This window comes from Bufo gargarizans, chromosome 6, assembly GCF_014858855.1.
Source record: "Bufo gargarizans isolate SCDJY-AF-19 chromosome 6, ASM1485885v1, whole genome shotgun sequence".
Lineage (NCBI taxonomy): Eukaryota > Metazoa > Chordata > Amphibia > Anura > Bufonidae > Bufo > Bufo gargarizans.
In genome coordinates this window covers 140884492-141172849 of record NC_058085.1, presented here as the reverse complement: position 1 = coordinate 141172849, position 288358 = coordinate 140884492, and the positions used below count along the sequence as shown (strand labels likewise).

Below are 288358 nucleotides of genomic sequence, written 5' to 3'. Positions count from 1 at the left end.
AGTCCCCATAGCTCTGGGTGCTTTTATTGTGTCAAAAAAACTATTTGATACATATGCAAATTAACCTGAGATGAGTCCTGTATGTGAGATGAGTCAGAGACAGGACTCATCTCAGGTTAATTTGCATATGTATCAAATTGTTTTTTTGACACAATAAAAGCACACAGAGCTATGGGGACTGGGTATTGCGGATGTGCTAGCGGCCATCTAGTAACCCATGTCCTCAGCTCTATACACAAAATCCCGGTGACAGGTTCCCTTTAAAAAAACAGCCATATGAGTAGCCCAATAGACTTTAATTGGTACCAAAAAACTTCTGTGTGACGCCCGTTTTTCACTTTTGGGTGAATGAGGCCTAACTCTAACTTCATTTAACTTAATGGAATTCAAAAGGTAAATTCAACCTAATTGTTATTTGTGCAAACTATACACGCTTACATTTTAAAAACCCTAGTGGGCAGAAAGGTTATAATGGCACCCATCAGAGAGTGGTGACATCACAATGTTCTTTTATGACATCATATGGTTCTAGAATGCTGTCCAGGCAAAATTACCGTTCACTGTTCAACTGGCAACTTCAGTGAACTGATTACAAATATTGCTAATATGGGGTCTTCAGAAAAAATTAAAGAAGACCCTAAATCAAATGGAAAGAGGAAGAGAAGTAGAGATGGGTCAAAGTCATCAGGACCCAAAAATAAAAGACCATGTCCTAAAGAGGAACATGGCGAGAGAAAAAAGAGTAATGGAGATGGGTCTAAGTCATCAAGGCCCAAAAACAAAAGACCATGTCCCAAAGAGGAACATGGAGACAGAAAGAGAAGTGAAGATGGGTCAAAACCATCAGGGCCCAAAAAGAAAAGACCATGTCCCGAGGAGATACATGGCAAAAATGCAAAGAAAGAATCTAAAAAAAGGAAGAGGGAAGATAGCTTATGTGGGTCCTTGAAAAGGCCTAAAACTGGCGGATCAAAGTCCAAGGAGGAAGAGGAGCCAAGGCCAGGTAGAGAGAGGGAAAGGGATTTCTTAAAATGGCTTGTTATATATGACAAATACATTTACAATTCAGTTGTAATTAGAGTTGAAAGAGATGGGAGAACCAATAGACAACAGAATTTTTAAGATTTGCTCATCACTATGAATTCCTTTTAACCCCCTTAAAGGGATTGTCTCACTTCAGAAAATGGCTTTTATCCTATAGACAAAGTTAATACATGGCACTTACTAATTTATTGTGATTGTCCATATTGCCTGCTTTGCTGTGGGAATATGCGGGGTGCATCAGGGTGTCCAGGGATAGGTTCAAGTGTGGAGTACATCCACCATCAGGGTTTATTTAAACCAAATTATTTTGTGCCCTATCTGGAGTTACAAAGATGTCATTTTATCTGATAATTATTAAAGTTATGTTTTATCTGCGCTTTTAGTCATAGAAGTATTCTTTGGTAGCGTCAATATGACTATACTATGAAGTATCTAATTATATTAAAGATTTCACTGATTTGCTTAAGTCACTACTGTCAGTTAAGTAATAATACGTCATTGAGTAGGAAGGGAATAATCTTACAGCATCCGTCTCGAAAACCAGGCATGATTTTTTAATTTGGAGATGCTTGGAATTGATGATGACTAGCAGCCAGATATTAATATAAGACCCTTTAAAGCAAATATTTACAGGGTCTTTTCAAAACTCCTTTGAAATCGGTGCCTCTTTTCTTCAATTGTGCCCTCGTATTACAATGTAACAGGGATAATACTGCCTAATAAGTAAATAATATCTTATTGTATTCCATCAGGACCGAGCAATGTCCCTCAAAGCTGCCTCACAGATGAAAACCGAATTTCCATCAATAGGTTTACATTTGGGCGAATGATTGGCCAAGGAGCCTATGGAAAAGTAAGTGGCAACATAAAAAAAAAAATATATATATATATAGTATTTTACAGTACACACATGTATATTGCTATATTCTCTGATCATGACACCCATCACCCTTATGTATTCTGTCCTACATAGGTCTTTCTAGCATCAGACAACATCACCAAGAAGATGCTAGCAATAAAAATTGTGACCAAAGGACTTTCAGCTAAAGCAGAAAAACAGCTCCAGCTGGAAAAAAAAATCCTTCAGCTGACATCTGAAAGTCCTTTCTTGGTGAACAGCTGCATGACTTTCCAAACCAAGGTAGAGCCATGAATGATGTGATTCATTGTATGTTATCTGAAAAATAGGTAGAATGAATATCAATGTCTCTTCTATCTTCAATTTATCATAGAAGCACTGGTGTTTTGCTATGGAGTATGCTTCTGGAGGAGATCTAAGAAGCCACCTCAGAAAAAAAGAACGTCTCCCAATCACCAGTGCCAGGTAAGTTCAATGGTTTTATGGTTAACGTTCTTAATTTATTTTAGTTCCCAATAACTTTACTATAAACCCCCATCCGTAACAAGTCTGTACATAATATCCAATCATATAATCTGAAAGATCTAAGAACTAACATCTTCTCTTATATCCTATCCAACAGATTCTATGCAGCTGAGATAACATCAGGCCTCCAGTTCCTGCACACAATGGGTTTCATCCATCGGTATATCAATTTCTTTACTTTAATAGCCATTTTCTGCTTGATTTGTAATATTGTAACATCACTGTGCTACTTCTGTCTCACAAGGACACTGGGTACAGAAGAATAGTTGAGAACAATCTTAACTTTTTATTTTACAGAGATATAAAACCATCAAACATTTTGATTGACGCCTCAGGTCATCTTAAAATAGCTGACTTTGGATTGGCCATCAATAATATGGATGGATTAAACAAAAATGCAGGAACACCGGGCTACATGGCTCCAGAGGTTAGTGTATAGAGAGTGAAGCAATAAACTATAGTGAGACTGATAGATATATAGACTCCATACATAGGGAATACTAGGTGCTGCCTCATGTATCAAAACAGACAAACTGCCCTAGTTGTCCATAACATGTAATGAAGTCTTCGCTTCTTCTTGACAGATCATTGCAGGGAAGAAGTACAATGCAGCTGTTGACTGGTACTCCTTTGGCATTGTCCTTTACCAGCTGACAACAGGAGCAAAAACCTGCAACTGCAAAGTGTCAGATTTACCTGAACATCATCTTGACACTGAGACGGAGAACATCATTGAGGAGGTGAGGAAGAGGAGATGCTTACTTCTGAGCACAGGGATGTTATACACAATGACCGTGTCGTTTTCAGTAAGAGAGGGCATTATACATTTAAGTCTTCATGTTGATGCCCCATCACAGTGGTAGCCAAAGGAGATTATGATCTCCTCAATGTGAAAATTGAAAGCAGACACCATTAAATCTCAAGAAGAGAGAAGCACCACTGTCATGTATCAATTAGACCTAAAAGTCTGGTGTCTCTACTATGGGGGCATAGTTCTTTAAAACGTAATATGGAACTGATACAAGTCTAGGGAGGGAATTACAGTGAGCTACCACTGTCAAAGTGGGCATGACCTATGGCCCCTCCATTATATTTTATATCCAGACAATAATCATGGACTGTTTTGATTCACAGCTACTGTGCGAAGACCCAAGCAGACGACTGGGCATAAATGGCTGCATAAGGCAACATCCCTTCTTCCAGCAAATAGATTGGGGGGATCTGGAAGATCTTAAAATGTCACCACCATTCATACCAGGCAATGTAAGTGCACAGAAGTTTGTAACCAGAAATTATTTACAAGATGTACAATTACTAACTTGGAACAGTATTGTATCTCATATACAATATTATCTATCTGCAGCCATCAGAGAAAAACCCTGGACTCCAGGCCCCTCAGGAGTAACTATGCTGGCAGCCAGTAGAAGTCCAAGTTCCAGCCAACAGGAACTCAATTTATGACGTCAGTACTCTCAAAAGTAATATGATGTCAACAGCAATTATCCATAAGACTTGTCTGCTACAAACCCATACAGCACAGCTCCTTACATCAGTGATATACTCCCTGCAACTATTCTTCTGGAGTCTAAAGTGACCTTCAAAAGTGTCCCTATCTCGCTACTTTATGAAGAACTCCTTCACAGGACTCGTGCAGCCTGTTATGCGAGATTTAGTGGACCTATACCGGATTTGACTTCAAGCCTTTGAGAACCCATGATAGTCCCTGAGCTGTTAAGTTCTCCTGCTGAGGAAGGCAAGGAAAGTGTGGAGATGATGTAAGAAAAATCTCCTATTGACATCCTTGTACACCTTGCTAGTTCAATTTACAACAAATGGAGAATGCTCAAACCCCTAATGGATGTTCTCATGGCTAAACTCGGATGTGACTTATCTCAATGGGTTAATAACTTTCTGGAACAAAAATGGACTTTGAACGTCAGACAGTCTTAAGGTTCTTTTATGGACAGAAAAGTGGCACACATTTAAGACCGGACATAGGTAATTGATCCAGGGATTTATTCCGATTGCCATATTTGGAGTCAGGAAGGAATTTTTTTTTCCCCCAAAATGAGGACAATTGGCACTTACCTCATAGGGGTTTTGTTTCGCCTTCCTCTGGATCACAAAAGGCTTGAATTAAAAAAAAAACTATATTCAGCCACGTTACTTGTGTACCTAAGTGTGCCAAAGAGCTATGAACCAAAGACAAAAGACGGAAAGTTAACCCGATGACTACTACTCACCGGATTATGACAATTTACCTGGACTGACCTTCACCGGATTTGACCTCACCATACCGATTGTGACTCTTCATCATGCTGCTCATGACCATCTTGCCCTCTCCTGCTGTCAACACCAATACCATCATATGCTCCCCCCCCATATAACATCTAAAAGTGACCATAATAAATAATTTACCATCAAACTGTTCTCTTGAGAATTTTTGCCAAAATTTGAAATAAAGAAAAATCCAAGACTGCAGGAGATGCCCTCTCCTAAATCAGTGTTAGGAAAATTATTCTTGCCAGCAGACTATCTATAAGTATTCTAATTCTTTGTCAGTGAATTTAGCTGATTTAATCCTGATTGAGAATTTTATTTTCATACAATCTAAAGCTGCCGGACATTCACCAGTCAATGGCAGCTCACCCCAGTCTATTGGTCTGAATTAACTACATATTGTATTGGGTTAAAAAGACCAGTGATGATACGACTAAAAGATGCTGCATATTCTATTAATTACATTTTACATAATAAAAATATTGCAGTCTGCGTCACTCAGCGTTGGTACTGGATGTTCGTCAAAATCATAAAGAATTTAGTGTGTAATATGGTTTTAGGGTTGTATATTCCATTTAGGGAAAATAATAATGGTTTGGCAAAGAAAAAAATTCTGATACCATATAGTGTTTGGAAGGTTAGCTATTATATGTTAAAAGATGTAATAGGATTGGTGGTATGGTGTGGGTACTATAGATTGTGAAGTCAGGGCCAAACTGAAGGGTGCGCTTGGGTAGCGGTGATAAAAACTATAGCATAATGATTCATATAGCACAAATTTGAGCAGGACCTTTTACTATTGAAGGACCTGCGGTCATCTGTGAGGTTCACAAGGCAAGTGAAATGGCCGCTTTGTGAAGTGATGGCCATTACAGCAAGTGTGGTGGAGAGGGGGTCTCCATGCAAAATAAGTGAGCATTAAAGAGGCCACAAACTAGGCCAGAGGTCTACAGAGCATGTATTGTAGGAGAGTCTCCCTCCTTATACAGTGGGCGTGTGACCAGAGACGAGTTGGCAGCAGAAAACTGCAGCAGCCATGATAAGCAACAACTAACTAGTTCATGTAAAGTGTTGGAAGACCAGGAATTTCCTTCCACACCAAAATATCAGGTGAGATAGCAGTGTTTGAAAGGTAGAAGTAGTAGGATTAATTCCACTGGGCCTGTAGATGAACCAATGCCCTGACCTTTGCATCATTCCCTGGGAACACTGGAGGAGCAGCAGCAGATAAGGATGCCACGGCACTCAAATGGATCAATTTCAATTTCTTTTATTTCACCTCTTGTGGCAACGTTTCGACCAAACGGTCTTTATCAAGTGCTTGATAAAGACCGTTTGGTCGAAACGGTGCCACAAGAGGTGAAATAAAAGAAATTGAAATTGATCCATTTGAGTGCCGTGGCATCCTTATCTGCTGCTGAAAATTACGGGAACCCCCAGACCGGGATCCAACGCTGCGGGCACCACCACATACCGGAACACTGAAACAACAGTGAGTAGTGCTGACCTAATACTTTTTTGTGCTACTGGAGGAGCAGTAGGCTATATACCCTAACTGTGACGGGCTACAAGAACAAAGGATACTTTGAGCTAAGGCACTTGATGCTAAGAGGCCTGAACACCCCCTCTAGATCAAGGATGTCCCCTTGGAGCTATCAAGAGTCTGTATATTTACAATAAGTACTGTGCACCCGAATGAAAACCGATATGTCTACTTTGCCTTTAAGAGACTGCATAGTATGTTGTCATATTGAGCGAGAAAACCATAAAAAGATGTGTACCTGCTAATGTGATGACAATCGGTGGAGAGATCAACATGTAAATATTGTACAGTAAAGTTTTCTTTACTACAGAAATATACACGCCTCTGTCTGCATTTTTTGCGCCTTTCAAAAAACCTGCCTAGTGGATAAGCAAGGGCCTTCACACTCCTTTGTGTGTCAATCTGTAGCTGCTTAATATTAGTCCCGCTGTTCCCAAGCGCCAGTCCTAAGTCCTAGACTTTTGCTAGTTTGCACATTGCTTTTTGGTGTGCTGGGAGTTGTGGTCTACAAATGCACAAATAGCATATAGCTGGTTTTGGAAATGGAATTTTTCTTTATTGGTGTCGGCATGTCACCGCAATCAATTTGCAGGCTCTAATGTTTCTCCACCAGAGAGGTAATAAAGCCGATGTTCAGTGTACATGCAGTACGCCAGTCCTTCAGGGGGAGCGAGTGTGAGGTCACTGGGGACAGTTAACAGACCGAGGGTTGCTCTTGGTACTCACGATTTTTAATATACCCTGAGCAGGCGTACAGCAGTGATGAGAGGCTGGCACAGAGATCCTCTGGGGCACTCTCTGGGTATAGGGACCAGGCCGGGTGGTAGGTGAGGTGCCCTGGGGTGTTGTAGGTTTAGTGTGCCGGTGGCAAGGTCCCTTATGGTTTGTGACGCCAGTGCCAGTAACGGTGGCACACCGATTTGTTGGAGGAATAATGGAGGAGGAATAATGGAGGTACACACGTTTGTAGTGAACTAGAACTCCTCTTTACTGAACAGTTCAACTATAAACAGGCTTCAAACAGTTCCATATGCGAGATTTTGGTAACAGGCAGGCAGAATCCTAGCAAGATAACTCAGAGGGAATAAACTCACAGATCAGGCTTTACTTTGTGCAGAATCCTGTCTGGCTTTCTCCAAGGCCCGTATGCCTAATAGCTGGCTTTAGTAAACGTATGTATCGGACACAACACTAGCTGGAGAATAGGCCATAAATTTTACACTCCTGGAAAACCTCTTGAAATTACACAATAGAACCAATATTATTGAAGATGGAGCTTCATATTAACTTTTCTTGCTTCCAGGGCTGTAGAGTCAGAGTCATGGAGTCTGAGTGAATTTTAGGTGGAGTCAGCAGATCTTCAAAATAGAAATTTTAAACATACAATATATGTTTAATACTGTATAATCAATATACTAAATGCATAGGTTGCATTCTACTATATTCAATATATTAGTAATTATAATGCATGAACCATTCACGTCAACGTGTGGAAAAATAGAGGAATTGGAGCTTGGCTTACCTTGCTTGCGTTGTTATAAAAAAAAAACACTTGTACTAGCCTAATCATAAGAAAAAAATGATTTAATTTAGCGGCTCACCCCCTTTCTTGCTCTGGATAAAGGTGCTCTGGCTCTATGACTCACCCCGTCAATCCAAATATATTATAAATATAGACAGGCATACTTCATTTGGAATAATCCAGAGGTATTTAGTCTATATCATCCACATATTCCTTTATTTTATCTATAAAAATATATTAAAAATATATTAAAAAAATACACGAATAACACCAATGCCCCTCTATTTTCCGTATATGGGGTAAATATGTTAGATCTCCCTTTACTTCCACATATAGATCCAATATGGGACTATATAGATAGTTTCTATCCTCTGTATATGTCCCTGCTGGTCCAGTTGAAAGCTGGATTAGTATTCAGCTGATATTGTAGTTCAAAGAATGTTCAGGATTAGGTCATCAATATGGTTACATTGTCTGTCTTTTTTTCTTTCCAAATTATACACAACTCATCAGCAGTATATAAATAATATGCAAACAAATCGTCAATCCAAAAGGGTGTTTTAGATTGTTGTGTAGATATACTGTACAATTCACCTATGGTTCCCATGCATTGGTTTTCTGAGTCTCCTTTGTATAGATGGTAATATATATTCAGCAATGGTCAGGAGTCTATACTCACTGTTAGGAGATATATTTTTTATACTGCTATCCACCGTGGCATCCCACGTGGTAGCTATGGCCCTCACCTCAGATTCAACGTCTATGCCCCCAGCGCGGACAGCAGTACCTGTACTGTGGTTTGCTTCATCCCGGCACCCACCTGGTAGGGTGCACTTTGCCACAAACCGCCCTGACCTTCGTAGGGTAACTCACCTGCTCTCTGTATCTCCAGTGCGGGCAGCAATATCTGTACTGTAGTAGCTGGGTTCCGGCGTCCACATGGTAGAATGCACTATGCCTCAGCTGCCCGAACCTTCACAAGATAAATCATGTGGTATCTGTGGAGCACTCCACACTTCATCTGTACTTATGCCTTCATCGGGATTTTGCCTCAATAGGTCCAGTGGGTTATTTTAGTGGGTCGTGGATTTTACATTGCCAGTAATACCAGACACGTTTCATAGTTATGCGTACTCCTTCTTCAGTGGCCCAATCATATGTTTTCAAGTTAGGTTTTCTTTATTATCTATTTTGGAAATCTGCACTTTATGTAAAAACTCGATCACTGCTGATACAGGTTTCTATGGTAGTCATAACTGGGCCTTATTCTAGAGTGCCGCGTTTCTGCGATGGCCTAGAATAAGCGCTACATGGGTCTCCAGTGCAGCGGAAAGCAAGAGACTTTTTGTCGTAGAAGTGCCGAGTCTTGCAATTTTACTCCTTAGATACCAAAGTCAGTAGTGACCCCCAGCATCTAAGGGGTTTAGAGGGAGGAGGCTCCCTCTGTGAGGTGCAGCCTGTTAGTGCCTTTCAGTATAGTGTACTATAGAAGCGATTAGAAGGTCATCTGTCAAAATCCCCTTGTGGGACTAATAAGTGTAAAATAAAGAATTTACTCTAAATACAGTTTATTTTTATTTTTTATTTCTAAGTAAAAAAAGAAAAAGAAAAAATACCCCCCTTTTCCCCGAAAAAATAGCAAAACTAAAATCCCATCCACATATTCTGTATTGATGCTTCCATAATAACTTACACTATAATTATTGTGAGGAATACCGTACCCCGACTGACGTCGGACGTCAAATACGTAGAGCCAGCGAGATACGGTATAGTCACTGGTTACCAAGGCGTGACGTTACGCCGTCCCTGAGGAGCAGGTAAGGTCAGCTTGGTACAGTGTTCACAGACTCCTCCTGTCCACAGGGGCACAGAGAGTCAACAAGCTGAGAGAGCCTTTTTACTGCTACAGTGAAACAGCGCCTCCTCAGCCTGGGAAGACTGCCACCAGCTTCTCGTTTGATATAAGCCCGGATTGCTAACGGATTATATAGGGTGAGAAACCAACCCGCAGTAGCGTATAACTAGGCTGAAACACGGACGTAAGGATTTGTAATCAAGATACCAGAAAAGGACAAGATTAAATTATATATTTAATTGCCTTAAGGGCTCACTAGACATAACACAACATACACAGAAAATATATATAGTGGTCTGAGTGGTAAATACAGATGGCAAGGTACAACAGGGTTAAGCAGAACAAAAGTCAGTTTACCAGATGGATGAGTCCTTTGGGTGGTGATGAATAATGGGTTTCGGTAAGGCGTGACTGTAGTCACATGGGAGGCAGTGATGTTAGCCATTTCCAGGTCCCTTCCAAACAAGTATGCAGCGTGACCCCCCCATCAGAAGAAAAGACACGCCCACTTGCTGGCACAAGCCTTTTTACCTGTAGCTGGCCCTTCCCCTCCCAGCTTTTGGGAGGGGTCCACTCCCCCTCTGCTGGGGCTGGCAGCAAATGAGCCACAAAACAAATTAGGGCTCATGGCTCCAGACTAGAATGTTGCAGGGAGGTGGTTCTGGGACCAATGAGTCCACCTGGCTTCCGGCTACCAGTAGAGTCTAAGCATGGTACCATTATTTGGTTTCTGTAGGGAGATATGTATATCTCCCTTTCCTGGCATCCCACCACCAAACTATGACAACGGGCCTGTTCATCGTGGCCACAGGGACACAAATATGTACCTGGTTTGTCTGTGATGGACGGGCGATTCATAATCCCTTATGGCATGTCTGATAATGTCCATTGAACTGGGGAATGACCTAGACCCCCTGCAGGGAAGCTTTCCTGCAGGATCCGTGCTATCTGAATGGAGATTAGACATGGTAAACAAAGGTGGCCTGCTAGAAGTTCTCTGCTATTTGGCTAGGCTTTGAAGCAGGGCCCCCCTGTGGAGTTCACTACCTCTGCTATCTGACAGCAGATGGCTGGTGTGGGAACATGGCTGACAGTAAATCATAATCTATATTCCTCGCAATTATCATTTAATTTATCTGGCGTGTAGAACACTGTAAAAAATTATGTAAAAATTGCTGTTTTTTGCTTATTTGCCACCAAAAAGTTGAATAAAATGCAATAAAAAAATGGTAATCAAAACTACCAGTCGTGCCACAAAAATCAAGCCCTCACACAGCTCCGGAGAAATAAGAAAAAAAAAAGTTACACCACTCACGCCAATTTTGAAATGTGAGTGGGGAAGTAGGCGTGGTTAGCTATGTTAATGAGTTTCAGTCCAGATTTATGACTTTGACTTTTTTAAAGACATCTCACTCCAGGAGGGTGGAGTAGGAAAACTCAAGTAGCTTTTCTAGATAAACGTGTTAGGTTTAAAGGGGTTTTCCGAGATTTTAATACTGATGATGACCAATCCGGTTTATAGATACCAAAGAATGTTGTAGATGGCATCCTCCTTAATGCGGTTCTGCAGTTTGTTTAAACTGATGATCTATCCTCTATCATCAGCTGTTTGATAAGGCAGCGGCGCTCCAGCAGCGCCCTCTTACTGTTTACCGCAGGCCCAGTGACGTCACGACTAGAATCAACTGGCCTGGGTGGGGCTAAGCTCCATTCAAGTGAACAGAGCTTAGCCGCGCCCCGGCCAGTTGATACTAGTCGTGACGTCACTGGGCCTGCGGTAAACAGTGATAAGGCCACGGCGCTGCTGCCTTCTCAAACAGCTCATCGGCGGGGGTCTCGGTTGTCGGACCCCCACTGGTCAGATGCTGATGATCTATCTAGAGGATAGATAATCAGTTTAAACAAACTGCAGAACCCCTTTAAGTTCCTTTATTCAAGTGGGATCCATATAATGGACATAATGTGCAAATAGTGCAATGTTTCGACTACTACATAGTCTTTCTGAAGCATGAACATATAGTGAATATTGTAAGTATCTATAGTGCACAGAAACAGTACCTGCCAATCACAAGAACTCCTTGATTAATTATATAAAACAGCAGTGTGCTCACCAATCACATAATCAATATACATGATAGATATTCCAACCGACCAATCTTCATATACCAGCTGGGAACAGGTGGATGCGGGCGGACGGGTCTCCAGCTCCCAGCACAAGTGCGCTCAGCGTCCCATTCTTGTTATAGCGCATGCCCCACTCCAAAGACACACCTTAATTTTCATTGGTTCAAACCATACTTGTCATTATACCACATGACTAGCGCATTACACTCCCCTCTGACCAGACCACAAACGCCTCAACCAACCAGAGTGTGCCACATCCCCATGAGCGATCAGGGTGGGTTCACATTACGTTTTATGCCTCCTTTTGTTGAATATGTTAGAAAAAAGGGATACAAAAACGCAGCACAACATGTTCTTGTATCCTGCAGAGTCTGGTAAAAATAAAAAAGTACAATGGAAAAAAAAGTATACTGTTTTTTTTTTACAATAGAACTCTATGGTGACCAGATAGTATCAGGCTGATCTGTTTAACGTATATAAATTTTTTATACATGTTAAATGGATGAGAAAAACGTGATGTGAGGCACGCGGGTCACATGAACACCGTGTCCGGACAGGAAGCAGCACATTGCTTCCTGATCTGTATACACAGCGCTTCTTCAGTCATCTAGAAGGCAGGTGACACCCAGGAACGGTCCCTGCCTTCTCTCTGGGGTGCCCTGTTGTCACTGACACTGGGCCCCCAGCACAGCAGCTGCATGCTTAGCGTGCAGCTGCTATCCCTGAAAGGACGTTTCAAAACATCTGAACAGAGATAAACCCCACCGCCCAGGACGTTTATAGTCAATGGGCAGTCGGGAAGTGGTTAACCTCTTGGGGACATAGGGCATACAGGTGATCGGAACTGGGTGCCTGCTGAAATCAATCAGCAGGCACCCTGGGTAAATGCTGAGGGGGGTCCTGTGACTCCCTGTATCTGCGATCGCTGTGGATTAACCGCTTCTATGCCGCTGACGGCATAGAAGCGGTTGGGTTTGTGTTTGAGTGATAAATATAGTCAATATTTGGTATTGTCGCGTCCGTGACAACCTGCTCTATAAAAATACCACATAATCTAACCTGTCAGATGAATGTTGTATATAACAAAAAATAAAAACGGTGCCAAAACAGTTTTTTCTTGTTAACTTGCCTCACAAAAAGTGTAATATAGAGCAACCAAAAATCATATGTACCCTAAAAAAGTACCAACAAAACTGCCACCTCATCCTGTGGTTTCCAAATTGGGGTCACTTTTTTGGAGTTTTATACTCTAGGGGTGCATCAGGGGGGCTTCAAATAGGACATGGTGTCAAAAAACCAGTCCAGCAAAATCTGTCTTGCCATAACCGTATGGCGTTCCTTTCCTTCTGCGCCGTGCCGTGTGCCCGTACAGCAGTTTACAACCACATATGGGGTGTTTCTGTAAACTACAGAATCAGGGCCATAAATATTGAGTTTTGTTTGGCTGTTAACCCTTGCTTTGTAACTGGAAAAAATTGATTCAAGTGGAAAATCTGCCCAAAAAGTGAAATTTTATCTCTATTTTCCATTAATTCTTGAGGAACACCTAAAGGGTTAACAAGGTTTGTAAATTCAGTTTTGAATATCTTGAAGGGTGTAGTTTGTAAAATGGGGTCATTTTTGGGTTGTTTCTATTATGTAAGCCTCACAAAGTGACTTCAGACCTGAACTGGTCCTGAAAAAGTGGGTTTTAGAAATTTTCTGAAAAATTTCAAGATTTGCTTCTAAACTTCTAAGCCTGGTAACGTCCCCAAAAAATATTGGCATTCACAAAATGATCTAAGCATTTAGTAGACATATGTGGAATATAACGTAATAACTATTTTTGGAGGTATTACTATGTATTATAAAAGTAGAGAAATTGAAATTTGCTAATTTTTCCAAATTTTTGGTAATTTTTATTTTATTTAAAAAAATTATTTTTTTTGACTCAATTTTACCACTGTCATGAAGTACAATATGTGACTAGAAAACAATCTCAGAATGGCCTGGATAAGTAAAAGCGTTTTAAAGTTATCACCACATAAAGTGACACATGTCAGATTTGCAAAAAATAGCCTGGTCCTTAAGGTGAAAAATGGCCCGGTCCTTAAGGGGTTAAAAAACAACAACTTATCAAAAAGAAAAGAAATTGCTAAAAAAAAAAACATATTGGAAAGCTGTATGTGAAAAAAGGCAAAGAAGCTGTGCTCACTTGTAACAAATGTAATGTGGAGGCGCGGACCGCACTGGGAGGTAGTGCGACCCAATATACAAAAAACTAAAGACGATTTCCAGCTTCCAAAAAAGTGACAGCCTTTATTTCATGTGCACAGAAAAATCCAATACAAAATCCATGTTTGCGTGTTTCAGATCATATGTTGCTGATCCTTACGTGTTATGTCACGAGTAAGGATCAGCATCATATGATCCAAAACGCATAGGCATCGATTTTGTATCAGATTTTGCTGTGCACATGGAATAAAGGCTGTCACTTTTTTGGAAGCAGTACATCGTCTTCAGTTTTTTGTAGAAATCTGTATGCTGTAGGAAGGAGCAAGGGTCCATCATTGACGGAAGGTACATGTCACCAAGGTTCCTGGCCTCGGTGAGATAGGAACCGGTTATTTTGTGTGTCAGCGGCAGCTAGTGCTCGCTGACACTGTTTTTTCTTAGTGTGGCTGAAAATCCGATCTTGGACGGTTCTTATTGGGAGCAGCCAAAGCGCAGGGTGGGTGGCTATTCTCCACGTCCAGGCCAGGTTTTGGGCTGTGGTTTAAAAACCCAGCCAGCAGCTAAGCTGGGTGTGGAATGATCCTCCAGGTGATAGTGGAGCTGTGGAATCTCAGTATTGGGATCTGAGGCTGTGTCTCTGTGTGAGGCTTTTAGCTGGATGCATGCCTGCTACCTGTCTGGGAGGACAAGGGAACGACATCGAGGTCTGGGACTCTTTATGCGGTACCTGCAACATGGTGTGAAGTGAACACCAGGACTTGACCTTCTTATGCGGTACCTGCAGCAAGGTGTGAATGGAACACCAGGATTTAAACCAAGGTGACTTTGTTTATATTTTCTTTTCTGCCTTTTTGTGTGAATAAACGAATAAACACGGAACTTTTGCTTTTCAGCAGTGCACTTGCCTCTGTATTGCGTCCGCTTACCCTGCCTACCAGAGCAAATCCCTACAATTGGTGGAGGATGGGGGCAAGCGCAGTGAGGCTGGCGTGAACGCCGAAATATTGTTGGTTTGCACACGGTTGTATGTCATTCATGAAACCGGCTAAATTAGAACCTGACCTGATTTCGTCACGTGATGAAATGGAGGCTGTTATGAAGGCCCTCGTGGAGGCTAACCTGCAGCAACGCGAGGCTAATAAGCAACAGCAGGAGACCAACCAGTTGCTGCTACAACATATATTGGCTTTGCAGAGAGCAGGAGCAACCCCAAGCGTACATGATGCCCGGAAAGCAGTCCATGCAGCGATCCCTAAAATGACCCCCGCAGATGATGTTGAGACCTACCTGGCGATGTATGAGAAAGTGGCCACCAGGGAAAAGTTGCCCCAAGACCAGTGGGCTGAGGTCGTCTTTCCTTTTCTGACATCAGAGTCCCAGCGGGTGTATTTTCACTTGCCGGACGATCAAGCGGCCGACTACCCAAAGGTAAAGGGGGAGATTTTGGCAAGACTGGGGCTGAATGTGTTGGTCCAGGCCCAGCGGGTGCATCAGAGGGGGTTCAACCCAGCTGAGCCCGTGAGACCCCAGTATTATGACCTGCTCATCCTGTTGCAAAAGTGGCTACAACCTGACGTGCTGAGCCCCACTGCTATCTTGGACCAGTTGTTAGCAGACAGGTTCTACCACCCCCTCTCCAGCAATGGATTGGCCAGATCTCTCCAGGTAATGCGCTGGAGATGGTCGACCTGGTGGAGTGCTATGAGGCTACCCGGAACTTACAGGGGGGTTCTGTTAGGAGTGGGGCAGTCAAATCCCGTAACTCTTCACCCAGGACCCGGCAACCGGTGCCCACCAAACCCGCCCGGGACGTAACCCTTGTGGACCCCGCTCCAATAATCTGCTGGTGGTGTCGGAAGCCTGGCCATGTTCGAGCGGACTGTGCACAGCAGAGGGAACCCATGAACACGAACTATGGCTTCCCTATGAGGTACGTGAAAAAATTGGAGAGGTAAATTGCAAGGTACACCAGCCGGGGAGGCGAAAGCCAGAGCAGGTTTACCATGTTTATTTACTAAAACCTTGGAAAGATAGAGAAACCTGTACGGAAGACAGCCCACGGCCGGGCTTTCTTGAACAAGAGGTTCCAGCTCCTATGTCTAAAGCAAGGAAAGCTGTTGCCACAAGAAAAAATTGCTGACAGCCTCTCCTCTAAACAGGCTCAGGAAACCAGGGAGTTCATTAGTCGGAACAGGGATGTGTTCTCAGACCTCCCTTGACGCACTTCCGTAATCCATCATGACATTGTCGCTGAGCCTCAGGCAAAAATCCTGTTAAAGCCGGGTACCCATGGCTCGGCGAAAAGCCACCTCGAAGGAAGTGCAACTCATATTGCGGCTGGATGTCATTGAGGAGTCTAAAAGCGAGTGGGCCAGTCCTATAGTCTTAATTCCCAAGCCAGACAGGACGTTACGATTTTGTAACGATTTTCAGAAATTAAACGAAATATCGATGTTCGATGTATACCCAATGCCTCGGGTAGATGAACTAATTGAGAAATTAGGCCATGCCAGGTATTTTTCTGTTTTGAACCTCACCAAAGGATACTGGCAGGTACCTTGTCGGAGGCCACCAAAGAGAAAACTGCCTTCATCACACCAGAGGGGCTGTACCAGTATAAGGTGTCACCCTTTGGCCTGCATGGCACCCCCGCCACCTTTCAACGTCTAATGGATGTTGTACTTCGTCCACATCGGCGGTACGCCTCGGCTTAACTGGACGATATTATCATTCACAGTACCGACTGGGAAAGTCACCTGCCCAAGGTACAGGCTGTAGTGGACTCCCTACGAAAGGCGGGACTGACAGCAAACCCAAAGAAATTTGCGATAGGGTTAGAGAAGACTAAATACCTTGGGTATGTCATTGGGCGCGGAGTCATCAAACCCTAAGTAAACAAAATAGAGGCGATACCGAATTGGCCCCGACCTGCCACCTCTAGACAAGTAAAGTAGTTCCTGGGAATGATGGGCTATTATATGAGGTTTGTTCCCCATTTTGCCACTTTAGCGGCTCCCTTGACAGGGCTATTAAAGGGACGGAAGTCCGTGATAGTTTGATTGCTGGAATGACCAGGCGGAAGAGGCTGTCTCAGCTTTGAAGTCGGCCCTTTGTGGGTCCCCGGTTTTGGTGATGCCCGATTTCAAGAGGGAATTTGTGGTACAGACCGACGCCTCCGAAGTATGCCTCAGTGCCGTACTGTCTCAGGAAGACAACGGGGAGGAGCATCCCGTTGTCTTCCTCAGCCATAAGCTCACTCTAGCGGAGACCCGGTACAGTATAGTGGAGAGAGAGAGTGCCTGGCCATCAGGTGGGCACTCAAGTCTCTCCGCTATTATCTGTTGGGGAGGAAATCCGGTCTGGTGACCGATCACTCCCCTCTCAAGTGGATGAGCCAGGCCAAAGAGAGGAATGCTCGGGTCACCAGATGGTTCTTGTCTCTACAGAACTTTACGTTTACAGTAGAACACAGGGCAGGCCGGTTACAAGGAAACGTGGATTCCCTGTCCCGAGTCCACTGTCTGGCTTGTTCACCCCCTCAGGGTTGAACAAAGGGGGGGGGGGGGTATATAGGAAGGCGCAAGGGTCCCTCATTGATGGAAGGTACGTGTCACCGAGGTTCCTGGCCTCAGTCAGATAGAAACCGGTTATTTTGTGTGTCAGCGGCACCGGGACGGTTCTTATTGGGAGCAGCCAAAGAGCAGGGTGGGTGGCTGTTCCCCACGTCCAGGCCACGTTTTGGGCTGGGGTTTAAAAACCCAGCCAGCAGCTCAGCTGGGTGTGGAATGATCCTACAGGTGATAGTCGAGCTGTGGAATCTCTGTATTGGGATCTGAGGCTGTGTCTCTGTGTGAGGCTTGTATCTGGATGCATGCCTGCGACTTGTCTGGGAGGACAAGGGAACGACATCCAGGTCTGGGACTCTTTCTGCGGTACCTGCAGCATGGTGTGAAGTGAACATCAGGACTTGACCTTCTTATGCGGTACCTGCAGCAAGGTGTGAATGGAACACCAGGATTTAAACCAAGGTGACTTAAGGAGCTTTAGCTTTTCAACCGTGGTCTTGCCTCTGTATTGCGTCCGCTTACCCTGCCTACCAAAGCAAATCCCTACAATGCATAATGTAAAAAAGTCACAAAAATTATTTTGGCAGTCCAACACATAAAAAGTTCCAACAGTTGAACCACCATGTGCACTAAATCACAAAAAAAGTGTCTGGTTATTAAGGCCTTTTCAGGCCTGGTTATTAACCACCTCCGGACCGCCTAACGCAGATTCGCGTTCCGGAGGTGGCAGCCCTGCGCACAGTCACGCATATATGCGTCATCTCGCGAGACGCGAGATTTCCTGTGAACGCGCGCACACAGGCGCGCGCGCTCACAGGAACGGAAGGTAAGCGAGTGGATCTCCAGCCTGCCAGCGGCGATCGCTCGCTGGCAGGCTGGAGATCCGAATTTTTTAACCCCTAACAGGTATATTAGACGCTGTTTTCATAACAGCGTCTAATATACCTCCTACCTGGTCCTCTGGTGGTCCCTTTTGTTAGGATCGACCACCAGAGGACTCAGGTAGGTCAGTACAGTCGCACCAAACACCACACTACACTACACTACACTACACCCCCCCCCCCTGTCACTTATTAACCCCTTATAAACCCCTGATCACCCATGATCACCCCATATAAACTCCCTGATCACCCCCCTGTCATTGATCACCGCCCTGTCATTGATCACCCCCCTGTCAGGCTCCGTTCAGACGTCCGTATGATTTTTACGAATCCACGGATACATGGATCGGATCCGCAAAACGCATACGGACGTCTAAATGGAGCCTTACAGGGGGGTGATCAATGACAGGCGGGTGATCACCCATATACACTCCCTGATCACCCCCTGTCATTGATCACCCCCCTGTCATTGATCACCCCCCTGTAAGGCTCCATTCAGACGTCCGCATGATTTTTACGGATCCATGGATACATGGATCGGATCCGCAAAACACATGCGGACGTCTGAATGGAGCCTTACAGGGGGGTGATCAATGACAGGCGGGTGATCACCCATATACACTCCCTGATCACCCCCTGTCATTGATCACCCCCCTGTCATTGATCACCCCCCTGTAAGGCTCCATTCAGACGTCCGCATGATTTTTACGGATCCAAGGATACATGGATCGGATCCGCAAAACACATGCGGACGTCTGAATGGAGCCTTACAGGGGGTGATCAATGACAGGCGGGTGATCACCCATATACACTCCCTGATCACCCCCCTGTCATTGATCACCCCCCTGTAAGGCTCCATTCAGACGTCCGCATGTGTTTTGTGGATCCGATCCATGTATCCATGGATCCGTAAAAATCATGCGGATGTCTGAATGGAGCCTTACAGGGGGGGTGATCAGTGACAGGGGGGTGATCACCCTGATCACCCTGATCACCCCCTGTCATTGATAACCCCCCTGTAAGGCTCCATTCAGACGTCCGCATGTGTTTTGTGGATCCGATCCATGTATCCATGGATCCGTAAAAAATCATGCGGATGTCTGAATGGAGCCTTACAGGGGGGGTGATCAGTGACAGGGGGGTGATCACCCTGATCACCCCCTGTCATTGATAACCCCCCTGTAAGGCTCCATTCAGACGTCCGCATGTGTTTTGTGGATCCGATCCATGTATCCATGGATCCGTAAAAAATCATGCGGATGTCTGAATGGAGCCTTACAGGGGGGGTGATCAGTGACAGGGGGGTGATCACCCTGATCACCCCCTGTCATTGATAACCCCCCTGTAAGGCTCCATTCAGACGTCCGCATGTGTTTTGTGGATCCGATCCATGTATCCATGGATCCGTAAAAAATCATGCGGATGTCTGAATGGATCCTTACAGGGGGGGGTGATCAGTGACAGGGGGGTGATCACCCTGATCACCCCCTGTCATTGATAACCCCCCTGTAAGGCTCCATTCAGACTTCCGCATGTGTTTTGTGGATCCGATCCATGTATCCATGGATCCGTAAAAAATCATGCGGATGTCTGAATGGAGCCTTACAGGGGGGGTGATCAGTGACAGGGGGGTGATCACCCTGATCACCCTGATCACCCCCTGTCATTGATAACCCCCCTGTAAGGCTCCATTCAGACGTCCGCATGTGTTTTGTGGATCCGATCCATGTATCCATGGAACCGTAAAAAATCATGCGGATGTCTGAATGGAGCCTTACAGGGGGGGGTGATCAGTGACAGGGGGGTGATCACCCTGATCACCCTGATCACCCCCTGTCATTGATAACCCCCCTGTAAGGCTCCATTCAGACGTCCGCATGTGTTTTGTGGATCCGATCCATGTATCCATGGATCCGTAAAAAATCATGCGGATGTCTGAATGGAGCCTAACAGGGGGGGTGATCAGTGACAGGGGGGTGATCACCCTGATCACCCTGATCACCCCCTGTCATTGATAACCCCCCTGTAAGGCTCCATTCAGACGTCCGCATGTGTTTTGTGGATCCGATCCATGTATCCATGGATCCGTAAAAAATCATGCGGATGTCTGAATGGAGCCTTACAGGGGGGGGTGATCAGTGACAGGGGGGTGATCACCCTGATCACCCCCTGTCATTGATAACCCCCCTGTAAGGCTCCATTCAGACGTCCGCATGTGTTTTGTGGATCCGATCCATGTATCCATGGATCCGTAAAAAATCATGCGGATGTCTGAATGGAGCCTTACAGGGGGGGTGATCAGTGACAGGGGGGTGATCACCCTGATCACCCCCTGTCATTGATAACCCCCCTGTAAGGCTCCATTCAGACGTCCGCATGTGTTTTGTGGATCCGATCCATGTATCCATGGATCCGTAAAAAATCATGCGGATGTCTGAATGGATCCTTACAGGGGGGGGTGATCAGTGACAGGGGGTGATCACCCTGATCACCCCCTGTCATTGATAACCCCCCTGTAAGGCTCCATTCAGACTTCCGCATGTGTTTTGTGGATCCGATCCATGTATCCATGGATCCGTAAAAAATCATGCGGATGTCTGAATGGAGCCTTACAGGGGGGGGTGATCAGTGACAGGGGGGTGATCACCCTGATCACCCTGATCACCCCCTGTCATTGATAACCCCCCTGTAAGGCTCCATTCAGACGTCCGCATGTGTTTTGTGGATCCGATCCATGTATCCATGGATCCGTAAAAAATCATGCGGATGTCTGAATGGAGCCTAACAGGGGGGGTGATCAGTGACAGGGGGGTGATCACCCTGATCACCCTGATCACCCCCTGTCATTGATAACCCCCCTGTAAGGCTCCATTCAGACGTCCGCATGTGTTTTGTGGATCCGATCCATGTATCCATGGATCCGTAAAAAATCATGCGGATGTCTGAATGGAGCCTTACAGGGGGGGGTGATCAGTGACAGGGGGGTGATCACCCTGATCACCCTGATCACCCCCTGTCATTGATAACCCCCCTGTAAGGCTCCATTCAGACGTCCGCATGTGTTTTGTGGATCCGATCCATGTATCCATGGATCCGTAAAAAATCATGCGGATGTCTGAATGGAGCCTTACAGGGGGGGTGATCAGTGACAGGGGGGTGATCACCCTGATCACCCCCTGTCATTGATAACCCCCCTGTAAGGCTCCATTCAGGCGTCCGCATGTGTTTTGTGGATCCGATCCATGTATCCATGGATCCGTAAAAAATCATGCGGATGTCTGAATGGAGCCTTACAGGGGGGGTGATCAGTGACAGGGGGGTGATCCGGGAGTCTATATGGGTGATTACCCCCCTGTCATTGATCACCCCCCTGTCATTGATCACCCCCCCTGTCATTGATCACCCCCCCCCCCCCCCCCTGTAAGGCTCCATTCAGACATTTTTTTTGGCACAAGTTAGCGGAAATTTTTTGTTTGTTTTTGTTTTTGTTTTTTCTTACTAAGTCTCATATTCTACTAACTTGTGTCAAAAAATAAAATCTCACATGGACGCACCATACCCCTCACGGAATCCAAATGCGTAAACATTTTTAGACATTTATATTCCAGACTTCTTCTCACGCTTTAGGGCCCCTAAAAAGCCATGGATCCATTTCGGAAAGAAGACACCCCAAGGTATTCGCTGAGTGGCATATTGAGTCCATGAAAGATTGAAATTTTTGTCCTAAGTTAGCGGAAAGTGAGACTTTGTGAGAAAAAAAAAAAAAAATCAATTTCCGCTAACTTATGCAAAAAATAAAAAATTTCTAGGAACTCGCCAGGCCCCTCATTGAATACCTTGGGGTGTCTTCTTTCCAAAGTGGGGTCACATGTGGGGTATTTATACTGCCCTGGCTTTTTAGGGGCCCGAAAGTGTGAGAAGAAGTCTGCGATCCAAATGTCTAAAAATGCCCTCCTAAAAGGAATTTGGGCCCCTTTGCGCATCTAGGCTGCAAAAAAGTGTCACACATCTGGTATCGCCGTACTTAGGAGAAGTTGGGGAATGTGTTTTGGGGTGTCATTTTACATATACCCTATATGCTGGGTGAGAAAAATATCTTGGTCAAATGCCAACTTTGTATAAAAAAATAGGAAAAGTTGTCTTTTGCCAAGATATTTCTCTCACCCAGCATGGTTATATGTAAAATGGCACCCCAAAACACATTCCCCAACTTCTCCTGAGTACGGCGATACCAGATGTGTGACACTTTTTTGCAGCCAAGGTGGGCAAAGGGGCACATATTCCAAAGTGCACCTTTCAGATTTTGCAGGCCATTTTTTACACATTTTGATTGCAAGGTACTTCTCACACATTTGGGCCCCTAAATTGCCAGGGCAGTATAACTACGCCACAAGTGACCCCATTTTGGAAAGAAGACACCCCAAGGTATTCCGTGAGGGGTACGGCGAGTTCCTAGAATTTTTTATTTTTTGTCACAAGTTAGCGGAAAATGATGATTTTTCTTTTTTTTTCTTTTTTCCTTACAAAGTCTCATATTCCACTAACTTGCGACAAAAAATAAAAGATTCTAGGAACTCGCCATGCCCCTCACGGAATACCTTGGGGTGTCTTCTTTCCAAAATGGGGTCACTTGTGGCGTAGTTATACTGCCCTGGCAATTTAGGGGCCCAAATGTGTGAGAAGAACTTTGCAATCAAAATGTGTAAAAAATGCCCTGCAAAATCCGAAAGGTGCACTTTGGAATATGTGCCCCTTTGCCCACCTTGGCAGCAAAAAAGTGTCACACATCTGGTATCGCCGTACTCAGGAGAAGTTGGAGAATGTGTTTTGGGGTGTCATTTTACATATACCCATGCTGGGTGAGAAAAATATCTTGGTCAAATGCCAACTTTGTATAAAAAAATGGGAAAAGTTGTCTTTTGCCAAGATATTTCTCTCATCCAGCATGGGTATATGTAAAATGACACCCCAAAACACATTCCCCAACTTCTCCTGAGTACGGCGAAACCAGATGTGTCACACTTTTTTGCTGCCAAGGTGGGCAAAGGGGCACATATTCCAAAGTGCACCTTTCAGATTTTGCAGGCCATTTTTTACACATTTTGATTGCAAGGTACTTCTCACACATTTGGGCCCCTAAATTGCCAGGGCAGTATAACTACGCCACAAGTGACCCCATTTTGGAAAGAAGACACCCCAAGGTATTCCGTGAGGGGCATGGCGAGTTCCTAGAATTTTTTATTTTTTGTCGCAAGTTAGTGGAATATGAGACTTTGTAAGGAAAAAAGAGAAAAAAAAAATCATCATTTTCCGCTAACTTGTGACAAAAAATAAAAAATTCTAGGAACTCGCCATGCCCCTCACAGAATACCTTGGGGTGTCTTCTTTCCAAAATGGGGTCACTTGTGGTGTAGTTATACTGCCCTGGCAATTTAGGGGCCCAAATGTGTGAGAAGTACCTTGCAATCAAAATGTGTAAAAATTGGCCTGCAAAATCTGAAAGGTGCACTTTGGAATATGTGCCCCTTTGCCCACCTTGGCAGCAAAAAAGTGTGACACATCTGGTATCGCCGTACTCAGGAGAAGTTGGGGAATGTGTTTTGGGGTGTCATTTTACATATACCCATGCTGGATGAGAGAAATATCTTGGCAAAAGACAACTTTTCCCATTTTTTTATACAAAGTTGGCATTTGACCAAGATATTTTTCTCACCCAGCATGGGTATATGTAAAATGACACCCCAAAACACATTGCCCAACTTCTCCTGAGTACGGCGATACCAGATGTGTGACACTTTTTTGCTGCCAAGGTGGGAAAAGGGGCACATATTCCAAAGTGCACCTTTTGGATTTCATCGGTCATTTTTTACACATTTTGATTGCAAAGTTCTTCTCACACATTTGGGCCCCTAAATTGCCAGGGCAGTATAACTACGCCACAAGTGACCCCATTTTGGAAAGAAGACACCCCAAGGTATTCCGTAAGGGGCATGGCGAGTTCCTAGAATTTTTTATTTTTTGTCGCAAGTTAGTGGAATATGAGACTTTGCAAGGAAAAAAGAAAAAAAATGAAAAATCATCATTTTCCGCTAACTTGTGACAAAAAATATAAAGTTCTATGAACTCACTATGCCCATCAGCAAATACCTTAGGGTGTCTACTTTCCGAAATGGGGTCATTTGTGGGGGTTTTCTACTGTTTGGGCATTGTAGAACCTCAGGAATCATGACAGGTGCTCAGAAAGTCAGAGCTGTTTCAAAAAGCGGAAATTCACATTTTTGTACCATAGTTTGTAAATGCTATAACTTTTACCCAAACCATTTTTTTTTTTGCCCAAACATTTTTTTTTTAATCAAAGACATGTAGAACAATAAATTTGGCGAAAAATTTATATATGGATGTCGGTTTTTTTGCAAAATTTTACAGCTGAAAGTGAAAAATGTCATTTTTTTGCAAAAAAATCGTTACATTTTGATTAATAACAAAAAAAGTAAAAATGTCAGCAGCAATAAAATACCACCAAATGAAAGCTCCATTAGTGAGAAGAAAAGGAGGTAAAATTCATTTGGGTGGTAAGTTGCATGACCGAGCGATAAACGGTGAAAGGAGTGTAGTGCCGAAGTGTAAAAAGTGCTCTGGTCATGAAGGGGGTTTCACCTAGCGGGGCTGAAGTGGTTAAAGGCTTAACCAATAAGCAATTTCCCAACTAGCATTAGAAAATGCTTACTAGTTATTCCATGATGCCTGTCACACAGATAGAATCTATAACTGAGGGAGAGAAGACAGTAATAGCCAATGAGTTTATAACACCCCAGAGTGGTGTTACCACTTCTGCACCCTGCTACTATCTCTAATGGGCTAACAAAATGTCATCTTATGTATTTTGTTCAGGTCCCCCACAATGTACATTCCTAATATCTTTATGCAATTGTTCATATGTAATGTGCCTGGTTCACCAGGTGGCAGCATTTCTGGCAGAGCTATCTTAGACAGAATGGAACTCACCATTCCATTCTCCCCCCTTTTGGGCAGAAGTGGGCGAGTCCTGCTGGCTACCAGAAGGAGGTGGGGCTGTTCTGGTTTGCTCTGGTTGAGACTCCATGTTGGAGCTGAAAGGATTCTACCTACTGTACTTTTTGGCTGAAAAAGGAGGATTCCACTGATATTGCTCCATGAACTCCGGAACCACCACCGAATCTTAAGCTCCTGGCTATGAAAGACCAAGAGTCTATCCTTTACTGCTGTCCAGAGAATATGTCACCTACCAGAAAAAGGTCAAGGCTTACAGAAGATCCTCCAGAACAGGGTGATCCTGCAGTTCTAAGTTCTGCCACAGAAGGCCACCAGGAGATCGCAGATGAAGTTTCTGCTGGAGTTGCAGCTGCAGAGAGCACCAATGCTAGCCGTGACAGCGATGAGGCTGTCACATAGCTTAAAGAAGGACTTTTGTGCTCTGAAATAGGGGACCCAGGAGGAAGACTTCAACCCCTCCCAGAGGAGATCTCGTGCTTGTGAGGAAAACTACCCACTGTGGTAATTACCTACTACCTCATGTGGATTACAATTGATTTTTCTTTTTGCACTATGTGTTCCAGTTTTTGCAATGTTACAAACCAGTACCCTAGGAAAGGACTCAAATGTGTACCTGAGCTCTTTGTGATTTCTATTGTGATATTTTTACACCAAAGTTTTAAAGTTTTTGCAACATTCAAGTATTTTGCCAATTGTATGGAGTACTTTTATGGGTACTACAATGTGACCTCTTTTGCACCTTAAACGGACTTTGGACTTTATACTGTTAGCCAGATAGTTAGCATCCTTGCTTCATTGCGCATACGGACTGCCTCTGAGGACATCAATACTAATGGGTCTTATGTTACCTTGTGTTAGCTTAGAAAGCCTAGGCATTGTATTGTACACAAGGGGGGCCAAGTGGTAAGTCACAAGCAGGTCTAACATTGTCAATGGTAACCCCACTGCTAAAAGTGTGAGTTAGGAGGGGATTAGCCCTCATAGGAGCTATGAAAGGTGGGCTGGTTCCTCCTCCTAGTTCTAGATATTCTAAGGCCTTGTGTGCATCCTTAAGGAAATAAGTTTAGCTACCTGTTAGTCATCGAGCTTTATTTAGACCTTGGTGCTGGGAAGGGGTTACAGGATGAAGCCACCCTTCTATGTGCGGGCATCTCATAGCATTGTGGAGGGATTACAGTACATTACACCCCCGCGCTTCCGATGGTACTAGGGTCCGGTACTTGAGTGCTTTGTGCAGTCTTTTTGGTTCTCTGGTTATTACCGAGAGGGAAACAGTAAATAGACACCCTACTCATACGAGCAGAGATCTAGTGGTAGCTGTTGCTATATCAGTCAGTAATAGTATATAGTCTAAAGTAGCACTCTAACTTTCCTTGGGTACCCTTACAGCATACCCTAAGCACAAGCTGAGGGCAGCTTGGTTTTAAGTAAGGGGGAATGTAACACCCCAGAGTGGTGTTACCACTCCTGCACCCTGCTACTATCTCTAATGGGCGAACAAATGTCATCTTATGTATTTTGTTCAGGTTCTCCACAATGTGCATTCATAATATCTTTATACAATTGTTCATATGTAATGTGCCTGGTTCACCAGCAAGTGGCAGCGTTTCTGGCAGAGCGATCTTAGACAGAATGAAACTCACCATTCCATTGTAGCCTCTTTTAGGCAGAAGTGGGCAAGTCCTGCAGGCTACCAGAAGGAGGTGGGGCAGTTCTGGTTTGTTTTGGTTGAGACTCCATGTTGGAGCTGCCAGGATTCTAACCTACTTTTTGGCTGAACATAAGTACGACTACAAGAGTGAAGTGCAGCATAAAGAGGAAACAAAGACATCAAGTTAGCTTGTCAGTACAGCAGAGTGAGAGAAAAATATAGCAGAGTTGAGTTTGCCCGCCAGTTTAATGCTAAAGCCTGCTGAAACCAAGACAAAGCCTGAAACTGTTTGGAGAAACGTTTATTCAAGTAAAGCTGCCATTGAACTTCATCTCAACGTGTTGACTCAAGTTATTTCTTCAAATCCCTCAATTATTCCTCCTATTTATTGCTTTGGAGCCAAAGCCTGGGGTCCAGTCATATCCATGTAGGAGCACTGTGACAAACATAAAGAGACAATTTAGGCCGCAACATACCATTCAGCATTTCCTACACCTGGGACGCGACAGGAAGGGCCCTGGGGGGAGGCGCCTGTGAAGGGAAGCCCTTATTAATGAATAGGAGGTAGGATGACAGGGAAGGAAATGTTACCACTGAAGCCCCTATTTCACTGCATATTCAGGATATTCAGGTAAATTATTGGGAAGATCATTCATAAGAACGCTCAGTCCTGATTATTGACCCGTATAAACATACCGGCGATCAGCCTATAAACTAGCAAACACTTGTGTGTCAGCTGATTTTTTTTATTAGGAGGAAAGATGTTCAAATATCAGCGGGACATCGGCCTTTATAATTAGGAATGTGCAGCTGATCATGAAAAGAACTAAATGCGGGTGGTATTAGTAGTAATAGCAATCATTCCTCCCCCATTCCCTTTTCTTCGGCTTGTGTAACCGGCCAATGCAAATGAGTGCCAATCAACATTTTTGGGGGGCCCCCTAAAATAAAACAATTTGACAATGCAACGCTTAGACCAAAAAAAGGTTGTGCACCCCTGGTGTATGAACATTTCCCCTTGAAAAGGGGTATGCAGTGAACTCCCAAGCTCCCCCAGTGGAGAGCAAGAATTTTATCACTAAATATATTGTCTGCGGGGAATTTCAAGCTCTGCTTAGAATAAAAATACAGCTGTGTCCCCTATAAATTTTAGGGCATGCTTGAGTAGATTGTGTGCTCATTTGGGGTTAGCGACTGATGTATTATTATTTGTGTAGTGTACTGTGTTATATGTGAGCATTATATGACTAAAGAAAATAAATAACTAAGGTCATTGGGTCTCTTGCAATATCTCAAAACTACTAAACAAAAAGGAGATGGCATGTATGGTGTATAGGGTATTTCAGACGCTGAAGTGATGGCTGGTTGCTAATGATACTTCCTCAGAATTTCCAATAGTACATTTCATAAAGTACGTGTGGGATTTGGCATCTATATTAAAGTCTTGTGGTTAGCTGTTATCTGCCCTCCATGTATATTTAGGCCACAGTATCCGGCTCCTTGGCCATGTCTCCTGGAAGACAGCTGTCTACATGTGGTGTAATCCCTTTTGTGTTTCATTCATATGTGATGTCCCAGTTCATTTAAACTGTGGCAAGAGGGATTATCTAAGGAGGTACAAGCCAACAAATACAGATGAGAAAATGGGTTGTATAACCAAATGTTTAGACTATATAGAAAATACAGAAAATTGATTGCAAATTTAGTAGTTTCTGATACTGTTATAAAACAACACTCCATTCCCCTGGCTTGATTGTCCTAGAAAGATTAAGAGAAAGGTGCTGTTGAGTGAGTGCTCTCAGTCTTTTACATGGAACATGTACTTTGCTATGGCTTATTGGGTTTCATTGCACCCACCCAATTAAAGAGACCTCAGTGAGGCCACTTTCACACAGTCAGTGTTTGGTCAGTTCTTGATCGGTTATTTCCACCAGTGGTTGTGAGCCAAAACCAGGAGTGGAGGCTACACGGAGATAAGGTGTTATGGAAAGATTTGCTTCTGTTCTGTGTTTTGGCTCACAATCACTGATCAGACACTGACTATGTGAAAGCACCCTGATTGGTTCTCTAAAAACGTGACATTGGGAGATACCTTCAAATTAAAGGAGTTATTTGGGATTAGAAAAAATGGCTCTGCTTGTAAGAAAGTTAGGTCTGTGTGTGCTCATAGACACAATTATGGGATTCAAAGAACTTTAGGGGCAGAACACTGGGTGGTTACAATACAGTATGGCAGCACAAAACTTGGTGGTTACAGAGTATTACAAGGCAATGAAACAGTCTCTATATGTTGTCCCACAGTGCATTAGTTACATGTGCACACAGTGTTTTGAGGTTGACACCTCACACATAGAACGGGGCGAGGCATCATGGGTCAGTACAGTCACAGTCTCTGCTCACAACAGCAGTATTCTCATGGTATTGCTCAACCCACCATACAGGCACTCTCCAGAAAACTATTCAGAACCACTATAATGCTTCCAGAGACACCTCTAGTTGAGGGTTCTTCTCAGGCATGGTAGTCCCAACCTAGACCACAACTGGTGCTGGTTAAGACAATAAGCCCTCATGCACACGACCGTAGTTGTGGTCCGCATCCGAGCTGCAGTTTTTGCGGCTCGTGTGCGGACCCATTCACTTCAATGGGGCCGCAAAAGATGCGGACAGCACTCCGTGTGCTGTCCGCATCCTTTGCTTCGTTCCGTGGCCCCGCAAAAAAAAAAATAGCATGTGCCATTCTTGTCCGTGATGTGGACAAGAATAAGCAATGTCTACAATAGGCCACCCGTTCCGTTCCGCAAATTGCGGAAGGCACGCGAGCGGTTTCCGTTTTTTGCGGATCTGCGGTTTGCGGACCACAAAAAACGGCACGGTCATGTGCATGAGGCCTAAGGCAGTGGCTCATCTACGGACAGGACCTGTCTCTCGACAGCGAACAGGTAAACAATAAAGGGAAGGCTGCGCTCACACGGAGCAGGACCTTATCTTAAACCAGCTGATCAGCGAGGGTGCCAGGTGTGTGACCCCCGCCGATCTGATATGGATGAACTGTTCTGAGCATAGGTCATCAATAGTGTTGAGCGAATCGAAGTTAACAAAGCCGAATTTCCTCACGCTTTCGAATTCTTTTTAACTTCGCTCATCTCTAGTCATCAATATTAAAATCCCAGAAAACCCCTTTAAGGGCTCAGTAAATACCTATAACATGGCCTGGTTAACCTCACATCTACATGTACATGTATGTCTCCGTATTGCCATGTATGTTTCTAGGAGAAAGTCTCCCTCTCATTGTTTACGTCAGTATCGTTCTTCCACACCAAGCCAAATAAGCCAGGCTGGATATATCTGATGTCAGGAATCCTGTGATCGGCACATTTCCACATTTCTCTGAACCTGGTCCAATAGCTGAGGAGCCAGATGCTCATGAGAGACGGAGGAGATTCAGACTTACATGTCCCAGGAATAATCTGAAATGATGTAGAATTGCTGGGGCATTAGAGGTTAGCAATGATGTAATCTGCAAAACAGGGACACTAGTGTATGAATGCAATACACATGCAATTATCATAGGGTTTTGCAGCTAGCAAGTTCATTAACCCCTTAAGGCCTATTTCAACATTAATGTCACAGCCCCATTTTTCAAATCTGAGGTGTCTCTTTGGAATGCTTTTATTCAACTGATTCAGAGATTTTTTTTCTTTCCATGACATATACAGTACTTTATGTTAACGGGAATTTTGACTGAGATATATATATATGTTATAAATGAAAACAAGATATAAGTCCAAACTTTACTGAACTAAATTGCAAGTTTCAAACCTTTCCAGAGGATAGCTCATCAGTTTAAAAAATCGTGAAAACTCTTTTCAATGACTGGAGAACCCCTTTAATAATTAATTTACCATATGTCGGATCTATGTTGGCCTCATTTTTCAAATGTACTTTTCGGTCATTTATTATTGTTTTTACACCACTTTCTGGTGTATTGCTGTCACAGATTTTGTCGCAAAGAGATTTTGGAGGAAAATCTGTGACTTTACCTCGCTCACGCCACTTTATTGGGGTGGCAGAAAAAGGGGGCGGGGTGTGGGCGGGGAAAAGGGCTGGCCGGCTGGCCCGTCTCATTCATAATTTTCCACGCTTATGATGACGTGGAAAAAGTTCTTAAACTACACCACCAAGGGAGCTAGCGTGGTTTAAACCATGTCGCACAGCCGGCAGCACCAAGTGTCAAAGTTATGTAGAAGCCTGCGCCTCTACAAAACGTTGGTGCATCTGCCACCACCACAGAGGCATTAAGAACGTCGTCTGAATTGACTATCTTATGTTTATTTTGTGGCTCTTAGAAGGCTTATTAGTTTAGCAACAATTTTTAAATATAAAAAAGAATTTCCAAAACCTATTCTTTTTCAAAGAGAAATTCCGTTTTGATGTGGCTTTCAGGAGCCTCTATATTAGAAACCCCCAAATTCCATCCCTCAAAGTATTCTAAACAGCATTAGCTCTCATGTTAACGATACGGCATGCTGACCCATACTTTTTAATAGGGCCATGATACATCTGGTTTTTAAATGTATGTGGCTGGCCGCTGCATTTAAAATGGTGCATGTTCTTTTCTGATCAGTTTCTGGATCAGACTTGGGCCTCATGCACACAAACATTTTTTTTTTACGTTCCGTGTTTTGCGTTCCGTATATGGCCTGTATACGGAACCATTCATTTTAATAGGTCTGCAAAAAAAAGAAATGTACTCCGTATCCGTATTTCCGTTCCGTTCAAAGATAGAGCGTGTCCTATTATTGTCCGCATAACGGACAAGGATAGTACTGTTATTTCAGGGGCCAGCTGTTCCATTCCCCAAAAAACGGAATGCACACGGACATCATCCATATTTTTGGCGGATCCGTTTTTTGCAGACCGCAAAATACTGAGAAAGCCATACGATCGTGTGCAATAGGCCTTAGGTGTCCAGTGCCCGTGCTGCGGACTGCATATTGACAGGGCCAGGCAGCGCTCGCATCTTTCTGCCAGCCCTGTGCTCTGGTGAAATCTCACGCCGTTCAGTATTCGGCACAGGCATGGTGATGAAGCTGGCAGCCTGCGAGCGTCTTTCCCTCACCGCGCCTGCACCGAATGCTGAACGGCGCAAGATTTCACCATAGCACAGGGCTGGCAGACAGATGCGAGCACTGCCTTGCCCTGTCAATTCTGACTTGGAGGGAAGGCGACAAAGGTGGGAGAACGGAGCCTCTAGGAGCAGGAGCAACGCCCCATTTCTTCTAGAGGCTAATTAGCATATTGTAAAAGTTAGATTTCTGGTGTAACGGGGGCATAGATAAAAGTAGGAATAGGCTAGTTAGGTTTAGCTGACATTAGCGCATTGCTTATGTCAGCTAGCTTAATGGGGTTAAATCTGGTGACAGAAACCCTTTAAGGCCCTTTTATACTGCACAATTTAGCAGACGATTGTCGGGAAAGAAGAGTTTCTTCCCGACAATCACTTGATCTTCAGTGAAAGAAACCACTGTATTTACACATAGCGATCTCCTCCACAAAATGGGGAGGAGTAATCACTGATGCCATTGCTCGTCCCCATACAGAGTCATTGTTTGCAGACAACAAAGGCTGTTTAGATGGCATGATCTGCTTCCGGCAAACAATGATTTTGGTGACTGCACAATCACATTACTAGATGAATGAGCTCTTCCCTCGTTCATTGGGTAATCGGCAGCACTTTTACACCAGCAGATAATCACTAATGAGCCCTAAAGGAACCTTAATTGGCCAGTGCGCAAACTGCAGGATTTTTTTTTTAAATCTAGATATTGATGTGAAAAATTAAAAAATAACAATCAAAAACTCTTTAACCACTTCATATCCGCCCCTAGTATATTTACGTCCTAAGGGTTTGGTTCTGGAACCCCAGAGGAAAGGTGTCCCAGGTGTCCCTGGCTTCTAAATCGCTCAACCAGCGCTGTGTGAACAGATCAGGAAGCACTATACGCTTCCTGTCCTGGCCCGGTGGTCATGTGACCGCCAGGGCCGGGAGAGTGCAGGAGCTATCGGGTCTTCTACAGACCTCGATCAGCTCTGCACTGAGGCTTTACAGCGCAGTATTCTGCTGTACAGCCTCTCTGGGGGGTGTATTTCCCCTGTAACTGGGGCTACTATGTCAGCCCCAGTTACAGGAGAACTCAATGGTGGAAAAAAAAAAAAAAAAAGGAACTTAAATGTCCCTCAGAGGTCTTGTATGATCTTATGGGGGACGCAAAATGTAAAATAAAACACACAAAAAATTAAACAATAAAGTGTTTAAAAAATAAAAATAAAGGTTTCACATGTAAAAAAAAAAATTCCCCAATTAAGTAATTAAAAAGTGTTAAAAATAGAAAAAAATAAAATAGACATATTTGGTATTGCCACATCCATAACAACCGGCTCTATAAATATATCACATGATCCACTTCGTCTGATAAACACCATAATAAACCTCACATCACAACTCCAGTGCAACTCCAAGTGATCAAAAAGGCGTATGTCCCTAAAAAATTGCACCAACAAAACCGTCACATCATCCCACAAAAAAAAAAGAGCTCCTACATAAGAAAATCTCAAAAAAAAAAAATAATCTATAGCTTTCAGAACATAGTGACATTAAAACATTTTTGTTATTGTGTAAAATAAATAAAAAAAGGATACATATTAGGTATCACCGCGTCCGTAACAACCAGTTATATAACATGACCTAACTCCTCAGGTGAACACCGTAAAAATAAAAACTGTGCAAAAAAAAAAAGCAATTTTTTGTCACCTTACCAAGGGATCAAAAAGGCATATGCCCCCCAAAATAGTACCAATCAAACCGTCACCTCATCCCGCAAAAAATGATATCCTACCTAAGACAATCGGTCAAAAAATAAAAAAAAATATGACTCAGACAATGTGCTCTGGTGAAATCTCGCGCCGTTCAGTATTCGGCGCAGGCGTGGTGAGGAAGCTGGCAGCCTGCAAGCGCCTTTCCCTCACCGCGCCTGAGCCAAATGCTGAACGGTGCGAGATTTCACCAAGGCACAGGGCTGGCAGACAGATGTGAGCACTGCATGGCCCTGTCAATCAGGACTTGGAGGGAGGCGACAAAGGTGGGAGAACGGAACCTCTAGGAGCAGGAACAATTCCCCCCCTGCTCCTAAAGGCTAATTAGCATATTATAAAAGTTAGATTTCTGGCGTAACGGGGGCATGGGTAAAAGTAGGAATAGGCTAGTTAGGTTTAGCTGACATTAGCACATCGCTAATGTCAGCTAGTTTTATAGGGTTAAATCTGTTATAAACCAGTTATATAAAAATATCACATGACCTAACTCCTCAGGTGAACACCGTAAAAAATAAAAAATTAACCACTTCAGCCCCGCTAGCTGAAACCCCCTTCATGACCAGAGCACTTTTTACACTTCGGCACTACACTACTTTCACCGTTTATCGCTCGGTCATGCAACTTACCACCCAAATGAATTTTACCTCCTTTTCTTCTCACTAATAGAGCTATCATTTGGTGGTATTTTATTGCTGCTCAAATTTTAACTTTTTTTGTTATTAATCGAAATGTAGCGATTTTTTTGCAAAAAAATGACATTTTTCACTTTCAGCTGTAAAATTTTGCAAAGAAAACACGACATCCATATATAAATTTTTCACTAAATTTATAGTTCTACATGTCTTTGATAAAAAAAAAATGTTTGGGCAAAAAAAAAAAAATGGTTTGGGTAAAAGTTATAGCGTTTACAAACTATGGTACAAAAATGTGAATTTCCGCTTTTTGAAGCAGCTCTGACTTTCTGAGCACCTGTCATGATTCCTGAGGTTCTACAATGCCCAGACAGTAGAAAACCCCCACATATGACCCCATTTCGGAAAGTAGACACCCTAAGGTATTCGCTGATGGGCATAGTTAGTTCATAGAACTTTTTATTTTTTGTCACAAGTTAGCGGAAAATGATGATGATTTTTTATTTTTATTTTTTTCTTACAAAGTCTCATATTCCACTAACTTGCGACAAAAAATAAAAAATTCTAGGAACTCGCCATGCCCCTCACGGAATACCTTGGGGTGTCTTCTTTCCAAAATGGGGTCACTTGTGGGGTAGTTATACTGCCATGGCAATTTAGGGGCCCAAATGTGTGAGAAGAACTTTGCAATCGAAATGTGTAAAAAATGACCAGTGAAATCCGAAAGGTGCACTTTGGAATATGTGCCCCTTTGCCCACCTTGGCTGCAAAAAAGTGTCACACATCTGGTATCGCCGTACTCAGGAGAAGTTGGGGAATGTGTTTTAGGGTGTCATTTTACATATACCCATGCTGGGTGAGAGAAATATCTTGGCAAAAGACAACTTTTCCAATTTTTTTATACAAAGTTGGCATTTGACCAAGATATTTTTCTCACCCAGCATGGGTATATGTAAAATGACACCCCAAAACACATTCCCCAACTTCTCCTGAGTAGGGCGATACCAGATGTGTGACACTTTTTTGCAGCCAAGGTGGGCAAAGGGGCATATATTCCAAAGTGCACCATTCGGATTTCGCAGGCCATTTTTTACACATTTTGATTGCAAGGTACTTCTTACACATTTGGGCCCCTAAATTGCCAGGGCAGTATAACTACGCCACAAGTGACCCCATTTTGGAAAGAAGACACCCCAAGGTATTCCGTGAGGGGCACGGCGAGTTCCTAGAATTTTTAATTTTTTGTCGCAAGTTAGTGGAATATGAGACTTTGTAAGGAAAAAAGAAAAAAAAAGAAAAATCATCATTTTCCGCTAACTTGTGACAAAAAATAAAAAATTGTAGGAACTCGCCGTGTCCCTCACGGAATACCTTGGAGTGTCTTCTTTCCAAAATGGGGTCACTTGTGGCGTAGTTATACTGCCCTGGCAATTTAGGGGCCCAAATGTGTAAGAAGTACCTTGCAATCAAAATCTGTAAAAAATGGCCTGTGAAATCCGAAAGGTGCACTTTGGAATATGTGCCCCTTTGCCCACCTTGGCTGCAAAAAAGTGTCACACATCTGGTATCGCCGTACTCAGGAGAAGTTGGGGAATGTATTTTGGCATGCCATTTTACATATAACCATGCTGGGTGAGAGAAATATCTTGGCAAAAGATAACTTTTCCCATTTTTTTATACAAAGTTGGCATTTGACCAAGATATTTTTCTCACCCAGCATGGGTATATGTAAAATGACACCCCAAAACACATTCCCCAACTTCTCCTGAGTACGGCGATACCACATGTGTGACACTTTTTTGCAGCCTAGATGCGCAAAGGGGCCCAAATTCCTTTTAGGAGGGCATTTTTAGACATTTGGATCCCAGACTTCTTCTCACACTTTCGGGCCCCTAAAAAGCCAGGGCAGTATAAATACCCCACATGTGACCCCACTTTGGAAAGAAGACACCCCAAGGTATTCAATGAGGGGCCTGGCGAGTTCCTAGAAATTATTATTTTTTGCATAAGTTAGCGGATATTGATTTTTTTTGTTTTTTTCTCACAAAGTCTCACTTTCCGCTAACTTAGGACAAAAATTTCAATCTTTCATGGACTCAATATGCCCTCACGGAATACCTTGGGGTGTCTTCTTTCCGAAATGGGGTCACATGTGGGGTATTTATACTGCCCTGGCTTTTTAGGGGCCCTAAAGCATGAGAAGAAGTCTGGAATATAAATGTCTAAAAATGTTTACGCATTTGGATTCCGTGAGGGGTATGGTGAGATCATGTGAGATTTTATTTTTTGACACAAGTTAGTGGAATATGAGACTTTGTAAGAAAAAACAAAAACAAACAAAAAATTTCCGCTAACTTGTGCCAAAAAAAATGTCTGAATGGAGCCTTACCAGGGGGGTGATCAATGACATGGGGGTGATCAATGACAGGGGGGTGATCACCCATATAGACTCCCTGATCACCCCCCTGGTAAGGCTCCATTCAGACGTCCGTATAATTTTTACGGATCCATGGATCGGATCCGCAAAACACATACGGACGTCTGAATGGAGCCTTACAGGGGGGTGATCAATGACAGGGGGGTGATCAATGACAGGGGGGTGATCACCCATATAGACTCCCTGATCACCCCCCTGTCATTGATCACCCCCCTGTAAGGCTCCATTCAGACGTCCGTATGATTTTTACGGATCCATGGATACATGGATCGGATCCGCAAAACACATGCGGACGTCTGAATCGAGCCTTACAGGGGGGTTATCAATGACAGGGGGTGATCAGGGTGATCACCCCCCTGTCACTGATCACCCCCCCTGTAAGGCTCCATTCAGACGTCCGCATGATTTTTACGGATCCATGGATACATGGATCGGATCCACAAAACACATGCGGACGTCTGAACGGAGCCTTACAGGGGGGTGATCAATGACAGGGGGGTGATCAGGGATTGTATATGGGTGATCACCCGCCTGTCATTGATCACCCCCTGTAAGGCTCCATTCAGACGTCCGCATGTGTTTTGCAGATCCGATTTATGTATCCATGGATCCGTAAAAATCATGCGGACGTCTGAATGAAGCCTTACAGGGGGGTGATCAATGACAGGGGGTGATCAGGGAGTGTATATGGGTGATCACCCGCCTGTCATTGATCACCCCCCTGTAAGGCTCCATTCAGACGTCCGCATGTGTTTTGCGGATCCGATCCATGTATCCATGGATCCGTAAAAATCATGCGGACGTCTGAATGGAGCCTTACAGGGGGGTGATCAATGACAGGGGGGTGATCAATGACAGGGGGTGATAAGGGAGTGTATATGGGTGATCACCCGCCTGTCATTGATCACCCCCCTGTAAGGCTCCATTCAGACGTCCGCATGTGTTTTGCGGATCCGATCCATGTATCCGTGGATCCGTAAAAATCATACGGACGTCTGAACGGAGCCTGACAGGGGGGTGATCAATGACATGGGGGTGATCAATGACAGGGGGGTGATCAGGGAGTTTATATGGGGTGATCATGGGTGATCAGGGGTTCATAAAGGGTTAATAAGTGACGGGGGGGGTGTAGTGTAGTGTAGTGTTTGGTGCGACTTTACTGACCTACCTGTGTCCTCTGGTGGTCGATCCTAACAAAAGGGACCACCAGAGGACCAGGTAGGAGGTATATTAGACGCTGTTATCAAAACAGCGTCTAATATACCTGTTAGGGGTTAAAAAATTCGGATCTCCAGCCTGCCAGCGAGCGATCGCCGCTGGCAGGCTGGAGATCCACTCTCTTACCTTCCGTTCCTTTGAGCGCGCGGGCCTGTGTGCGCGAGTTCACAGGAAATCCCGGAACTCGCGAGATGACGCATATATGCGTGACTCTGCGCAGGGCTGCCACCTCCGGACCGCACATCTGCGTTAGGCGGTCCGGAGGTGGTTAAAACAGTGCCAAAAAAAGCAATTTTTTGTCACCTTACATCACTAAAATTGCAACACCAAGCGATCAAAAAGGGGTATGCCCGCCAAAATAGTACCAATCAAACCGTCACCTCATCCTGCAAAAAATGAGATTCGACCTAAGACAATCGGTCAAAAAAGAAAAAAAACTATGACTCTTTGAGTCAAAAAAACTATGACTCTGACAATTGAGACACAACAAAAAAATTTTTTTCCTTCAAAACTGCTTTTATTGTGTAAAACCTAAATAAATAAGAAAAAGTATACATATTAGGTATTGCCACGTCCGTAATGATCTTCTCTATAAAAATGTCACATGACCTAACCCCTCAGGTGAACGCTGTAAAAAGAAATAAATAAAAACTGCTAAAACAACCAATTTTTTGGTCAAAATGCCCCATGAAGTGTAATAATGAATGATCAAAAAATCATATGTACTGTAGGAAGGCGCAAAGGGCCATCATTGATGGAAGATATGTGTCACCGAGATTCCTGGCCTCGGTGAGGTAAGAGCCAGTAGTTTTAAGTGTCAGCGGCAGCTAATGCTGATTGACACTGTTTTGTTGTTAGTATGGCTTCAAAGCCGATCCAGGACGGCTCTTACTGGGAGTAGCCAAAGTGCTGGGTGGGTGGCTGTTACCCACACTGCAGGCCGGGTCTTTTTTGGCCTATATAAAACCCAGCCAGCAGTTTCAGATGGGTGTGGTTTTACCTGCATCTGACAGAGAAGCTGGGAAGTCTCTGTGTTTTGGGACCTGTGAATTTGTGCTGTGCTAAAGGGCTGAGAGCCGCATGCCGGGAAACAGGCCCCTGAAGCCTGCTGTGGACTGCGGATGGAAAACTGCTAACCAGGTGAAGATTTTGTTCTATGGACATTGCATGGTGTGAACAAACACCAAGACTGTGAACGGTCGTTTTGTTTTTCCTTATGTGTGAATTAACACCGAACTGTTTAAAGGGGTTCTGCAATTTGTTTAAACTGATGATCTATCCGCATCTGATTGGCGGAGGTCCAAAACTTAAATTGAGCTTAACCCCGCCCAGGCAAGTTGATACTAGTCGTGACGTCACTGGGCCGGCTTCCTTCTCAAACAGCTGATCGGCAAGGTCCCGGGTGTTGGACCCCTGCCGATCAGATGCTGATGATCTATCGAGAGGATAGATCATCAGTTTAAACAAAGTGCAGAACCCCTTTAAGTTAAATACTTTGTGATTGCCTCTATACTGCGTCTGCTAGCCTGTCTACCAGAGCAAAACACCACAGTACCCAAAAATAGTACCAATATAAACGTCAACTCTTCCTACAAAAAATAAGCCCCTGCACAAGACGATCGACAGAAAAATAAAAAAATATGGCGTTCAGAAAATGAAGACTGATTTATTATGTAAAAGAAATGATTTATTATGTAAATCTGAAACAAAGAAAGTAGACATATTTGATATCATTGTGTCCGTAACAACTTGCTCTATAAAAAATAGCACACGATCTACCCTGTCAAATGAATGTTGTAAAAAAAAAAAAAACTGTGCCAAAACAGCCATTTTTTGGTTACCTTGCCTCACAAAAAATGTAATATAGAGCAATTAAAAATCATATGTACTCCAAATAGTACAAATAAAACTGGCACCTTATACCCTAGTCTCCAAAATGGGGTAACTTTTTGGGAGTTTCTACTGTAAGGGTGCATCAGGGGGGCTTCAAATGGGATATACCATCAAAAAACCCTTCGGCAAAATCTGCCTTCCAAAAACCATACGGCGCTCCTTTTCTTCTGCGCCCTGCCATGTGCCCTTACATCAGTTTACGACGACATATGGGGTATTTCCGTAAACCGCAGAATCAGGGTAATAAATATTGAGCTTTGTTTGGCAAAAAATGGAAAAAAATTTTTGAAAAAAATGGATTAAAATGGAAAATCTGCCAAAAAAGTGAAATTTAGAAATCTTTATCTCCATTTTCCTTTTATTCTTGTGGAACACCTTAAGGGTTAACAAAGTTTGTAAAATCAGTAACTTGAGGGGTGTAATTTCTACAATGGGGTCATTTATGGGGGGTTTCGACTATGTAAGACCCAAAACGTGACTTCAGACCTGAACTGGTCCTTAAAAAGTGGTCCTTCTAATAAAATAAAAACTCACATTTCCAAAATGATGCCAACATAAAGTAGACATATGGTGAATGTTAAGTAATAAATATTTTATGAGGCATCACTTTCTGTTTTAAAAGCAGAGAAATTGAAATGTTGAAAATTGCGAATTTTTTTATTTTTTTGGTAAATTTGGGATTATTTTATAAATAAAGGTGAAGTATATCGACTCAAATTTACCACTGTCATGAAGTACAATGTGTCATGAGAAAACAATGTCAGAATGGCTTAGATAAGTAAAAGCGTTCCAAAGTTATTACCACATGAAGTTAAACATGTCAGATTTGCAAAATAGGTGGGGACACGAATCCCAGAAGGAAGTGAGACTCAGATTTCTACATAATTTCATAAGTGTTAATGTCATTTACTTTTACTTTTAAGAATTCATCTAAAACCTTTTTAAAACCATCCACTGTTCCTGCTATGACCACGTCCTGAGGAAGTCTATTCCACAGATTCACAGTTCTTACAGTAAAGAAGCTTTGACACTTCTGGAGACTGAGCTTTTTCTTCTCCAGTCGGAGGCATTGCCTCCTTGTCTTTTGAGGGCATTTTACATGGAACAGATTTTGACAGTATTTTTTGTATGGCCCATTTATATATTTGTATAGATTAATCATGTCCCCCCTTAGACGTCTCTTCTCAAGACTAAATAAATTAAATTCTTTAAATCTTTTTTCATAACTAAGACCCTCCATGCCCCTTATCAGTTTAGTCGTTCTCCTCTGCATCCTTTTTATGCACTGGTGCCCAGAACTGAACTGCATATTCCAGATGAGGCCGCCCCAATGCTTTGTAAAGTGGTAATATTACATCCTTGCCCCGTGAGTCCATGCCTCGTTTAATGCATGACAATATCCTGGTGGCCTTAAAAGCAGCTGATTGACATTGTATGCTGTGATTTAATCTACCATCTACAAGGACACCCAAATCCTTCTCTATAAGTGACTCTCCCAGTGTTACATCCCCTAGGACATATGAAGCACAGATTATTACTACCAAGATGCACAACTTTTATCCACATTGAACCTCATTTGCTAAGTTGATGCCCAATCACTCAGAGTGTTCAAGTCAAATTTTAGTTTATTACATCTTCCAAAGACTGTACAGTACTACACAGCTTAGTGTCAACTGCAAAAACAGAAATGGTGCTATTAATCCTGTCCTCAATATAATTAATAAATAAATTAAATAATAGAGGACCCAGCACTGAACCTTGGGGTCCCTATGACAGACCTCAGTGCCGGAAAAGAAAAACGCTAGTGTGAGAGTACCCGTAGCAGTGCAGCCTGGGCACACACTTCCAGTGCTCTACATACACAGGTGTTATGTACAACCCTTTATTTTTATATTTTTGTATGCTTGTGGTCAGCAGGGGGCATCATTATTTCTGGTGGTAAAGTCTACCTCTGTGTAAACCACAGTTTCCTGTGTTACAAATTGCAAACAAACTCTAAGACTACACAAGGTATGTCTGTAACTAGGATAGTTCTGCATAAGAGCTGTAGGCACAAAATGGTAGAATTGTAACCAAGACTATTTGTAAATTGTTGTAAAGTGCGATCGTGATGAGGTTGCGATGTCTCTCAGAATATAAGGTGCAGAATATAACTTATGCAGTAAGATTTTACATACCGGTATATTTATTGTTGCCATAGAAAATAGCGACATAAAATTTCAACTTTTTGTCAACTTGTGAAGCATAAGGCTGCTTTCTGTCACGACCATACTCATGGCCGTGACTCCTGGAACTGCATGCAGTTGCCTGCGGTCTGGTCTTGGTGACAATCACAGGTTTGGGCTGAAGTATGTTGCCTCACCTGTGGTTGCCGCTGGCAACATATTGTATTTGGCAGTATAGCAGCCTGAGCTGTTGCTAGGCAGCTTGCTGTCAAGTGCATGCGGTCGCACCTGGCAACCTGTCTTTATATGTGTGCACTTTTCCTGTTTGGTGTGCACTGGGTTTATTTGTGTGTGCACTTTCCCTTTAAGTGGCTTCACTACCCTGTCTGGTGTTGGAAGGGTTAATTCCCTTTCCAGTGTGTGTCTGTGTGGGTGTGGCTACTTGGGCTATTTAGCCTTAGTTGAGACTTGAAGCTGAGGAGTACTCCAGCCTTGTGGTAAGCTGGAGTCATCCTCCTGGTCTTATACCATCTGCCAGTGAGGGCCACCCTTGTGGTCATAAAAAGTTTTGCGTGATCTTTATTTTATGTTTGTGTGGTGTTTATTATCATTGCAGCTATGGATCTGGTTTCCTGTGTATTTATGTGTGTGTGCTGTGTTCTTTTTATGTTTGGTGTGGACACTAGCATTTGAGCACGGGATCCAGTCAGTGTGTCTGTGGCAGGTAGGTGTGGAAGTGCTTTCACTCACCTGCCATATCCATAGGCTGTTTTTGTTTCCCCTTCCTTGCAGTTTGGCCAGTTTAGACTCCTGTTCCTCCGTGTTTAGGAGGAACAGGTTGTCTTACCCAGCTCCTAGGTCAGGGATCTGTTGAGGGCTAGTAGGGACCCGAGGTTCTTGAGTATGAGCCCTCCTACCATCAGGGTTGGCTCATACAGCTAGGAGTCAGGGTCAGATTTAGGGGTGCAATAGGAGGTGACCTGCTCCCTATTCTGTTGTCCTGGCTGATATGTAACATCGCACGGCTGAGGGTTTCCCCCATCCTCAGTTGTGACACTTTCACATAGTCAGTGTTTGATCAGTGATTTCCATGAGAGACTGTAAGCAAAAACCAGGTCAAAAACATACAGTAGAATAGGTGCAAATCTTTCCCTTATACCTTACTCTGTGGAGGCTTCACTCCTGGTTTTGGCTCATAATAACTAATGGAAATCACTGATCAAACACTGACTGTGTGAAAGCGGCCTAAAGGTACGACTACACAGCCACGTGGCCGTGCTGCAGTTTAGTAATGCACACCCATATAAGCCACAGTGGGCCCTAATTAATGACGACCACACTGTTTAGTTGGTTTAGTTGGTCTGCATTATTATTTCCATGCAGTGTTGTGGGTGCTGCGCAGCCTTTATCAATGTGGACCAACTAAACTGTGTTGTCCTAATTCGTTTAATTGGAACTCCCTGCGGCTGGTACAACCATGCGGTATTCAATTGCAGCATGGCCGCGTCTCTAAGTGGTTGTACTGTAGTACCCCAGAACAGGGTCACTACAAAAAGGTAATTGCTATGATGTTATATTATCAAGTAAAATGTTCAGATTTTTTTGTATTCGTATGGCTAATAGCATTGTATGGACATTTTAGGGTTAATTACCTTGGCTTATCCTCTTAGGTTGCCAGGAGGTGGACCTGGGTCCGCCCCCTGGTTATACAGTACAGAGTCTAGTTCTTTCTGAGGAACAGTAAAGATGTGCAAGCTCATCAGGATCATCAAAAGTGCGCTAGTGAAAAGGAAGTTAGAAGGTCCAGAAACTACAGAATCTTAGTCAGTCAGCAAGGTATTATCTATGAAACTTTGCTGTTGTGAGAGGAAACACTGCCAGTCTACCGTTACACACTTTGAGACGGTTTGGCCAGCCAAATCTTAAATTCCCTCAGTCCGAGAAATTGCAGAAACATTTTAAAAAAAACTCATTGCCTGCCTATGGTTCTGTTGAGAGACTTAAGAAGATAGAGAGAGAACTACAGCCTCCATCATTGCTGTTGTCCATACGCTGCTATTGGAGATGGATTGCACTGTGTTATTTGCCTTGGAACTGTGCCTTACTATTACATGTACTACAATCCCTATCATAAACTTCAGTACAGAGACTATTTTTTGCAAGCAACTGCCCTGGTTACTGACTCCACCATCCCCCAGCCACTTCATCCACACTCCTGCCTTGCACCCTTGCAACATCAAAGGCACCCTAATTACAACTAGGTAGGAACCCCAATACCAGGGGATGCCCTGACGAAAGAAAGGGTGCGCTGTCCAGTCACTGCACAGCCCCAGGAAGAGCCAGAGGGCAGATTGCCACCACGAGCTGTGAGCACCACTACCATACTCAGGGTCACACAGCGGGCCACTGCAGTACCTTTTTTAATTTCTGCTGAACACACAATTTCCTGCTGGAGAACTTTTTTTTATGCTTCACAAGTTGCCCAAATGTTGACACTCAATGTCAATGTTATTTCCTATTGCAGGGGTAAAACTATGTAAAGTCCTACTGCAGAAGAAACCTTATATTCTGCACTTCCATTGAACTGCCCTGTGCACAACTTGTCATAGAAAGCCTGGTCTGCAGGTCTACAGAGCTCAGCAGAGTAATAGCAGCATTGTCTACACAGCTCTGCTCCCAGCACATAGTTGCATGTCATATCATTGGCCAAGTAGGGAATTAATGTCCGAAACCCGAGAGAGGCAAGTTTTACCTGAAGAGTTTGTTAGATGCTCAGATTTCAGGCGTGATCATCTGACATCAGCTGCAGCTGTCCTGTGAGGACTCTCTGGCCGACACTCTCACACTTGGGAATAGACTGTGCCACCAAACGTCTCTCTTGGAGATTTCTTATGTGCATCTGACAAGGTAAGTCCCATTTTTTTTCTTCCATTTATCTGTATTGTCCTTCATCTTGCTCTCACAGCTAAAGGCGAATGAACAGAAAGTAAAATTTCTATACTTCCATGCTGTAAAGTGGACAGATTTAACCCTTTCAGAACTCGTGCACTATATACTGATGAGGTCCAAATACACTGGAGTCTCATGTATAAGAAGTTCAGTACCTGGAAATGCAGTGACTCGTTCTTTGAAAATGGAGACTATAGTTGTGCCATAGGTATAAAGGCTGAGGCTACACGGGCGACTTGCATTACAGTCAATGGGATAAAAGTTGTGTGCGACTTTCGACCTGAGACACAAAATCCATCAGGTCTGGATTTTTGCGTTTGTCGTGACGCAGTTGCAGCATGTGGACACCATTGAGAATCATTAGATGCAATGTTTTGTGTGACTTTTATGTCGCCATGTAGCTGCAGTCTAAAAATCTATTTGAGATATTTAGAGTTTTTTTTTAATATTTTTTTTTTGAGGAATGGCAATTGTCTGGTGTATTGTGAGATATTTTTCATATGCATTAGTCTTATGGCTGAGATATTTTCATAGGGTAAAAAAAAATTCCTCCTGGTTGACTTTTTAGTTTCTGGACCCGTATTGTATATATGCTTTTTAGGTTTTATATTGCTGTAATGAGCTATTGCTCCTTCCGCATCTGCTTATATCAACTACTTAGAACGGACAGGTATATCTAGATAATTTTGTGATGGTATTGATATTGAACTTGAAGGTTCTTGGTTGCAGAAGGTGCTGGTATAGACTTTTCAGAATTTATACTGCTAAATACTTTTAAATAGGAGTTTTTATAGCCGTTTGCGCTGGTCCTATGAGCTGTTTCTATAATTCAGCTGGAAGAATCAGGCAGAAACATTTCACAGATGTGCGGAAGATTAAATCTGAAGAGTGGTTTTGTAGAATATCTTACAAGGAGAAATCTGGTAACAAGATGGGCATGGAAAATGCGTAACAGAACTTCCACCGCTGAGCCAAGTTTTTGACATTAAAGCGACAGGACGTGATTTATGGCAAGAAAGTAGTCCTCGAGATGGGAGGGGCTCGGACCATCATAGTAAACAACTTCTTCTGATTTTGCAGACATTGATTCAGTATGACGATATTAGGGCATGGTCTTTGGGCACATAATACACATAAAGCTTGGGAGTTTTGTGTGAACATTTGAAGGAATGTAATAATGTCTGAAAAGGAAAGGTGTACAGAAATATGAAATATCGACAGTGGAGTTTACAGATTTCCTAAGGAATTGTCCAGCAATTCACAACATATGTACATTTACAGAATATATGTAATACATTTAGAGCCATTCTATGACGCCATAGGTACTTCATATGCCGCCATATGGTGTATCCGTACAGCACTATATTACAGCATCCTATAGAAAATATTATAGTTTTACACCTGATACCAAACAGAAAACCTCTGAATGTCAATATAAAATCGCAAGCAATAATGAGGTACAGTAAACCCCCATATAGTAAAGGTGCCCTATTACTCCTCCGTAAAACAAAGAGATTGTATAAAGCAGTAATACTGACAGGCAGTGGCGTACATAGAGAAGTAAGGGCCCCATAGCAAGGATCAAACAAGCCCCCCCCCCCCACAGGACATTTTTTCCACTGCCTCATTTGCTAAAAGTTGTTCCTTTAGAGGGTAGAGTCCTGACCAGTAGAAGAGGAGATAATCCCACCTAAGACTGGGCCCCCTCTAGCCCTGGGCCCCATAGAAGTCGCATGGTCTGCCGCTATGGTAGTTACGCCCCTGCTGCCAGGGGTGTGACACGTAAACATCCTCCATGACCACATGGATAACTTTGATAATTTTTTTATCTTGATAATGCACAATTGTAATGTCACAGTACAGGAATAATAAACATGCTGATGTTACTGTATGGGGATAATAAACAGTGATGTCACAGTATTGAAATTATACACACAGTGATATCACAGTACAGGAATAATAAACCCAATAATCTCACAGAATAGGTATAATAAACACAGTGATGTCACAGTACAGGGATAATGAAAACAGTGATGTCACAGTATTGAAATAATACACACAGTGATGTCACAGTACAAGGATAAAAAATGCAGTGGTGTCACAGCACTGGAAAAATACACACAGTGATGTCACAGTACATGGATATTAACCCCTTAAGGACCCTGCCATTTTTCACCTTAAGGACCAGGCCATTTTTAGCAAATCTGACATAGAAACATAGAATGTGTCGGCAGATAATAACCATTTGGCCCATCTAGACTGCCCAATATACTGAATACTATGAATAGCCCTTGGCCCTATCTTATATGAAGGATGGCCTTATGCATATCCCATGCATGCTTAAACTCCTTCACTGTATTTGCAGCTACCACTTCTGCAGGAAGGCTATTCCATGCATCCACTACTCTCTCAGTAAAGTAATACTTCCTTATATTACTTTTAAACCTTTGCCCCTCTAATTTAAAACAATGTCCTTTTGTAGCAGTTTTTCTTCTTTTAAATATTCTCTCCTCTTTTACCTTGTTGATTCCCTTTATGTATTTAAAAGTTTCTATCATATCCCCTCTGTCTCGTCTTTCTTCCAAGCTATACATGTTAAGGTCCTTTAAGCTATCCTGGTACGTTTTATCCTGCAATCCATGTACCAGTTTAGTAGCTCTTCTCTGAACTCTCTCCAAAGTATCAATATCCTTCTGGAGATATGGTCTCCAGTACTGAGCACAATACTCCAAATGAGGTCTCACTAGTGCTCTGTAGAGCGGCATGAGCACCTCCCTCTTTCTACTGGTAATTCCTCTCCCTATACACCCAAGCAATCTGCTAGCATTTCCTGCTGCTCTATGACATTGTCTGCCTACCTTTAATTCTTCTGAAATAATGACCCCTAAATCCCTTTCCTCAGATACTGAGGTTAGGACTGCATCGCTGATTTTATACTCTGCTCTTGGGTTTTTACGCCCCAGGTGCATTATCTTGCACTTATCAACATTAAATTTCAGTTGCCAGATTTTTGACCATTCTGCTAGTTTTCCTAAATCCTCTTCCATTTGGTGTATCCCTCCAGGAACATCAACCCTGTTACAAATCTTTGTGTCATCAGCAAAAAGACACACCTTACCATCGAGGCCTTCTGCAATTTCGCTGATAAAGATATTAAACAATATGGGTCCCAGAACAGATCCCTGAGGTACCCCACTGGTAACAAGACTATGGTCTGAATATACTCCATATACTCTGTTGTCTGTCCCTCAGCCACTGCCTAATCCATTCAACAATATGGGAGTCCAAGCCCAAAGACTCTAATTTATTGATAAGCCTTCTATGTGGGACAGTATCAAAGCCTTACTAAAGTCTAGATAAGTGATGTCTACTGCACCTCTGCCATCTATTATTTTAGTCACCCAATCAAAAAAATCTATAAGATTAGTTTGACATGATCTCCCTGAAGTAAACCCATCCTGTTTTTCATCTTTCAATCCATGGAATTTTAGATGTTCCACAATCCTCTCCTTAAGTATGGTTTCCATTAATTTCCCACACTATTGATGTCAGGCTTACTGGCCTATAGTTGTCCAATTCCTCCCTACTACCTTTTTTGTGAACGGGCACATTTGCTAATTTCCAATCTTCTGGGACGACTCCTGTTACCAGTGATTGGTTAAATAAATCTGTTAATGGTTTTGCTAGTTCACCGCTGAGCTCTTTTAATATCTTTGGGTGTATCCCATCAGGCCCCTGTGACCTATTTGTATTAATTTTAGACAGCTGACTTAGAACCTCTTCCTCTGTAAAGACACATGCATCAACAGATTCATTAGTCTTCCTTCCTAACTGAGGTCCTTTTCCTTCATTTTCCTTTTTAAAAACTGAACAGAGGTATTCATTGAGGCAGTCAGCTAGTTCTTTATCTTCTTCCATATACCTTCCTTCTTTTGTTTTTAATTTGGTAATTCCCTGTTTTAGTTTCCTTTTTTTATTTATATATCTGAAAAATGTCTTATCGCCTTTTTTCACTGACTGAGCTAATTTATCTTCTGCCTGCGCTTTAGAAGCTCTTATAACTTGTTTGGCCTATCTCTGCCTAATCTTATAAATTTGCCTGTCATCCTCTTTTTTTTATTTATTGACTAAATGCCATCTTTTATGTTTTTAATTATTTTGGCCACTTCTGCTGAGTACCACAGTGGTCTCTTCCTTTTTTTGCTTTTACTGACAAGTCTAATGCAATTTTCTGTTGCCTTCCATAGTTCCACTTTTAAGTAGTCCCATTTCTCCTGGACTCCAATGAAACTGGTTCAATCTGATAGGGACTCGTATACCACTAATATAATTTTAGAAAAGTCAGTTTTTCTAAAATCTAAAACTTTTGTTTTTGTGAGGTGTGAAACAGTCACTGTACTTATAGTAAACCACCCTGACTGGTGATCATGAGATCCCAAGCTTTCCCCTACAGTAATATCAGATACCAAATTCCCATTTGGGAATACTAAATCTAAAATGGCCTCCTTCCGGGTTGACTCCTCAACTACTTGCTGTAGAGATAATCCCAGTAGGGAATTTAGAATATCTGTACTCCTGGCAGAACTAGCTATTTTGGTTTTCCAGTTTACATCAGGAAGATTAAAGTCTCTCATAATGATAACTTCCCCCTACAATGACATTTTAGCTATTTCCTCAACTAGTAGATCATCTAATTCTTTGACTTGGCTAGGTGGTCTATATATCACACCTACACGAGTTACCTTGTTATTATCAAGCTGCAAGCTGACCCAAACTGACTCTAAATTGGTCTCGCTCACTTGTATTAGATTAGATTTTATGCTATCTTTCACATACAGGGCCACCCCTCTCCCTTCTTGCCTTCTCTGTCTTTCCTATATAAAGAGAACCCTGGTATTGTTATATCCCAGTCATTACTTCCATTGAACCACGTCTCAGTAACAGCCACGAAATCTATATTCTCAGATGTCATTATAGCCTCAAGTTCATTGATCTTATTCCCTAAACTGTAAGCATTTGTAGACAAGACTCTGAGCTTGTCATTTCTTAACCTATGTGCTACTAGCATCTTCTGGCATTGTTCCGGGGGGCAGTTGGACTGCTGGATTTTCACTCTTTTGCCCCCTTTCCTAGTTTAAATTCTCCTTAGCAAATACTTTGAACTGTTTACTGAGGACATTCGTTCCCATGAGAGAAAGATGCAAACCGTCTTTCTTGTACAGTTCTTTTCCATTCCAACGAGAGCTAACATGAGACACAAAGCCAAACCCTTGGTTTAGACACCATTCACCAAACCATACATTGAATTCCTTAATGCGCATCTTCCTGTCATGCTGAAGGTTATGCACAGGCAAAACTGCAGAGAATGAAACAGTTAATGCAACCTCCCATATATCATTTCCAAGTGTGTGAAAAGCTTCCTTCACCTTTGAAACCTCATTGCAAGCCAGATCATTTGTCCCAAGATGGACAATGACATCCACCTCCCTTTCCTGCTTTGCTTGCCTAACAATATTAAGGATACGTCATCTATCCCTGCTAGCGGTAGCACCAGGGAGACATCTCACAACACCATCATCGTCAAACTTCACACCTCTTATGATGGAATCACCCACCATCAGCTGCTTACTATTAGTCCTCACCTTCTCCTTTTTGTCTTTGGCTGCAGTCTTGCATACTTTAGGCATGGGAGATGAGTGTTTCTCACCCACTGTGCTTGAGCCATCCTCCATGTTGCTCTTGCACTCTGAAAGTGCTGCAAATGAATTATGGAGAGCCACAGACTGTGGGACATGTCTTCTATCAACAACTCTCAGTCTACCAGAACCTGCTTTAACCCATCTTCCATTTCTAGGGGGCCTCTGTGGCAGTGGCATTGCAACGTTCTCAGCCTGAGTTTGTTTTCTGCTGCATTATGGAGAGCTGTCTACAGATCAGACAGTATCCAAACCTGTGAAGAGTGGAACCTGAAATAAAAGCACAACAATTCCTGCACAGAACCAGGTCTGCCATTTTAAAGAGTTAACAGCCAAACAAAACACAATATTTATTACCTTGATTTTGTAGTTTACAGAAACACCCCATATCTAGTCGTAAACTGCTGTACAGGGACCCGGCAGGGCGCAGAAGGAAAGGAATGGTTTTTGGAAGGCAGATTTCAGTGGGATAATTTTAAGTTGCCATGTCACATTTGAAGACCCCCTGAGGCACCCCTAGAGTACAAACTCCAAAAAAGTGACCCCATTTTGGAAACTACAACCCTCAAGGTATTCATAACTGATTTTACAAACTTTGTTAACCCTTTAGGTGCTCCACAAGAATTAAAGGAATATGTAGATGACATTTCAGAATTTCACTTTTTAATACATTTCTTTCCGCTAACAAAGCGAGGGTTAACAGCCAAACAAAACTCAATATTTATTACCTTGATTCTGTAATTTACAGAAACACTGCATATGTGGTTGTAAACTGCTGTACAAGCACATGGCAGGGCGCAGAAGGAAAGTAACGGCATATAGTTTTTGGAAGGCAGATTTCAGTGGGATAATTTTAAGTTGCCATGTCACATTTGAAGACCCCCTGAAGCACCCTTAGAGTAGAAACTCCAAAAAAGTTACCCCATTTTGGAAACTACACCCCTCAAGTTATTCATAACTTGATTTTTACAAACTTTGTTAACCCTTTAGGTGTTCCACAAGAATTAAAAGAAATGTAGCTGACAAACAAAACTCAATATTTATTAACCTGATTCTGTAGTTTACAGAAACATCCCATATGTGGTCGTAAACTGCTGTACGGGCACACTGCGGGGTGCAGAAGGAAAGGAACTCCATATGGTTTATGGAGGGCAGATTTCACTGGAATAATTTTAGGTTGACATGCCACATTAGAAGACCCCCTGATGCACCCCTAGAGTAGAAACTCCCCAAAAATTACCCCATTTTGGATACTACGGGATAAGGTGGCACTTTTATTGGTACTATTTTAGGGAACATATGATTTTTGGTTGCTCTATATTACACTTTTTGTGAAGCGAGGTAACCAAAAATAGCTGTTTTGGCACAATTTTTAATTTTTGTTGTTTACAATGTTTATCTGACAGGTTAGATCATGTGGAATTTTTATAGAGCAGGTTGTTACAGACGCGACAATACCAAATATGACTTTTTTTGGTTGTTTGTTTCAGTTTTACATAATAATGCATTTTTGAAAAATTATTTTTTAGTATCTCCATATTCTGAAAGCCATATTTTTTTTTTGTTGGGCGTCTTATGTAGGGGCTCATTTTTTTTCGGTTTGATTGGTACTATTTTAGGTTGCATATGACTTTTTGATCACTTGGTATTACACTTTTTGTGATGTAAGGTGACAAAAAATATATATTTTTTTTTACAGTGTTCACCTGAGGGGGTTAAGTCATGTGATATTTTTATAGAGCAGGTCATTACAGACGTGGCAATACCTAATATGTATACTTTATTTATTTATTTAAGTTTTACACAATAATATCATTTTTGAAACAAAAAACATCATGTCTTAATGTCTCAATAGTTTGAGAGCATATTTTTATTTTATTTTTTGGGCGATTTTCTTAGGTAAGGTATCTCTTTTACGGGATGAGATGATGGTTTGATTGGCACTATTTTGGGATGCACTTTGTGATGTAAGGTGACAAAAATGGCTTTTTTGACACCATTTTTATTAATTTTTTTACAGTGTTTATCTAAGGGGTTAGGTCATGTAGTATTTTTATATAGCAGATTGTTACGGACGCGGCAATACCTAATTTGTCTACTTTTTAATTGTTTTTACATTTAACACAATAAAATAATTTTTAAAACAAAAAGAAATCATGTTTTAGTGTCTCCATAGTCTGAGAGCCATAGTTTTTCTTTATTTTTGGGGCGATTGTCTTACATAGGGGCTCATTTTCTGCGAGATGAGGTGACGGTTAGATTGGTACTATTTTGGGACGGTGTTCATCTGAGGGGTTATGTCATGTGATATTTTTATAGAGCTGGTCGATACGGACGCGGCGATACCTAATATTTTTTTCCCCTATTTTTTACTTTTTTTTTTTTACTTGAAACTTTTAATTTTGTTTGTAAAACTTTACTTTTTTAACTTAATTTTTTTCCCACTCTGGGACTTCAACTTTTAGGGGTCTGATTCCCTTTACAATGCATTACAATACTTCTGTATTGTAATGCATTGGCTGTAAGAGTATTACCAGTGTAATACACTTACAGCCTGCTTGCCTGTCAGATCTAGGGGGCTGGATCTCACAGGCTGTCACAGAAGGCAGCCACGATGCCTAAGGAAGGCATTGGGCTGCCTTCCCTGCCATCAAGTCCCCGTCACAGCAGCGCGGGGACCCAATGGCCATCCCGCACCTGGCAGGATCCCACATGTGCCACGGTCAGTGCTGTTTTCACCAATGCCGATGCATACAGCAGGGGTCCGGCTATCAGTGACTGCCGGATGCCTGACGCTGATCGGGCGGGCACAGCTCCTGCACCCGCCTGATCAGCCTGCCGTACATGTACGGCGCTTGTCCTTATGTCACGTCCACCAGCGCTGTGCATGTACGCCGCGGGTCCTTAAGGGGTTAAACACAGTAATTTCACAGTACAGCGATAATAAACACAATAGTGTCACAGCACTTAAAAAATACACACAGTGATGTCACAGTACAAGTAATAAACAGTGATGTCAAAATATTGGAATAATAAACACAGTTATGTCACAGTACAAGTAATAAACAGTGATGTCATATTACTGGAATAATACACACAGTTATGTCACAGTACTGAAATAATACACACAGTGATGTCACAGTAGCGAGGCACTAAACACAGTATTCTCATAGTACTAGAATAATGCAAAATGTGATGTCACAGTATTGGAATAATGTGCACTGTGATGTCACAGTGCAGATAATAAACACAGTGATGTCACAGTACCGAAATAATACACACAGCAATGTCATAGTACAGGAATAAAAAGTACAGTGATGTCCTAGTACAGGGGCAATAAACATAGTAATCACAGGGGACAAATGTACGATGATGTCACTGACAAGGAATGATGCAAAAAAAATACTGCAGAGAGGGGTGATCATTGGGATCTATAATATAATTTAGAATGGAGCCATACTCAGTATTCTTCAGCCAATTTCCCGCAAGCGTATTCAGTGTGAGAAATATGCCCCGTGTGTCAGAGGTATTTACCATCCTGAATGCTGCTCCATGACATGGACCCACAGCATTATAATGGTTTATAATGCTGTTTGTACCTTCCTGATCTCAATTAATTGTACTCACATAAGGCTGTCTGTACAAATCATTAGAGATAAGGTCAGGCAGGAACACACAGCATCATAAATCATTATAATACCATGGGTCCATGATAGAGGACCAGCATTCAGGACGGGAAATACCTGACACACAGAGCGTATGTCTTGCACTGAATAAACTCTGGTGAAATTAGCCTATATCTGAGCGGAAATGGGCCTCCTTGATTGGTGGGCCCCATAGCAGCTGCTATATCTACCCTGGTAGTTACCGTCATGAATGTGCATGAATCCCTAAAGGGGTTATCCCATGACTAATGAAAAATCAGACATCATACAGTACATGACAACCTCTTTCTAACAAAGTTAGAACCAGCCCTGTACCTCACATGGATCCAGAGATCTCCCCATTCATTGCTCTGCTAGATTTATATCAAGCTGACAGCTCAAGGGGAGTGTCTTTTCTGCTGCAGCTCAGGGGGCGTGTCCATGCTCTGCCTATCACAGCTCAGGAGGCAGTTGAAGGCTGAAACTGAGCATGTGCGGCCTTCTCAGTGGGCAGTAGGTAGCGCTATATAGATACAGTTTATTGAACAACTCAAAGGCTATGCAAATTTTTTAATTACATGCAATTACAAAACAATTCAGATCCAGGTGCTGGTTTGAAAACTGTAGAATATTTTTCATATTTTGTGCACATCCAGTGAGGAGCAAGTGTCTCCTGCGTGTTCAAGTTGATGAGAGTTATTTAAATTTTTTGTTTTGTTACACAAGACAAGGAGAATGGGGGCATTCATAATACTAGGGGCCACTAATGGGGACATTTGTTTTACTGGGGGCCAGTAATGGTGGCATTAATAGTACATTGGGGCCACTAAAGAGGGCATAAATAATAGTGGGGGGCACTAACGGGGAATTAGTGATACTAGGGGCCACAAAATTGGCATTGATAATACCAGAGGCCACTAATATTAATCATCAATATTAGGGCTCATTCACATGACCGTGACGTTTTTTGTGGTCCGCAAATTGCGGATCCCCAAAACACGGATGCCACCCGTGTGCCTTCCGCAATTTTCGGAACGGAACAGGAGGCCCATTATAAAAATACGCCATCAGCTAAAAATGGAGCAACGGATGCAGACAGCACACGGAGTGCTGTCCGCATCTTTTTTGGCCCCATCGTGCGAATGAGTCTTTAATCATACTGGTGCCACTATGGGGGGGGGGGGGGTTGTTGTGTACAGAAGGCATTGCAGGAATTGCAATTTTTAAAAAAAGGCAATTCTATTCATCTGTTTTCCATAGCCGTTTTTAATGGTCAGATGGCCAGAAAATAGCTGCAAAAATGATTGAAAAATTGGTCTTTGTGGGAGGAGGATCCCCAGAATAGTCACAAATTGGCTGCAATAGTGCAGATGCAGTATTAACATAGTTAGGAACAGAACCAAGGGTCATCACCAGGATAGTGGCAAGGATGCAACAGGCTAGAGGATGAGAGAGGAGCACAGTAAGGAATGGTGCCAAGGGTATGAGCCAGGAGTAGAACAACGGGTACCTGACCAACAGTTCCAAGGACAGGGCAGAGATGATAGCTTAGAACAGTGTTTCCCAACCAGCGTGCCTCCAGCTGTTACACAACTACAACTCCCAGCATGCCCACACAGCCAAAGGCTGTCTGGGCATGCTGGGAGTTGTAGTTTTGCAACAGCTGGAGGCACGCTGGTTGGGAAACACTGGCTTAGAACACGGCCGATGTCAGAATTTGGGGCAATATGAAGTTAGAATAAAGAGCAATAGCATAAGGAACGATAGCCAGAACAGGCAGGAGATGGTATGATAATTCCCATTTAACCCCTTCAGGACCGGGCGATTTTCCTGTTTCATTTTTCTCTCCCTGCCTTCTTGGAGCCATAACTTTTTTTTTTTTTTCGATTCACATGTTTTTTGCAGGACAAGTTGTACTTTTTAATGGCACCATTTACTATAGCATTCCAAAGGTGGAAAAAATTTCAAATGTGGTGGAATTGGGAAAAAAATGCTATTCCGACGCAGTTTTATGGGTTTTGTTTTTACGACATTCCCTACGCTGCAAAAATAACCTGTTACCTTCATTCTCCATATATTTTTTTTCCTTTCATCGCCATATTCTGACCACACATAACTCTTTTGTAGTTATGTTTACGAAGCTGTGGGGGTGCTCATTTTTTGTATCTGTAGTTTTTATTGATACCATTTTGGTGTAAGGCTTTTGGATCACTTTGGGAGGTAGAGCCAAAATTTAATTACCGAATTTACAATTTTTATCATTACGTCGTTTGCCGCATGCGAAAAATATTTTTATATTTTGCAGTTTTTAGACCCCGTAATGGCCATGGCCATGATGTTAAGTTTTTTTTTATGTTAATGTATCTATTTTTTTATTCTAGGGAAAGGGAAAGTGATTTGAATTAATATTTCATTTGTTACCTATTTGTTAAGTCACCCTGGCTGATTTTATAACATGCAATTAGATTGCAACTTGTATTCTGTATTTCATATCTATGCAATACAGAATAGTGAATTACCTATATTCCAATGTAGTGCTGTCACCTACAGGCCTGCATTGGAATATACTAGTAATCAGCCTGTAAGCCTTTTACAGGCTTAGGCCAATTACTAGTACAGACCCCCCTCCCCCCCCCCCCCCAGCTAGTTTTAGTGATCTCACATGCCATGGTCTGAGAGGTTAAATGTCCGCGATCTGCATTACAACCAATCGCAGACATTACCCCTGGGCCTCTGCTGTGTAAAACAGCAGAAACCCACCGGTTATGGCACTCGCTATGCTTGCGAGCGGACGCCACCTTTAAAGACCAGACTTTGCGCACATGTATGACAGAGGTCTGGAAGCAGGGGTGTCGTTAGGTCAAAACATTCGGAATGTTGTGCTAGCCTGGTAGCATTTATTTATTTATTTGGCTATTCCAGGGCCCTTTAATATTGATTGGACCTGGGCAACCCACCACAGATCATCCCCCCACCACCCTTGCACCTGTTTCACTGATCCGCTTCTTGCGAGCTGTGCAGGCATGAGATCAGTCACTTCGGTGCGCAATCCGGGCCTGCAAGTAGCGGATCAGCGGAATAAGCACAAGAGGGGTGGGGGGATGATCTGTGGGGTTGCCCAAGGTCCACTCCCATCAATATTAAAGGGCCCAAGCAAAAATTTCTGCAGTGGTGACAGATATTGGAAAGTTCCTGAATGTTGTGTTATATAATGACTGCAGTCTGCAGTACTGCACTTCATTTGTGTAAACCAGAACACCCCTTTAAGCATGCCTTAAATATGCTATTTTAATACAGTGGACTTGTGCCCCGGATGTTTTCAGACTCTAGCAACACCCCTGTCTGGAAGGGATTAAATGTCATCTTAGAGTGCCAGGTGCCTAAGCAACCAGGACTGTTGGTAATTCAGGGAGGGGAAAGGAGTACAACACCTCTGCCCTAAAGGGAGTGGCCCCTATTGTAACCAGAACTTGAATGAAAGAACACTCGGACAACAGGGTTAACCTTTAGCTGGGTGATGATCGGCCACAGCTTGTTTATTTTAACGGCAAAACCAAAGAACTGCAATCTTGGAGCGGTATGCCAACCGCCGGACTCCGGCGGGCAAATACGCCATCAGCTATCACCAACTCTCCGTTGTAACAAATGCCGCCAGCTGTTACTTCATAGCTCAAATCAGATCGCCACTCTTAAGAGAAGAAAAACATAAATATTTTCCCTTTTTTTTTTTTTGCATATAACCTATAGCTGAGAACACCATCGAAAATCCCAATCCAACGTCCAACACTGGAAATCACCCACTTAAGTGAGGGAGGGTAGGAACCTTGGCTTCCACGGACAAGAGGAAGCTCTGCCGCTGGGGGAAGAGTTATATAAACTCCTTAGAGGGAGGGGTTAACACCCCATCTCCACCCCTCATGGCACATCATCCAAGCCTGAGCCTTAACCCTTAGCTGACCAGCCCATTCTAAGGGCCAGATGACCCGCATAACCCTGGGTATTGGGAAGGGAGGGGGACCACCAGTCCCTAAGCACCCTCCCTAACCCGTCGGGTGCTTGCCAATACCACCACGCAGCCAGAGCAGGAAATGGGCCTAAACACTAGCAGAGAAAGTGTCCAGCTGCCTAGTAACCAGGCACAGCCATTGCCAGAAGCCATGACAATTCACTGGGGTACATAACGGGAAACAGCCAAAGTGAAAAAAAAAACTTAGTTGCTAGTGTTTGTTTTTTGCGGGACAAGTTAGACTTTCTAATAGCATCACTTAATTTCACATATTATGCAGCAGGGAGCAATAAAAAAAATTCAAATGGGGTGGTATTGGAAAAAAAACGCAAATCCGCCACAGTTTTTACAGTGTTCTCTATACGGTAAAAATGACCTGTTACTTTCATTCTTCAGATCAGTACAATTACAGTGACACCACATTTGTATAGTTTTCCTTGCGTTTTAATACTGAACAAATCCATATTCTGATCCCTATGACTTTTTTGTAGTTATGTGTACGGAGTTGTATGAGGGCTAATTTTTTGCAGGGCGATCTGTACTTTTCAGTGATACCATTTTGAAATGTGTGACTTTTAAATAACTTTTTATTCATTTTTTGGGGGAGGTAAAGTGGCAAAAAATGTTGAATTGGTCATTTTGAATTTTTTTCTGGCATTCACCACATGCTATACATATTGTTATATTTTAATAGTACAGCTTTTTTCCATAATAAATTCATAAATTGATTTGTACTGTACAAAAAAACATTTTGTGAACTCGGGTAGGGTTCCAAGTGGTACCTTGGAAGCAAACCCGAGTTCGGGAAATGTTTTTTTACAGTAGAAATCAATTTAAAAAGTTATTGCGCAAGGTCCCACAAGACTTTGTGAAGTAATAACTTCAGCTCATCAGATCCAATACATTCTAAGGCTACTTTCACACTAGCGTTCGGGCGGATCCGTTCTGAACGGATCCGCCCATAATAATGCAGACGGAGGCTCCGTTCAGTACGGATCCGTCTGCATTATTTTTAGCATAGAACAGCTAAGTGTGAAAATAGCCTAGTACGGATCCGTCCAGACTTTCAATGTAAAGTCAATGGGGGACGGATCCGCTTGAAGATTGAGCCACATTGTGGCATCTTCATACGGATCCGTCCCCATTGACTTACATTGAAAGTCTGGACGGATCCGTACGGATCCGCACGCCTCCGCACGGCCAGGCGGACACCCGAACGCTGCAAGCAGCGTTCAGCTGTCCGCCTGTCCGTGCGGAGGCGAGCGGAGCGGAGGCTGAACGCCGCCAGACTGATGCAATCTGAGCGGATCCGCTCCATTCAGACTGCATCAGGGCTGGACGGCTGCGTTCGGGTCCGCTCGTGAGCTCCTTCAAACGGAGCTCACGAACGGAAACCCGAACGCTAGTGTGAAAGCAGCCTAATACTGTACGGAACGCTCACTCCGTACAGTATTGAAACAAAGTTTTATTTGAATCGACTTTGGATGTTTTATCCAAAGTCGATTCGCTCATCCCTAGTATATATCCATCACAGAACATACCAGTCACTGTATTTCAATACAGTGCTGCCACCTGCTGGCGGAGGTCATCAAGGGGTCAAAGTACAGAAACTATTGTAGATGCCCAGGAGCGATATATTATCTTGTTAAGCTGTGTTTACAACACCCCGTTTTGTCTTGTTAACTCCTATGCTCCTAATGATCAGCCTGTCTCTTTTTTCGTATCTTAGGGAGGCCAATTGAACAGCACCAACCCACAAAACTTATTTGGTATGGAGATTGCAACATGTCCTTCAATGCTAAGCTTGATAGGTCATCTCCCATAGCAGATAAGCTGTCTTCTAAATCGAAAAACTATGTACGGCATATCATGCGAACCTTGGATATTGCTGGAAGGAGTTTAATGGTCCGCAACGTAGTTATACATACTTATCCTCATTACATCATCATTAGATTAGAATTGATTGGGTTTTAGCCTCGACAGGCGTTCTCCTCTCTCTATTATATGACTCTTTATCAATGGCCATCTTATGGACATGATCTCTATGTAGAAGATTTATTTAATAAGGGGGCATCTCTTATGAAATATAGAAAACGGCTTAGAATATCAACTAGACTATACTAGTAAGTACCATTTAGTCATCTTGCATACATATTGGTCACATGTAGCCAGAAAGTGGCCAACCCTTTTAAATAACAATTTGACGCAACCCTTTTAAAGCGTACTGAGATTGACCTAAGTGAAATTTTACAAATTAGCTTAAAAAAACTGATAAAATGCTCGGCTATGTGCTCACCAGCAAAATTATATTTTTTTTTAATTTAAATGCGGGATGTAAAGGGACAGGTTACCTCTAACCCTGTCAAGATATTCCAACACGTTTTATCAAAAGCTATATTTGTCCCCTATGGATGCCTCTACTTCTTATATAACCTCCATTCTGGCTAATTTGCCCATTTTGAAATTATCGCCATCCAACACGGATGCCCTTAATCTTCCCATCATTGATGAGGAAGTAGACTCTGCCATTATGCCCTTGAAAAATGGCAAGTCACAGGGACCGAACGGGTTCTCAGGGCTTTATTTAAAAAGTTTAAAAATGTTCTTTTGCCACATTTGAAAAGCTTCTGTAATTATGTGCTTTAGGGTGGCCCGTTACCCCCAGGTATCCTCACTGCTTTAATTACAGTGATCCCTAAACCCAATAAAGATCCTTCTAGTTCAGCAAATTATGGCCATATATTCCTCCTCAATATTGATTTGAAAATCTTTATCTCGATATTGGCTAGCTGCCTAAATCACTATAGTCCAACCTTAGTACATTGTGACCAGATGGGATTCATCCCTGGTCGGCAAGCGCTGGACAATCTGAGGAAGATATGCAATATTATTCAATGGGCTAACACGAAATCTCAGCCACTGTTAAGATGGTTACACTACACAGATTCTTAGATTACTTTAGTACACCGGATTTTGCCCCTACAAAATGAGATCTTCTGGTTTATATGGGTATATAAACAACTTTGAATATCAAGATCTATTATGCATCTTCACAAGAGAGTGGGTTGCCCTTAAATACCTCATCTCTATAAATATTTCTTTGTGGTTCGGTTAGCTCAAAAATCTAATCCTCCATGATGGGTGCTCCTTGAATATGACCTATTAGCACTAGTGAGTCCACTAGCCCTTTCAAATATAAATTACAAAGTTCCATATTGTCTATGCTCGCTATTTTCCAAAACCCGCTTTTTACACCTGAGTTTTGACCGACTGCATTTGTTTGGTGGAAGCATGTGTCACGACCATGTTTATGGCCGTGACTCCTTGGGAGCCGCATACAGTTGCCCGCAGTTTGGGTTGTTGTGTCAACCGCAGCTGGAGGCATTTTGCTGTTTGCCTCAGGTGCAGTTGCCGCGGACAACAGGTATGTGTGCGGTTGCCTTGGAGTTGTCTGCGTGTATGTATGCACTTTTGTATGTCTGGTGTGCACTCTGTTTTGTGTTGTGTGTGCACTGACATCTTACCTTCACTGTGGTTGCCCGTGGCAACGTTTGGTTGGACGTGTACATGTGGTGGCAGTGTCCCGGCCTTCGGGCTGACTCCCAGGACATGGGTGCCACCCATGTCGTTGCCTGCGGCAACAGCCACAGTGTGTTCGTGGTTTGGACACTTCCCCTTTAAGTTGTGTTTTCCCTTCTTTGGTATTGGAAGGGTTAACTCCCTTTCTGTGTGTGTGAGTCACAGGGTGTGTCTGACTGTTGGGTGTGGCCTCTTGGCCCTATAAAGCCTCAGTTGAAGGCAGTAGTCAGGGAGGGTGCTTCAGCCATGCTTGCTGGAGACATCCTCCTGGTTATTTACCAACTGCCAGTGGGGGCCACCCTTCTGGTCATAAAAAATAATGTTGTTTGGTGTTTAGAAGATGTGTTTGTCTTTATGCTTCCTTATTGCAGCTTATGGATCTGGGTTCCTGTGCGTGGATGTGTGGTTGCTGGGTTCATCTCAGGTTGTGTGGACATCAGCTTGCCAGCACAGGGATCCAGTCAGCAAGGCTGTGGCAGGTAGGTGGAACTAGTACAGTTCACCTACCATATCCGTAAGACTGTTAGTGTTCCCCTTTTCCCTGCAGCTTGGCCAGTGAGACCCCTGTTCCTCCGTATCCAGAAGGAACAGGCCGTCTTACCCTGACTCCTAGTCCAGGGACCGGTCGGAGGGTGAGTTAGGGATCCGAGGTTCCTGAGCATGGGTCCTCCTACCTTAAAGGTCGGCCCATGCAGCTAGGAGTTAGGGTCAGGTTAGGGACGCTTTAGGAGGTGACCTGCTCCCTAATCCTGTCATCCTGGCCGAGCAGTGACCATCTTCCATCATCGCACGGCTGAGGGTTTTCCCCATCCTCAGCCGTGATAGCATGTGAAGCTACACCAGGTTGGAGATTTCCTGCTCAACTCTAAGCTCACATCTAGAGCATTCTTTGTTTCCTATTTTTCACTTCCAACAACTGAAATATTCAGAGTTAATAAGGTCTTTCATTTCTTAACCTCACTAGTCCCAAAAGATGAGACTGAAGAACATACATCTTTTGAACTGCTTTGTCAGTGTAGATCCATGAATAAGTGATATCTTTCCTTTATCTACTCCATGGTCAATTCCACTCTCTCTCTGACACTAAATTGGCCTTTTATGTATGGCAGGGAATTGGACTTGCCGTGCTGTGCCAACAACTTAAAGCAAGGCCAAGTGTGATAACCTCCTGATGCTTCAGTCAGGACATTCTGCATGGGACTGTGGCAGGTGGTGGCTTCTTTGAGGGTGTGCACAATGCTCAAAGCACCACACAATCGCGGAGCGTTCGCTTGGCAACTTCAGCAGTCAAGCACTGCCCTGATACTGTGCTGCTTCAAGCCTGAAGGTCATCAGTGTTGCCTGCAGGCTGCAGCTTGAAGTATGAGCTGTGTAAGGGGCAATGTGGGGCTGGGAGTTAACTCTGTGGCTGGGAGAGACATTTTAAATGCTAGCCAGCCATATGTGTATTTCTGCAGTTATATTACCACTGTGACCTTTCAAGAAACAGCATGGCCGAAGGGAGAAAAGGCTCTTCTGGTCTTCTCTCCTGTTGGACATGCAGTTACTTGGGAGGCAAATAAGTGGCAATGCAAAATAGCCATGAAATTCACTGTTTATGTAATTGCAGAAAAATTGTGCATTGGCATGTAAAATTGCGTATTCATATGTGAAGATGCTGCAGAATAAAAAAAAACTTTATGTGAAGTATTATATCCCCTTGCCAATAGTAACCCCTAATTAGCATGATTATCCACTACCCTACCGCCGTACGACTCTATATGTTGGTGATATTGTCTTCAAAAACAGAAGACACTCGCCAATTTGCCATTTTTCATCTCTTCATCTAACTAAAAAAAGGAACAGAAATTTTATACACACCAAATTGGTATCAATAAAAGTTAAATGAGCCCTCACACTTAACTATAAAAAAAGTTATGGGTGTCAGAATATGGTGATGTTGTCGGCTTTTGGCCTGTCAACAAAGGCTGTGTGTAGTATTTTTGATCCGGCCAAAAGCCGGCATATATGGTGGATACAGTGACCGGATCAGAGTGCTGGAGTTCACAACGTGGATGTGAACCTGGCCTATGTGGAAGTGGTGGCACTGTATAGCATTGTTATTTCGGTAGCTGTAGGTAAGTGTTATATGACTATTGTATATCACTGTTACTAGGGCACCACACAACATGGCACTTCTAACTACACACTGGTGTGATTTGTACACTGTATGCTAGGCACCAACTGAAAGTACCGCACAAGGCACCAGCAAACGTAAGCCTTCCCCCATAAGCTGGGGTTCTGGGAGTCAGACCCATAGTAATCAGCGATGACCTCTTTCAGCAGATGTTTCATTCTAAAATGATCAGTACAATATATATTTTATGTAAGGTGACCTTCAAGAGACCCCAATATTCAGCAGGAGATGGCAACATGCGTCTATTGGTCATGATGTTGTTTATAACAAGTAAACCATGACACGGCTAGAAGGGCTAGGTTGCTATATTTATAGTGGAACTATTATAGAAGGTCCATTTTTAGATGAGTTCAGTGAGAGAGCCGTCCGTTGGCAGTGTGACATCATGTTTAATGTCATATAAATTGTACATATGGAAAACATTTTGTAAAGGGGAAGGGAAGTCTGATGGTTGCCGAAACTATTGCCGATATTCACCCTTTGGGGTCATGCTCAAAGTCGTGTGCTCCATATGGTTATACCATGATAGTATAGAAATATTCTTGCAGTGGAAAACACTGTTACACCACATATGATAGAACAGGCCACAATTTTTTTAAAACCTCTGAGGTATAATATGATATTATAGACTCCATGGCTCTGTAAAATGTAGTTCTTGTATGGAGCTGGAGTATTCCAAATTGAAGAACGCTTACAACAACTCTCTCACCAGCGAGCAGGCAACGTTCATACTGTTGTACTGGCCTGTTCATCACAGTTTTTTCCAAAGTATGGATGTTCTTGAGTCATGATTCAGCTGTCATCAGCTGTGGTATAGTGTAGAGCTGCAAATAACCTGTGAGACTGGAACGTCTTTATTCTTTTCCAGGATTATAAAGAGAACCATGAATTCAGCATCATGATACCTATTAGAGATGAGCCAATTTTAAAAAAATGCAATTCGGCCGGTTCGCCAAATTTTCAGAAAAAATTAGGTTCAGTCCAAATTTTTTTGTGGCGAATCGCATAAAAAAACGGCTATTTCCTGACTGCAGAGAGCCTTTATAGTGGTGTACAACACTGTGCCTTGCAGTAACACACATAGGGAGTCTTCTGTGGTAGTGAACTAATACTGTGAGTCAGTATGACCTGCAGATGACAGGCGTCACTCTTAGAATCACTGCACACTTCACTTATTTGGGCAGTCACGGGGCCAGAACTGACCAAATAACTCAAGTACTGTATGAACTCAGCCTTACAGGTGAATGTTAGCGTTAAGAAGAAGCGCACTCCTTTTGCACCGTCGTCAGCTGATTCCACATAGATGTCTACAGAACCTGTTCTATTAAACGCTTATACAAGTAGAGCCCCCCCGGCAGAGTGGAGTGGGTGTCAGCAGTAAGTTTGTGTTGACGTCACTGATTATTTTGCCCTTCCTCTGATCCATCAGAACAATAACCCCGAAACAGCTGAATGGCAAATATATTTTACTTTTGCCACTAATACACGCCACAAAAAAGCTTTAGAACATATAACTGCACCGCCGAACAGCAAATATATTTTACTTTTGCCACTATTACACGACAAAAAGGGCTGTAATTTTCTCACTTCACCACACAACAGCTAATAAGCCCTTTTCTTCCCACTAATAAAAGCCAAAAAATGCTTTAGAACATATAACTGCACCGCACAAGGGCAAATAAGATGTAGAAATATTTCCTTGTAATAACCCCTGTTAATGCCTGTATCAAACAGCACTTGCACCCTAATAACAAGAACGGTTTGCTGGAATTACAGAGCTGTATAATGGCAATTTAGGGTCAGTGCAGCAGAGATGTTCCTATTACCCAGGCTGTAACCTCCCCTACAGAACTCTTTTCTACATAAAAGCTGTGGAATGATTCCTCCCTATCCTTTCCCTACACCTTGAATAATCTTTCCCTGCACTTGTAAATCGTTTTTTTTAGCACAATGAAGTTTTTTCTAGCACTGTCCCTAGCGCCTGCTGACGTCTCTCCCTGCACTAAGTACACTGGAAAATGTCAGAATCCAAGATAGCTGAGGCTATTTATAGGGCTGTGACATCACAGGGCTGGCTGGCTGCTGATTGGCTGCATGCATGGCATTATGGGTGATCCCGCCTTCGCAGAGTTCCTTGCTCGATGTCTTCACACGTGCAGCAGCCATTTTAGGAAAAAAAGCGATTCGTTACCACTAAGCCCCTTTGCTTTTGATTGACAGCTGATAGCGTTGAGTGTGCGTCAGACGTTCACGTGTGTGGCTGTCAATTAGAGGTGAAGGGGCAGGGAAAGGGGGCGTGGTTATCTTGACTTGAAGCGAGGAGGCCGCTGCCCCCTTGACTTCAAACTCTGCTGTTACATAGCGTGTGCAGGGGATTAAAGTTTGTTTTTTAAGATTTTGGTGCATCTGGCCGGAGGAAGAAAAGGATCTTTAGGAACATACTGCTGGCTACTTTAAGGTAATGCTGGTGGTTTGGGAGGCGTTTTTAAGGTGACAGGTTCCCATTAATACTTGGTGGCATCTCCCGTTGCTGCAATATGGACTGCCGCACTGGCATGGTTACAGATGCTGGATAGCCTCCTTTGGTAATTCCAAGCTCTTTCAACTTGGACCTGTGGTGGTTGTTGGCTGCTGTACATGGGAGATCCATCGGCTCCTCCAGCCCCAGACATTCTCGATGGGTGAAAGATCTGATGATCAAGTAAAAAAAGGTTGTAAGACGGTTCCATCATGTTCTGGACATACTGAAGGCTGGTCAATGTTCCCTCTGTGAATACCAGATAGGAATGGCCATGGTAGCTAACGGCGCTCCACACCATGACATCTGTTGTCTGCATGATGGCAGTAGGTGTTCTCCAGCCCTCCTGCAAACTTCAGTGCAGCCATCACTAGTATCAAGGCAGAAAACCTGCTTTCATCACTGAACACTATTGTTTGCCATGGATAGCTGCATCCGAGTTAACAGGAGCGCTGGAGAGCAACTATTGCCATCATGCATAGCATGGAGACACACAGGACCAAACCCTGCAGCATAATCCATGACAAATTCTGATGTAACTCGTGGATTTTGTTTCAAATTCAATGCAAAATCTGTAGCAGATTCTTACACTGAAATTTCGTTCTGTGTAGACGTATCCTTGGATGGTGAATGGTGAACACCAACTTCTTTAAAACGGGGATACTTGAAAGAAAAAAGCAAGGCAGTAGATGTGGAGTAGTAGCTGCTGCCAGGTAAAGGTGGTTGCTGTTGGAGCATGTGACAGGCCCTCTTTAAAGGCTATGGGTGCATCGAGCCCCTCTGGGTGCCAGTGTGGAGGATGGGAATGGCCCTGATATAGTGTAGTGTGTCACAGTGTCCTACCTCAGGCTGTCGCTCTTTGGGGTCTGTTGCAGGGAAAGTTATAGCACTGAAGAATGAGGTCAGAGTTGAACGTAACAAAGTCCTTTTTTACTAAGTGCAACATGGAACTTGAAAATACATACAGTAGTAGCAGGCTTTAGTGCAAATCTTTTCTGGCACTAGCAAGCACACAGCCTAGTAGTTATTTGGTGATGGGTGGCTTATCTGTATTCCCTCACCTTCAGTGTCTGTAGAAGCTGAATATAGAAGGTGCCTCTGCTGTCTTTATCTTCTCAAGGCTTTACTTGAGGCAATTTAGTGATGTTCTCTCTGGAGAAGTATCTGTAGGAGAAGGAGCACTGCAATCTGTGACCTCTCCACTCTGTAGACAGGAACTCCCTCTCCTGGCAGGAAGCAAGACCAGTCCACTCCTACCAAGAGGGGAGGGACAGGGTGCCAACCATTGCCTTCCTTGCTGGTAGTGATAGCCAGGAAGGAAAAAGTGAAATACAATGCATAACAACAAATAATTAGTAGCACTCCCAGGTCTGGGGTACTGCACAGACACCTTTGGGAACTTTTTTTTTTAACGTTAAATTCTACCAATTTTGGGCTAAAATAAGGTTCTCAGTTGTTATCTATTAAACATTTTCCACCATTTTTCCTCTACAGCTTTCCCTTATTGTGCATCTACAGACTGATGCTTACTTCTCCAGTGAATCCGTCTGAGACCTTCTGTGACGGCTTTATCTGTAGCCCTTATCTCTGAACTACCGTCAGCTCATAAACATTCATTATAGCGAGTGCTTAGGTGTCAGGAAAGTACTGATACGGGCTACAGAATCGAGTCATGAAAGCAGCTTTCTGACAATTTCACTGGGAAGGAGAAGCAGCAGACTGCAGTCCTCAACAGTCCTGTAGAGGAAAACTGTTGGAAATGTTTAATAAAATAACAACTGGAATTTTTTTTATTATAAACCCAAAATGAGTGGAATGTGATTATACTAAATTATACTCGATTTCTGAGTTGTGCAGCAGGCTAATCAAATCTATTACTTCATTTGTGAATATGACAAGGATCATTCACTAAAGGTAAAGATATAGCAGAAAAGAATTAGTCAAATTGCCTTGCTGTAGTTTGTCACGTGGTACTATTAATGCTGATATTGTATTTAGCAGCTTTACAGTAGTTTTACATAGGATTGCCATTAAACTAAATGCATTTCCTTAACTCCTTTATGACCAGGTGATTTTCTGTTTTTTTGCTTTCTTTTTTTTTTACTTTCTTTTTTTTTATATTCACATAGCCGTATGAGGGCTTGTTTTCTGCAGAATACGTTGTATTTTCTAATGGCTCTATTTACGGCTGCATACAATGTAGTTGGAAACAAATTCCAAATGGGGTGGAATTATAAAAAACCCATAGAACACAATTCCGCTACAGTTCTATGGGTTTTGTTTATACAGCATTTCCTATGTGGTTCAGTACGATTACAAAGATACCACATATGTATTGTTTTTCTTGTGTTTTAAAACTGAAAAAAAATATTTTTTGTTTGCATTTCCATATTCTGAACCCATAACTTTTTTGTTACTTGTATGGAGCTTTATGAGGAATCTTTTTTTGCAGGGCAATCTGTACTTTTTATTGATTCCATTTTGTAGTGTGTATGACTTTTTGATCACTTTTTATTAAATTTTTTTGTGGGAGGTGAAGCAACAAAAAAATAGTGAATTGGCCATTTTGACTTTTTTCCATTTTGCTGATTGCAGTATGAGATAAATATTTGTGTTTCAATAGCACAGGTGTTTTTGCATGTGGCAATGCCCATGATAAAACAGGGGTGGTTTGACTTTTTATATTTTTTCAATAAAAAAAATATTTTTAAAACCCTTTTTTTCTTTTTTCTTTTTACTTTACACTATTTAATAGTTCCCATATTGAACTACAGCAACCAATCATTAGATTGCTTCTTTCCTAGACTCCAATGCAGTCTATGGGGATTATACACTGCCTGTCCGAAAAAAGAGTCGCCACCAAAAAAAAGCCTTTAGCTTTAATACACTATTTAATAGTTCCCATATTGAACTACAGCAACCAATCATTAGATTGCTTCTTTCCTAGACTCCAATGCAGTCTATGGGGATTATACACTGCCTGTCCGAAAAAAGAGTCGCCACCAAAAAAAAGCCTTTAGCTTTAATTACGGCACGCATTCGCTGTGGCATTGTTTCGATAAGCTTCTGCAATGTCACAAGATTTATTTCCATCCAGTGTTGCATTAATTTTTCACAAAGAGCATTGATGATGGTAGATTCTGACACGATTCTGTGCATGTGGAAATGCTCTTACTTTCACTATTAAACATAGCCCTGAGCTCTACTGTTGTTTTTCTTCGATTTGATTTCACCAAACGTTTAAAGGGGTATTCTCATCTCACTTATTCATCCTTCCCTGCAGTCACTCTGCTGGCAACTTCCTGGTTTTCTGCAGATAAGGCTGGGCGGGCTTAGGCAGCTAGAGTGAAGGCCAGCCACGCCTCCTTATGACATCACACTGAGCACTGAGTTTTTATGTGCTCGTTCATGTGAAGAGAATAAGTGATCAGTCTGGCAGCCTGCAGTGTCTGAGCCCCCCCCCCCCCCCCCCCCCCCCCCTTGCTGGGGAATCAACAGAGAGCTGTGATAAGTGAGCTCAGTGGACAATAACACTTGGCTGTTCTGCAGTTTTACACACAAAATCTCTGTCTGATCTCTTACAAACCCATTTTGTTTATCAAAAAATATAATTCCATATTATACATTAGCTCAAAAGCTTGTCAGCTAGTAGACTTCTAATCTGTGTTTTTGTCTCCCACAAAACACGACAAACCCCCACCCACCAGCACTGATGCAGATTTGTTTCCATTACAGCTGTACTCCAGTTGTGTATAAACCTTACACTATGTATCTTTATAGATGCATATACAGCTCAGCTACATGTGTCTTCTCCAGTCCCCTAACATCACTTTGGCTGAATGGCTTCCTATACAGCTCTGCTACATTTTTTTTCTACTCCCCCAATAGCACTGTGTCTGAAAAAGCTTAATATACAGCTCTGCTACATCTGTCTGTTTATCTCTTCAACCAGCACTGTGGCTGAACAGTCTCATATACAGCTCTGCTACATCTGATTCTATCTATCACCCTCATTGATTCTAAACCGCCACATACACATCTCTGCATATCTGCCCCCATAAGTGCCTCCTCCATCTGCCCCCATAAGTGCCTCCTCCATCTGCCCCCATAAGTGCCTCCCTACCTTCCATATAGTTGCCCCCAGTGTCCATCCATTTCATATAGTTGCCCCCAGTGTCCATCCATTTCATACAGTTGCCCCCAGTGTCCATTTATTTCATATAGTTGCCCCCAGTGTCCATCCATTTCATATAGTTGCCCCCAGTGTCCATCCATTTCATATAGTTGCCCCCAGTGTCCATCCATTTCATATAGTTGCCCCCAGTGTCCATCCATTTCATATAGTTGCCCCCAGTGTCCATCCATTTCATATAGTTGCCCCCAGTGTCCATCCATTTCATATAGTTGTCCCCAGTGTCCATCCATTTCATATAGTTGCTTCCAGTGTCCATCCATTTCATATAGTTGCCCCCAGTGTCCATCCATTTCATATAGTTGCCCCCAGTGTCCATCCATTTCATACAGTTGCCCCCAGTGTCCATCCATTTCATATAGTTGCCCCCAGTGTCCATCCATTTCATATAGTTCCCCCCAGTGTCCATCCAATTCATATAGTTGCCCCCAGTGTCCATCCAATTCATATAGTTGCCCCCAGTGTCCATCCAATTCATATAGTTGCCCCCAGTGTCCATCCAATTCATATAGTTGCCCCCAGTGTCCATACAATTCATACAGTTGCCCCCAGTGTCCATACAATTCATACAGTTGCCCCCAGTGTCCATCCATTTTATACAGTTGCCCCCAATGTCCATCCATTTCATACAGTTGCCCCCAGTGTCCATCCATTTCATATAGTTGCCCCCAGTGTCCATCCAATTCATATAGTTGCCCCCAGTGTCCATCCAATTCATATAGTTGCCCCCAGTGTCCATCCAATTCATATAGTTGCCCCCAGTGTCCATACAATTCATACAGTTGCCCCCAGTGTCCATACAATTCATACAGTTGCCCCCAGTGTCCATACAATTCATACAGTTGCCCCCTTTGAATTCAGGATGAACCCCCTTTATTGGCACATATTCAATAATCGTTGGTGGATTAGTGGGGCAGTAGAAATGATGCTTACCTATTAGGAGATAGTATCCCGGTCCTCCGACGTCCGTCCGCTCACTCCGCTGACTCCCCCGAACTGTTCTCTATCTCAGACGCGATGGATATTCTGCGCATGCGCGGAAGCCCAGAGATAAGCCGTGCGCGTTCACAAGAGGCCGGCCGTAGGATTGCAGGGTATGAAGTGCGCAGGCGCGGCCCATGGATACGGCCGGCGATAGGTGGCCGTATCCATGGGCAGCGAGTATAAACAATAAAATATGATTTTTATTAAAAACTATAAGATTTAGAAAAAGCATTATATTTAGGAAAAGCCTGGGTGGGGGGGGGGGGAATGAAAGATCATTATAAAGATGATAATACCCCTTTAAGTGATGGCCGATCACGATCATTCAGGATTTTTTTCCCGCCACATTTCTTCCTCGAATACGATGGGTCCCCACTATCCTTCCAGTTTTTGATTATGCGTTGGACAGTTCTTAACCCAATTTTAGTAGTTTCTGCAATCTCCTTAGATGTTTTCTCTGCTTGATGCATGCCAATGATTTGACCCTTCTCAAACAGACTAACATCTTTTCCACGACCACGAGATGTGTCTTTCGACATGGTTGTTTAAGAAATGAGAAGTAACTCATTGCACGAGTTGGGGTTAAATAACTTATAGCCAGCTGAAAGATAATCGCCCATGTAGTAATTATCCAATAGGAGGCTCATAACTATTTGCTTAGTTAAATCCAGGTGGCAACTTTTATTTTGGACAGGCAGTGTACAATGTCCATACTATGTTCCTATGGAGCTTTCTGGTCTATCAAAAAAAATATTAATTTTTAAATACAATATTAGGGAATCCTGAGTTATTCTGGACAGTATCTCACTCACACTGTGATCAATGATGAGCAGCAGGGGCAATATTCGAATTTGCAATATTTTGTGAATATTGGGGCGAATATTCAGCATATATTCAAGAATTCGTGATCTCCAGTCATTATTTTCTTGATGGCAAAAATCGGCAATAAAATTTGCTATAAAATTTCACGATACAAAAATTCGCAATCAACACTACTCCTAAACAGTGATGGCCAGTTCGCATTGTTCGCCCACGAACACATGCGGGCTGCCATCTTTTTTCATAAGTCCGGCGAGGCACAGGTAAGCCCTTACCTGTGCCGCGAGCCGGTCTGAAAACAAATGCAGTCACTGGGAGCAGGCAATTCCGAGAACAGCCCGATGAAGGCCCCCGGTGGCTGTTCTCGGAACTGCCTGCTCCTGCTGACTGCACTTGTTTTCAGACCGGCTCGCGCACAGCCACAGGTAAGGGCTTACCTGTGCCTAGCCGGACTTGTGAAAAAAGATGGCAGCCCGCATATGTTCGCGGGCGAACAATGCGAACTGGCCATCACTGCTCCTAAAGTCAAAGATATTGCAGCCTTCTCATTGGCCCACAAGCAAGAAGCAGTGAGGGATCATGGGTACTGATGAAAAAAATCTAGAATATTTGAGATCAACACTAACTGCGACACGTACAGTAGTGGGTCTGTGCATTTCATGCAGCCCATTGATTATACAGGTGATCCTTGGGGGTCCCAGCAGAAGCATTACAGGTGATCCTTGGGGGTCCCAGCAGAAGCACACTATGGACAGAATATTTTTTGGGGATGGGGGGGGGGAGCATTTTACTGCACAAATCATGCCGACACCCATCTATAAACCAGAGCTACAGCAAGTACGCTGCCCAGGCCTTACTCATGCATAATGATGGGTGATCTCATGCATTCAAATACACTACAGCGTCATAAAAACATATTCATTATAAATACCACATAAAAGGCTCGGTTCACTGAGTCCTGCATGCACGACTTTTGTCTAGGCTTCACAAATCTTCCTCTGAGCGGAAACCTAATGGATCCCATTATAGTCTATGGCAATGATGGGGAACCTTTTAGAGGCCGAGTGCCCAAACTGCAACTCAAAGTGCCGACACGGCAGTTTAACCTGAATACTAATATAGTATATCTTCCATTTACTTTATCATTTAGCTATAATAGCCTGCCTACAGTCAGTGGGCTGCCATAGTGCGCCCTGCGCTGATGAATAGTAGGAAAAGTCTAAGGCAGATTGGTACACCATAGATTTTTTCCAGGGTGCGGGTGCCCACAGAGAGGTCTGAGTGCCGCCTCTGGCACCCGTGCCATAGGTTCGCTACCACTGGTCAATGATTCTGTAGTTCAGAATGGTTCAGCTCAGTTATGTGCCAAATCTGTCATTTGCGTTCTTCTGCTACTATAATGGAGCAGAAGAACGGAAAGGCTGAACTTGGATGAACTCAGCCTCGCAAGCTGGCGCAAAAGGGGAGAAAAGGGGAAGCTGCAGAACCAGCTCCTCCCATATCCCGGAGCAGGCGCAGACTGGAAAGCCTGATCCGGCGACGCAGCAATTTCTGGAACACTTTGTACCGGATCCGGCATTAATACATCTCAATAGAAATTAATGCTGGATCCGGCAAGTGCGGTATTGTTCCGGAATTTTGGCCGGAAAAAATACTGCATCAAGCTGCAGTATTTTGTCTGGACAAATACCGTACGAGGGACGGAACGGAAGACATCCTGATGCATACTGAACGGATTGCTAGGACAAAACGGGTGCATTTTTTTTTTTCCGGGATTGAGACCCTTTACCGAAATAAGAAATAAGATTTATAACTTTAAACCGCAAGAAATTAAAAACTTTAACGTTGCACATTTCATTCAAACCGCTAGATGAGATCATGTGCATTATAGTAATCCAAAAAGTTTCTCTTAGCAACAACCTCTTCTTATTCTCATCATCCGAACCTGCTACAATAACACATTCCACATTAACCTATTTTAACTCTTTCCACTGATGTCTCATTTCAACCCAGTGTTTCATTAATGTAATCTATCCATATCTATTCACAACCTCCTCTACTTGCTTAGGCTACGTTTACATCTGCGCTTTCCCTTTCCGCTATTGAGATCCATCATAGGTTATCAAAAGCGGAGAAAAACGCTTCAGTTTGTATGCATTCCATTCCATTTCGTTGCGTTCCCATGACACACACAAAAACCACTGCATGCAACGTTCTTGAGTGCGTCATGGGATACTGATCAAGGCGGATCTGTCATGAAACACAACATAAGTCAATGGTGATGGATCTGTTTTTTCGGACATGTCTTGTTCATTTTACAGATAATACAACTGGATTCGTTCTGGACTCATGCAGATGGTTGTACTATATATCGGGTGCGTTTTTGTTGAACCCATGACTAATCCAGCTAAAAACACAAATGTGAAACTAGCCTAAGGCCTCATGCACACGACAATATTTTTTTGCGGTCCGCAAAAAGGGGTTCCGTTGTTCCGTGATCCATGTCCGTTTTTGTTTCCGTGTGTCTTCCTTTATTTTTGGAGGATCTCCAGACATGAAGGAAAGTAAAAAAAAATCTAAGTCAAGTTTGCCATGCATATGATAGGAAAAAAACTGACGCGGATGACAATCTTGTGTGCCTTCGTGTTTTTTCATGGACCCATTGACTTGAATGGGTCCGCGAACCGTTGTCCGTGAAAAAAATAGGACAGGTTTTTTCACGGACTGGAAACACGGATCACGGACGCGGATGACAAACGGTGCATTAGCCGAGTTTTCCACGGACCGATTGAAAGTCCATGGGTCCGCAGGAAATCACGGAAAACGGAACAACGGACACTGAACACAACAACGGTCGTGTGCATGAGGCCTTAGATTGTAGTTCCTTATGCCGTGTAATACTAGATCTATGTTCATTCAGCCGCGATTTCACCTCTCTTTTCTTTTGACCAATATTCCACATACTACACTGAAATTTTTACTATCACATGTAGCGAAATGTTTCACTGGGATCTTGTACCTCTGTTTCGGGTAATAAACCGCATCTCCTTTTAAAATAGAAGAGCAGTTCATACATGACAGACAGGGAACAGTCCCTCGCTTCCTAGTTGCCCAGGTTGTCTGTCTGTCTTTCTTTCTTTTACGTATATAGCTTGATCTAATCAATACATTAGCCAGTGATTTACCTTTTCAATATGCAAATACTGGTCTCTCCTTAAATAATCTACCATACTTCCGGTCCTGCTTCAATAAATCCCAATATTTCAGGATGCTTTCCTTAACAAGATCTGCATGCCTGTCATATGTACTATACCAGTATACACCATACTGTTCAGTTTTTTTCTTTTCCCTGGGTTTTTTCAGCTGCCAAGCGCACATGCAACAGGTCATTAAGTTTCATAGGAACAAATCTGCTGACAGATGCCCTTTAGCTATGGTAGATATCATAATCTACTATCAATGCAGTCTCAAATGACATAACCGACTCAGCTCTGCTATGTCTCTATGACTGCCTGTATGTTTCCTGTTACCACTGTAACATCCCTGACATGGCAAAAGAATGCAGACTCTTGTTATGTAGGTGCTAATCACATTCTTAAAGCAATAATTATGTGCTAAGCTTATTATCTTCGTACAGTGAATCCTATAGGAAGTGTAATGTAAAGATCCCTGAAGAAGACCTACTAGTTTAAACTTGCTGCTAGTGTCGGTTTACAAGTTTTATGGATTGTTCCCAATTTCCTATAATTGTTTTGGCACAGGATTGAATTTTCCTAAATACTCCCAAAAATCATGTCTGTTCATTTTATTAGCTGCCAAAGGCAGTTTCCGGGATTAGAGATCTATTGACCCTGCCCTAGGAGAGGTGTAATATCCACTTGTTTACATCCCTGGTGCCTTTCAGACACAGCAGGGGCAATGCGGTATGTCAAAAGATCTGGCGGGTTTACAGAGAGACACCTGCCTGTGGTACATGCCTGTCATTCTACTGGACCCTCAGCCTAAATCTGCCGTGAACAACAGTTGTGAGTTAATTACTTGTATCACAGAGCAATTACTGACCTATGTGTCACTGGGTGGAACAGATGTTTTTACATGTATGACCCCACTCCTCCATTAATGGAAACCTATTGTGATCCTATTTCTTTAGGCCTTGAGGTGGTTGCTAAACTGTGCAGATACTTGCATACAAACTTGTTAGTATGTAATATGATTATCCTGAGAGAAACTGGTGTAAACCAATACTATACTATAGCAACCAATCAGATTTTACCTTTCATTTTTGACAGCTCCATTGAAAAATGAAAGGTGGAATCTGATTGGTTGCTATGGGCAACTAAGCCAGTTCTTCTTTACACCAGTTTGCTAAATGACCCCCTATATTCACTGGAAGGAATGGCAGCATGTCCTATCCATGAAGTTTAGACAAAAAAAAAAAAACTGTCAACAGTCACGCAGATTGTGGCACAAAGATTATTTGCGCTGCAATCTGCAACTTTGCCCCAGTCACGCCAGGTCTAAAAAAGGGGGCATGCCGTGGGCGGGTAACGGGACAGGCCGGCAGGCCCATCTAATTTATCATTTTCTACGCTTGCTTTAGGTGTAGAAAATGGTATAAATTTAAGCCAGCAAAGCAGCTGTCTTAGGTTTAGACTGGCGGTGGATGCGCCTCTTCATAACTTCGGAAGATCCACCGCCAGTGGCGTACCGCCCATAGAGGCAGACCACGCCACTGCTATGGGGCCCGCGGCACTGGGGGGCCCGAAGCGCAGAGAAGGCCCCGCCCACACTATTTGGCCCCGCCCACTCATGGCAGCCTATAGCGCTATGCGGCTGCTCTGCTTTTATGAGCCAACTATTCTTCCGCAATCGCAAATTGGAATCAGACAGGATCAAACCAGCCTGCAACCAGCCTGGCCAATCAGCACAAGGCAATTCTGTTGAAGCCGCTGCTGATTGGCCAGTGGCAGTGTGCGCAAGGGAGGCGGGAGAATTGGTTCGCCGTCGGCCGTCGCCAGTGTGCCTGAGAGGAGACGAAGAAGGAAGAATCACCCTGTCCCTGGCTGGCCTGAAGAACCATTCATCCGTCCTGACTCCTGCCTGAAGGGTGCCGTGTCAATGCCTGGCTCTGGCTGCCTGAGACGAGTGAGACAGAGAGAGAGAGAGCAGACTGACACTCAGCACTGCAGAGACTAGGTATGATCGAGTCGATGTCTTGATAATGTCAGATACTAGGATTTGACCTGACAGCCTGTTGTCCTCTATGAGCCCCAAAATGCCCATGGGGGAGAAGTAGGAACAAAGCGCACTGTCCTGAGAATTTTTTGGGGGCATTAGGGGTTGGGGGGGGGGGCTCATAGAGGACAGTGTGCTTTCCTCCTACACCTACCTACTCCTTCAGCAAAGAGTTAAAGGGGTTTAAAAGAGTTAAGGAGTTTAAAGAGTTAAGTTTTAAGGAGTTAAAGGGGTAAAAATACATGTAAGGCTACTTTCACACTTGCGCTTGATCGGATCCGATCATATTAATGCAGACGGAGGCTCCGTTCAGTACGGATCCGTCTGCATTAATAACTTAGAAAAATTTCTAAGTGCGAGAGTAGCCTGAGCGTTTAGACTTTCAATGTAAAGTCAATGGGGGACGGATCCGCTTGAAGATTGAGCCATATGGTGTCATCTTCAAGCGGATCCGTTCCCATTGACTTACATTGTAAGTCTGGACGGATCCGCATGGCCAAGCGGACACCCGAACGCTGCAAGCAGCTTTCAGCTGTCCGCCTGGCCGTGCGGAGGCGAGCGGAGCGGAGGCTGAACGCCGCCAGACTGATGCAGTCTGAGCGGATCCGCATCCATTCAGACTGCATCAGGGCTGGACGGAGGCGTTCTGCTCCGCTCATGAGCTCCTTCAAACGGAGCTCACGAGCGGACCGACGAACGCAAGTGTGAAAGTAGCCTTAATTTTACACGTTACTGCAACAAAGTTGGTTAATAATAAAATAAAAATGTTTATCCCTAACAGTTTCAGTAGGTCATGTATAAATGTATTTACTGGGGGGTGTGGCATGGGAGGAGCCAGGTCAGGAAGTGGGAGGGGCAATGGTGGGTAGTGGGCGGGGTTCCCAATTCAGATTTTTGCTATGGGGCCCAGTGATTTCTATGTACGCCCCTGTCCACCGCCATTGCAAGGGGTTATTAATACCAGCATCTAAAATGTCAGTCTTAATAACTGACCCCCGATGTTTCATTGGAGAAACCTTTTTTATTCTTTTGCTCCTCAGACTTGGCCACAAAATATCCTGCTGCTAATAGCATCCTGGAAGAAGGAATTTGCTTTCCCTGCAGCGCCACCACAGGGAAAAATAAGAATTACACTGCTCCCATGAAAAGCAATACACTGGTCAGGGAATGCATGGGTATGTTGTGTCATCCAGTGCAAGAGATGTCCTTGTTAGACGCTTTCTGCTCTGACTAGTCGTTGGGAATCTGGCAGCAAATGTTTAATCCCTTACCATACCACCACAAGAGATTTAAATCATTACATAGTGCTGTCATGGTCCCTCCCATGACAGAGGTGAGAAGATCTGAGAGACTGGCGACACGTGAGGGTATCTGACAGTCTCTCTGTTTTCTCCTTGCAGTGTTGTTGTTTGGTAATGACCACACCTCTTGTCAGGTGCAGCTTGTGGTCATTACTGAGGATCTATTTAGTTCTGACTCACACTGCTTACCATGCGGTCCATATTTCCTGCTGGAGTTGGTTGAGCTGGTATGTTGGTCCTTTGGATCTCCTGCTCCTCCATTCTTAAGCTAAGTGCATTTTGTTTTGCATTTTGTTGTTCGCTTGTGTTAGTTGTTTTATAGGCCTCAGGGAGATGCAGGTTCCTTCATCTGGGAAGGAACCAGTAGTCTCATTCCCTGCTACCACTCCTAGGGATTTCTAGGATTTCTAGGGTTTCCAGGGCTAAGGTTCCGGTGTATGAGTATTTCCACCTTCAGGGTTTACTCGAATTGGCAGGAGTCAGGAAGAGGTCTAGGGATTCCTAGGAGGTCACCATCCCTCTCTCTTAGCTTTGAGGCCTAGACTGTGGTCTATTTTCTTCTGTGTGTTATCTGATGTTTTTTCCTCCCCATTACCTGTGACAGGTTCCTATTGAAATCAACCACCATGTGCTTTGGCTTGTAGACCCTTCACCGCCCAAATTCTAAAACAGAATTTCCTAATGAGTATTTTAACATGTTTTTTTTGACGCAGACAATAAATGATGTAGAAACCAATAAAATGTCTTGTTGAAAAAGTTGGTTGTCAGTGGCCTAGCGATTGGCTCATATCTAGACTCTGATGTATGATGGGATCTTAGGGACCATCTGCCATATTAGAGGACATGAGCAGCATGAATGGGCAGGTGCAATGGCAGATGTTGTATCATAATTGTGCAATAATGTAGCACTAGATACGCACTGGAACAGATTTAATAATCCACATTTTTAAACAGTGTAAACTCAGACTAGTCTAAAAATGCTCCAGGCTTATTACAGTGGGTGGTGCTGAATGATAAATCGGGAACACATTTAAACTGTCTAGTCTAAGTTTATACCACCTAATAAATCATTTACTTTACACCAGAGCTGTGTGCCAAAATTCAGGCTTTTTTTTGGCGCACTTTAAGCCAGGGGTGGAACTACCCCTGTAGCAGCCATAGCAGCTGCTGCTAGGCCAGCAGTAGCAGTCGGGCCAGGGCCTGGCAGGCCCATGCATTACTGTGTGTGTGTGTATTGGCAGCCAGCAATGGATGACAGGCACAGCAGATGGACTCAGGCCCTAAATTGCGATGCCAATTGTGATTACTAGGCCATGCCTCTAACTCCTCTCAAAATATAAGTATACACACCAAGTCTAAATATTCTCCCTTTGTGCTTCACAGTAGTTATGCCCACATTGTGCCCCTCACAGTAGTTATGTCCACATTGTGCCCCTCACAGTAGTTATGTCCACATTGTGCCCCTCACAGTAGTTATGTCCACATTGTGCCCCTCACAGTAGTTATGTCCACATTGTGCCCCTCACAGTAGTTATACCCACATTGTGCCCCTCACAGTAGTTATGTCCACATTGTGCCCCTTCACAGTAGTAATTAGGCTTGAGCGAATCGAGCTTCATATCACAGATGTTTTCATGTTGTCTGAGACCTGTCTCTGTACAGCATTAAAATGTATTGCCTCCGTGTATCCTAACTTCGCTTCACCTGAAGTCACGTGAGACTTCAGTGAATTAATTTGGTATTCATTTCTGCATCTTTACAAACATTTAAAATTAGGAATCTGCAGTTGGGTTTGGTACTGAAGGTAACAGCCGGTACCAAACCCGACTTCAGATTCCTAAACGAAGTTTGGCTCCACGGAGACAATACATTTTAATGCAGCATTGAAATAGAAGCGTTTAACGGAACCGACTTCGGATCGATGATCTGAAGCTCGATTCGCTCAACACTAGTAGTAATGCTCACATGTGCCCACTTACCAGTAGTTATGCCCAGATGTGCCCCCTTCACAGTAGCTATACCGAGATTTGCCCTCTACATGGTTGCCATGCCCAGATGTTCCCCTTTCACAGTTGCTATGCCCAGGTATGCCCCCTTCACAGCAGTTATGGCCAGATGTACCCTATTCACCCAGTCCCACCCAGTCCCCTTAATGCCCCTTTTTGCCTCACAGTAGTTATGCCCACATTGTGCCCCTCACAGTAGTTATGCCCACATTGTGCCCTTGACAGTAGTAGTTCCCCCTTCACATTTTATTAATGTTCACATTGTGCCCCCTTCACAGTAGTTATGCTCACATTGTGCAATTTTTTTTGGCACAGGTCATTCCAGACTGTGGAATGCTGTAGAGCAGAGGTGCACAACCCGCATGTGCCCCCAGAGCCGTGGTGTGCGGTCCCCGTCTTGCTGGGAAGAAAAACAGCTGATCCTGCGATCAGCTGTGTTTCTTCCTGGAGCGCAGCACAGCGTTGGATAACAGCTCCTACTCCTGTACTGTCCCCGGCTGTTAGTGAGAGCAGGGGAGCTGAGGAGAAGGCAAAATCGGTTTATCAGCGCTTCTGCCTTCTCCTCAATGAGCGCTGTGCAGGGTGGACCCCGTTGATCACGTGATCACGGGGTGTCTCGGGGGGCAGAGGAATGCATAGATGCAGGGTCAGGAGACCCTGATCAGTCTGCCCTGTACAAAGCCCCACCAGCATGCTGGTTTTCCCTGTAACTGGGGCTCATTTGGATGCTCCAGTTACAGTGGAAATAGTGCAAGAAAAAAAAAAGAAAGATTTTTAACATGTTCCTGCAGCATGGTCCCTGAAACAGAAGATTCCTACTTTCCTACTCCATGCTGCTCTCTCTGTCTCCATCTTCCGGTCCCGGAGCACCTCTCCAGTAAATGACTGACTTCAGCGGTGAAACGCTGCTTGTGGCCACATCACCACTGAAGCCAGTCATTGGCTGGAGCAGGACATGTGACTATGCCCATATCCAACCAGATGTAAAAAACGCCGGGACCAAAAAATGGAGACAGCGGGAGCGGCAGCGAGCAGGTCAGTATGAATCTTGTTTCAGGCCCACGCTGCAGGAACATGTTAAAAATCATTTTTTACCTGGAAATCTCTAAGCCCCTATTACACTGCACGATATTCAGGACAATTACTGGGAACAAGTGTTCGTAGGAGCGCTAATTCCTGGTATCTGGATGTATAATCAGCCGCTGATCAGCCGATAAAAGGAATCACTCGTTTGTTGGCTGATTTGCATATTTTATCAGGATGAAAGACATACAATTATCATCAGCACATCTCCCCGTGTAATCAGGAATGTGCTGCCGATAATCAATAGAACTGAATGAGGGAAGAATACATACTGAATGAGGAACTGAATGAGGCTGATACATACGAGCACTGATTAAGGCCTCTTGCACACGAACGTTTGCTGCCAGTGGGCCAGCCGCATGCGGATCACGAACCCATTCACTTGAATAGGGTCCGCGATCTGTCCGTTCCGCAAAAAGATAGGACAATTTCTATCTTTTTGAGAAACTGAAGCACGAAGGGGGACTCCACGAAAGCACTCCAGACTGCTTCCCCTCTGTGGTACCGTTCCATTACACCCCACATCTCTGGATTTGCAGACCCATTCGAGTAAATGGGTCTGCATTCGTGATGCGGATTGCACCCGGCCGGTGTCCTGTTCATTGCGGACCAGCCGTATGCGGGCCGCAATACGGCTATGGGGGACACACGGTCGTGTGCAAGAAGCCTAATTTTTCTTTTTATTTTTTTTGCGGCCCCTTGAAATACAGCAATATGACAATGCAGCCCCCAGACCAAAAAAGGTTGTGCACTCCTGCTGTAGAGTAAATTAGAACCTCTATCCAGATGCTACTTGGCAAAAGTCTGAAACGTTGTTTAACCTCTAAATGTCTGGATTACCATTGTTTGAAATCTAAGTACCATTACTTGAAACATAAACTGTGGATGAAGCATACATACTACTCAGTGGCGTACTAAGGGGGGGGCGGGGGGGGCGGGCCGCCCCGGGTGCCACTCACAAGGGGGGTGCCAGGCCGCCTGTCTTAAAAAAAAAAATTATATTTTTTATTCTTCAGGGCCGCACCGCCGATCGCCACAGGCGGCGCGGCCCTGGATGTAATTGCGGCCGCTGTGTGCTGTGGGGCAGGGGAGGGAGAGGCGTGTCCCTCCCCTGTTGTTCTGATAGGCCGCAGGCACTAATGCCTGCAGCCTATCAGAGGCCGGCTCTAGCAGCGCGATGACGTCATCATCGTGCTGCCTGAGCCGGGCAGCACACAGCAGGGACACAGGCCGGAAAAGGCTTGCATCGCTGCTGAGCTGATGGAGGTAAGTATTCGTTTTTGTTTTTTTTTCCTCTTTGCGGGGGGGGGGGGGGGGGCCCTGGCACTATGGGGGAACTTGCACTATGGAGGGGCACTATGGGGGGTCACTATAGGGGGGAGATCTGGCACTATAGGGGGAGATCTGGAACTATAGGGGGAGATCTGGCACTATGGGGGGGGCACTATAGGGACAGCTGGCACTATAGGGGGAGATCTGGAACTATAGGGGGAGATCTGGCACTATGGGGGGGGCACTATAGGGACAGCTGGCACTATAGGGGGGAGATCTGGCACTATAGGGGGAGATCTGGCACTATGGGGGGGGCACTATAGGGACAGCTGGCACTATAGGGGGGAGATCTGGCACTATAGGGGGAGATCTGGCACTATGGGGGGGCACTATAGGGGGAGCTGACACTATAGGGGGGGGAGCTGGCACTATAGGGGGGGAGCTGGCACTATAGGGGGGGGGAGCTGGCACTATAGGGGGGGGCCCTGGCACTATGGGGGAACTAGCACTATGGAGGGGCACTATGGGGGGTCACTATAGGGGGGAGATCTGGCACTATAGGGGGAGATCTGGAACTATAGGGGGAGATCTGGCACTATGGGGGGGCACTATAGGGACAGCTGGCACTATAGGGGGAGATCTGGAACTATAGGGGGAGATCTGGCACTATGGGGGGGCACTATAGGGACAGCTGGCACTATAGGGGGGAGATCTGGCACTATAGGGGGAGATCTGGCACTATGGGGGGGGGCACTATAGGGACAGCTGGCACTATAGGGGGGAGATCTGGCACTATAGGGGGAGATCTGGCACTATGGGGGGGCACTATAGGGGGAGCTGGCACTATAGGGGGAGCTGACACTATAGAGGGAGCTGGCACTATAGGGGGGGGAGCTGGCACTATAGGGGGGGGAGCTGGCACTATAGGGGGGGGGCCTGGCACTATGGGGGAACTAGCACTATGGAGGGGCACTATGGGGGGTCACTATAGGGGGGAGATCCTGGCACTATAGGGGGAGATCTGGCACTATGGGGGGGGGCACTATAGGGACAGCTGGCACTATAGGGGGGAGATCTGGCACTATAGGGGGGAGATCTGGCACTATAGGTGGAGATCTGGAACTATAGGGGGAGATCTGGCACTATGGGGGGGGGCACTATAGGGACAGCTGGCACTATAGGGGGGAGATCTGGCACTATAGGGGGAGATCTGGCACTATAGGGGGAGAACTGGCACTATAGGGACAGCTGGCACTATAGGGGGGAGATCTGGCACTATAGGGGGAGATCTGGCACTATGGGTGGGCACTATAGGGACAGCTGGCACTATAGGGGGGGGAGCTGGCACTATAGGGGGGGGAGCTGGCACTATGGGGGGGGAGCTGGCACTATGGGGGGGGGAGCTGGCACTATGGGGGGGGAGCTGGCACTATGGGGACATTTCTTACTGGCACATTATGGGGGGGCACCATGGGGGTATCTGTGGATGAGGAACATGATTACTAGGGCACTATAGTAGTATTTCCAGGGGGACTGTTTCTGCAGTATAGTATTGGGGGTGGCAGGAAACTAATGTCTGTTTCTCAATCTCTGCAGAGACGGGAGATGGCAGAAAAATCATCATGGCGGTCTGGTCTGAATGGAGAAGATGAGGAAAGAGAACGTCTACATCAAAGGTGACATCACTGGATGTAAGAGGTATGTGGCGCTATGTAGGAGAGGAGATGCCCCTTATGAACCACTGATCACCCCATATAGACTCCCTGATCACCCCCCTGTCATTGATCACCCCCCTGTAAGGCTCCATTCAGAGGTCCATATGATTTTTACGGATCCACTGATACATGGATCGGATCCGCAAAACACATGCGGATGTCTGAATGGAGCCTTACAGGGGGGTGATCAATGACAGAGGGGTGATCACCCATATAGACTCCCTGATCACCTCCTTCATTGATCACCCCCCTGTAAGGCTCCATTCAGACGTCCGTATGATTTTTACGGATCCACTGATACATGGATCGGATCCGCAAAACACATGCGGATGTCTGAATGTTTTGTAATAAATATTATTGAAAACATTGAAAAAAGTTTGTGCATGTTTTCTTAACTTTCTTGGGGGGGGGTGCCAAACAAAGGGTTCGCCCCGGGTGCCAAATGCTCTAGGTACGCCCCTGATACTACTGCTTGTTCATTACCAAATAAAAATGGATCAAGGGTTTTTGTATCATAGTACAAGGTGTGCCGAGGTTCTTTGTGGAATCATTTTGCCTGGCACTCAGTATACTATGGAGTGCGGTACCGTTACATCAATGAGATGTTTTTGAGCATACTTAGTGTCCACTCTGTTAGATTTCTGCTGATTTGGGTGGAAATAAAAGTCCTGTCTGAAAGACTTCTTTCCGGTAGAAGTAACATATACATGATCAGGGGAGCACCCAGGAATTTTGTCTAGGGGGGTCCGAAAGGCAAAAAATGTGGCATGTGTAGTGCGCTGTGCTAATTCAATTTCTTAAAGCCCCCTTTATATTTAAAAATGCAGGGAAGGGGTGTAGTGTGTTTAGCTGATTCTTTTACTTGGCAATTCTAAAAGCTCTGCAAGAAAATAACAATATGGCGTGCAAGGCCCCGCCCATTATTAAAAGCCCCTCCTACATATAATAGGCCACTCCCAACAAACACTGTACAGCTGACATTCTATAGTTGCGGCCTGTCTCTACACATCATACGGAGAGGGGGGGTTTGTCCTGGCTGCACTGCCTGCTTCACATTATACAATAAACAGCAGGCTACAGCCAGGAAGCTCCTCCGCTCTCCTCCCTCCCCAGATCCTGCTCAAGGCCTGTGGTTCCACCCACCATCTGCCACCCGCCCATGGCCTGCTGCCCCCCTTGACCGTCCTCACCCAGCTCTGAATCCTCCTTCTGCAAATGGCAGGGGGAGGAGCTGGAGCATCTCCTCTCCTACATAGCACCACATACCTCTTACATCCAGTGATGTCACCTTTGTTGTAGACGTTCTCTTTCCTCATCTTCTCCATTCAGACCAGACCGCCATGATGATTTTTCAGCCATCTCCCATCTCTGCAGAGATTAACAAACAGACATTAGTTTCCCACATTTCCATCATCTTCACATCTTCTGAACACCCTTTCCTGCCACCCCCAATACTGTGCCCGCTGTGCCCCCAATACTATACTGCAGAAACAGTCCCCCTGGAAATACTACCACACAGTTAATGCCCCAATACTGTGCCCGCTGTGCCCCCAATACTATACTGCAGAAACAGTCCCCCTGGAAATACTGCTACCACACAGATAGTGCCCCAATACTGTGCCCGCTGTGCCCCCAATAATATACTGCAGAAACAGTCCCCCTGGAAATACTGCTACCACACAGATAGTGCCCCAATACTGTGCCCGCTGTGCCCCCAATACTATACTGCAGAAACAGTCCCCATGGAAATACTGCTACCACACAAATAGTGCCCCCTTCAACAATTATTGGCACACTGCACCCAGACACTAATAGTATAAAGATAATGTCCCCCAAAAATTATTGTGCTAAGCTGATACTGTGGCAGGGTGCCCCCCAAAGTAACAGGGCTTCCCAAAATAGAAATCATTCTCTGCCAGAGCACACTTAGTAGTAATAATGCCCCTATAGTGCCCATACTAGTAATCATGTTCCTCATAGCCCCCTAGTATTAGCAAAGCTCCGCATAATACCTCCTAGTACTAATAATTATCCCTACAATATGACAGTACATGAAATACCCCCGCTTAGTGCCCGCTGTTGAGCTAATGTCCCCATAATGTATGCCAGTATAAAATACCCCTATATAGTGCCCCAGTAAATGCCTTCATAGTGCTCCTCTCCCCCTTCCCCATAGTGTCCCCCATAATATGCCAGTAAAAAATGCCCCTTCTAAGTGCCACCATATGCCCCAATAGTGCTCTTCTCCCCCATAGTGCCGCTCTCCCCTATAGTGCCTACCATAATGTGCCAGTAAAAAAATGCCCCCTTAGTGCCACCAGATGCCATAATGCCCCCATAATGTGCCAATAAGAATAAAGGCCCCTTCAGAGCCCCCACTTCCCCTTAGTGCCCCCAAATAATGCCCCTATAGTGCCACCAGATGCCCCATAGTGCTATTCTCCCCTATAGTCCCCCATAATGTGTCAATAAAAAAAAAGCCCCTTTAGACCCCCCAGATGTCCCCATAGTGCTCCTCTCCTCCATGGTGCCGCCCCATAATGTGCCAGTAAAAAATTCCCTTCAAAGTGTCACCATATGCCCCAATAGTGCTCTACTCCTCCATAGTGCCGCCCTCCCCTATAGTGCCTCCCATAATGTGCCAGTAAAAAATGCCCCCTTAGTGCCACCAGATGCCATAATCCCCCCATGTGCCAATAAGAAAAAAAGGTCCCTTTAGAACCCCCACTTCCCCATAGTGCCCCCAAATAATGCCCCTATAGTGCCACCAGATGCCCCATAGTGCCGTTCTCCCCTATAGTGCCCCCATAATGTGTAAAAAAAAAAAGCCCCTTTAGAGCCCCCAAAGTGCTCCTCTCCCCCATGGTGCCCCCCAAATAATGCCCCTATAGTGCCACCAGATGCCCCCTAGTGCCGTTCTCCCCTATAGAGGCCCCCATAGTGCTCCTCTCCCCCATGGTGCCCCCCCATAATGTGCCAGTAAGAAGTGCCACCCAAAAAAAAGTACCACCAGATGCCCCATAGTGCCGTTCTCCCCTTTAGTGCCCCCATAGTGGCAGCTCCCCCCCCCTCCCCAAAAAAATATAAAAAAATAAAAAATACACTGATACTTACCCTTATTCAGCAGCGATGCGATGCAGGCCTCTTCCGGCCTGTGTCCCTGCTGTGTGCTGCCCGGCTCAGGCGGCGCGATGATGACGCCGCCTGAGCTGGTCTCTGATAGGCTGCAGGCATTAGTGCCTGCGGCCTATCAGAAGAACAGGGGAGGGACACACCTCTCCCTCCTCTGCTCTGCCGCAGCACAGGCATCTGTATCGCTGTCCTAAGGACGGCGATACAGATGGATTAGATATGGAGATGAGCACTTCCACAATGGAAGCGCTCATCTCCGACTGCCCCCCCCCGGCCCCCCACCGCCGCCGCCACAATTACATCCAGGGCTGCGCCGCATGTGGTGATCGGCGGTGCGGCCCTGAAGGATAAAAAATAATTTTGTCTGGGTGTTCTAGGGGGGGTCCAGACTCGCGCCACTGTACATGATGGAATGGAGCGTTACATTATTTTTTTTAAGGGGTTGTGCATGAAGGAAGTGGCGATAACAGCAATCATGATGGCGCTCCCTGAGCCATGCAGTGAAGAGTCGGGCACACCTTTTCTTCCCCTTGGGGCAAACCCTGGAATTCTGGGCCTCCTGTCTGGTAGTGGTTGCCCATGGTGTTGATTGATTTTGGGGTGCAAGACAGGGCTCCCTGGAAGTGGCACAATGCAGTGCTGTGATGATGTCCCTAAATGATGAGGCCGCATTAACTAGACTTTACTGAAGCAACTCGGCAGTTGGTACACACAGGCACTTGCAGAAGTAGGCACAGTCTTTACATGTTGTGTACATGGCTGCATATAGGGAAGAATAGACAAAGAGGAGGTTATCTCTGAGTCCCTTTCCAATTACTCTGAGAAATCCCCCCCAATTCAACCAAAGGTGGGCGGGGAGGGGGATTTATTTCTCTCTATATTCTCTAGTTCAGTTTGTATTTTTAAAATACCCAGCTGTGGGGTGTAGTCCTTTAACAAATGTCCAATCTGTCTCTTTTGTTTGGTAGGGAGTCTGAAACTTCTAGCCCCAACCAAATGCGATGAAGTCCACAGCCAACATACATGCTTGACCTTCACTGGGTTTAGTTTTCCCAGCACTCTTTATTGTGTGGTGACTAAACCTGCTGTTAGACTCATCTTTTTAGTGCCTGTTGGCCTGGCACTATTTACAGTCACTTTTTGGCTGCTCTTTGCCCACAGGTCTGGCATATCCCTGTCTGCAGCTTCTCCTCACTCTCTGGCTTCTTTTCCTTCCAACTCGCACACTATACACAGCCACAGCTCCTAGCTAAAAGGTTGGGAACTTGGGACCCGTCCACACCCAGCAACTGCAACTAAAAGAGTTGTAGAATTTAACCCCTTCTCCCCATACACAGTCTTTGGGGCACAAATCACATAATAAAGACTCACTTTAGCAGTGAACCATCAGGTCACTGCACAATGTAATGATATTGATGACCTATCTTCAAAATAGGTCATCAATATCAGATTGGCTGGGGATCAACTCCCGGCACCCCGCCGATCAGCTGTTTTACGGGGTTGTGGCACTCGTGCGAGTGTAATGTGTTACGCTCATGCAGTGTAACTGCTCATCCCATTCACTTAAAACCATTCAAACAGATGATTGGCAGAGGTGCCAGAAGTCAGACTCCCATCGATCTGAAATTGCTGACCTATCCTTAAGATTACAGTGCACAACCCTTTTAAACATTATAGTCAATGAATAGATAAAAATGGAAGGTATTAACAGATATGTTTTTTCAGTGTTATTGTTCTTCTGATGGAACAGAACCATTGAAAAGTCAATGCAAATGTTAAAAAGCCCTAAGTCATCTACTTGGAGAATTTGTCATATTGATCGCCCAGTGTAGGCTATTGACAATGTCAAGAATGTATTCATGATAGAGTGTGGGGGCTTGCGACATGAGGTGGGAGAGGTGAGAAGAGGGGACTTCTGTGTAGCATCAGCTGCCTCTCTGAGATAATCCTGATTCCAGGAGGTGCTGAGACATCTAGCAGAATTCTGAGCGTAACTAGAATATCTTAAGTATGGATTACACCCCCTGTATTAAAAGTCCTTCTGCGTTGGTCTTGCAATAGAGATGCAGTGCAGAATCTTTTTGGAAATGAAAATCCAACCCTTGAACACCACAGAAACACTGACGTGTAAACATAATATTGGTCTGTATTACAAAAACAAAGGATTTGGTTCTTGTGAATATAGAATTTCCATGTCATAAGTTTTATTCAGACGTCTGTGTCCATGGCGACATCTGTGACAAGGTGGTCAGTGCTTCATCTGTGAAAATGTCTGTGAAGGGTCCGTGTTTTCATCAGAAGTCCTTATATTTTTCTCCATCTGTGGTTATTCATGTTTGATTTTTATGGGCATGTGTGGTCTGTAGCATGGAAAAATCAACACAAATGAAAGCTCTAAACGTGTGTAGGCTTAAGCAGCACTCAATTATCAAACCAAGGGGGGAGTGTCAGTATCTAAAACATAACTTTTAATTAAGTATGCAACTAAAACACACCACTGTGATGCAATAAATATAAAAGACATGAGGGGTCCAATCCTGGTACCCCAGCACTGGTAGAATAAATATAAACCGGCTCCACCTATTGAAAGGTGCGAGCAGTCTTACCAGACCAATATGGGCAGTGGGATCAGCGAAGGTGTCCAGGGAGATATATCCAAAGGACATTGGGTGTAGGCCGGATGGAAGGTCACAGTATTAGATGGGGTCTGTATAGACAATGCAGCGCTGTGCCCTATTAAACCCTATAAGTGGGGAAGATGACTGGTTTCATTCTGCCTATCTATACAGAGCACCTTCCCCGACAGGGGCGACCCTGTCCGGATACCTGTCCCTACTTCGGACCTGATCCCTCAATCTGATGATGAATGTGGCCAGCTAATGCGTTCCTGATGACCTCCCGACGTGGCACGTTTCTGTCCGTGTTGACTCTTCGGGGGAATAAGTACAAAAGGAAAAAGCGCAGCAATAACTGGGTCAGATAATTAAACTTGTGTTTGCCAACCCGGGGTGACAGGGTGCAAGTCTGCAAAGGAGATGGTGATCCTATGCTGGTTGGTCAGGAGGATATAATAATCCTACATATGGCAGATCCCCTATGGTTGGGGGAAAAAAGATCTACCAGCCGCGATAATGCACCTAACCAGTGGGATTTAAACACTACCTGCCTGGGCTTCTCCTAAAGGGAACCCCCCCCCCCCCCCCACCTTCTGCATCGGCGTGTGACGTCAGACGCGAGCGCCGTGATCACGTGGGACAGACGGCCAGTAACTAGATAGGGAGAGGCGGTGCAGGTGGTTGCCTGGATACGAGGGTAAACAGGAAACCACGCGGGACGCCCAAGTCTTGTGCGTCCATGGTAACGTTATGAATACAAACCATAACAGAATGGTGGCATTTTTTGCAGGATTAAAGACAAGAGGACATGAATGGGAATGCACAAAGCAATCTAGGGGAACATAAACGTTCACAAAATGATAGTTCTAGGGGCAATTGACCAAGTTGGTAATCCCATACATTACACAATGAAAGAAATATGGTGGAAGATGTATGCTTAAATAAAGCAACCATGATTAAGTCTCTCATTGAGACCTAGAGGGGCTGATGTTTTTAGGTAGAATATCCACCGTGATTCGTGCTGGAGAAGATTCCTATCCCAATCGCCCCCTCTGGTTGGTGGTTTGACCAAATCAATGCCCATGAAACCTAGTTGGGCTCTTCCGTTATGTATTTAGTGTACATGTTTGGCCACCAGAGTGTCTCTTTTGTGTAAAATGTCCCCCAGGTGCTCACCTACCCTCCTTCGAAACTCACGTATAGTTTTACCAATATGCTCCATCCCACATTCACAAAGGATGCGGTAGATCACTCCTTTTGATTTGCAATTAATGAACTGAGAGATGGAGCAGGTTCTGCCCATCAAAGAACTGGTAAAAGATTTGGTGGTCTGTATTTGCTTACAGGCCACACAATTTCCGCATTTGTAGCAACCCACAACATTAGACCGCAGCCAAGTTGGTTGTGTCATGGTGGAAGAAAAGTGTCTGTGGACCAACTTATCGCGTAGATTGCGGCCCCGTCTATACGTGATCCGCGGGTATTCCCCCAACACCTCCTCTAGATCGGGGTCCATTTCGAGGATTTCCCAGTGGCGTTGAAACATTTTTTTCACTTGATTTGATTCACTATCAAAGGTGGTGATAATGCGCAACACTTTGACATCTAGGTTACTAGGCTGATTAGGGGTAAGTAGGTCTATGTTGAGGACAAAGCTGCCTTGTAAGTGGGTCTGAGGGCAGGGTCGGGATATCCCCCTTGTTGAAACCGCGTCCTCAGGTCAGCTGCCTGGGTGACGACTTCCTGTTTGTTTGAACAAATTCTCCTCAGACGGAGATATTGACCCCTCGGAATTCCTCTCCTGAGTGGGAGAGGATGACTACTCTCCCACCTCAGGAGGGAATTCGTGGAATTTGGTTTCCTGTGAATGGAAGTGTCTAGTTCACCTTTGGCATTTTTTGTGATTTTGATATCCAAAAATGGCAGACTAGCAGGGTGTGATTTACAGGTAAAACGCATCCCTATCTGATTCAGATTCAAATGCGAGACAAAGGACTCAAACTGTGATTTCTTGCCATTCCATAAGATGAAAATATCATCAATATATCGCGCCCACAGACCAATTCTATATAGATCCTCCGATTCCACATCCCTGAATACCAAGGTCTCCTCCCACCAGCCCAGGAATAGGTTAGCATAAGAGGGGGCACAGGGGCTCCCCATCGCTGTACTGGGGGACATTTTACACAAAAGAGACATTCCGGTGGCCAAACATGTACACTCAATACATAACGGAAGAGCCCAACTAGGTTTCATGGGCATTGATTTGGTCAAACCCCCACCCAGAGGGGGCGATTGGGATAGGAATCTTCTCCAGCGCGAATCACGCTGGATATTCTACCTAAAAACATCAGCCCCTCTAGGTCTCAATGAGAGACTTAATTATGGTTGCTTTATTTAAGCATACACCTTCCACCATATTTCTTTCATTGTGTAATGTATGGGATTACCAACTAGGTCAATTGCCCCTAGAACTATCATTTTGTGAACGTTTATGTTCCCCTAGATTGCTTCGTGCATTCCCATTCATGTCCTCTTGTCTTTAATCCTGCAAAAATGCCACCATTCTGTTATGGTTTGTATTCACAATGTTACCATGGACGCACAAGACTTGGGCGTCCCACCTGGTGTGGTTTCCTGTTTACTCTTGTATCCAGGCAACCACCTGCACCGCCTCTCCCTATCTCATTACTGGCTGCCCGTCCCACGTGATCACGGCGCTGACATCTGGCGTCACACGCGGCGCTCGCTGTCCGTGGAAAACATGGACAACACACATCCGTGAGTCACGGTTGTTTTCACCCTTTATCTTGATAATATGATGAATCTCTGTATTATATTTTAATAAGCTACATAAGGTGACCAAAAAATTTAAGGGGTTATCCAATGACTAATGTAAAAAATTTAAATCAGACATCATATAATACATGACAAACCTCCTTCTAACAAAGCTAGAACCAGCCCTGTACCTCACATGGATCCAGAGATCTCCTCATTCATTGCTCTGCTAGATTTATATCATTCTGATGGCTCAAGGGGAATGTTTTTTCTGCTGCAGCTCAGGGGGCGTGTCTTAGCTCTCCCTATCACAGCTCAGGAGGCAGTTGAAGGATGAAACTGAGCATGTGCGGTTTTCTCAGTGAGCAGGTCAAAGAAATAAGAAAAAAACAGCAGGTGGTGCGATACAGATACATTGATACAGATACATGTTATTGAATATCTGAGTGGCTATGCAAAATTTTTAATTACATGCAAATACTACAGGATACAGATCCAGGTGCCGGTTTCAAAACTGTAGACTATATTTTGTGGCCTTGGGTCCATACATTTGCAGCAAGTCCAGGAGGGTAGTGTGGGAGGTGGAGAGTGGTGTTGGTGGTGTAGTACCCCAGATGCTGAGCGAGTTAGGGTCAGTCATAGAAAGAAAAGAGAGGAGAAAAGGAGCATGTTATCCATCTCCCAATCCTCCAGGCCATGTGGACCACAGGGGCAGCTCATCTGGGAGGTCATCATTGCCCCAGAGAGACTGCAGGGTCCTAGGCCAAGTAAGATTTGTAAACTATGGCGTATTTGTTTCAGCGGAATGTTCAAACAGTCAAGACGCCACTGCTAGGTAGTGGGAAACACGTGAAGACACCATCACCGCAGTTCACGACAGGCATAGCTAGAAGCCTGCATCATACAGTGGACACCTACAGCCACAGGTGCCAGAGTAAAGCCGTAAGGAAGGGAATCCAGAAAGAGACTTTTTCAGCTAGTGTCGTCTTCTGCCACATTTTCAGCCACCATGCCCCATCATTTTGGAGGAGAGAAATTGTGCTTTGTATGAACTGCCGCTGGATGTGCTACTCTCTGATTTTTTTCCCACTCAGTAAAGAAAGACATTCTTTGCTTATAACTAGAGATGAGCGAACTTCTGTTTTAAGTTCGGCGTCTAAAGTTCGGCTTCCGGTTAGCGGAGAATCCCGATATGGTTCCCGATATGGATTCCGACTTCCGTTGTGGTCCGTGGTAGCGGAATCAATAATCGGCCATTATTGATTCCGCTACCAGGGACCACAACGGTATTCGGAATCCATATCGGGATTCTCCGCTAACCGGAAGCCGGACTTTAGACGCCGAACATAAAACACAAGTTCGCTCATCTCTACTTATAACCTCTGCCTGGTTCCTTCAATTCACCTTTTTCACTGTCCTGAGGTAGGACACAGTGACAAAATACTTCAACAGGGCCACTACAACTCCCATCCCCTGCACTGGCTCCTCAGGAGCTTGCTGCAGTGGCAATGATGGGGGAGGTAGCTCTAACAGTGGCAGTGTTCACCCTGGCGTTACCTGGGCCATGCAGTGAAAGGAGAGTGCTCCCCTTCTTTCCTTGATGCACACCCTGGACTTTTGGGGGCTCCTGCCTGGTGATGATTGGGGTGCCCAACTTCCCATGATGTTAGGTAAATGGGTTGCAGGGTCCAACCAGAAGAGCAGGTCCAGATGGAGGGCTGGCAGATGATGGAGGCAATGACCAGGCCCATTTGGTTACAATAAATAAAGTCTATCTTTACTGAATAGAAGATGGGAGTTGCAGTACACACAGCATTAGGTACAGTTCTGTGGTGTATTACAGACTAGGCTTTTCCCAATAGCTGTGTATAGTCAACTGTAATGATGGTAGTCCTCCCTCTAGAAAGATACACTCTGAAGTCTCTCTCTAGATACACTTTGCAATCTTCCCAAATAACCACAGGTGTACAATTCTGTCCTCATTAACACTTCCTGCAATGCCCAGTCTGCAGGGTACAGATCTTAGATCTGGATGGCTAATCTGTCTCAGAAGTGTGGTGGGCCCCTGAGAAAATTAACCCTTTCCAAATGCAGTAAAGACTATTGCAATAAACAAGCATTTACCTTAGTGTCCAAGCACGACCTGTTTAGTGGTTCTCTCAGGGGTACTCTCTCAGTTCCGTTAGTTCTCTGGCAGATTTCAGTCTCAGGGATGAAGGAACCCTGGTCTAGACCTAGTTGTCTGTAGCTCACACACACATCCTTCCTCTAGGCCTGCTCAGCAAAGACTCTCTCTAGCTCATTACCCTGGCAACTGCACTAGGACTGTCAGTTAACTATTTGCTGTCAATACACAATACAAATTATATTTTAACCGTTTAAAGGAGTTTTCTGAGACTTTGTAATGGTACTTCATACCTTATTGTCCCAGGTGCTTGCAAAGAGGGCTCTTCAGCCCACTTATAAATAAACAGTAATTTTACGGCACACTTCTTAATGCTCAATGAGTCACATTTATTGGATAACAAAAGGGTTAATCCATATAACAAAGTTTATTCTCAGCATGAAACAAAAAGTCGTAGTCTTTAAGGCAACGTTTCTGTCAAATATAGACTTTTGTCAAGCCAAATCTGGAGAAACCAGGAGAGAAGTATTGAACGGCAGGGACTGCCGGTTGGGAGCTGATTTCATCAGTATCTGATTGGTGGGCGTCCGACACCCGGGACCCCTGACTATCAGATGTTTGAGAAAGCACTGGCAAACATAGTAGCGCCACGGTCTTCTCTCTGCGCCTAGGCCATGTGACCAATGAATGTGACGTCCCATAGCCTAGCAAAAGCTGCAAGAAGGCAGCAGCTCTATTGTAAGTGCCGGTGCCTTCTCAAACAGCTGATCAACAGGGGTCCAGGGTCTCAGCCCCCCACCGATCCAGTGGCGTAGGGATCGCCATAGCAACCATAGCAGTGGCTATGGGGCCCTACGCCACTGGGGGCCCGTCCGAGCCGCCTTCTGTTGATTTTTTATTTTTTTATTATTATTTTTTTACACACACACACACACACACAAGCAGCCAGGCCCGAGCCGCGGACCGCCCGCCCACTACACTAGTGCTACATGGCGCGGGCCCGGCTGGGGACAAGGAGTCAGCACTGGAGCAGGCGCACGCAGGGCCGGGCCGACACAGAGGCTGGAGAGGCTCCAGACAGGCCACTGAGTAACTCAGAAGATCCGATCATATTCTAACCCCCAGGCGTTCCCATGGTGACGGGGACGCTTGCCTGGGGGTTAGAATATACAATCGGATCTGAGTTTTCACGCTCTCAGTGAGAGTGTGAAAACTCAAATCCGATGGTGTATTCTAACCCCCAGGCATTCCCATGGTGACAGGGACGCTTGCCTGGGAGTTAGAATATACAGGGCCACGCCGCTCACATGAGCACATTTATAAACTAATCAGTAACTTTAATTTAATAATTGACATCGCTGATCTCTTGGATTGGATTTGGATACCTTACTCTGTCTTAGCTCCGGTAACGGTAACAGCAGGCAGTGCAGGCGGGCGGCGCTCACTCACTGACGTCACACGCTTGCTCCTCCCACTAGGCGGCGCGTGACGTCAGTGAGTGAGCGCCGCCCGCCCGCACTGCCTTCTGTTACCGTTACCGGAGCTAAGACAGAGTAAGATATCCAAATCCAAGTAAAGAGATCAGCGATGTCAATATGTCTGTTTCACTAAATAATTTTTCCCTTTCAATAAAGATTCTTTAGCATCTTTTCATGCAACTCTATGTTGTTCATTCATCACTTATTACTACTATTTGTTTATTCTATCAATGAATTTGCAACTGGGTTTTGCCCATAAGGATGTGTCCCTGCATAGTCTTACATGACACTGTCCAGTCAGTGCTGCCGGTGTGAGACTGTTACGGAACTGACCCCTAACGGATTCATGAATACAGTTCTAGGTGCAATATCTGAGGAATGGAATAACATTGAACTATATGAAAAGATGCATACAATTATCCAGTAAGACAGACATGTCAGGTGAGGACATGTCCTCTTTAAGGACATGATAGGGTCACAGAGGTATGAGGTCCAAAGTGCCTCTTATATCAAGGAAGTCTCTGTTTGCAAACAATTTAAAAGAGTGATTTTGCATAAATATAAGTGAAACCAAAAGTCAGTAGAGAGGCCGGCTAACATGTACAGTACATCTCTATGCTACCTCATTAATTAAGGAAATAAAACTATTTACAAGGTTATAAAACACCTTAAGATGTTCTTAGCTATGGATAGGTTAAGTTTTTTTCTCGCTCATACCAAGTGCCACCTGTTTGACCACACTGTACATCATACTCCTCTCCTAGGCTATAATTAGAGCTTGGGTTGACGTTAAGATATGTTACTCAGATGATGATGATATGGATGATACAGGCACCTGTTCTTAGATTGTACTATGTCTTACGTTCTCTGTACACGTTGGCTAATTGGATCTCTAAGTTTCTGCTTGCCTCTTAGGTCTATAATGAAATACCTACAGTATATTGTCTTTGAGGAACTCTGATGACCCCTTTACACACGGGTAGATAAATGATTCAATTAAGCAAAAATTCTTATTCGAACAACGACACTTTGGATGGGCATGGGTGCGATGGTGTAATAGATTAATGGCAGACGAACTGTTGCATTTACACTAAAATATAATTGACTGTTTGCAGGAGCATATATAGAAATCACTGGACCCCATAGCAAGAATCTAAATTGGGCTCCCATGCCCCTTGCATAGCCCCTCCCATTACCTATTTCTGGCCCCTCCCTTTAACCACCCCTGGCCCCTCCCCTTACTCCATGAACTGTGCTTGCTGCTGTGTGTGTTATATAGTATGCCATCAGGGCCAGACTGGGATTATAGAACAGCCCTGGCTCACAAACCCCACCAGACTACATATGATATTGAATAAAACTAATTATATGCAAAGAACACTGTGGAGGTGAATTTTCCTTTACTTAGTCATGCGCCTATGTAAACCATCAGTACAAGAAAGGAATTAAAAGTGGAACACGAAAATGTTCAATCAGATGGTCAGGGACACGTTAGCATCCCCAACAGCAATACGTACCATGATAAAGCTCAAAACACCTCCATAGCAGCGTCTGATACCAGTGTGGTTCCCAAAATACCTCCCCTACTTCACCATATAAATACAACCTTGCAGCACAAAATATCTCCCCATCAGTGCCAAATAAATACCCCATGAAGTACAAAATACCCAGCAGTATTGTCCCCTGACCACCCCTCCCCACTGGCAGCAGCATTGTCCCCATTTAAATGTCTCACATCTGTTTGAGACTTGCCGTACAGGAGCAGTGAGGCTGGAGTTGGAGGGAGAGAGCCTTCTGGTAGAAGGTAGACTGGAGTGGGTAAAATAAGTTGTGGCGTCACAGGACATATGTTGCCGAGGTATAATAGATGCAGTGTGTACAGATATATAGTATATCCAGCATGTACTGATATGTGAGATATAAATTACACCTCGTGCCGCACATATCAGTACACTGCTGTATATACTATACAGTGGAGGAAATAATTATTTGACCCCTCACTGATTTTGTAAGTTTGTCCAATGACAAAGAAATGAAAAGTCTCAGAACAGTATCATTTCAATGGTAGGTTTATTGTAACAGTGGCAGATAGCACATCAAAAGGAAAATCGAAAAAATAACTTTAAATAAAAGATAGCAACTGATTTGCATTTCATTGAGTGAAATAAGTATTTGAACCCTCTAACAAAAAAAGACTTAATACTTGGTGGAAAAACCCTTGTTTGCAAGCACAGAGGTCAAACGTTTCTTGTAATTGATGACCAAGTTTGCGCACATTTTAGGAGGAATGTTGGTCCACTCCTCTTTGCAGATCATCTCTAAATCCCTAAGGTTTCGAGGCTGTCTCTGTGCAACTCTGAGCTTGAGCTCCCTCCATAGGTTTTCGATTGGATTAAGGTCCGGAGACTGACTAGGCCACTCCATGACCTTAATGTGCTTCTTCTTGAGCCACTCCTTTGTTGCCTTTGCTGTATGTTTTGGGTCATTGTCGTGCTGGAACACCCATCCACGACCCATTTTCAGTTTCCTGGCAGAGGGAAGGAGGTTGTCGCTCAGGATTTCACGATACATGGCTCCGTCCATTTTCCCGTTTATGCGAATAAGTTGTCCTGTGCCCTTAGCAGAAAAACACCCCCAAAGCAAAATGTTTCCACCCCCATGCTTGACGGTGGGGACGGTGTTTTGGGGGTCATAGGCAGCATTTTTCTTCCTCCAAACACAGCGAGTTGAGTTAATGCCAAAGAGCTCTATTTTGGTCTCATCAGACCACAGCACCTTCTCCCAGTCACTCTCTGAATCATTCAGGTGTTCATTGGCAAACTTCAGACGGGCCTGCACATGTGCCTTCCTGAGCAGGGGGACCTTGCGAGCCCTGCAGGATTTTAATCCATGTGTTTCCAATGGTTTTCTTGGTGACTGTGGTCCCTGCTAATTTGAGGTCATTAACTAACTCCTCCCGTGTAGTTCTAGGATGCTTTTTCACCTTTCTCAGAACCATTGACACCCCACGAGGTGAGATCTTGCGTGGAGCCCCAGAGCGAGGTCGATTGATGGTCATTTTGTGCTCCTTCCATTTTCGAACAATCGCACCAACAGTTGTCACCTTCTCTCCCAGCTTCTTGCTAATGGTTTTGTAGCCCATTCCAGCCTTGTGCAGGTCTACAATTTTGTCTCTGACATCCTTGGACAGCTCTTTGGTCTTTCCCATGTTGGAGAGTTTGGAGTCTGCTTGATTGATTGATTCTGTGGACAGGTGTCTTTTATACAGGTGACTAGTTAAGACAGGTGTCCTTAATGAGGGTGACTAATTGAGTAGAAGTGTCTAACCACTCTGTGGGAGCCAGAACTCTTAATGGTTGGTAGGGGTTCAAATACTTATTTCACTCAATGAAATGCAAATCAGTTGCTATCTTTTATTTAAAGTTATTTTTTCGATTTTCCTTTTGATGTGCTATCTGCCACTGTTACAATAAACCTACCATTGAAATGATACTGTTCTGAGACTTTTCATTTCTTTGTCATTGGACAAACTTACAAAATCAGTGAGGGGTCAAATAATTATTTCCTCCACTGTATATCTTAGCACACTGCATCTATTATACCTTGTACCTCACATGTCAGTCCACTGCTGTATATACTATATATCTGTACACACTGGATCTATTTTACTGTATAATGTATGCAGCATGTGTGTATATATATATATATATATATATATTATATATAGAGCAGTGTACTGATGTGAAAGGTATGAGGTATTATTCTAACCTGGGAATGACACTATTCTCTGTGCAGTTTCTTTACTAGATGGTGCAGTAACTGTGATGATGATGTCATAACAGGCCCTGACCGATACACCAAGCCTGGGAACTGCATCATTCTCTTTTCATTACCTTTACTACTGTAGAAGCACAGGACCTGTGATGACATCATCACCCTTTAGTTTTCTCCACTGATAATAGTGATTGTGGACTGGAGCTGGAAGGGAGCCAGTATTGAATGTAATTAGGGGGTGGGGCCTTTTTTTTAATGCCGACCCCTCTTCCCCACCGCCCCAATAGCAGCTGCATGGTCTGCCTCCATTAGAGGTACATCTCTGAATGTGTGGATGGGGTTTGGGGAAAAATTGGATTGTGTGAAGGTGTGGAAAGGGTGTGTTAGAAAGGTGTGTAAAGACCCTTTGCTCCTTCCCTCGAGAAAATAGGAATTAATTAAAATTCTTATCTGCACAATAGTAAAACTGGAAACACTTGTATTCAACAAGCTCATTTGCTAGTGGATTGTGGTTTTTGATGTTTGGTGAGTGAATATTCGCTTGAGGTTCAGAAGCAGAAAATTAAAAACCAATGTTCAAAGTGTTTCCTCCCACTTCAGTTTGACCAATAGGAGAACATTTGAATTAACAAAATTTTTTAATGATTATGAACGCATGTAAAGGGTCCTTTAGACCAGGAGTGGAGACATGTAGATAATGCCAATATCTCGAATATCCCCTCGGTCCCTTTTTGACATTTTAAAATCAAACATATTATTTATTTTTGTTTTTGCTGTTTAATTTTATCCTTTGCTTTACTGGTTGGAGATCATTTTCAGCTTTTTTGGAAGCTTTTCAAAAGCAAATGAACACATTATATTATAAATAGCAATTCCTTCCCCATGCAAGCCCCGTGATAGCTGCACCAAACTGGAACTGATGTATAATAGAAAATAGATGACCTACGCCCAGGGCAAAAGAACTGCTGAACTGTAAAGCATAATTATTCTTATGAACCTCAGTATTCAAGAGAAAATGTTTCTAAAATGTGTGTGCCTCCAAATATTATGAAGACCAGCACTAGATGTAAAAGCAGCAAACTATAACAATAAAAAAGTGAGTAATATATTGTCCAGGTTTTTTCTATTGATGACCTCTCCAGAGATCAATATCAGATTGGCAGGGGTCAGACACTGGCACCCCCACCAATCAGCTGTACGAGTGTCGGACCCCTGCCGATCTGATATTGATAACCTATCCTCAGGATAGGTCATCAATAGAAAAAGCCCGGACAACCTCTTTAATAATGTAGGATCAGATTTGTAACTTAAAACATCTGGGTCCTAAAATGGACAGTCTATGATAGGAATATCCACCTACAACATATTATATGGTGTCATCTTATGTGGTAGGAAGGAAGGTCTTTGGGGCTGTTACTGCTACCTCTGGAAGCATTGGCCATATTGAGCATTTTATGGTGGATATCTGTTCAGTTGTCTTTATAGCGACTCATACAGATGCAGGCATGTAAATATGCACTAGTGTTCCTTCACAGTATAAGGAGCAGATATTTATCCTGACTCTCCCATATACATGAAGAGGGGAATAAGCCAACGTCAGACCCTTTGGCAGCAGCTTATCTCCAGTGGGAACAAACGATCTGGCATGTTGAAATAACTTCCTCCAACATCTGGTGTGGGAAGAGATTCGGGAGATCCTATTAGACCGCTGACTAACCCTGCCAATTTCAGTGGGTTTGGCTGACATTTACCTGATGGACATCTTAAAGAAAAAAAGTCAGTTCCTTCCCTACTCTAAGCTGCTCCATTGAAAGTCAATGGGAGATGGAACCGTTTTCTATTGTGTCAGAGAAAACTGATTTGTCCCCATTGACTTACATTGTGTGCCAGGACGGATCCGTTTGTTTCAGTTTCGTCAAGCGGACAGCAAACCGCTGCAGGCAGTTTTTTGGTGTCCGCCTCCAGGGCGGAATGGAGAGGCAAACTGATGCATTCTGAGCCGATCCTTTTCCATTCAGAATGCATTAGGGCAAAACTGCTCCGTTTTGGACCGCTTGTGAGAGCCCATGACAGATCTCACAAATGGAAAGCCAAAACGCAAGTGGGAAAGCAGCCTAAGGCCCCATGCACACGGCCGTTGTTCACGGCCGTGTGCGGGCCGTGGAACCGCGGCCTGGATCCCTTCCTGTGAGCTGGAGCGCACGGCGTCACTGGTTGCTATGACGCCGTGCGCTCCCTGCTGCCGCCGCAATACAGTACTACACTGGTATGATCTATACCAGTGTATTACTGTACTGTGCCGGCAGCAGGGGGCGCACGGCGTCATAGCAACCAGTGACGCCGTGCGCTCCAGCTCACAGGAAGGGATCCAGGCCGCGGTTCCACGGCCCGCACACGGCCGTGAACAACGGCCGTGTGCATGGGGCCTAACTGTGTAACTGCTTGCCAGATTGGTGTGTTCCCCTCCGATTGGTAAAGTGCACCAGTGCCATGCTCTGATCCGAAGATGTAATCATCCTTAACAGTCACCTTTTCACCACTCCAATCATAATAAAGGTCCCATTACACGTGACAATTAGTGTTGATCGCGAATATCGAATTTTAATCGCGAATATCGCCACTTCGAGAATTCATTAAGATGTATAATATAGTGCTATATATTCTTATTCGCGAATATTCTAGAATTTGTTAAATCTGAACCCATGATCCCTCCTTGCTTCTTGCTTGTGGGCCAATGAGAAGGCTGCAATGTCTTTGTCTGAGCTTAGCAACATCCCTAGCAACCAATAGGAAAGTTGCATACCCATTACTATATAAGAACCTCCCCAGCAGCCATTTTCTGCAGTTTTTTGCAGTTCTGAGAGAGACAGCAGTGTCATTGCTGTGTTCTGTGCTTTCCACACTACAATAGATAGATAGTTAGCTTATATACTGTATATATTACAGATAGTTAGTGGGAGATAGTCAGTGTAGGTTAGATCCTGATATAGTGTAGCTGATAGGTTCCAGTGCAGGGTGTTAGGTAGTGTGATAGGAATTACTGTTTCTCTGCTGTCCATACATACATGCCACAGACATAGTGCTGTGATGTCACTACAATACTTAGTGCACTAATAAGTAATATGTAGTCAGACCTGCTAAAATGTGAAGTTGCACGTATTGCGCCAAAATATGCGCATCATTAATTGCCGATTTGCGCAATCGCTAATATATTGAAGCACTCTATCTGCATATAAAGCTATTGTAATGTTCTGCCGTGCCAACCATTTTCTCCAATCTCAGGAAACTTCTAGCAGCTTGGAAAATGTAGCAAAAGTGACCCATGCCCGTACTGCGTGCGCATTACGCAAATATTACTTTGCCGATTTTTGCAATCAAGAAAATAATCGCAAATTCTCGAATTCGCTAATTTATGACGGATATTCGCCGCCAAATATTCACAAAATATTGCAAATTCGAATATTGCCTCTGCCGCTCATCAATAGTGACAATTTAGCAGGTGCTTCCTTCCCAATAATCACTGCATGCAATAGGAAAAAACGCCATGCTCTCGAGCGGTCGGGACCATGGGATCACAGATATGCTAGTGCTTTTTCCTATAGTATGCAAGCATGACCACCATTGATGGATTGCAGGGTGGTTGTAATCATGGAAACGAGCAGTGTATAATGTGATGGAAAAATGAATCAAGCCAGCAAAAGAAGCAATATGGACAATATACAATACATTAGTAAGTGCCTTGTATTAACTTTCTCTACATGATAAATGCCATTTGCTGAAGTGAGACAAACCCTTTAAAGGTATTTTATTGGGATTTTATGTGATAGACCAACACAAAGTAGCAAGTATGTGTGAAGTGACAAGAAAACAATACATGGTTTTCAAACATTTTAATATATAAAAATCTGAAAATTGTGGCATGCGTTTGTAATCAGCTTCTCTGAGCCAATACTTTGTAGGAACACCTTTTGCTGAAATTACAGCTGCAAGTCTTTTTGGGAATATCTCTACCAGCTTTGCACATCTAGAGGCTGAAACTTTTGCCCATTCTTCTTTGCAAAAAAGCTCAAGCTCAATCAGATTGGATGGAGAGTGTCTGTGAACAGCAATTTCCAAGTCTTTCCACAGCTTCTCAATGGGATATAGGTCTCGACTTTGACTAGGCCGTACATGAATTTGCTTTGATCTAAACCATTCTATTGTAGCTCTGGCTGTATGTTTAGGGTTGTTGTCCTGCTGGAAGGTAAACCTCCACCTCAGTCTCTTTTGCAGCTTCTACCAGGTTTTCCTCTAGGATTGCCCTGTGTTTAGCTCCATCCATCTTTCCATCAACTCTGACCAGCTTCCCTGTCTCTGCTGAAGAAAAGCATCCCCACAGCGTGATGCTGCCACCACCATGTTTCACAGTGGGAATAGTGTGTTCAGAGTGATGTGCAGGGTTTGTTTTCCACCTCACAGGGTGTTTTGCATTTAGGACAAAAAGTTCAACTTTGGTCTCATCAGACCAGAGCACCTTCTTCTACATGTTTGCTGTTTCCCCTACATGGCTTGTGGCAAACTGCATGCAGGATTTCTTATGGTTTGCTTTCAAAGATTACTTTCTTCTTGCCACTCTTCCATAAATTACAGATTTGTGGAGTACACTAATAGTTGCCCTGTGGACAGATTCTACCACCCAAGCTGTTCATCTCTTCTCCAGAATGACCATAGGCCTCTTGGCTGCTTCTCTAATTAGTGCTCTCTTTGCCTGGGCTGTCAGTTTAGGTGGACAGTCATGTCTTGGTCGGTTTTGCAGTTGTGCCATACCCCTTTCATTTTCGAATGATGGCTTAAACAGTGCTCTGTGAGATGTTCAGAGCTTGGGATATTCTTGTATAACCTAATCCTGCTTTACACTTCTCCACAACTTTATCCCTGACCTGTGTGATGTGTTCCTTGGTTTTCATGATCCTGTTTAATCACTAATGTTCTCTAACAAACCTCTGAGGCCTTCCCAGAACAACTGTAGTTATACTGAGAATAAATTATACATAGGTGGACTCAATTTACTAATTAGGTGACTTCTGAAGGCAATTGGTCACCATGGATTTTATTTAGGTGTATCAGAGTACAGTGGAATGAATACAAATGCACACCACATTTTTCAGATTCTTTTATTACATATTTTGCAAACCATGTATCGTTTTCTTTTCACTTCACCCATACTTGTTACTTTATGTTGGCCCATCATCTAAAATCCCAATAAAATGCATTTAGGATTGTTGGTGTAACACGAAAAAATATGAATACTATCAAGAAACTGTAGATAGTGACATGGAAAAAAAAAAAAAAAACATTCTACAAGAAATGTTTAAAATTTAAATGTGAATTAAATAATAGGTACTTTCCTGCTGACAAATCCCCTCTAAATTATATGATGAAAGTTCACATTGATGATCTCAGATGGTCTAAGATGTCCTTAAAAGAAAAAAAAGAACTTGAAGGAGTAGCTTGGAAGAAACAGGTCAAAGGACTGGCACTAGTCCACATGTTTTATAATGTTTGGAGGAAGGTATCAGTTCACAGCTAATCCAGCCGACAGGAGAAAGGATAATTCCAGCTCCAGATTGAATTTAGTTAGAAGCGGAAGCAAGGACATTTTTAGGTGTGTAAAATAGTAGGGAATGGGATGGAGTATGCAGAAGAGGGAGGGCTGGTTCTGGGACCCCGGATGTTAGTTTGTGCTCTGTTTTACTCTCCTTGCTCTCCTCAGGCATCTCTTGCTTTATGCATCATTCCTTCTTCAGAAGGAATGAACAGAGTCATCAGGCTGCCGAAACCTGACTCCCCTTATGGGTGATCTGGGATGGCAGCTGAGGAGTCAGCCTTATGCCTGGAATCGCTTCAGAGCGGCCCAGTGCTAAAAGCTCCTCACTTTCCCCTGAATGAGACGTAAGCAAGGGTATAAACTGATTTATGCTTCACCAAATATCCTAGGGTTGAAAGGTAATACGATGGGGCATAAGGCGCCAGAAATGACAGCACTTAGTAATTTCAATGTCTGCTGTGAAATGAGGATATAGTTATCCTGTCAACTGGAACTTTTTTCCCATTTTGTAACCACAGTGTGAATTTATTTAACTGATTTTGCTATAATTGACCAAACGAGCTGAATTTTTAGGCCACCTCTGGTTCCATGAACTTGTTTAGGATCTAAGACATATCCTTTCTATACAGGAAAGTACTAAACTCCAGATTATGCACCTAAAATCTTCTAGTTTAGGGTACATTCACATCACCGTTTTGTTTTCTGTTGTTCTGATCTGGCAGAAGAAAAGAACCATTATGCCACATGAACATCACCCTTCTTGGGACCCCCTTCATGAGCTAGGGTAGAAAGCTATTCACAATTAAGCCTGTTGCCTTGAATGGCTCAGCCTATCATTTTGGTGACTAGCATGTAGTACTACAATTGACCAGGAGTAACTTTTCCTGGCAATATCAGTTGATCTTCTTCTGAAGCTGGACCAATAGTGAGCAGCTGAGCTTAATTTCAGAAAGGGGTTTTCCAGAGGAGGCCACTACTACTACCTCTGCACTGCCTATAGCTACACTCCTGCCATCTAAGTGTGCTGTCAAACGTTCCGGCTTTTATATGCAGTTTTTGAAGCCAAAATAGGTGTGGATCATAAAAGGAGAAATTATAAAAAAAATAGATAAAATATTCTCCATTTTTTTTAATCCACTCAAAAACGCATCGAGAAACCTGAATATGTGGTGCACGGCATTATCATGATTTATAATGCTATGTGCCTCTGCTTGACCTTTATGTAAGTATGACCCTGTAGAAGTAAGGTCAGGCAGAGACACATAGGATTATAAATCATGATAATGCTGTGCGCTCCTGCAAGTCCAGAACAAAGGATCAGGCTCACACACGGAGCGTGATGCCCGCAATGGATTCGCTCATGTGAAGTTCTCCACATCTGATGCTCAGACTAGAAGGAGTGGAATTGACAGAGCTGATGGAGTTTGATGAGGGGCAGCTTTTACACTGTGCTTTTATAATTTTACTGATCTGCTTGCCATGTGAAGAGACTCAGATCAATGTCAGGGATCGCTTACAATCGGTCATTACTAGTATACAGTTTTGCTGCTTCTCTTCTGTGCTTACATTTTTTTTTTTATGCAATTATATAGCGCTACTATATTCCGCAGCACTTTACAGACATTAGCATCCAACTGTCCCCAATGGGGCTCACAATCTGAGGTCCCTATCAGTATGTCTTTGGAGTGTGGGAGGAAACCAAAGAACCCGGAGGAAACCCACGCAAACACGGGCAGAACATACAAACTCCGTACAGATGTTGTCCTTGGTCTGATTCAAACCTAGGACCCCAGCGCTGCAAGGCACCAGTGCTAACCACTGAGCCAATGATCCTTATTTCCCTTGTACCATGCCCTGTATATAAGGGCAATTACTGTTCCATGGCACTGAAAGTGTATGCTGTACTGATTGTAGTTACCTTATATTGTTTAATATGTCTCTTGCCAGTTTCTATGACTTTTATGGTACAGAACATTCATTATTTTTATTATTGTAAGTTTTAGATTCCCAGGCAAACAAGCCATTTTTCACCACTCCTAAATACAGAATGACAATATGGCCATCAAAATGCTTCCTCCCGGCCCTGACAGCCTGCAGCGATTTACCAAAGAGAGCATTGCAAAAGTAGAAAAGCGAATTGAAGAGGAAGAGATCCGGAAAGCCAAACAGATTGAGGTTCTTGAAGATGTGGTACTTAAACCCAACATTGGCCTGGAAGCTGGGAAAAATCTACCACTTATTTATGGTGATCCACCGCCGGAGCTTATTGGGGTCCCCCTAGAAGATTTGGATCCTTTTTATAGTAACCAAAAGGTAACATATGGATCTTCTGGGTCTGGTTGACATGATGCTGTGAAGTTAGAACTAGTGGTTTAATTTATGTTGGCAGGGGAAAAAAATGTAAGGAATAGAGTTCATAGGTACAGTATGACTGGGGGTTCTAAACTAACAGAGACTGGACAGGGGGACATGATCTTCTGTTGGGCCCTGGTTCCATTGACAAAGATCAGCCATAATTGGACCCAAAAGCATAGACGCAGCAATTTGCAGATCACTTGTGAATGCTTATCATGTTTTTTGACTGTGGACCCTAGGGATACTGTTTTCTTGTGGGCACATTGTAAATTTTTTAATCTTCTTGTCATACCTTCAGGCATTCACAATTCTCACCAGTAACTTTCTAAGATACACCAATGGGGTATCTTAGAAAGTTGCTGTATGCACCAATGGGATATCTTAGAAAGTTAATTAGATGGGGGCTCACAATCTAAGGTCCCTATCAGTATTTCTTTGGAGTGTGGGAGGAAACTGGAGTACTTGGAGGAAACCCATGCAAACCTGGGGAGAACATACAAACTCCATGCAGATGTTGTCCTTGGTCGGATTCAAACTGAAAAGAATGGCGTGGTATTACACAGGCAGGAAGTGCTCAAACCCACATGCAGTTGTGCATATATACAGGGGAGCAAATCCTGCACTTGTGGCCCGTTGCTAATGGCGATCCCCAGCAAAAATGCATACAGTGGATGATGCCCGCAGCGAACCACAAGTACCACAATAGACATCCTACACAAGATAGCAATTATGTGGATGTGATAATCAATATAACAAAATAATAGCAAAGACAGGTGCGCTCTGCGGTCTTACTAAACCCTCAAACTAATTTTAAAATTGAGATATTAGCCAACATGTCCTACGGTGTAGGACATGTCTGAGCCCGAGCACCGCGCCAAGGTTTCTCAAGTAGCTCGGGACCTAACACTCACCTACCTGGGCCAATACCAGGAGCCAGTGGGCAAATTACAGGAGCATGAGGCCGACTCACAAACAACTCACCAGTTACCTCCAGCATGTAACCATGCTTGCAATGGGAGGAGGGAGGAGTCTGCAAGCCCAACTCAAGACTGGCTGGTATGGCCGGATTCAAACCTAGGACCCCAGCCCTGAAAGGCACCAGTGCTAACCACTGTGCTGCCCTATTATTAGATAATATGGGGACAGGTTGTATGAAGGTAGAGCCCAGTCACATTGGTTCCTCTGCTGCTCTGTGTAGCCCTTCCATTTAAACTTCTGCTTTATTGTAAGTATGGCTCTATGGAGTAGTGTATGTGTATATCACCTTTATTTTAGAACTTTTATTGGTCTTTTTGTAACTACAGATAATTGCTTTTATGTCCTGCATTTTAGCTCAATGTTTTATCTCGTTTTATCTTCCCACAGACGTTCATTGTCCTGAGTAAGGGTAAAGCAATATATCGTTTCACTGCCACCAAAGCCTTGTACCTACTGGACGCTTTCAATCTATTAAGAAGAGGAGCTATCAAAGTGCTGATCCACTCATATCCTTATAGATCAAGTTTATTATGTATATTGTTCATATTGTGTATATTGCTCATTAGTAAAGTTATATAGTTAGTTATATAGTTTAGTGCAGACAAGCAGTTTAGGCTTTGTTTGATATGGCTCTACTTTTTTTTCCCCCCAGAGAATGGGTTGTGTCTGGTATTGCAGTTGAATAAGTAGAAAAGGACTGTGACTGTGTATTTGTAAAGAGCCTTTTACACTGCCTGATGGAGCAGACAATTGTTGCTTGTCAGTGGAGATGAGCGGTCAATTTACATGCAGTGATCCCCTCCACAGTATGGGGATGAGTGGTCGCTAATGCCATGGCTAGTCCTCATACAGCTGCGTTGTTTGTGGGCAGCAGAGTGCTGGTTAGACAGCACGATCTGCCGTCCCAAACAAATGACTGTATTACCCAATAAATAAGCTTTTTGCTACGAATGTTCATTCGTGATAGTTCAAACATCGGGCAGTGTAAAAGGGCCTTTAGTAATCTTCAATGTTTTATTGGGGTGGTCAAGTCATATCCTGTTTTGGCTTGTTATTAGCCTTTCTCAAATGTTCATATTGAGCTGAAATGCGTCATGAGTTGACTACCATGCAATAAATCATTGACGATTACTTGTAAATACCAGGTGGCAGTTGTTGAGGAAGGGTTGAGACGTATGCATATATATATACATATATGCATGCAAACACGTGCATGCATTTATGATATATATGCATGCATTAACTGCCACATTATAGGATGATGTGCGCAGATGTGCCCAGCATCTGCAAACATATGCCCTTGATGGCCCACAGGGGCTCATTGTGGCCCCTGTGGGAAATATGTGGTCCCTGGTTTATATATACGATATGTGCCCCCTTATATATGATATGTGCCCCCCTTATATAATGTGTGCCCCCTCATGTAACTCCTTATAATACCCCCCCATGCCCATAGGACCTGAAACCAGGTGCATCGGTGTGAATGTGCCCCAAGCATTCACACTGATGCAATCTGGTTGATTGCATCAGAATGACCGGACAAGGGTCCGGTCATCCTGATGACTACAAAGAACTCAGATTCCTTTGCTTTAATAATCTCCAGCGCTGCTGGAGATAATTATGCATGATAGAAGGAAGGGAGAAACCTCCCCTCCTTCTATTATGCGCATTCCGGCAGCGCGATTACCACCGCGCTGCCCGGAATACAAAGTCCTGCTGGCGGGAGATTTAAGGCTTCTTCCGCCTGTTAGCAAGTGGCGAGTCGGGGCCGCGCTCGTCCGGAGGCGCGTGGGCTGGCGCAGTGACGTCATCTCACTTCGCCGGCCCACGTGTCCCTGATGGTGGCGCGCACCCGCGCGCCACAGTGTAAGCGGTGCGGCAGTGCGGGCCACTGGATATAAATATCCGACGGCCACTGCACTGGGGGAGAGCCGAGCCCCGCCTGAAGAGGATCACCCGCTAGACGAACGAGCACCCCCTAGATGAACGAGCAACAAACGCTGAGTATCTTTAACCCCTACCGCTATCCCACCAACAATCCCTGATTAACCCCTACAACGATTTCCCACTACGATATTTCTCCTGATTAACCCCTACAACGCCCTGATTAACCCCTACAATGATTTCCCCTGATTAACCCCTATCACTACCCCACCAACGATTTCCCCTGATTAACCCCTACCACTATCCCACCAACGATTTCCCCTGATTAACCCCTGCCACTATCCTACCAACGATTTACCCTTATTTTCCCAATACCCCTATCCCACCAATGGTTTACTACCCTCACCACCATCCCAACCATCCCTCTCCCTGATCCTACCCCCACTATTAACCCCTACTATTCCCTTGTACCCCAGCATACACTTGCAGGGTATTAACCCTTGCATTGACCACCAATCCCCTACCAAAGTTCTGCAGAAGCATCCCTGCTCCCCATTCCCCGGGCTGTATTTCTGTGTCTGTGGCCTGCATTCACCCCTGCAGCGCCACAATTAACCCTCGTTGTTCCCTTAGGGATAGGATTAGAACCAGGTGGGGTGGGCTGCTAATATATGTGTGTGTACTGTATTAGATAGCTTTGTGGGTGGAATTTGGGAACCGTGTAGTGTAGTTTAGTGCTGTATTTATAATATTGTATTGTTAGTGTATTGCATGCATAGTGTACCGTTGGTATTAATACATACTGTGTTTTATTTGTAACTATCTGTAACGTGTGGTTATTAGCGATAGTTAGTTTAGTAAGGCGCATGCAGCTAGTTTAGTGATTAGCGTAAGGTAAAGTGAAAGTAGTGTTATGAATATAAAGGTAAAAATAGGCGGAGTCGTCAATAGACAGCTCCTCCTGTTTATGAATATTAATTATTGATATTTACATAAATATTAGTGAGTAATATTCCCCCCTTACAGCAGTCCTTTACTATTTATTGTGTTTTGGGCTTACACCCCCTGGACACAGACTACCGCTAAGAGACAGCTAGTGTCAGTTGGGTTGTAACCAAAATGGTATTGCAGTTCAAACTATTTTAACCCCTTGGATACCGGAGGTTTTTTCGTTTCTGCGTTTTCATTTTTCTTCCCTATCTTCCTTCAGCTATAACTTTTTTATTTTTCCTTTTCACATATCCATATGAGGGCTTATTTTTTGCAGGACAAGTTGTGCTTTCCAATGCCACAATTTAATATGGCATACAATGTATTCCAAATTTCAAATGGAGTGGAATTGGAAAAAAAAATGCAATTTCTCCACCGTTTCACAAGTTTTGTTCCTACAGCGTTCCCTTTGAGGCAAAACTGGCCTGTGCCCTTTATTCTCTGGGTCAGTACGATTGCGACCATACCACATATGTTTAACTGTTTTAAAGTTATATCTACTGAGCTGTGTGGGGGCTCATTTTTTGTGGGACGATCTGTAGTTTTTATTAATGCCATTTTGGAGTGTGTGACATTTTGATCACATTTTATTATATTTTTTTGGATAAGAGAAGTGATGAAAAAATGTCAAATCGTCAATTTTGGCCTTTTTTTCCCTTATGCCATTCGCCGTACTGGAAAAAATATTTTTATATTTTAATAGTATGGGTGTTTTTAGAAGCGGTAATGCCCATGATGTTTATATTTATGTTATTTATGTATTTTTTTATTCTACGGAAAAGGGGGTAATTCAAATTTTGATATTTTTTTAAATTTAATATATTTTTAACAGTTTTTTTTTACTTTTTTATGGTATTGTAGCTCATGTTTAAGGCTACAAAAGTTATAATTTTTTTATTTATTCTAAACCATCATGGTTCTTATAGATCCATGATGAGAGGAGAATTGCTCATTTCTTATGTTGGCCTGCCACCTGCTGGTAAAAATAAGAATTGCAGCTTCAATACCCTGGGTCTCCTCAGAGAGACCCAGCATATTGAATTCAATTACCAGCATCCTTATTAGCCGCAGAGGATGTTGGTAAGAATCCCGGAAGCGCACGCTTCTGGGTTTTTGAGCTTTTAGATGCCATGATCACACTTGATCACAGCATCTAAAAGGCTTTAATGACTGCGATTAGCATTATTGCCAGTCGCGGTAATTAGCCACGGGTCTCTGCTGTTTAAAACAGCGGAGACCTGCCCCGCTATGTTTACCCATCGCTCCAGCGCTGCAACACCAGACATAGCCTATGGACATGAGTGGCGCTGGTTCAGAAAAATAGTAAAACCTTCTAACCTGTTCTAATCAGATAGTATAAAAATCAATATTTCAACACATAGTTGCACTACCCTTTGTCTTTGCTTATAGTTCCTTAACTCATCTTCACAATATTCAATTTTTTTATTATGATAACAATTTTAACAAATTGTGTTTTCATGACTATGAGTGACCCACCACCTTGGTCTAAAAATGTGGAGTAAGTAATATTTATCTACTTTATGTCAGTGACTTCTCATACCATTATATTTAAAGATAGCATCTTATATGCTGTATAATCTATTCATTTGTATAGTGAAATTATTCTGTCTGCTATGATTACATTCAGGCAGCCTTAAAGGGGTATTCCCATCACAGACAAAGGGGGCATATGGCTAGGATATGCCCCCATTGTCTGATAGGTGCGGGTCCCACCTCTGGCACCCCTACCTATTCCGAGAACGGAGCTGGGAGAGCGGTGGCTGGGTTTCCCAGGGTCCGGCCACCACCAAGCACTCTCCCCATACAAGTGAAGGGGAGCGCACCGTGCTTGAGTGGCCACCGCTCCCATTTATTTCTATGGGGCCGACGGAAATAGCCTGATTGAAATATGATTTTTTTCATCTTTAATATTCTAGGTACACATTCACAGGCATTTACACTTTTGAGTCTTTGATAAAGATCTTTGCCCGAGGGTTTTGCATCGACAGTTTTACATTCCTCAGAGACCCATGGAACTGGCTGGATTTTTGTGTCATTGTGATGGCGTAAGTGGAAGGTAGACACTGTTGTGGTCACTAACTCATTCACCCAAATTATTAATTTTACTGTCTTGCTATTTTTACTGACTAATCGCTCTTTGTTGATATTTTATATTATTCATATTGTTGTTTATGCATCCAATATGCTGTATGCTGACTGAAGTTTTATGTGAATTTTTGTCTATGTTTCTTTGGTTTTATAAAATAGTACTGATATAGTGCGACACTTCATAATTCATTTCCTGAACTTTGATCCTATGAAAGAGATGTATGTAACCCCAAAAAGGTCTTTATGTAAAATCTATACTAGTTTAACAGAATATGTCTTATAGTTCTTATGATGTCAGCCAAACATGTCTATAAGTCACTATAAGCAGAGTGCCTCAAAAAAAATCTCCAGTGAAACATAGAATCGTGGTTTTTATCTGCCAACATATTCTATGTTTCACTGGAGATCATTTTTGAGGCACTCTGTTCTCTGAAAAGTAGTAAGAGAACCTGTACATTGGGGGTGACTATTGTGACTTTCTGGCAAGTCTGATTTCCATCAAAAGATACTACCATGGAAGTATACTGTTATGTTTAGAAGATTAAGTATGAACTGACCCATGTCATGTCAATGTAAGGTTTCCTAAAGCCCATAGATGGAGAACACCTCAATCCTATACTAAAGATGTAAAGGCTTAGCTTGTATGTGTTAACCCACTTGCCTTGTACATTTATTCATTATGATGAACCTCTACAATCTGTACTTATACATGGACAAACAGACTTATCTAGATCTTAAAGTTATAATTTACTGTTGCTCATTCATCTCTGAGAACACTATCTATTGGCCAAATTGTCTGTATGTGAAGGTTTGTGTAGTGAGATCCAAAATCTGGTGGGACAAAAATGACCTTTGGAACAAACCAAGATATAAGTGTTTCTATGACTTATATTATAACATGCATGTGTATGCATAACTATTCACCAGAATCTCATCCCCCAGAATGCTTTTCCTCCATATAAGCATTTAGGATTGCACGTGGCCATATTACTCCATTTGATGTCGTAAGGAGCTGTAATAGGACACCATAGGTATTTATATAATTCTGTATGTTTCCAATTCCATTACTGTCAGATTACATTTGAATCGGACAGAAAAATTATGCCATGCTCTATTGCAGGGATGCTCAACCTTCGGCCCTCCAGCTGTTGTAAAACTACAACTCCCACCATGCTCTGCTGATAGCTGTAGGCTGTCCGGAAATGCTGGGAGCTCTAGTTTTGCAACAGCTGGAGGTCCGCAGGTTGAGCATGCCTGCTCTATTGAATGCCAGAGTGTGAATAGCCCCATAATACAGTGCCACACAAAGCACCATGTAGCAGCACATGGACTGCTTATACCTGCAAAGTATAGAGCTGTGAAGAATCCACATAGTGCTATATAGCACATAGTTCAGTTGCTTGCAGGAGGCCTTCTAGCCTTGGTCGCATTGTTTCTTAGATAATCTGCTGCATGACGGGGTAAGTGCATGGATTGTGGCTGCTTGGCATTGGTTTCCAGTCTGTCAATCAAGCAGCTTAGGGTATTCCCTTGTTTTATTATCTTTCTAGTTATACCACAGAGTTTGTAGATCTGGGGAATGTATCTGCTCTAAGGACATTCCGTGTCCTCCGTGCACTTAAAACAATCACTGTAATTCCAGGTTAGTATGATTTTGCATCCTATTTGTGGTTTATTATGTTCTTTTCACTAGTTCAAGAAATTTTGCGGTTGTTGTTGACTTCAAGTAATTTATTAGCTGCATTGCACTTCTAAAGGTTATGTTCACACAGCGTTTCTCATGCTGATTCTGACATGTTTTCTGTGCCAGAATAAACATAGAAAATACTTTGAATCTCCCATTGACTTCAATGGGAATGCTAATTTTGGAGGCAGATTAAGCGACTTATTTTTTTGCCACGTACACATACCCTCAAAGCCAGGCTTCCACATAGCAGCCACGTGGCTGTGACCCTTACAGCGAAACAGCAGCAGTTTGTCACAATAGTGACCACCTAATGGCACTTCTGTCCCATTGAAACATCATAGTTAGGCGGCCCTAGGGTTCTGTATTATGGACCCATAGATGTTCCATGTGGCACCATATTATCCGCTAAAAGATTTACTTATCTCCATAATGTGGCATTGGATGGAACATGCTATGATTATTTTCCTCTTAGTTTCTGAATGAATATAGAGGTACAGCACGGACCTATTGATCTCTATAGGCTGTTTTATGGATACATACAACATAGTTCTGTAAAATAGTCATGTCCGTAAGTGTTATATACATAGTTATGTGAATAGTAAATGCTGGATCAAGTTACTTTACCCAAGTTGGTACTTTATATATTGTGACAACTACTGTCATTACGTTGTTAGTGTATATTCACACCTCCTCGCCTGTTGTCTCCAATATCATTTACAAAAATTGTCCATGTTTGTTTCTTTACTTCCCTGACCCCCTGTAATCTTCTCTGCTTATTCACATCCTTTAATTAGATCTTGACTGTGTTCCTATTTTAGTTAATAAGATGTCAATTAGAGTCTTCAGCTCCACATGCTTCATCTGTGACAAAATGTATCACTGAGGGGCGGGCATGGCTGCATTTTATTTTCTCCAAAATAAGACAACCAGGGAACATATCCAAAAGGCCCCAAGGGAGCATTATACAATGAATTCCACAGCCTAGTGTAAACTAGTGCAGCATATGTGATCACTTCTGCTAAGCTGTGTAGCATCTGTTCTATTTACACTGAAGACTTAGGGCTGTATTACATTAAAACATTTTGCAGGAGATTGTTGGGAAGGAAGCGTTCCTTCCGGCAATCTCCTGCTTGTTAGTGGAGGAGACCGCTGCTGTTACAGTGATCTCCTCCACTGTATGGGGAGGAGCGATCACCAATGCCATCCCTTATCCCCATACTGAATCATTGTTTGCTGGCAGCAGATCATGATTTGAAAGCACAATCTGCCGCCAGCAAACAATGATTTTTGATCATGCTTAAAAATCTTAATTGCCTAATGAATGAGCAAACACGTAATCGGCGGCAGTATTACACAGCTAGATCATCACCAATGAGCGTCCCTATGAATGCTTGTTAGCGATGATCTGGCCAACCATTGGCTAGTGTAATACGGCGCTAATAAAATGCAACCATCTACTGCAGAAGTAGTGCAGTGGTTACAAACTGTATAGGTTTGGTATATACAGTGCTGCCCATAATTATTCATACCCCTGGCAAATTTTGACTTAAAGTGTCTTTTATTCAACCAGCAAGTAATCTTTTGACGGGAAATGACATAGGTGTCTCCCAAAAGATAATAAGACGATGTACAAGAGGCATTATTGTGGGAAAAAAACATTTCTCAGCTTTTATTTACATTTGAGCAAAAAAGTGTCCAGTACAAAATGATTCATACCTGTGGTGAAACCAACCTCGCCACTGGGTTTTGGAGGGGCCTGGTTGCCAGCCTCTTGCCCCAGGATTATGGCCCATGCTAACTTTGAAGGAGAAGACAGACCGGCCGCACAGCTTAAATCTGTGGAACTGTTTTGGGCAGGAAAGCCATGCTTGCAGCTGGCCAAATGAGACTTCCATGGAATTCGGGAACCCCTGCTCTGATCTGGGTGATTTTTGGATATGTTGTTCACCCAGATCAGAGCTATCAATGGATGTATACATTATGGGGATGTGTGGGGGTTTGAGGTGTTTTTCTGTGTGTTGGGGAAAAATGTGTGTGTTCTGTCTGGTAGTGATTAAGTTAGCCCATTATGCTTGGTAATTGGCTATCACTACTAGCTCTTGTAAGAGCTGTTCCTGGCTCCTGTGGTGGTTTTGGTGTAGAGCGGAGTGCTTGGAGTCCTCGGGAAGCACTGGGAGCATCCATCAACGGAGGTACCCGATCAAGGTGCTAGGAGATCTGTTACATTGGTGGCAAGCAGTGGGATGGCGTCCTAGTGAGAGGAGAAGCAGCTCGGAGACACCGTTCGTGGATTTACAAAATTGAGGGCAACGCTAGTATCCGTACACCGCCCCTGGATAGAGCAGGATGGAATCAACTAGTCTTCGGACAGCGTTCCAAGATGAGGAGGAGGATGCAGACCCGAGGGTGAGGATTATGATGGCCCTGGCCTGTTGTTTGAGGCCTGTTTGGTTTTCGCCACAGGTATGAATAATTTTGGACTGGACACTTTTTTGCTCAAATGTAAATAAAAGCTGAGAATTATTTTTCCCCCACAATAATGCCTCTTGTACATTGTCTTATTATCTTTTGGGAGACACCTATGTCATTTCCCGTCATAAAACATAAGACTTGATTAAAAGTAACTTTAAGTCAAAATTTGCGAGAGGTATGAATAATTATGGGCAGCACTGTATACTCCTCACCAATAAAACTGCAACACCCAGAAGCAAAAGTAATGGAATTATGCAAATCACAGGATCAATAAGCGTGTTAATGATTTGCAAATGATAAAAAAAGGAAACAAAATATTAAACATTTTAATTTTATTAAGTATTGAGTATGAGCGCCATGTGTAGAAATACATGCCCTTATGCACAGGGTTGCACCTTGCCAGTCCTGTAATGGCTCTATGTATAATACCTCCTGTTGTGCCCCATGTATTATAGTGCTCCTCTTGTAGTTCTCTGGCATGTATTATAATACCCACTGTATTATAATTCTCATGCTGTAGTTCTCTGGCATGTATTATAATACCCCCTGTATTATAATTCTCATCCTGTAGTTCTCTGGCAAGTATTATAATACCCCTCCTCCACCCCGTTGTTCCACCTGTATTATATTGCCCCCTGTAGTACTCTGGCCTGTATTTTAATTCCCCTTATGGTGTCCTATGTATTATTGTGCGCCTTGTAGTTCTCCAGCCTGTATAAATGCCCCCTGTATTATAATGCCACCTGTAAAGTTCCAGTCTGTATCATAATGCCCCCTGTGGCTCTGCGCCTGTATTTTAATGCCCTCCCCGAAGTGCTCAAGCCTGATTTTTAGTACCCCTCTTGTAGTGCTCCAGCCTATATTATAATTCTCCCTATGTACTGCACTCTATATTATAATGTCCTCTGTAGCTTTCTGGCTTGTATTATAATGCCGTCCTGTAGTACCCCTTATATTATATGCCCCCTGTAGTGCCCCCTGTATTATAATGCCCTCTTGTAGAGCTCTGGTCTGTATTATAACCCCCCCCCCCCCCCCCCCGTAGTGCCCACTGTGCTATAATGCCCCTGTAGTGCTCCACCTTCCCTTGTAGTGCTACATTTCTTTCTGCATTGCTGTAGTGCCCTCTGTAGTGCTTCTTGTAGTTCCGCTAAATTATTATTACCCACCTATAGTACCACAAGTATTATTATACCCCCTATGGTGTTGTAGTGCCCCCCCCCCCCCCCCATAGTGCCCCCTGTATGAAATTGCCTTTGTAGGGCCCCAGTAATGCAAATATATATTAAAAAAAAAATCTTACCTGACTCCTTTACCCTGCTGCCGTCTGTTACGCAGGCCATAGGCCTCTTCCAGCATGTGGTCAGAGTTGCCACATTTTGATGCAGTAGGTGCGTCAGAATGCAGGCATTCATGACCACGTGATCGTGCCGCCTGAGACCCGTCGCAGGAGGTCCAAAAGATATCATCACAACCTCTTCAACTGTTCTACTGCCTCATAGGCTGAAGGCTTATTGGCCTGCAGCCAATGAGGCTGAATGGTGAGGACAAAAGCTAAAGCCTCCCGTGCCCTGCCACAAACTGCCTCCCTCTCAGAGGCAGGTTGGCTGCCGCCTGAGGAAACATTCTCATCTTGCCTCATGGCAGATTTAGCCCTACTTACATGCATTGGCATACTACCAATGAGGTTATAAATGGTTATCTGAGCATGTTCTTCCACTCTGACTGCATACTTACCAACATTTTAGTTAGTAAAATCAGGGCATCTAAGCCCCTGGGAGCACCCAGGTCAATGGAATACCTGTAGCTGGATGTCTGGCTCGTCAACCAATGTTGTGCAAACACCTTTTGATGGTTTGTGTAGACAATGTTTGCCACCCAAGGCTTGGGATTTGACGTCCAATTTTACTTACAGTAGTACAGAATGTATCACTATGCATGATTCTTCTGCTCAGACTATTCGTCCATGCAGAGGTTCACCTCTGTGTCATTCCAGTTCGTTGTTGTTCTCCCAACCGCCGGGACATGTAACGTTGAATAGTGCTGACATCTTGGCATAGGGGTGTAGCGATCTGCCAGAGTGATAAATCAAGGTCTCTCCATTCAAGGATTTTGTTCCTCTCAGTTGGAGACAAGTTGTGATAACTGGCATCATTTTCAGACCTAAGCGACACCTGCCTGCTACTTCCTCAATTTGCATAACCTTACAGCTTGCCCTTCTTGGTGTTGCAGTTTCAATGTTGAGAAGTATATACAGTCAGGTCCATAAATATTGGGACATCGACACAATTCTAACATTTTTGGCTCTATACACCACCACAATGGATTTGAAATGAAACAAACAATATGTGCTTTAACTGCAGACTGTCAGCTTTAATTTGAGGGTAAATACATCCAAATCAGTTTTTTAAGGGACAGAAGTGGAATGTTATGCAATGGCCAAGTCAATCACCTGACCTGAATCCGATTGAGCATGCATTTCACTTGCTGAAGACAAAACTGAAGGGAAAATGCCCCAAGAACAAGCAAGAACTGAAGACAGTTGCAGTAGAGGCCTGGCAGAGCATTACCAGGGATGAAACCCAGCGTCTAGTGATGTCTATGCGTTCCAGACTTCAGGCTGTAATTGACTGCAAAGGATTTGCAACCAAGTATTAAAAAGTGAAAGTTTGGTTTATGATTATTATTCTGTCCCATTACTTTTGGTTCCTTAACAAGTGGGAGGCACAGAAGCAAACTGTTGTAATTCCTACACCGTTCACCTGATTTGGATGTAAATACCCTCAAATTATAGCTGACAGTCTGCAGTTAAAGCACATCTTGTTTGTTTCATTTCAAATCCATTGTGGTGGTGTATAGAGCCAAAAATGTTAGAATTGTGTTGATGTCCCAATATTTCTGTTCCTTCTTTAGCACCAATGTATTTTTTGTACAGTCCCTGTCCACAAAGGAGTTCACTATCCAATCTCCCTAGCACGCATAGATCCAATTGGCCATCATCATGTTTTTTTTAAATGTGGAAGGAAACCTGATAACCAAGAGGAAACCCACATGGACAGAACAAATACATTCCATGCAAATGTTGCCCAGAATGGATACATACCAAAGGGAGAATGTAAAACAGAGTTATCCCATGTGGCTGCTAGAAGACAGGAGGCAAATTCCATTTTCCATTGCAATGGGTAGTGAGAATCTGTGCTGGGATAAGGTCTCCACAGGTGCTGCATTGATGAAAAATGTAGTCTTGTCATGTAAATCAGATAGGAGCACCAAGATCTTTCTCCTAGGGGGTTTAGGCATAAGGTGGTGTCAGACAGCACCAGAAAGGGACATAAATGTTATTGTTGCTATGATATCCCCTATCCTCTGTATACTACATAACGTATGTTTCCAGTACACTCTCTTTCAGGATTCGTTTGGTGTTATGAAGATAACATATAGTCTACTTTACCTGTTTCAGGCTTGAAGACCATTGTTGGAGCCCTCATTCAATCTGTGAAAAAGCTGGCAGATGTAATGATTCTCACTGTCTTCTGTTTGGCCGTCTTTGCACTAATTGGTCTTCAGCTATTTATGGGAAATTTGAGACAAAAGTGTGTCTACTGGCCGCCACCAGAGGAAGCATATGAATATTACAGAAACTTGACGATAAGTTCAATGAATTTGGATTTTGATGACAACTCAACCTTATACAATAACACTGACCTGTTTGCCAACGTATCCATAGACTGGACTACCTACCTCAATGATGAGTGTAAGTCAAATGACAAAGTTGGTTTCAATCCAGGAAAGTTACTTCATGTTTAAAAGTGATTGTTAACTTTTGTTAGCTTCAAACCAGACAAAAGTGATGATCATTAAATATCATCATACCAAGTGTAGAATTAGGCAGTCTTGTGATGCAGGGGGAAGGGGAAGAGCAGAGGGAGACGTGATTACTGCATTATGTAGTTACCCAAGTGAGAAGCTGACCATGGACAGTGATGTGTGAGGCTAAGCTATCCACTGGCCAAGTATCGGAGAGGATACCAGCGAGTTGTCCACTAGTCATAAATGATTATAATCGAGTAAGCAACTCAGAGTTTAAAAAAGATGCTTTCTCCCAGGCATGAGTAATCATTTGCTTTGCCTCTAGAACAGGGGTCAGCAACCTTCGGCACTCCAGCTTCTGTGAAACTACAACTCCCAGCATGCATACTTTCTTGGCTGTTCTTGTAACTCCCATAGAAGTGAAAGGAGGATTCTGGGAGTTGTAGTTTTTACAACAGCTGGAGTGCCGAAGGTTGCTGATCCCTGCTCTAGAAGGATAAAAGTGAGCAGCTTGTACTGAACTTGACGAAGGTTAGAGGACTTTTGGTATAGCAGTGCTTCCCATGGGTCTTTATTTAAAGAGGCAAGGAATATGTGATGGGCCAGGCCATGTATGCAGGACCACATGCATAGTGGACAGGTCCACCACACATACAGCATGTCACCATTGGAGGCACATCCCTTAAACAATTGGCTGGACAGCCAAGAAAAATATGAGCTAAGTAAATTGGGACCATGTACCAGCACATGAGAACTTTGCAGGCAGACTCTACCGTATTCGTATTTATAGATCAAGAGGAGACTATGTTCCATGCTTCATCCTAGGTTGCGCTGTTCCATGTGTACTTCTTCTTTAATTTTGAACACTATAACCATTCCACTGCATTAGAGGTCCTTAGATTATGAGGCAAGAAGAAAATAGAATTTGAAAGTTGAGTATTATTGAAAATGTTTTATATAAACTGCAAAATGGTGTTCAAACAAGAAGAGCATACTCTATATGTCATGTTTATAAACAAAATTTCTTCTTCATTATGTCAATATAGCTAACTTTTACTACTTGGACGGAGCACTGGATGCTCTTCTGTGTGGAAACAGCAGTGATTCCGGGTGAGTGTATTTTATTTACCTAGGTGGACAGCAAGAATGGCAGTTATAGGGGTTGTAAAAGATTACACAAACCTTGCTGTTTTCTTCTAGAAACAGTGCCACTTTTGCCAATGACCTGGGTCTGGTATTGCAGCTAAGTCCTATTCAGTAAATGGGGATGAGCTGCAATACCAGACCCAGCCTATGGGCAAAAGTGGAGTTATTTCTGGAAGAAAGCAGAGGGGTTTGCGTAAACTTTTACAATCCATTATGTGAGATAAGAGTGGGTTTCTCCTAAGGACCTGCTCCTTTCTCCAGGACAGGTCTCTCAAAGTGAAAGGTGAGCAGCATCACATGCGCAGCCACCCTCCATTCACAGGTATGGAAATTCTGAAAATAGCTTAGCACTGCCTCAGCTGTTTCTGGGCATTTCCATAGCAGTAACTGAAGAGGTAGTCATGCTCGCATGGCTTTATCTCTATTCTTTGCTATGGGACTTCTAAAAATTGCTGAGTGCACTCACTCAGCTATTTGTGGAAGTCCCATAGTAGTGAATGGAGAGGACACTGCGTACGCACAGTGTGCTCTCCTTTGGTTCAGGGGTCCCACTCTGGGGTTTCAAAGGTGGGACCCGCTGACATTTCCTAGCGATATGCCACAAATGTTGAGATGGGACAACCCCTTTAAGTAGCATAGCTTTGCATTTGTACACATTATAACATTTGCTCTATACTTTTTTCCTATGTTAACTATGTGTATTTAAAGGGAACCTGTCACTGGTTTTTAACCATAAGAATCCATGGGCATCCTGAGATAGTTTTCCCCCACCCTAATCATCCTATTTTTTTTTAAACACCTCCAAGTACTTCTTTTACAGTCCACTTTCGCTTTTTTTAAGTTCTGTAAATGAAATGCTTACCTCATCACTTCCCATTTCTAACCCCACCTCCTGTTATAAGAGTGACAGAAACTAAAGATCCTATCCTCCTCCCGAACTCACGTCCCAAATCCCGCGCATGTGCAGAACCAGTCACCTCACTCACTGATGAAAAAAAGTATAGAATATTCTCGATTACGAAGATATAGCACTATGTTCTAGATCTTCGCAAATTCTCGAAGTGCCGATATTCGCTATAAAAATTTGCAATTAGAATATTCGCGATCAACACTACTACTGATCATATAATGTATACTGCGCAGCTGCGAGACTTGGAATAGAGGGTGTGGAGATTAGCAGTGTAGAGGGTGTGTCTTATCCTTTTGTGGGCATGGCTGCACTACGAGAGTCAGAGAACGCTAGACTCCTCTCTGAAGCATGGAGAAGACAGGACTCAGCTAAGGTGCATTTACATATATGGCGGGAACATTTAATTTTAGGTTTTTCTCTGAACTGATAGTTTGTTCAGAATTGTTATTGTATTAAAAAGTATTTATAGAGTGAGTGGATAAATAGGCTTAGAAAGTGATGACAGGTTTCCTTTAATGTTATCTCAACTGACTTCTTGTTATTATGTTGTCATTTATACATTAATCAGGCTCTGTTCACACTGGCTTCAAAGCTTACATTTTTAATAGATCCTTGACTAATCAATTTTTTCATGGGGCGGAAACTTAATGGATTTTAACCGATCCCTATTGATGTTATCTATTCTTTTATAATCTTTATTTTCATATTTTCATATATAAAAGCCATCAAACAATATCTCTTCCAATTCACTCGGATGAGGAGTTTATATCATAAAATATAGATACATATAAAACAAAACAAAAAACTCCCCTCCCCTCTACCCCTCGAGACAAGGAAGGCATGGTGAATAAAAAAAACTAAAAACCTATGTCTGGGTAATCCATGATTTCCAATGCTTTAAATATAACTCCTTCTTCCCCTTATTTTGATATATAACCTTTTCTTTTTTCATTATACCATCTACCGCATTTTTCCTTTCTGCATATGTAGGTGGTTCTGCTGTTTTCCATTTCTTTAGAATCAGTAATCTAGCTTGAAACATTACTTTCCCAATCACTAATTTAGTTCTCTTTGGTATACGTAAATATCGAAGGCCACCCAAGATGCATACAATTGGGTCGCTATCACTTTTATAGTCATATACTTTATTAACTGTTTAAACCAATATCTAAACAGTTTTGGGCATCTCCATAACAAATGTATCAACCCTGCATGTTCTTCTTTACACCTTGGAAACTCATCTGTTTCTCTCACCCCCATTCTTTTTAATTGGGCTGGAGAACGATTCAGTAAAACATTTTTCGAAATTCTATGGGAAGCCTTAAAGGACACTCTCAAAGGGGACCTAATTATACCTAACCATACTTTATCCTCTATTATACCAACATCCTTTTCCCATTTGCCCCTTGAAGTTACTGTTACATTATTGTTTTTTGCACTCAATACCACCTTATACATTTTTGCTAATGCCCCTTTTGATTTCTTAATCCTTAACAAGTTCTTAAATTCTTGATCCTCTGCGTTCTTATATCTTTCTGAAATAAGTGTTGAGTCAATAGCATTCCTCCACTATAAATACTCCCTTACCAGTTTATCAAATTCCTTTATTATCCCTCCTTCAAAAATTTGACTTATCCTACTTATACTTTTTTGTTCTCAATTAACATATTGCCTATTTTTTTGTATCTCCTGTAAATGTACATTGGTCCATAAGGGAGTAAATTTTAAATAGCCCTTTATCCCCATAATAACTTTAACCTCCTCCCATATTTTATTAATCAAAAACTAAACTAAATTGACCCCACTTTTCCTACTTAAATGCCCAATCCCATTGATTTTAATCTGCTGGGTTTCGCTTTTCACAGGAAAGAATAGCATACCAGGTTATGGCATTCTGCTTATCAAAAGCAGAGGAAACCTGGAGGAATAAAGGTTGACTAAAGCTTGTATGGATGTATAATACATGTTTTGTAGTTTGCTATGGGCCCACACTGTACCTCTATGTGCCGTGGATTTTATTTAGAGGCCTATGTACTATTTTTTTCTCTGGCATCTAACATCACATGCCATAGGGCAATGGTGCCCAAACTTTGTGGGGTGCCTGCCACTTTTTAAATATAAGAAGGCATTAAGCCACACTAAATAGTGAAAGTAAAAAGTTCTATTAAAGGGGGTTATCCTACAAAATCTATTAGAATAGGGTATTTCATATGAAGTATCATTGCAATATACAAATACAAATAAGGTAATGTTTTTATGCACATTACTTTTTCATATCTGGTAGCGCCCCCTGCTGTTTCTCCTGTGGCTAAAACAGAGCTCTCACTCATGGAATGTATAGCATGTGTTCTGCTGTTTGTGTGGTTATGGAGATCTGTCTTTTTGTAATTCTGACCATGGACTATGAGTGTACCTTCTACCCACAGGAGATGCCCAGAAAGCTATACATGTATGAAGACTGGAAGAAATCCCAACTATGGGTACACCAGTTATGACTCATTCAACTGGGCCTTTTTGGCACTGTTCAGACTGATGACTCAGGACTACTGGGAGAACCTGTTTCAACTGGTAACACTCTTAATACTACTAACCCTAATTTTTACCCTGAATGATCTAATGCTAAAAATCTTTTTTATGTCAAACTCCAAATTCATCTAAACCATTTTGTAAAATGCGAGTTTGGTTGACCAAGAATATTACTGTACACAGGTTTGATGCCACCAGGTTGTATAGAACCAGGGGGAGGTCCGTGTTCTCCAACATGTGGCTCGCCAGCTGTTGCACAGCTCCATCTCCCACCATGTCATAACAGTCTTCAGCTTTACATAACATGCTGAAAGTTGTAGTTCTGCAACAGCTGGATAGATGCAGGTTGGATACCTTTGTTTATAGGTAATGCTCTTCTGTAATATAACTGATGCTAAGCAGTGACATATTATTTTTTGGTTCCTAGACCCTCCGATCTGCGGGTAAAACATACATGGTTTTCTTCGTTCTGGTGATATTCCTTGGCTCATTTTATCTTATCAACCTTATCCTTGCTGTGGTGGCCATGGCTTATGCCGAGCAGAATGAAGCCACCATGCAGGAAGCCATAGAAAAGGAGAGAGAATTCCAAGAGATGCTGGAACAGCTAAAGAAACATCAAGAAGAACAAGGTCAAAGGGTCAGTATGTAACACAAGTGGTTAGTATCCACATAACGTCAAGGGGAAATTCAGCATCCTGGAGTTCAAGAAGTTTAATAATAAATTACAATTCTGCAGGTTTCAAAGTTCAAATCTCTCAGAATTTCATGCTGGGTTAGTGTCTGCAAAGAGCTTACTGTAATCCACACTGTACCTTATTGTAGTTATCCTATGTGGTGAAAAAATTTAGATTTCAACACTGAATTATAAAATGTTTCTTTAATAACAAACAATAACTAGGGTCATTTGGTTGTTTTCTTGGGTGGTCAAGTCACCTTTTGTTTGTTTACTGTGTTGAAGATGTAGCAAATACAATAGTGTCAACCCTGTCCTGGGAAATTACAGCAATAGAAGATGAATGTGTTGATTTTGTGGGAGGCAGTGACCAATCTGCTCATTTTAGTTGCATGTGACAAAGGTAATTTCATAAAGTGGTAGAGGCAAGGTGGAAACCACAGACTGAATGTTCTTTAGCAAAATAAAGAACATCTGTCAAGATATAGTCACACACTCCCCCAGCAAATAGTGGCACATGCTCTCTTTTTTTCTTGTGCCTCCCGTATATAGTGCCTCCTGCCTGTTGTGTTGTACCCCCTGTATATAGTGTCTCTAGCCTGCCGTGCCACACTGTATATAGTGCCTCCTGCCTGCTGTTCCTCTTCCTATGACCCCTTTAGTATGACATGTAATATGTTGTATAATCTGTTTGTAAAGGCCTTCTTTATCTTTTATTTAATAGACTGGTTTTGTACGACCCAGTTTACGGCAGCTCATACATTTTTTACAAGGCAAAAAACCTTTTGGAATCCTTATATCGCTATTCGTTGTTTTAACTGTTTTAACAGTTGGTGCGATCATATTTCCTATATTTGGAGCTTTTTTATCTATGAATCTGTGATTTTCTGGAATCTGTCCTCCAATAATTTTATCCTGACGGAGGATATCCCAATATTTTCTAACTATATTTCAAAGTATACTGGACTGATTATTGTAACCTGAAATAATTGCAGGAATTATTGTTGTGTTATCACTATTATTTTGTTTATTCATGTTATTACTTTCTACATCATGCTCAATTAGTGCTTGTCTGTCAGTGCTTCCTACTTCTTCTCTTTGTATATTGAGGAGGTCACAGGTGTATCCTTTGGTTTCAAATTTATTTTGTAGTATATTTGGTTCTTGTTCAAAATCCTCTGTTTTGCTACAATTTCTATATAGGCTGACTTCTGGGTACATTTAATAGCCAACTAGTCATGGAGATAAAACTATTAGTGTCAGTGGGCTTGCTATATGTCTTAGGGCTCATGCACACGACCGTATGTATTTTGAGGTCCGCAAAAAATACGGGTGACATCCGTGTGCATTCCATATTTCGCGGAACGGAACAGCTGGCCCTTCATAGAACAGTACTATCCTTGTCCATAATGCGGACAATGATAGGACATGTTCTATTTTTTTGCGGAACAGAAATACGGACATACGGAAACGGAATGCACACGGAGTAACTTCAGTTTTTTTTGCGGACCCATTGAAGTGAATGGTTCCGCATACGGTCTGCAAAGAAAAATGGAACGGACACGGAAATAAAATACGTTCGTGTGCATGAGTTCTTCTTAGTATGTATGGTGCCTTCTTTAATAAAAAATAGTTAAATCCCCAAAATTTAAGGAGTAAATTGTGAAAAGTATTCATTTTTTTTTATATAACCTCAAAAAATTAAAAAACAATTCTTCTCCTCCCTTCCGAATGAAAATAATATCATCAATAAAACGGCACCAGAGGACGAAATCCGCACCGAGTCCACCAGGCGGGAAGATACAGTCATTCTCCCATTGGGCAACGTATAGATTAGCGAAACTCGATGCGAATCTCGTCCCCATCGCGGTCCCCCATGTCTGTAAATAATCTTCCTCATATACAGGGCCGGTTTTAGACAAAGTGTGGCCCTGGGAAAAATTGAAAGAGGGTCCCAAAATCCTAAAATATAAGACCAGAAGTCTGACAGGACTTTGTAGGCACTGACAGCGGTTGCAAACACAGCAGCTGATTGTAGAATGCCGCATTATCTCTCTTTAGCCATTGCACAGTAAAATGCTGATCCTACACCCTCTTTGGGTATGTTCACACAGAGTATTTTCTGTGCTTAAAAAAAACCTAATGCAGAATCTACATCAGGTTTTTTTGGTTGTGTTTTAGTAATGATGCATTTTATAGCACACTTTTTGATGCAGTTTTGGCGTGGATTTTCATTCTTGCCCATTTTCAAACTGAATTCTGGACATGGAACCCACATCGAGGATGGCCATGGTGCAGTTCATAAAACCACAAGCTGAAAAAAAAAGGACTGTCCCATCTGGGCCCCTGAAGTGAAGGGAGAGCACAATGTGCATGCATGGTCATCCTCCATTATTCTATGAGTGTTCTGAAAATAGCTGATCACCGGCTCCGCTATTTTTCTAAATTCCATAGCAGTGAATGGAGATAATGTCACTCTACAGTAAAGGCAGAATTGAAGATCTCACCACAAGGCCTTCATACTTGAAACCAACCATTGTTGGATCCTAAACAAAAAACTGGATTAGCTGCTAAACACTACACCATTCCAGTACGTAGCAGTCAAGGTTTCTCGTTTACGACAGCACTGCAAATGAAGCAGGCAATTGTGGCTGGCTGTCAAAGAGAGGACACGTAATGGGTGCCATGACCAAATTTACTTCTGCTAAATACCTGGAAATGATCCGACCAGAGACAGGGGTATGTAATGAAGGTTCCATCTGTGTTTGGATGGTGGACAACAAAACTTTGGGAGCTGCTCATGACAGTCAGCGAATCAAACCATCCTCTCTACTGTCTGGGCTGTCTGCCGTGTGTTCATTCCCTGGCGTAACCACTGCTCTCAACTCCTGCTCCCAGCTAGGTCAGAATGGCCTAGATGGCAGATAATTAGTTAAATCCTGCTTCTCTCAGTCCAATGATGTTCTCCGTCCCAAAGTCTGTCAGCTGGACAAAATGTCTTTGAGTGTGCTGTAGAGACATGTCTATCAGTCAGTGATACCATACCCCAAGGTACACTACCCAAAAGTAGCCTCTGAGAGCCTTTTTATAAGGCAGTGTGGGAAGCACTTTTGCACCTTCTTGTGGCAAGACCCAGTGTCTAATCAGACCACACCTGTAAACCTTTACATATCTGCCTGAGACATATAACTGTATGTCGAATTTAGCAGAAATCTGACATTTCTATCTGGGTGCGTTATTTTTTTGTGCGGGTGCGTTATTTAGGGAAGCTGATGTGCTGTTGGTAACTCAGTAATTCAATGGTCAAATAGTTTTATTATCAATATGTTAGATTTTCCAACTATGTAAGATATATAGAAAAGGGGACAGTTTTTTTTTTTTTAAATCAAAATGATGCTTCTTTCAGGAACTGCTTGACACCATCACAATCCTAACTACGTAAAACAAGTGGTCCTTGTGTCCCATCCCATTTTCTTCTACTTCTTTCATTGCTAAGATTGCAGCACCTGTGTAAATCACGTGCCTATGCCAGCTCTCACCACCTAATAAACTGAGGATATGACCAATCTGGAATGCCATCCGCCCTTGTTCCCCAAAACAGACGCATGGGCTGCTTCATATAATACATAGACCCTTGAATGTAGTTTAGAATTCCTATGGTGACGGCCACCATGAACTTGAGAGCATGGTATGCCAGCGAAGGCACTCTATGATCGTAGTGTATGCTCCATTCCACCCTGCAGCTGCACTAGAAATTGTAGTGTTTTGTCAGTGCAATGTACTCTAGTGACAGCAGCCGGTGCGGGTGGACAAAGTGGTATTACCGCTAGCACTAAATATCTACTGTGCTCCTGTGACCTTTCATATAACTGTAATCTGATGAGCTGATCCTTCTCGTTTACGCTTGCCCAACTTGGTATAAGAGCCAACACAGCAGTTAATGGAGGCATTAGAAGTATGATACTGAGAAACAGCAAGGCTTCAAGAATATACTTGGAGTCCTGGAGATCGTTTTCTTCAGTGTCTCTGATTGCTAGCTCTGTAGGCTGGGATCTTCAACCATTTAAATGCTCATTTATAATCCTCAGCCCCTAAAGCGTCCTTACCAGTATCACGTCTCAAGATCATTGCCTATGTTTCCAAGTATCACAGTTCACCTGCATAATCTACTCTAAATATAGCCCTCAAAAATATTCCTCAAGATCTTTGATTGACCGATATGAGAAAGAGCCTACAGCATTATTGTGTGTGGATTTAGTGGCATGAGGCTGGAAATACAGTTATACAGATCTGCAATACCTTGCTATTTTGGACAATTCCAGTAACAGCTTGGATGGTTGGACCTCCTGAAGGTGAAGACAGACTGATGTTCACATTTCTACTTGTCCAGTTTCTCATACATACCAAGTGGAAAAATCCAAAAATTGTAGGAAAAAAAGCATGTCTTCCAGAAATAATCTTGACCTATTTAATTTTTAGTCATCTAGTATGGTATCTACTTGGAGTTTTTGGGTAGTTAACAGTTAAAGGGCTTTTGTCACCAGCAAATTCACTGTTTAACCAGACACAATGTCTTGAATGTCTAGTTCTAGTGAATGTAATGACACCTTCCTAACTAGCGTTAAGGTTTTCCGGTATTGAGTTCCATCATAGGGGCTCGATACCGGAAAAAAAGCAGATCAGTTTGGTCCTAATGCATTCTGAATGGAAAGCAATCAGTTCAGTATGCATCAGGAAGTCTTCCGTTCTGTCCCTTTTTTACGGTATTTGGCCGGAGAAAATACAGTAGTGTGCTGCCAAAATTCCGGAGCACTAGCCAGAATCCCGGATCCAGCCTTAATTTTCATTAAAATGTATTAGTGCCGGATCCGGCATTAAAATGACCGCATTGACAGATCCGGTCTTCCGGATGACACAGGAGAGACTGATCCGGTATTTCAATGCATTTGTCAAATGGATCCTGATCCGTAAACAAATGCAATCCGTTTGCGTACGGATTTCCGTATCCAGCAGAAATTACCGACAACGGAACTGCCTGCCGGAATCCAACAACGCAAGTGTGAAAGGGGCCTTACTGATCTGTTGTTTCCTTCTGGAGAAAAACACACTTTTAGGCTATATACAAATGAGCAGATAAGAACACAGAGGTGGACCCAAGCTACTCCCTCTCCTTCTTAAATGACAGGACCAAAGGAGATGACTATGTAGAATACATTCCTTTCAATCAAGAAGGAGAGGGATGGTCCTTCAGAGGAAGCATAAGAAGCAGGGTGCACAGAGTGGCTTGGGTCCGCCCTCGGTGCACTTAACTTTCACGTGGATTAAAAGTACGTCTCCTCCAGAATGATGCCACAGATCACTAAGTGAAAGATATTGTTACATTTTGCTAAACTAACACTATAAGGCATTGATCATGGGTTTATCAGTCAATTTCCTGGTGACAGACTCCCTTTAATATAATATAATATTATTGTTATATACCAGTAGTTTACTATTATGTGGTTTAGGCTGATAAAAGGGATAATGGTGTTTGTCTAGAGAAAGAAAATAGCATTTCATTTAAAGGGTTTTTCAAACTTTTTTTGTACTGATTGGCAGGGGTCCAACACCCAAGACCCCTGCTGATCAGCCGTTTGAGGAAACCACAGCGTTCCTGTGAGTGCCGTGGCCTACTTGCAGCTTACCAAGCACGGCCCCATACATTTGCGGCATCTGTGCTTGGTATTGCAGCTGTGCCTCAGCCACGTGACTAATAAACGTGACGTCACTGGCCTAGGGTGAGCTGCAAGAAGCTGATCGGCAGAGGTCCTGGATGTCCGACCCCCATAGATCAGATACTGATTAACTATCCCTTTAATTTATATTTGTCTGATATTCTTGTAGGAATCAGTGCTCTGTTCTAATAGGCACTGCATAGGGTTGTATACACTTCCTTTTAAACATGATAATAAATCAGTATACAGTGAGATTTCCCTCGAGACAGGGACACATTTTTTTCATTTAGGTTTAACTCCTTGTTTTTCCTCAGCACCCCTCCCCATACGATGCTAAAGATTGGTTGATTGAGATACAGTTATACTTTTAATAAAGCACAGTTTCTTGTACTGATATCTAGAGCCACTAGAATATTTTCTGTTTCAGAAAGCCAGCATGGCCTCGGTAGGACTTATCAATGAAGAAAGGAAGAAATCCACAGAACTAGGTATAGCCAAAGAAGACAGAGAGAAGGACTGTAACGGACGAGAGATACCTCGAGTGGTGATAGAGGCAGTTGATTCTGAAGATGATGTGAGTAATATCAGATGTCTCTCTAATTAGGAAAAACTGCTTGAGGTGCAGAGATGACAGTTACAAAATAGATACCTCAATATGGCACATGGTAGATGTGAGGCCCTGTTACAGATTTTGCATTTGGAAAGAATCTTTAAAGGGTTTGAGATTTTGATACTGATGGCCTATCCTCAGGAGAGGTCATTAATATCAAATAGGCGGGGTCCAACTCTCGGCACCCCTGCTGCTCTGCTTTTTGAAGACAAGGCCATTTCCTCAGCCACTGATGTCTCGTTCATCAGTCACATAGCCTTGGTAAAGCTCAGTCCCATTCAAGTGAATGGGACTGAGCATCAATACCAAGCACAGCTGCTATACAATGAATGGTGCTGTGCTTGGTAAGCTGCGAGGAGGCCAAGGTGCTTACCAGATCGCTGTGACCTCCTGAAACATCTGATCAGCCAGCAACCTGGGTTTCGGACCCCTGACGATCTGATATTGATGACCTTTCCTGAGGATAGGGCATCAGTATCTGAATCTCACCATAAACTATTGGCTGAACACTTATTCAGCTGATAGCTATGTCTCCTCATCCCCCCCATATATATGCATCTCAGCTTGGCCAAGAATGCATATGTAGTGAACAGGGAGAAGGGATAAAGCCCCTTCCAGATACCTCTGGCAAAAGCTAATATCCACAAGGGCAAAATGATCAGGCAGTTGAAATTCAATATGCCTGATTCTCATCAGTTTAGATTCAGAAGGCCCCATACACATGGCTGAACTCGAACCATATGTATGGTCAGCTTTACCCCTCTGTGACTCTAAGGATACAATGAGGCTGTTAAATATACTTAATATAATTCTGATAGCTTACCTTTCTATTTGTTACCAGCCTCGAACTTGCCCACCAGAGCACCTCCGGTGGGTCCATGCTTTGACACCATAGTGAGCCCTAAAGATCCAGGAAAAAATACAATTTAAAGGCAATCACTTGCCACTAGAGTTTGTTTCTTTGAATCAAAACCTATTTGACTTTATTGAGAATATGTGGGTTGGGCCTGAGAATAATTTCCTCTGGTGGGCCCATGGAACCCCAGTCTGACATTGTTTGTCACTGTTCCTAGTGGGCTCATAATCTAATTATCCTATCTCATAAACACACAATAGGGCCAATGTCATAGGAAGGCAAGAAAGTGTTGTCCTTGTTCAGTAAATAGGGAGCTTGTACACCCGCATGCTTAACTTTGAATGATCATCTAAGAACATGTCTTCTCCACATTTCCCAGGTCACCTCGGTAAAGAATGATCTTGAGAAAAACTCCAAGAAGTATTTGGACGAACCAACATTGCAACACAAAATAGGCAGTTCTGCTAGTATCGTCTCTGAAGCCATGATAGAAGGTCTGTGCAATGGGAAAGTACCTAACACACCAGTGTTGCATACCTTGGGGAGAATTTAAGAAAAGGCTATACACCAGTTTTCTGGCATGCAAAAGAGGTTTCCACCACTCTTGCCACGTTTAAAAGGATTGTGGGCTAAGCTTCGTGAAAGATGCACAAAATGTACAAATGTAATATAATTTACTCCTGAAAAAATGTAACGTAAATCAAGGCCTGCTCAAAGCATGCATGATGATGGTCAAAGATACCCCTGCACAACTTGGTAGCAGATAGACTTCAGAAGATACGTTACATTTATTAAGAGGCATGTACCTCTTAATATATTTGGTGCATCTTTATCAGGCACATTTCATATTCTCCTTAGTCTACTTGTTCTGTACGCACAGTTCATTCATATGCTATCCTTAAAGGCGTTTTTCAAGCATTACTATTGATGACCTATCTTCAGGACAGGTAATCCTTATCCAATCAGTGGGGGTCTGACACCCAGGAAACCCCTCAATCCGCTGTTTGAAGAGGTTTGACACCCCAGTCAGAGCTGTGGCCTCCTCACAGCTTGCCAAGCACAGTACCATCCATTGTATAGTGGCTGTGCTTGGTATGGCAGCTCAGCCCCCTTCACTTGCTTGGGACTGAGCTGTGCCTAGGCAATGTGACTGATGAACGTGACGTCACTAGCCTAGGAAGAGGCTGTAGTACTCACCTGAGTGCCACTGCCTCTTCAAACAGATGGTCGGTGGGGGTTCCAGGAGTCAGACCCCATCAATCAGATATTGATCACCTACCCTCAGGATAACCCATTTAATTTCTATATACAATTTGTTTGGTGCATCCTATTAGGATAGAGGTTAGCTAAGGCTAGTTTCACATCTGCGGCAAATAATGTAGATCTAGCCGCCTGATCCAGCAGACAATGCCAGGAATTGGTCGGACACAAACCGCAGCATGCTGTTCTCTGCTGGAACAGCTTGCTGGTATTCACACCGTAGACTTGAAACTTGCCTAAATTCATGTACCCAAGGCAAATGTGGAAAAATTGTCAAAAACTGGGATGCCACACTTCATAGTGTGTGTCTGGTAATTTATTGCCTCCGTTCTTAGTTCTTGGATTTTTGTGTTTGGTCATGGGTGCTCCCAAGATTTCTATCCTGATTCTCTAATGCAGTGTTTTGTTTTCCCAATCTTTTCGTTTTCCATTCTTCTGATCCGTCAGAAAAGCAGGGGGAAAAAAACGGATCATGAATTTTAGGCATCCAATATGCATTTTGCATCCATTTTAGCGATTTCTGTCTGAAATCTGTTATTTTAGACAGAAAAAAAACATTGCTAGGCCAGACTAACATCAAATCAGTATTACGGCAGACACCTATATCCACAAGTGCTTGCTGGTGCCAACCTATTGCCATCCAACCATCCACCATACCTCCTCATCTGCTGCCAGAGACTGCACTGTATTTTCTGCTCCTGGATGTGTCGTAAATTTTGCACAAAGTAAAGAGAGACTGTTATATTTGCCTCTGGCCTAATTCTTCAAAGTACATTTTCACCGAACCTTAGAGAGTGACGGCCTGAGGGAGCATACCACTCCCATCCTCTGCACTGGCTCCTCAGGAGACTCCCTGCAGATAAATTATAAATATTATATCAGTGGGTGTCCAAATCCTCGCACCCCTGCTCATCAGCTGATCCCACAAGCTCCAGAACCAGGCACCAGAACGTTCCGTGTCTGGTAACTACTGCACAATAAAGGAAAAATACATATTATAGGCACATGTTCTTTCCACCATTCTTTTTAAGTTATTAATACGACTACATGCCTTCCTTCCTGCAGAACTAGAGGAGGCTCACCAGACGTGTCCACCTTGGTGGTACAAGTTTTCACACACTTTTTTGATTTGGGACTGCTGTAAACTCTGGGTGAAGTTCAAGGAGTATGTACGATTTGTGGTCATGGATCCTTTTGTGGACCTTGGGATCACTATCTGCATTGTTCTCAACACGCTTTTCATGGCTATGGAGCATTATCCAATGACTAAACAGTTTGAGAATGTGCTTAGCAATGGAAACCTGGTAAGTGCCTACTCTTCAACCCCTTCTACCCCGAGTCAGTTTTCACCTTCCCGACCAGGCCATTTTTTGCAAATCTGACATTTGTCATTTATGTGCTAATAATTTTGGAATGCTTTTACTTATCCAAGCCATTCTGAGACCGTTTTCTCATGACACCCATGATAGTGCTAAATTTGAGTCTATATATTTCACCTTTATTTATAAAAAATCAAAAATTTACCAAAAATGTACCACAAGAAATAAAGAAAAAATTTTCATTTTAATGATTTTTTTTTCCTGTAAGGCAGCAAGGGTTAACAGCCAAACAAAACTCAACATTTATCACCCTGATTTAGTAGTTTACATTGGTCGTAAACTGCTGTACGGGCACATGGCAGGGCGCAGAAGAGAAGGAACAACATATGGATTTTGGAGGGCAGATTTCACTGGGATAATTTTAAGTTGCCATATCGCATTTGAGGACCCTCTGATGCACCCCTATAGTAGAAACTCCCAAAAGTGACCCCATTTTGGAAATTACAGGATAGGGTTACAGTTTTATTGGTACTAAAATAGCTGTTCTGGCACCATTGTTATTTTTAGTTTTTTACAGCATTCACCTGACAGGATAGATCATGTGTTATTTTTATAGAGCAGGTTGTTACGTGATTTTTTAAATCATTCTTTTTTTGTCTTCATTTCCTGAAAGACATATTTTCTTAATGTTTTTATTGGTACCATTTTTGGGTACATGTGATTTTTTTGATCGTTCAATATTATACTTTTTGGTATCAAGGTGACCAAAAAATGACTGTTTTGACCCACCTGAGGTGGTAACTATAGGGGTCCTTAGAGGAAATCCAGCCAGCATGCTGAATGGAGGGGTGGCTTGGTGCTGTAGCCCAAGGACAGAATATGGCAGCTATTGATGACCACCACAAAGAAGCAGCTTCTATTATACCCACGATGATTCTATTTCCTTTGCCTGTAATCCACCGTTAACAGGGATTCTGTCACCAAATTTTTCACTATTAAACAGGCTGACATAATACATGTGCCAGCCACCTGAATTTAACTCTGCTATTTTTTTCCTATGCTAATTAGCCTCTAGGAGAAGGGGGGCGTTGCACCTGCTCCTAGAGGCTCAGTTCGTCCACCTCTTTCCACGACGTTCTGTACTTGATTGACGGGGCCAGGCCAGCGTTGGTCTCCTCCTGCAAGCCCTGTGTGCGGGGGAAATCTCACGCCTGTGCCGTCCCATTCAGTATTCGGCGCAGGCGCAGTGAGGAAGCCGGCAGCCGCTGAGCGTGCTTCCCTCACTGCGCCTGTGCCGAATACTGAACGGGACGGCACAGGCGTGAGATTTCCCTGGCAGACAGGAGACCAACGCTGGCCTGGCCCAAGCAAGTGTTAAAGGACTTGAAAAGAGATGGGCGAACGGAGCCTCTAGGAGCAGGTGCAACGCCCCCCCACCCTGCTCCTAGAGGTTAATTAGCATATAATAAAAGTTAAAATTTCACAAAAACAGGGGCACACAGAAAAAAAATGTGGTGACAGAAACCCTTTAGTATTATGGCTATTAGTTTGTTCACATTAATAAAATGCAAGAATAATACACTTGAATGTCTCTTCTTATAGAATGTGTCCACTATATTCTCAGCAATGGAATAAAAGAGCGATATATTTAAATGTCTCTTCTTATATATGGTATCCACTTTATAGTTATAGCTTCAATATCATTCAGCTGTATTAGTACTGATATTTAACATTTAGTATGGATATTTGTCACTTAATAAAGATGATATCTTCGCAGTTATCAATGTTGAGTACTCACTAACTGTTATCAATACTTTACCGAACGTGGCGCCCCACGTGGTAATTAGTGCATAATAACATAATATTAACGGTGGATCACAAGCAAAGGAATTAGAATCATTGTGGGTATAATAGAAACAAAGTGTGTCACCATTTATAATTTAACAGTAGTATATACAAATGTGTCGTCATTTATAAGTTACTACTTTCGTCTTCAAATGTGATATTTATTAGGTCAGTTTTCTGTAGCTGTATGCATTTCAACTATTTAGAACTCAATTAATAAGAGCTACGTGATATTGGATACATTATCACACATACAGCCATCACTGTAATATTGCCACTATAAATCACATGATCCTTTTCTTCTTTTTTATATAATTTTTTAACCATTTAAAAATACTACTTTTGTCCTTTGTCAACATGTCCTATTATTGTCCGCATTACGGAAAAGGATAGGATTGTTCTATTATGGGCCGGCTCTTCAGTTCCGTAGAATGCGGAACATACATGGCCTGTATCTGTGTTTTGCGGATCTGTAATTTGCGGACTGGAAAACAACAACGGTTGTGTACATGAGCCCTTGGGAAGCCATTGCCAGAATTACTCCTTTTTATCTATGTTTATTATGCAATATATAATATAGCCACTAGAGGGCCAAATGGACTAAACTACAGTACTCCCCACTGGGGAAGGTATCCTCAAATATAAGACCAGCAATATATCAATTAGGTCTCATGCAAACGACTGTATGTATTTTTGTATGTATTTTGCGGTCTACAAACTGCAAATTCACAAAATACGGATACTGGCAGTGTGCATGTACCATTTTTTGGGCAGTCCAATAGTAGAAATGCCTATTCTTGTCTGCAAAGCAGACAAGAATTGGATATTAAATATGTATACTTAAGACTCTACACTTTTAACCATCCAGAGAGAGTATTACCTTGATTAATATTCAAAGGATAACTGTCATATTTTTATAAATAAAAAAAAAACAATTTTAGCATATGTTACTGCTGCAGCAGCATTATGCATAAAGCAATCTTCCGTTTCTTCACTTACCACTATTTTCCTTGAGTTTTCCCCTTGGTTACGGCTGTTTTGAATCCTACATTATGAGGATCTTCTCAAGATGGCTCCTCTGCCAGTTCTCTGAGGCCAACAATCCTATGCTTTTCCGTAATGCGGACAATAATAGGACATGTTTTATTTTTTTAGAAGAATGGACATGCAGACACGGAACGCACACGGAGTCATTTCCGTTTTTTTTATGGCCCCAATGAAGTGAATGATTCCGCATACAGGCCGCAAAAAAAAAAAAAAATGACACAAACACAGACAAAAAATACGTTAGTCTCATCCTTAGGGCTCATGCTCACAGAGGATTTTGAGCGTCGGTTTCAGCCTGGATTCGGTGACGAAAACCAGGCCAAGTTAGTGCTGAGACCAACTCCCATTGTTTTCAATGGGAGGACGTGCTGCAGTTCATTTGGCTGAGGATTTTTCTGCTTGGTTTTCAAGAATGCATCAAGAATGGACCTGTATATTACCATGTGGAGGCCTCACAAAGCCACAAGAGGAGCCTGCTCGCGATTTAGCTTTATTCAATGTAGCTAAAACTAGAGTGGATCCGCATGAAAACCCGCAGCAGAAACCGCAGCACAATGCAACAGTTTCTACCCTGGGATACGTGGCAGATTTTGTTGCGGACAACATTCTCTGTCATGGTTGGCTTCACACATTGGGGAAAAGATAGGAAGTGTTTTTTGATGCCCATAGCAACCAATTAGGATACACCTTTCATTTTTTTTATTTTACAGAGCAGAATATGAAAATAAAAGTTATGCGATGATTGATTGCTATAAGCAACAAAGGCAGTTTAATGAATTTGGCCATAAGAGGCCCGGATTTACTCGGCCTATAGATATCATAAGCTTATCACAGTGGATCAGGCTGGATGTGGTGCAGGGATGGACACTTTTCTCTGACTCTATACCAACTATTAGTTGGCTTACTTTGAGGAAGAATTTTACATGAGAAGTGCACCAAGTGCGACATTTCAGGTCCTCCTCCTTTCATGTTTGAATGACTGCCCGCTTTCTACTAAGACCAGCCCCATTTTCGATCATGTAAAGTGTAGTAACCCTAGATGCACCAAATTGCCCCATTTTGCACCACTTTTTTAAACAGATTTTCGATGCGTCCTGGGCCAATATTTTTTGGGGAAAACACCAATTCAGTTTTTGGTGCATTTTTTACATTTTATATATATATTTATTGTAATAATATTGTTGATTGACAGTCTTAATCCTGCCAACATATCATCCGTGGCTTACTAACAGATTTGTTTTGCAGGTTTTTACTGGTATTTTTGCAGCTGAAATGTTCTTCAAGGTGATTGCCTTGGATCCATATTACTATTTCCAGGTTGGATGGAACATTTTTGACAGCATAATAGTCACCCTGAGTTTGGTGGAACTTGGCCTGGCTAATGTGGATGGTCTGTCAGTGTTGCGTTCCTTCCGTCTGGTAGGTCCTGGGCCCAACTTAAAATGTGTTAGAAAAGATGTTCATGTCATATAGCTAGTTAAAAGATGGAAATACTATCCAACTGGGCTCCTAATCCAATTGCAATATATCACAGTGACTTGCTGCAAAATTAGGAAGTGGTGCACACCTCTTAATAATTTTGGCGCATTGCAGGAGATCTGTGCATCTGAAACAGAAATCTACGCTAGCTAGGAGATGACACCGATTTCAGGTTAAAAGGGGTTTTCTGGGTGTAAAATATTAATCGCTTATCCACAAGGTAGGTCATTAATATGTGATTGATGGTGGTCAAACTCCCAGGACCTCAACAGAACAGCTGTTTAAAGAGGCCATGGCAGTGCGGTGATCATTGTGGCCTCTGCCTAGGCCAGTGATATCATCTTCTACAGTAACATGGCCTGCTGTATATGCAGCTCAGTCCCATTCAATTGAATGGTTCTGGGCTGAAATACCAAGCACAGCCGCTATACAATGTACGGAGCTGTGCTTGATATGCTGTGAGGAGGTCACAGCTCTCACTGGAGCGACGCAGCCTCTTCAAACAGCTGATTCGTGGCAGTGCTGGGAGCTGGACTAACACTGATCAGATCAGTCACAATATTGTACTCCAGGAAAACACCTTTAACTTACATCTGTTTTATGAGGTAAATTAGCTTAAAGGTGTTCTCCAGAATTTACATATTAATGGCCTCTTCTCAGGAAAGGTCATTAATATGAGATTGATGGGGCCAGACTTCTGGAACACCCTCTGATCAGGCCGCGGCACTCCGTGAGCATGTGAACCTCTTCCTAGGCCAGGGATGCCTAACCTGCGACCCTCCAGCTCAGGGGGCGTAACTACCATAGTGGCAGACCATGCGACTGCTATGGGGCCCAGGGCAAGAGGGGGCCCATTCTTAGTTAGGATTATCTCCTCTTCTACTGGAGGTAAAAACTTGGTCAGGCCTCTACCCTCTAAAGGAACAATTTTAAGCAAATCAGGTAGTGGAAAAATGGCCCAAGTGTCATTGAAAAGGGTTTAGGTAGAAACCCTTCTGTCCTGTGTGGGGAGCCTGGTTTGATCCTTGCTATGGGGCCCTTACTTTTCTATGTATGCCACTGCTCCATCTGTTGCTAAACTACAATGCACAGCATGCCTGGACAACCTACAGCTATTAGGGCATGCTGGAAGTTGTAGCTTTGCAACAGCTGGAGGGCCGCAGGTTGAGCATCCCTGTCCTAGGCCATGTAATGTCATACTCATCTGTTACATGGGCTAGGCTCAGCTCAGCCCCATCCAAGTGAATGGAGCTGAGCTGCAGTGCCAAGCACAGCAGCTATCAAATGGAGCGTACTGTGCTTGGTAAGCTGTAAGGAGACCATGGCGGTCACTGGAGCTCCACAGCTTATCCCTTGGAGTTCCAGTAATCAGACCCCTACTGATCTAATATTTATGACCTAGCCTCAGAACCTCTTTAAATCTGTTGATCCACATTGGCCCTGCACATGGCGCTCACTGGAGCTCCACAGCTGATCCCTGGGAGTGCCAGTAATCAGACCCCTGCTGATCTAATATTGATGACCTAGCCTCAGAACCTCTTTAAATCTGTTGATCCACATTGGCCCTGCACTCTCCTGCATGTCACACTCATTTTTTATGAATGTGCCAAGTGTATTTTAAAAGGGGAAAAGTGACAAATTCTGCGCAAATAAGGCATTAATAAAAAAAATTCAACTGTCATTGATAAATTCCATCTATATCTATATTGTCTGCACTTTGCCTCTTCTGAATATGAAGCCGTAGTTGATATAGATAGAAATGCATCAGCTCAACTATTAAAAAACAAGGGTTCGGAGTTTATTAAGACTCCTGTTTTTTTATGCCAGTCTTAATACAAGAAATGTTGGTGTATGATGCACCAATATTAAGGGGTGCAGGCCTCTTAAACGGTTTGTGCATCTTGACATAACTGTATGTCCAAGGTGTGTGATGGTTGTATGAACTGGGCCAAAGAAAGCTTGCTTGCCTGCCACACAGCTTGTGTAGAAGCCAGTTAGAATATCATAGACTGTATTAGTATACTATTGCAGTCTATGGTACAAGCAATCAAAAGATCACATGATCAAGTCCCCTAAGAGGACCCAAAATTACAGTAAAAAGTGAGAAAATGGAATTAAAAAAGACCAAAAATATAAAAAATTCTAATCACCCCCTTTTCCAAGTTTACATGTTAAAAAAACACATAATTGCTATTGCCATGTTCAAAAATTCCAAACAATTAAGCTGTCATAATGTTTAAAAAAATTGGCCTATTTGCTGTTTGTCATTTTCCCCCTTCCAAATTTTTTTTAGAAAAGGGCGATCAAAAAGTCGTCTGTAGCCCAAAATAGAAACTATAGCTCACCCTAAAAAAAAAAAAAAAAAGTGTCAGAATATGGCAGTGAGAAGTTTTTTTATTTATAAAATATATATATAATATAGTATGTAAATTTGTAATTGTACAGGCCTGCAGAATAAGATCATCATATAATTTTTTGCACACATTGAACGTTGTAAAAGAAAAACCCAAAAAACAATGTCAGAATTTATTTATTTTTCCAATTTTACCCAAAGGAAATTTTTTACTATTTTCCAATAAAAGGGTAAATTAAATGGTGGAATGAAAAAAATACAACCTGTATGGCAAGAAACAAGCACTCAAACGGCTAGGTAAACAGGAAAAAAATATATATATGACACTTGGAAGGCAGGGAGAAAAAATGGAAAACAAAAAAAATAAATGGAAATGGGCTGTGTCCTGAAAAGGTTAATAATTTTGGTACATGTTCCATGAGCCAGAAGATGAGATCTATACCAGTAAGGAGCTTTTTAGTGTAATGTGCACCAGTTATCTGGTGCACATATTGGTAAATGTGACAGGCAGTGGTAAATATGACAGGCCCAATCCCTCCCTGTCTTCTAAAAGGGTGGAAAGTCGTAAATTTGGTGAAAAAAAATAGCCAAATTATACAACTTTTCTACATCAGAAAACTAGAGTTGATTCCAGGACAACATCTGTTATGATCAACCCTATTAAACCAGGCATAAAGGCTGGTAGGGTTGATTATACTAATTAAAACGATACCCTGATCATGTTTGTCCGTTGCCCCGTTGATATGAAAACTATGTTTTTATTGATATGCAAATAACTTTCCTGGAGCACTTAGGGGCTGGCCAGAGCGTAGCACCAGTTCATTTATATCCCTTCAGCTTTTATCCCTCCCTCAGTCCCCTGAATTCTAGCGCCTGCACTGTGTCTTGGTGCATTTGCAGTGGATCTACTGCTCTCCAAGCAGCGCAGATTCTCACTGAGCATGTCCTGTGACCCAGAGACATGGCAAAGGAGCGAGAAAGGACTAGACAGGGGAAAGGAGAAGAGCTCTGGCTGGCCTCTCGGCAGCCCCTTAGTGCATCAGGGAGGTGATTTGCATATCAATCAAACTGTAGTTTTCTTAGCAACGAGACAACGGACAGACATAATCAACCCAACCAGGCCATAGGGTTAATAGGGTAGCTTCTGCTGACAAATGCTCTTTTAGCTCCTATTATGCTAATGAATAAGCGGGCCTTGTGGCTATTTAGTATTGTTAATGTTTTACTCTATTTTGTAATAACTCATATATTCTTTTATCCTTCTAGCTTAGGGTCTTCAAACTTGCTAAGTCTTGGCCCACACTAAACATGCTCATCAAAATCATTGGTAACTCGATAGGCGCCCTTGGAAATCTCACACTGGTCTTGGCCATCATCGTCTTCATCTTTGCAGTGGTGGGAATGCAGCTTTTTGGGAAGAGCTATAAAGAGTGTGTTTGCAAGATCAACTCAGACTGTGTTCTTCCTCGGTGGCACATGCATGATTTTTTCCACTCTTTCCTCATTGTTTTCCGAATCCTGTGTGGGGAGTGGATCGAGACTATGTGGGACTGTATGGAGGTGGCAGGACAAGCCATGTGTCTCACTGTATTTATGATGGTCATGGTGATTGGTAACTTAGTGGTGAGTTTTATATTTATATTATTGCATGTGATGAAATATATACTTATTGACAAAAAGAATAATGCACCAAGAAGAAGTGAAGTTAAGGATGATATAGGAAAGTGATTACAATATTAGAGCAAAATGAGGTTCTAGTACCTGGTTGGGCCACCTCTAGCCCGGAAACAAGACGAGATATGGTTGGGCATGAAGGCATACAGGTTCTGTATGGTATCCTGTGGCATATCTGCCAACAGATGCTGCAGATAAACCTGTAGACCCTTATAGGTTGCCAAAGCTGGCATCTTATTTGGTCCCATAAATGCTCTATTAGAAAAAAAAAATGATGACCGGCCAGACTAAGGAAGTGTTGCAATATGGCATTCCTGGGAAACACTTGCTGTGTGTGGGTGAGCATTATCCTGATGAAAAACAGCAGCTAAAAAGCCCTATCTTGAGAGATTGCTGTCACGGCTGAGGATGGGGGAAATCCTCAGCCATGCGGTGACGGAAGATGTCCAGTCGCTACTCGCCAGGAACACAGAATTAGGGAGCAGGTCACCTCCTGTTGCGTCCCTAATGCTGACCCTGTCTCCTACCTGCATGGGCCGACCTTGATGGTAGGAGGACCCATGCGCAGGAACCTCGGAGCCCTGACTTACCCTCCGTCCGGTCCCTGGGCTAAGGAGCAGGGTAAGACAACCCACTCCTCCTAGGAACGGAGGAGCAGGAGTCTCACTGGCCAAGCAGCATGAAGATGGGGGTACATAAACAGGACTACGGATAAGACAGGTGAACCCTAACAGTTCCACACATACCTGTCTCAGCCTTGCTGACTGGAACCCGTGCAAACGCTGTCCACACAGACAAAGGTAAACAGCACAAACATGAAGACACACAGGGACTAGGACATCCATAGCTGCACAAAAAGCAAAGACACAGGACATCAACAACAAATCACGCAATAATAACATAAACTAGAGAATCACAGATTGTTTATGACCACAGGGGTGGCTCTCACTGGCAGGTAGAATGCACAGGAGGCTGCTCCAACAAAGCATGACTGAAGCAACCTCCTGAGCCATGCCAAACACCAAGGTTATATAGGCCTAAGTGGCCACACCCACAAAGACACACCCAGTGTCTCACACAACACAGAAAAGGAGTTAACCCTTCCACTACCAGGGAAGGGATGACAGCAACTTAAAGGGGAATACAGACAAATAAACCCTGTGCACACTAGACAAGGGAAGTGCACACCAAACACACAAGTTGCCAAGTGCAACCACACGCACAACACAGCAAGCAGCCACGACTCGGCACAGGCTGCAAGGCTGCCACATAAAAACCGTTGCCAGCGGCAACCACAGGTGAGGCGAATACCACAGCCCTCACCTGTGATTGACAACCAAACGAAACCACTGACAACCGCATGCGGTTCAGGAGTCACGGTCATGGCCATGGCCTTGACAATTGCACATGCAGCTGCACATATCGCTGAGCTGTTAATGTACCTTACATTACTTCCAGAGGTGACTGAATATTGTACGCAATGGAAGATCACGTCAGCAGTTGGGAAAGTGTGTTGTTCCATAGCGAAGGCAGGATTGACATGCTTACCACAAGACCTTCATAGTGTTGTAGACAAATATTAATAGTTGTAATCAGCTCGCATCAAAGTTTGTGTAAGGAAAAAGGTAAGTCCATTCTCCATCAGCTGCAGTCAGAGACAGACCCAGTTGCTACCATCTTGATTGAAATTCTTGCTGAGCACTCCTCCCGCCATGCTCAGTGTGTACACTTTTATCAACTAACAAAAGGTGTAAAAGGGGCTGGCCCAAGACAAGGATGCAGGAAGTGATGACATACAGGAAGTGATGACATAGGAAGACAAGACACCATCATTTAGAGCCAGCTAACAAACACATGTATACTATAATCTACCATTACCACTGAGAGACATGATGACAATCTATAAAACACACACACATCCTAAGATGAAAATGTCTGCATAATAAAATTTCCACAACAGTAGTCAAACCCAATCAGATTCCAAACAGAACCATACAGTTCCAGATTTCTTGTTCCTGACATCACTGCAAAAAAAAGGCAATGGTAGCTGGTTGTCAATAGCAGGACACATAATGGGCTGCCATGACACCAAATTTCCTTCTGCTAAGCGCCTGAAAATGGTCAAAGCAGAGACAAGGGTGTGTAATGAAGGGGCTGCCTGTGTCTGGATGGTGGATCACGAAACTGCGGGAGCTGCTCATACTTGTTGGCAATCAAACAATCCTCTCTACTGGTGATCTGTCTGGGCCATCTAGAGCAGGGATGTCAAACTCATGGCCCTCCAGCTGTTGCAAAACTACAACTCCCATCATGCCTGGGCATACTACAGCTATCAGGGAATGATGGGAGTTGTAGTTTTGCAACATCTGGAGGGCCATGAGTTTGACATCCATGATCTAGAGCATGCTCATCATGTGTGCATGCCCTCATGTAACCACTGCTTCCAACACCTCCTAATAGCTAGTTCAGAATGTCCTACATGGCAGGCAATTCATCGAAACAACTATCGCAGTCAAATGATGCACTCTTAAAGCCTGTCAATTGGGCAAAATGTCTTCAAGTGGATCGAAGAGGCATGTCTAGCAGTCCATAATCTCTCATCAAGAACTACAATACCCAAAAGTAGCCTCTGAGAGCCTTTTTATAGGGCAGCAGGGTAAGCAATTCTACACCCTCTTGTGGCAAGAACCAGTGTCTAATCAGACCACATATGTAATCATTTACATGACTGCCTGAGGCATAACTGCAGCAATTCAACATTTCTATCTGGGTGTGTTATTTTTATTTATTTTTTTACAATGAATGTACAGTCAGGTCCATAAATATTGGGACATTGACACAATTCAAACATTTTTGGCTCTATACACCACCACAATGGATTTGAAATTAAACGAACAAGATGTTTTTTTTTTTTTAATAATTTTTATTATTTTCCAGATAATTATCAGTCATACATATCTTGCATAGGATTACAAATATTCAAGTGGTCAATACATTCATGTATTACATATCATTTAGGTATACAACATAAAATCCCGACCCTCCCTAACTGCCGAGCCTGTAGCACACATTCACCCAACTGAGTTGGTAACATAAAATTCTCAAGTCTGCCCTCACTTGTATTCAGAAAATTTGTGCTGTGTAAATAGTCATTGAGCCGTCTTACCCTCTATGTCTTGTCATATTAAATCCCTAGTGTCATCCCCTGCGAGGGATGCTAGTATGAACGTAAGCCATTTTGCCTGATATCTTTTTGTGGCCTTTTGTCCCTCCCTGTCCGACGCCCATTTATCTGCCAGTATACAGTCCCTTGTAAGCTTTTTAATATCTTCAAATGACGGAGTTGTCGGCTGTAGCCAATGCTTTAAGATACATCTTTTTGTAGCTAGCAGAACTACTTGCACTGCCAAGGGGACTCGAGGGCCTGTATCTTGGAACAATAACTCCTTCAGATCCATTGATAGATGTGTTTTTTATTTATTATTCAGTTCCCTGATTACCGTTTGCCATAAATCCGCAATGTCCCTGTACTCCCAAATGCAATGATACATGTGCATTTAGGGCAAGCTTTCAACCTCTCACCAGTGGCCATAGTAGTGCTGCCTCTGATATCAAAGCCATATATTGCTCTATGTATCAATTTAAAATGCGTCTCTCTCCATATTTCACTAGACACCGCTTTACGCACATTTTCCCACCCCCGCAATATATCTTCGGTTTTTCTTTAATGCTCGATCCCCTGGTCCACTTTTTAAAGAGGGTGTCCACTATGTCAGGAGAGAGTGATTTCCGCACCCTCCGATATAGGGAGGCTATAGAGGGTTTGCCATAATTAGGAGATAGTATACCATCAAAGTCATTTAGTGAAAACTCAGCCACAGTATTCTTGAGCCTTTCTTTCAAAAAAACCATGACCTGATGGTATGCCAAAAAGTGCTGCGAGGGTAACCCATATATTGATTGCAAATCAGTAAATGAGTAGTATTGCATTTTCTGTTTATCCCATAAATCCGAGACCTTGTTTATCCCTCTACTTTCCCATTCTATAAATTGTCCGTTCAATTACCCTGGTTGAAATTCCGGATGTCTCCATGGTGACAAGTATTTGGACATCAAGAAAGGAAGTTTATACAGTTTGACTGACTACCTTTCAAGCCGCTACTGTAGCCTTAATAAGTACACTGTGCTTAATCCGTGAGGGAAAGGCCGAATATTTAGTGTGTAAGAGAGCATTAAGACTCCATGGCTTTGCCAACTGTGATTCCAATGAGAAGTTAGAGAAATAAGAGGATCCTCTAATCCAGTCTACCCCATACCTCATTAGGCTAGTCACGTTATAGTGCCTTATATCAGGGAAACTTAGGCCCCCCTCTTCCTTAGTAAGCATAAGTGTTTTCAGTGCTATTCTACATTTTTCCCCGGCCCATATGAATTTTCGGAAAGCACTATGCAGGGCATTGACATCTGAGTGCTTTAATAGGACAGGTATTGTCTGTAATTGGTATAATAGTTGCGGGTAGCTTATCATTTTTATCAGGTGACACTTGCCCATCAGTGACAGCGGGAGGTGTGACCACCTTTCTAAATCTGTTTTAATGCGCATATAAGAATTCTGGCGTCTTTCCTATGTGTATTCCCAGATATTTGATCGAAGTTGGTACAATTTTCACTGGAGCATCATTCTTAATTCTCGAGTGTCTATTATTTGTAAGGTATAGCATTTCACATTTCGACACATTGACTTTGAAGCCTGACACTGAGCCAAAGCTGCTTAACATCTCAAAAAGCTTGGGCAAATCATTTTGGGGTTGGGCCATAAAGATTAGCAGATCATCTGCAAACAAGGCGTGCTTAACCGTTTCATTGGCTATTCTAATCCCTCTTAAATCCTCATTGTTAGCTATGGCTCTGGATAGTGGTTAAATGGCTAGATTGAATAATAATGGGGATAACGGACATCCCTGACGCGTTCTTTTTTGTAGGGCTATTTTAGATGACAGATAGCCTGGCGTATATATTTGTGCTACTGGTGCCTTATATAATGCTGTGAGGTATTGCCTAAAAGGGCCCTCATTTTCAACTCATCAAGTACCGTTAACACCTTACGAATGTTAGTTACCGCTGCTCTGTTTTGTGTGAATCCTGCCTGTGCAGTAGATAGAAGGCCTGGCATTAATCTCGCCAGTCTACTGGCCATCATTTTTGATATTATTTTTATATCCACGTTTATCAAGGAAATTGGTCTGTATGAAGCTGGGAAGAGTAAATCTTTCCCTGGTTTTGGGAGAACTTTAATGTATGCTGTTTTGGCCGACTCTGACATCTGTTTTCCTGACATATAGTCATTTGATAGCTTTACCCAAGAACTTCCCGAACAAAATGTCTGTCTAGACACACATATTCTAACTGGTCTAAATTCTCAATTTTCCAGTTCAGGAAAGATAATATGGCTTCCATTAGCCCTTCTTTCCCTTGACTGTCATAGACTTCCATTTTTTCCAACATGTAAGAAACTTGCTGTTACACTAACCTCCAATCTACTCTGCTATGTACCTCTTTTTCCACATAAAAAACAAAACAAAAAAAAACAACAAATGATTCATTTTCATAAGGCAACTGAACATTAACAATTCGCCATTCGGCGCAAGGCTTCTAAATCATACGACCTGACCGAATGCGGTATAAGGTGTCCCCCACGTGTCCGCTAACTAATCCAAATTACGCAGGCAAGTCTCTGGAATAAAGATTTCACAACAAGAGCGGTGTCGTGAGGGATCAGAATCCTTTTTATCCTGTCAGAGTCCGATAAGCAATCAATCTCCGTCTTGATCCCAGGATGTTTGAGACCTCCCTGGTCTGGATGGTCTTTCTGAGGTTTGCTGCGGATCCTGTAATCCCAAGGCGTCTTCAGCGTCCTGTGCTTTTGTAAAGGTGAGTGTTTGTCCATCCTCCTGGAACACTTTCAAGATGGCTGGGTATAGCAATGCGAATCTTGTGTGGTTCTCATATAGTGCGGTGCATATCGCCGAGAACTCTCTCCTCTTCCTCTGCACCTCCATGGAGTAATCTCCGAATATTAGCAGTCTCTGACCATCTATTTCCAATGCTGTCTTGCGTCTCTTATAGGCTCTTAATATCGCTGTTTTATCTGTAAAGTCCAGATACTTCACAATCACTGCCCTAGGGCGGCGGTTCAGGGCACCTAGTAGCTTGGTGTTGCCTTCATCTTTACCAGAGCGTAAGTCCGGGCCCAATCTATGCGCTCTTTCCGCCTTATATTTTGTAGGTATTCCCAGTGCTTCTGGTATATCTGTTTCACAGATGCGAATAAGATCCTGTGACGGGACGCTTTCTGGCAATCCCACGATCCTTAAATTGCTTCTGCCTGAGCGATTTTCTAGGTCGTCCACCTTGTCTTTTAGGAATCTATGATCCCTTAGGACTGACTCCAGCTTTCTTTGCAGCTTGTGGCATGTGTCATCCATCTCCTGCAGCTTGTGTTCAGTCACATCTAGTCTGCTGCCATGTTCTGCGGCTGTGTGTTGAAGTTCTTGTAGCATCACCCCAACCGTGCTAGATAGCGATTCTTGCAGGTCTGGAAGGATCCTTTTTGCTACCTCAATAGCTAGCCTGACATAGTCTATGTTTCCGCCTTCCGCTTTTGAGTCTTCACAATCAGCGGTTGCGATCTCAGTCAGGTTTGTGCCTTTTGCTGCTTCAGATTCGTCATCCGCCATTTCAGTTTCCCGCGCCGCCAGCTTCTGCGGTTTACTTTGTGCTTTGGTTTTGTTTCTGCTCCCCATGTTTCGTATATAGCGCTCCATACAAAGACTCTTGATCACTGTACAAGGTGGTCCCGAGAGTGCCTCCGGTATGCAGGGGATTTAGCTTATACAGAGTATCTTTTCAGAGAGCGATCAAGCACGTCTCACCATGCTGGCGCCGGACCCGGAAGTCACAAGATGTGTTTTAACTGCAGACTGTCAGCTTTAATTTTAGGGTATTTACATCCAAATCAGGTGAACAGTGTAGGAATTACAACAGTTTACATATGTGCCTCCCTCTTGTTAAGGAACCAAAATAAATGGGACAATTGGTTTCTCAACTGTTCCATGGCCAGGTGTGTGTTATTCCCTCATTATCCCAATTACAATGAGCAGATAAAAGGTCCAGAGTTCATTTCAAGTGTGCTATTTGCATTTGGAATCTGTTGCTGTCAACTCTCAAGATGAGATCCAAAGAGCTGTCACTATCAGAGAAGCAAGCCATCATTAGACTGAAAAAAACAAAACAAACCCATCAGTGAGATAGCAAACATTAGGCGTGGCCAAAACAACTGTTTGGAACATTGTTAAAAAGAAGGAACGCATCGGTGAGCTCAGCAACACCAAAAGACCCCGAAGACCATGGAAAAAGACTGTCGTGGATGACCGAAGAATTCTTTAACTGGTGAAGAAAACACCCTTCACAACAGTTGGCCAGATCAAGAACACTCTCCAGGAGGTAGGTGTATGTGTGTCAAAGTCAACAATCAAGAAAAGACTTCACCAGAGTGAATACAGAGGGTTCACCACAAGATGTAAACCATTGGTGAGCCTCAAAAGGCCAGGAAGGCTAGATTAGAGTTTGCCAAACGACATCTGAAAAAGCCTTCACAGTTCTGCAACAACATCCTATGGACAGATGAGGCCAAGATCAACTAGTACCAGAGTGATGGGAAGAGAAGAGTATGGAGAAGGAAAGGAACTGCTCATGATCCTAAGCATACCACCTCATCAGTGAAGCATGGTGGTGGTAGTGTTATGGCGTGGGCATGTATGGCTGCCAATGGAACTGGTTCTCTTGTATTTATTGATAATTTGACTGCTGACAAAAGCAGCAGGATGAATTCTGAAGGGTTTCAGGCAATATTATCTGTTCATATTTAGCCAAATGCTTCAGAACTCATTGGGCGGCGCTTCACAGTGCAGATGGACAGTGACCCAAAGCATACTGCAAAAGCAACCAAAGAGTTTTTTAAGGGAAAGAAGTGGAATGTTATGCAATGATCAAGTCAATCACCTGACCCGAATCCGATTGAGCATGCATTTCACTTGCTGAAGACAAAACTGAAGGGAAAATGCCCCAAGAACAAGCAGGAACTGAAGACAGTTGCAGTATAGGCCTGGCAGAGCATCACCAGGGATGAAACCCAGCATCTGGTGATGGCTATGCGTTCCAGACTTCAGGCTGTTATTGACTGCAAAGGATTTGCAACAAAGTATTAAAAAGTGAAAGTTTGATTTATGATTATTATTATGTCCCATTACTTTTGGTTCCTTAACAAGAGGGAAATAATCTAAGTCCCTTTTAGGGACCCTCGGGATATGAATTATACTTTAAATACGGTCTGTAGGACCAGGAAACCCCTTTAGGGGTCCCTAACTAATAATAAAATCTTATCTTTATTTAAATCACTTAAAACAAAACAATCACAAGAAACCCTATTGATAAAACTATCAGAGTATCAGTGAGGTAGAAGAAAGGCTATATTTTATTGATCCTGGTTGCTCAGGGTAACCTAACTATACCTGTATGAATGCCTATAGGGTGCACTACTGTTGCCACTCTCCAGGGCCACCTTTGACAGTGGAAGCAGCTATCTTTCAGAGTTCTCACACTGAAGTGTATCCGCTGTGTGTATCAGTCTATTTGAGCACAATTGTGTCAAGTTTCGCTTTACAGTTGGCTCACTTTGGTTTAACCACGCCTGGTGCTCAGGTTCAAAAGAAACACCCCTAGTTCTGAGTTAGAAATTTGTGCAAAGATGGAACCGGCACTCAAAACATTTGTGATGCACCTGGGAATAACATTTCTACAATTTATTGAATAGACATGTATACATGTACATAAATTGGCTAAAATTACATATATAAAATCACAATAAAACTCAATATAGGATCGCATATGGCTTATATAATCACATGGGTAAAGATATATCACACTTCGGATTCGCTAGGTCGAGCTCACTGCATCCGTATCCTCCCCACGGGGGTGACTCGTTGGATCGCAGTTTGTTCAGACAGAGCGATTTGCCTTAATTGACCTGAACAGTTGCCAGCATCATAGACTGTATCATTATTACAGATATTCCTATGTGTCATGTACTATATCTGAAAAAGATGGTAACTTTAATGCTATACGTCTTTTCCTTTAAATAACATTCAGATTGTCCATCCAATTTGCCGTGCTCTGGTGTGTCAATATGTCATATAAAGTTCCAGCCGTATTTCGGCTTTTTTTCCCCCTAAATGAAGGAGGCTTTGTGTCTTTATGCAGTACCAATATAATTGTATGAGGTTATCTCCCTACTCACTGTGTACCCAAATAGTTTGCTTTGTTCAGCACGCGGATGTCACGACCCATGGTCTTGGTCGTGACTCTGGATCCGCATGCGGTTGCCTGAAGTTCGGTTCTATTGTCAACCACATAGTGAGGGCTGCTTGTAGGTTGCCTCACGTGTTGTTGCCGCTGGCAACTTGATTGGGTACTTGGCAGTATAGCAGCCTGAGCTGTTGCTAGGCAGCTTACTGTCAAGTGCATGCGGTTTCACCTGTTGTGTGTGTGTTTATGTATGCACTTTGTCTGTTTGTTGTGCACGAGGTTATATTTGTATGCACTAAGACACCTCCCTTCACTTGGCAACGTCTGGTGTTGTGTGCATGTGGTGGCAGTGTCTCGGCCTGCTGGCTGTTCTTCAAGACATGGTTGCCACGCATGCCGTTGTCGGCGGTAACAGGTGAGTGTGTTTGTGTGCTTTTCCCTTTGTGTGGCTTCACTACCCTGCCTGGTGTAGGAAGGGTTAACTCCCTTCTTTCTGTGTGAACACTGGGTGTGTCTGAGTATGGGTGTGGCTACTTTGGGCTATAAAGCCTCTGCTTAGAGCAGTAGTCAGAGGGGGTTCTTCAGCCATGCAGTGCTGGAGACATCCTCCTGGGTAATCACCACCTGCCAGTGGGGGCCACCCTTCTGGTCATAAAATTATGTTACACGGTGTTATGAAGGTGTGTGTGGGGTTTCCTTATTATTGCAGCTTATGGTCCTGGGTTCCTGTGTGATGTCTGGTGTGTGCTGTGTTCGTTTGTGTTCTGAACAGCAGCACTTGCACATGGGTTCCAGGCTTTGTTGTCTGTTGCAGGTGAGTGTTTTGTTGGTTGCATTTGCCTGTCACGCCATAAGTTGTTTCTGTTCCCCTTGTAGCTTGGCCACTTTAGACTCCTGTTTCTCCGTGTCCAGGAGGAACGGGCTGTCTACACAGCTCCTAGTTCAGGGAACGACGGAGGGTCAGTAGGGATCCGAGGTTCCTGAGCATGGGCCCTCCTACCTTTAAGGGTGGCTCATGCAGCTAGGAGTCAGGGTCAGATTAGGGAAGCGCTAGGAGGTGACCTGCTCCCTAATTCTGTGGTTCTGGCCAAGTAGCAACCTTACCATCACCTGGCACCGCACGGCTGAGGGTTTTCCCCATCCTCAGCCGTGACAGCGGAAGTGTCGGCTGTGGCGTCCCACAGATCAGCTGTTCTCCGCTCCGGTGATGTTAGTTCCGGTTTAGATCGAAGTCTCGTCTTACTTCCTGGGAGAGCTTGGTACAAATATTGGCTTACATGAGTAGGATAATACTTTTTCAATTAAATTTCGATGAAGTTTCGTATGTTAGTCCATGGCCATGTATCGTTGAGACTGCTCGTCACACAGATATTCTGCCCAGACGCGTTTCGAGAACACTCGTCTCTTCCTAAGTCACCTATACCCCACTTCCCCTGACGAAGCCACGCAAGTGGCGAAACATGTCGGGAGGGGTGTATTAGTGTAGCGCAAACATTTTAGACAGAGCCAGTGAGGTCTATTAGGAGCATTACGAGCGGCATTGGTAGCCATAGATAGTAGGTAGCGAGTGACAAAGTGTCCGGTACACTCTATATCTACAAACTGATTGCCTTGGAAAAATAACAGCAGTTACCAGCTGGTGATTGACGTACACTCCGGTCTGGCGTGTCAGCCTATGGGGTAGTAGCACAGTCTGTGGAGTAGGGAATTGTTGCTAAAATTGGCACCTCCTCCCAGACAACTTGACACAATTGTGCTCAAATAGGCTGATACACACAGCGGATAGACTTCAGTGTGAGAACTCTGAAAGATAACTGCTTCCATTGTCATAGGTGGCCCTGGAGAGTGGCAACAGTAGTGCACCCTATAGGCATTCATACAGGAATAGTTAGGTTACCCTGAGCAACCAGGATCAATAAAATATAGCCTTTCTTCTACCTCACTGATACTCTGATAGTTTTAACAATAGGTTTTCTTGTGATTGTTTTGTTTTAAGTGATTGAAATAAAGAAAAGATTTTATTATTAGTTAGGGACCCCTAAAGGGATTTCCTGGTCCTACAGACCGTATTCAAAGTATTGACAAGTGGGAGGCACACTGTTGTAATTCCTACACCGTTCACCTGATTTGGATGTGAATACCCTCACATTAAAGCTGACAGTCTGCAGTTAAAGCACATCTTGTTCGTTTCATTTCAAATCCATTGTGGTGGTGTATAGAGCCAAAAATGTTAGAATTGTGTCGATGTCCCAATATTTATGTACCTGACTGTATGTACCTCTGTGTACCTCAGATTTTGTATACTCAGGTTGTCCTGGGCCAAAAATGGGCATAGTTTATGTAAGCCCCATCCATAAGTTGGCATTCTTAGGTGGGTATAGGAGTTCCTGGGCTGAGGCTTACATGCCCTGAATTTACTCACTATACTGTTGATAAGTATGGTTCCATAACATGACACATTGCAGCAGATGTATTATCTCATGCAACCACTACCTTTAGAGGAGAATATGGTGCCTCCCAGAGGCACCATGCAGTGGCACACAGTGTACCTAAAGTTCCATAATACAGATGTGTATGGATTCCTTGTTCCACCATACACACATCAATGCCTAAATGGATGAATGCAGTAATACTTTACACAGACCATCTACAGGTGATTAGTATTAAAGTCAGTAGCCTAGCTATGAAGATATCAGTTGAACCTGTGCCTTGGAGCTTAGTGGAGCCTAGGTTCTGAGGAGAGTAGAATAGTAAAACCTTGGCAGCTGGACAACCCATTAGTTAAACTCTATTATAAGCAGTCAGACATTTCCTACAGCATTGCTTCAAAGTTATTATAGGATTTAAAAGGAAACAGCTCAAGTAGCAAGGTAATCCTGCCTGCATTGAAAATAGAAAAGTGGAAAAGGTGTCTAAGGGTACAGTGCAGATGTTGCAGATATGGAGAGATGAGATACATACATGAAGATGCTATTTAAAGTGTTTAAAGTGTTTAAAGTGCTATTTGTGTAATGTATGGAGGCAGTGATGCTGACCATTTTTGTAATATACTTTAATTACTGAAATTGTGCATTTCTATTAGAAAAACAGCCCTTAAGTGGCCGATTTTGGGCCTTAGCAACGCTCCTCTGTCTTCTATTTACATAACACAGTCAGTGTTAGCAAGTCTTCTCTGTTATGCAAACAGAAGAGCGTTGCTAAGACTTAAAGGACAACTGTCATATTTTTATTTTATTTGCTAGTTTATTAGAGCTAGGCATGTATACCTGAGTTAGTCTGTTAATGATTTTCAAAAGATCTGTAATTACCTTATAATAACAGCTTTCATTAATGTCTCCTGTCCCTTTCCACAGTTCCCATAAAAGACCATTGCTAGGGCTTGTCTGTCTTCCTTTTAGTATAAACAGAAGGCATTAGGCTTCAGAGTGAGGAGGCATGTCTCTCAGTAATCCAATCTGATTGGCTGATAGGGAGCTGCTGGCTGCAGCAAGTGTGTATGGGAAGTGAGGGAAAGCAGTTTTGGCCTCAGAGAACTGGCAGAGGAGCCATCTTGAGAAGATCCTCATATTGTAAATGTTTAAACAGCCGTAACTAAGGGAAAAATTCAAGAAAAACAGTAGTATGTGAAGAAACTAAAGATTGCTTTGTGCATAATGCTGCTGCAGCAGTAACATGCTAAAATTGATTTTTTTTATGAAAACATGACATAAAATGGGCCACTTTAGAGCTATTTTTGCAATAGAAATGTACGATTTCAGTAATTAAAGTATATTACAAGAATGGTCAGTATCACTGCCCCTATACATTACACAAATAAAAAAAAGAATGACAGTTACACTTTAAATCTCAGCCTCATGTATCAGTTGAACTAGTTGAGTTCTCTATCATATCTGCTATTAGCTCAAAGGGCAGACTGGGAACTTAAAGTGGCCCTGGAAAAACGTAAAAGTGGCCCCCATGTAGGAGGCGGGTTCAAATTGAATTGCGGGGCAAAACAATTAGGCAATGCCAACACAAGTATATGGGGCTGACACAAAAATGTGGGGTCAGCAATACCATAATGCAGCACATAATACCACTCCAGCAGAACTAACTACCATGGTGCACACTAGATGCTGCCCCAGAAGCTCTCCCTCTGTAGTGGTTATTAATAGCTGCACGTTCTGTCCTCCAGTTGTCTATAATCAGGATATGGAGCCACGGACAGCCATGCCCTGCTGCAGTACTCACCATCCTGAGGACAGCCATACAATTGAAATTAGGAGGTCATCTGCAGCCGCCATCCAGGTACATGAGTACCTGATGGTCCCAGCGTTAATTACCGCTGAGATCATCAGATCATTATGTACTTGGACGGCGGCAGAGAGGAGGGCTTGAGCAGCCCTCTGGGCATCGGTCCACTGGGAATTTCCCTGTAGGGTCTATGGCCAGTCCACCCCTGATTGGCCATTAGTCCATGCATGAATCAAAATGAAAACATTGTCATTGAAACCTAAAATTGTCCAAGATCATAAAGAAAGGATTTTTTAAATCAAACACAGTGCCATTCTTTGCTATGGGCTATGTTTTGTTTTACAGTATTAGGTGGATCTGACACACCCTTTTAGCTCTGTTCATACTAACATCACAATTCTTGCTTTTTACAAAAATAATTATATGGATTGTTTTTGCGACAGATCCAATGGACATCGATGAACCCCAATGCCTGATGTTATGGCCTCATGCACACAACCATATTTTTTGTTCACATCCGATCTGCATTTTTTGCAGATCGGATGTGGTTCCATTCTTTTCTATGGGGCCACAAAACATGAGGACAGCACATGTGCTGTCCACATCCGTATGTCCGTTCTACGGCTCAGAAAATAAATAGAACATGTCCTATTTTTGTCCATATTAAGGACAAGAATAGACATTCAATAGTACAGGACAAGTATAATGGGAAAATGCAGAGCACACACGGCCGGTATCCGTGTTTTGCGGATCTGTGTTTTGTTGACCGCAAAATGGATACTGTTGTGTGCATGAGGCCTGTTACTGTAAAAAATACCTGGGAAGCTTGACACCAGAAAGATAGTGTTAAGCAAGCCTAAATGTAAACATTGAAAAACATTTGTATAGTTGGTGAAGACATCAAAAGAAACACGTCAGTCTGAGGAAATGATCAACACAATGTTAAACGTAAAAAAAGTTAGCTGTTTTTTATTTCTATGCCACTATCAACATTTAAAAATAATCCTGACATCTTGCAGTTTCCATTTAATACATTTGATACATCCTGTTTTGTACGGATCACTTTTCAGCAGTCATCTCATTATCATATATAAAGATAATCTGCCTGTGATGAAGGTCACAGCTCACCCCCTCTCCATCACTGCACAATGACTTTTTCACAGCTCACAGAGTATGACCACAATCTCTACAGTAGAAGTAATTGAATCCTTTTTAGTCCTTTTCATGTGGCCACTGTAAAGCATATCTCTGAATGCAGTTAACAGTAGCACAGTCAAGATGGCTGCCACTTTTATGATGTACAGAAAATAGAATAAAAATAATTCAGAAAATAAAAACAAATTAGGTGGGGGAAAAGAATATTTGTCAGTACCAATGTTAATTAAAAATATACGTGATGGGGCCCAAAGCCCCGTCTATGGCAGATATAAATGACACATTTTCATTCCTACAGGCCAATAGAGAGAAAGTGAGGTGAAAGGTATCTATCCATGGAAGGGAGTGAAGGAAGTAAAGGGAGGGAGAAAAAAGAGAAGGAAGGGAACGAAAGGGAAGGAGAAGAAAGAGAAGGAAGGGAAGGAGAAGAAAGGGACGGAAGGAAAGAGAAGGAAGGGAAGGAAGGAATGAGAAGAAAGAGAAGGAAGGAAGGAGAAGAAAGGGAAAGTAGGAGAAGGAAGGGAAGGGGGAAGAAGGAAAAGGAAAGAAGGAAGGAAGGAAAAAGAAAGAAGAAAGAAAAGGGAAGGAAGGAACTTGGACATAGTCACTAAAGTGGATACCTACAGATCTTTAGTGGACTTGTTCATTGTAAATTAGCATTGTGGGCAGATAATAAGCAAATAATAATGAGATCGCAGCCAATTGTATCACCATGGTTAATGAAGTACATTCTAAATAAAAACATTAAGTAGGGTCTCAGGTATTAAACTAAATGAACATATATGCGTATGGAGGTAGAAAGTGGTGACAACCCCCAAGTTTCAATACAGGCTGGGAGTATACATTTTATTAATCCATTTGTCTTCAAAGTAAATGAAAAAATTGCTTGTCAAAAATTAAGAAAACATGGCTGCTTTGTTCTTGAAACAGTGTCACACTTTTCCAGGGGTCTGGTTATGTGCTGTTAAAGTAAATATGCGAGAAGTAAAATACCACATAGAACCTATGGACAGGTGTGGTGCTACCATTGGAAAAAAGCTGCCATATTCTTCTAGTCTTGGACAACACCTTTAACTTTATTGCCTTTGGTTTCATCTCCAGGTGTTGAACCTATTCTTAGCTTTGTTGCTGAGCTCCTTTAGTGCTGACAACCTCTCCGCCTCTGATGATGATGGGGAAATAAACAACATACAGATTGCCATAGGGAGGATTACTAGGGCCATCGACTTTGTCAAGAAAACGGCTGTTTCCTTGCTACCATTCATGAAGACGGTGCAGAATAAGGAGGAAGAAGAGGATAATAATGAGGATGTAAATAAAGAGAGTATTGCTCTGAACCACATAGAGACTGAAGAGGAGCCCAAGCCTGAAAGTCCAGTTGATGGCCTGGTGAAAAAGCCACGGTACATCATGACAGAATTAGATCATATGAACCTGATTAACAACCCACACTACAGGATAGAAGTGCCCATAGCATCTGAAGAGTCAGATCTGGATGTTCCTGATACGGATGAGTTCAGTACTCAGTCAGAGTTTGAGGAGATGGTAATAAAACCCAAGGTAAGATCAAGGACAGTTTACAGTTAGTGGCATGTTGTGTTGTTATATATTGGTTATTTGACATACCTTGCTTTTGTTACATCTAGATGGACAATTTTACCACTGTATAGTGGTGAAAAAAAAAAAAAAAAACTTGCAATATGATGTTTGAACAATGCATCAGTGGTCAATCTGTATCTTATATTGATGCCCAAATCCGGTGGATTTGCGGCTTTTTAATGCCATTGCGACTTTTCTAGTTGCAATTGGCATTTTACACCATGCTCGCCATTTTTACGAAAATGGGGCATGGCAATAAATGGCATAAATAATAAGACACCAAGAGGGAGTTGTTGGAATCGAATGAAACTTTCTATGTGTGCATGTAATGATGATATATGTGATTACAATATTAGAGCAAAAGGATACGTTTATTGGGGAAACTGTACAATTGAAAGTAGGCTGTAGGCCTCTAGCCTGGATACAAGATGAGATAAAGTTGGGCATGGAAGCTTACAGGTTTCGTATGGTATCCTGTGACACATTTACCCACAGATGTTATAGCTGGGCCTGTAGATATTGCACACTTATTCGAGCTGTACAACGCCCCATGTCACACAGCCAGCTCAATCAAGGTGTTAATGAAGGACCGCCCTATCATGGCCAGCCCAATCTCTAGAACCCCATTGAAAACCTCTGGAATGTGATCAAGAGGGAGATGGATGGTCAAAGCAGTCAAACAAAGACGATCTGCTTGAATTTCTGCACCAGGAGTGACAAAAAGGTACCCAACAGCAATGGGAAAACACTGGTGGAAAGCATGTCAGAATGTATGAAAGCTGTGGTTAAACATCAGGGTTATTCCACAAAACATAGATTTCTGGACTACATCTAAGTTGAAATGTTAGTACTGTTTTGTTTTTAAATGAATATAAACTTGTTTCCTAAGCATTATTTGAGGTCTGATATCAGGGTAACTGCCAATACCATGCGTGATATGATAGCATTTGTCAACTCCCTCCCCCAAAGGTCTCCCCAGTGCACCAAACACTACGCCACAATAAAATAGGTTAACATAGATCAATCTCTCAATGTGTAAAATATTATATATGCCACTTGCCTTGCTGCCGATAGTCATTGTTTTGCTCAGCAGCTGACATTATACATCATAAAAGACCACAATGTTTAGATGGGAAAACCCCTTTAACATCTTTTCCCCAACCTGGGTCTGGAAGGCCTATGGCAATCTGGGTAAACATACAACATGCAGTCCAATAGTGTGATGATAATACATATGTTTGCCTTAATGAAGTGTCTCCTTACACTAGAACTGTCGCCACTCCTGACATGTCTATTTTAGTAAATATATTTATTCTTCATGAATTATCAATTCTGGAGCATCTTTTTTCATAACTCGTGTGGGACTGTTCTTGAGTTTTTCATCCAAGAACCTAATGAATAAATTGATAACTGGCTCTTACCAATCCCTTTGTAAGTAGATTAAAAAAAAAAAAAAAAAAAGAATAGTCAGACATAGGGTGATACCCAACAAACATATCGATGTTCTGGATAATAAGGCTGATTGTGTTGTGTAATGTCACATGCTTAATGCATGTGATTTGCATTATATTAACAGGTTTGCTTCCCGGACACAGTGTCCACGTCAATGGAGAAGACCACTTGGTAAGGTCTTAGGCTTCCAAATAGAAGCAAATAATAAATACATTCCAAGATACTCACAGCACAAGCAAAGAAACATGTGGTGGTGAACTAGATTGTAGGCTGGAATAAACCGAGAAAGGAGACAAAATGTCTACAGTAGTAGCTGCTCCCTCCCACTTTATTAGATAAAAACATAAGAACAGGGTAAAGCTCTCCCTTTTTCCTTAGACCATGTGTCTCTACATAGTCAGGCACTATCAGCACTGATTTGGCAATGTCAGACTGTTTAGGGATACAACTCCAAATGGTAATGCCCATTTGTGAATGCTTCACCATTGTTATATCATGAAGAATAAAGATACCGTATTTATAAAAATAGACATATCAGGAGGGATGACAGGTCCTCTTTAAGATTTGTTCATTTTTCTTCACTATGTTACTCTCCTTGTAGAAGAAATTTGATGATGGCTCTTCAATGGGTAGTACAGCAGATTATAGACCTCCAGATCCAGAGGATGAGGAAGAAGCTCTTAACCATAAAGACGAGGAAGGCCCAGAAGAATGTTTTACAGAAGGTATATGTTGTCATTTTGGAAATTTGACACTTAGTTGTCTTCAAATCTCTATGGTCAGGTCTAAAAGAAACCAATCACAGAGCAGCTTTCATTTTTAAGAGCAGAATACAAAATTGTGCTATGGGCAACAAAGACAGTTGTTGTTTTGGACAATTTTATAAATCTCCCCAATAGAATCCAATGTACAATATGTAGCTTGTTTGTTCTATAAACAGGGGCTTACATAGAAGAGAGGGGGCCAAATTGTAAAGAGCAAAATGACCGCCCCACCCTCCCACCCACCCATTACGGAAACCTGTTTTGCAAAAGGTCTACTGTTTGAGAAGCATTGCAAAGGTTCTCCTAACTTAGTAGCAAAGAGGATGAGAAGAATGTGGGAGACACGATACAAGGGATTATCTAAACCAGAGATTTAGATAGTGCTGAGAGCCCAAAACCCTGTGGTCATCTAGAATAATTTGCAGTAGGGCCTGCAAAAGAAATAAAGAAATTAAAGTGATAAGTGCTCATCAAATTGCTATAGTGGTTGGTAAGGAGTCTAGCACTTTTAATACTGGATGGTCCAGATCACTTTCAGTCTACCTGTGCTCCAAACCTTTTTTTTTTTTATCTTTAAAACGTACCTTATTACCCTTGCTTGATACTTCACTGCTCTCTAGTATTTCCAGACTCACTGTGATTTCTAGAAAAATATTTATTTGGGAGACAGTTCAGCAGAAGCACACAACATCTAGAAGCTTTAACACTGTATTACAGCGTCCTGACACAAGCATTATGCTGTTTTTTTTTTGTTTAGTATTTTTAAGGTTTCCATACACATTCCAGTGCTGTTTGGCTTACAGTTATCTCTCCCAACTGCTCCATACACATACATACTTAGTTGAGCAGGTATAGTCAGGCCCATAAACATTGGGACATCAACACAATTCTAACATTTTTGGCTCTATACGCCACCACAATGGATTTGAAATGAAACAAACAAGATGTGCTTTAACTGCAGATTGGCAGCTTTAATTTGAGGGTATTTACATCCAAATCAGGTGAACGGTGTAGGAATTACAACAGTTTGCATATGTGTCTCCCACTTGTTAAGGGACCAAAAGTAATGGGACAGAATAATAATCAAAAATCAAACTTTCACTTTTTAATACTTGGTTGCAAATCTTTTGCAGTCAATTACAGCCTGAAGTCTGGAACGCATAGACATCACCAGACGCTGGGTTTCATCCCTGGTGATACTCTGCCAGGCCTCTACTGCAACTTCTTCAGTTCCTGCTTGTTCTTAAGGCATTTTCCCTTCAGTTTTGTCTTCAGCAAGTGAAATGCATGCTCAATCAGATTCAGGTCAGGTGATTGACTTGACCATTGCATAACATTCCACTTCTTTTGCTTAAAAAACTCTTTGGTTGATTTTGCAGCATGCTGGTTGATTTTGCAGCATGGGTCATTGTCCATCTGCACTGTGAAGAGCCGTCCAATGAGTTCTGAAGCATTTGGCTGAATATGAGCAGATAATATTGCCCGAAACACTTTAGAATTCATCCTGCTGCTTTTGTCAACAGTCACATCATCAATAAATACAAGAGAACCAGTTCCATTGGCAGCCATACATGCCCACGCCATGACACTACCACCACCATGCTTCACTGATGAGGTGGTATGCTTAGGATCATGAGCAGTTTGTTTCCTTCTTAATACTCTTCTCTTCCCATCACACTGGCACAAGTTGATCTTAGTCTCATCTGTCCACTTTTTTAGATGTCGTTTGGCAAACTCTAATCTGGCCTTCCTGTTTTTGAGGCTCACCAATGGTTTACATCTTGTGGTGAACCTTCTGTATTCACTCTAGCGAAGTCTTCTCTTGATTGTTGACTTTGACACCATTCACCTACCTCCTGTTCTTGATCTGGCCAACTGTTGTGAAGGGTGTTTTTTTCCCTAGGGAAATAATTCTTCGGTCATCCACCACAGTCGTTTTCCGTGGTCTTCCGGGTCTTTTGGTGTTGCTGAGCTCACCGGTGCGTTTCTTCTTTTTAAGAACAGTTGTTTTGGCCATGCCTAATTTTTTTGCTATCTCCCTGATGTTTATTTTTTTCAGCCTAATGATGGCTTGCTTCACTGACGGTGACAGCTCTTTGGATCTAATCTTGAGAGTTGACAGCAACAGATTCCAAATGCTAATAGCACACTTGAAATGAACTCTGGACCTTTTATCTGCTCATTGTAATTGGGATAATGAGGGAATAACACACACCTGGCCATGGAACTGCTGAGAAGCCAATTGTCCCATTACTTTTGGTCCCTTAACAAGTGGGAGGCACATATGCAAACTGTTGTAATTCCTACACCGTTCACCTGATTTAGATGTAAATACTCTCAAATTAAAGCTGACAGTCTGCAGTTAAAGCACATCTTGTTCGTTTAATTTCTAATCTATTGTGGTGGTGTATAGAGCCAAAAATGTTAGAATTGTGTTGATGTCCCAAAATTTATGGACCTGACTGTGTGTGTTTTCAATGGAGAGAGAAGAAAAATCGCTGCCAGACACTTCTTGTGGTGGCTTATCTCCTGGGAGAAGAAAAAGATTGAGCAAAGTTCAACGTGCCGATCCTTCTCCTCCTTGACATCATCCATCAGAGGAAAATCAAAAGTTCCTTATACACATTACATTGTCAACTGGTCCCACCGAAAATGGCAGGTTCAGCCAACAACAGTATAATGTGCATTGGGTCCCTAAAATGGATCTGTCACTAGATCATAAACATCAAACTGTGCACAGTACCATATATTGCTAGGGGCCCCCGAGCATTTTCCTTTCTGACCCGTCTAGATTTAATTCCCTATTGCTGACATATCCACCCCCCCCCCCCCCCCCCCCTTCTTCCCAACACTATATCTAGATATGTAGTAGACAGCATCAGAGAAGTCAGGCACAGTTTAACCTTGCAAGATCTGGCCTATCTCACAAGACCACAGCTATACATGTCCTTTCTGCCATGACTGCTACACAGAATGGAGGAGACGTGGGAGGAAGCGGAGGACTGAAGACAAGCAAGAGGGGACCACAACAGAGGCTGCTTCCTCCAACATTTCCTCCTGTCTGTATGTCAGTGATCGCAGCAAGGACTTGTACTCACACTATGCTACACTGCTCTGATGCTGGACCAGCCATGCTTGGACAGGGGCAGTGCTTAAAATAAAGCTCTCCACAACAGGGGGATCGATCCAGACAGGAAAGAAAAAGATGCTTAGGGGGGCCTGCCAATATAGTACTGTGCACAGTTTGAAATTTATGATCTAATGACAGCTCCTCATTAACCCCTTAGTGACAAGCCTGTTTTGGGCTTTAATAACCAAGCAATTTTTTCATTTTTGCTTCATTGCATCCCAAGAGCTAAAGGTTTTTATTTTATTTTTCAGCTGATGTAGCCGTATGATGGCTTGTTTTTTTGCGGTTGTGGTTTTTAATGGCACCAGTATAACTTACTAATTAACTTGTATTAATTCTTTTTTTGGGAAAAGCAAAAAAAAACAGCAATATCTCCACAGAATTTTTGCGTTATAAAATTTTAGGCGTTTACTTTTGGGCCTAAAATACATTTTACTATTTTTACACAATAAAATCCCTTTTAAAAAAAAAAAAGAAAATGTTACCGCAAGACCACACCAAGACCTATAACTTTTTTAACTTTTCATTCTACAGAGCTATGTGAGGGCTTGGTTTTTGCGAGACGACTTGTAGTTTCCATTGGTCCAATTTTGGGATACCTAACAATTTTTGATTGCTTTTTATTGTTTTTGTTTTGTGGTGAATAAGCAGAAAACAGCAGTAATGGCAATTGTAATTTTTAAAATTCAAAAGCAGTTTTTCAATGGAAATAGGTGTATTTTTTTACTTGGTTTATTTTTTATTTAATAAAACTTATTTAAACTTTTTTTCATTTTTTTTACTATTTACTTGTCCCACTTTAGCATGTGATATTTTGATTGCTTTCCTAATACCCTGTACTGCGTATGCAGAGCATTATACAGTGCTATACTGACAGTCACTAGCACGCTGCGCCAGAGAGGCGGAGGCTGATGTGGATAAACAGCAGGCAGACCTGGGGCCTTCATTAGGCCCCAGGCTGCCATGCCAAGACATCGGCACCTCGCAATCTCATTCGCAGGGTGACTATGGTAAACAGAGGGAACATGTTCCCTATTAACCACTTAGTTGCTGCAGTTTCTATTGACCACGGCATCTAAAGGGTTAAACGTCCCAGATCAGCACTTCTGCCGGAGACAGGGTCTTGTGTGAAAGTCAAGCCCCCGCTGCCTGGGAGACCCATGCAGTGCTTAGACTAGGCGACTGTAAAAAGGCAGCAGCCCGCTCTAGGGCCAGATAGTAAAAGAAAGCCTATGGGTGGTCAGTCACAAACAGGTAAACGGGAATCTGTCACCAGCTTTATACTGCTAGGTTCTAATAGCATGATGATGAGTCCTGATATTCATGAGCTGCCAGCTCTCCCTGTTCACTGCTGCTGACTGACATATTTTTCCAACTGAAATCAGCAGCGGGTGGGTGTGGAGAGCCAGGAGCTCATGAATATCAAGACTAATCAGCATGCTCTGGAGCTGTTCAGTAAAATATTTTAGAAAAATGGCTGGGTCAATTAAAGAAAGTGACCCAGCATTTTTTTCTAATTGGATCTTTCATGATAATGTATATTGATGACCTATGCTCTGGATAGGTCATCAATATCAGATCGATAGAGGTCAGCCCCATAAAAATGAATGGGTCTGAGCTGCAATACCAAGTACAGCTTGTAAAGCTGCCGGGAGCCGGCTGTGCTCCCCAGAGCTCAGGGTAGTCAGCCGGCTCCCTAAAACAGCTGATTGGCGGGGGTGCTGGATGTCAGACTCCCACCATAATAACCTGTCCGGAGGATTATACATCATTGGATAACCCCTTTAAAGGGAACCTGTCACCGGGTTTTGATGTATAGAGCTGAGGACATGGGTTTCTAGATGGCCGCTAGCACATCTGCAATACCCAGTCCCCATAGCTCTGTGTGCTTTTATTGTGAAAAAAAAAAAAGTTTTAATCCATATGCAAATTACCCTGAGATGTGTCCTGTACGTGAGATGAGGCCAGCGTGAAGGAGCCCAGCACCGCCCGGCATCCTCAGAATCTCCTCCTTTCTCCCTGACGTCAGACAGCCAGAGCGCCATAATCTCGCGATGCGCAAGCTAGTGCATGCGCTGTTCCTTCCCTGAGGCTGATGCCAGCACAGGGAAGGAACACTATGAGGACACTGCGCATGCGCTAGCTCATGCATCGCGAGATTACAGCGCTCTGGCTGTCTGACGTCGGGAGGAAAGGAGGAGATTCTGAGGATGCGGGGCGGTGCTAGGCTCCTTCACGCTGGACTCCTCTCACGTACAGGACACATCTCAGGGTAATTTGCATATGGATCAAATCGTTTTTTTTTCCACAATAAAAGCACACAGAGCTATGGGGACTGGATATTGCGGATGTGCTAGCGGCCATCTAGCAACTCATGTCCTCACCTCTATACATCAAATCCCGGGGACAGGTTCCCTTTAAGTCTTTAAACGTCTAAAAATTTTAGTTCATCCTGGCAGCTGTATATCAGATACTTTTGATGATAAGTTTGTCAGGGTTGGTGAAATATTTGTATATGCTCCAATGAACAGGTGAACACAACCTCCCAGAAAAGAGAAGAGAAACTAGCACATTTACAGACTCTTATCTCTAGAACAGGTTTTCATCTTACAAGAGGATTTACAGAGCAATGCAATTTTAAGTCTCAAGGGAACAATAGTTCCAGAGTAACTTGCAAAAAAATAATAATTCTAAATTATGTCAAATGATATCAAATAAAAAAAATAAGCATCTCCACATGTTTGAATTCCATCACAGGCACACCTTGTTCTGTTGAGGTGCTGTATAGGTGATCCTTAAAGCAACATTTATTTTAAGAGCAATAGAATAAAAAACACTTCTGTGGTCATTATTATTCTCTTGTTATAGAACTAAAAAAGGGCTATTCCACGAAATATTTAAACATAAATGTCAACTTGTTTTCTAAGCATTATTTGAGGTCTGATATTACTGTAACTGTCTTGTTTTTTGACCAGTTGTCATTTAAAAAAAAATATATATATCTTTATCTGGAATTAGGGACAAATGTTGGTAGTAGTTTATACAATAAAACAAAACTGCTCATTCCAGTCAAATACCCATAAATGATAAATAAATAAAATAAATTTTATTTATATATATATATATATATATATATATATACACACACTATTGTCCAAGGTTCTTCACTCAGATGTACAGTCAGTAATAGTAGACCTAACATTAGTAGATCTAATCAGCACCAATCATTGTTATATCAAATCTAAATTGTTCCAAGACGTTGAGCAAATTCATTTCCCAGTTTTTCTATCATAGTGCTCCAAATCCTTCAGTATCTGATAACGCTAAATGATAAAAAATGTTTTTTGCAGCCACTGAGGACAATTGTCACAACTTCCATTCAACTCAATAAGTCAAATGAATGTGGTATTACATGGGTATTTTAACAAGAGACATTTATGGCATATCCATACAAATAGGGAGGGCAGAGGCTGAGATTGCACCCGGGCCCTGGTGTCTAATAGGGCCTAATGACGCCTGTAGCAAATACAGCAGTACTACTATTGAAGCATGACAAGCTCCAAGTTACACTTCTGAGGTTACTATCAAAAGACTGAGGGTCCAGCGCACTATCTGTTTAACAGGTGACATTTATCTCACGTTTATGGTCAGCAGTTCAACCAGCTAATAATAGAGGCTTACAACAAACTTGTATAAGGAGAAGGCACAATATGCAAAGTGAATATCTAAAGTAGACCATCGCTCCAATTCTTACCATAATTTACACAGTATATTTGACAGTACATTGTCAAATGTACATTGTCAAATACTTACACATTGACCGTCTTCACAAATATCACTTGACCAATATTTCCATCTGGTTCAGTCATGAGACACCTGTCTAAACTATGATAAGACATTCATCTGTATTAATAGAATATATTTTTCTATTTTTTTTTTAGCATGCGTACGAAGATTTCCATTTCTGTATGTTGACATCAAAACTGAAAAGGGAAGGCTTTGGTGGAACATTCGTAAAACCTGTTTCAAGATAGTTGAACATAATTGGTTTGAATCCTTCATTATCTTCATGATCCTGCTCAGTAGTGGAGCCTTGGTAACTACAAAGAGTTTCTTTTTTTCCTGAAAGGGATTAGAAAAACATTGCTGCTTTCTTCCAAGAATAGTATTCCACCTGTCCACAGGCTGTCTGTGGTATTGCAATTTGGATCCATTCATTTAATTTTTCTGTGTACAACCCCATTTAAAGTTCCAGTTTTTGAGATTATGTAGGAAATCTTAGTAATGTATTAGATATTTAATAAAATATGCATTAAAGCAGCCCTCCGGTTCAAGAAAATTCTGATTAACGGGGGACTGAGCAGAAAACTTACATAGTGCCCTCATTTTCATCTTTTCAGGTGCAGATCCACCAATTCCAGGCTCCTTTTCTGTTAGCCAAGATGGCTGCATCGCTTCTCAGACTACCTGATTCACACTGTGCATTTGGTACCGATCCCCCCCATGAGTGGTGTGGCCGAGGTCTGAGTCTGTGGAGTCAGTCATCTGGCACAAGCGGTGGAAGGCAGGGATGATATTGCGCTATAGGGATGCTGATGTCGTGAGCTTTGTTCTGCAGTCCTCTTGGTCACAGGCTGCTTAGCCTAAAGTGGCCTAGAGAATAGTCTGCTAGGTATCAACTGTATCAGTGTCCTGAAGATGCTTATACAGTGTTAAGTGAAGGTGGGGATCTGGGTTGTCATTCCGCTTCTAAACAGTTAAGGGAACCAGCTTTTGGTTGGGGAAATCAGGGAGAAACGGCTAGATGCCACCCCTGGGTGCGGTCATCTTGGATGACAGAAGAGGAGCTCGGGGATCGGCAGATCTGCAGCTAAAAATGAGCTCACCATATAACTGTTCTGTTCTTTACCCAGCTATTGTGTTTTTTTTCTTTCTTGAACTGGATGGTTGGTTTAAGATACAGGACTACGGTACATTTGGGTATGAGATTAAGGACTCATGCACACAACCGTATGTATTTTGCGGTCCACAAAACACGGATTCGCAAAAAAAGGATGACATCCGTGTGACATCCGTGTTGCATCCATTTTTTTGCGGATCCATTGTAACAATGCCTGTCCATGTCCGCAAAACAGACAAGAACAGAAAATGTTGTATTTTTTTTGTGGAACAGACATGCAGAATGCACACGGAGTCATTTTCATTTTTTTTCAAGCCCCTATGAAATGAATGGGTCCGCATATGGACTTGTAATAAAACGGAACTGAAACGGAAGCCACTATTGGGAACATATAGATGTATGCAGCGCCCATTGAACTCATTAATAAAATGATAATACAGTCAACCCCTCACCGAGTGATAAGAATTGTATAATTTGGCCTGCATGGTGGTGTAAAGGGATATAGGGGATGACATTTTAGTGGTATATACATTATAATAATAGACAACTCCTCCATCTTTTGCTTTACAGGCATTTGAGGATATCTACATTGAACAGAGAAAATTTATCAAAATTATGTTAGAATACGCTGATAAAGTCTTCTCTTATGTGTTTGTGATCGAAATGTTGCTGAAGTGGGTGGCATATGGCTTCAAAGTTTATTTCACCAATGCTTGGTGCTGGCTGGATTTTCTCATTGTGGATGTAAGTATTTGAAAAGAGATCAGAATGAACCTGAGCGGACAATTTTCTCTGTTAGGAAAGTGGTAGACCCGTAGTACTGTATGTACGTGGACATTTAAAATCCCAAACTCCAAGTAGAGATCATCCAAACCAGAGTCATTCAAATGGGGTGGCTAACCACATAATCTGCTGATCAGATCACAGAAGGGCCTAGCAGTGGGTCACCTTTTGATTAGCTTATTGTTGGGGGACCCTTCTAATTAAGAGGGACTGTCTAAAGTGGAGAACCCCTTTAATAATTACTTTATCTATATACATTATAAAACATAATAATGTGAATGGCGATGTGCATTTACAGGATATCATTGCATTTTTGCTCTACTCTATTCTCCTGAGTTTCTGATTGTACCTCTGTACTGTATCTTAGTTACAGTATATGCAAATAGTATGTAAACCATGGATACATCTATTATTTACCTTGTCACATTGTTTTAAGGGTGCTTTTGAAGAATAATATGTTTACATTACCTGTAGGTATCGTTGATCAGTTTGACTGCCAACTGGTTGGGTTATTCAGAACTTGGTGCCATCAAGTCCCTAAGAACTTTGAGAGCCCTCAGACCACTGAGGGCATTGTCAAGATTTGAAGGCATGAGGGTAGGTATACCATCAATACTTCAAGCTAGTTCGTATTTTGGGACCATACAGCTATTCTCAATGGGCTTTGATTTCAGTTAATAAGATATTGGCAACTACTGACTTGTTTAATGTTCTGCCTCATCTATTTCTTTAAGGTTGTAGTCAATGCCTTGTTGGGCGCCATTCCTTCCATCATGAACGTGCTACTGGTTTGTCTAATCTTCTGGCTGATCTTCAGTATAATGGGCGTCAACCTGTTTGCTGGAAAATATTATCGATGTATCAACACCACCACATCGGAACTCTTTGACATTTCTGTAGTGAACAATCGCTCGGACTGCTTTGCTTTAAATTACACTGAAGAAGTGCGATGGGTTAATGTCAAAGTGAATTTTGACAATGTGGGTCTTGGATACTTATCCCTATTGCAAGTGGTGAGAAATTTACTGTTACCTTAAAATATGTCTTCATAGTATAAACAAGAAATATATATATCTGTACTTTTAGCCAAAACAACCATTTTGGCGATGGTCTGTGTCTGTTAATTCAGCTTAGCCCCTCTCTAACGAACAATACAAGACAACCTATGGACAAGAATGGTCCTTTTTCTGGAGAAATTTTTTTAGACAACCCACTTAATGTCCCTCAAGATAGGGGTGTAATGATTATAGTTGCACCGGACCTGGAGAGGGTACGCAGCACATCCATCGACACAGTATAGCAGTATCCCTTGTATGCACAGCACTGGAGATGAGAGCAGCACCATGCATGCCAGTTAAGCAGCCAGCATGTGTGAATAGGTGTCCATTCTAAGATACACAGCCCTGCTGCTACTGCTGGGATCAGAGAAAACTCCAATCCTGGCAGTTTAACCCCTTAGATGCCATGGACAGTAGTAACTGTGACATCTAAGTGACTTAACAGACAATTGGGACTATCAAGAGATGCCATTGTGGGGTGCCATGGATGCTATGTCAGCTTGGGGCCCTAGCAATGGCCCCCAGGTATGCCGTGTACAAATGCCTATTAAGCATTGATGGAGAGAGGATCTAATAGGCTGCCTGTCAGGATACTACTGACAGAAATAATACCCCTAAGACAGGTTGGAGTGGGTCTGACAGGACAAATCAAAGGTAGGTAAATGTAAGACCACAGATGTGTGGTTTTACTATTCCCTGGAAATAGGCCATACGCTTTCCAAGGACATTGTGTCAATGTCGAATAGGGCCATACGCCTACGTCCATGCCATCATAATTGTTTTGTATTTTTTCCCGCTCAGATACACCTCATCTCACAGCTGTTTTAGGAGTGGGGGTATTCTATTTAAGACCTTTGTCCCCTGATGATTTATGGGGTCTTTATAGTCACAGGTATCCCTCTTTAGATATATTCATATATGAAACGCGTAGGGACACTTGAATATATCACCACCTTAGCGTTCTATATCCATCACAACAATTTATGTTATACCCTGGGCCTCTACACTTTGCTCCTGGCAGGGCCATGTAGGGTTATCAGTTTGAGGTTAGGTTCCGGACGGGGCCACCCCTTGCAGGGCAAGGACCCCGTGTTAAGGAGGCTTTTTCAGGGTATAACAAGCCAAGTAGGGCCTAACAGGGATAGATCCTCTGCCTGATGCCATCCCTTATTATGTTGACCGTCTACCCAAAGACCCTCTCTAGTTAAAGAATCACCTCTGAATGTGCACCCTGAGTGCCGGTCCTGATTGTCCTCCACCATTTAGACCAACCCTTTTTTCTGCCTGTCTGGCATGTTTTTAGACATAATAGTGTACTACGAGCATCTTTAAGTACACATCTGTGGTCTTACATTTACCTACCTTTGGTTTGTCCTGTCAGACCCACTCCAACCTGTCTTAGGGGTGGTACTGTGGACCACATCAAAGGTGACCTGGTAGGTTACACGTACTCCAGGTCCTCTGCCATCTGTCTGTGTTGCATTTTGTAAGGGGTCCATTTTCCCGTTCTTAGGATTTTTATTGACATCATTAAATGTTAAGTTTTAAACACGTTGCTGCCCCCTTTAGTTTTATGTAGTTTAGATTGCCGAGCAGTGTTGGTGTCAGGTGCGACAGCACCACCTTCTCCCCTGAGGGACCACCCTTTCGTATTTTATTATTTGACAGGAATAATACAATGCAATACAGATATATTCCAGTAGTATTCAAACATTTTTCAAGTCTCCAAGTGGAACTGAAAAACCTGTAACAAAAATGTTTAAAATATATAAAAAAAGTTTATTATGTCACAAAATAAAAAAGTATGCATAATTAGTATCACTAAGTTGGTAACAACTGATGGCAGCATTTACAATAGACTGTGCATTGTGGACTTACACTACATTTGGAAACATCCGAAGTCGATTCGCATAAAACTTCATTCTAATACTGTACGGAGCAGAAGCGCCATACAGTATTAGAATGTATTGGCTCCGAAGAGACAAAGTTATTGCTTCGTGAAATCTCGCGAGACTTTGTGCAATAACTTCATAAATTAATTTCTACTGTAAAAAAACATTTCCCGAACTCGGCTCATCGGAGCTAATATATTCTAATACTGTACGGAGCTCCATTCAACTTTCCCTCAACCCTAACCAGTCTCTCTGTGCCAGCCACTGAAAAGCATTACGCTGCCACCACCATACTTTATTGTAGAGATGGTATTGGGCAGGTGATAAATATTGCCAGGTTTCTTCCAGACATGATGCTTAGAACTGAAGCCAAAAAGTTTAATCTTGGTTTCGTTAGACCACAGAATCTTGTTTCTCACAGTCTGAGAGTCCTTTAGGTACTTTTTTGCAAACTCCAGACAGGCTTTCATGTATCTTTTACTGTGGAGAAGGTTTTTCTGGCCTCTCTGCTTTAAAGCCCTGATTAGTGGAGTGCTGCAGTGATGGTTGACCTTTTAGAAGTTTCTCCCATCTGCACACAGAATCTTTGGAGTTCTGCCAGTGTGACCATTGGGTTCTTTGTCACCTCTCTTACCAAGGTCTGTCTCTACTAATTACTTAGTTTAGTAAATTTACCACAGGTGGACTCCATTTAAGATATAAAAACATCTCAAAGATGATCAAGAAAAATAGAAGGCCCCCAGAGATACATTTCAAGGGCCATAGAAAACAGTCTGAATATTTATGTCCATGTGAAATTTTAGTTTTTCCTTTTTATTTTTTATTAGCAAAAATGTCTGAGTACAGAATAATGGGGAAAACTGTAACATATTTAGAAGTGTGATTGGGGTGGTAAAATTTCTAGGTATAATACAAACCGGATTCCAAATAAGTTGGGACACTATATAAATCGTGGATAAAAACTGAATGCAATGATGTGGAGGTGCCAACTTCTAATATTTTATTCAGAATAGAACATAAATCACGGAACAAAAGTTTAAACTGAGAAAATGTACCATTTTAAGGGAAAAATATGTTGAATCAGAATTTCATGGTGTCAACAAATCCCCAAGGGACAAGGCCATTTTCACCAGTGTGTGGCATCCCCCCTTCTTCTTACAACACTCAACAGACGTCTGGGGACTGAGGAGACCAGTTTCTCAAGTTTAGAAATAGGAATGCTCTCCCATTCTTGTCTAATACAGGCCTCTAACTGTTCAATCGTCTTGGGCCTTCTTTGTTGTACCTTCCTCTTTATGATGCGCCAAATGTTCTCTATAGGTGAAAGATCTGGACTGCAGACTGGCCATTTCAGTACCTGGATCCTTCTCCTACGCAGCCATGATGTTGTTATTGATGCAGAATGTGGTCTGGCATTATCTTGTTGAAAAATGCAGGGTCTTCCCTGAAAGAGATGACGTCTGGATGGGGGCATATGTTGTTCTAGAACCTGAATATATTTTTCTGCATTGATGGTGCCTTTCCAGACATGTAAGCTGCCCATGCCACACGCACTCATGCAACCCCATACCATCAGAGATGCAGGCTTCTGAACTGAGCGTTGATAACAACTTGGGTTGTCTTTGTCCTCTTTGGTCCGGATGACATGGCGTCCCAGATTTCCAAAAAGAACTTTGAATCGTGACTCGTCTGACCACAGAACAGTCTTCCATTTTGCCACACTCCATTTTAAATGATCCCTGGCCCAGTGAAAACACCTGAGCTTGTGGATCTTGCTTAGAAATGGCTTCTTCTTTGCACCGTAGAGTTTCAGCTGGCAACGGCGGATGGCACGGTGGATTGTGTTCACTGGTAATGGTTTCTGGAAGTATTCCTGAGCCCATTCTGCGATTTCCTTTAAAGTAGCATTCCTGTTTGTGGTGCAGTGTCGTTTAAGGGCCCGGAGATCACGGGCATCCAGTATGCTTTTACGGCCTTGACCCTTACGCACAGAGATTGTTCCAGATTCTCTGAATCTTCGGATGATGTTATGCACAGTTGATGATGATAGATGCAAAGTCTTTGCAATTTTTCGCTGGGTAACACCTTTCTGATATTGCTCCACTATCTTTCTGCGCAACATTGTGGGAATTGGTGATCCTCTACCCATCTTGGCTTCTGAGAGACACTGCCACTCTGAGAAGCTCTTTTTATACCCAATCATGTTGCCAATTGACCTAATTAGTGTTAATTGGTCTTCCAGCTCTTTGTTATGCTCAAATTTACTTTTTCCAGCCTCTTATTGCTACTTGTCCCAACTTTTTGGGGATTTGTTGACACCGTGAAAATTTGAATCAACGTATTTTTCCTTTAAAATGATACATTTACTCGGATTAAACGTTTGATCTGTCATCTACGTTCTATTACAAATAAAATATTGACATTTGCCATATCCACATCATTGCATTCAGTTTTTATTTACAATTTGTGTCCCAATAGTGTCCCAACTTTTTGGGAATCCGGTTTGTACAACAGGGACCTTGGTCCAAAATTTGCTCTGGGGCCGGCTAGACTGGCCGTAAATCTAGCAGTGGTGTAAGAAGTGTTGTCCAATAGAAAAGATAATTCCGGCATTAGAGGTAACGAATTAAGAAAATCCCATTTTATTTAAAAAATCCATTAAAATAAGGTACATGACACAGAGCCCTGGTCATCTGGAAGACATGTTTCGAACCTAGTAGCACTGGGTCTTACTCATAGTATAATATGCAAGAGGCGGACATCTCAGAAATAGGCAGCTAACTGGGTACACCAGTATGGAGGCAGGCAAAAGCTATGTTAACCATTTAGGTTCTGTGGGAAGCACTATTTTTGATGTCGGAGTTAGTAAGGATAATTTAAATGACTGGATATCTGGTGTCTAATGTTAATATCCAAAAAGCCTCTCTGCGTCATCATTTTTTCCTCACAATCACCCCCACGTAGGGGCTTGGACACTTTTTCTATAATAACAACTTTTAAAGTATCAATGAGACTATTATGATTATTTACAAAATGTTTAAGCTGCACCCAGAGGTTTCTGTTAGCTGGGTTTTATGTTCTCCTAGGCGATTTCTGACTGATCGCATGGTGCTCCCCACATATTGCACTTGACATTGGTCACATGAAATAATATATATCGCATTTGTGGTATCACAAGTAAAAAAAGATTTAATACAATAAGATTTGTCAGTAGAAAGTGAAATAAATGTTTTAACCATATAATGTTTTAACCACTTTTCAGATATATTCTCCATTTACATACACACAACTTTCACTTAACTTTCTTTGCAAGGGTGTGGTGCCTGCTCACAAATTTCAGTATTTTTGTATCAAGCTTTTCATTCCAAAATCTTACAGATACATTAAAATCTCTCCAGAACGCCATGGCTTTAAGAGCACCACCCTTTTTCTGCTAGAAACAGTGCTACATTTGTCCATGGGTTGTGTGTGATTTTGCAATTTAACCTTGTTCATAAACCTCTTTTTTAAAATCTTGTTAAAAATTAACATAGAATTTTTTTTTCCCTACATAGGCGACATTTAAAGGTTGGATGGATATCATGTATGCAGCTGTGGACTCAAGGAATGTAAGTAAATGTATTAGACCATTTTGTATGATGAAATATTCTTATGTTTGTGTCCATCAAATCCCATAATAGAGGACTATCTTGGATGGGGAGGGCCGGTTGGGCATTTGTCCTGGGTGGCTTGGGCAGGGGGAGCAGCAACAATTCTGTATTAGCAAGAATAATTAGATAGAGGGCTAGAGCAGTCATGGCTCTTCATCCTCCCGCATCCTAGCAATCACATGATTGATGGGTACCAGGGAACTGCAGGAGCAGTCCCAGATCAGCTCTGCAGTGATGCCCCAGGTGTTTCACCTGAAGTTGTGTCTAATATTTCAGTCTAGTCATAGGGAAATAAACAATAGTAAAAAATTTAATGTTCAAATGCCCTCAAATGTCTTGTATGACCTTATGGGGGGCACAATATGTAAAAAAATATATATATATGGGGAAAAAAAACACCACTACTAGCTCACAATGCAAATTCTAGCCCTGACCCTGCTAACTGTAAACTATATGTCCCCTAACGGAAAGGGGATACAGTTGAAAACAGTATTTTAGAGAAAATGAGAACAGACTCTTTTCTCCCCTTTTTTTCACATTTTCCCAGGTATATAGAAGAAAAATATACTAAAATAAATGACCTAATAATAAAGCCCATGTTTCAAAAAAAGGAAAAAAAATATTTTAATAACCAAACAGGAAAACTAAGTTATTGCTTTCTAACCTGCATGTATAAAAACAAAACTTTATCTGGTCACAAATGAGGTAAAATGGCCCGGTCTTGAACTGGTTAGGATTATGTTATAGTTTTTTTTTTAAATCTCCTTGTAATAATTCAAATTATTTTTCCTTCTATTTTTCAGATTGAGGACCAACCCGTGTATGAAATTAACCTCTATATGTACCTGTACTTTGTGATTTTCATCATATTTGGGGCTTTCTTCACTTTAAACCTTTTTATTGGTGTCATCATAGACAATTTTAACCAGCAAAAGAAAAAGATAAGTATTATATGAATGTGACAGTGCCAATGCACTCATTTACAGTTCATGGAAATCAGTGTTATGGCCACTGGATAAATGTTAGTGTATGAACCTGCAAATAATAAATGTGTCTTTCTCTTATACTTTGGAGGTAAAGATATCTTCATGACTGAAGAGCAGAAAAAATACTACAATGCCATGAAAAAACTGGGTTCAAAGAAGCCGGTGAAACCAATACCTAGACCAGAGGTAAAATAGATCATCAGCAGACACTTTGGCGGTCATCTACTAACAGATGTACGCCACTTTTGTGGTGTATATCTGACACAGATTCTGTCGCACATCATGTTACGGCAGAATCTGCGTTCACGCCACATCTAAAAATGGGGAGTGACATGGGTGGGGAAGGGGACGGGTCGTCAGGCCTGTCTCATTCATCATTTTCTACGCCTGGTTTAGGAATAGAAAATGGTCTAAATGTAAGACAGCAAGGAAGCCAGGGAGCTTTATTATTGGGATCAGCAGGTGACTGCATATCCCACCAATATGCAGTCATTTAGTATCATGGGAAAAATATTCTACATTTTTCAAACCAGCACCTGGATCTGAATACTTTTGTAATTTCACATAATAAAAAAAATACAGGTCCTTCTCAAAAAATTAGCATATTGTGATAAAGTTCATTATTTTCTGTAATGTACTGATAAACATTAGACTTTCATATATTTTAGATTCATTACACATCAACTGAAGTACTTCAAGCCTTTTATTGTTTTAATATTGATGATTTTGGCCACAGCTCATGAAAACCCAAAATTCCTATCTAAAAAAATTAGCATATTTCATCCAACCAATAAAAGAAAAGTGTTTTTAATACAAAAAAAGTCAACCTTCAAATAATTATGTTCAGTTATGCACTCAATACTTGGTCAGGAATCCTTTTGCAGAAATGACTGCTTCAATGCGGTGTGGCATGGAGGCAATCAGCCTGTGGCACTGCTGAGGTGTTATGGAGGCCCAGGATGCTTCGATAGCGGCCTTAAGCTCATCCAGAGTGTTGGGTCTTTCGTCTCTCAACTTTCTCTTCCCAATATCCCACAGATTCTCTATGGGGTTCAGGTCAGGAGAGTTGGCAGGCCAATTGAGCACAGTAATACCATGGTCAGTAAACCATTTACCAGTGGTTTTGGCACTGTGAGCAGGTGCCAGGTCGTGCTGAAAAATGAAATCTTCATCTCCATAAAGCTTTTCAGCAGATGGAAGCATGAAGTGCTCCAAAATCTCCTGATAGCTAGCTGCATTGACCCTGCCCTTGATAAAACACAGTGGACCAACACCAGCAGCTGACATGGCACCCCAGACCATCACTGACTATGGGTACTTGACACTGGACTTCAGGCATTTTGGCATTTCCCTCTCCCCAGTCTTCCTCCAGACTCTGGCACCTTGATTTCCGAATGACATGCAACAGTCCAGTGCTGCTTCACTGTAGCCCAGGTCAGGCGCTTCTGCCGCTGTTTCTGGTTCAAAAGTGGCTTGACCTGGGGAATGCGGCACCCGTAGCCCATTTCCTGCACACGCCTGTACACGGTGGCTCTGGATGTTTCCACTCCAGACTCAGTCCACTGCTTCCGCAGGTCCCCCAAGGTCTGGAATCGGTCCTTCTCCACAATCTTCCTCAGGGTCCGGTCACCTCTTCTCGTTGTGCAGCGTTTTCTGCCAGACTTTTTCCTTCCCACAGACTTCCCACTGAGGTGCCTTGATACAGCACTCTGGGAACAGCCTATTCGTTCAGAAATTTCTTTCTGTGTCTTACCCTCTTGCTTGAGGGTGTAAATGATGGCCTTCTGGACAGCAGTCAGGTCGGCAGACTTACCCATGATTGCGGTTTTGAGTAATGAACCAGGCTGGGAGTTTTTAAAAGCCTCAGGAATCTTTTGCAGGTGTTTAGAGTTAATTAGTTGATTCAGATGATTTGTTTAATAGCTCGTTTAGAGAACCTTTTCATGATATGCTAATTTTTTGAGATAGGAAATTTGGGTTTTCATGAGCTGTATGCCAAAATCATCAATATTAAAACAATAAAAGGCTTGAACTACTTCAGTTGGTGTGTAATGAATCTAAAATATATGAAAGTCTAATGTTTATCAGTACATTACAGAAAATAATGAACTTTATCACAATATGCTAATTTTTTGAGAATGACCTGTATATATAGCCACTGAGCTATTCGATAAAATGTATCTGTATAGTGCCACCTGCTGTTTATTCTGTTCCTTATTTCTCCATCAACCAACTGAGGTGGTCGCAAGCCAGGGGCAGACTAGTCTTATACCCTACAGGGAAACTTCTTGGTGGGTCAATGCCCAGGTAGGAGCGTCAGGTACTTACGTATGCCCTGGCCAGTGGCCACAGATGCCCTGCTGAATTCAACTGTATCACTGTCCTCAAAATGGTGATAGGGCAGTATTTTATGCTACACTGTAATATTTGGTTCTTCTGGGACAGTATTTTGTGCTGCACTACCGTATTGCTGGCCCACCTACTGTTATCTCTGCCTACTAGTGCTGTCCCTCCTTCTGACAATTTGGACTCGTCTACAACTTGGGGCCAATTTTAGTTTTTTTCCAGGGCCACTTTAAGTATCCTATCAGGCCCCTGTTGCAAGTGCTCAGTTTAAATCTTCAATGGCACCAGCCACATCTACTGTTAGAAGTTGTAAGGGTTACAGGGAAAGAGTTACAGCAGAAAGGACACTACCCATGATTTGCCAGCCTGAAATAGCATAGCAAGAGATCTCTGGATCCATGTGAGGTACAGGGCTGGTTCTGGTGTTGTTAGAAATAGATTATCATGTACTATATGATGTCTGATTTTTATTATTTACATAACTCATGGGATAACCACTTTGAGTTGCTGTTGGATCCTTTTGATGGAAGGTCTCATAGCAGCTTCTAGGGCATTAGTTCCATCACTGTCTAGCTTACTTTTTAAGATCATTATTAGAGATGAGCGAATAAAAAAAAAAAGAAGATATTTGCTGGTTCGCCGATTTTGGGAGGGAGTCTGCTTTGGTAGTGAAATAATACTGTGAGTTCGTATAACATGCAGATGACAGGCGTCGCTCTTAGAATCACTGCACCCTTCACTTATTTGGGCCGTCACGGGGCCAAAACTGACCAAATAACTCAAGTATGAACTCAGCCTTATAGGTCGATGTTAGCGCCAAGAAGAAGCGCACTCCTTTTACACTGTCGTCAGCTGATTCCACATAGATGTCTACAGAACCTGTTCTAGTAAACGCTTATACAAGTAGAGCCCCCCCCCCCCCCCATCCCGACAGAGTGGAGTAAGTTTGTGTTGATGTCACTGATTATTTTGCCCTTCCTCTGATCCGTCAGAACAATAACCCACAAAAAACAGATCCTGTCTGTGGAGCATCCACCTTCACTCGGCCAGCATTTGGTTAGTAATCCATCAGTATTGCCCAAAAAAACTGGAGTGGATCCAAAACAGAGATGACACGTGAAGGGAATATTTGCATGTATTATGTGTTTTGCACACACTCCTACTTTTGGCTACCAAATTACCAAATCACACGCCAATTTTTTATTTTTAGTTTTTTTGAACGGGGAGAAAAAAAACTTATATTTCACTAACAGGACAAAGCAGGCACAGAAGGGGCAAAACCACAAGATTTAAAAAACAAACTTAAAACAAAAGTGCCTAATGAACAAGAATGGATTGACGATCAGTGTCGGGGTGACCACGATGGTAATACATATTGATCATGAAATGTATGGGGTTATGGCTGATAACTGGAGGACAGTCCAGCAAAAAGCCGACTCCAGCTCATTCCTACAGTGCAGGCTACACAATCACAGCTGGAAGGTAACTGGTTGGTTCAGACAACATTCGAAAATCTTCATAAATATGCAGGTCTCACAGCCACGGAAAAACAGAATGGTAAGAAGCAGTATAACATGTAGTAAGCACTGCAGGGATCATGTCGGAGACATGTAAGACGTCCGGGGGGTTTCCGAACATTATGGACAAGGTCAGAGATGAGAGTCGTCAGTGTTCAATACTGGATGTTATTGATGGCCAGCTCTGTGATGAATCCCAGCACTCAGATTAGGTAGTCCTTACTGAGGAACTTCACTTTTTTCTTCACAATGCGCTGATGCCACAGATGCCATCACTGTGATGAGCTGGGTTGCTGATAAGTGGATTTTAAAGTGTCTGAATAAATGCGAGTAAAGACATTGGAATGAATTGTCTACTTCCTCCAACGTGACCTTGTCCTTTGATTTATGAATATGATTCCATAAAGTCTTGAAGTCCTCTGCATGAATGGCATAGGAAATGTCCATGCGAGGTTCGGCAGCCACAGAGAAAACATGCTCTGTGGCCGACACTGATCCAGACATGTCATACCCGATCCACATCTCTGCTAGCCACGTAAGGTCCTGGGAACTGATCACCAGCTTACCGAAACAACAGTCAAAGTTTCTTTGGAACCACGTCCCTACGATAGCCGTGAGCGCCTCAGAGCTGTTATACAGGAAGAGCGGGAGGGAAGTAAATGTATCTGGTAACATCTCCAATAGATTGTCCTCTGTGTACGTCCCGCAGAACCAACCTGTCCACACAATCCGGTCCTCTGTGCTTGCCTTGGTGAGTGGAGGCTTGGATGAAATCTGTATGAGCACAGCCAGTGGATCTCTGTCCTTTCCTTTGAGTCCAGGTAAACAGGAAAATTTGGCTTTTAGGTTCAGCTCTGAGCCCACTTCATCTTTTCGACAGCTATGTGGGCAGACAGGTGCTGGGAATACTCTTTCAGTCTGGTGTATGAGAAATGATACATCGGTGTCGCGCTGTACAGAGTCCATTGTTTTTGAAGGAGCAAAGCAGCCTGTGCCGGATCAAGAGTTTCCTCCAAGGGGGTGCACTGCGGGATTTTTCTTTTAGACAAGCTTTGCAATGCAGATCGTCTGCGTGCAGAGGTCAAGCTTCCGGGAGGATACCTCAAGCTGTGAAAATGACTGCTCCTTCGTGCCGATGACCTACTTCTGGGTCAACACCCCATTGGTAGGTGTTTGCATATCCTTGCAATAAATGATGTTCCTGTTCACTGACTGTAAAAAGATCTTGACAGACAAATGTATCAAACTCTGCCTCCATCTTTCTATGCGCCACATCTCTAGTCCCCTGACCAGCCAGGTTTACCAGCATCTGTTCCAGGACATGAAGCAGTGGAATGACATTGTTCATCCTGTAGTCCTGGCAACTGACAAATAACATGGCCTCCTCCAAGGGCCTGAGAAAATGACAGTTGTCACGCATGAGCTGTCACTGTCTGACATCGAAGTTACACAGGGACGTACTCCTGTCTGTTTGGATCATCAAGAAACCGTTGATGGCCTTTCTCTGTTCGTATAGTCGGTCCAACATATTGAGGGTAAAATTCCAAGGGTGGAAACGTCGCATTTCAGAGTACGTTGGGGGAACTGCTTGACCCCCAGATAGAACACGTGTGCCATGCAGGACGCATGGCTCAACCCTCCTTGACGCAGCACCGATACTATGTTCTTCCCGTTGTTGGTCACCATGGTTACGATTTTGAGTTGTGGAGGAGAAAGCCGGGATATGTGTGACTCGCCCAGGCAAACCAGGTGTAGATCAGCGTGGGAGTGATGAGAGGGGTCATACATGGCTTGCATACACTACATGCCTGCAATATAATTATTGGATCTCTATATGAAAATAATGTAATTGATGTAAATCACAAGAGGGGCATAGTTGGAGACATTTGCAGCTTCCCACTTAGTAATGGTTGTGGGCACTTCAAACTTCTGTATATATCATGTCAATGTATTGCTGTGTAAACTGGAAATTCCTTATAAAAGGCTGTTTTACATCTATTCACCCCTAGGCGGTGCTGGCACCACTTATATATATATATCAGAGGGTTTGGTAATACAAGGGAGAACAGGAGAACAGTGGAAGAACAGGAAGAAATCTAGCTATGTGTGAGGAGGTGTGGAGCAGCACCTGTCCAGGATGTAGCTGCCATTGTAGCCCCTTCGCTGTGGCCAGGCTGAGGGAGCATGGAGAACAGTATTACAGCTATCTAGCATAGACCAGAGTTGCTTATGGATATAGAGTGAGTCTAGTGGAGATAGAAGCAGCATTAGCTCATGGGCTCCACAAGCACCAGTGACCGGGAGAGGCCTAAAAGCGCCTGGACACAACCGGGCGACTATAAGCGTGGTTGTGTATTACCACATTCCTCTATGGGCATTGTGGAACAGAGTTTAGGACAGCATCCTGTACAAAGAATGGAGCAAAGGTTTTTGCCTGCCATTAGGGAGACCGCCCTGTGGATTACTAATTACAAGTAAGAAGTTATTATATCCAGTACCTGCTAGAGTGTGGACATAGTGTAGACAGATATAAGAAGGAATCTCTCCCACCTGTTAGAGAGGAAACTCTGCAAGCGATTTCTGCCAAGCCTGTTTCAAGGATTACAGCTGAGCCAATATTTGGATTATTACTTTTGCTATATAGTTGAACTGTACTGACTACTCTGAGACAATAGATCTAGTAAAATTCCCATTGTTCACAACCATTGACTCCTCGTCCTTTCTACCACCTTCCTTTGCACCTAACGGTGCTGCCATTACGAACCAGGGAACTCCAAGGCACCTAGAAAACCCATTCCACCAAGGGCACCTCAACCAACATCTGGTGGTATTCCCTGGACAACAGAGTGTGCCCTGAAGAAACTGGTGCTGTCCTTCGCTTCACTGCATGCCTGCCCAGGGAGTGCTGCTAACCGTGAGTAAAACTACTACTACCCCCATCGGCCCACTGTAGCTCACGTGTTGCCCCTGCGGCCCGGTCGCTGCACATTGACTTCACAAGCTGCTTGAATTCATTGTGAATAGATGGTAAAGGCAAAGTCTGCTCGTGTGCTGTCATCAGCGTCTTCATTATGTTTACTGCAGGACCCACGACAACGTGATTCGGTCCATACAGCAAACGGAGGTCTACAATCACCCATTAATTTTCCCGGAAACAGCATGTTTGCAATAAACAATTTCACCAATGAAAGGATAATGGTATTCGGTTCATACAGAAGAAAGTCTACAATCACCCATCAATTTTCCCCAAAAAAGCCTGTTTCACATGAAAAATTTCACCACTACGTAATTTGGTCCATATAGCAAAAGGAGGTCTACAATCACCCATCAATTTTGAAGGAAACAACATGTTTGCTATAAAAAATTTCACCAATGAAAGGATAATGGAACTCAGTTCATACAGAAGAAAGTCTACAATCACCCATCAATTTTCCCCCAAAAAAGCCTGTTTCACATAAAACATTTCACCACTATGTCCATACAGCAAAATGAGGTCTACAATCACCCATCAATTTTCAAGGAAAAAAACATGCTTGAAATAAAAAAATTAACAATGAACATATAAGTGGAACGCTGAACATATTTTTCTTTTGCCACTAGGACACGGCAGAAAGGCCTTTAGAATATATAACTGCACCACTGAACAGCAAACAGGCCCTAATTTATTTCCACTTTTACACTACACACGGCTTTTCAACATATAAGTGCAACGCTGAATGGCGAATATATTTTTTGGTTGCCGCTAAAACACGGCAAAATTGGCTTTAAAACATATAACTGGACCGCAGACCGGCAAATATACTTTACTTTTGCCACTAATACACGACAAAAAGGGCTGTAATTTTAGCACTTCACCACACAACAGCTAATAAGCCTTTTTCTTCCCACTAATAAAAGCCAAAAAATGCTTTAGAACATATAACTGCACCGCACAAGGGCAAATAAGATGTAGAAATATTTCCTTATAATAAACCCTGTTAATGCCTGTATCAATCAGCACTTGCACCCCAATAACAAAGGTTGGCTGAAATTACAAAGCTGTATAATGGCAATTTGGGTCCCCAGTCAGTGCAGCAAGATGTTCCTATTACCCAGGCTGTAACCTCCCCTACAGAACTCTTTTCAACATAAAAGCTGTGGAATGATTCCTCCCTATCCTTTCCCTACACCTTGAATTATCTTTCCCTGCACCGGTAAATCACTTTTTCTGCACAATTAAATAGTTCTAATACTGTCCTTAGAATAGAACCTGCTGACGTCTCTCCCTGCACTCAGTACACTGGTAAATGGCAGAATCCAAGGTGGCTGCTGCTATTTATAGGGCTATGACATAACAGGGCTGGCTGGCTGCTGATTGGCTGCATGCATGCACGTCAATCTGGGTGATCCCGCCTTACCAGAGATCCTTTTTCCATGTCCTCACACGAGCACCAGCCGTTTTAGGAAAAAATTTGATTCGTTACCGCCTTCGGTCGAATCAAATTCAGCTTTGATTCATTCATCTCTAATCATTATATATTTCTCCACTAAGGTATAGTTGCAAAATAGAGATTGATACTATACAGAACAAAGCATACTGAATGTTCCATCAAAAAGTTTATATTTATTTTACTAATTACTTATTTTTACTCTTTTTTCCATGCTTTCCGTCTCATAATATAGAATCCGATCCAAGGAGCTGTCTTTGATTTTATCTCCAAGCAAGCTTTTGACATCTTTATTATGATCTTGATTTGCCTTAATATGATTACAATGATGATTGAGACAGATGACCAAAGTAAAGAGAAAGTAAATATACTTTTCCAAATCAACCTTGTGTTTATTGTCATCTTCACTACAGAGTGCGTCCTTAAAATGTTCGCACTGAGGTATTACTTCTTCACTATCGGATGGAATATTTTTGATTTTGTGGTGGTCATCATCTCTATAGCTGGTAAGTAGTAAATGAATTGTAATCCTACATATGCAATGAATCCTGGCCCATAACACAGCATATTGGTTTTGTCAAGAGAGTTCCTTTAAAGGGGTTGTCTAGGATTAGAAAAATACAACTGCATTCTACCAGAAAAAGTCCTGGCACAGCTTATGTGTGGAATTGCAGATTAAGGGCTCATGCACACAAATGTATTTTCTTTCCGTGTCTATTCCTTTTTTTTTTTTTTTTTTTTGTGGACCATATGTGAACACTGGGCGTGTCTGTGTGGGTGTGACTACTTGGGCCTATAAAGCCTCATTGTTTATCTCCAGTCTTAGGGGTACTTCAGCCATGGTTAGCTGGAGCAGCCTCCTGTGTATTCAACCTGCCAGTGGGGGCCACCCTTGTGGTCATAAGTTTTATGTCATGATGTTCAGTTGATGTTTTCCTTTGTTATCTGTTTATTGCAACTATGGATGTCCTGGTTACCTGTGTGATATGTGTGCTGTGTCCCTTAGTGTTTTGTGGACATTAGTAGTCATGCATGGGTTCCAGTCAGCGTGGCTGTGACAGGTACGTTTGGAACTACTTTAGTTCGCCTGTCATATCTGTATGTTGTATTTTTCCCCCCATTCCTTGCAGCTTGGCCAGTTACACTCCTGTTCCTCCGTGTCCAGAAGGAACAGGTCGTCTTACCCTACTCCTAGTTCAGGGACCGGTCGGAGGGTGAGTAGGGATCTGAGGTTCCTGAGCATGGGCCCTCCTACCTTCAAGGTCGGCCCATGCAGCTAGGAGTTAGGGACGGATTAGGGATGTATTAGGAGGTGACCTGCTCCCTAATTCTGTCTTCCTGGCCGAGCATCCATTAACATCTTCTGGCATCGCACGGCTGAGGGTTTTCCCCATCCTCAGCCGTGACACACAGGTGTCCATAAGACATGGGGGGCAGCTGCTGCCCCCCACAAGCCCCATACTGTATGTAATGTCTCCTTGTGGCTGCTGCCAGCTGCCCCCATACTGTAATGTCTCCTTGTGGCTGCGCTGCTGCCCCCAATACTGTAATGTCTCCTTGTGGCTGCTGCTCTCATCATCATGTCTCCTTGTGGCCACCCATACAGTATAATGTCTCCTGCTGGCTGCTGCCCCATAGTCCATTATAACGTCTCCTTTTGGCCCCCATACAGTATAACGTCACGTCCCCTTGTGTCCCCCCATACAGTATAACGTCCCCTTGTGGTCCCCCCATACAGTATAACGTCACGTCCCCTTGTGTCCCCCCCTATACAGTATAACGTCCCCTTGTGTCCCCCCATACAGTATAACGTCCCCTTGTGTCCCCCCCATACAGTATAACGTCTCGTCCCCTTGTGTCCCCCCATACAGTATAACGTCCCCTTGTGTCCCCACCATACAGTATAACGTCCCCTTGTGTCCCCCCATACAGTATAACATCCCCTTGTGGCTGCCCCCATACAGTATAATGTCTCCTTGTGGCTGCCCCCATACAGTCTAACGTCTCCTTGTGGCTGCCCCCATACAGTCTAACGTCTCCTTGTGGCTGCCCCCATACAGTATAACGTCCCCTTGTGGCTGCCCCCCATACAGTATAATGTCTCCTTGTGGCCCCCCATACAGTATAACGTCTCCTTGTGTTTTTTTCTTTAAAAAGGGTATTTATTGCGATATATATCGTTATCGCGATAACTTTTTTATTATCGTTATCGTCTGAATATTTTTGATATTGTCCAACCCTAGGTTGGCTGCTGTGTATACACACAGGTTTATCTCATGCTCACCAGGAAGTCAGTGCATGATGTCAGAGATGATTATAGAATACAGACTACTACTGAACCATCAATGACAAAAAGATCATTACTACATATACAGTAAAGCAAATTAAGCCTAGTAAGGGGGAGCCTAGAGGGTTGCTTTAACTATATTCAGTATTCCTTGTCCATCTTGTAACTTTTTCTTTTCTCTCTAGGTATTGTCCTCTCAGACCTCATAGCGGAATACTTTGTGTCACCAACACTTTTTAGAGTGATCCGACTTGCAAGAATTGGAAGGGTCCTTCGACTCATTAAAGGAGCTAAGGGAATCCGTACTCTTCTGTTTGCTCTGATGATGTCTCTCCCAGCCCTATTCAATATTGGTCTACTATTGTTTTTAGTGATGTTCATTTACTCAATATTTGGGATGTCTAACTTCGCCTATGTGAAGAAGGAATCTGGCATTGATGATATGTTTAATTTTGAGACATTTGGGAATAGTATGATTTGCTTGTTTGAAATAACCACCTCAGCAGGATGGGATGGACTTCTGAATCCAATTCTAAACAGTGGGCCACCGGACTGTGATCCTCATGCAGAGAACCCTGGAACAGCTGTGCGTGGGAACTGTGGAAATCCATCCATGGGCATTATGTTTTTCTGTAGTTATATCATTATCTCGTTTTTGATTGTAGTTAATATGTACATTGCCATTATCCTTGAGAATTTTAATGTGGCCACAGAAGAAAGCGGTGAGCCCCTATGCGAGGACGATTTTGAGATGTTTTATGAAACTTGGGAGAAATTTGATCCTGATGCAAGTCAGTTTGTTGAATACAGCAGAATGTCAGATTTTGTGGATACTTTACAAGAACCATTACGGATCGCGAAACCCAACAAAATTAAACTGATTACTTTGGACCTCCCTATGGTAACTGGAGATAAGATACATTGCTTAGACATTTTATTTGCATTGACTAAAGAAGTGCTGGGAGACTCTGGAGAAATGGATGCTCTAAAAGCCTCAATGGAGGAAAAATTTATGGCAGCCAATCCTTCCAAAGTATCTTATGAACCAATCACTACCACTTTGAAACGGAAACAGGAAGAAGTATGTGCCATCAAAATCCAGAGGGCTTTCCGTAGGCATCTACTGAAGCGTTCAGTAAAACAAGCCTCATATGTCTACCGTCATAGCCAAGATTTAGACTCAACCGTTGAGGACCCTCCAGAGAAAGAAGGTTTGGTGGCAAACAGAATAAACACTACCTATGGACATCTTGAGGATGGAGGAACCAATGGAACTCAACATCCACATTTAACTAACAGGTTTTCACGCAGCAGTGATGATGTAAGGAAGTCAGATGTTTAGCTTTTTAATAGAAAAAAATGGAGGGGGCTCTTCTGTATACAGAGCAGTTTTATATCACTTTAATTTGATTCTCATTAAGATTTAGCACTAAATTTTAGTCCCCCCAAATAGGATATCCGGCATATAGATAACATGCATATTTATACAATTTGCAACTTTAAGTTGACTTTGTACAGGAAATCTAATTTATTTTTAATTTATTATTTTTATACATACATTGATATTTTTGACAGTTGCCATATACTTATACAAAATTCAATGGGACAATCTGTCTGTGGCATCTATTAAAGTATTCGTTTTTGTATAAATTAAACCAGTGTTCCTCAACTCCAGTCCACCTACCGGTCATGATTTGAGAATATCCCACAGAATGAATAGCGGTGGTAAGTTCTGATGTATGGACACTAATTATATCACCTGCTCAATACTAAAGAAATCCTGAAAACATGACTGGTAGGTGGGTCCTGAGGACTGGAGTTGAGGAACACTGCATTAAACGAATATCAAAACAGTATTATGCACCTAGCCTTAGTATTTCCTATAAAAGTTTTATGTTACTGGAGAAGCTTTATAAACCTTCACGTTCAAGTACATCTGTGACTTTTCCAAAGTGTTTTTTTGAGATCTTTTTACTAATGATCTATCCTCTGGATAGGTCAGCAGCACCGCAGCCTTCTCACAGCTTTACCTAGGCCATCTAATGACATGTTCATTGGTTACATGGCCGAGGTGCAGCTGAAGTGAATGGGGCTGAGCTGCGATACTAAGCACAGCCACTATCAAATGGATGGTGCTGTACTTGGCAAACAGGGAGAAGGCCGCGGCACTACTATGAGCGCCAGTGCCTTCTCAAACAGCTGATCGGCGGGGGTCCCAGATATCAGACCTGCAGCCACCACTAGGGGAGCTTACTGCATACTATGCCATGCCCCCAAATGCTATGAAATAACAAAAAAATGCTATACTTATCTCTTTCCCAAATGCCATTCTCTGTACCAACGATCTTGTACTCCTGCCATGACTTGTTTACAAACTGCAGCGGTGATGTACAGGTATACAGCACCTGACCGCTGCAGACAATCACTGCCCTCAGAGAAAGAGGTAAATATACCATCATTTTTTATTCTACAGCATTCTGAGTCATGTCTGAGATTTATAATTATCTGATAAAAGCAGTGTGCAGGAATCTCCTAAAATCCCTTTAGTGACGTCTGAAGAAAACACAACTTTACATTTTAACTCTGTCATCTTTGTATCAGAAGAACAGCGCTATAACTACTATAATGCAATTTTCAGGAGACAGTCAGTACAAAAAAAAAATCACATTTGAGTTAAGTATGGGCCTCAACTTCAAAGGGTCACAGAGTTTTCAAAAAACGTTTGATATGTCAAAGAGACATATCAAATGTTTTAATTGGTGGGGGTCTGAGTTCTGAGACCCCTGCCAATTGTTAGAATGAGACGCCTTCATATATCTTGCTCTCTCTTGCTGCAGGAGACGGAGTTTATTTGAAGTCTATGGGACCATTGCGATTTCGAGGAGAGAGAGCAGAAAATGCAGGCGCTTCCCTTGTCTCGATTTAGCGATCGGTGGGGGTCTTAGCATTCAGACTGCCACCAATCAAAACTGTTAATATGTCTCTGGCATGTCAAAAGTTTTGTGAAAACTCAGTGAACCTATAAGAAACTTGTCATGGTTAGTGCACATGTAAAAATACATACCATCTCAATCCCACAATATTTAGATGTTGTTAATGTAAAATTACCAAGCCCCACCTGACGTCATTGAGCCTATATCTTCCTTTTTCCATTCCAGTAATGCCTTGACGTTGATATCACACAGTGAAAACAATGTGAGTGCTCAGAGCATGATTTTGTATATATGGTTTTGTGCGGTTGAGGAGATAGATTCTCCCTGTTGTGCAGCATAGAAAATGAAATGCTGTTCTTCAGATGGTTCTAGCTTATTGTTTGCAGAGCTCAATTGCATGGCTGTAGCCTGTAACCCCCCAGTGGGAAATGTGTCTGTGAAAAATCTGCTTTATAAAGAATATTTACAGGCTGGTACACTGAAGGTTCAACATAGATTTAATAAAGTACTGACATTTTCCAGTATCCAGCAATACCTTATGGCTCAGCTTGAGTGGAGAATTTGCACTATGAAAAGTGTTGTTTTTACAGCAAGCTCTGTACAGAAATCTTATGTGGGAAACACTATCTGTGCACCATTACAGCAACTAAGCTGCAAGGGGCGTGTCAGACAACAGATTTGTTGTCTGTTTCCGATAACAACCAGCAGAATTATAAATGCAACACTAGACTATAATACAAGCTGTAAGTCTGGAACAATACAACATACACTGCCTGTCCCCAAAAAAAGTTGCCACCATAAAAAAAAAGGTCACACACTCTAATATTTCGTCTTTAGCTTTGATTACGACACGCATTTGCTGTGGCATTGTTTCGATAAGCTTCTGTTCTGCAATGTCACAAGATTTATTTCCATCCAGTATTGCATTAATTTTTTACCAAGATCTTGCATTGATGATTGTAGAGTCTCATCACTGCTGTGCAAAGCCTTCTCCAGCACATCCCAAAGATTCTCAATAGGGTTAAGGTCTGGACTCTGTGGTGGCCAATCCATGTGTGAAAATGATGTCTCATGCTCCCTGAACCACTCTTTCACAGTTTGAGCCCCATGAATCCTGGCATTGTCATCTTGGAATATGCCTCTGCCATCAGGGAAGAACAAATCCATTTATGGAATAACCTGGTCATTCAGTATGTTCAGGTAGTCAGCTGACCTCATTCTTGGAGCATATACTGTTGCTGAACCTAGACCTGACAAACTGCAGCAACCCCAGATCATAGCACTGCCCCCCCCCCCCCCCCAGGCTTTTACAGTAGGCACTAGGCATGATGGGTGCATTACTTTATTTGCCTCTCTTCTTACCCTGATGCGCCCATCGCTCTGGAACAGGGTACATCTCGACTCATCAGACCACATGACCTTCTTCCATTGCTCCAGAGTCCAATCTTTATGCTCCCTAGCAAATTGAAGCCTTTTTTTCTGGTTTGCCTCACTGATTAGTGGTTTTCTTACGGCTACAGAGCTGTTCAGTCCAAATCCCTTGAGTTCCCTTCACATTGTGAGTGTGGAAATGCTGTTACTTTCACTATTAAACATGCGTTGGACAGTTCTTAGCGCAATTTTAGTAGTTTCTGCAATCTCCTTAGATGTTTTCTATGCTTAATGCATGCCAATAATTTGACTCTTCTCAAACAGACTAACATCTTTTCCACGACCACGAGATGTATCTTTCGACATGGTTGTTTAAGAAATGAGAAGCAACTCATTGCACCAGTTGGGGTTAAATAACTTGTTGCCTGCTGAAAGATAATCGCCCATGTAGTAATTATCCAATAGGAGGCTCATAACTATTTGCTTAGTTAAATCCAGGTGGCGACTTTTTTTGGGTACAGGCAGTGTAGGATCGTAAAGGTTAACTCACATATTAAAAAAAAAAAAAAAAAAAAAAAAGCTGCTATAACTGAGTAAGGGCTTGTTCAGATTATTGTAGTGTTTTGCGGTCAGCAAATTGCAAAACACAGATACCCGGCCTTGTGCATTCTGCATTTCACGGACACAAGGGTGGACTTGCAAATAAAAGTGGCCGAGTTTTGTAGTCGGGTCCAAATTGATGGAGGGCAGGGCCAACACAAGTAGGTGTGGCCAGCAATACCATATTGTGGCACATTATACCACCCCAACGGAGTCAAATACCACAGTGCATCACAAAATACTGGCAACAGCACAAAATACATCCCCAAAAACTTCCACTAGCCGGTCATGAGGAGGGCTCAGGTAGCCATCTGGGTATCGGCCCACCGGTAAATTTGCCTGTGCGGACGGCACATGGCCAGTACTATGATAGAAATTACTATTCTTGTCAGCTCCATCTTTCTTGCGGGGCCACAGAACGGAACTACGGGTGGAGACAGCACACGGTGTGCTGATCGCATCTTTTGCAGCCCCATTGAAATGAAGGGGGCCGCACCAGTTCCGTAAAATTACAGAATGGATGCAGACCCATTCATACAGTCGTCTGAATGAGCCCTTAACCCAAGTAATTCAACCAAACTAGTAGTAGCTGAAAGAAGCCTGATTTTTTTTATGCATCTTTCTGTATTTATATGGAAGATTTATTAGAAAAACAAAGCTCTGATCGCTATAATGATCTATTATTATAATGTTATAGAAGCAATGACTGCTTATTTGATAACCGCTTTGTGTGGCTTGTATGCTTTCTGCTAGCATGTCCTGCCAAGGCTTTGGGCTAAAAATGCGCTAACTGGACTAGAATCAGTAGCTTGGCCTACATTTGTTTTTCTTATATCTTGTTCCCATCTTATGACAGAAATTGACACTGGGAAAGAACTGAATGCTATATCCTTGAGACAGTTTTCTGCAGAAGTGTATCTGTCTTTTGGTAACAAGGCCTGGTAACAACCGTAATTCCTGTTCCATGAACAAGAAGGTGCTAGGGATTACCAGCATGATTTCGATTTTCGATTTCTTACGATTGATGACGGCCTAGTTTAAAACTCGCAAGTCTTACCCCGAGCCCCATATTTTGAACTCTTGATCACCACTACAAGCAAGAAAGAGGGAATACTTTGGTCCATATGAAGAGCCCATCTCCACTCCTGATATAGGATAACATCAAGAACTAAAGATGTCCAACATGACTATATGGGACATTATCACAGATAATAAGAAAGTAGTTTACATCCAACTTTCTTTTTCTCCTCAAGGAAGGAGATTTAGATGCTTTAAATGTCTTTCAAGCTCTTAAAATTAGTTTTCATTTTTTTATTTATTTTTTTCAGATTAATCTGAACTGATCTGATATATGGAAGGGACTGAGCATTACTCTTCCATTATAATATATATAATATTTCTATAAATGGACGAAAATGTCAGTAAATGTGGCTGTTGATACTGTGAAGTATTTGGATTATTAAGTGTTCTTGCATGGCAAGACCACTTACTGTTATCTCACATATATATTCTTATTATTATAGCCAAATTTACCACCCTAACTCCTCCCACAGTTTTTACACTACATAGACAGTAATATACCGAAACGTGCGGATTGTTCCCGATTGGTGTGCTATTACTTTGTGGAAAATTTCGCCAAATGGTTCACAAAATATCCGCATTTTTGTGGCGAAATAGGAAATAGGAATGAATGGCGGAATGTTCAAAACTAGAGTGGGAGCTGACAAAAGCTAGAGTGTGAGCTGAAAAATCAGGACATAATTTTTAAACTGCCACCACTCTCTCATTTTCAAGCCCACCTACACAAATCTTATATCAAAATGTTCAGCTTTCCCTGCTGGCACTAAAAATGTCTAAGCCATAGTCCTGATAGTTTTCACAATATGACTATTTGTTTGCAACTCACGCCGCCCATTGACATTCATTGAAACTCCACTCTAGCCACCTCAGATTTGAATGGCAATCTCTAAACTGCGACTGTGCCTTCATTTTTAATATTTCAGAGACATACTATGCATTAAAATGTAGGTCTGGGTCTTGTGATTCTCACATTATAAAGCTCTTCGCTGTAGGATTAAAAATTTATAAACTACAACCGTTAGAAGATAGCAACCGCCAGTGATGTGAGCTGGAGCAGTTTGTTTTTAACCACTCTTCTCTGCCCTTGCTGTAGAGTGAGTTGCCATAGGAACCCAGGTGTGTGAGCAGCCAGCAGAGTGACAAAACCTAGAGTGTGAGCTGAAAAATCAGGACATGATTTCTAAACTGCCACCACTCCCTCATTTTCAAGCCCACCTACACAAATCGGCTGCTAATGTTTTTATAAATGTATGTTTTAATGCAACTGTGAAGCACTTTGGACAACAACATTGCAATTAAATGTGCTATATAAATAAATAAAAGTTGAAATTCATTTCTCACTCTATCAAGCTTGCTATGTGCACTTTTTAAATTTGATCAATCAATTGGTTAGTGTAATGTTTACTATTTTTACTCACTCCAAACACTCCACACAGTTACTCTGCCCACTCCATAAAGTTACTCTGTCCAGTCCAACCTTTCCACAGTTAGTCCAGCCACTCCAACCACACGACAGTTACTCAGCCACTCCACACAGTTACTCCGCCCACTCCAGTTGTAGACTACTGGTGGAGGCAAGAACACTTCACACAATTTCCCCAGAAATTGTAGCTTTTCTAGTTTATATTACTACTGTATACAACACCCCAATGCATTGCACTGGCATTGTACTTGTCTTCTCTACCATGACAGGATATTAAAACTCAAATCTATTAGACAATATAGTCATCAATGTCTTGCTCTCTTAGTCTAAGGCTTTATGCATGTGACTGTATTTTTGGCATGCATCCTATCTACATTTTTTTCAGTACATAGTGTGCTGTCCGCAATCGTATGTCTGTGCAGCGGTCCCACGAAAAAAAAAATAGAACATGTCCTATTCTTGTCCGTTGTGCGGACAAGGATAGGACATTTCTAAAGATGGGGAAAAGAAAATGGAGGCATGCACTCAGCCGGTTTCTGTGTTTTGTGGATCCGTGGTTTGCAGAACACAGAAAGGATACCGTCATGTGCATGAGACCATAGGTTTATGAACTAGAGCTGCTCTTCCTATTTCTAACTATGGATAACTGACTTTGGTCACATAGTCATCTGCCCGCATACAAGTATACACAGTCTCTTATCTGTTCCCTCATCACCTTTGTCAGTCTTGTGTATGTCACTCCCTTTGTCGCAACCCTACACCTTCAGTACCCAAGGAAAAGGAAAGATGCAATCAATGAAATATTTCAATAATGTAGAGAAAAGCTGAACAACGAAATCGTAATATTGTTGAACATATAACCATACATCTGTCTGTTGTCTGTTAGTAGGTAATATGGCGTATCAAGACAAATATATTTGTGTAGGTTAAAGCTGGAAGCAGTATGGTTGCTAATATGTCTTAAGTACAACTTACTCGTGAGGATATCACAGTTAAGTCTTAACTGAATAATTTATAAGCCACTCTGGTGACGCCTATAGAAATGTATTAACCGTATGTTTACATTTCAGTGTATGTTAAGTGAATTCCAGTGCTGTGTAATTTCACTTCAAATGCCTGTACATATTCCTGTCTAGTGCTGGAAGAGTAAATAAAAGGAAAGGAAATTCTAGATATTATTCTTGTATATTATACAAATTCTAATAAAGGATTAATTGGAAAATTGAAAGTGTGTGATTTGTTATGTCTGTCTGGTCCATTGACAGATGTACAACCTAGGGCTTGGCGATATTATGTGGGGGGTAATGACTGTATTATGAAAAGTTGTGCAACTTTTTGATGCACAGGATCTCTGTTGTGAATTTGCAATGTATCAGTCTGGAGTCTAGACTAGTTTATGTTGCCCGTGGCACAATATTGATCCCGTTCATGTATATTATAAAGCTTAATCACTGTATAAGTAAAAATTCGCATACTTGCTAACATTTTCAAATTCAATTCCTCACCATTTTTAAAATCACTGCTTGTTGTGCATGAACTGAAAAATTCTAGTTTACCTGCAGAAGTGTAAAAACTTATACAAACCTAATACTTAGTGTTTTCACGAAGATAAGCTAAACAGCTAAATTCGTGCTGTCTCCATTCGATGTTGTGTAACAAATTATTAGAGCTCACAGCAAGCAGAGATTTTGAAAATGGTAAGAAACTGAACCACACAGTATATAACAAAATTGCAGTACTTTACTTTGTACAGCGATTAATCTTCATCATTTACATAATTAGGATTTAGCTGTCGCTAAACTGGCTACACTCCAGGTTAAGAACAAAAAAATCACATTAAAGTAGTTAACTGCAATAAAAAAATAAAAATAAGTTTTAATGGTTTCCCCCTTTCATGTGATCCAGTGATAATGTTGACAACTTTCCTACCGGGTCAGTGCTGTGCTCTCTGCGCTTCCTGGTGTAATTAGGTTACGGACACTTCCTGGATCACATGCCTAACACTGGTGATATATGCAGGTTGTGCCTTCCCAATCAGGCACCCTTGGACACTGACTGCTCACAGCTCCCAAAGCTGCCTTACAGTGGATGGCACGTGATCCAGTAGACATGGCCGCAACCTTATTAAACTGGGGAGCACATCGCTTGCCCGGTAGGAATGTTTTCAATATTATTACTGAATCACATGAAGTGCGGGACCATAAAAACAAAAAAATTAGGGAAAGAACAGTTACGTGGTGACTTCCTTTTCATCTTTTTTTCTGGCTTCCTCTTCTGTCATGCAAGATGGTTGCACCAACTGTCAGACTACCTTATATATACAGTTGCAAGAAAAAGTATGTGAACCCTTTGGAATGATATGGATTTCTGCACAAATTGTGATCTGATTTTCATCTACGTCACAACAATAGACAATCACAGTCTGCTTAAACTAATAACACACAAATAATTAAATGTTACCATGTTTTTATTGAACACACCATGTAAACATTTACAGTGCAAGTGGAAAAAGTATGTGAACCCCTAGACTAATGACATCTCCAAGAGCTAATTGGAGTGAGTTTTCAGCCAACTGGAGTCTAATCAATGAGATGAGATTTGAGGTGTTGGTTACAGCTGCCCTGCCCTATAAAAAACACACACCAGTTCTGGGTTTGCTTTTCACAAGAAACATTGCCTGATGTGAATGATGCCTCGCACAAAAGAGCTCTCAGAAGACCTACGATTAAGAATTGTTGACTTGCATAAAGCTGGAAAGGGTTATAAAAGTATCTCCAAAAGCCTTGCTGTTCATCAGTCCACGGTAAGACAAATTGTCTATAAATGGAGAAAGTTCAGCACTGCTGCTACTCTCCATAGGAGTGGCCGTTCTGTAAAGATGACTGCAAGAGCACAGCGCAGACTGCTCAATGAGGTGAAGAAGAATCCTAGAGTGTCAGCTAAAGACTTACAAAAGTCTCTGGCATATGCTAACATCCCTGTTAGTGAATTTATGATATGCAAAACTTTAAAAAAGAATGGATTTCATAGGGGAATACCACAGAGGAAGCCACTGCTGTCCAAAAAAAACATTGTGGCACGTTTACAGTTTGCCCAAGAGCACCTGGATGTTCCACAGCAGTACTGGCAAAATATTCTGTGGACAGATGAAACCAAAGTTGACTTGTTTGGAAGAAACACACAACACTATGTGTGGAGAAAAAGAGGCACAGCACACCAACATCAAAACCTCATCACAACTGTGAAGTATGGTGGTGGGGGCATCATGGTTTGGGGCTGCTTTACTGCGTCAGGGCCTAGACGGATAGCTATCATCAAAGGAAATATGAATTCCCAAGTTTATCAAGACATTTTGCAGGAGAACTTAAGGCCATCTTTCCACCAGCTGAAGCTCAACAGAAGATGGGTGTTGCAACAGGACAATGTCACGGGTGAAGTTCCAGATAGCTGGAACTTATAAATAAACGACCGACTGGCTTGATCCCAAAGTAAGGAGCATTTAAAACCCTAAGGGCTCTCCCTGACTGCTATGCACATGCAAGGGTCTCAATGGTAGACGATTGCATGCCCACGTACCTAAGACTGTGTGACACCTAAAACCCTATAATAGTGAGGGGACACGACCACCGGCTCCCTGCACTTAATACAGACGGAGTCAGGGTCACCTAGAATCAAGCCAGCAAGGAAACACAATAAAGGAAAAGACTTATCTGAGCAAACAGCAGCAGAAGCCTCCAGCAGTGAACACTTCATCCAGGAAGTAGTATAAACCACAAAGTGAGGCAGTATGGGAGGGAATATAAAGGAAGACGATTAGTCTAAATAAGTGACACCTGGCAGAAGGAAAGGAGATGACAAAGTGAAACCAAAACAAAGAACGTCATACCAGAGGTAGAGAAGAACGTTTGTCAGACCTTCTCACAGAACTGGCAGTGACAGACAATGACCCAAAGCATAGAAGTAAATCAACAACATAATGGCTTAAACAGAAGAAAATATGCCTTCTGGAGTGGTCCAGTCAGAGTCCTGACCTCAACCCGATTGAGATGCTGTGGCATGACCTCAAGAAGGCGATTCACACCAGACATCCCAAGAATATTACTGAACTGAAACAGTTCTGTAAAGAGGAATGGTCAAGATTTACTCCTGACCGTTGTGCACGTCTGATCTGCAACTACAGGAAACGTTTGGTTGAAGTTATTGCTGCCAAAGGAGGTTCAACCAGTTATTAAATCTAAGGGTTCACATACTTTTTCCACCTGCACTGTGAATGTTTACATGGTGTGTTCAATAAAAACATGGTAACATTTCATTCTTTGTGTGTTATTAGTTTAAGCAGACTGTGATTGTCTATTGTTGTGACTTAGTTGAAGATCAGATCACAGTTTATGACCAATTTGTGCAGAAATCCATATCATTCCAAAGGGTTCACATACTTTTTCTTGCAACTGTAGATCGGTAGCCGAAGACACTTACTAGTTGTCCAGCCCTTCTCTTAGATTGGCCAGCACTGTTCACATGAGAAGTGCTGGCCAATCCAAGGGCAGCAGGAAGTATCTTGGACCAATAAATGCACAATATGCATTGTTTAGTCTGAGAAGCGGTGCGACCACCTTGGATGACATAAGAGGAGACCGGGATTTGATGGGATCTGCTGCAGAAAAGATAAAAAGGAGGGCACCAGGTGATTCACTTTAAGGACCACTGTCTTTAGGAATTTAAATAGGGTGTAAATAGCTTGTGGTCCCAACAGGACCCTATCCCTGAGGGGCTCCAGTCTTTATGGCACCCAAGTTATATTCAGCCCTGCAAAAATCTAAATAATGCTGAACAGTAGTGTCTCTTTCAGATGAATATCTAAATGACAGAGGCATTGTTCAATTAAAACATTTCCCTCTGACTAGATACATCTATTTATGACAAGGACAACCAGCAGACACCACCATGACGCAGTGTTGTGAATCCATCTCATTGAAACATCAAAAATTACATGATATTTCCATGCTCAATTTATAAGGGCATGTTTACTACATTCATCCTGTCTAATCCCTGGATACATGGAATCATGAATATAGCTCTGCCTATATCTCATCCAAATGCATGACCCAACTGGAACCTGTGGGCCACACAACATAAGAAGCCTGGGATAGAGGTGCCCCATTCCTGTTCAATATTCACCTGTGGCTTAAATTGCATTTGTCCTGTGTTGCTTGTAAACTTACACTGAAGTCGGTATCACTTCCCCTAACCAATAGCAAGCGGCTCACAATACTCAATTAAACATTATGTATTCGGACACACTGTTCTGACGGAAAGAAGAAAAATGCTACATTGTGAATTAATTGTCAAAAATGAATTCATTTTAATATTATTAAAAGTTAAAATCATTTCGAGAGTTTGCCAATAGGCAAAAAATATTTCTAAACAATATAATAACACATTTATACTATAAAAGTCATTCTTCTTACACGAAAAGGAAAAAAAACTACGTAAATTGTATATCTTTTTAAAATTTAGACAACTCTGGTCCCTGCATGACCCACAATCTCAATAGTGTCACACTGCGACATGCTGCAACGCGAATGTTGTACAAAAATGCAACTTGGATGAATCTTTGTGTGACTGTAGCGTCGCAGCATATCGCAGTGCGACACCATTGACTATCATTACAAAAAATGCCCCTCGACATTGCTGTGACAAATAGTTGCACGACAAATGTCATCATGTAGCTCTAGCCTTACTGTCTGACCAAAATGTGCAGTGCGTCACAAGTCTTAAAGGGATTGCTTGATTTTTATGGAGTTTCCCTCTATTAACAATTTAAAATGTTGTTTGAAAGTAAAAAGCCTGTCACACGCAAAACTCGGGTGTATAATTCTGACGTTTCTGATATTTTTAATATCATGTTATTTTTGTTTGTTGATATGCAGCATAAGAATATGTTGTGAGGACTGTTGTAGCTTTACTATTCAACCGATTTATGCCATGCTAGCACTTACAGATCAACAATCATGCCAGCCTTATCGCTGTATCATATGTATAATCAACCAGCTAAAAAAGTAACCTTTTACTATACTAATGTGACATGAAGCATCTGCACAGTCTCAGACTGAAGTCCCTTGGGCCCACCAGAGGAACTGATTCTGAGGGCCCACCCTCTGTGTATATAGGTCCTTAAGGGCCTTCCTTTTTTAGGGTTCCATTATTGTCAGAGCTTGGGCCACCGGAGGACCCTCTGGTACTCTGGTGGGTCAGTCTGACTCTGCGCCTGCAGTACACTCCAAACACTAGTTATATACTTAGAAACATAGAATGTGTCGGCAGATAAGAACCATTTGGCCCATCTAGTCTGCCCAATATACTGAATACTATGAATAGTCCCTGGCCCTATCTTATATGAATGATGGCCTTATGCCTATCGCATGCATGCTTAAACTCCTTCACTGTATTTGCAGCTACCACTTCTGCAGGGAGGCTATTCCATGCATCCACTACTCTCTCAGTAAAGTAATACTTCCTGATATTACTTTTAAACCTTTGCCCCTCTAATTTAAAACTATGTCCTCTTGTAGCAGTTTTTCTTCTTTTAAATATTCTCTCCTCTTTTACCTTGTTGATTCCCTTTATGTATTTAAAAGTTTCTATCATATCCCCTCTGTCTCTTCTTTCTTCCAAGCTATACATGTTAAAGTCCTTTAATCTTTCCTGGTAAGTTTTATCCTGCAATCCATGTACCAGTTTAGTAGCTCTTCTCTGAACTCTCTCCAAAGTATCAATATCCTTCTGGAGATATGGTCTCCAGTACTGCGCACAATACTCCAAATGAGGTCTCACTAGTGCTCTGTAGAGCGGCATGAGCACCTCCCTCTTTCTACTGGTAATGCCTCTCCCTATACACCCAAGCATTCTACTAGCATTTCCTGCTGCTCTATGACATTGCCTGCCTACCTTTAAGTCTTCTGAAATAATGACCCCTAAATCCCTTTCTTCAGATACTGAGGTTAGGACTGTATCACTGATTTTATATTCTGCTCTTGGGTTTTTACGCCCCAGGTGCATTATCTTGCACTTCTCAACATTAAATTTTAGTTGCCAGATTTTTGGCCATTCCTCTAGTTTTCCTAAATCCTTTTCCATTTGGTGTATCCCTCCAGGAACATCAACCCTGTTGCAAATCTTTGTGTCATCAGCAAAAAGACACACCTTACCAACGAGGCCTTCTGCAATTTCGCTGACAAAGATATTAAACAATATGGGTCCCAGAACAGATCCCTGAGGTACCCCACTGGTAACAAGACCATGGTCTGAATATACTCCATTGACTACAACCCTCTGTTGTCTGTCCCTTAGCCACTGCCTAATCCATTCAACAATATGGGAGTCCAAGCCCAAAGACTGCAATTTATTGATAAGCTTTCTATGTGGGACAGTATCAAAAGCCTTACTAAAGTCTAGATAAGCGATGTCTACTGCACCTCCTCCATCTATTATTTTAGTCACCCAATCAAAAAATCAATAAGATTGGTTTGACATGATCTCCCTGAAGTAAACCCATGTTGTTTTTCATCTTTCAATCCATGGGATTTTAGATGTTCCACAATCCTCTCCTTGAGTATGGTTTTTATTAATTTCCCCACTATTGATGTCAGGCTTACTGGCCTATAGTTGCCCGATTCCTCCCTACTACCTTTCTTGCGAATGGGCACAACATTTGCTCATTTCCAATCTTCTGGGACGACTCCTGTTACCAGTGATTGGTTAAATAAATCTGTTAATGGTTTTGCTAGTTCACCGCTGAGCTCTTTTAATAGCTTTGGGTGTATCCCATCAGGCCCCTATGACTTATTTGTATTAATTTTAGACAGCTGACTTAGAACCTCTTCCTCTGTAAAGACACATGCATCAACAGATTCATTAGTCTTCTTTCCTAACTGAGGTCCTTCTCCTTCATTTTCGTTTGTAAAAACTGAACATAAGTATTCATTGAGGCAGTCAGCTAGTTCTTTATCTTCTTCCGTACACCTTCCTTCTTTTGTTTTTAATTTGGGAATTCCTTGTTTTAGTTTCCTTTTTTCATTTATGTATCTGAAGAATATCTTATCGCCTTTTTTCACTGACTGAGCTAATTTCTCTTCTGCCTGTGCTTTAGATGCTCTGATAACTTGTTTGGCCTCTCTCTGCCTAATCTTATAAATTTGCCTGTCATCCTAGTTTTGTTTTTATAATTACTAAATGCTATCTTTTTGTTTTTAATGATTTTGGCCACTTCTGCTGAGTACCACAGTGGTCTCTTCCTTTTTTTGCTTTTGCTGACAAGCCTAATGCAATTTTCTGTTGCCTTACTTGAATTGATACTGCTACAACAAGAGCTGCATCTAAAATGTTATTTAAAAAAAAGAGCCTCCAACATGTTTTACCATATGAACAGTTTAATCTGGGTAATGGAGCAAATGTAAAATGGCTCTAGATAGCAGGGTTTTCATCAGTTCTACAGAACCTCTCTTGTATGGACAGAAACTCCAGTCACTGTGTTGTATTCCAGGCTGCTGTATGCAATCAATATGATTTTTTAGCCTTTCGCTTTTTGAAGGGGGTGTTAAAACACCAGCTCAAGATGTTGAAAATCCATGGGAAATATGAAACACAGAACACACAAGCATTGTTTTGCAGCTGGCATTTTGATTCATTAGGTGGTATTTTTGGGACTCTAGGTGTTTTTTGAAAAACACAACAAGCTGAAGTTTTTGCCATAGTTTTTCTATAGGGAGAAATGGCAGAAAAAAATGTGGTTCACACAGTCATGCTGGAAAAAAAATGTTGCCTAATAAAACGCCATAAAAACCACATGAATTAAGGGAAAAAGTGAACAGTTTCTATGTGTTTTAGTGGTAAAAAATAAGCCAGTGCAAATTTACATGCACATCGAAGCATAGGCAGTGTTCAATGTCAAGCAGCAGCGACATAAGCCATTAAGATTTCTAACTGTACAAAAAAAGAGATTAAAAACCTGTAGGGTCCCTTGACACATGGGAAAAAATCTTTCAGAAAATACACAGCATAAAGACTTCCGCCATGTTATCCTATGGGGTTTAAAAGTGCTAATCTCTGCCCTGTGTTCTGTGATGTGTCGCAGCTTTTCTGAAGCTGAATGTCTTCATTCATTTCAATGATCGATATAATCTGCACAGAAATCCACATTCACAAAAATCTGCACCATTTTAAAATCTGCCATGTGTGAAGGTACCTGTAATGTGTCAGATATACAAATAGTTAAGCACTGAATGGTGTATAATTCATCTGAGAAAGGCAGAACCTGAGGGACAATTGGTCAGTAGATGGTCTTTATTGCTCATGGTAGTAATCTTGTGACTACGCATTTTTTTATATTACTAAGAATAAATTATATGATATGAGAAAATAAAAAGAAATGCTGCATTAAAGGGCTGCACATCTTGTTGTAAAAAATCTATAGTTTATTTATAGACACAAAGCCCAAAACGTTTAAACCATTGTATGCAATTACATTGTGTTTGGACCAACAATATGTCTAACACACATGCCCACAAACACCAGGTTCTACATAAGAACATTTGCAAACCGCCAAAGGAGTGTACAATTCATAAGTATGTATGGCATCAAGAACAGTGCAAAATACTTCAAATAGAAAAGTAGGCGATCATGGTGTGCAGGTAATACGCCCCACACGTATTGCTGGATACACCCCAGCTTCCTCAGGGGTCTAGAGGTCGAGGCAACTGTGCCCACAATATATACATAGGTAATCCGGCAATACATATGGGGCGTATTACCTGCACACCATGATCGCCTACTTTTCTATTTGAAGTATTTTGCACTGTTCTTGATGCCATACTTATGAATTGTACACTCCTTTGGCAGTTTGCAAATGTTCTTATGTAGAACCTGGTGTTTGTGGGCATGTATGTTGTAATTGTACACAATGATTTTAACTTTTTGGGCTTTGTGTCTATAAATAAACTATTGATTTTTTTACAAGATGTGCTGCCCTTTTATGCGGTGTTTCTTTTTCTTTTCTCATATGTTTTTTGCTGATGCTGTGGTTTGCACTCTAAAATTTTATGTGGTGTGCCTCCTTACTTTACTTTTTTGCTTCATTGTTTGTGGCAAGAATAAATTATATGATTACGGCTAATTACATAGAACCCGCCCTATACCACTGTGTGATCTATGGGAGACTCCACAGGAAGCCCTTCCCAGTTTCTGAATGAAGCTCCCCTAAATGATCTGCGTGCCAAATTCATCAGGGACTAGTTAGTGATTATTATAGTTCAAAGGGCAGATAGGGTCGTGAAGATAATATTAGTAATATTTTTGTGGTACTACTACTACTTATCATTTTCAGCAAAAACTATTTATATTTCATGGTTTTAAGACCTGCACTGAAGCGATTTGTTATGCTCTGATACCTCTAGGTAAATTTCCTTTGTTCCTGATAGCCTGTCAGTTATCGAGAGGAAGTCCCTGCCCTGGACTATTTGCATAATGCCCCCCAGCTTGCGCTCATGTGAATCTATGTACTCCCAAGATCTATTTTGTATGTGAGGATACTTCGTGTCTCAAGATGGGTACAACCGAGGCCATACTATGCACTCTATGTATAGCTGTCCTTTCATTAGGTAAGTCAAATTTCGCATTTGGTCACCACTTACAGTGTTTTATTACGATATATATGAATGCTCAACTATATCCTACTGTATCTATTAAAGTCACATGTCTAGGTATTCTGATCTATAGATCACAATGTAAAACAGTGTTGGTAAAAGGTATACAAAGAACTATCATAAAAGCATCAAAAATATATAGTTATGCTTTGTTTTAGGGTAGAAAATCTCTGCGTATAACAATATGTAGCGTGTGTACACCCAGTTTGCATAGAGCTGTCTTGTTTACACGCTCATATAGTGAATCTTCTGTGAAAAAACCTTTTTCCTGCCCATCTGTGTGAAAGAGGAAGCAGCGGGAGGGGGGGTCATGTCTCGAAGTCTGACAACGCAATGTGCCATAAACACGTCTACAATACATACTACATAGTATATGCAGGCCAAATTAATCATTAGGCAGGAGGACATGGGAAAACATTAGCAATTTCCAGTATTTCCTAGTTTTAATAAAGGTCTGAAAACCAACAGTAAAGATGTCCACATAAACAGACCAGACCCTTTTAAATTAATTGACACCCCAGACTAGAACCCTAAAATTAATTCAGTCCCCAGACCATACTTACTATCCCCAGGTATTCTTCATTTCTAGTCACCAGAATCAAGATCATGTGTACCTGGTGGCTCTGCTCCTCACAACAGACCTGAATATTACACTGCCCTCCTCCGATGTATCTATGACAACTGGTGTGCTGGTTCTGGACAGCTGGCTACCCCAGTCCGGTTTTGGACTGTGGTCTACCAGTTGAGGACTGAAGTTGTACAACACATCTACACAGAAGAGTTGTAACATCATCACATTTATTACCCATTCCAATTGGCAGAATTATTGAGGCAGCAAATTTTTATTTTCTAGTTAAGCTGTAAAATGGTGGACAATTCTTTTAACTACAGAGCTTAAAGGGCTTCTGTCACTCCACTAAATTCTTTTTTTTTTTTTGGTCTCCCTACAATCCTTATGCTGCGATTTCTCAATATATATGGCTATTACACTGTTTGGTTCAGTAGTTCTATCAAAAAACTGACTTTTATATTATGCAAATTACCTCTCTAGCAGCAGGTAGGGCAGCTACCTGCTGCTAGCAGCCGCATCCTCCATTCATAATGACGCCCCCTCCTCATGTTGATTGACAGGGCCAGCGGACGCGCTAGTCCTCTGACTGGCCCTGTCTGTGTTTTAAATCTCGCGCCGGTCTTCAGTTGGCGCAGGCGCACTCAGAGGAGGACGCTCGCTCGGCCGCTCCATCCTCAGTGCGCCTGCGCCGGGTGTACATGTGACGTCATCGGCACAGGCGCGCTGAGGATGGAGCGGCTGAGCGAGCGTCCTCCTCTGAGTGCGCCTGCGCCAACTGAAGACCGGCGCGAGATTTAAAACGAAGACAGGGCCAGTCAGAGGACGAGCGTGTCCGCTGGCCCTGTCAATCAACATGAGGAGGGGGCGTCATTATGAATGGAGGATGCGGCTGCTAGCAGCAGGTAGCCGCCCTACCTGCTGCTAGAGAGGTAATTTGCATATTATAAAAGTCGGTTTTTTGATAGAACTACTGAACCAAACAGTGTAATAGCCATATATATTGAGAAATCGCAGCATAAGGATTGTAGGGAGACAAAAAAAAAAAAAATGAGTTTAGTGGAGTGACAGAAGCCCTTTAAAAGGGTTGTCCAGCCTAATTAAAAAACGTATCTCCGGCACCTGTGTGTCCAAAAAAAATCCCCCTTTTCAGACACCCTCTGTTCGAGCACTGCGGTTCCTGCTAGACTACAAGCAGTGGCGTGCCGTTCTTGCACATGTGACCACAGAGGCCATTGATTGGCTTCAGCAGTCTCATGACCAAGAGCGGGTCCCCATCACTTCCAGTCTGCCAGCGACCGTAGCACCGTAGCATCTGGAGAGTTGAGTGATCTTTTTTTTTTTTTTTTATAAACTACAGACGTATGGACATTCCTTGTCAGCAGCACTCACATATTGAACTCTTTTTTCTTGTTACTACATATACAGATAATCTTCAAAAAAAAGCTGAATAAAATTGTACATGTGTAACAACACATATTACATCCCATTTTCATCCAGAGTAGGATGTGCTATTCAGCAACTCAGATTCGGACTGGCCCACAGGGGAGCAGGTGAATCCCCTGAGCCAGGTGGGAGCCTAGTCCCCCCACCTTCTGCATAAGTGGCAGGTGGCACAGCACACTGTCTGCTCTATATACAGATATGCGGTCTCAACCACTCTATACAATCATATAAAAAAACTGGGTAGATTATTTAACAAACGACCAGTCTATTATTGTAGACGGATTGGAAGGCTGAGATGAATTTTGGGACACATTTTTTTTCCAGGACGGAATAGACACTAAGCAACAGGATACTACTGAAGCAGGCGCGTAACTACCATAGCGGCAGACCATGCAACTGCTATGGGGCCCAAGGCAAGAGGGGGCCCAATCTTAGTTGGGATTATCTCCTCTTCTACTGTAGGTGAAAACTTGGTCAGGACTCTACCCTCTAAAGCAGGGGCGCACAACCTGCGGCCCGGGGGCCACATGCGGCCCTTGATACCATTCTGTGCGGCCCCCAACCATCTGGTAACAGACATGTATGCCTATGTCTTGTGGCTGCTCATATGTATTTTTCCGGTATTTCTCCCATTAGAGGGGAGTCCTGGAAGTGTAACTAGACATTAATGGTATATAATGTGTGTTCAATATGCCATAAGTACAATATTTCAGTTGTTAATACACCTTTAAATTTTCATTTCGGCCCTCGTCATTGGTTTAGTCTGGCAATGTGGCCCCCAACCAGGAAACGTTGTGAACCCCTGCTCTAAAGGAACAACTTTTAACAAATGAGGCAGTGGAATAAATGGCCCAAGGGTCATTGAAAAGGGTCTAGGCAGAAACCCTTCTGTCCTGTGTGGGGGGCCTGGTTTGATTCTTGCTATGGGGCCCTTACATCTCTATGTACACCACTGTACTGAAGATAAATGAGTGCTGGCCCAATTTTAGGGAGTTATGAAAGGGGTTCAGGTAATACATGCATGTAACTGTACAGTGGACAAACAGATTTAATTTTACCAGTGGGCCTTGGCACTCCAGTCCAATGCTGTAGCGGCTTTACAGCTTCTGCTTGTTAAGTTTTATTAAACCTACAAAAGAAAAACCTCTCTGTCTAGTCTAAACAGAACACATCACTTGATATCATCCAATCTATAAGCAAAAAAATCCAAGTGGAAGGGGTATATCAAAATATCACTTTATTCTCAATTAATAATTACGGGAAAAGACAGGATGGAAGACAGTATTCAGAGAGCCATGGGGGCATACACAAAAATGGAGTCATGTACAATCATGCGATTGAGCATAAATGATCCACAGGTGCAGATAGTGTTGGCACATGGATGATCGGAATCCCGTATACTAGTACATGGGAAGTGGAAACTGAGTAAGTAAGCAGCCCACCATGAGACTATATCCCAAATAACAAAGGGGACTACCGATCATACCTGAGCCTCACATCAGCAAGGAGAATATAATGCTATATACACTTGCAAGGGTACAGCATGGGTAATATAATGGATGGGATCACTAAATATCACTATAAAACCACCCTCAACAACTAGTATGATGGATCTAGTGTGGATGCCAGCTGAAACCAAACGTGAGTACGCCCAGTAAAATACTACTGAGCGAAAACTGTACCTGAGGACATGGTGACCATGATTGTGAGCCCCTAAAGCGCAGACCTCGACGCGCGTTTCGCCTGAGCGGCTTCGTCAGGAGGTGTCAAGAAATAGATTAGCAGGGTATATATAGTCTATGTGACTGTCCAATTGGGGTACCTGGATTGTGTGCACCTGCGGTCCAGTGTAGTGGGCGCGGAGACATCATGATGCGCGGCGCCATCTTTCAGCGCGTCACCGTCCACCCGCCGCGCATGCGCGGCGCATGTGGACGTCATGGAGCGCGTTCAGACGGCGTCGCACAGCGCATGTATGGACCGCGACCCATTGGAACGCAGGTGAACCGCAAATAAGCGGGAGGCGGATCCTTTAGCTACAGAATAGCTAAAGCAGATTAGATATGATCGATAGATGGCCTATGCGACTATGTTAATCTAAAGGAGGGTAATGGCACGTGATCCAACTCCCATCCACACCAGATCCACAAACTACCATAATATAACAGTGAAATGACAATTACAAAGCATTTAAAAAGACATAGCGTCATGATAATTAGAATGCAATGATAATGACATAAGCCCATAATTCATTGCAGTCATACATAGGAAATGCTTAATGTATAACATTTATAAATAAGTGAAAATAACACCACACTGAAACAGTGTAGTGTAATATTACATTGATCTTGTGGCAACACCCACATCATATACAATGCATCAATTTTATGTAACCCTACGTTAGGCATAGTGAAGGTAAAAAATAGTGCATAAATAAAAAAATTTTATTAATTAATTACAATTATCACCGAGTGAATGATCGAGGACAAAGGGGAAAAAAAATTTTACATCCCAATGGCCCGAATTGTGACTTCATCTGCGCCCTAACGGGTGCTGAAATATATATAAAATCGTGACCTATGTGGGTCACCAACATATGTGGGGGTGGGATATCGCGGATGACCATGTAGGCAACAAGAAAATGCCCAAAGGGTCACGCGGGATATCCCCACACCACTCAAAAATGACCTCAGAGAGTCATGTGTTATGAGAGATTACCAAGTGCAATCGGGTATGATGCCGGAGCCCGATATACCATGTTGCTAGAGTTATGATGTTACATGATATAGTAGTGTGTATGGTACTGTGGTCAAAATGTACATCACAGCATCAACACACTCAGATGGCCAAAATTACTGGTATTATACAACATGGTAATACGGTCAAAACCTACATCCCGGCATCAAAGAGTCACCTCAACCACCTCTCATTGTGAAAAGGAGGGATCGAAACAAAAGGCACACAAGATTGAATAAGCATTTATCCTGGATGGATAAGTAGGGAAAAGGGGATAGGAGGGGGGGAGGGGAAGAAGGAGTGGAAAAGAAAAACAAGAAGGAAAAAAGGAAATGGGGAAGCATAAGATTGTGCGCATCACATCCATCTAAAATAATTGTGTCAGATGTCACATTAAGAATATATATGCAATGTGAATGTGCTGAAAGAGTACATAAGGAGTATAGCATGGAGGTATAGCTTCTCAAAGATGCGTCGTAGAATATCCCTCTGTTGTACACCTTTCGTCACAAAAGTAGCTTCTCCAATGGACCCGCCAACAAATCCAAGGCACACCAAAACAGGACAATCTCAAAGAAGGAAAAAGGAATGTGTTATAATATGAATAATAAAATTTACTATACCCTGGTGATTAAAATTCGCGCAACTTATAAAAAGGAGGAGAAGCTGTTCGATTCATTCAAACCGTATGGGGTGACCGTGTCCAAGATAACGATCCATCTCGTTTCTTTCCGGAGCAACGCTAATTTCACATTTCCTCCCCTGGATCCTAAATGGACCCGGTCTATACCCCTTACTGTGAGGCCCCGCGGGTCAGACCCGTGAAACCTACGAAAATGCCGTGGAACTGCTTGCAATATATCCCAGTCCCTTTCAGGTATTGTTGCAGCTGCTTTGATCTTATTCACATGTTCCAGAATGCGAACCTTAAGGGCCCTAGTCGTCATGCCAATATAAATCAATTGGCATGGACAGGTGATCAGGTATATAACTGCTTCAGTGTTGCAGTTAACATTGTGCAGGATCTTAAAGTTCCTGCTACCTGATGAGTTGCTGAAGGAGGAAGAACGGACCATATATTTACATGCTGTGCATGACCCACATGAAGAAGATCCCCATTTGGGACCCTTGCTGCCAAATATGCCACCCAAACCTTTGGGGACATAATGGCTTTTGGTCAGAATATCCCGTAAATTACGGGATCTTTTCCATGTAATCTGGGGATATGATGTCAAGCCAACTGCCAAGTCTCCGTCTGTTTGTAGTACTGGCCAATGTTTGCGCAGGACATACTGGATGAACCGCCATTTATGATTGAAGGGGGTGACAAAACGAACCTCAGAGTCCTTATTCTTTTTCTTTTTGATTTTACTTACCAGTAAAGAATCTCTTGTGGTATTTCTGGCTCTTTTGTAACCCTGCTGGATCATATGCGCGTGATACCCTCGATCAGAGAATCGCCGCGATAATACAGATGCCTGCTGTTCAAAATGTTCTTCAGTGGAGCAGATCCTGCGTGTCCGTAAAAATTGCCCTATGGGTATTGCCCGAATTGTTTTTGGATGGTGTGCAGAGGAGGCGTGGAGGAGGGCATTGACAGCCGTGGTCTTCCTAAAAAGGTCAGTAGACAAGAACCCATCAGACCCCTTACTGATCATTATATCCAAGAATTCAACCTTAGTAAGGCTGTATTTCCAAGTAAGCTTGATATTAAACTCATTAATGTTAAGGCGGCTCAGAAATTCCTCAAGTTCAGGGACCGAATCATGCCACAGGAAGAATACATCGTCTATATACCTAGACCATAGGAGTGCGGCGTCATATCCAGAGGTGTTGTGTACAACCTCTCTTTCCCACAGCCCCAGTTTAATACCAGTAATTTTGGCCATCTGAGTGTGTTGATGCTGTGATGTACATTTTGACCACAGTACCATACACACTACTATATCATGTAACATCATAACTCTAGCAACATGGTATATCGGGCTCCGGCATCATACCCGATTGCACTTGGTAATCTCTCATAACACATGACTCTCTGAGGTCATTTTTGAGTGGTGTGGGGATATCCCGCGTGACCCTTTGGGCATTTTCTTGTTGCCTACATGGTCATCCGCGATATCCCACCCCCACATATGTTGGTGACCCACATAGGTCACGATTTTATATATATTTCAGCACCCGTTAGGGCGCAGATGAAGTCACAATTCGGGCCATTGGGATGTAAAATTTTTTTTCCCCTTTGTCCTCGATCATTCACTCGGTGATAATTGTAATTAATTAATAAAAATTTTTTTATTTATGCACTATTTTTTACCTTCACTATGCCTAACGTAGGGTTACATAAAATTGATGCATTGTATATGATGTGGGTGTTGCCACAAGATCAATGTAATATTACACTACACTGTTTCAGTGTGGTGTTATTTTCACTTATTTATAAATGTTATACATTAAGCATTTCCTATGTATGACTGCAATGAATTATGGGCTTATGTCATTATCATTGCATTCTAATTATCATGACGCTATGTCTTTTTAAATGCTTTGTAATTGTCATTTCACTGTTATATTATGGTAGTTTGTGGATCTGGTGTGGATGGGAGTTGGATCACGTGCCATTACCCTCCTTTAGATTAACATAGTCGCATAGGCCATCTATCGATCATATCTAATCTGCTTTAGCTATTCTGTAGCTAAAGGATCCGCCTCCCGCTTATTTGCGGTTCACCTGCGTTCCAATGGGTCGCGGTCCATACATGCGCTGTGCGACGCCGTCTGAACGCGCTCCATGACGTCCACATGCGCCGCGCATGCGCGGCGGGTGGACGGTGACGCGCTGAAAGATGGCGCCGCGCATCATGATGTCTCCGCGCCCACTACACTGGACCGCAGGTGCACACAATCCAGGTACCCCAATTGGACAGTCACATAGACTATATATACCCTGCTAATCTATTTCTTGACACCTCCTGACGAAGCCGCTCAGGCGAAACGCGCGTCGAGGTCTGCGCTTTAGGGGCTCACAATCATGGTCACCATGTCCTCAGGTACAGTTTTCGCTCAGTAGTATTTTACTGGGCGTACTCACGTTTGGTTTCAGCTGGCATCCACACTAGATCCATCATACTAGTTGTTGAGGGTGGTTTTATAGTGATATTTAGTGATCCCATCCATTATATTACCCATGCTGTACCCTTGCAAGTGTATATAGCATTATATTCTCCTTGCTGATGTGAGGCTCAGGTATGATCGGTAGTCCCCTTTGTTATTTGGGATATAGTCTCATGGTGGGCTGCTTACTTACTCAGTTTCCACTTCCCATGTACTAGTATACGGGATTCCGATCATCCATGTGCCAACACTATCTGCACCTGTGGATCATTTATGCTCAATCGCATGATTGTACATGACTCCATTTTTGTGTATGCCCCCATGGCTCTCTGAATACTGTCTTCCATCCTGTCTTTTCCCGTAATTATTAATTGAGAATAAAGTGATATTTTGATATACCCCTTCCACTTGGATTTTTTTGCTTCTGCTTGTTAAGTGTCTATACAAGCTTCCATGGTTATATGCATTTGTAAGGCATTTGTGTACGGCTGTAATGCCACCACATTTTAGCATCCACATGAGGGCTCAGCAGATGAGCAGGGAGTTACAACTGAATTTCATATGAATGCACACAGTGGTCTATTCTGCGCCTATTCTAATCTGTGTAAAAAGTGGCACATACTGGCTCAAGTGGAATCCTTATAATTTTTTCAGGCTTGCTTGAAAAGAGGGTGGAGCTTAGCAGGAATCAGCCATGGTTTAAGATGCAACATATATCTCCAAAATGGCATCACAATCCTGTGGAAAAATAATGCAACCAGATGTAAGGTAGCTATTCTATAAGTCATGAGACATAACTTTGATAGTAGCCAAGCCAGCATCTCATCTGCATACAGTTGTTTCAGGGGGAGCTCAGAGAACTGACTTAACAGGGGGAGAGACCTTCATCAGCATTCGGGGGGCTACTATTTCTCCTTATGGAGAGTGCCTGATGAAGGCCTCTCACCCAGTAGTCGGTTCTTTCTGTTCTGTACTGATGAGGGACAATAACCCTGAAACCTATTACCCAAGTTATGCTTCAATGCTTGTTTAAAAGGTTGAGCATTGATTTATAGGATAGCTACCTTACCCATGGTGGCATCAGAGGTTCAGCGTTCTCATTTAAAAAAAAAAAATTATAAGCTAATTTCCCAATGCAGCATTGCCTGGCCTATAGGACATTTTACACCTAACTGATAGTCTCCATAAGGAGAAATAGTACCTCCCTAAAATGTTTAGAGAAATTTGATGTTCAAACGTGGAAAGACTCTTTAAGGGCTAACAAAACTGAAACTGCAATGATATGCTGATGTTTTCCCATATCTTGGCAACTTGCTATATAGTTTTACAAGTCTTACCAATGTAATTATTACTTATCAGCAGGGAAAGTTTTCACCATTAGGTAGGACACAGGTTTGGCATAAAATTATACAAATTATTACACAACAGACATTTTGAATACTGCACTCGATTAATTTCTGATACTAATTAAATAGTAATCTTTATTGCGGTGAGTGGTCTGTTTTTCTGATACCAGGCTCAACATTCTCGCTGTGTGCAGCTACCAAAGCTCTATATGGTATACATGATATATCATTCTATCATGAATAATGGTTAGGTTATAGTTCTTCCTATGGGAAAACACCATAAAAACACCCTACCTAGAACATGCAAGTCAAGAACCCAAAAACCATACCAAATGTGAAGAAAAATGCCACAAAAACATTGTTTTGCTGTGTTTTATACATCACAATTACCATTCAGCTAACATTTGGCCATAGTATTTTTTTTATTATTGCAAAATAAATGTTTTAAAAGAAAATGTAATGCATTCAACCACCTTTAGTCTCCTTGACATTTTTTCTTAGCTGTACACTAGATTATTATATATTGATTTTCACCTTTCATGCTAGGTAACATTGATTTTTTGTGGGTCTTGCTCAGCTGTCGAGGGAGTATATAAATGTTACCACTTGCTAGCATGTTGACATTATTGCTTGAATTATATTTCTACTATCTACTTCTACTATCTTCTTGATTCTTAATTACACTATTGACCTATAGTACTCTGAAGTCAGTTTTGCTTGAGTCTGCCTTGACGTAATTTGCACCAAATATATCAAACAAGAAACAGTATTTGATAGTTTTGACCATGCAAAATTGCTGACAGCACTGGGTAGGGGCTGGAGGGAATAGGACACACCATACTTGAAGATTTATTATCATGAGTAGTGAGAATATGAATTTTATTCTGCCATATTCTGCTCCTGCAGTATTCTCTGCATTTAGCGGCTTCACAGCCCCTTTCGCTCAGCTCTGATTGATAGCTGTAGTGGTCTCCTGATTGCATGCTACAGCTGTCACTCAGTGCAGGGGGAGGGGGTGTGAACCTTTAGGATTAGCAGATAATTTGAAGGAGAAATTTTAATCAGGTGTTGTCAATCAATGGGATGACAATCAGGTGTAAGTGGGGGACCTTTCTATTGAAAGAACAGGAATCTATCAAAGTCTGATCTTCACAAAACATTTGTGAAAGTGTATCACGGCGCGAACAAAGGAGATTGCTAAAGACCTCAAAAGATGAGTTGTTGATGCTCATCAGGCTAGAAAAGGTTACAAAACCATCTCTACAGTTTGGACTCCACCAATCCACAGTCAGACAGATTGTGTACAAATTCAGGAAATTAAAGACCACAATTACCCTCCCCAGGAGTGGTCGACCAACAAAGCAAGGAGTGTAAAAGTCTGCGAGGTCTCAAAGGAACCTAAGGTGACATCTAAGGCTTCTTTCAAACCCGCGTTTTGTGCGGATCTTTTTGGCTCAGTTTCGTTAAGCGGACAGCAAAACGCTGCGGGCAGCGTTTTGGTGTCCGCCTCCAGGGCGAAATGAAGACGGAACGGAGGCAAACTGATGCATTCTGTGCGGTTTCTTTTCCATTCAGAATGCATTAGGGCAAAACTGATCCGTTTTGGACCGCTTGTGAGAGGCCTGAAATGAACCTCACAAACAGAAACTAAAACGCCAGTGTGAAAGTAGCCTAAGCAACAAAAGGCCTTCCTAACGCTAGCTAATGTTAATGCTCATATGTCCACCACCAGGAGGACACTGAACAATAATCGCTTCCATAGCAGGATTGCAAGGAGAAAGCCACTGCTCTCCAAAAAAGAATATTGCTCGAGGTCTGCAGTTTGCTATAGATCACTTGGACAAGGCAGAAGACTATTGGAACTATTTTCTGTGGACAGATGAGACCAAAATAGAAGTTTTAGTTTAAATGGCAAGTATTATGTTTGGAGAAAGCTAAACACTGCACTCCAGCATAAAATCCTCATCCCATCTGTGAAATCCAGAGGTTAGGGCTCATGCACATAACCGTATGTATTTAGCGGTCCGCAAAAAATACAGATTACGTCTTTGTGCATTCCGTATTTTGCAGAGTGGAACAGCTGGCCCCTAATAGAACAGTAGTATCCTTGTCCGTAATGCGGACAATAATAGGACATGTTCTATTTTTTTGCGGAACAGGAATACGGACATACGGAATAGGAATGCACACGGAGTAACTTTTGATTTTTTGTGGACCCATTGAAATGAATGGTTCCTCATACAGTCCGCAGAAAAACGGAATGGACACAGAAAGAAAATACGTTCATGTGCATGAGCCCTTAGTATCATGGTTTGGGTCTGTTTTGCTGCATCTGGACCAGGACAGTTAACCATCATTGGTGGAACAATTTATTCTAAGGCTACTTTTACACTCGCGTTTAGTGTTTGACTCCAAAGGGAGCACAGTAGGAGTGCTTTCACTTTGTACTCGTACATTAATACATATCTTGAGACTGAATAGATTCATTATGACCTGTAAATGAACAAGGACTTAGGCTACTTTCACACTAGCGTTTGGTGCAAAAACGCTTCCGTTACAATAATACAACCATCTGCATCTGTTCAGAACGGATCCGTTTGTATTATCTTTTTTTTTTTTAACAATGATTTTTATTTATTTTAGAATGTAAATCAGGACTCATTACATGTAACAGATAGAAATATTACACAACAGATAAAAACAATACATTAACTGTATTAAGTCACAAAATTGAGATTCCAGAGAGTGAATTATTTTGGGTGGATCCGTCATGGATCTGCAAAAACGGATCCGTTACAATAATACAACCGCATGCATCCGTCGTAAACTGATCCGTTTGTATTATCTGTAACATAGCCAAGACGGATCCGCCATGAATTCTATTGAAAGTCAATGGGAAACTGATCTGTTTTCTATTGTGCCCAGATTGTGTCAGAGAAAACGGATCCGTCCTTGTTGACTTACATTTTGTGCCAGGACAGATCTCAGTTTCGTCAGACGGACAGCCAAACGCTGCAGGCAGCATTTTGGTGTCCGCCTCCAGAGCGGACACCAAACTGATGCATTTTGAGCGGATCCTTTTCCATTCAGAATGCATTAGGGCAAAACTGATCCGTTTTGGACCGTTTGTGAGAGCTCATGACGGATCTCACAAACGGAAAGCCAAAACGTGAGTGTGAAAGTAGCCTAACATAGACAAGACGGATTTGTCTTGAACACCATTCAAAGTCAATGGGAGACGGATCAGTTTTCTATTGTGCCAGATTGTGTCTGGCAAACTGTGTGCCAGGACGAATCCGTTTGGCTCAGTGTCATCAGACGGACACTGCAGCGTTTTGGTGTCCACCTCCAAAGCGGAATGGAGGCAAACTGATGCATTCTGAGCGGATCCTTTTCCATTCAGAACGCAAACTGATCAGTTTTGGACCGCTTGTTAGAGCCCTGAACGGATCTCACAAACAGAAAGCCAAAACGCAAGGGTGAAAGTAGACAAAATTATACCAGAAAATTCTCAAGGACAATGTCAGGACATCTGTCTGTGAGCTGAATCTCAAGAGAATGTGGGTCATGCAGCAAGAGAATGACCCTAAGCACACAAGTCATTCTAACAAAGAATGGTTAAAGAATAAAGTTAACGGGGAGATTTATCCTGGTATGAAAAAGTCGCAAACTACGTGTAAACACCACTTGTGCACCAATTTCCTGAAAAGGGGGTGTGGTAAGGGTGGAGAGGGATGGAGCCCGCTGCCTCGCTACATTTATCATCTTTTATGCCAGTTTTCTGGTGGAAAAAAACACTGAAATCCATGACAGCCACGTGCTGGCGTAGACATCAGTGCAGGCGATGTGATGATGTATATGCCTTATCATAAATTAGGTGCAGCCTCCAGCAGCATACCTGGTTCTCATAGATGTCCATGGTCTATGATAAATCTTTTCCAAAGTTTTGGAATGGCCAAGTCAAAGTCCTAACCTTAAGGCTTCTTTCACACTACTGTTTTTTTTTCCGTTTTGCGGGCCGTTTTTTGCATTCCGTATATGGTCCGTATACGGAACCATTCATTTTAATGGTTCCGCAAAAAAAACTGAATGTACTCCGCATGCATTCCGTTTCCATATTTCCGTTCCGTTGAAAGATAGAACATGTCCTATTATTGCCCGCAAATCACGTTCCGTGGCTCCATTCAAGTCAATGGGTCCGCAAATAAAACGAAACACATACGGAAATGCATCCGTATGTCTTCCGTATCCTTTCCGTTTTTGCGGAACCATCTATTGAAAATGTTATGCCCAGCCCAATTTTTTCTATGTAATTACTGTATATGCCATACGGAAAAACGAAACTGAAACGGAAACACAACGGAAACAAAAAAACGGAACAATGGATCAGTGAAAAACGGACCGCAAAATACTGAAATAGGCCTCCTGCACACGACCATATGGCTTTTTCAGTGTTTTGCGGTCCGTTTTCACGGATCCATTGTTCCGTTTTTTGTTTCCGTTGTGTTTCCGTTTCTGTTCCGTTTTTCCATATGGCATATACAGTATACAGTAATTACATAGATAAAATTGGGCTGGGCATAACATTTTCAATAGATGGGTCCGCAAAAAACGGACAAGAATAGGCATTTCTATAATGGGCCTTCTGTTCTGTTCTGCAAATTGCAGAAGGCACACGGGCGGCATCCGTTTTTTTGCTACTGGGCCTCAGCTAAATTTGGAACTCCCCTACCTCCAAGCAATGAGTCCGGCACTGTTCAGAAGGAGGAGTCAAGAGTTTACTTTTACAGTAAGTATGCTGCCCAGACCCTGTATGTCCCTTTAGTGCCTGCCACAGTAGATTGCCCCCTTCACAGTAGTCATGTTGGGTGTAATAAAAATATAATATGTTTATAGACATTATACAGAGGCTGCTATACTGTCATTATCCAATGGCTGATGAAAGCACCTCCTCAGGCCCCTTCACTTTATTAAAACTCCTCTACTCCATCTACATGCAGCAGCTTCATAATAGTCCTCTGCTCTCTGAGGGTTAGGGTCTCTGTTCATACTGGAAATGAGGGCTTCACACCAAAACATATATTAGTCACAGCACAGTCACTTGACTTGTCATCTAAAGTCATCGTCTCCAGAGAAGTCATTCTCATCATCCTCAACACTGTCAATGGCAGGTTGCAATGGAATGAAGTCCTGACTTCCATGGCACAGGCACACTAAAGGTTCCCTGCTGGGTGCTAGGCAAGCCCATCAGCAGCAGGCTCTGCTAGTACTGCTAATACTGATTGGCCAGCCAACATAGAGCACTAGTTGGGACTCCAGCAGGGGCAGGCAGCACTTGCCACTGATGATGTGTTGGGTAAGGAGGAGAGGGGTTGACCCAAGCACAGAGGGTGCAGGGAGCTAGAGAGCGGAGCCTGAGCCGCTGATTAAGAGCCCCAGAATTAAGTGTAATTAAGGGACGGGGCTTTTTGTTAAAGGCCAGGCCCGCTTACTCCACGGGCCCTATAGCAGCCGTGTGGTCTGCCTCCATTGGAGGTATGCCACTGCCTCAATTAAAGGTAAGTAAATGTTATATTCTTGTACACCAGTGGCTTCCAGCCTGTCTCTCTCAGCATGCCCTGACAAAGGCCAACAAAATCCTATCATCTCCCCATATCAGAGAATCCTCTGGTGGACAAGCCTGTGGTTGAACTTATCAAAAATAGGATTCTCTGATATGAAACATAATAATGATATGAAGTCTAGCAGCATACCACCATAAGAAGATTACAAAAGCAAACATGGACCACTGATGGTGTTACTTGAAGCTCTGGGCTCCAATTCAAAATCTGTACCAGGAGCCCATCTTCCAAGTGCCTTTGATAGTACAGGAGCCTTCTTAGGTGGCAGAGAAACCACATCGCCCCCTCCAGAACCAGCTATGTCCATGTGAACAGTAATACCAAAAGAGGTTATGATGCAATTAAATTTGACATTTTCTGTATAATGACGGTTTTTAAAGCTAGTTTGGTTCTACTGAAGATTAGAGTTTCTTATATACTGTATAGCATTTTGTTCGGAGCGGTTGTGTCCTATCTTTGCCACAGAATTTAAGCTCTTTAAGAATTATACCACTAATAAGTGTTGCAACTCTTGCAGATCGGGGACAGTGTGCAAGGAATAGTTCTGAAGAATCAGGTACATTTTAAAAGACTTGCTAATATAAAAACCAAACGGCATCCTAATGGTCAAATTGGTCTTCTGGAGCTACCCTCTAGCTGCTCTCTCTTGCTCTCTCCTATCTTCTTAACCCCCCTCCGCTTATGCCCCTCCCCAGGACTGCTTTCTCCTGTCCTCTGCCCTTCCAAGCTGCTCTCTTCTGTCCTCTGGCCCTTCCAGCTTCTCGCTCCAGACTGCTTTCTTCTGGCCTCTGCCCCCTGGCTGCTCTATCCTGGCCCTCATTCCTTGGTACTATTATATGCATACTGCACAACAACTTAATTTTTGCAGTATTGTCTTATCTTCAGAAGTTAACCATTGCTTTTGTTATGCTACAGTGTTAAGTTGCTGTCATGCATGCAGATTTTGTTAAGGATTTTAATAGTTTTTTAAGCCAAAGCAATGTAACAAATTACCCAACAAAACCCACTCCATTTGGTCCAGATTTTCCAGTTTCAGAATTCTGGCAAATACGCTAAGGAAAATTTGCAGCGACGCTGTCACATCTAGCATTGCATCTACACTTTCTATCCTTTTATAATCCACGGATGACTTTGGCTTCAAAAACAGCATAAAAAACGGCACCCTTAGGCCTTATTAATGTCATTGTTTTCTATTAGTGTTTGTTATCCATAACCTGGAGAGAAAAGCCGGACCGGGAGGCAGAGCCTTTAGCCCATGACAGGGGTTGGTTCGGGGAGCCCCCAGGGAGTAGAGATAGGCCAGTTTAATTCAGGGAGGTGAGACATTTTTAGGGCAAAACAGCAGCGAGCACCTACCGTGATGGAGTAGCTGGAGGCAGCGTTAGGGGAGCTGAGGGCAGCAGCGGAGGTCCACAACACCAGCTGGGTTCAGGAGGGTGCAGCAGTTGCTAAGGGGGGCATCTTGGGCATCCGCATCGCCCCAGCCTTCTTCATGCCGGCCGCGTCACCCCCCCCCGGGCTCAGCGCTGAATGAGGAGCCTTTCTGTGGACTCTTCACGCCTGCAGGCGGCGGGGAAGGCTCCTTCCTGCACGCCCAGGCGCAGAAGGAATCCTGTAAGTAGGCAGAGCTCTCAAGGTGGCCGGGGTCCGGAGTGGGAACGGAGGACCCCTTCTGAGTCATGGAGTGGAAGGGGCACCTCAGCATGGTCAAGATGGCTGCCAGAACGGGGCTGCTGCGTGCCATGTGGCTAGAGGCAGCAGGCAGGGCCGGTGCTATAAGGCATACCAAGCGGCTGCCTTAGGGCGCAGAGATGGGGGGGGTGGAAAAAATGTAACATTTATTTTTTTTCGCCCCTGGGCCTTATGGGGCGAATTCTAATGAAGCGCTTCCATTTTGGAAGCGCTTCATTAGTACCGGAGGACCGGAAAGCGGTGAAGGATCTGTACTCACTGCTTCCTGGTCCTCTGCTCGGCTGTCTGCTATAAAGGGCTGCGAACCATGTGACCTCACTGTGCGCAGCCTTCACAGCTGACAGCCAAGAACCAGGAAAAAGAGAGAGAACGCCGGTAGTGAGGAGCGGCAGCGTCCAGGAGCAGGAGAGGTAAGTTATTTTTTTAAATTGTATTTGTGCTGATGGCTGACATAGAAGGGCATGATGGCTGACATGGGGGGGCATGATGGCTGACATGGAGGGGCATGATGGCTGACATGGGGGGCTGATGGCTGACATGGGGGGGCATGATGGCTGAAATGGGGGGCATGATGGCTGACATGGGGGCATGATAGCTGACATGGGGGGCTGATAGCTCACATGGGGGCATGATGGCTGACATTGGGTGCTTGATGGCCGACATGGGGGGCTGACCTGAGGCATTGGGGGTCTGACCTGAGGTGCAATGGAAAATATTTTTTTCTTATTATCCTCCTCTAAATCCTAGGTGCGTCTTATGGGCCGGTGCATCTTAGAGGGTGAAAAAATACGGTCCTCAAACCAGCAATTGTCTGAAGCAGAGAGAAGGAGAGAAGATACCAGGACCACACAGAGGAGAATCCAGATGCTGCAGATGGGACTAGTGCCAGGTGAGTTGCGAGGGAAGGGTGGGGGGGGCGCCGAAATGTAGCTTCGCTTGTGTTGGCAAAAATCCTTGCACCGGCCCTGGCAGCAGGCTTCTATCTTCAGCGGTGTAGGAAGGGGCCATGTTAGGTTTGCGAGAGAACACGGCGTCCGTTCAAACGCAGGTAGGAGGTTCGGGGGAGGATGAATCAGTGAGGTCAAACGATAAGGCAAAAGGGGAAGTTTATGTTTGCTTTGAGGGCCCCTTGGGGGCGCATTTGAAACAAGAGGTGAGAGAGCGGAGTTGGAGAGGGGAGTATGTGGATATTTTTTCCCTGCTCCCCTTGGATAAGTTTAACCTGGATAGAGCAAGGAAGGATCAGGGTAAGAGGGAGGATGAGGAAAAGCGAAGGTATCGGTTGATACCGAGAACATTTGCAAATTGGTTGCAGGCGTTCATGATATTAGCAAGTGTGATCATGAAATAAGCGCTGGAGTACTGTTCTGCGCTTTTTTGCTATTTGGACGCCATCAGCGAAGCTTACTGGGTGTATGGGGGACACGCATGGCTGCGGTATGACGAACAGTTCCGGAAGCGTAAGGCGGTGTGTCCGAACATTAGATGGGTTCACAAGGACATTGCCTTGTTGTTAAAAGTAACGGCGCCAGGTAGGCCGGTTCAGTCCTTTTGAGGGGAATCCGTCTGCGGAGGGCAATCCTGGTTTGCGGCAGCGTCCGCAAAGGGATTGTGCTTCCTATTCAATGAGGCGGGGAGGCGGGGTGCAAATTTGGAGCTAAGTGCAAGTTCAAACACGAGTGTTCTACATGTGGTGGGTCCCACGGAGCTACACATTGCTTCAGGGAAAACAGGCAAAAAGGGAAGATGGCAATAGCAAAGGGGGTGACTTTCACGGCCTTTGCTGTGTGCGCCGTGACATGCTTGCTGCTGCTGGTGGCAACGTGTTGCTGTTATGGCATGTGGTGGCAGTGTCTTGGCTTTGGCTGTGTGCGCCGTTAAATGGTTGCCATGCATGCTGTTTCCGGTGGCAACGTGGTGGCTGGTGTTTGCACTTCCCCTTTAAATTGTATCCTTTCCCTGTCTGGTGCTGTAAGGGTTAACCCCCTGATTGGGTGTGGTCACTAGGTGCTTCTTATACCTGTGGCCTTTGGCCAGGAGTCAGTTGTACTCCAGCCTTGGTGTGTGCTGGAGTTATGCTCCTTGTCTGGATGTTCCATTTTCCAGTGTGAGGGCCACCTAGTGGGACATCGATGTCTTCCTTATGTCTCCTCTGTTTTCCCTACCTTACCAGTGGTTATTTTTGGTGTGGGTATATGTTCTGGGGTGGTTGTTTGTCTAGTTGTTGTTCTGTGTCTGGTCAGTGTTTGGTGTATTATTCTGTCCGGCATGGATGCTAGATGTTCCCCCGTTTGTCTGTCGTGGCCTCCGGAAGGGGGTCTCATGGTTTCCCGGAGGGGTGAACCAAATGTCTGTGAGCTGTTGCTGGAGTGCTGGTTCCTGTGTGTAAGTACAGACTGCATCTGTTTGGTGTTTGGATTGCAGTATGTTTTTATGGGTTCCAGTTTACCTTGATGTGGTCTTCTGTTGTGCCGTCCAGCAGCTGCCAGGGGTAAGTTACCATGCCTTCCTGGGTTCTAGGTTCAGTGGTTATCCCCGCCACTGGAAACTTACCTGCTGTTCTACTTGGCATTTCTCTGCAACTAGGTCGGTTGAGACTCCTGTTTATCCGAGTCGTGGAAGAACAGGTCGTGTCTCCCCTGCTCCTATGTGAGGGATTATCAGGGCGACTCAGGGTCCTAGGTATCCTGGGTATGAGCCGTCCTACCATCCAGGTCCGCTCACACGGTGAGGAGTTAGGGCGAGGACCCTTTAGGAAGTGACCTGTTCCCTAATTCCGGTATCCTGGCCTAGTTGCTTTCATTATCCCCCACTCATCGTGGTGCCGGTTCGTTTGGAAAGGATGGAACCATTCCTAAGTAGATACCCGGACAGGGGGCTGCGAATTTGTTGTGGGAGGGGTTCTCGTTGGGTTTTAGGATACCTTTTATTCTGTCGGGTGCGGTCTTAGTTAAAAAGAATTTGAGGTCGGCTATGGAGCATCCAGAGGTAGTTACAGAAAAATTAAGAAAAGAGGTCTAGTTGGGTAGGATGGCTGGCCCATTTTTGGAACCGCCACAGAGGGATTTGCGTTTGTTGCCGTTGGGGGTGGTCCCAAAGAAGGAATTAAATAAATTTTGCCTTATTTATCATCTGTCTTTTCCTAAGGGGTCGTTGGACAATGATGGTATTGATCCGGCTTTATGTTCGGGGGTCTATACCTTATTTGATGCGGCAGTGTCATGGGTTTGGAAGTTTGGTAAAGGGTATTTACTAGCAAAGACAGATATTGAGGTGACGTTTAGGTTGTAGCCAGTACATCCGGATAGTTTGCATCTATTGGGGTGTTTTGGGGAGTTTTTTTTTTTGTAGACCGTTGTTTGCCGATGGGCTGTTCCCTGTTTAGCTCATTTCTGGAATTGGAGGTGGTGGATTTGTCTGGATGTGAATCGGTCATTCACTACTTGGATGATTTCCTGTGTATTGGCCCCCCAGACTCGCGCATTTGTTTGTTGTTGCTTCACACATTGAGTACATTGTTTGGGTCTTTTGGAGTTCCCTTGGCGATGGAGAAGACTACCGGGCCGGTTACGGAATTAAGTTTTTTGGGGATAGTGATCAAATGGAATGTAGGTTGCCCTGGACGATCTTAAGGTTGAGGTCGCAAGGGCGCGGCGGCTACAGAAGATGAAGCTGCGCAAGCTTCAGTCTCTCCTGGGGAAACTTAATTTTGGCGTGCTGGATTATGCCTGTGGGGAGGGTTTTTATCAGGAGATTAGCAAGGGCGATGGCGGGTATCATGGCACCGCACCATTATATTTGGTTAGGTCGTGAACTGAAGGCAGATTTTCAAGTTTGGAATTCATTTTTGGATATTTATAATGATCGTTCACTATTTATAGAGGAAGTGGTGGATTCATTTGATTTATAGCTTTTTTTATGATGCGGCAGGGGGAGGTGGATATGGCGTTTACTGTGGGGGCGGGGGGTAGCTGGATAGTTGGGTGGAAAAGGGTTGGGTGAAGAATTTGGCCCTGCTAGAACTTTTCCCTATAGTAGTGGCGGTTATGCTGTGGGGCATGTTTTTAGGAATAAAAAGGTCTGATTCCATTGCAACAATTTGGGAGTGGTTCAGGCGATTAACAGGTTGTCGGCCTCGTCGCCTTTAGTGGTGAGGTTATTGTAGCGACTGGTACTAGAGTGTTTGTCGCTCAATGCATGGGTGGTGGCGGTGCATGTACCCAGGATCGACAACTGCATTGCTGACGCTCTCTCTCGTTCACAGTGGGAGTGTTTTCGGCAGCTGGCTAAGAGGCGGAGGAGGTTGGGCTGGAATGCCTGAGTTGACTATAGAGCATACTGAAGGGACTGTAGCAGGGCTCATTCGGTCATCTTTATCGCCCGGTACGTGGGAGACATATTTAAAAGCTTGGCGGTGTTGCGAAAAGTGGTGTGCTAGGCTTGGTGTAAGGGAAGAAGATTAGGTCCCATTGTTGTTATTTATAGGACATTGTAGGGAGGAGGGCTGGTCAATTAAAAAAATGAATAGTTGTGTTGCGGGGTTGGCTTTTGGATTTAAGTTAAGGAAAATGATTTTACAAAGTCTTTTTTAGTCGCGCGGGGGTTGAAAGGCTGGGAAGGCTGCGGGTGGAGGAGGATGGCAGACGGCCAGTGTATTTTCTTTTGCTGCTGAGATTAGGGGAACAGTTACAGAAGGTGTGTAACTCAGTGGGGGAACTGCGGCTGTTTCGACTTGCCTTTTCCTTGTCTTTTTTCGGGGCGCTGAGGTTGGGTTAGTTGGTTTGTCCGACGGTTAGTCGCATGGGTGGGTTGCTTAGGGAGGATATGGAGCTGTTCCAGGATAGGGTGGAAATCATCATTCAAAGGTCTAAAACGGATGTGAAAGGAAGAGGACGCAGGGCAGTGCTGTTTGCTAGTCCGGGGTGTTTGATCTGTCCGGTACGTTGTATGAGGGAATATGGGGCAGAGGTGAAGGGGGAGATTTAGATGGTTCTTTCCTGTCCCGTTTTCAGTTTACGGCCATCTTTAGATGTTAGGATCAGTTAGGGGTAGGGTGAGCAGGTTATTCAAGCCACTCTTTCAGGATTGGGGTAGTGACAGAGGCAGCTAGGTGGCAGTTGGGGGATGAGGTTATAAAGCGAATCAGGCGTTGGGAATACATTCGTTTTAAGTCGTATGTTCGTCCGGAGCGAGTGTGAAATTGAGTTCAGGTCGTAGAATAAAAGAGTTAGGTTAATTTTACACAGTGTTGCTTCTTGGTGTTTTGTTTTTTCTCTCCTTTCAGGTTCTGAACCAGCTTTGGTTTGGATTTTGGGGCATTAGTTTGTCTTCTGGGGAGCCATCTGGGCAGCAGTTCGGCCGTATGGGCAGCAGCTCGGATTTAATTCAGGATGTTTTGTTAAATGTGTGAGGACAGAGAGCCATTTTTAGGGCAAAACAGCAGCACCAACCCACCACCCTGTTTTGAAGTTTTTAAGTCAATCGTTCGAAGAAGGGGAGATCTCGTACAAGTACTGCTTTGGGGACGTAAGGCTGGATGACACTAAGGAAGCAATTTTTCACGGCGGCTGTGGTGGTGGGAGGTCCCTGAAGTTGGAGATATTCGCAGGTGGTGAGGATGGGAGGGCTCCACGGTTGGGGCTGGACTACCATGGTTGGCGGTCGGTTGGGGCAGAAGTTGAGGGGGTTATCAGTGGTGACTCCGAGCTGCCGCTAAACGGCTGGAGGCAAGATGGTGCACCCCGGCGGGGTAAATCATTTATTTGGGGCTTCAAGGATTATATGTTATACATATGGGAAATTCCAAATATTCACAAATATTTCCAAATAAAGGGTGTGTTAGACTAGTCAATTCTAGGCCAGTTCACCGTTAATGAGTGTTTTCAGGATCGCTCGTTAATAATGATCCAGCAGTGTAATACTGCCGCGACTGCCTGATTAACAAGCAAATGCTAGTTCATCGGGCAAATGTGATTTTTAAAGTCGCTTAAAAAATGTTAGTTTGCCGACGGCAGATCGTGCAGATCGTGCTGTCTAATTATGATCTGCTGCCGGCAAACAATTAGACGATGGCATAACAATCGCTCCTTCCCATACTATGGAGGAGATCGCTGCATGTCTAATGCAGCCTTAACCAACCACTTAGTTACCATTAATACGCCTTTTTACTGACAAACAAAAGGTGTTTAAGCTAAAGAGCTGTCTTTAATCAATGATTATATGTACCCAAAATAGTGCATTAAAAACTATAAAAAATAAACACTTATAAAGGTATATTGATGAAAAAACTAAAAAGTTATAGCTCTTGGAATGCAATAAAAAAAAGTGTGGTCACTAAGGGGTTAAAGGGGTTGTCTCACTTCAGCAAGTGGCATTTATAATGTAGAGAGTTAATACAAGGCACTTACAAATGTATTGTGATTGTCCATATTGCCTCCTTTGCTGGCTTGATTAATTTTTCCATCATATTATACACTTCTTGTTTCCATGGTTACGACCACCCTGCAGTCCATCAGTAGTGGTTGTGCTTGCACACTGAAAGAAAGAGAGCCGGCCTCTCTGGTGGCCGGGACCGAGGGAGCGCACATAGGCTGGTGCTTTATCCTATAGTGTGTGAGTAGGGCCACCACTGCTGGATTGCAGGGTGGTCATAACCATGAAAAAGGGAAGTGTAAAATGTAATGGAAAAATGACTCTAGCCAGCAAAGAAAGCAATATGGATGAAAACTTTACATTAGTAAGTGTCTTGTATTAACTTCTTCTACATAATAAATGCTATTTGCTGAAGTAAGACAGCCCCTTTAAGTCCTTGTTCATTTACAGGTCATAATGAATCTATTCAGTCTCAAGATATGTATGAATGTACGAGTACAAAGTGAAAACACTCCTACTGTGCTCCCTTTGGAGTCAAACACTTTCAAACGTAAAGGGGCAATTCTAACAAAACATAAAACTTAACTTTTAATAGATCGTATCTAAAAAAAGACATAAGTGCTCAGTGATAATAAAAATTGGAACAATCTTACCGGTATGCAGAAGATACAGTCAACACATATATATACCGGACTTGCTGGAAGAATGCCACTAATCGGACAAAAAGGAGTGAAGTGGGGGGGGGGGCGGGAATGATACAATGTGCGTGCCCTGTCCCTACCTCGCCCTGTCAAGACTGTTATGCCCTAATGACCTCCTAATACGGAGTCATCGCCCTGACAAGAGCGGCCCCGTCCAAAACCTTACCCTGTAATAGGTCCCTGGAAAGACCGTGTTGAGGGTGAATGGGAGGGGATGCCTGTAAATATCCTGCATATCCTACATTTAATATGTAATGATAGAAAATACACAGGAAAAAACGTTCCAACGCGTTTCATCTACTTTAGTTACCCCAGACTCATCAGGGGACAAGGGGTAAATAGTAAAGAAGGTGTATATATATATGTGAAAAACATTGAACACCAAAGTTGAGGTCTGGTGTCACTACAGACACTGAGGGAGGGCCAGTGAAAAGCCCTGCCCCCCATCGCCGTATTTCGGCCTGCTAACGGCGGGTCCGCAATACACGGGCACTGGCCATGTGAATCCCGCATCACGGATCGCGGACCCATTCACTTCAATGGGTCCGCAATCTGGGAGATGCGGAACGGAGGCACGGAACCGAAGCCCGCTGAAGCACAACTTTTTTGCAGTACGGACAGATCATTCAAGTTGAATGGGTCTGGATCTGTCTGCGGCCGCCGCACGGATGTTGCCATACAATAGGGACCGCAAATTGCGGTCCCCAATGCACGGAACGGCCAGCACACGGGGAGAAAGGTCTGTATCTATTTAAAGCGACGCCGCAGCGTTTTTTGCGCTGCCATCGCATACCGTCTTCAGCTGCCTGGATCACACTTGGAGGTAGCAGGGCTTTTCACTGGCCCTCCCTCAGTGTCTGTAGTGACACCATACCTCAACTTTGGTGTTCACTGTTTTTTATATATATACACCTTCTTTACTATTTACCCCTTGTCCCCTGATGAGTCTGGGGTAACTAAAGTAGATGAAACACGTTGGAACGTTTTTTCTGTGTATTTTCTATCATCACATATTAAATGTAGGATAGGCTCTCAACACGGACTTTCTAGGGACCTATTACAGGGTAAAGTTTTAGACGGGGCCGCTCTTGGGGCGATGACTCCGTATTAGGTCATTAGGGCATAACAGTCTTGACAGGGTTCACCTCCCCTCCCTCCCTTCCATCTTTTTTGTCCTGTTAGTGGCATTCTTCTAGCAAATCTGGTATATATACGTGTTGACTGTATCTTCTGCATACCGGTAAGATTGTTCCAATTTTTATTATCACTGAGCACTAATGTCTTTTTTAGATACGATCTATTAAAAGTTAAGTTTTATCTTTATGTTTTGTTAGAATTGCCCCCTTATTTTTGCTAGTACATAATGAGTCTATCAAATAAATGAGACTATACCTTGCACAAACACGTCTTCAATTCATGCACAGGTCATGATCGTTTTATCAGACACAATGAAGTCCAAATGATCAAACTTTAGTGACAAATTTCCTTTAAATCCTTCCTTTATATTTCTAATTGCTTTAGAACCCACTTCTTTAGAACCTCCTCTGAAAAACTCTGTGTGAACATATCCTTAGGGTAGGACTAGAGGCAGAGGCCGGCCAAAAATTAGTGTGGCCATGCAAGCAGCAGCTGTTTATTGATAGATCTATAGATCATTGAAAACTGGTTGCCAATCACTTGCTTATTGTTAATGGCCATGTGGATTTATAGGCTTCCCACAAAAACCATGTGGCCACTAACACCCTCCTCTCGACTACCTTCCAGTCTGATCCTACCCACAGGCTTATGATATGCTTTCAATTTATTATTAGACGATGACTATTTGACATGTTACTGTGTATTTTCCAAATATCTCTCAAGTGATAAGTAATTTGCATGAAACTTTTTCCACCAAGGTATTTTCGTGACTGGGTAAAAATCTAGCTAAAATAGAGCAATGCACTTTATCTGCAATGAACCTGTGTTATTAATAACATCATTATTCACTAATAACATCTATCTATCTATCATCTACAGTATATATTTCATATCTATCTATCTATCTCATGTCTATCTATCTCATGTCTATCTAATAGCTACAGTATCTATCTCATATAAATCTATCTATCTAATCTATCATCTACAGTATCTATTTCATATCTATCTATCTCATATCTATTGATTGTCTATATACTAATCTACTTCTGTATTTCATATTTCTCTATCTCATATCTATCTATCTGTTTATCTATGTCACATTTATCTTTCTCCTACATACCTCTCTTGCTCTTTCATATCTAACATCTATTATATACACTGCCTGTCCCAAAAAAAAGTCGCCACCAAAAATATTTTGTTGGACCGCCTTTAGTTTTTTGTTACGGCACGCATTCGCTGTGGCATCGTTTCGATAAACTTCTGCAATGTCACAAGATTTACTTCCATCCAGTGTTGTATACATTTTTCTCCAAGATCTTGCATTGATGATGGTAGAGTCTGACTGCTGTGCAAAGCCTTCTCCAGCACATCCCAAAGATTCTCAATGGGGTTAAGGTCTGGACAATGTGGTGGCCAATCCGTGTTTGAAAATGATGTCTCATGCTCCCTGAACCACTCTTTCACAATTTGAGCCTGATGAATCCTGGCATTGTCATCTTGGAATATGCCCGTGCCATCAGAGAAGAAAAAAATCCATTGATGGAATAACCTGGTCATTCAGTATGTTCAGGTAGTCAGCTGACCTCATTCTTGGAGCACATACTGTTGCTGAACTTAGACCGGACCAACTGCAGCAACCCCAGATCATAGCGCTGCCCCCACAGGCTTGTACAGTAGGCACTAGGCATGATGGGTGCATCACTTATTCTGCCTCTCTTCTTACCCTGATGGGCCCATCAGTCTGGAACAGGATAAATCTGGACTCATCAGACTCACACTCAGATTGGGTCACTGTCACTAGTGGGGTACCTCAGGGGTCAGTATTGGGCCCTATTCTCTTCAATATATTTATTAATGATCTTGTAGAAGGCTTGTATAGTAAAATATCAATTTTCACAGATGACACTAAACTGATGAGGACAGTATACTACTACAGAGCGATCTGGATAGATTGGAGGCTTGGGCAGATAAGTGGCAAATGAGGTTTAACACTGACAAATGTAAAGTTATGCACATGGGAAGGAATAATGCAAGTCACCCGTACATACTAAATGGTAAAACACTCGGTAACACTGATATGGAAAAGGATCTAGGAATTTTAGTAAACAGCAAACTAAGCAGCAAAAACCAGTGTCAGGCAGCTGCTGCCAAGGCCAATAAGATAATGGGTTGCATCAGAAGGGGCATAGATGCCCGTGATAAGAACATAGTCCTAGCACTTTACAAATCGCTAGTCAGACCACACATGGAGTACTGTGTACAGTTCTGGGCTCCAGTGAACAAAGCAGACATAGCAGAGCTGGATAGGGTCCAGAGGAGGGCAACTAAAGTAATAACTGGAATGGGGCAACTACAGTACCCTGAAAGATTATTAACATTAGGGTTATTCACTTTAGAAAAAAGACTACTGAGGAGAGATCTAATTACTATGTATAAATATATCAGGGGTCAGTACAGAGATCTATCCCATCATCTATTTATCCCCAGGACTGTAACTGTGACGAGGGGACATCCTCTGCATCTGGAGGAAAGAAGGTTTGTACACAAACATAGAAGAGGATTCTTTATGGTAAGAGCAGTGAGACTATGGAACTCTCTGCCTGAGGAGGTGGTGATGGTGAGTATAATAAAGGAATTCAAGAGGGGCCTGGATGTATTTCTGGAGCGTAATAATATTACAGGCTATAGCTTCTAGAGAGGGGTTGTTGATCCAGGGAGTTATTCTGATTGCCTAATTGGAGTCGGGAAGGAATTTTTTATTCCCCTAAAGTGAAGAAAATTGGCTTCTACCTCACAGTTTTTTTTTTGCCTTCCTCTGGATCAACTTGCAGGATGACAGGCCGAACTGGATGGACAAATGTCTTTTTTCGGCCTTATGTACTATGTTATGTACTATGTTACATGACCTTCTTCCATTGCTCCAGAGTCCAATCTTTATGCTCCCTAGCAAATTGAAGCCTTTTTTTCTGGTTTGCCTCGCTGATTAGTGGTTTTCTTACGGGTACACAGCTGTTCAGTCCCAATCCCTTAAGTTCCCTTCACATTGTGTGTGTGGAAATGCTGTTACTTTCACTATTAAACATAGCCATGAGTTCTACTGTTGTTTTTCTTCGATTTGATTTCACCAAACGTTTAAGTGATCGCCGATCACGATCATTCAGGATTTTCTCCCGCAATATTTCTTCCTCGAATACGATGGGTCCCCACTATCCTTCCAGTTTTTAATAATGCGTTGGACAGTTCTTAACCCAATTTTTGTAGTTTCTGCAATCTACTTAGATGTTTTCTCTGCTTGATGCATGCCAATGATTTGACCCTTCTCTTTTCCACTACCTCGAGATGTGTCTTTCGACATGGTTGTTTAAGAAATGAGAAGCAACTCATTGCACCAGTTGGGGTTAAATAACTTATAGCCAGCTGAAAGATAATCGCCCATGTAGTAATTATCCAATAGGAGGCTCAAAACTATTTGCTCAGTTAAATCCAGGTGGCAACTTTTTTTTGGGACAGGCAGTGTATCTACTGTATCTCATCTTTCTTTCTTTATTTCTCTTCTCTTTCTTTTTTTCTATGGCATTATTCGCACATTCTGTGGCATTACATGGTCTCAAAGTGACAATACGTGTAAATATAGGCTGCCATAGCAGATACATCACAAATGGCAGCAAGCTTGTTCTATGGATTGATATTCTGTTGTTCTAGGTATGAGGATGCAGCGCCCACGTTTTATTGCTGTGAAAAGAGGTCGGACTATCACAATAGAATGTGGATGTAGGTGTGAACCCCTTGAAAACTCTATAGTCTCCTGGTATCGTGGACATCAAAATGGCTCCCTGATCAGTTATATAGAACCAGACCCTCACATCAAATTATTCAACAACAGCCTGACCGTTCAGAATGTGCAAAGAAAAGACAACGGCATCTACTTCTGCAGATATAATACAAGTCGAGAGATAAAGCGGTCGCTTTGTGGGACAGAGCTGATGATAGTGGGTAAGTCAGGAATATTAATGCAGTCAGGTGATCTTCTTTGGGATCCATTATACATGTACAACATAATGTAAACTCAACCTTATTTCTAACCCTCACAGTTACAGACAGAAAAGAATACATAAAAACCCACCCAAAAAAATTGGGAGGGCCCAATCTCCAGCTATTCAGAGAAATGCATCCATATATACATCTCCAGTTTAGGCTACTTTCACACTAGCGTTAATATTTTCTGGTATTGAGATCTGTCATAGGGTCTCAATACAGGGAAAAAAACACTTCCGTTTTGTCCCCATTCATTGTCAATGGGGACAAAACGTAAATGAACAGAACGGAATGCTCCAAAATGCATTCCGTTACGTTCTCATACCGGAGAGCTGCGGTTTGCTTTCCATCCTGGGATGCGGAGCAAGACGGATCCGTTTTCTCTGACACAATCTGACAAAATAGAAAATGGATCCGTCCTTTATTGACTTTCAATGGAGTTAATGACGGATCTTTCTTGGCTATGTTACAGATAATACAACCGGATCAATTCATAACGGATGCAGATGGTTGTATTATCAGTAACGGAAGCGTTTTTGCTGAACCCTGCCGAATCCAGGAAAACGCTAGTGTGAAATGTAGCATTACTCAGTACAATGCTGTTGGAATATGTGATTCCCTGGCAGCCAGCAGAATTGTGAATGCAGCTCTGGAATAGAGGCTATAACTCAGGATAAGCACAATACTGTAACTAATAGAATGTATTCACAAAGTAACTCAACTTTTTTATATAGATTACTAGCAGAAGGACCCGGCTTCGCACGGGTATATTTCATTTAATCTTTGTGTATGTCATTAAAATACATCAACAGTATCCCCCTTAACAATGACTTCTAGAGCACCCCGCCCCTTAACACTGACCTCCATAGCGGACTGCCCCTTAACTGTGACCTCCACAGTTCCCTGACCCCTTAACAGAGACCTCCACAGTGCCCGCCCCCTTATCAGTGACCCCCACAGCAGCCCACCCCTTTAACAGTGACCTCAATAGCATCCCGCCCCCTTAACAGTGACCTCCACAGCAGCCTGCCCCTTCATTAGTGACCTCCACAGTACCCCATCTCCTTAACAGTGATTTCCACAACACCTCGTCCCCTTAACAGTGGCCTCTACAGCAATCTGCCCCTTAACACTGACTTCCATAGCGTACTGTCCCCTTAACTGTGACCTCCACAGCAGCCTGCCCCTTGGGTGGCCAGAGGTCTGGTTTTAGGCCGGACAGTCCGGCTTTCTGACTCACTGTCCTCCGTCCGGCGCAGGGCCTGGACGGACACAAGGATGTTCTTTTGAACATCTCACTCTCAGACAGCAGCACTGTGCTGTCTGAGCATAAGCTGCAGGAAGAAAGTCACCGTCTCTCGATCCCCTGCAGCTGACAGAAGTTGATTTTTATCTTAATTTTTTCAATCCCGTCAGCTGCGGAGTGGGAGGGGGCGTGGCTTAGTGGGACCTGGGGGCAGGGTTTTTAAGTCGTCTTTTGAGGGTGGCCTGAATGGCCAGCCTACCTGCCCCTGAACGGCGACCTCCACAGTGCCCTGCCCCTTTAAAGCTGACCTACAGCAGTGAAGAAAAATGGCTGGGTTGTTATGGAAACTTGGTGTAAAACTGTGTGTATGTGGAGACTAAGGGCCTGCGAGCTTCTATTGGCTGATAAGAGACATGTGACCGTGTGTATGGCAGTTGGGATATGAAGAAAAAGACCTTCTATTGGCTAATGTAGGTCATGTGATGTGCCATAGTTGCATTTTTTGGGAATATCTCAGGAATGGTACGTGCTAGAGAGCTGTGACCCCACAAGATTTCTTTCCAGGTAGCAATGGATGTGTATAATAAGTTTCATAGACACCGATGGTTGCGTTTTTGAGTGATCTTGGAACATACATACATACTGTGGGGTTTCGCTCTGGTAGATAGGGTAAGCGGGCGCAGTACAGAGGCAAAATACAAGTTCTTAACTCAAAACATCAGTGTTTATTCACACTTGAGACAATTGCACAAAACACCTACCTTGCCAGACACAACCCCTCACTCTGTCACATACCCCCCCCCCCCTTTGTTCAACCCTGAGGGGGTGGACACACGCCAGACAATGCACCCGAGACAGGGCATCCACGTTTCCCTGCAACCGGCCTGCTCTGTGTTCTACCGAGAACTTAAAGTTCTGCAGAGACAAAAACCATCTGGTGACCCGGGCATTCCTGTCTTTGGCCTGGCTCATCCACTTGAGAGGGGAGTGTATGGTCACCAGGCAGAACTTTCTCCTCAACAAATAGTAGCGGAGAGACTTGAGTGCCGACTTAATAGCCAGGCACTCTCTGTCCACTATACTGTACCTGGTTTCGGCTGGGGTGAGCTTGCGGCTTACAAATAAAACAGGATGCTCCTCCCTGTTGACTTCCTCAGACAGTACAGCACCGAGGCCTACTTCGGAGGCATTCGTTTGCACCACAAACTCCCTCTTGAAGTCGGGCGTCACCAAAACCGGTGACCCACACAGGGCTGACTTCAAAGCGGCAAAAGCCTCTTCCGACCGATCATCCCAGCGAACCAAAACTGATTTTTATCCCTTCAAGAGTCCTGTCAAAGGCACGGCTAGAGTAGCAAAGTGAGGAACAAACCTCATGTAATAGCCCACCATTCCCAGAAAGCTTTATTTGCCTAGTGGTGACAGGTCGGGGCCAATTCCGTATGGCCTCTATTCTGTTCACTTGGTGTTTGATGACTCCGCGCCCAATGACATACCCCAGGTACTTAATCTCTTCTAACCCTATCGCACATTTTTTGGGGTTAGCGGTTAGGCCAGCTTTCCGAAGGAAGTCCACTACAGCCTGCACTTTGGGTAGGTGACTTTCCAAGTCGGTACTGTGGATGACAATATCGTCCAAGTAAGCCAAAGCGTACCACTAATGTCCATTAGTCACTGAAAAGTGGCGGGGGCGCCATGCAGATCAAAGGATAAGACCTTATATTGATACAGCCCCTGAGGACTCCTCAGGAGTGATGAAGGCAGTTTTCTCTTTGGCAGCCTCTGTTAAGGGCACCTACCAGTACCCTTTCGTGAGGTCCAAAACAGAAAGATACCAGGCTTGTCCTAACCTCTCGATGAGCTCATCCACCCAGGGCATGGGATACGCATCGAATTTGGAAACCTCGTTAAATTTTCTAAAGTCATTACAAAACCACAATGTCCCGTCCGGCTTGGGTATCAATACTATAGGACTGGCCCACTCACTTTTCGACTCCTCAATGACGTGTAGCTGCAACATTAGCTGCACCTCCTCCGATAAGGCTTGTTGCCGAGCCTCGGGTACCCGGTATGGTTTTAATCGGACTTTTGCCTGAGGCTCAGTGACAATGTCATGCTGGATTATGGAAGTGCGTCCAGGGAGGTCCAAGAACACATCCGTGTTCTGACTAACAAACTCTATGACCTCCTGAGTCTGTTTAGAGAAGAGGCTGTCTGCAAGTTTTACTGTGGCAGCTGCCTCTCTTGCATCAGACAGAGGGGCCGGTACCTTTTCTCCTAGAAAAGGTTTCCCTATCTTTCCACGGTTTGAGTAAATTCACATGGTAAACCTGCTCCGGCTTTCGCCGCCCTGGCTGGTGTACCTTGTAGTTTACATCTCCAATTTTCTCGAGTACATCGTAGGGCCCCTGCCACCTAGCCAGGAACTTACTGTCCAGGGTCGGCACTAGAACCAAAACCTGATCACCCGGGTGAAAGATCTGGACACGAGCCTGCCGATTAGAGATCCGACTCTGGGCTTGCTGAGCAGCCTCTATATGCTTCCTAACAAGGGGCAACACTGTCTCTATCCGATCTTGCATCTGGGAGTTAACCCTTACAGCACCAGACAGAGGGAGGATACAACTTAAAGGGGAAGTACAACATGCAAACACAGGCAACAGCATGCGTGGCAACCATGTCACGACGCACACAAAAGCCGTGACGCTGCCATGACATGCAATAACAACAACACGTTGCCAACGGCAACTGCAAGTGTGGCAAAAGTGTCACGGCGCACACAGCAAATGCCGTGACAGGTAGTACTACTCGGGAAAACATCTCCATTAACTCCATAGCTATGAGTTTGGCCGAGGTATGTCACAGTGGCACCGCCTCTGGGTACCAAGTGGCGTAGTCTAGAATGACTAAGATGTGTTGATGCCCTCTGGCGGACTTCGGTAATGGGCCTATGAAGTCCATAGATATTCGGTCAAACAGTATTTTGATAATCGGGAGAGGTACTAGGGGACTACGAAAATGTGGCTGGGGGCTAGTTATCTGGCAGGTCGGGCAAGACTTACAAAACTCTTCCACTTCTTTAAATATGCTGGGCCAGTAAAACCGCTGTAGAATACGATCCAGAGTTTTCTGCAGCCCCAGGTGGGCTAGATCTAACACAAGCTTGTGATAAGCCTTGGGGACCACCAACTGTTCAATAGGCTCATCCCGTAGTTGGTTTACCCAATACAACATATCCTGATGAACCACAAAACGGGGAAACACTGACTCTGTCCCAGGTTGTTGTGATTCACCATCTACTATTAACACATTTTCCCAGGCGCGGGATAGGGTTGGGTCCCGACGTTGGGCGGTACCAAAATTATCCCCGGAGACACTGAGGTCTGCCAATTGAGGACCCGGCGGCAAGTCATCCACGTCTCCCACCATCACACTTAGCGGGGTTGTCTCCCCCTCTTCCACCAAAGTGGCGGTCACTCCTACCACTGGCCCTTCGGTCTCAGGTTCCCAGGGTTCTAGTCTCCCCCCTGAGCCGGGCTACTCTGCTAGGGTTACCCCTGTCTCATGGGTTTCAGTCACTCTCATAGCAGGCCACAATGCCGGGAAGCCCAGGAAGTCTCTCCCTTTTATAAGTTCATAGTGTAAATTTGGGGCAACTGCCACATTGTGAGTCTATCTGCCAGCCCCTGTGCATAGAGACACCAGGGTGGTCGGATAGTCTTTTAAGTCTCCATGGATGAACATGACCCCGACTTTCCGGCCAGTATACTCCGCTGACCGTACCAGGGGAGCCTTTACTAGGGACTCCTGAGTCCAGCAGAGCCTCCGGTGGAGTGTCTCCTACCTCCACCTGGTACAGGTGGTTTTGAGCTTCTGGGATACCTGCTGCACACAGCTTCCTGGCATATAGCGACTGACGGTAGCCATAGTTAGTATCCATGGGTTCCACCTGATGGGGACAGTCAGTTCTTACATGGCCTGGCTCCTGACACCGCCAGCAGACTATCGGAGCCAGGTCCGTAGAGGGTTCACCCCTCTGGTGGGTTTGGATGGTACAAGTCGCCGGGTCTGGGATGGAGATTTACGGGTTTGACTGCCCCCCTCCCAAAAGAACCCCCTGTAACAGTCTTAGTAGCCTCGTAGTGCTCCACCAGGTCCACCATTTCTAGGGCGTTGCCAGGAGACACCTGGCCGATCCAGTGCTGGAGAGGGGGTGGCAGAGCCCTCTGTAGCCACTTCTGCAAGCGGTGGAGTAAGTCATAATACTGGGTCCTCGCAGGCTCAGCCGGCTTACACTCCCCCTGATGTACCCGCTGGTCCCGGACCAACACATTCACCCCCAGTCTTGCCAAAATCTCACTCTTTACTTTTTGGCAGTCGGTCGCTTGATCGTCCGGCAATTCGAAATACACCCGCTGGGAATCGGACCGCAACTGGTTAGTCTCATGCTGCTGCTTATTAGCCTCGCGTTGCTGCAGGTTTGTCTCTCGCTGCTGCAGATTATCCTCCATGAGGGCCTTCACAACAGCCTTCATTTTGTCGTGGAGCACTGGTTGTAGTACAACTGGTTTAATGTACGACATACAACCGTGCCTGAAAAATGCAGAAACCAAAAATATCTGCGTTCACGCCAGCCTCACTGCTTTTGCCCACATCCTCCACCAATTGTGGGGTTTCGCTATGGTAGATAGGGTAAGCGGGCGCAGTACAGAGGCAAAATACAAGTTCTTAACTCAAAACGTCAGTGTTTATTCACACTTGAGGCAATTGCACAAAACAGCACGTAAATTTGCAGTCTTGGTGTTAATTCACACACCATGGAATGTTTATATAACACAAGTCACTTTGCTGGCAGTTCTGCTTCCAATAGTCCACAGCAGGCTTCAGGGGGCCTGTTTCCCCAGCGTGCGTTCCTCCAGCACGGCACAAAGCCTCAGATCCCAAAAACATAGACACCTCTGCTGAGCCCAACTGCCTATTTAAGGACAGCCAGGTGCTGCCAAAACCCAGACCGGCACTTAAACTTCGGTCCAGTATTTGACTTTACCTGGCTGGAAACCAGACCAGCCGCACGTGCTGGGAGCAAAATACCTGCCTTGCCAGACACAACCCCTCACTGTGTCACAATACATACATATGTCCTTCTTTATATATATATATATATATATATATTTCTACAAGTCAATGCTTTAAAAGGGTTGTCGCATGTCAAAGACATAGCTCCTATCTAAGGATAAGTGCCTGATTGGTGAGACCTGACTGATGGGACCCCTGCCAGTAAAAAAGAACATGAGTCCTGAGTTCCTCTGTTTGAATGAAGCTGTGATCACACTTGCGTGTTGTCGCTCCACTCAACTCTGTAGAACTCCCTGAGATAGCCAAGTAAAACTGCTCAGCTATCTCCAGCAATCCCATAGAATTGGATTGGAGGGGCAGTGTAAATCCCTGACTCCCAGTCCATTCAAATGGGAAATATAGGGCCCCCTGTTCTTGAGAACGGCTGAGTACCTGACGATCAGACACATCATATATCCTGTGGATAGGGGACAAGTGTTTGTAATGGAAAAAAAACCTTTAATTAACATATATCAATATACTTCCACGAGTATACTCAAGATGATACTGTCTATGCCATCTATCTACACAAGCCATGTCATAAACAACTACATCATTAGCTGACACATTGAGCACATTTCCTGTTTTTCACAGTTGTCGTGTGAAGCCAAAAATGCACCTGTACTATATTTTAATTTTGCATATTGCGCGGGTCGCGGGTAAAATATAACCTTAATGTACACTGTACCTTGTACACTAATCGACAGATAAAACAAATAATGCACCCAGATAGAAATGTTAGATTGCTGCAAAACTCTGTATGTAGTTATGTCTCAGGCAGATATGTAACTGATTACAGATGTGCCCCAATTAGACACTGGGTCTTGCCACATGACAGTGTAAAAGTGCTTCTCCTGCTGCCCTATAAAAAGGGTCTAAGAGGCGACTTTTGGGTAGTGTACCTCTTGGTTAGAGATCATTGACTGCTAGACATACCTCCACGACACACTCAAGGACATTATGCTCAGTTGACAGACTTTGAGAGGGAGTGCATTATAGGACTGAGAGAAGCAGGTTGGTTGTTTTGAAGAACTTCCCTCCATTTAGGCTGCTCTGACCTAGGTGTTGGGAGCAGTAATCACATGAGGGCACGCACATGCTCCAGACAGCCAAGTAGAGAGGACTGTTTGATCTGCCGACAAGCATGAGCAGCTCCCACAGTTTTATGGTCCAGACACAAGTGGTACCTTCATCAAACACCCCTGTCTCTGCCTGGACCATTTCCACGATGGTTGGGTTTGAGTAGGGAGGCCTCATGTTCAGTGCTTCGATCCTGCCTTTGATGTGGAACGACACGCCAGATATATCAGATTACAACACTTGCTTGGCCTCTCCAGTCACCAATCAAGCATTTGTAGGACTAGCTGGGACACCAGCTTCAGAAACCTACGAGTGTACAGGATTTATAGCCCCAGCTCCAACACCTGTGGCCAAATGTGCTGCAGGATACCATACAGAACCTGTATACCTCTATGCCCAACCGTATTGCATCTAGTATGCAGGCTACAGGCGGCTCAACAGGGTCCCAGAGCATCTTTCTAATTTGACTGTTTTCCCTAATAAACTTATCCTTTTTCTTCAATATTGTAATTATTGAGCGAAGCGAGCTTCGGATGCTTCATCCAAAGTCACTTCGTTCAAAACTTTGGAATAATACTGTACAGAGATTCGTCTTTGTACAGTATTAGAATGTATGGGCTCCGATGAGCCAAAGTAAGTCATTCACGAAGTCGCGAGTGACTTTGTTGAATAACTTCGATAATTGATTTATAAAGTGGAAAACCACTTTAAAACTTGAAACTGAACTCGGTTTTGGTTCCAACTAGTACCTCGAAACCGAAGCTGAGTTCAGTTTCAAGTTTTAAAGTGGTTTTCAATCAACTACCGAAGTTATTCAACAAAGTTACGAGCGACTTCATGAATACTAACTAACTTCGTCTCATCGGAGCCCATACATTATAATACTGTACGGAGACGAATCTCCGTACAGTATTATTTCGAAGTTTTGAACAAAGCAACTTCGGATGAAGCATCCAAAGCTCGCTTGGCTCAACACAAATTGTAATCACTTAAATATGTCATCATTACATTCACACATCGAAAGCTTCATTGGATTCCAACAAACCCTTCTTGGTGCCTTATTTTTTGTCAATTAGTGTATAGCATAACAGGCATTTTTGGTAAATTATAAGCAGATACATAACATATCTTTACATAAAAAAGAGCAGACCTTTTAATGTTTCAAACAGTTCTCCAATTTGGACAACCTCTTCTATAAATGAAGACTGCAAGTCCAGTAACTGAAACCCCCAGTGATCCACTGTTATCTCTGCAGGAGAAATGTGGTATCACACATTGCCTACTAAAAAGAATAGGAGATAGAGGAGAAAAAAAAGCTCAAAAGGTGTTCATAGCGTAGGATCATTGTGTTAAAGCTGTGGAAAGGTAGAAATTCTTTGTGCTTACCTGTGCTAGTGGTGCTAATCAGGCACACCTCTGGTGTTGCTGTGGTATAAGGTGGTGTGTCTTCCTGCTACAGCTGTCTCCAATACTGGGAAGGGAAAAAAATTGATGGCATTTGGGGTGAGGATAAATCATTCCAATAATCTTTATATTAGCCTTGAATTTCAACACTGGGACAGTGGCTTTCTCAGACCATACGGCCTGAGGAAGACACTAACCCAGTATCGAAATGTGTAGCCAAAATAAAGCATCATCATTCCAGCAGGCATCCCTGCAACTATTTTTTTCTTTAAAAAAAAATTGCAGAGACCATGTAATACATGGTTGAGTTGCACAACCCCTTTAAGTGTGCCTTTTTCCTGACAGTTGAAATACTTCTATAGATAGAGTTGGTAGCGGACCATGAGCAATGAGGCTAATGGAGATTCTATTAAAGACATTATCCCATGATTATTATAAAATATAATCATCAGATATCAAATAGTACATGACAAAGCTAGAACTAGGCCTGTACCTGACACTGATGCAGAGATCTCCCCATTAATTGCTCCAATTATTCTGCTAGATTTAATTCAATCTGGCACTTCAGGGGATGTGACCTTTCTCTGAGGGGCATGTCTCTTCTGCTGCAGCTGGTGGCAGTTGAAGGATGGAACCGAGCATGTGTGTCCACCTCAGGAGGTGGACAGAAGAATGAGAAAAATAGCAACATTTTATTTAATAAAACTGCCGTATATAAAAATGTTGGATTACATCCAATTATAAAAGTATTCATATCCAGGTGCTGGTTTGAAAACTGTAGATTATTGCCATGGGATAACTCCTTTAACATACCGTAGTTCAGACATATGGGATTTTCGAAGCTAAAAGGAATCTGGTATCTAGGTGTGGAATCTGGTAATAAAACACCAGTGGCCCCATTTTTGCAGGGATTGTAGGAGGTACTGGCACACAGATCTTTCTACAGTCAGAAACCCAAAGCTTGATTTTGTACGGATAAAGAAAACATCACTGGATGGTTTTAAGAACTGCCTTCCAAAAATAAATTATCAGCTATTTTGGCCACATATGGGTCTGCCTCGAAATTAATATTGTCAGTGAAAAAATTACTTCAAGGTCTAGCAGTTTTCTATTTTAATCTGAACCAGCTCAGTTTGACCTCATTTTGGAAAGAAGTTGCAGGTGGTAAATAAAGCACATGATGGAGCGTGCTTGACAGTATGCAAAAACATAACCCTAATTATACTCATTTTTCTTCAGGATTAAACTTGCCTAAAATGTCTCCATGTAATATTTGCCTCCCAAAAACAAGCATCTTCGTCAAATATGAAAGCACAAGTACAGAAACCTTGATTTCCAAGTAAACAATATACTTTCTGGTTTAGAAACAGCACTGCCCTTGATCATGCGCTAAGCCTGGTATTGCAGCTCAGCCTGATAAACTCAAATCAAAACATTATAAAATAAAAGTGCCATGAGTTCTTAGTAATGTTGAGCAAATCAAAGCATCCAAAGTGGAATTCAATCTGAAGTTTAGGAAAAATTTGATTCGCCACAAATCCGAATTTCCTCGTGCTTCGTGGTAACGAATAACTTTTTTCTAAAATGGCTGAAAATAAAAAAATTATACTCACCTCATCCACTTGATCGCGACAAGGCCATGTGCTCCTATCTTGATTGAAAAAAACCTGCCAAAGGACCTGTGGAGAGCGTGAAGACGTCACCAAGTGATCACACTGGCCGCGTGTGTTGACATCATCAACTGAGCGCGGCCAGCGCAATCACGTGGTGACATCTTCACATTCGCCGCAGGTCCTTTGGCAGGTTTTCTTCAAACAAGACGGGAGAAGACAGCCTCTCCGCAATCAAGTGTCAAGTGCCTCAAATGCCACGATCAGCAGTGAATGCGGCATCTGAGTGGTTAAATGACATGGGGGATTTGTGAGTAATTCGTAACTAATCGAATTTCTTGGTGAATCAAATTTTTCTAAACTTTGCTCATCTCTAGTTCTAATGCACCATGTTATGCTCAATGATTTGTGGATTCCATAAGTCTGATGAGATCCCACTATCTAGACTAGTAATCAACTAGTGGGAGATCCTAGCGAACACCCATGTGACCACGTGTACCTAATTCTACCATTAGTCCCAGCATCCCTACTTTGTAGTGAGTGAACCTGCCAAGTAGAAGTATCTGTTGGCAGTCCCATGTACTTATGAGGTTGGGCCTGTGGTCATCTCTACTGGTACCAACCAAACAGCAGTAGAGGAAGCAAGAAAACAGCAAAGTTACAAGTCAGGAGCAGAGATTAAAAATGAACATTCTCTATTTGCAGGTTGTGGAAATATAGATACTGCAAGGGCAAGAAATTCAATGAAAGATGCAATCATAGTGATTCAGACAATCCTGATAGTGCTCTTTGTAGTGGTGCCGATAACACTTCTAAAAGAGATGGTAAGTCTGATGTGGATAATGGTATGATTGGTTAATTTCATATCCCATCTAAAACTAATTTATACAATATATACTGGATTTAGGCTAGGGCTACATGGAGATCTTGGGGCGTGACAGGGGTCGAGTTGCCAAGAATTGAAGTGTAGCAGGGCAGCCATAGAAATGATTGGGGTTGCAGCTTGACTGACATGTTTGTTGCTACCATGAACCCAGCAGGCTGGCTTGTTTGAGATTCTGGGCTTTTGGTTACAGTAAACATGCGAGTTGCACTGCGACTGATTTACTTTTATGGCTGCCCTGCTACACTGCGATCTTTGGTCACACCAAAGATCCCCATGTAGCCCTTGCCTTAGGGTTGGTATTATGGTCACAACAGATATCCTTCATGTCTACTAAACCAAACTTAAAGAACCATTACATTCTATAGTAATCCAAGTTCAGTTCCATAAAACCATGAAGTGGGGTAATGAGGGTGTTATGCACCCTAAAAAGTGGATGTATTACACCCAGGGTTTATCCTAAGACCCCCAATGATCAGCACAATAAAGGGGACTGTACACTTGCCTGTATGTGAGTTTTGCCTGGTACTGCAGCTTGTCCTATTCAACCTGCGGTCCCTTTACTGTGCTGATCTGTGGGGGTCCCACAAGTAGAAGGTTATTCTGTGAATAGGTTACCAATGAGAGAGTCATGGAGAAACCCTTTAAATTATTAACAGATAAGGTACTCAAGTGGTCATCCACTATATAAATATTTGTTTTATAATAGTATTCGGTCTTGACAGTGTATAGATAATATATGATTAAACATGTTACATGTTAAGGGCCATTAAAGGGGTTATCCATTTTCAAGGAACCCCCCCCCCCCACATGGGGCCCGGCACAATATACTTACCCCGCTCCACAAGCCGGAAGCGGAGAGCAAGGTAAGTATATTACCAGTGAGGGGCCCGGCACATGTGGGGGGGGGGGGGTTCCTTGAAAATGGGTAACCCCTTTAAGACTGGACAATTTCAGACATCCCAAGTGTCCCTCTTTTGGAGGGACAATCCCTATTTTGCATCCAAGTTCCTCTGTCCCTCTTTTCTCTGTCCCAATATTGATCCAGAAAGTGTTTGTCTGGTTCCTATCTGTATATTAGACCGCACCTTGCATATTATTTCATTATTTGATGCAATTTGGATTTTAGAAATTTCTATATTCAGATTATTTTTTGCACTATTGTGCACTAAGAAACTATTAAAGTGTATAAATATGCAGGAAAAAAAGGACTTTCACACAATGAATCATAGGTGTCCCTCTGACCATCCAAAAATTTGGGAGGTATGCTGTTTGGGCCAGTTTTTGAGAACAAGCATTCAGTAGAACTGGTAGGAGAATGTCTGCCGTAGCAATCGTTCCTCCAACATTCATTTTGCATCGGCCTGTGTAATAGGCCAATAGAAATGTGTTTATCACCCATCCAAACGTGTCCTGCCCCAACATGCACTGTAGCAGGGCCCTTACGGTCTATAGCTAGCACTACTAATACTCTTTTTATTCATGTTACAGAATAAAAAACGCAGCTTGAAGATGGAGGACCATTTATATGAGGTATGTGCTTTACCTTCACATGTTCCTGAAAACAAATCAATGCTGCAATTGTCCATGTACAGATATGTCCAAAAAAAATACTTCCTCCACTAGCTGAGGAAATCTCAGACGTCTAGCTGTTTCCAAAGCTCCATCCATGTTGGATTTTTCATTACTCTGACTTGCAGGCCATGCTATGTCGTCCTAGATTTATGTGAGAGAACCACAATATGTCAGGAGCAGGGGCACAGCTATAGGGGATGCAGAGGTAGCAGTCGCTACCGGGCCCAGGAGCCTGAGGGGGCCCATAGACCCTTGTGGTGCATAAGAAGACACCAGTATTATAGAAAGTCCATGCTGGTCAAGTTACACCTCTGGCTCAAGGGAAGGGGGTTAAATAAAGAATTTGGCATGGGGGCAGGGGTGCCGTTTAGATTTTAGCCTCAGGCAGCACGAAGGCTATGCGCTTCCTGCCCTTGGCCCAAGCTGAACTCTTGCACCAGGGCCCATGAGCCATTAGCTACGCCCCTGGTCAGGAGACAGATTTACTGGTCCTGTTTACAGTGTAGACCGGGGTAGGCAACCTGCAGCGCTCCAGCTGTTGTGAAACTACAACTCCCAGCATGCATACTTTCTCTACTCTTCTCAGAACTCTCTTAGAAGTGAATGAAACTTGCTGGGAGTTGTAGTTTCACAACAGCTGGAGTGCTGCAGGTTGCCTACCTCTGGTGTAGACAGTGTAAAATTAGACGGGTGGTATAAAGATCGGCAAAATTTATTGCAGGGGTTAACCTCACTTTTGAATAATTTTACACTAACCAGGGGCAGACTGGCCATAGACCCTACAGTGAAATTTCTTGGTGGGCCAATGTCCAGGGGGGATGCCCAAGTCCTCCTCATGGCCGCCAGCCAGTTACATAACAACCTGATGCTCTCAGCCCTAATTAATGCTGGGAGCATCTGGTACTTATGCACCTTGCCAGCAGCCACAGGTGCCCTCCTCAGGACGGTGATACAGATGAATACTGTGGCGAGGGAGGCAGTATTTTGTGTGGCACTGTAGTATCTGGTTCAGCTGGGGCGGTATTTTGTGCTGCACTATGCTAATGCAGGTCCACCTACTTCTTTTGCCCTGTCTTCTGTCAATTTGGACCCACCTACAACATGGGGCCACTTTTCTTTTTTTTTTTTTCTAGGGCCACTTTAAGTTCCCAGTCCGCCCCTGACACCAACTATTGGTTGCATCATAAGCCGTACTCCTTGTTGTGAAAAACCAATGCAGACGAGATGGGAACTAATTTTGCCACATTTTATGACATGGTCTAGGCTCAATGACATCAGTAACTTTGCCCATTGATAGCAGGCTATGGACTATATAACTGGCTTGCACGTCTGGATCATAATCAGTACTGAGAGGGAGTGAGCCCTCTAGTGGATGGTTTATTGTACTGCTAAAGTAACAGAATTGGGAGAATGGATGCAGCGCTCAGCTTGGATTTTAGACGTACTGTCTCTTATTACAGTTAATCTAAATGGGGGGTTATTATATGTAACCATGATCTAGATTTCAGCACACAAAACATGACTATCAATTATTCTCACTGCCCTTAGATAGGTCTTCAACTATGTCATTAAACTGACAATAGATAAATTATTAGTTCTACATGCAGATTTTATGAAGGAATAGCTGCAGATCTGTAGAAAAATCCATGGAAGATTTATTTATTTTTTTAAAGACATTAGCATTACGCTACTTTCACCTCAGCGTTTTCCTTTCCGGTTTTGAGATCCGTCACAGGTTTTTTAAAAGTGGAGGAAAAAGCTTCAAGTTTTGAACCCAATCATTGTCAATGGGGACAAAACTGAACGGAACAGAGTGCACCGGAATGCGTTCCGTTCTGTTGCCATGACGCAAACAAAAGCGCTGCAAGCAGAGTTTTTGAGTGCGTCATGGGATACTGATCAAGACAGATCTGTCATGAAACAAATTGTGAGTCAATGGTGATGGATCCGTTTTTTCGAACATGAAAGAAAACGGATCCAGCCCCTATTGACTTACAATGTATTTAGTGATGGATCCGTCTTGTTCATTTGGGATATAATACAACCGGATCCATTCTGAACGGGTGCAGATGGTTGTATTATATACCGGATGCATTTTTGCTGAACCAATGACGGATCCGGCAAAAACGCAGATGTGAAAGTAGCCTTATAATGTCAAAGTCACATATATGACTATGAGTAAATGGATAGTAGCCAGTGGTAACAAACAGCCAGGGGCAGATTAAGTGCTACATAGGCCTGGGGCTGTCTACCCAACTTGGGTGCCCTCCCTCCATTTCCCTCTGACGTCCCTTTTCCATGTGCCACCCAATAGTTATTTTTTTCTGTACAAAGATTCTGCCGAGTTCAGTGAGCGCTTATGCCTCTTCCTAGGCCATGAGACATCACATCAGTCATGTGGCCTAAGGGCAGCTCAGTCCCATTCAATTGAAGGCTGAGCTGCGATACCGAGCACATCTGCTTGGTAAGCAGCGAAGTGGAGGCCACAGTCTCCTCAAACAGCTGATCAGCAGGGTTCCAGGAGTCTGACCCCTGCCAATCTCATATTGATGACCTACCATGAGGATAGCAAATCCTGAAAAAAAACTTTAACTTGTATCATCTAGAAATGCCACCAGATATTGTCTTCTCCTCACTGTGATAGAACTCCTCTGACATTAAAGGGAGCCTGTCAACATGAAAATACAATGTAAGCTCCAGACATCATATCGTAAAGCAGGAGGAGCTGAGCAGACTGATATATAGCTTTATGGGAAAAGATCCAGCAAAACTTGTATTTTATTCATTTAAATCCCTGCTCATTCTGGGTTTTAAAGTCAAGGAGGAGGAGCTATCAGTGATTGACAGCCTTCCATCTATGCCTGTGTAAACAGAGATAGCTGTCAATCTGACACCCCCCCCCCCCCCCACCCCCTCAGTAAGGCAAAACTGTGCACATTTCCGAGTGGTCTTTTATTGTGGGCAGTCTAAAGCACACCTGTGCAATATTAGTGCTGTCTAATCAGCACCTTGATATGACACATCTGTGAGTTGGGATGGATTATCTCGGCAAAGGAGAAGTGCTCGCTAACACAGATTTAGACAGATTTGTGAACAATATTTGAGAGTAGTGGTCTTTTGTGTATGTAGAAAATGTTTCAGATCTTTGAGTTCAGCTCATGCAAAATGGGAGCAAAACCGAAAGTGTTGCGTTTATATTTTTGTTCAGTGTATATGTCAATCTGCTCAGCTCCTCCTGCTCTATAAGATGCTGCTTTCAGCTCAGACACCATGTTCAATGTGACAGGTTCCCTTTAACCTAGCTGTATTTTGTGTTTTAAGATTTCTTTCTTCTATCTAACAGACATGATATTCCTCCAATGTACAAGCCTGTAAAAACATGGCCGATTCTGGCTGGGATCTTATACAGTGCCTGCGACATGTCCACTGATATGATTGGCATTATTGTGAAGTCCCCCGGACTGGGTCATGTGATCCTCCTTCACCTTCTCATATTTCCTGCATTCTGATATGTAAAATGGTGGACACCATTTTGATTGATTTGTGCGGGAAGAATCCTAGAAACTTTAAATTCGTTAGAAACTGAAGTTATTGGGAAATTCGCAACAAATTTGTTTAGTTTAGAATCAATTTGCTTACTTCTACGAATGACCCCAACTAACGGCATTATAGATCCCTATGGTGCTGTTAGTTTGCCCCCTTAGAATCAGTAAGGCTTAGATCTTAAGCCGTAATAACGGCACTGTAAAACAAGCCTATACCTTTTTATCTGTCAGATCCTTAACATGCAGTGAGATGAACTATAGTTTTTTCATACAATCTTAAGCTGGGTTTACACAGGGCGATGCAGCGGCCGATTGTCGGGAAGGAATCGTTCCTTCCCAACAGTCGGCTGCTCATTCAGTGAAGGAGAACGCACATGTAGGCCTCTTGCACACGAACGTCACCCGTCCGCACGGCAAAAAATTTTAAGTTATATTTTTTTGCGGTGAGGAGGCATGGACAGAAACACCATAGTGCTTTTTATGGGGTTCCGATCCGTGCTTCTGTTCCGCATCTCCGTGATTGTGATGCAGAGTGCACTTGGGCCGGAGCCCGGCCACGGGCACACAACATTCGTGTGCAAGAGGCCTTAGATGCAGAAATCTCCTTCACTGTATCCCTCGTCTCATACACAATCATGGCTTCTGGGCAGCAGATTGCTGTTTAGACCACACGATCTACTGCTAAGAAGCCATGATTGGTGGAGCCTGCATGAACAACAGGATCACCAATGAACTAGCGTTTCGCTCATTCATCGGGTGATTGGCAGCACATTTAGACACCCAGGTGATTGGGAATGACCGGTCTTTCCCGATAATATGGTCTAAATCCACCTTTACACAGGACTATTTGCTGCAGACATATCTAGTGTGTGTAACCAGGATTGTGTTGTCCATTTTACAGGGGCTGGAAGCATATCAGACTGCGACCTATGAGGACATACAAAATGTACGATTCCTTGCAGCCAAGACCATGGAAGGAGAGCACCCCTGCCTTGAGTAGAAGAGACATGATGGATATTCTGACCCTTCATGGCTAAATGTTGGGTTGAAAGTCAGCAAGAAAAAAACACAATGCATTGGTTGGAACCCAAATCCTGACTGAACAGTGACACAAACTGACAGTAGGGACAGACTACTATGTTAGTGATCCATCTGATTGTTCCAAGAGAAGACCAGTGGGATGTTGTCCTCTTCTACCCCTCACCCATTGGATTTGGCGTATATCAAGCTTCAGCACTGTATAATCTGCTATACTTAACACCTTTGAAACTCTTGTATGTATTATATATACTGTAGCTAATCATTATGCATCTTTCAGATGTTGCTTGTATTAAGATTAAAACCGCCTAAAGGGGAAATCCATCTTAAAGGGGTTGTCCACTTTGAAAATCTCACTGTTAAAAGGTTCTGTTGAAAACAAGTTGATTAAAATTGTTCCAAAACTGGAACCCCAGCTCTCAACTGCAAAGGAACCTGCCAGCAAGGGTAACCACAGGGTAAATGAAGCATGAAAGCATCAATGGTCTGTATATAGCTGTGTTAGGTCCTCTACAGATGCTCTTGACTCCAACTAATTGATGGAGGTCTCTAATGCCCCCCATCCCCCCCCACTTTAACTCATAATGTTCTATCAAGCAAACAATGGAGGTCATTTATCAAAAGTGGCAACCAATCAGATTAATCATTTAATTTTCCTAAGGAGCGCTGAAAAAATGAAAAGTGGAATCTGATTGGTTGCTTTGGGCAACTAAGCCAGTTTTCCTCTGTACCACTTTTTATAACTCTTCCCCCATAATCTATATATCTGCAGGTGTCAATGCCAAAATGAGCACACCACAATGCTCAGTAAAGAATCCTAGGTGCCTTCATCTGGGATATATTCACTTTAGCCCCTGTGTCAGATATGTCCAGAGAAGGAAGTATAAAAGTAGTTCATAGGATGGTGGATTCCTTCTGGAACACTGTATCCTTTCAATTTAAGAGTTGGAGGACGATGAGGTCAATGGTGAAACATTCTGACATCTGAGAATTTGTTTGCAAAGTGGATTCCCCCTTTAAAAAGTGTTTTTGCACACAATTTATGGTTACGTTTTATTAGATACGCCTAATAGACAAACTATAATTGTGAATGGGGTCTCTCCTAATGAACACATCATAGATATATTATATTATAGTAAGGCCTCATGCACACGACCGTTGTTTTGATCCGCATCCGAGCCACAGTTTTTGTGGCTCGAATGCAGACCCATTCACTTCAATGGCCCGCATCCACTCCGTGTTCTGTCTGCATCCATTGCTCCGTTCGGTAGCCCCGCAAAAAAAATAACATATCCTATTCTTGTCCGTTTTGCGGACATGAATAGGCATTTCTACAATGGGCCGCCCGTTCTGTTCCGCAAATTGCGGAAGGCACACGGGCGGCTTCCGTTTTTTGCGGATCCGCGGTTTGCGGACCGCAAAAAACTGAACGGTCGTGTGCATGAGGCCTAAAGGTGTTACATTATTAGCTAGCTAAAGCATGGACCTACAACCGCAGCGCTCATGTTGTGGCAAAACTGCAACTCCCAGCAAGCACTGATAGCCAGCTGTCAATGCTTGCTGAGAGTTGTTGTTTCGTCACAAATAGAGAGCCGCAGTATGTAGTTGATTGATTTCTGTTCATACATAAACTACTTCCTAGGTATACTTTAATATATTATATTTTACTTACTGACAGCAGATATTTAACTAGTTATACAGTGTGTAATAAACCTTAAAGTGGTATTGTGGTTATAAAATGTTATTCCTCTTATCTACGGGTTAGGGCATAACTATTAGATCAATGGGAGTCTGTCCCTTGGGTCCCTGCATCCTAAAATGAATGGTGTGGCTGATTGAGGTTGTGCCATGTGGCTCCATTCATTCTGTAGGTAACAGGAGATAGCCTAGTTCAGCACTCACCTATAACCAGGAGTCCCACAGGAAATGAAAGGAGCGTCGAGGCGCACGCTAGACCAGCCTCCCCATTTATTTAAATGATAAGCTTCATGTTCTCTTCAATGGTGGTGGTCGCAGCAGTAACCCCATCGATCTAATGGTTATCCCCTATTCTATGGATAGGGAAATAAGTTCTTACTACCGGAATATCCCTTTAAAGACCAGTAAAAGTTGTGTGGTGCTAAAACACTGGCAGCTGATCACGAGGGATATATATCAAGGTGTGTGCCCCTGACATAAGATGTCTTTTGAGATATTCTTTGCTGCATAGACATGAGCGTGAAATAAATACAAAAAAATAAAATTATCTGAAAATGCTTCTTTTATGTCAAAGTTAATTTTCCAAAATGTACAACTTTCAGTCAGTATCCGTAACTCCTTGACATAATCCCAGTGAAGAGAGCATGCTGACCACAACATAGACTGGAAGTTGTATGATTTTCAGCCTCATTGTGTGAAAGGCATCTGCTCCTGTTGTGACCATGACATAATGATCTCCCACTGACTTTTCAGACAGAGGGATAAATGCAGTCAATGGCCTTATGCAGCCTGATACAACTGCAGTAATATGGTCCCTATAGAGGTATAAATCTGAAGGCCTCAGATTTCATTCATGCATGTTCCACTGGACACTATTTTATGGAGAATATAGACACAGCCTACCACGGCATAGGCTTACAGCTCCATAGTACAGACTTGGGCTGTTTTTCATCATACCGGTGCATGAGACCCAAGGCCAATTCCAGACGGGCGTAATATGGCAGCATGTTAGGGTTATTACAGCTGCAACAACTAGACCACTGTGGTTCTTCTGAAGTAAGAGTCGATCACTACTGAACATTATACTCACCTAGGTTCTGATCAGGAGAGCCAGAGGAGTCAGGGTTGCGGGAAACCGGCCTATTATGAGAAAATGTACAATTGTTTTATTGTTTTTCATTCCAACAAGTCACTTATAAAATAAAACATAATAGAAAATGAATAGAAAAGTATAAAACCAGTGTATGGAGCCTTACAAACAAATAGGTGTGGGGTGAGAGCGAGGTCTTCTGCAGCATCTACTTTACGGTGTACATCTGTCCACTTCTTTAATATTCAGAGAGGATATGTAGCCACAAAGAAGGTACATTTCTGCCTATTTAAAATACATGATATAGGTGTCACTTCATGCATTAATGGACCACTCTGGAGTTAACTTTTTTTTTTTTTTTTTTTTTTTTTTACAAATATCTGCATAATATTCAATGAAAGCCAAGCTACAATCTATCAATGGTGTAATCCCAACGGTAATATGAGCCTTCAGGAAATACGGTCAGGCTGGTACAGATATTTGTGCGAGGCGAAATGTCACGTTGTTTTATCCATATTAAATGAGTGTCAACACAAGAAACATTTCATATATGTATTAGTTGTGACCTGACCACCGTACAAACCTTATGCCTATTAATCACTTTACCTATATAAAATGGTCAAGACCAGACATAGTCTTCACACAGAAAACCTGCGGACCTCTCTTACTTGAGACCATCGGCTCCACCACCAGCAAGCAATGGCTTCAGGTAAGTCTTCAAGTGAAATATCCTTCAACGGGTTGTCCAAGATTTTTCCCTAGGATAGACCAGGGATCAGCAACCTTCGGCACTCCAGCTGCTGTGAAACCACAACTCCCAGCATGAAAGGAGGATTCTGACCAACCTCCTTTAAGCATGCGGTCACAGTCAGCTTTGAGTGGTGCATTTGTTTGGACAAAAAACCAAAAATGCCTTTAAAAAATACTACCGACTTTGTCAGCGTGTATAATGTGTTTAAGCAACTGTAATTTTTCATGGCGTTTTTGCATGTCTTACATTTTTATTAGGAAATGATGTACCCTCCTGTAATATCACTTCCCCTTTAGAGCAGTACAGGGAAAATACATTGGTCCAAAAAACAAAAATGCCATTAAGGCCTCATGCACACGACCGTATGTATTTAAACTGATCTGCAATGACTAATGACGTCCGTGTGCATTCCGTATTTTGCGGAACGGAACAGCTGGCCTCTAATAGAACGGTCCTATCCTTGTCCGTAATGCGGACAATAATAGGACATGTTCTATTTTTTTGCAGAACGGAAATACGGACATAGGGAAACGGAATGCACACGGAGTAACTTCCGTTTTCTTTGCCGTTCCATATACGGTCCACAAAGAAAACAGAACGGACACGGAAAGACTGCAGGGCAAAAAAACAAAAAACAAACAATGGATATCTATGGGACAAGAACACCAAATGAGGACAAAAAACAGACGCAGAGCATAATGCAATTTAGAAAAATACTAAAATATCCATTTGTCCTGCATTTAATATTTCCAATAGACTTCCATGCAACATTTGGAGCTGGAGTTTCTTTGCCTAAAAAAAACAGAAAAAACACCAGCCATAAAAATGCACCAAAAACTGCAAAACCCCACAAAAAACACCTGTGTGTCACATCAGCCAAAGGCTAAATGTACACGAACTTTAGGGCTTCGTGCCCGTGCTGCAGACCGCAAATTGCGGTCCACAATGCACGGGCTCAGGCCGTGGGGCAGCCGCATGCGGATCCCGGACCCATTCACTTGAATGGGGTCCGCAATCCACATCCAACGGTCCGCACCGCAAAAACGTAGTTTTTTGCGGTGCGGATGCACGGACATAAACACCACGGAAGCACTCCGTAGTGCTTCTGTGGGGTTCCAATCCGTGCCTCCATTCCGAATCTCCATGATTACGGACCCATTCAAGTGAATGGGTCCGCATTCTGTGATGCGGAATGCACACGGCCGGTACCCGTGTATTGCGGACCCACTGTACGGTCGTGTGCATGTAGCCTAAAGGGCTTGTACAAAAACAGTGCCATGCCTGTCCATGGGTTGTGGCTGTACCTGCTCAGATCAACAACAATGGCACCCTGGTGGGCTAAGCAATTTCCACCCTTGAATCAGGTAATGAGCAATTCATTCTTTACATTAAAGGGCTTCTATCACCCCACTAAAGTCATATTTTTTGAGGGGCTAGTTAAATTCCTTATACTGCGATATATGAAAATATAATGGTGTTACTTACTTTCCTTTAGCAGTTTTTTATAAAAATGAACTTTTATAATATGTAAATCAGGTCTCTACCAGCAAGTAGGGCGTCTACTTGCTGGTAGCCGCCGCAAAAAACCGCCCCCTCGTCGTGTTGATTGACAGGGCCAGCCGCGATCTCCTCCTCCGGCCGGCCCTGTCAGCATTTCAAAAATCGCTTTTGAAAGCGATTACGTCTTCTCTTTCGGTGATGTCATCATCTCAGAGCGACTGCGCCGAATGAACACAGGCGCACGATTTTTGAAATGCTGACAGGGCCGGCCGGAGGAGGAGATCGCGGCTGGCCCTGTCAATCAACACGACGAGGGGCGGGTTTTTGCGGCGGCTACCAGCAAGTAGACGCCCTACTTGCTGGTAGAGACCTGATTTACATATTATAAAAGTTCGTTTTTATAAAAAACTGCTGAAGGAAAGTAGGTAACACCATTATATTTTCATATATCGCAGTATAAGGAATTTAACTAGCCCAAAAAAAAAAAAAGACTTTAGTGGGGTGACAAAAGCCCTTTAAGGTGACCACCCAGTGCACAGAGTGTAATTTTACATAGCTTGTCTAGGGATGCTGTCTTCACTATCTTTCTTTATTTAGCATGGGCTGTGTGATATGGTAACTCTGCTTTAATCAAGCGAATGGAAATAAGCTGTATGACCACATGCATCCTATGGGCAGGTGTGCCACATATGTTCTAATTTTACATAACCCACCTGAGAGAGGCCATTCAAGTGTGCAGTTTGTGCACTGAACAATGTACATCATTAAAATTGGGTTTAGATAGATGACCAGTCCTGAACAACGGTTATCATATTATTTAACAAAAAAAAATACCAAAATGAAAAATTGGGGACAACATGTGGTCAGATGGAAAAGAAATGAGTACTTTAGGACAGCAGAAAAACAGGCCTGCAGAATTATCCTTGGCATCCCAAAAGTGGTCACATAGGGGTTTAGTATCTCATGGTAACTTACAATATTTCTTGCCTTTTATTTCTAGGACTATGCTCCTCTCTTGGACTGTTGCTCATCATCTGCCTTCAAAGCCCACCGGGATTCAGTGCCTTCCCCCAGATACCTCTGGCCAGTCTCCTCAATAATGCTGTAATCAGGGCACAGTACATTCACCAGGTGGTGGCAGATACATACCGCGACTATGTAAGTACTGTACAGCCTTCAATGTAAAGGTCTGCATGTAGGATTGTGCCAGTAGTCAGTATGGATAACTTTGCCATATAACTCCTACTGATTATAACATACAATGTACAGTATGACTTCTGTATATAGACGGTTTTTCCCAACTGAGACATTGATGGCATATATCTATATGCTATATAATAATAGAAGGAGAAAATAGATAATATTACATTGCCCCTGCTGTTTATGAATAACGGAGAGCGCCCTTCACCGCAGGGACACTTCGGACAAAATTGCATCATTTTTTTTTATTCTATATTCATAGAAAACTATTTTTTTAAATATTTTTGGGCTGCTTCATTTTGACAGTACTATACCATTGATTATACTACTGTCCTTTTGTAGCAGTCAGCGCAGAGAAAATATATATATAGATAGGTAATCAATTATTTGTTTACTGCTGCTGTGAGGGAAAGATGTTATCTGATAATAGTAGATTAGTAGGATTGGGATAACAGTAAGGCAGCTGTATTGTTCTCTTGATAGGCCTAAATAAAGATGTCGACAGAGCAGCACTGCACTTATCAGTGTTGTGCTCTAATTGAGTCACTCACCCCCATTCCCTCTCTGGTCACAGTGATGGTCTGACAGCCGGCAGTTCGTCTGGCTTTGCCGAACTCTCTGCATAAGCGCTGTCAGTCACAGAGAAGGGGCAGGGAAGGGGGCACGGTTACCGTGACTTGAAGCAAGGAGGCCGCTGCCCCCTTGACTTCAAGCATGACTAGAGAGGCGCGCCGGCAGGGGATAAAATAACTTTTTCTGAGCTTTAGCCGCACCGGCCTTCAGGAAGAAAATTATCGTCGGAAACACGCTGCTGGCTACTGTCAGGTACTGCTGGCGGCTTGGGAGGGTTTTTGGAGGTGACAGGTTCCCTTTAGGTGTTTTTGGATAGAGGGGTTGGAGTCTAAAGGGCTTCCCCGAGAGGTGAGCATACCCAATACAAGTTATGCCACTATATGTGTTTATTGCAGGTGCACATTTTACTTCTCTTGGCATTTAATATCTAGAGGATATGTCATCAATTGCCTAGAAGGAAAGGGGCTGTGGCTTCTTTCTGACATAAAGCTCCTCCCGACCAGACACTATGTAGAAAATTGCTACACAGTCCCATTAGGGCAGCTTCACGTGGAGACATTTCCCAGACATTTTCGAGCTTACTGCAGCATAGTGATCAATGATGCTGTGACTTCCAGTGCAGCCGTGGGTCTACTGTCCCGTACTCAAATAATGCTGCGAGTATGGGACAGTAGACCCTTGGGCTGGAACTCACAGCATCATAAATCACTACAATGCAGTCAGTTCAGGACAGCTGCAGCCAGTCATCACACAGACAGTTTTTCCCAAACCATGGTTGCCGTGTGAAATTAGCCTTAGGCTACATGCACACGAACATTGTTTGTTTCCATGTCAGTTTTTTTTTTTTTCTGCGGATGGGATGCAGACCCATTCATTTCACCGTGTACTGTCCGCATCAGTATGTCCGTTCCGTAGCCCCGCAAAAAAAAATAGAACATGTCCTATTCTTGTCCGTTTTAGGCATTGTTACAATGGATCCGCAAAAAAAAAAAAACGGCTGGCATACGGATGTCATCCTTTTTTGGTGGCGGATCCACAATTTGCGGACTGCAAAACACATACGGTCGTGTGCATGTAGCCTTAAAGTGAATGGGGCAGTGTAGCATTTTAAACTCAGCACCTGGGAGTCGCGCTGTCCCATGCAAAAAGCTGAAGGGGTTGTTGAGCTCTGAACTGTAACTCCTACATTGTAGGACATTGTTCCTCAACTCCAGTCCTCAGGGCCCACCTACCGGTCATGTTTTTAGAATGCGCAGACAGGAAGGACGGATCCGGCATTGCTAAATTTTTAATGCTGGATCCGGCACTAATACATTTCAATGTAAATTAATGCCGGATCCGGCATTCCGGCAACTGATCCAGAATTTTGGACGGAGATAATACCACAGCATGCTGCAGTATTTCCTCCATCCAAAACGCCGTTCAGTGACTGAACTGAAGACATCCTGAACTGATTTCTCTCCATTCAGAATGCATAGGGATAAAACTGATCAGTTCTTTTCCGGTATTGAGCCCCTAGGACGGAACTCAGTGCCGGAAAAGAAAAACGCTAGTGTGAAAGTACCCTTACCACAGGTGTTCATTCTGTGGGATATTCTCAAATCCTGACTGGTAGGTGGGCCCTGAGGACTGGAGTTGGGGAACTCTGTTCTAGGAGATAGTCCCAAAGTTAGGCCTCATGCACACGACCGTTGTGTGCATCCGTGGCCGTTGTGCCGTTTTCCGTTTTTTTTCACGGACCCATTGACTTTCAATGGGTCCGTGGAAAAATCGGAAAATGCACCGTTTGGCAGCCGCATCCGTGATCCGTGTTTCCTGGCCGTGAAAAAAATATGACCTGACCTATTTTTTTCACGGCCAACGGTTCACGGACCCATTCAAGTCAATGGGTCCGTGAAAAATCACGGATGCACACAAGATTGTCATCCGTGTCCGTGATCCGTGTCCGTTTTTTCCTATTATTTCAATGGCAAACTTGACTTAGATTTTTTTTTCATTTTTCATGTCCGTGGATCCTCCAAAAAACAAGGAAGACTCACGGACGAAAAAACGGTCACGGATCACGGACCTACGGACCCCGTTTTTGCGGACCGTGAAAAAATACTGTCGTGTGCATGAGGCCTTAAGTAGACTTCAAACTACATGAGGATTGGGTCTGTTCAGCCCCTTAAAGTTTTTTGCCAAAAGCTGAGTATGATATAAAATAACAAAATAAGTAATTTTTCATTTACCAATCATCCACTGCTCGTGTGCTGCCGCTTCCTAGTTCCCCCACATATATCTATATCCTGGTCTCCAGCAATGATATGGATGCAGAAAGCAGGTGATAGGTAAGGTGAGTAATTCTCAGTTTTTATTTTTTATCAAAAACTTTAGATGGCAGACAAGCCCTTGATGTCATCTGTACCTTTATATCGAAGTTCAATTATTGTTGTAATTCTCAATTGAGGCTGAAAATTGCACTGCACCACATTAGTCATGGAGTAACTTAAGATATGCAAAACATGACCACAAGATGGCTACAAAAAGCTGTCCTTCACCTTCAACTGTAAGCTAGTTATGACATAAAATTGCATTACTATGGCCAACTGCCCTGTTGTTCTACTGGTCTCTTCCAGGAACGAACGTTTATCCGTGAAGATAAAAGATATTCAAATAAAAACTCATATGCAATGTTCTGCTACTCAGAAACCATCCCAGCCCCAACCGACAAGGACAATACCCACCAGAAATCAGTAAGTGGTTTTCTCCTGTGTAAATGTATATAACCAGTGTGGATGCTGTGAAGTCTACCACCATGACCACACTGCTAGCTATGTTCCTAACCAGCCTCCACTTATTACAGGACATAGACCTCCTGCGATTCTCCCTCACCCTCATTCAGTCTTGGATGACTCCAGTGCAATCATTGAATAAACTGTTTACCAACCAAGTGTTCGGGAACGCGGTCTATGAAAAACTGAGAGACCTAGAAGAAGGATTATACGCTCTCATGAGGGTAAGCCAAAAGTTTCATTATGAGAGTATCCCCCCAGCTGGTTAGCAAGTCCTATTGGACCATACACAGCACCTGTGGACAGTAATGCCTATAAAGTGTAATATGTAATGAATCTTTTTGCTACCCCCAGGAACTAGATGACGGAAACGCACGTAATTACGGCCTGTTGACATTCACATATGACAAATTTGACCCCCATCCAGACACCGATGATGATGCACGGATTAAAAACTATGGTCTCCTGTCCTGCTTCAAGAAAGACATGCACAAGGTGGAGACTTACTTGAAAGTGATGAAGTGCAGGAGATTTGTGGAGAGCAATTGTATGGTTTAAATTGTCTAAATAATGAATACTAATAATCGCCCAGTAACCTGCTGCCTTTTATCATCAGTTGCTTGGGGGAAATTTATGGAATGTTAGTATTATACTTTCTGACTGAAGAAGATGTGATCCTGATGTATTTTGTCGTGTCTCTTAAAGGTCTTTGTACATTGTAAAATAATAAAAGAATAAGATGCAGAATTCTTGAATGTCTGTACAGCAATAATACAGTCTAATTCAGTATATCTACAGTAATAGTACAGTCATGTATACACATCCCTGCTGTAACACATAGACAACAGCATCAATATCAAAACCCAGGGGCATAGCTATAGGGGGTGCAGAAGTAGCAGTCACTACTGGGCCCAGGAGCCTGAGGGGGCCCAAAGACCCTTGTGGTGCGTAAAAAGACACCGGTATTATAGAAAGTGCATGCTGAGAGGGCTCTGTTAGATTTTTCTCTGGGACCCAGAATCTTCAAGGTATAACTCTGGCTGGAGAGAAAGGGTTAGGTCAAGATTTCAATCTTTGCCTCAGGCAGCAGGAAGGCTATGTGCTTCCCTACCCCTGGCCACAAAACACTGAGGTATGGGGGGCCCAAGCTGACCTCTTACACCAGGGCCCATGAGCCTTTAGTTACGCCCCTGTCAAAACCACTACATGTAACACAAAAGATATGCGCTGCCAGAACTCCATGGCACCCCAGGAACACAGGCAGGGGCACCATGCTTAAAGGGGAACTCCAAAGAAAATCATAGTATCAATCTAATGTGAATTGTCACCTGTAATCAATGTCTGTGTGTTACTTATGTCTTTTATACATTAATGAATAATATAATATCAGCCAGAATGTGCCTAATCCACTGCATAGCAACAATCTAGGAATGCACTAGGTGACAACCACAAATATTAGCTCGGGGGTGGCCTTGCTGAGCATGTAAGAGGACACAACACTGAGAGGTTCCCGTCCTACCTCCTTCAATTCTCCTCCTGCAGTGGACAAAAGGGTCCTGGGTGCCACCAGATGTCGCCGCCAAACAAGCGGATACTTCCTGTTTCGTTATGACACGAACAAGGAAGAGAGAGGGATCAGAAGGAAGCCGGGCCTCCTGCCACTCCGAGGCAAGATGGCGCCGCATCAGAAGCGCGGGCAGCAGAGATTATGGCCTGCTTTGGCAAACATGCCCGCTCATCCGCAGCCCCCGCACGCCTGCTGCGATAACTGCCGCCACTACAGACACGTTGGCTGAGCCCCTGGGCCCTCCTGCAGGCCCTGGCCAAGTGCAAGTGAACTCCAAAATAGTGGATTTGCAGGCAGATAATACCGCCAATGTGCACGCACCATCCTGCATACTTGAAGGTGCTTCTGCAGCGGGCAGCCCCCTGGGGCCCTAAGGATGACCCGAGTACCCAGGTGTAGGAATGGCCGAGTAGTATAGGGTGGCCTAAAATGTCCCTTTATGTTGAGTGCGAGTGTCACGGTGATCCTACTTGGATACGGCTGGAACCCCCAGGGGTTGGCTCTGAAGCAGACAAATAGGGGGTAGCAAGTGAGGGATGAAAGAAGTAACTTGAGTCCAGACATCGTATGAAGTTCAATAGCAGCTTTAGGCCTATTGCACACGACCGTATGGCTTTTTCAGTGTTTTGCGGTCCGTTTTTCATGGATCCGTTGTTCAGTTTTTTGTTTCTGTTGTGTTTCCGTTTCTGTTCCGTTTTTACGTATGGCATATACAGTATACAGTAATTACATAGATAAAATTGGGCTGGCCATAACATTTTCAATAGATGGTTCAGGAAAAAACGGAACGGAAACGGAAGACATATGGATGCATTTCCGTATGTGTTCCGTTTTTTTGTAGATCCATTGACTTGAATGGAGCCACGGACCGTAAAATGCGGGCAATAATAGGACATGTTCTATGTTAAAACGGAACGAAAAAACGGAAATACGGAAACGGAATGCATACGGAGTACATTCCGTTTTTTTTGCGGAACCATTGAAATGAATGGTTCTGCATACGGACCGTATACGGAACGCAAAAAACGGCCAGTAAACAGGAAAAAAAAACGGCCGTGTGCAATAGGCCTTACTTTGCATAAATGTTCTTCAAAAAGGTTTACAGACTTTGTCTTGGTCCCAGCAGGCTTTAGCATTAAACTCGACCCTGCTACATCTGTTGCTCTCTGGCTCTGCTCTACTGACAGGCTGACTTCAGAGAGAAGTTATGCTGCAACTTCTCTCTTTTTATGGTCTGTCTCTGAATTAGGCCAGGGAAATCTCCTCCTGGCTCCTGAGGCTCCAAACTATGGCCTCCATATCCAGCAGAGCTGAAGGTGCTCTGGCTGGCTTGGCATTGCTTGGGCTGGGCAAGTCCAGCAGAAATGTGCCCAGCACTTGCTTCCTTCCCCTAGCAGGAGTAAGCTAGACTGCAACTAAACTTGGACCCACCCTTCCTGCAGGAAGTGGGACTCGCCCACTCCTCCACAGAGGGGGTTTAGAATGGAATGGAAAGTTCCATTCTACGTACCTGTAGCTCTGCAGTGTTTGCTGCCACCTGCTGGTGAATCAGGCACATTACATGTGAACATAAACAGTTACAAAATAGGAAATGCACAGTGTTTGGACCTGAAATAAATACACATGATGACATGAGGTTAACCAGTAAAAGAGGTTAACCAGTAAAGACAGTAGCGGGGTGCAGAAGTGGTAATGCCACACTGGGGCATTACCCCTCCACTGGGAATGGTTATATACCTGCTGATGAGCCTACTATAAAGGACATATATGCGTCCCGGATTTGCGATTGCGTTGCGTTATTCAGTTTTTATCGTGCGGGTGCAATGCGTTTTGCACGCGCGAGATAAAAAACTGAATGTGGTACCCGACCCGAACCCGGACTTCTTCACTGAAGTTCGGATTTGGGTAAAGTGTTCTGTAGATTTTATTATTTTCCCTTATAACAGGGATACTCAACCTGCGGCCCTCTAGCTGTTGTAAAACTACAACTCCCAGCATGCCCTCCTGTAGACTGATAGCTGTAGGCTGTCAGGGCATGCTGGGAGTTGTAGTTTTACAACAGCTGTAGGGCCGCAGGTTGGGCATCCCTGTACTATAACATGGTTATAAGGGGAAATAATAGCATTCTTAATACAGAATGCTTACTAAAATATCTTCATTCAGCAGGACCTGCGCTGACGTCACCGCGCTCATCACGTGGTGAGTGCGATTACGTCATCAAAGGTCCTTTTGCAGGTCCTTAAAGAAGAAGAAAGAAGACTATGCCGGCTGCGCGATAAAGTGGATAAGGTGAGTTAATTTTTAGTTATTTTTAACCTCTCAATCCACATTTTAGTAGGCATTCTGTATTAAGAATGCTATTATTTTCCCTTATAACCATGTTATAAGGGAAAATAATACAGTGAATTTACTTTAATGGGGTCCGGGGTTGCTCATCCCTATCATCTTCTAACAACTATGTGTAAAAATCACACCGCATCGGCACTTGCTTGCGGATGCTTGCGATTTTCACGTAGCCCCATTCATTCCTATGAGGCCTGCGTTGCGTGAAAAACGCAGAATATAGAAAATGCTGTGATTTTCACGCAACGCACAAGTGATATTTATGAATATATACTCAGGGTCAGAGGTTCGGTAGTCGTGGCCCAGTGTATGATTACTCAGAGGTGTCCTTAATTATCACTATTGAACTGAGTGTACCTTATTGTAGTTATTAAAACATAACTTTTATTCCATTTTTAAAGTAGTTCTTTGGCTGAGGTTCATAGATGATGTGTTTGTTCTATGGAGTCTTTTTGCGGATTTTGTTATGACCATTAATGACAATGACCTGGGCCTCAACTTCACATCAACATGTGACAAAAATGCATTACCATTCCTTGATGTGCTGATTGAAAGAGGCATAAACCAGAGCATTGTCACCTCGGTCTACTGCAAAAGTACAACTGGAAACAGTCTCCTCTGTTGGGATAGTGCACATCCATTTCCTTTACACAAAGGAATTCCCAAAGGCCAATATTTTAGACTTCGGAGGAATTGTTCCACAATGAAAAAATTAAAAAAACAGTCATCAGATCTGAGAGTCAGGTTTAGGTAGAGAGGTTATCCAGATGGAATTCTACGCACGGCTTACGAAATCGCGTGCAATGAAAAACGGGACCAACTTCTCATCCCTAAAAAACTGAGATCAACAAATGCTATAGGCCAGAGTAATATTCGGATTATTGGCACCTTCGATAGCGGACACCAAGAAATAAAAAAGGTTTTATCAAGACACTGGGATATTTTAAAAGCTGACCCAGATTTAGATAAGGTTCTAGCATCATACCCACATATCACATTCAGAAAGGGGCGTAGCTTGAGGGACAGATTGGTCAATAGCCATTTCCAATTACCTGAGAGACCTGGAAACTGGCTCTCTAGAAAACCCATGGGAACTTTTAAATGTGGCAGTTGCACGGCATGTGGTCAGATTAGAAAAACAAAAACATTTGTTTGCTCCTTTAATAACAAGGAGTACACCATCAGAGACTTCATAAACTGTCTCACTACTGGTGTGGTGTACCTGGCCCAATGTACTTGCCCACTGGATTATGCGGGCAAGACAAAACAGGAGTTCAGGAGATGGATTAGGGACCACGTGAATGATGTTTTTTGTTTTTTTTCCAAAACATTTTATTCCATTTTTGTGAGCATTCAAAGTTACAGATTATCTGGACATTAATATAAGTACAGCATGACATATAGATCAAGTACAGCATCTATTATCCAAAAATACAAACATCCCATTTGTCATTCCCACAATAACTATGGCAACTACCCCCCTGTTTTCCCTCCCCCCTATACTGTCTGAATGCGTCTCTACTCCTCTACACACTTTTTCCTATTATAATAAGAAAGTTCTTGTTTATGACACTTTCAACTTCCCCAATTCTCCACGTATATCTTTTTTGAGGTTATCACTCTGTATACTTAAAGTTATTCAAACGAGACTGTATTTCTTCTGTTGATAAATGTTTGGCAATGAAAGTCGACCATTTATTCAAAATTCCTGCTGAACTGTTGTTTTTATGAGATAACGCTTCTAACTGATCCATTAACAGAAAATGTCTCATTAGACCTTGAAACTCCACACTTGTGGGAACTTGTGGCTCCAACCATTTTTGTAACATACATTTTAATGCTACCAATAGAACCCCATCTATCAATTTGGGTATTGACATTGTATCCGGGTACATATGGAACAAAACCACCTCTGGTTCACATGGTAGATCTATGTGCCACATATCCTTAATCCATGACAATATCCATTCCCAATATTGTCTTGACTTGGGGCATAACCACACTCCATGATCTAGATCCGCCCTCACCAATCCACATTTTGGACATTTGGTCATTCTGGTATCTCCACTGTTCGTTGGAGATATATTAAAAGCATATATTGCTCTGTGCATCAGTTTCAATTGCGTTTCTCTCCATCTCTCACATATCACAGCTTTTCTTGTCCTAATGCATCCCGCCATCATCTTATCCTTCCAGTTTGTACCCGCCAACAACCTATTCCATCCCCACTGTTTGTAGCAAAAGTCTTGTCATTATCTCGATCCCTCAGCAGTCTATAGATGTCTGACAGTGCCCATTTATTTCTTATCTGCTTGAGCAACGAATCAAATCCATTCATCCTACACTCTTGACTAACATCTTTTAGTCTAGCCTTACAGAAATGCATGACGGTGGTATTGGTTATCTGCCGTCCGACCCCTAACTCTACGCCAATCTTTCCCACCAAACCCCCCATAACCTACCTCCACCCAGACCTCCTCTCTAACATGCCCCAAATGATAGACGGACACCAGGCTTGGAATAAATCGGCCACAGCAGCCGTCTTTTATTAACATATAAACATAACATATATAATAAATAACAATTCTCCCCCCCGAGGGGAGGTCCTTGAAGCCTCCAAACAACTGCAAATACCCCACCGGGTAAGCCATCTTGCCTCCAGCCGTTGTCCACCAGCTCAGAAGCACCACTGAATGGCCCCTTTTAAATCCGTCACCACTGGGAGTCCAGCCCCAACCATGGAGCCCTCCCAGCATCCTCCTCTGTGAATGTGACCAACTTCAAGGACCTCCCCCCGCCACAGCCACCGTGACACCTAAACCACCCCACCTGCCCATTACCCCTAAGCTCCAACCCCCAAAACCTTAAACAAAGGGAGGGTGGGCGGGAGCTCGCTCCAAGATCCTCCAAAATGGCCCCTGGTCTCCCCTCAGCTAACCTATTTAACCCCTTAACCACACCCCTTACACTCAAACCCACCAATCCCCCACATTCCCAATTCCTCCTCCTATCCCCTCTAAACTCCACCTACCCACCTAACTGGGGTCTCCCTAAACCAAACCCCCGTCATGACGCCCTCCCCTAAGGCTACGCCCTCAGTCCGGACATAACTTGACGGTGGTATTGGTTATCTGCCGTCCGACCCCTAACTCTACGCCAATCCTTCCCACCAAACCCCCCATAACCTACCTCCACCCAGACCTCCTCTCTAACATGCCCCAAATGATAGACGGACACCAGGCTTGGAATAAATCGGCCACAGCAGCCGTCTTTTATTAACATATAAACATAACATATATAATAAATAACAATTCTCCCCCCCGAGGGGAGGTCCTTGAAGCCTCCAAACAACTGCAAATACCCCACCGGGTAAGCCATCTTGCCTCCAGCCGTTGTCCACCAGCTCAGAAGCACCACTGAATGGCCCCTTTTAAATCCGTCACCACTGGGAGTCCAGCCCCAACCATGGAGCCCTCCCAGCATCCTCCTCTGTGAATGTGACCAAATTCAAGGACCTCCCCCCGCCACTGACGCGCCGACTTGACCACCTTAAGTCTGCGCGTCCCTCCACAAACGCAAGGCTACTTCAATCCCCTCCTGGATTGCCAAGCACCACATGTCCAAGCCAACCGCATTTAAATGCACACCGTCCGCCCGCCAAAACCCCCCTACACCCTTCTCCAGTTCCATATGCCTCACTGCCACCGCTCCATTCCTGGCCATGAACCTGCCCATCGCTCTATTCACCTTAATACGGGCCCTATTCACCCCCACCACAGAACGTGCATCCCTCCAAACCATCCTAGGCACAATATCTGACCATACTGTCACCATCCGCGGGAACATAGCCCATATCCGCAGCAAATCAAATTTAATCCCCTGCAGCAACTCGCGGAACGGCCGCGCCACCAGGTCATTACCGCCCACATGCAGAACCAACACCTCGGGTGCCCTATCCTGCCTCACAAACCTGTGAAACTCAGGCAACACCCCCGCCCAGACCATACCCCGCCGCCCTAGCCATCTCACCACTGCCACAGACCTCGGGAGCCCCAACTGCTGACCATCCGGCCGAACCGCTGCCCGGACCGCCCCCCAAAAGACATAAGAATGCCCGAGGATCCAAACTAGGGCCGGCACTGCATCTGTAACGAAAAAGAAACAGAAAAAGGAAAACAACAAACCCAAAGCAAACAGTAAAGACATTGCGTATACTCCAACTTCATACCCCTCCCCGCCCCCCGGCCGCTCCCCTATAAACTGTGCAAGCGAATGTACGATCTAAACCGCATAGATTCCCACTGCCCAGTCCTCTTAATAATCTCGTCTCCCAACCCCCACCTCGCTGCTTCCGTTGCCGCCCCAATTCTAAAAGAATGACTCGAGTACCCCTCAGGCCCCAAACCCAACCGAACCAAACATTTCGAAAAAACCGCCGCAAACTGAAAACGCGACAAAAAGGAATCATCCCTATGCACTAACAATGGCAACATCCCGCTCTTCCTGTCACCCCAGTAGTCACGTAAACTCCTAACCGGGCACATGGCGCAATCCGGGACACCAAACAACACCACTCTCCGCCCCCGTCCTTCAACATCCGTCTTAGACCGACGAATAACAAACTCCAGCCTGTCTTGGAATAACTCCACGTCTGCCTTCTGTAACCCCCCAGCCTTACGTACCGACGGACTGACCAACTCCCCCACCCGTAACGCCCCAAAAAACGCAAATGAAAAGGCCAAACGGAACAACCGGACCTCTGAGTCCGAACTACACACCACTCCCAGCTGCTCCCCCAGTCTCAACAACAACCCGAAGGACACCGGTCTCCTGTTATCACCCCCCGCACCTGCCCTGCGCCACCCCTTCAGCGCCCGCATGACCAAAAATGACTTAGTCACATCTGGCCGTTGTCTACATTTAAACCCGAACGCCAATCCAGCCATGCAACTATTCATCCTTGCCACGGACCAACCTGCCTCTCTACAGTGACCCACAAACAACAGCATCGGGACCTTCAGCTCCTCCTCCCCAACACCCAACTTACTGCACCAATCCTCCCAGTACCGCCACGATTTCAGATACAACTCCCACGTCCTAGGCTCAAGCGATGCCTGAATGAGACTTGCTACCGTTCTTCCAGTACCTCCCAAAGACAACTCGGGCATTCCCTCCCAAACTCTTCCGCGCCTGGAGCCAACTGCCGGAAACGGTCCCACTGTGAACGAGAAAGAGCGTCAGCTATGCCATTATCCACTCCAGGCACATGAACCGCCACCACCCACGCATTGATCTACAGACACTCCAATACCAACCGTTGCAACAACAGCACCACCAACACAGACGAAGCTGACAACCCATTTATCGCCTGCACCACCCCCAAGTTATCACAGTGAAACCGCACCTTCCTATCCTGAAAAACTTCCCCCCATAACACCACCGCCGCCACAATAGGAAACAGTTCCAGCAAGGCCACGTTCTTCACCCAACCTCTTTCCACCCAGCTGTCCGGCCACCGCCCCGCACACCACTGCCCCTGGCAATAGACCCCAAAACCCTCGCTCTCTGCTGCATCTGAAAACAACTCAAAATCAAACTAATTCACCACATCACCCATAAATAGAGAGCGACCGTTATAACATTCCAAAAAGGAAGCCCACACTCTCAAGTCCGCTCTCAACTCCCTCCCTAAACGCACATAGTGATGCGGTGAGACCACACCCGCGGTTGCCATAGCCAACCTCCTGCAGAACACCCTCCCCATAGGCATGATTCGGCACGCACAATTGAGTTTACCGAGCAGCGACTGAAGCTCCCGCAACTGTAGCTTTTTCAAACGACACGCCCTCGCAACCTCCCCCTTTAAATCCCCTAACTTATCTAGGGGCAACCTACATTCCATCTTATCCGTGTCAATCACTATCCCTAAAAAACTCAATTCCGTGACCGGCCCAACCGTCTTCTCCGTGGCCAACGGTACCCCGAAAACCCCAAACAACGACTCCAAGGTACGCAACAACAAGGCGCACACCCTGGAACCCGCCGGACCAATGCATAAAAAATCGTCCAGGTAATGAATAATAGACTCACAACCCGACGAATCCACCACCGCCCATTCCAAAAATGAACTAAACGCCTCAAAATATGCACAGGACAGGGAACAGCCCATAGGCAAACACCTATCCACAAAAAACTCCCCCCCCCAAAAACACCCCAACAAGTGTAAACAATCTGGGTGAACCGGCAGCAACCTGAACGCAGCCTCGATGTCAGTCTTTGCTAATAGCGCCCCCCTCCTCAACTTCTTAACCCACTGCACTGCCGCATCAAATGAGGTATAAACCACTGAACACAAAGCAGGGTCTATACCGTCATTGACCGACGAGCCCTTTGGAAAAGACAGATGATGAATAAGCCGAAACTTATTCATCTCCTTCTTCGGAACCACCCCCAATGGTGACACCCTTAAATTCGGCAACGGCGGGGCCGAAAAGGGGCCCGCCATCCTGCCTAGACTGACCTCCTTCCTAAGCTTCTCGGCCACCACCTCCGGATGCTCCAACGCTGACCTCAGATTTTTCCTAACCAAAACCGCTTCCCCTTGAACAAACGGGATCCGAAACCCAACTGAAAAACCCTCCCGCAATAAAACTGCCGCCTCCCTATCCGGATATCTGTCTAGGAACGGGCCCATCCTTTCCAGACGCACCGGCGTCTCCCCCTTTGCTATTGAAATCCCCCCCCCTCTGTCTATTACCCCTAAAGCACCGCACCGCACCGTGTGAACCTCCGCACACCGAGCACTCGTGTTTAAATTTACACTTTGCTCCAAACTTACATGTGCCGTCATTAAATGCGAAACAAAGCCCCTTTGCTGAAGCTGCCGCAACATTGGGCTGCCCACCGCCTCCTGCCTCCCCCCGAAAGGACTGGCCCTGTCTCACCGGCGCGGTAACCTTCAACCACAAGGCTATATCCTTGTGATCCCACTTGATTTCGGGCCGCACCGCCTTCCGCTGCCGAAACTGTTCGTCGTACCGCAGCCACGCTATCCCCCCATACACCCTATACGCCTCGCCCACTGCATCCAAATAACAAAACAACGCCGAACAGCACTCCGGCGCCTTCTCCCCAATCACGCTCGCTAATATCGCGAACGCCTGCAGCCAGTTTGCAAACGTCCGCGGTATTAGGCGGTACCTACGCTTCTCCTCCTCCTCTTTCTTACCCTCATCCCGTCTCGCCCTATCCAGGTTAAATTTGTCCAAAGGAAGCAAAGAAAAAATCTCTACATACTCCCCCCTCCAAATCTTTTCCCTCACCTCCTGTTTCAAATGCGCCCCCAATGGACCCTCAAAGCAAACATACACCTCCCCTCTTGCCCTATCGTCCATCCGCACCGTCTCGTCCTCAACCACGCCCCCCGCCTGCGTCTGCACCGACGCCACCGCAGACCCCACACCTGAACTGGCCCCCCCAACTGCACTCGCTCCCCCAGAGGGCCCGGACACCCCCCACGCAGGTAACGGAGATGCCCCCCCCATACCCCAACCCGCAAGCAAACCTGCCAGCCCCCCTAACAGTTGCCCCAAACCCCTGCTAACATCTACTGGAGACCCCCCAACACCCCCAGCCCCCCCAACAAACTGCGCTAACGTTCCCCAAGAGGCCTCACCTGGCTGCCTGGGTGCTGTGTCCCCACCAGCCGACAATCCGGAATCCTGCTGAACATCCCTCCGCGTCGCCGCCTCTTCATCCAGTCCCCTAGCCCGGCCCAGGCCAGGGACGTTAGGACATCCATCTTCCCAGGCTGCAGGCGAGTGGGCGGAGCCTCCTCTTCCTGGAACTGTAACCACCGAAGCTAGGGGCCTGCCGCCGGACACCTCTGCAACTGCGGCAGCCCCGCTCCTCCCGACGTCCTGCACCCGCTGGGGGGTCACAGCCACCGGTCCCGGGCTGGAGACCCCCGCACCTGGTCCATCTCCCTCGCCGATCGTCAATGAAGGACGAGGTGACCCGGCCCGGCCACCTCGCAGGCTCCGCCTACTGGCCGGATTCCTCCCACGCCGGGGAGTAACGGAGGAAGCTTTCCCCGCTGACCCCCGGCGTGGAGGGTCCCTTGATGGGCTCCGTTTGCGGCGCTGAGCCTTAGGAGGGGGCGGAGCCGACTGAGAAGCCGACGGGCTGTAGCGCGCCGGCGGCCCGGCCCGCCGCGGCCGGATTAACACTGGCTGAGGCCCAGCTGGAGCCTCAGCCGCCCCCTGGAGCATCTGCTGCACCTGCGCCTGGATCCAATCGGCGCCGCAGACCTCCGCTGCTGCCCTTAACCGAGCGATGGTCTCCTCCAGCTGTTCCATGATGGGTCTTCAGCTACAACGACAGGTACCAGCTCGCTCCAAGATCCTCCAAAATGGCCCCTGGTCTCCCCTCAGCTAACCTATTTAACCCCTTAACCACACCCCTTACACTCAAACCCACCAATTCCCCACATTCCCAATTCCTCCTCCTATCCCCTCTAAACTCCACCTACCCACCTAACTGGGGTCTCCCTAAACCAAACCCCCGTCATGACGCCCTCCCCTAAGGCTACGCCCTCAGTCCGGACATAACTTTATCTGGTAATATTGCAACTCCTGTCCTTTTGGAAGCTGATACTTATTACATAACTCCGATAATGTCAAGTATCTTTGTTCCTTTTTATGTAATAAGTGTTGAAAAGTAATAATGCCCCTCCTTTTCCATAGGTGGAACAATTTGTTAGTGATTCCCATCTTGAAGTCAGGGTGAGACCACAATGACATGTATTTGGACGCTCTAAAGGAAAGGTTATACAATTTCTCACTTCCTTCCATGTCACTATTGTGTCTCTTAATATTACTGAGCCTTTCATTTCTGCTGGTAAAGATGCTATCTGAGCATGTAGGAGAGCTCCTAAATTCCATCCCTGGGCTAGTTCTTTTTCCAACATCCCATTGGAGTAAAAGGATGTCGTAGCCAACCAGTCCCTACAATGACGGAAGAGACTAGCTAAATTGTATCTCCTCAGGTCAGGGAAGCGTATTCCACCTTTTTCCACTGGTAAGTATAGCCTCCTCATAGCTATTCTAGCTCTCTTTTTTGACCATATAAATCGTGAAAAGGCCTTGTTCAATGCCACCACATCCCTATGTCTAATTAATATGGGCAGGGTTTGCATTGGATATAGTAATCTGGGAACACTTATCATTTTAATCAAATGACATCTACCCATTACAGATAGAGGCAAGGAGTGCAATCTCTCTAGTTCTTGTTGTATTTGCTTTATCAGTGGTGTGTAATTAAGGTCGTATAAAGAGTGTGGGGAGGGACCAATTTTAACACCTAAGTACGTGATATGATTCTTGGAAACAGAATCCGGACAATCACGTATTTCTTTCCTTGCCCCCAGATGAGGTTTCCCTATATGGAGAAGCTCACATTTTTTGGTATTAACCTTGAAGCCTGAGCTTTTCCCAAAATCTACTAATGTTTTAAATATTTGGTGTATATCCCTAGAAGGCCTCGCCAGGTACAGAATTATATCATCTGCAAAAAGCGAAGTTCTAACTTCGCATGATCCTACTTTTATGCCTTCAAACACTCCTGATTGTTCCAAATATCTGGCTAGTGGTTCAATTGCTATATTAAACAATAGTGGGGATAGGGGACATCCCTGCCTTGTTCCTTTTAAAAGTGGAAAGGATTGAGAGAGTAGTGATGAGCAGGAGGTGCCATATTCGATTTCGCGATATTTCGCGAATATTCGAATGAATATTCGTGTTATATTCGTTGAAATCGAATATTCGTAATTATTCCAATTATCGCGAATAATATGCGATTTATTTTTCGCGTATTGCGATTATTTATCTTGATAGTATAAGGCAACGTTCCTATGCTAATTGACTATGGCTAGGCTAATATGTGTATTTTACGAAATTTCGTGATATTGCTATAACTTCGTCTCTTAGAATATTACGAATATTCTAAAAGAAGAAGTTAGAGCAATATTATGAAATTTCGTAAAATACACATATACACTAATATAGTGCTATAATCCCTTTTTTTTCCTCTAATTTTTTTTGCCTCTTCTGAACTTAAGTTTTGTAAAATATGTACACTATTAAAAAATATTACTATAGCAGTATATTAGCTTAAATACAATCTATGTGTATTTTACGAACTTTCGTAATATTGCTCTAACTTCGTCTTTTAGAATATTCGTAATATTCTAAAAGACGAAGTTAGAGCAATATTAAGAACATTTGCAAAAGCCGAAATTGCGATGCGAGTAATATAATACGAAATAATCGCATGAAGATTTCAACTTAGCACTGCTATATTCCATATTCTAGCCTAATATGGAATATAGCTGTGCTAAGTTAGCACTGCTATATTCCATATTAGGCTAGACTATGGAATATAGCAGTGCTAAGTTGAAATCTTCATGCGATTATTTCGTGTTATATTACTCGCATCGCAATTTCGACTATTGCGAAATTTCGTAAAATACACATATAGATTAGATTGTAATTTAGCTAATATGGAATATAGCAGTAAGTTGAAAACGCAACTGACTGGAGCAGCCAGGAGGCCAGGAATCCAAAGGACAGGTAAGAACAACTTTAGAGAAGTGGGAAAGAAAAAAATATAATAATAAAAAAAAACAAAAAACGAATATTCGAATTCGCGAATATATAGAACGATATTCTAAATATTCGCGAAATCTCGAAATTGCGATATTCGAGAAAAAAATTAGCAATTCGAATATTCGCGCTCAACACTATGAGAGAGAAAACCCGGCAGCACTATTTGTGCCCTAGGGTCTGAGTACATAGCTTTTATATAGGTGCGGGAGGCCCCTTTAATATTCATTGCGTCTAACACTTGTGTGAGCCATCCCCAGTGTACATTATCGAAAGCCTTCTCGGCATCTATTGTAAGGAGTGCTGGTGATTCTCCTACTTGCTGTCTTCAATTAACATAATCCAATATTGCAAAGAAAAGCCAAAAAAGGGGGTCAGTCAGCACATACCAAACCGCAGTAGCACATTGCTATGGCAGGGAACAACATTAAAAGACAAAAACATGCAATGTGACAATAAACTGCAATATAGAGTACAAAATTGCATAATAATAACAAGTGCTACACTATAAGTGCGAGATACTTGGCAAATCGTTTTGTACAAAATTATTTGAGCCCGTCTGCCGAGCGTCAAGGCGATCTCTGTTAGACGGGTTCCTATGCTAAATTCTACCTGTTAGGTGCCATGACGGCTACCATACACTTCAGGGAGTGCAGGTTACACAGCAGGCCCACTCCACAACACCACCGGCGCCAAAGGGCTACCAAGGATTGCAGTGAGAGTCCACAAACTATCTCACTCCTGGTGCCATGGCTTCAGTGAGTGAGGGGGAGCAGGCCTGACTATGTACTAACACTAATTAAAATCAGCCTTTGTACAAAACGATTTGCCAAGTATCTCGCACTTATAGTGTAGCACTTGTCATTATTATGCAATTTTGTACTCTATATTGCAGTTTATTGTCGCATTGCATGTTTTTGTCTTTTAATAATCCAATATTGTCAACACCTTCCTCAAATTGAACACTGCCGATCTGCCTTTTACAAAGCCCATTTGAGATAAACCAATCAGGTCCGGTAACAGATCAGCTAGCCTATCCGCCATGATTTTAGAAAATAGCTTGTGATCAGCGTTAATAAGAGAAATAGGCCTATAGGATGAGGGTAGAAGCAAATCCTTCCCTGGTTTTGGTAGTAATCTGATATACGCTGAGTTATTAGTAATTTTCTGGACTGTACCGTCCAGGACCTTATTAAAACCCTCCATTAACAATTGAGCTATGTCTTCCTTCAGTATCTTATAAAATTCACCCGTATATCCATCCGGGCCCGGAGCTTTCCCTGAAGGCATACATTTTATTGCCCTACAGACTTCTTCTGTTGATATTGGCTTATTGAGATCAAGGAGCTGACTATCCTGGAGTTTAGGCAATGCAGACTGATTAAGATAATGCACCAGGGATGGCTGACAGTCAGAATCGGCTGAATATAATTTCTGATAGTAATGTTTGAAGATCTCTATGAGCTTTTCAGGATTATTCTGCCGCTTTCCTTGGGGATCTAGTAATGTGGGGATAGATGTCTGAATTGCTGACCCCTTAGACAATCTTGCTAATAACCTCCCCGATTTATTCCCAAAATGGAACAGTTCAGAACGGATCCGTTTGCATTACTCGTTTCATGGTAATGCAAACGGATCCGTTTTGACTTTACATTGAAAGTCAATGGGGGACGGATCCGTTTGAAAATTGAGCCATATAGTGTCAAATTCAAACGGATCCGTCCCCATCGACTTCCATTGTAAGTCTGGACGGATCCGTTTGCCTCCGCACGGCCAGGCGGACACCCGAACGCTGCAAGCAGCGTTCAGGTGTCCGCCTGCTGAGCGGAGCCCAAACGCTGCCAGACTGATGCATTCTGAGCGGATCCGCATCCACTCAGAATACATTAGGGCTGGACGGATCCGTTCGGGGCCGCTTGTGAGAGCCTTTAAACTGAACTCACAAGCGGAGCCCCGAACGCAAATGTGAAAGTAGCCTAAGTATACCATAACTCATAGTTCCTTTTTGCAGTAACCCACTCTAACTTAAGCTGTTCTGTGGGAGATTGAAGGAAGGTAGTATAAGTTTTTCTAAGCAAGTCTGTCATTTCCCCCAAAATGTTCTTTGTTTTTGCTTTTAGCGCATATACATAGGCCATTATTTTACCATGCAGTACTGCTTTTTCAGTATCCCATAAAAGAATAGGATCCTTTCTATGTGGGGCATTATCCTCAAGGAACTCCAAATGCCATCCCCTTAACAATTCTTTAAAATTGTCATTTTCCCCAAGGAATGATGGGAAGCGCCAAACATAGTTAGTCCCCCTCTGTACTTGCTCTCTCAGATCAATTTGCACTGGGGCATGGTCTCATATGACCATATCCAATATTCTAGGGTTTTCAAGCCTACAGGGAGTGCAGAATTATTAGGCAAGTTGTATTTTTGAGGATTCATTTTATTATTGAACAACAACCATGTTCTCAATGAACCCAAAAAACTCATTAATATCAAAGCTGAATATTTTTGGAAGTAGTTTTTAGTTTGTTTTTAGTTTTAGCTATTTTAGGGGGATATCTGTGTGTGCAGGTGACTATTACTGTGCATAATTATTAGGCAACTTAACAAAAAACAAATATATACCCATTTCAATTATTTATTTTTACCAGTGAAACCAATATAACATCTCAACATTCACAAATATACATTTCTGACATTCAAAAACAAAACAAAAACAAATCAGTGACCAATATAGCCACCTTTCTTTGCAAGGACACTCAAAAGCCTGCCATCCATGGATTCTGTCAGTGTTTTGATCTGTTCACCATCAACATTGCGTGCAGCAGCAACCACAGCCTCCCAGACACTGTTCAGAGAGGTGTACTGTTTTCCCTCCTTGTAAATCTCACATTTGATGATGGACCACAGGTTCTCAATGGGGTTCAGATCAGGTGAACAAGGAGGCCATGTCATTAGATTTTCTTCTTTTATACCCTTTCTTGCCAGCCACGCTGTGGAGTACTTGGACGCGTGTGATGGAGCATTGTCCTGCATGAAAATCATGTTTTTCTTGAAGGATGCAGACTTCTTCCTGTACCACTGCTTGAAGAAGGTGTCTTCCAGAAACTGGCAGTAGGACTGGGAGTTGTGCTTGACTCCATCCTCAACCCGAAAAGGCCCCACAAGCTCATCTTTGATGATACCAGCCCAAACCAGTACTCCACCTCCACCTTGCTGGCGTCTGAGTCGGACTGGAGCTCTCTGCCCTTTACCAATCTAGCCACGGGCCCATCCATCTGGCCCATCAAGACTCACTCTCATTTCATCAGTCCATAAAACCTTAGAAAAATCAGTCTTGAGATATTTCTTGGCCCAGTCTTGACGTTTTAGCTTGTGTGTCTTGTTCAGTGGTGGTCGTCTTTCAGCCTTTCTTACCTTGGCCATGTCTCTGAGTATTGCACACCTTGTGCTTTTGGGCACTCCAGTGATGTTGCAGCTCTGAAATATGGCCAAACTGGTGGCAAGTGGCATCTTGGCAGCTGCACACTTGACTTTTCTCAGTTCATGGGCAGTTATTTTGATCCTTGGTTTTTCCACACGCTTCTTGCGACCCTGTTGACTATTTTGAATGAAACGCTTGATTGTTCGATGATCACGCTTCAGAAGCTTTGCAATTTTAAGAGTGCTGCATCCCTCTGCAAGATATCTCACTATTTTTGACTTTTCTGAGCCTGTCAAGTCCTTCTTTTGACCCATTTTGCCAAAGGAAAGGAAGTTGCCTAATAATTATGCACAGCTGATATAGGGTGCTGATGTCATTAGACCACACCCCGTCTCATTACAGAGATGCACATCACCTAATATGCTTAATTGGTAGTAGGCTTTCGAGCCTATACAGCTTGGAGTAAGACAACATGCATAAAGAGGATGATGTGGTCAAAATACTCATTTGCCTAATAATTCTGCACTCCCTGTATTACGCATTGAGTCAGACACCAAAAGGTAGTCGATACGAGACCATGAGTCATTTGGGGCCGAATAAAAAGTATAACCTCTGCCCTCTGGGTTGACTAGTCTCCAAGGATCAATGAGGTCATTGTCTCGTGTCAACTGTCCTAGAACTTTTTCCCTCCCAGCTAATGTCTTTTTCATTTCTTTGGCAGTTTTACGATCTTCATTACCCACCATCACCGTATTCATGTCCCCACCCATAACTATATTACGTTGCTGTAGAGTGCCTAGGCGAGTGCTTAATGCCTCAAAGAATTTTATATTATCCCCGTTAGGGCCGTAAACATTTATTAGGGCCATTTCTCCCACTGGGGATTCTAATTTCACTATCTGCCATCTACCAGCATCATCTGTCTCATGACACAATATTTTGTATTGCAGTTTCTTGTGAAATAGTACCAACGTGCCTCCCTTCCTCTCAATTTATTCTGACCCTATAACTTTCCCCACCCACATCCTCTCCATGCGAGTGAAGTCCTCTGCCCCCAAGTGGGTTTCTTGAAGCATTGCAATGTCAGCCCTGCATTTCTGCAAGTGTTTTATGACCATATTTCTTTTAGCAGGGGGAACGAAGTCCCTTCACATTCCAAGATATTACTCGCATTTTATTGATATCACAGAGAGGATGTGGCTAAGGACTTGAGTACGCATCCAGACAGTTATTATTACCCATCCCCCCAGCATGTCTTACATGACATAGCAACTGAGTACAACCACCCCCCCAACATCATAACTGTGTATAAACATATAGGTTAACATACAACCTCTCGATTCCTCCAGCACCTGTATTGTGCTTTCCGCGCTTTCCAGTCACGACCCTGGTTCGGCCGCAGTCGCTTGCAAAGACTGTAGCGTTAGACCCACTGTGCTGGCCAGCGATTCTTGGAGGTCAGGTAGAATTCTGTTGGCAACCTCTATAGCCAGTTTCACGTAATCAATGCAGTTATCATCTCCGTGAAGATCTTTAGTTTCAGGTGCGCTCTGATCCTCCATGACACTCCGTTGTGAAAGCATAGGAACGCCTTCCTCCTCCGTCTCGCTTTCCCGCGCTCCTGATTTCAAGGGTTTATTATGGCCTCTCGTCTTGCTTCTGGTCCCCTTGGTTAGTATAAAGCGATCCATATGTTTCCGCCTATCTAGCGGTTAAGATATTCCCGGAGTTTACCCGGTATGTTAGGGATTTATAATCCACAGAGTTCCGACTGCACGGAGCCGAGGTTAGTCGCGTCCTACCATGTTGGCGCCGGAACCGGAAGTCATGATGTTTTAAATGAAAAAGACACATCAGTGGCACGCCATATTGTACGGTACCATGGAGGCAACACCAACTGTCTCAGATTCATAGGAATTCAACATGTCCCCAAACCCAAGAGATGTGGTGACTGGGATAAGATAATCCTGCGAGCCGAAACAAAATGGACGTACAGATTAAATTCCGTGACACCGAAGGGCTTAAATGAATATATTTCATATAAGCCATTTCTGTAAACATCTATGACTAAGCCGTAGCATATTGCTAGTTGACCTGCCTAGATCTCTTCAATACCAGTCTTCTAGATGTGGAAACATTGAAATATAAATGCTTTTATAAAGTCTTTGAATAGAGATAGCTTTACCCCCCCCCCCCCCCCTTACCCCCCTACCCCCTTTTTCTCCTCCCAGGGATTGTACCCTGTGCCTACCAGGGAGGCCGCACTACATCAGCGCCCACCTGGTAGTCTATCACTCAAATGTCATCGATCACTATACATCTGTTGAGGAGTATAAACATTAAAGGAACTTGTGACCTGCAAGGACCTGCGACTAGCTATGAATAACCATCTCTAATGTAGAAACACTCTCTATAGATTAGATCGTATATAAGTTTGCTATAAACTTCATGCGCCCGTTTAGCAGACTCTAAATATCTAAATATATCATTCTTGATCTTTATGTTGATCATACGTGGACATATGTATACAATGTGTTTACCCTGCAAGGACCTGCCGGGGGACGCGGTACTAGATCCCCATAACAACCAAGACGCCTTCCACTGACGTCATTTCCGGTTGTAAGCGAGGCGCTGCTAACTGGGCAAGACTGAAGGTAATGGCCCAATGATCGCGCGTCCTCGCTGTTGACGGTATGACAAGCAAATGGGAGGGGGTTAAAGAGCGCTCACTCTGCAACCATAGGTTAATTAACCAGGAGGGCATGGCTGAAGCGCTATAAAAAATGGACACTTTGATTCAGTTAGTTGCCACTGCCTTTATATACGTGCGGGAGCGCTGCCACTGCACCAGACGCTCCGGCGTTACATTTTGTGTCCCTGAAGAACCACTACTCTTTGTGGTGAAACGCGTCGGACAAAATTGAGGGAGGATTAGTTGTCAGGGCTAAACAGGAATAAACCCAAGGTTCCGGCGGCTGTGGGTTGCCCTTTTAAGGGCGGGTGCCCAGAATACAGTCTGTTAGGGTTCTCCCAGCTCTCTTGGACTAGCTTATTTAGAGATAGAACCTCGGCCGAGCAACCCGCAGAAATATATTGTCTACAAGTGACCCCTGTGATAAACCTCCGCTTGACTAATATGGGTCTAGAGATGCTAGCTATCCTGACACTCCTCCAATAAAAGAAGTGCATCAACAGCATTGTTTTAGTTTAGTGTCATAATATTCTAAAAATTAACGCACAAGTGATGCGTGAAAATCACCGCTCATCTGCACGTCCCCATTTAAGTGAATGGGTCCGGATTCAGTGCGGGTGCAATGCGTTCCCCTCACGCATTGCACCAACGCGGAAAACACGAATGTGTGAAAGGGGCCTAACTCTCACATGGGCAATCTACAGGAAATGTCTCCCTTATCAGACAGGATCTGAGAAAAGTCAATGAGAGGATTAAAGAGGTGGAGGAAAGAGTGAGCAATGTAAAACGGGATCTTGGCAGGATTATACATAATGTGTCTTTACTGATGTCTAAAACTGATGACCTCGAAAATAGGTCGCGCAGAAAAAATATCAGATTGGCGGGGGTCCCTGAGAGGGCAGAGGGGTCCGACCCAGTGATGCTTTTTGAAGATTGGCTGACACACAAAGTTAGCAAGGAATCATTGTCTCATGTATTTGCCACTGAACAGGCACATAGAGTGCCTTTCCGAGTTCCACCACCAGGAACCCCCCACGTCCAGTCTTGATGAAACTACTACACTTTAGAGATAGGGACTGCATTTTCAGGAATAGGAACAAAAATCCATCTTCCTGCATTGTGTTTTTTTTCTTTGTGTTTCTAGCCATGGCAGTGCGCATCTGCGCATTGGGATGTGCTCACTGACCCCCCTTTTTCTTTGCAGTTTGTACTGGAGGTGTGGCTGACTCCATTTAGTCTTGCACTCCTGACCAGCCTGTCTGCCCCATAGGCTGATTTTAATTAGTGTAAGCATAAAGCTGTAGCCTGCTCTCCCTGCACTCGCCCAGAGTGGACGCTCATTGCATTCATTGGAAGCCGTCTGGCACCAGGAGAGGTGTGGAGTAGGCTCAGCATGCATGTTGGCACCTGCATTCTCAATTTAATGGAGGCCATTTTGGCACCAAAAATGATAAAAAGCAGAGTGGACTGAGCATGCATGTGGAACCTGCACTCCCTGA

General features: G+C 43.3%; 4 protein-coding genes across 7 annotated transcripts; all 4 read left to right on the top strand.

The window, feature by feature from the left end:
* Positions 1 to 606: 606 nt before the first annotated feature.
* LOC122942054 (protein kinase C theta type-like) lies at positions 607 to 25844 on the top strand. Its single transcript, XM_044299548.1, has 9 exons — positions 607 to 1003; positions 1797 to 1897; positions 2018 to 2185; positions 2277 to 2368; positions 2526 to 2588; positions 2726 to 2855; positions 3013 to 3168; positions 3563 to 3691; positions 25617 to 25844. Exons 1-9 carry the CDS (start codon positions 607 to 609, stop codon positions 25842 to 25844), a joined length of 1464 nt encoding a protein of 487 aa, XP_044155483.1.
* Positions 25845 to 45102: 19258 nt separating this feature from the next.
* Positions 45103 to 199378, top strand: SCN4A (sodium voltage-gated channel alpha subunit 4). Of its 4 annotated transcripts, XM_044297788.1 has the most exons (28): positions 45103 to 45221; positions 108982 to 109291; positions 110699 to 110817; positions 114615 to 114704; positions 115123 to 115251; positions 116845 to 116936; positions 122914 to 123207; positions 124310 to 124373; positions 127746 to 127887; positions 128273 to 128485; positions 134663 to 134809; positions 136081 to 136195; positions 138027 to 138265; positions 142418 to 142591; positions 146271 to 146627; positions 162531 to 162989; positions 165082 to 165205; positions 172316 to 172470; positions 173845 to 174018; positions 174532 to 174654; positions 174792 to 175070; positions 180562 to 180615; positions 181461 to 181598; positions 181725 to 181829; positions 190169 to 190439; positions 192406 to 193541; positions 195379 to 195415; positions 197981 to 199378. In XM_044297788.1, the coding sequence occupies exons 2-27, from the start codon at positions 109034 to 109036 to the stop codon at positions 195379 to 195381; spliced, it is 5454 nt and encodes a 1817-aa protein (XP_044153723.1). In that variant the 5' UTR covers positions 45103 to 45221; positions 108982 to 109033; the 3' UTR covers positions 195382 to 195415; positions 197981 to 199378. The 4 variants fall into 4 exon arrangements, with proteins under 4 accessions (XP_044153723.1, XP_044153721.1, XP_044153722.1 ...); XM_044297786.1 differs by lacking the exons at positions 195379 to 195415; positions 197981 to 199378 and having other exon boundaries at positions 192406 to 195370; XM_044297787.1 differs by lacking the exons at positions 195379 to 195415; positions 197981 to 199378 and having other exon boundaries at positions 45153 to 45221; positions 108976 to 109291; positions 192406 to 195370.
* Positions 199379 to 210152: 10774 nt separating this feature from the next.
* On the top strand, positions 210153 to 257836 carry CD79B (CD79b molecule). Its single transcript, XM_044298993.1, has 6 exons — positions 210153 to 210282; positions 225676 to 225714; positions 238763 to 239053; positions 250256 to 250374; positions 251925 to 251966; positions 256455 to 257836. The coding sequence occupies exons 1-6, from the start codon at positions 210228 to 210230 to the stop codon at positions 256551 to 256553; spliced, it is 645 nt and encodes a 214-aa protein (XP_044154928.1). The 5' UTR covers positions 210153 to 210227; the 3' UTR covers positions 256554 to 257836.
* An 8125-nt stretch (positions 257837 to 265961) lies between these two features.
* LOC122941827 (somatotropin) lies at positions 265962 to 266786 on the top strand. The gene is made up of 3 exons (XM_044299285.1): positions 265962 to 266138; positions 266249 to 266401; positions 266532 to 266786. Exons 1-3 carry the CDS (start codon positions 266076 to 266078, stop codon positions 266733 to 266735), a joined length of 420 nt encoding a protein of 139 aa, XP_044155220.1. The 5' UTR covers positions 265962 to 266075; the 3' UTR covers positions 266736 to 266786.
* Positions 266787 to 288358: the final 21572 nt, after the last annotated feature.

Coding starts and splice junctions, on each gene's coding strand:
- CD79B (XM_044298993.1), top strand. CDS start 210,228: ATGGGTACAACCGAGGCCATACTATGCACTCTATGTATAGCTGTCCTT. Junction 225,715..238,762: donor GAATAGTTCTGAAGAATCAG/GTACATTTTAAA, acceptor CTGTTGTTCTAG/GTATGAGGATGCAGCGCCCA. Junction 250,375..251,924: donor TAACACTTCTAAAAGAGATG/GTAAGTCTGATG, acceptor TTCATGTTACAG/AATAAAAAACGCAGCTTGAA.
- LOC122941827 (XM_044299285.1), top strand. CDS start 266,076: ATGTTCTGCTACTCAGAAACCATCCCAGCCCCAACCGACAAGGACAAT. Junction 266,139..266,248: donor ACAATACCCACCAGAAATCA/GTAAGTGGTTTT, acceptor CACTTATTACAG/GACATAGACCTCCTGCGATT. Junction 266,402..266,531: donor GATTATACGCTCTCATGAGG/GTAAGCCAAAAG, acceptor TGCTACCCCCAG/GAACTAGATGACGGAAACGC.
- SCN4A (XM_044297786.1), top strand. CDS start 109,034: ATGGCCATCAAAATGCTTCCTCCCGGCCCTGACAGCCTGCAGCGATTT. Junction 128,486..134,662: donor AAGAAGAACAAGGTCAAAGG/GTCAGTATGTAA, acceptor TTTCTGTTTCAG/AAAGCCAGCATGGCCTCGGT. Junction 190,440..192,405: donor GGTCATCATCTCTATAGCTG/GTAAGTAGTAAA, acceptor TTTTCTCTCTAG/GTATTGTCCTCTCAGACCTC.
- LOC122942054 (XM_044299548.1), top strand. CDS start 607: ATGGGGTCTTCAGAAAAAATTAAAGAAGACCCTAAATCAAATGGAAAG. Junction 1,004..1,796: donor GGAAGAGGAGCCAAGGCCAG/GTAGAGAGAGGG, acceptor GTATTCCATCAG/GACCGAGCAATGTCCCTCAA. Junction 2,589..2,725: donor ACAATGGGTTTCATCCATCG/GTATATCAATTT, acceptor TTTATTTTACAG/AGATATAAAACCATCAAACA.